Source organism: Aotus nancymaae, unplaced genomic scaffold (genome assembly GCF_030222135.1).
Source record: "Aotus nancymaae isolate 86718 unplaced genomic scaffold, 86718_ANA_hifiasm-v0.15.2.pri h1tg000210l, whole genome shotgun sequence".
Taxonomy (NCBI): Eukaryota; Metazoa; Chordata; class Mammalia; order Primates; family Aotidae; genus Aotus; species Aotus nancymaae.
Window position 1 is genome coordinate 2,248,520 of NW_026988625.1, and position 283,617 is coordinate 2,532,136.

A 283,617-nucleotide genomic window follows, 5' to 3' on the forward strand; every position below is an offset into this window, starting at 1 on the left:
CAGTCAGTAAAGGAAAAATAAAAAAACTGAAAGAACTCAGGAACAACTGAAGCAGAAATTGATAAATTTGAAATCAGAATAATAGTCCTTCAAAAAATATAATAGGTTATTAGCTAGTGAATTGGTACAAATGAAGGAAGTGTGAATACTACGGAATAAGAAATGAGAATGGAGAAATAACCACATCTATAGAGGAAGTTAAAAGATTACTCATCTTTATTTTAATAAATTTGAAAACTTGGACGTAATAAAAGCCTTTCTAGGATGATATAAATGGAGTTGAGTTATAATACTTAGGACATACTTATGCTAAAAACAAATGGTCATTTATCTGAAATTCAGATTTAATTGGGCATTCTATATTTTTATTGATTGATTGATTTTTCTTTTCTTTTCTTTTTGAGATGGAGTTTCGCTCTTGTTACCCAGGCTGGAATGCAATGGTGCGATCTCGGCTCACCGCAACCTCTGCCTCCTGGGTTCAGGCAATTCTCCTGCCTCAGCCTCCTGAGTAGCTGGCATTACAAGCACATGCCACCATGCCCAGCTAATTTTTTGTATTTTTAGTAGAGACGGGGTTTTACTGTGTTGACCAGGATGGTCTCGATCTCTTGACCTCGTGATCCACCCGCCTCGGCCTCCCAAAGTGCTGGGATTACAGGCGTGAGCCACCTCACCTGGCCGACTGATTTTTCTGAGACGGCGTCTCACTCTATCACCTAAGCTGGAGTGCAGTGCCGTGATCTTGGCTCACTGCAACCTCCGCCTCCCAGGTTCAAGGGATTTTCGTACCTTAGACTCCTGAGTAGCTGGGATTACAGGTACCTGCCACCACATCTGGCTAATTTTTGAATTTTTAGTAGACACAGGGTTTCACCACGTTGGTCAGGCTGGTATTGAACTTCTGACCTCAGGTGATCTGCCTACCTCAGCCTCCCAAAGTGCTGGGATTACAGGCATAAGCCACCATGCCCAGCCTCTGCCTCAGCTTCTTGAGTAGCTGAAACTACAGGCACACACCACTAGGCCTGGCTAATTTTTTTTTTTTTTTAAAGATGGGGTTTCACCATATTGGTCAGGCTGGTCTCAAACTCCTGACCTCAGGTGATCCACCCCCCTCAGCCTCCCAAAGTGCTAGGATTACAGGCGTGAGCCACCGCGCCTGGCCGCCTGGCTAATTTTTTGTAGAGACGGGGTTTCACCGTGTTGCCAAGCTGATCTTAAATCTGAGCTCAAATGATCCTCCTGCCTTGGCCTCTCAAAGCATTAGGATTATAGGTGTGAGCCACCACACCTGGCTTTAACACATATTCTTTTTTTTTTTTTGAGATGGAGTCTCCCTCTGTTGCCCAGGGTGGAGTGCAGTTGCACGATCTTGGCTCACTGCAACCTCTGCCTCCCAGGTTCAAGCAATTATCCTGTATCAACCTCCCAAGTAGCTGGGACTACAGGCACCCACCACCATCCCCAGCTAATTTTTGTATTTTTAGTAGAGACAGGGTTTCACCATATTGGTCAGGCTGGTCTCAAACTACTGATCTCAGGTGATCTGCCCACCTCAGCCTCCCAAAATCCTGGGATTATAGGCATGAGCCACCAAACCGAGCCCAGCCTCTTTTTTTTTGAGATTTAGTTTCGTTCTTGTTCCCTAGACTGGAGTGCAATGGGGGTGATCTTGGCTCACTGCAACCTCCGCCTCCCGGGTTCAAGTAACTCTCCTGCCTCAGGCTTCCAAGTAGCTGAGATGACAGGCGCCTGCCACCACGTCCAGCTAATTATTGTATTTTTAATAGAGACAGGGTTTCACCATGCTGACCAGGCTGGTCTCGAACCTGAGACCTCAGGTGATCCACCTGCCTGGGCTTTCCAAAGTACTGGGATTACAGGTGTGAGACACCGCACCCAGCCATTAACTCACATTCTTGATAAAAACAAACAGATTAAAAAAAAAAAAACACTGAATAAAATGGGAATGGATGCATACTCCTTTGTGAGGACAAAAGTGACTTTATGTTAAATGCTAATTCACCATGTAACATCTAACCCGGAGACTGGGAATGCCTCCAAAATGTCTAGTTGATGTATTACCCATTATGCAGAAACACCCATTCACTGTACATTTCCTTCAAAATCACCCTTGATACTGTTGCACAAATCACAGGCTGTGACACCTGTGGCCACTTACACATTCCTTCCAGAGTACGTGTATTTCCCCCAAGATGTAAGTCCTGGGTCTGGGGGTTTGCGGCGTGGACTGTGACGCGTCTTGTGGCTGCCCAAGATCATGCTCTGTCTGTAAGTTTCCCCCAGTGAATCGTGCCACACCAACAAACTGGATTTGTCGGCTTCCTTCTTTGGTTTCTTGGCTCCTTCAGTATGTGGGGGTCTCTTTGCACACATTACCCTTTCACAGAACTTCTCTTAACCCAAATATGTGTCTTAATACAACAGAAACAGCATCTGCTGGGCCAGGTGCTATTCTATTGCTTTACATGCGTTAAGTTACATAATTCTCTCTAGAAGGGGAGCTGTGATTATACCAGTTTTATAGATGGAGATACTAAAGTACTAAGGTTCCAAATGTAAAAATTAGCTCAGCCTGGTGGCAAGCACCTGTAATCCCAGCCACTTGGGAGGCTGAGGCGGGAGAATCACTTGAACCCAAGAGATGGAGGTTACAGTGAGCTGAGGTTGCACCACTGCACTCCAGAGAAAGATTCTGTCTCAAATAAACAAACAAAAAACGCTCAAAATGAAACCATATAAGTATCACATGAGCAAATTTTATGTTCTTAGAGTGGGGCAGGCCTTTTCAGGCATGTAATAAAACCAAAAAGCCATAAAAGAAAAACACTAATAAATAAGAACATGTAAAAATTAAACATTTAAATTTAGTTTTTTATTTTTATTTAAATATTTTTCTTTTTTTTTTTGAGATGAAGTCTCACTCTATTGCTCAGTCTGGAGTGCAGTGGCACAATCTCCGCTCACTGCAATCTCTGCCTCCCGGGTTCAAGTGATTCTCCTGCCTCAGCCTCCCAAGTAGTTGGGATTACAGGTGTCCATCACCACATCCAGCGAATTTTTGCATTTTTAGTAGAGATGGATTTCACCATGTTGGTCAGCTGGTTTCAAACTCCTGACCTTAGGTGATCCACCCATCTCAGCCTCTCAAAGTGCTGGGATTATAGGCGTGAGCCACTGTGCCTGGCAAAAAAAATTTTGATTTAAAAAAATATTTAAAAAACGGAGATGGGGTTTTGCCATGTTGCTCAGGCTCAAATTCCTGAATTGAAGCACTCCACCCACCTGAATCTTCCAAGTGCTGGGATCACAGGCATGAGCCACTGTGCTCAGCCTCACTGGTCTTTTAAGATTTTTTTTTTAACATCAAGCCAAATACAATGGCTCACACCTGTGATCCCGGCACTTTGAGGTGCTCAGGTGGGCAGATCACTTGAGCCCACGAGTTTGAGACCAACCTGGGCAACATGGTAAGATCTCCTCTCTATTATCAACAACAACAAAAGGCCAATGGAGAAAAACAGTTTCAAGGGCTGGACGCGGTGGCTCACGCCTGTAATCCCAGCACTTTGGGAGGCCGAGGCAGGTGGATCACAAGGTCAGCAGTTCAAGACCAGACTGGCTAACAACGTAATCGAGGTCAAGAGATTGAGACCATTCTGACCAACATGGTGAAACCCCATCTCTACTAAAAATACAAAAATTAGCCGGGCTTGGTGGCAGGTGCCTGTAATCCCAGCCACTCAGGAGGCTGAGGCATGAGAATCGCTTAAACCCAAGAGGCAGAAGTTGCAGTGAGCCAAGATCGCACCACTGCACTCCAGCCTGGGCGACAGAATGAGTCTCAAAAAAAAAAAAAAAAAAAAAAAAGGCCAAATATCACATAAAAATATACATAGGGATGTGACTCATTGTTCACAGAAAGAAAACTACAAATGGCCGTTTCAACAGACAAAAAGTTCTCAAGCCTACTCATAAACAAACACTGCCAATTAAAACAACAGTGAGATTCCCACAGGGCCAGAGGAAGTGACTCCAGGCCCAGAACTCTTCCTCAGTGAATTCTTTGAAACCTGTTGAAAGAAAAAATACCAGTCTTACACAAACTTCCAGGGAACAGAAAAAAGGAAATATTGCTCAATGTCTTTGAAGAAGCAAGCATAACCTTGAAAGCAAAGCCTGACAAAAAAAAATGTCAAGAAGGAGAAATTTAGGGGTATTTGATTCACGAACAGAGATGTGTAACTCTTAAACAAAACATGAGCAAAGCAAATCCAGGGATACAGAAAGCAAAACAAATTCATCCCCACCAATGTGAGTTTGTTCCAAGAATGCAAGATTGGCTGAACATTAGAAAATCGAGGCTTACACCTGTAATCCCAGCACTTTGGGAGGCTGAAGCCTGTGGATCACTTGAGCCCAGGAGTTCGAGACCAGCTGGGCCATTACGGCAAAACCCTGTCTCTACCAGAAAATGCAAAAATTAGCCGGGCATGGTGGCACGCACCTGTAGTCCCAGCTACTCGGGAAGCTGAGGTGGGAATCACTTGAGCCTGGGATGTGGAGGCTGCAGTGAGCCATGATCATGCTATTGCCCCCCAGCCTGGATGACAGGGCCAGACCTTGTCACAAAACAAAGAAAAATAAAAAAGAATCAAGCAGCGCAATTCACCACACTCACAGAATAAAGAAGAAAAATCACTTATCATCTCAGTAGATGCAGAAAAGCATTCAATTTGCCAACATTCAGTTACAGTAAAAACTCTCGGCAAGTAGGCCTGAAAGGAAACTTCCTTAATCCGATAAACTGTGGCTACAAAAACCTACAGTGTCATGCTTAAAGGCACAAGATCAAAAGCCTCCCTTTTGAGATCAAAACCAAGATAAGAATTATTTCATTATTTCCTTTCAGTAGTTATAGGGGAAGTCTCAGCCAATGTAATAAGGTGAGAAAAACAAAAGCCAGAAAGCTGGAAAGGAGGACATGAAACTGTCATTGACAGAGCAGGAGCATCACCATCTTGGTCAAGCACTATCATTTTAAAGTTCACCCTGATTAAAAACTGCCTAAATTCTTTTCCTTTTTTTTTTTTTTTTTGAGACTGAGTCTTGCTCTGTCACACCCAGGCTGGAGTACGGTGGTGTGATCTCAGCTCACTGCAACCCCTGCCTCCCAGGTTCATGCAGTTCTCCTGCCTCAGCCTCCTGAGTAGCTGGGATTATAGGAATGTGCCACCATGCCTGGCTAATTTTTGTGTTTTAGGTAGAGATGGAGGTTCAGGCTGGTCTTGAACTCCCGACCTCGTGATCCACCAGCCTCGGCCTCCCAAAGTGCTGGGATTACAGGCATGAACCCCTGTGCCCACCCAAAAATTGCCTAAATTCAAAGGGCATCAGCCTTATGGCTAAGGTCAGCATGACCATAAACCACAAATAACATCTCTGACCAAAAACATTCTAAACCCCTCCCCGACCAGAGACATGCCAGCCCCAAGATAACATCCCCTCAGCCGGAGGGACATCAGCCCCAAGATAACCTCCCCTCAGACCAGAGACATTCCAATTCCTCCATAAACTTCTCCCCAACACAGAAACATTCCTAGCTTATAATAAGCCCTCTCACCCTAAAAAAAAAACAATTAATACTCTAAGTCTGTAAGAGAGAGCACCCCTGATGGAAATTAGCCAGAAGCCCCTCTCAGGTTTATTCTCCAAAATAAACCTGTCTCTGACTGTTGAGTTGCTTTTTGTGTTTCCTTCCTCTTGCTTTAACTCTTAGAGTCATTATTTGCAGATACTCAAGAAACGGTTAGAAATAGGTGAATTGAGCAAGGTCATTGTAATACAGAAGTTATTAACAAATAATTTTTAGGCAAATTATAAAGATAAAAGTTCTTAGTAAAAATTTTCCTGTAATAGGCCAGGTGAGGTGGCTCACACCTGTAATCCCAGCACTCTGGGAGGCAGAGGCAGGCAGATCATGAGGTCAGGAGTTCAAGACCAGCCTGATCAATATGGTGAAACAGCTACTCGGGCGGCTAAGGCAGGAGAACTGCTTGAACCTGGGAGGCAGAGTTGCAGTGAGCCAAGATTGAACCACTGCATTCCAGCCTGGTGACAGAGTGGTAATCCATCTTGAAAAAAAAAAAATTCCTGTAATAATAAACAACCCCAAAACCATCTCTTTTTAAGAAAAAAGGTGGCTTAAAGGGCCAGCCAGCAAGTTTTAATGTGCAAATGCCAGTATTAAAAACTGGGTTGACTCAATTTGGCAATTACTGCCATCATCTCCTTGTCACCTGGTGTACCAAGTGTCACGGCCACCTCCATGGAGGGAAAAGACATGGAATCACAAAAGCTGCCTATGGTCTGTGCCTATGCTCAAAGATGACTTTGAGGGCTTCAATTTTTGTTGTTGTTGTTGTTGTTATTACAATTCAAGGTGCAAGGGCTTCAACATTTAAAGGAGAAGGGTGGCTGGGTGTGGTGGCTCACACCTGTAATCCCAGCACTTGATGAGATGCTGAGGTGGGCAGATCACTTGAGGCCAGAAGTTTGAGACTAGGCTGGCAAAACCCTGTTTCTACTAAAAATAAAAAAAATTAGCTGGGCATGGCAGCAGACACCTGTAATCCCAGCTACTCAGGAGGCTGAGGCAGGAGAATTGCATGAACCTGGGAGGCGGAGGCTGCAGTGAGCCGAGATCCCACCACTGCACTCCAGATTGGGCAACAAGAGCAAAACGCTGTCTCAAAAAAAAAAAAAAAAAAAAAAGGCCCAGCTTGGTGGCTCACGTCTGTAATCCCAGCACTTTGGGAGGCTGAGGCAGGCGGATCACAGGTAGAAGATCAAGACCATCCTGGTTAAGCATGGTGAAACCATGTCTCTACTAAAAATACAAAAAACTAGCTGGACATGGTAGCACGCGCCTGTAGTCCCGGCTACTCAGGAGGCTTGAACCCAAGAGGCGGAGGTTGCAGTGAGCCGAGATCGAGCCACTGCACTCCAGCTTGGGTGACAGAGCAACACTCCGTCTCAAAAACAAAACAAAACAAATAAACATAAAGGAGAAGGGTAAGGCGGGAGGATTGCTTGAGCCTGGGAGTTCGAGACCAGCCCGGGTAACATTGTGAAACCCCATCTCTACAAAAAATACAAAAATTAGGCAGGTGTGGTGGTACCTGCCTGCAGTCCCAGCTGCTCAGGAGGCTGAGGCACAACGATCGATTGAGCCCAGGAGGTCCAGGCTGCTGCGAGCCAGGACTGCACCACTTTACTCCACCCTGGGTGATAGAGCGAGACCCAGTCTCAAAAAATATATATTTATTTATTTAAAGGAGAAAAGTGGGCTGGAGGGGAAAGAGGGAGGGTATGGTAACCCACATGTTACAAGAGAAAAGGAGTAGGTGGGGGAAGAGTCAGTTACGTATTCCTCTGTGTTACTGGAAAGAGGTCCCAATCCAGACCCCAGAGAGGGTTCTTAGATCTCCCACGAGAAAGAATTCAGGGGGGCCAGGTGCAGTGGCTCACTCCTGTAATCCCAGCACTTTGGGAGGCCAAGGCGGGTGGATCACGAGGTCAGGAGTTCAAGACCAGCCTGACCAACATGGTAAAACCCTGTCTCTACAAAAATACAAAAATTAGCCAGGTGTGGTGGTGAGCACCTGTAATCCCAGCGACTTGGGAGGTTGAGGCAGGAGAATTGCTTGAGCCTGGGAGGCAGAGGTTGCAGTGAGCCGAGATTGTGCCACTGCACTCCAGCCTGGGGGCCTAGTAAGATTCTATCTCAAAAAAGAAAAAGAATGAGAAACAAGAAAGGAAGGAAGGAAGGAAGGAAAGAAGAAAGGAAGGAAGGAAAGAAAGAGAGAAAGAAAAAGAAAGAATGAATTCAGGGTGAGTCCGAAGCAAGTTTATTAAGAAAGTAGAGGAATAAAAGAATGGCTGCTCCACAGACAGAGCAGCCTGGAGGGCAGCTGGTTGCCCATTTTTATGTTATTTTTTGATTAAATGCGAAACAAGGGATAGATTATTCATGCTTCCCCTTTTTAGACCACATAGGGTAACTTCCTGATGTTGCCACGGCAGTTGTAAACTGTCATGGCGCTAGGGGAGTGTGGCAGTGAGGATGACCAGAGGTCGCTCTGGTTCCCATCTTGATTTTGGTGGGTTTTAGCTGGCTTCTTTACTGCAACCTGTTTTTTTGTTATTGGTGGTGGGTTTTTTTGTTTGTTTGTTTTGAGCTGGAGTTTTACTCTTATTGCGCAGCCTGGAGTGCAATGGCGTGATCTTGGCTCACGGCAACCTCCGCCTCCCCGGTTCAAGCGATTCTCCTGCCTCAGTCTCCCGAGTAGCTGGGATTACAGGCATGCGCCACCATACCCAGCTAATTTTGTATTTTTAGTAGAGACAGGGTTTCTCCATGTTCGTCAGGCTGCTTTTGAACTCTTGACCTCGGGTAATCTGCCTACCTCCACCTCCCAAAGTGCTGGCATTACAGGTGTGCCACTGCACCCACGCTACTGTTTTATCAGCCAGGTCTTTATGACCTGTGTCTTGTGCCCACCTCCTATCTTATTCTGTGACTAAGAATGCCTTTACCTCCTGGGAATGCAGCCCAGTAGGTCTCAGCCTCATTTGACACAGCCCTTATTCAAGATGGAATTTCTCTGACACTTGTGCTTAGTAAATCAGCACTTTACACAAGATAATGTGAACACAGAGTGGAGACACTGAAACAAGGTGAACGTAGACTGGAGATACTGAACTTTTTTTTTTTTTGAGACTAAGTCTCATTCCTTCATCCAGGCTGGAGTGCAGTGGTGCTATCTTGGCTCACTACATTCTCTGCTTCCTGGGTTCAAGCAATTCTCCTGCCTCAGCTTCCCAACTATCTGAGATTACAGGTGCCCGCCACCACATCTGGCTAATTTTTGTATTTTTTAGTAGAGACAGGTTTCACCATGTTGGCCAGGCTGGTCTCGAACTCCTGACTTCAGGTGATCCACTCACCTCAGCCTCCCAAAATGCTAGGATCACAGGCGTGTGCCCTGTGCCTGGCCAGATTTGGGCTTTGTTTTTGTCGTTTTTGAGACGGAGTTTCGATCTTGTTGCCCAGGCTGGAGTGCAATGGTGCAATCTTGGCTCACTGCAACCTCCACCTCCTGGGTTCAAGCAGTTCTCCTGCCTCAGCCTCCCGAATAACTGGGATTACAGGCATGCGCCACCATGCCCAGCTAATTTTGTATTTTTAGTAGAGATGGGGTTTCACCATGTTGGTCAGGCTGGTGTCAAACTCCTTACCTCAGGTGATCCATCTGCCTCGGCCTCCCAAAGTGCTGGGATTACAGGTGTGAGCCACTGCACCCGGCCATTTTTTTTTTTTTTTTTTTTTTTGAGATACTCTACCACTCATTCTGTCACCCAGGCTGGAGTGAAGTGGTGCGATCTTGGCTCACTGCAAATTCCACCCTGTTAGGGACAAGCTGCCTCAGAAAACTGCCTCCATGCAAGCTGACCTCCCCCGCCACTCTGATTGCTCTGCAGCTGCATTTCTGAACTCCTATCTAGGCACTGTGTCAAGGCTGCCAGATACGCTACAATGAAGCAAAGCCTGATTACATCCACCCGGGCAGCTCGGGAGAGGACGGGGAAAACAAATGTTTGTTATCCATACCTGTAAATTCCTGTTTTACGCAAACCTGTAAAATTCTGTTTTTTAAAAACTGCTGCCACAAAAGACACAGGATCATGTATTGTTAAGTCTGCCACAAGTTAACAAACTATCTCTGCCTGTTACCAGCGGATAGATGAACTCAGTCCTGAAACTCCCTTATGCCCCCTCACCCCATATAAACCCCTCGTTTTGTAAGCTCGGGGCTGCCTCCTCTGATTGTTAGGGGGCAGCCCGGTAGGTTAATAAAACATGCTTGCCTGACTTTGGGTCTATTTTCCTTTCTCTCGGCTAACCTTACACACCTCCTGGGTTCAAGCAATTCTGCTTCGGCCTCCTAAGTAGCTGGGATTACAGGCGCCCGCCATCATACCAGGCTGCTTTTTTGTATTTTTATTAGAGACAGGGTTTCACCATGTTGGCCAGGCTGGTCTCGAACTCCTGACATCAGGTAATCCACCTGCCTCGGCTTCCCAAAGTGTTGGGATTACAGGTGTGAGCCACCACGCACAGCTCAATTTAGAACCTTTTTATCTGTAGCTATCTGTTTAGGAACAAAAGGAAAGGCAGCTGCTTGCATGGCTCAGCATTCAATTTAATTTTTTTCTTTTTTTTTTTTTTTTTTGTATAGTGAACTGGGGTCCTGAGTTTTTATTTTCCTTTCACAAATTAAACACCTAGATGTAAAACTAACAAAGATACGCAAGACGTCTTAACTAACCACTGCAAAGCATAATTGAGAGAAATTAAGGAAGACTTGCTGGGGGAGGAGGCTCATACCTGTAATCCCAGCACTTTGGGAGGCTGAGGCGGGTAGATCACCCAAGGTCAGGAGTTCAAGACCAGCCTGACCAACATGGAGAAACCCCGTCTCTATTAAAAATACAAAATTAGCTGGGCATGGTAGTGCATGCCTGTAATCCCAGCAACTTGGGAGGCCGAGGCAGGAGAATCGGTTGAACCCGGGAAGTGGAGGTTTCGGTGAGCAGAGATCACACCATTGCACTCCAGCCTGGGCAACAAGAGCAAAACTCTGCCTCAAAAAAAAAAAAAGAAAGAAATTAAGGAAGACCTAAATAAACAGAGGGTGTACTCCAATTCATACCCTGATTTGTAACCAACAAAAGGGTCCGGCTGCTCAGCTCTTGTAAAAAGAAGCCCATATGGCCGGGCGTGGTGGCTCACGCCTGTAATCCCAGTACTTTGGGAGACTGAGGCCGGTGGATCACGAGGTCAGGAGATTGAGACCATCCTGTCCAACATGGTGAAACCCTGTCTCTATTTAAAAAAAAAAAAAAAAGAAAAGAAAGAAAGAAAGAAAGAAGAAGCCCATATAACAAGAGTGAGGTGTGATAAAAAGAGAGTGAGATGTGATTATCCATGCTAGCAAGGGAGGGGTGAGTATAATCCTTTCCAAACATTTCCAGTCTTCAGTTTGTGGAGAGAATGCAGGGTTTTTTCAAGAGACGATTTGGAATGCAGAAGAGGCAGAGGGGCTGGGAGGTGTCAGGTGGCGTGACCCCCTCCAATGGTTTATCTTGAATTACTGTTCCATCTGCTGAAGGGGCTGGTGCCATCCTCGCTAGAGGTGTCTGGTCCGTATCAGGATCTGGGCTCTGAAGCTTCTAAGGAAATATATGACCAGATTAGTGAGTGTGGTGTGTGTTTAGCAAGCAGCTAGGTAAGTAAATGTGCATGAGGCATGGGAGCACTGAATGGGAAAAGAGGCCGGGCATGGTGGCTCACGCCTGTAATCCCAGCACTTTGGGAGTCCAAGGCTGCTAGACCACTTGAGGTCAGGAGTTCGAGACCAGCCTGGCCAACATGGCAAAACCCCGCCTCTACCAAAAATACAAAAATTAGCTGGGTATGGTGATGTGAGCCTGTAATCCCAGCTATTTAAGAGGCTGAGGCGGGAGGATCGCTTGAGCCTGGGAGACGAAGGTTGCAGTGAGCAGAGATCGTGCCATTGCACTCCAGCCTGGGTGACAAAGTGAGATTCTATCAAAAAAAAAAAAGAATGAGAAAAGAAAGGGAGAGGAGGTTCGCATTCTGAAAATTTGTAGGCTGGATTTCAAGGTGACAGGAAACACATGTGCACTTCATTTCAAAGTTACACCTTCAGATTGGGGAAAACGAGGAAAGAGAACAAGGGTTTTTTGTCTGTTTTGTTTTGAGGCAGATCCTTCAGTCTGGGCAACAAGAGTGAAACTCTGTCTCAAAAAAAAAAGAAAAAGAAAAAAGAAAAAGAAAAACTGGCATTTTCTTTTCTTTCTTTCTTTTTTTTTTTTTTTTAAGAGGCAGGAACTCACTGTGTCACCCAGTCTGGAGTGCAATGTTGCGATCACGGCCCACCACAGCCTGGACATCCCAGGCTAAAGAAATCCTCCCACTGCTGCTTTCTAGAGTAGCTGGAATTGCAGGTGTGTAATAGCATGCCCAGCTATTTATTTAAGTATTTATTTAGAGATGGAGTCTCGCTCTGTCGCCCAGGTTGGAGTGTAGTGGTGTGATGTTAGCTTACTGAAACATCTGCTGGGTTCAAGAAATTCTCCTGCCTCAGCCTCCCCAGTAGCTGGAACTACAGACATCATCACCATGCCCGGCTAATTTTGTAGTTTTAGTAGAGTCAGGGCTTCACCATGTTGGCCATGCTGGTCTCGAACTCCTGACCTCAGGTGATCTACCTGCCTTGGCCCCCCAAAGTGCTGGGATTACAGGTGTGAGCCACCATGCCCGGCTAATTTTGTATTTTTGGTAGAGACGGGGTCTTACTATGTCGGCCAGGCTGGTCTTAAACTCCTGGCCTCAATTGATCCTCCTGCCTCAGCCTCCCAAATAGCTGGGACTGCGGGTGTGAGCCACCACGAGTGGTCCTATCTTGCTGCCATGGGTGACAAGGAACATTTTGTCACATATCTGGCCCAGGAGTCGGCACTGCTGAAGGCAGATCCAAGGGGAAGCAGAGCAGTTGCAGGCCCGGGCTCTGCCTGTGCCTGTGACTGGAGAGTGAGCTAAGAAAATGACTTACGTTTCTCTTCCCCCACCGGCTCAAAAAATCTAAAAGGAAAAAAAAAAGGAAAATGACTTGGGTTTCACTTCTGCAAATCTCGCCTGGGAATCTCTCTTGTGGTTCACCCTCACCAGAAACACATAGGAAAGGGAGTTCTGGGAATGTCACGCCACCCAGCCAACAAGGTGAAGGCTCTATCTGGCAAAGAGCAAAAAAAGGTGAAGGCTCCGAACGCCAGTGACTGGGTGGGTGTTCCGGAAATCTTTCCTGACAAGAAACCCAAGCGGCACTCGGGATAGGAGGAACACACTTCATTACGCCGGCGGGCCCAGAACGGTTCACACCCAAAAGTCTGGGCCCCAGCTAAGAAAAGTATACAGATTTTATAGGTAAAGGGGAAGGGAAGTAACTCAGGACTTTAGACACGCAGCCGATTTTAGACAACGCGGCAGTTTTCCTTAAGGCTTTTTTCAGTTAGTAAGCAATGAGCTGAGCGCAGAAACAGAAAGAGGCAGTTATCAGCAAAAACGGGCAGTTTTAAAATAGGGATGGTCGCTGACTGCGTGCTTGACAAAATCCTGGGCAAAATTTCCACTTCATGGGGACCCAGGCTCTCTTGTAGGTTGGTGGCGGTGTCTACTGGTACAACTCTAGATGGAAAATGCTGGTGCCATTTAACCAGCCGATCTATTTGTGTGAATTTCTCCTCCAGGTTAACCTGAACTTATTTACAAAGTAAAAAAAAAACTTTAAAGAAGCAAAAAACTGAGCACAACTTAACTGTCCCTAGCTGCTGGAGGCTAGTTACCTAAATTGTTCTGTTTAGATTCTTTTTTTGCCTTTCACACACAGTATTTATTTTCCATACTAATAAAAAAGGTAAGGTCATCTTTTTATACATACGCCTCTGGTGTATTGTTACAGAGGCAAGCTGGGCGCGGTGGCTCACGCCAGTAATCCCAGCACTTTGGGAGGTCCAGGCGGGTGTTTCACCTGAGGTTGGAAGTTTGAGACCAGCCTGACCAGCACGGAGAAACCCGTCTCTACTATAAAAATACAAAATTAGTTGGGCATGGTGGCACATGCCTGTAATCCCAACTACTTGGGAGGCTGAGGCAGGAGAATCGCTTGAACCCGGGAGGCAGAGGTTGTGATGAGCTGAGATCGCACCAGTGCACTCCAGCCTGGGCAACAAGATCGAAACTCTGTCTTGAAAAGAAAAGAAAAACTGAAGCAAAATTAATATGGAGACTTTATGTGGGCCAAGGTTGAGAACAGTTATTCCAGACATACTTCCAAGTTGTCTTGGGGAGTGCTTCATTCAACCTTTGTTACAAGCAGTTTTTTTTATTTAAAAAAAAAAAAAAAGGCTGGGTGCGGTGGCTCACACATGTAATCCCAGCATTTTGGGAGGCCGAGGCGGGTAGATCACAAGGTCAGGAGTTGGAGACCAGCCTGGCCAACATGGTGAAACCCCAAGTCTACTAAAAATACAAAAATTAGCCGGGCATGGTGGTGTGTGTCTGTACTCCCAGCTACTCGGAAGGCTAAGGTAGAAGAATCGCTTGAGCCAGGGGGGTGGAGATTGCCTTGAGCCGAGACTGCGAAATGGCACTTCGGCCTGGGTGACAGAGTGAGACTTGTCTCAAAAAAAAAAAAAAAAAAGCACTTTGGGAGGCCGAGGCAGGTGGATCACGAGGTCAAGAGATCGAGACCATCCTGGTCAACATGGTGAAACCCTGTCTCTACTAAAAAAATTAAAATAAAAAAAAATTAGCTGGGCATGGTGGCACGTGCCTGTAATCCCAGCTACTCAGGAGGCTGAGGCAGGAGAATTGCCCGAACCCAGGAGGCGGAGGTTGCGGTGAGCCGAGATTGTGCCATTGCACTCCAGCCTGGGTAACAAGAGCGAAACTCCGTCCCAAAAAAAGAGATGGCATATTGCTATGTTGCCCAGTCTGGTCTCCCAACTTCTAAACCAACTCAGCCTCCCAAAGTGCTGGGATTACAGGTGTGAGTCACCATGTCTGGCCCAAAAGCAGCTTTTTTTTTTTTTTTAAAGGCAAAAGAAGATATGGATGCCATGCATGGTGGCACATGACTGAAATCCCAGAACTTTGGAAGGGCAAGGTAGGTGGAGCACTTGAGGTCAGAAGTTTGAAACCAGGCTGGCCAAAATGGTGAAACCCCATCTTCTCTAAAAATACAAAAATTAGGCGTGGTGGCTCACACCTGTAATCCCAGCACTTTGGGAGGCTGAGGCAGGTGGATCACCTGAGGTTGGGAGTTCAAGACCAGCCTGACCAACATGGAGAAACCCCATCTCTACTAAAAATACAAAATTAGTTAGGCATGGTAGCAAATGCCAGTAATCCCAGCTATTTAGGAGGCTGAGGCAGGAGAATGGCTTGAACCTAGGAGGTGGAAGTTGCAGTGAGCCGAGATCATGCCATTATACTCCAGTCTCAGCAACAAGAGCGAAACTCTGTCTCAAACAAAACAAAACGAAACGAACACAAATTAGCCAGGAGTGGTGGCACGCACCTGTGGTCCTTACCGGTTGCCTCGCTGGGAGCATGGAGACACACCACCCCTTTTTTCAAAAGCTCGAACAAGCCCGAACGAGCTTAAACAAGCTCAGACATGCTCAGGCTTTTCCCTTCTCCCATGCTGGCACAGCCTGACCTTCCCTTAAAAGAGCCTAGTATGCAAACAAGGTGCGGTAACCCTAGCCTCTTGCTAACCAATAGCAGCCGAGTCTTAACAACCAATAGCAGTTGAGCCTTAACAACCAATAGCAGTTGAGCCTTAACAACCAATAGCAGTTGAGCCTTAACAACCAATAGCAGCCGAGTCTTAACAACCAATAGCAGCCGAGTAATTCCAACCAACAAGAAGCCAAGTCCTAGGTCAAGGCTTGTAACTTACCCAATAGCAGTCCTGCTCTCCCACAACCAAGCGAGCTTTTTCACTCCCTATAAAACCCCACGTCTGAGAGGCGTCCCTGCGAATTCTCCGGGCCACCCCTCCGTCTGGACGGTAGAACCTCACTCGGGAGCCTGAATAAATTGCTTCGCATTGAATTATTTTCGTGCTGGCTTCAGTTTCATTTTAAACGCGGCAAGAACCCAAGAACAAACCTTACACCAGGTACTTGGGAGGCTGAAGCAGGAGAATCCCTTGAACCCAGGAGATGGAGGTTGCAGTGAGCCAAGATTGTGCCACTGCACTCCAGGCTGGGCGACACAGCGAGACTCCCATCTCAAAAAAAAAAAGAAAAGAGGGAGAATAAGGAGTGGGTTGATACAAAGTTGTTTAGCAGGAATTCTCACTGGTTTACGGAGATAATGTAACCTCACAATCGATTCACTTTGCCCGCTGCCTAGACAGCCCGTTTATCAAGACAGGGGAATTGCAATGGACAAAGTAATTTATGCAGAGTTGATCGGAGTTTTATTACTCAAATCAGTCTCCCCAAGCATTTGGGGGTCAGAGTTGTTTTTTGCTTTTTGCTTTTTTGAGATGCTCATTGCAGCCTCCATCTCCTGGGTTCAAGTGATTCTCATGCCTCAGCCTCCCAAGCAGCTGGGACTACAAGCGTGTAACACCACTTCCAGCTAATTTTTGGGTTTTTAGTAGAGACGGGGTTTCGTCATGTTGGCCAGGCTGGTCTTGAACTTCTGACCTCAAGTGATCCACCTGCCTCGGTCTCCCAAAGTGCTGGGATTATAGGCGTGAGCCACTGTGCCTGGCCTCAACTGTAATTTTTAATCTTGTAGCTAATTTGTTAGTTCTGCAAAGGCAGACTGGACCCCAGGCAAGAAGGGCGTCTTTTTGGGAAAGGGCTATTATCAATTTTGTTTCAGAGTCAAACCATGAACTGAGTTTCTTCCCAAAGTTAGTTCAGTCTACATCTGGGAATGAACAAGATAGCTTAAAGGTTGGAAGCAAGATGGAGTCGGTTATGTCTGATTTCTTTCACTGTCATAATTTCCTCAGTCATAATTTTGCAATGGCAGTTTCAATAACATGGATTAGTAATTGGCTATATAAATTTTTGTTTTTTTTAGAGATGAGATTTGCTCTGTTGCCTGGGCTGGAGTGCAGTGGTGCCATCACAGCTCACTATAGCCTCCGCCTCCAGGGTTCAAACGGTCCTCTTGCCTCAGTCTCCCGAGTAGCTGAGACTACAAGTGCATGCTGTCACACCTGGGTAAATTGTGTGTGTGTGTGTGTGTGTGTGTGTGTGTGTATAGACAAGCTCCACTATGTTGCCCAGACTGGTTTCGAACTCCTGGCCTCAAGTGATCCTGATCCTCTTACCTCGGCCTCCCAAAGCACTGGGATTATAGGTGTGAGCCACCGCTCCTTGCTTGGCTGTATACTGTTCAACTATAGAGTATGAGTTACTGCTGGGGCTCAGAAACTGATAACACAAAATATGACACTGAACCGAAGAAGAAGCCACAAGCTTTCTGTGACCTGTCCCCGCCTCTGTCTCAGTCTTGTCTGCAGAGCTCAGGATGAAGTCATTCTCTGAAGCTCCTTATCTGCCTAAGGTCTGGACCTGCCAAAGAAGAAAACAATGAGCTCTGGTCCCTTCTGCAGTGAGTTCCTTCACTGAACCTCTGTCACAGGAAGAAAGACTGCACTCTGTCTACACACCTGCACAGACTTGTCACAATCTATTGTTAACTCTTCTGGTCCAACAGGCTTTGTCTCAGGCCATTGTATGTTCTCTAAGCCCATTAAATCCTCCCTACCCAGGCCAGGGGCGGTTGCTCACGCCTGCAATCCCAGCACTTTGGGAGGCGGAGGCGCATGGATCATCTGAGGTCTGGAGTTTAACACCAGCCTGGCCAACATGGTAAACCCCATCTCCGCTAAAAATACAAAAATTAGCCGGGGCATGGTGGCAGGTGCCTGTAATCCCAGCTACTTGGGAGGCTGAGGCAGGAGAATCGCTTGAGCCCAGGAGGCAGAGGTTGCAGTGAGCCAAGATCGTGCCACTGTACTCCAGCCTCAATGACAGAGGGAGACTCCGTCTTAAAAAAAAAAAAAAAAAAATCCTCTCCACCCCAAATCATTTACTGTCCTAAAATCATCCACACTTTCCCACCTCCTGCAAGCCCTGGGGTAATTAAGTGCCTGCTGTGGGCCAGACCTCTGCTAGGCCCATCAGGAGACCCCTCTCAGGGTCCAGTGCCGCCGATGAGGACGGCGGGGCCAATGTAGTGCACTATCAGAGTGGGAAGTCAGGGGGGCTTCCTGGAGGAGTCTGGCTCCAGCTGAGTTTCAAAGGAGAGATACCCATCTCTCTTTCCCCTAAGAAGCAGGGTATATAAGCATCTTTATCCCACTGGGATAATTGGCAATGACCCTATGATTCTCCCCAATGCATGTTAATAAATTTGTATGCCTTATTTTCCAATTAATCTGCTTTTGTGAGTTGATTTTTGCTTGAACCTTCAGAGGGTGAAGGGGATATTTTCCCGTGGCGACTACATTATGGTGTCCAGCATACGGCAATTTATGGCTACTTGACATGGGGTAGTCTAGAACCCACCCAGCAAGTGGCATCAAGGTGGGAGTGAGGCGAGACTGCTGTCACACTCCGTCACATTTCACCACCTCTCTGGGACTGATAATTAAAGGGGGCTCTCATTCCTCACATAAAAAGTTTCTTTTTGGCCGGGCACAGTGGATCACGCCTAAATCCCAGCACTTTGGGAGGCTGAGGCAGGAGGATTGCTTGACCCCAGGAGTTCAAGACCAGCCTCAGTGTGCCTGTGGTCCCAGCTACTTGGGAGGCTGAGGCAGGATGATCGCCTGAGCCTTGGAGGTTGAGGCTGCAATGAGCTATGATTGCACCACTGCACTCCAGCCTGGGTGACAGAGTGAGACCCTGTCTCACAAAAGAAGTTTCTTCCCTTTCTTAGGACCAACCAACTGCTTCAACAAATGGTCCCCCAAATGTATTAAGGCTTAATCACAAACAAAGTTTATTTCCTGGTCCTGGAACAGTGGTGGGTGGGTGGGTGATCAGGTTGGCAGGCTTTGGTTGGCATGGCTTCCAAAGTCAGTCATTCTTCCATCCTTGCAACAAAGGGAGCTGGTGAAAGGCTGGAGGGGTGCCTGTGGGAAGCCGGACTCCTCCTGGATGCCTCCCTGACTTCCCTCTCCTACAATGCGCTGCACTGGCCCCTCCCTCCCCCTCGGCACCATTGGACCCTGAGGACAGGGGTGTCTTGATAGGCTTAGCAGAGGTCTGCTCCACAGTGGGCACTCAGCCACCCTGGGGCTTGCAGAAGGAACCAGCTTGGCGGGGGTGGGGTGGGGGGCGGGTCCTTACTCCCCGACCGTGCCTGTACTGTACTGAGTCAGAGTCCTCCCTGGCCCCAGATCAGCCGCAGCCACTGTGCTCGCCAACAGGAGGCTGGAGGGCAGGGGGACAGAGAAATGGGGCTTTCCTGCTCTAGCCAGTGGGGGACCTGCAGCTGGGCTGTCACCTCTGTGACTCCCCTCAGCCCACAGGCCTTCCTGATGCCTGCTCCCATTGGGACCTGGGCCTGGTTCCCACAGCACACCCCTTCCTCCCTTTGCCCTCTGCCCAGGGTGGGTGCTGGGATCCTGCAGGCACCTCATCGGCTCCTGTTTGACTCCCCAGCTGTCTCTCATCACCTGTTTCCAAAGCCCTGGATGACCGTCTGCCCCGCTCTGACTGGTATCACCACGATGGCATAGGCCATTGAGTGACTCTGATATTCATTTCAGCTCCATCGTGGGCCACCCGCAAGCTCCCAAGGTTGCCTGTCCTGGCTGCTGTTTGGGAGATCACCTCCCTGAGGCCGAGGTCCCCGCCTTTGATGTCTCCAGGGAGTCTGCACCCGCCCCAGGCCTTCCGCCTTTGCACAGGCTCTGCCTGTCTCTTTTGGGGCCCCAGGAAAAGCCCCTGGCAGGTGGTGGGGCTTCCCGGCCTGGCCTGCCCCTGGCACTGGGAATGTCTGATGTCTGGGACTGGGGCCGCAGACAGGGCACCCTTTCTCCTGATGGGGGCAGACCTAGGGCCCTTCTGGAGGGAGATTGGCGGGGTTGAGGAGCCCGAGGCACTCCACGCTTTGCTCTTAGGATGAAGCCTAAATGCCTTGGCCTGGCAGGGGATGCCTTGACTGGGGAGTACAGGCACGGCTAGGGAGCAAGGGACTCCCCCCGACCTCACCAAGCTGGTTCCTTCTGCAAGCTCCAGGGTGGCTGAGTGCCCGCTGTGGCCAGTACCACCCCTGACATTCCGCAGACATGACTGCACTTCTCTTCCTCTGAGCCTTTTTATAGACTGTTCCTCTACCCAAAATACCCTTTCCAACCACTCAGCGCTCTGAGAATCCAACCTGTTTCTTAACCTCAGTTTGGGGGCTGCCCTTGTCTGGGACCCCCTCTGGTGGACCTGGTGAGCTGCCAAGCTGCCCCTGCCCCTTTTGGGCCCCCTGTAAGCCTGTGCCTGCTCCTTCATATCCAGGCCTTGACCAGCAAACTGACATCTCACCCACTGACAAGTGCCAGGCCTGGCGTGGCACAGGGGTGCACTGGGGACTCAGGCAGTGGGAGGGGAACCTGCCTTACCTCATCTGTAGGGAAGAAAGTACCTGCCCAGCTGGCCACGAGCTGGCCCTCAGCCCACCATGCCCGAAGGTGCAAGCCCAGGGGAATGAGGAAGCAATGGAGCGAGGTCTAGAAAGAGAGGAAGCCAGACTCCCCTTCGTTAGCTTCCCTCCACCCCTGCCCTGCAACCCTCTCAGCTCTGTTCCCCATCATGCATATTCACCTCCTCCAGGAAGGCCTCCAGATAAGACCCGCCTCTGCCCCCCAGCTCTCCCATTCTCCAAGGGCAAGGCTGAGCAGGCGGGAAGCCTGGACTCCCATCCCTTGGTCAGCATCTGCTGCATGACCTGTGCAACCTCTTCAACACTCCTGAGATGGGGGGATGACCCAGGGGAGGGGAGGCGGAGGGGTGGGCTGTGCGAGACCTTGGCTACAGTTGTGACCAAGCCCGCTGACCCATCTGCAGGGCAGGGCTGACTGGCCCCCACAAACCTCCACCGCCACCCAGGCTCCTGTTCCTACCTTCTGCTGCCCCCGTGTGGCCACTCGCAGCAGGCCACGCTGAGGCTGTTCTGCTCAACTCCCCACCCACTGTTCTCCTCCAGGCTCCCAACCTCTGGCCTCGTCCTCTGCAGCACTTTCTCTGAGATCTAAGGGGCAAATCTGACCAATGCTGCCCTGCCTGAGCCCCCATTCAAGACCCTCTCCACAAAGGTTGATGGGCCCAGCTCATCTTCCAGCCGCCTCCTGGACTGTGCCTCCATGCAGGGCCAGATGAGGAGCTGTTCAGGTGGGCCACGGTGGCCTGAGGCCTGGGCTCTGTGGCCAGATTCTGGACATTCCTGGGCTAAGGAGCGTGGGCACCAGTTTCCTGAGGACTTGGACAGGACCCTGCCAGTGACTGCGTTCAAGGAGCCAAGGCTGCAGGGCAGAGCTTGCCAGAGAGCACCAGGGCGTGGTGAGGGGATGGCACCTGTGCTGGGGAGGGTGGGCTGGGCTGTCCCTCTCCATCTCCTGAGCACCTGTGCTGTGTTGGCGGCTTCCCCACCCCAGGAGGCGGTCACAATCCTCTGTCCCACTGCACACATGGAGACAGCACCCCAGCACCTGGGCGTGGAGGAAGCAGGCGAGGCTTAGACCTGCCTCACTCTGGATGCGGTTGGTGGTGACCTCTCGGTCACAGAACTCTCTGGAACCCGGGTGCAGCATAAACACCAGGACACCAGGGAAGGAAACAAGGTGCTTGTTTTCTCCTTGCGCAGGCAGGGAGAGTGTTCCTGAGTGACCTTCCAGAAGAGTTCAAAATGACAAGCCTGGAGTGCTGAGGGAGGTCTCTGCCACTGGGGGTATTGCTGTCTGCTCTGGGGTTTTGGGGTCTCTCCTCACCCCATCTGGGGTCCCAGGCCAGGTCCAGGAACCAAGGCAGCACTGCATTGGTGCCATCACGGGGCGAGGGGGGGCAGCAGGCCTCTGCAGATCGGGGGTCGGGGCACCAGCGCCAGGCTCTGGGAATCTGAGGCTCAGGTGTGGGCGTGTCAGGAATGGGGACACAGCTATGGGAATCTCAGGATATGAAGTTTCAGGTCTGGGGAATTAGAGCCGTGAGTATTTGGGGAACAGCACGGAGCACTGCTAGCACGGGGCTTGGGTATTGAAACACTGGGCCTCCGGCCTGGGGTCTGAGATGACAGATTAGGGAGTTAAAGGCCCGGGTGTCAGGCATCCAGGTCCCAGGTGTCTGGTCCCAGGGATGTGGGAGTTGCAGGACTGGGGTGCCTGTTCTCAGAGGTCTTGGCCTGGTGCTCATGGCCGAGCTGCTCCCATCAGGGCTGTGTGCCCCAGACGTGTCTGCAACAGAGACGCGGTTAGAAGTAGGCTCGGCAGTCCCACTGGCTCCCTAAGGTCTTGGGAGAGGGGCTGGGGGGTCTCACATGTTGCCCTTCCTGCGGCGCAGCAGCACATAGACGAGCGTGACCGTGGCCACCACCGCGAGGCCCCCAAAGATGATGCCCAACAGCACGGCATAGCTGCGTCCTGGTGAGGGAGCCAGTGTCAGCGAGGGGACCCCTCTGGGGTGGTGAGTGGGTACAAGTGCAGGCAGGTGTTTGAGCAGGGTGTCCTCACCTGGCTGGCACTTTGGGGTGGGCGAGGACCAGGTGCCATCAGCCTGACAGGTGCTGGTCTCCGCCCCGGCCAGGCTGTAGCCGTTGTCACAGTGGAAGTAGATGGTGGAACCCGCCAGGTATCTGTTGCTGTCCTTTTTTCCGTTGGGAGGTGGAGCCAGCCAGCCACAGGACACCACTGGGATAGGGGCAGAAAGTGAAGACCACGGGCCTGAACTGCCATGCATCTGGCCACCCTGGGGGTCCCTTCCCAAGGCAAGGTGCCCGCCACCCCCACCCGCCCCCACCCACCCCCACCTGCCCCCAGCTGCCCGCCCTTACCTGGCTGCAGGCTCTGCACACGACGCTGGTGCAGCTGGTAGGCCACCCGCGTGGCGTTGCCCGTGCTCAGGCTCCCAGTGGCTGCCACGTCGAAGTTGCAGAAATGATCGTCCCCACATAGTTTGGCTGCCTCTTGTGCCTGGCTGGGGTTGAGGGTGGTCTCACCGGGGAAGAGGGGCTCGAAGGTGGGGTCATGCTTGGGCTGGTACAGGAAGTTGTGCACCAGGAGCCAGGAGTCGTAGGTGAGCAGGGAGGACGCGTTGTGTACGGCCCCTGGAAGATACATGAGTGTGGCCTGGCTGGGCGTGGCTCCCGTTGGTCCCCAAACCCTGGCTGTGCTGTGCTTGCCCCACTCCCCCACCCTCTCTGCCCACTGTCACTCACAGTCAGCCCCAAACACAAACAGCTCCCGGGGACTGGTGCCTGGGGGCAGGACACGCCCGCTGCGCAGGGTGAAGTCGTCGGTGGGGTCACCGTTCAGTGTCCCGAGGAGGCCGTGGGTGTGGGTTCGGAACTTCTCAGGCAGCAGGACAGACACACTCAGGAACGGGCCCGGCAGGCTGACCTCCAGGCCGGCCCCTGATGCCAGCATGATGGAGACCCTGTCCCCGGCAGCCACCGACAGGAACATTCCTGGGCACAGGGGGACGTGTCAGGGTCACCCACTGTGGGCCCTGTGTCCTGCCCTCCCGAAGCCCCAGGACAGGATGGTGGGCACCCACGGGCTGTGGGCTGAGGGCACTTGCAGGGGAAGGAAGGGCGTCCCCAAGGCCAATTCTGCTGACTGTGACCCTCCACCCAACCTCTGGTGGAACCCCCAAAGGCACCTGAGGTGCAGCCCCTGCGGTGAACCCCCCGTGTTGAGGATGCATGTGTGGGTCCCTCTGGCCTTTGCTGCAGCAGCCACACCTGCCTGGGCAGGTCCCGAGGGTCCTTGCACCCTCGGTGCTGACAGGCCCCTCCCAGGTCCCCACCAATCCCAACCAGGAATCATTTCATTCATTCAGTTCCCCGAGGCAGGGGTTCGGACGCTGGAGCTACCCGCTTGCCAGTGCATCCTTCACGGTGCAGGGCTGCTGGCCTTTTGGTGGCTTTTGAGGACGGAGGGAGTGATAGGAGCACAGAAGTGGCTCTGTGCAGGCCAGCGGTGAATGTTACAGGGCGAGCTCCCTCCAGACGGCTCCCAGGCTCCTCCGGAGGAAGGACATGGCCCAAGTCCCGGCCTCTCAGCTTTCGACCAGGCCCCATGGGTACGATGTGGGCAACTCAGTGGGTGTGAAGGCCTGAGGCTGCACCTCTGGCCGGGCCTCAGCTATTTCTGGCCTAGGACAGCTGTTGGCAGGGGGATGGATGCACCTACCCAGCTGTGCTGTGCCATGCTGGACCCCTCTGAGCCCAGAGTGGCCTCCATCTTTGCATCTGAGTCCTGGATGCCACCCTGGCCTCTAGCCAGGGCTGGTAGAGGCACGAAGGCCCAGGGCTTCCCCTCAGCCTCCCCAAAGGAATAGCGGGGAGGTGAGGGCACCCCGAAGCCTCAAGTGGCTGGACTACTCACCCTTCAGGTCCATCCAGCTCTGCTCGGCGAAGCTCAGCACCCCCTGGTTCAGCAGCACCTCCAGACCTCTGGTCCTGTTGGCCAACCTGACCTCCACCACATCTGAGTTGCCCTCCTGGACAGCCACTGCGGTCAGCCCCGTGCCTCGGGTCTGCGTGCCTGTGGTGGTGGGAGCGGAATGGGACCCCCTTGGCTCCAGCCTCCTACCCCGGATCTACCCCGTGCCACCCAGAGCATCCCCCTAGCCCTGGCCTCACCATTGGACGTCGTCCCGGGCTGGGCCCGCGCCTGCACTTTCAGGTCAGTCAGCGCTGCCTCCAGCAGCACGTACTCTCCGCGCCCATTGAACGTGAAGTTGGTGCCGTCGAAGGTCACAAAGTGTGGGTCTCCGAAGGCGGAGGCTGGGGTGGGAGTGGAGGGTCAGGTGGGGCGCACCCCAGCCCAGCCCGATCTTCCCCCAGGTCTGGGGCACAGGATGGCACCCACCCAGGCTTGGGGGCCGGTAGTCTCGGCAGTCGTTGGAGGGCCGCCGTTGCATGTAGCGGGGGCAGTCGGGTGCCCAGAGGCAGCAGTAATAGAAGCTGAGGACATCATAGAGCCAGTGGGACATGCCGGGCACGCGGGGTGGCGTGCGGAACGGGGGTGCACCCCAGTCGTGGCCACGGTCAGGGGTGCTGCCGCTGCTGGAGTCGGCCGTCAGGAGCTGTGTCCCGTCCTCTGAGTAGCAGCACTGCTGGCCGGAGCCGTACCGGGGGCTGGGGGAGCCAGTGGTTCAGGACCAGGCTGCAGTTGGGAGCCCACCCTGCCCACTAGCCCCACCCTGGCCTCAGCCCAGGGGCTCACCTGGCCTGCACAGAGCGCACACAGTGCACGGCCTCGGGGTGGTAGGTGCACACGCTGCCCTGCTCCATGTCACAGCCGTAGTCCGTCTGAGTGACAGCAAGTGGCTGTCACTCAGTGGCCTCGAGTTCTGTTATCCCCTCCCTGAGGCCAACCCTGCAGGGACCCTGAGACTCCAGTCCCACTCTCCAGGGCGCCTCTGTCTGCCGCCCCTGGTGCTGTCCTCAGTGGGGAGGCTACTCCCTCGCCCCGTCTCCTGGGCCCTGATGGGAGGCTCACAAAGAAGCGGCCGGAGTCAGCCCGGGCCTGGGCTAGGGTGCAGGGGCAGGCGGGCAGCTCCTCCAGGAAGTTGGGTAGCTCCTCCTCCAGCTCCTCCCAGGCCTGGCACTGAGTGCGGGCCCAGGCCACAGGGTCCTCTCGGAAGTCGTCGCTTAGGTGCCAGGCCAGCGCGTGGTCGTTGGTCCAGAGTGCCTGCACGTCCCTGTGGAGTCAGTGATGCTGGAGCTGGGGCCAGGCCACACGGCCCCATGGTCACCCCACTGCCCTACCCCTGGCCTGGGCTGCCCAGGCAAGTGCAATGGGCGAAGGCAGACGGGCCCTCCACCCATCACCTACACCTGCACCCCTTCTTACTTCTGCCCTGCGTAATTTTTGCTGTCGATGATCCGAAGTGCACCCACTTGCCATTTCTGGTAGCTGGGAGGGGCAGGTTTTGGGGTGAAGGTGAAAGAGCCAGAGTTGGGGATATGTGTGGCCAGGGGGTATAGGTACGACCACTTTGCAGTCCACTCCTGTGAGTAGGGCATTCCTGAGGGAGAGGAGGTCTGGTTAGCCTTGGCACCTATGGCAGCCTGACGGATGGGTGGATAGCCTGCCAGGCGGTCCCCTTAGGAGGGGCTGTTCTAGCAGGGACTCTGGGGTGGGTGATCACCACCTCCCGCCACACTCCAGGATCTCTGTCCCTGCAAGAAGCTGAGCCCAGGGCTATGCCAGCTGTGCCAGTGTTCCACAGGAACCTCCTCCCCAGGAGCCAGGCCCCACGCAGCTGCCCCTCCCACCTGCCAGACCACCCTGCACGGCATGTCCCTCAATCTGAATCCCCCGTCTCTTCCTGGAATTCCCTTCCCTCCTCAGCCCCACTTGGAAACTCCGCTCCTTCTCCCACACAGCTGGAACTCCCTTTCTCCCACCTCTGGGAGCCCAACACTCTGGATGCCACTCCAGCCCTCAGCTGATGCACCCAGCCCTCAGCTGGCCTCACCGATCTCCTCGTAGCCCCACAGCTCGATGGTGACAGTCTGCGTGGGCAGCGCCTCCACGTGCCAGGTCAGGCTGAGGTTGCCCGAGGTGTCGGCGGTGCCGTAGTATTGCCAACGTGTCTCATTCACCAATGTGCTCTTCTCCATCATCGACACTTTGTTGGGGTGCACTAGATAGGGGAGGTGCGGGGGGAGTGAGGGTCTGGGGCCCAGGGGGTGCAGGGAGGAGGCCCTAAGGCTTCAAGGGCTGTGGGAGCCCCAATGAATGGCAGCAGCTGGGCGATGGGCTCCCCGACCCTCACAGCAGAAAAGGACGGGGAGTTAGGGGCCTGCCCTCCCTCCACTGCCCACACCTCTAACCTCCACCCAGCTTCTCTCCTGCCCTGGCCTGGTGGAGCTGATCGAGTAGGCACTGGCTCACCTCTCTGGAGGACCCTCGCAGCTCCCACTTGCTCTGGGCTGGGACCGCTGTCTGGATGCCAGGGAGTGGGAAGGAGCTGAAGGAACTCTCACAGGCAGGCCTCGCAAGGGACTGGTTCAGCCAGAGCAGCAGGGCACAGGTGCCAAGTCTCAGTGTGCATAGATTAGCGCTGGGGAAAGTTCCTGTGGGGGCAGGCTGTGGGCACGGACCGGGGCTGAAGTCTCACCAGCCAGCCAGGTGCCCGCACGAGGGAAGGAGTGGCCGTTGTCCATCGAGACGGTGAAGGGGATGAGGCCGCTCTCATAGAGCAGGGGTGACACGCAGTGCACTTGCCCGGAGGAGTCCACGTGGCCCAGGGTTTGGATGCTCTCCTTAAACCTGTGGGCGTGGTGGTGGTAGGAGGGGCAGGGCTATTGCAGGCTGAGCCTCTCGACAGTCCGGCCCAACCTCACTGGGGAACCCATCCAGCCAGCTGTCCCTGTGCCCTCCTGCTTGTTCTGGGTCCTAGGGACTCCACTCAGCCAACCAGTGGGTCTGAGCCCTCAGCATGCACGGGGATGTGGTCTGGGGCCCGGTGCCGGCCCCTCGGGCCTCAGACCTGCAGATCACGCTGCCGTCTGTGGGGCTGATCGTCTTGAAGTGCTGCACCACGAAGTCCTTGCCGCCCATCATGGAGCCCGAGTAGGGTGAGATCTCCAGGCAAAAGTCCCGGAAATCCAAGCAGCACGTGCCAAGGCCAGAGCAGGTCGGGTGGCAGGAACATGACCCGTCCAGGGTGCCACAGCGCATGGAGCAGCTCTCTTGGGCATCTGGAGGAGAGGATGCTGAGGGCCTGGCCCGGTGGGTGCTGGACTGGCTGCCCCATGTCCAGGGCCTGTCTCTGCTCCTCCCACAGCCCATTAGACAGCAGCATCCTCAGGAGAACGCTGGCCAGGAACTGCATGGACCACCACGTAAACACGGTAGAAAGCCACAGGGCCCGTGGGGTTGGGATGAATCTTAGCACAGACCATCTGGTTGTTGCCCTGACTGACAGGCTAGAACACATTGAGAAGAGGCAATTGAATCCGGGAGGTAGAGGCTGCAGTGAGCTGAGACCATGCCACTGCACTCCAGCCTGGGCAACAAGAGTAAAATACAGTCCCCAAAAAAAAAAAAAAGAGAGAGAGAGAGAGAGAGTGCTGCTCTCAGGGCAGAAGCCCAGGGGTATTCCCCTCCTTTTTGGGGAGAGGGGGGACATTTCAAGCAGGGGTCCCAGCAGTGGGGAAAGGGAAGTGGGGCTGCACACTGGGGCTGCGCACCAGGCCCAAAGCATCTCCTATAGGCCATGAGTCCCGCAGCAGGGCCGTATTTCCAGGAGCTGGCATGAAGGAAGGTTGGAGGGAGGGACTGGGGTGGGTGCATGCACCCAAGCCGGAATCGCACCTCCCGGGCCCTTCCCTGTTTCCCATCAAAGGATGCCAGCTGAGGGCCGGGCCTGGGCCACCCCACTGGCCCCACTTCACTAAGTGCAGTGTCTGGCACTGAAGAGCAACAGTAACTATTTGTTGGCCAAGGATGTGGTGGCGCAGAGGGGTGTGGGGCGAAGGCTGAGAGATGCTTGCAAGTGAGTTAAGTGGCAGGAGGGTGGATGGGAAATGGGGTGAGGGGCGGGGGGTGGCCTGGGGCCAGTCTCTTGGTTCTAGAGTTTAGTGCTTTCCCTAGATTTTCCCGGATTCAGCCCCACCCTGATGAGGACCCACAATCCTGGCTCCCCCTCCAAGATCCCGCCCTCTGTCAGGGCTGGGGACGCAGGCTGAGGGCTCTGCTGGTCTCCCCTGTCTTCCTCCTAGCTCCCAGTGGGTTTAGGGTGGGCCTGGCTCAGGCCTCACATCCCCATGGGCTGTCCCTCCACCATGGACCCTCAGAATTTCTTCCCTTCACCCCCAGCACAGTCACAGATGGTCTGACAGATGGACAGAGGCTGAGCCCAGAGGGGTGTCTGCCCAGGCCTGGCTGCAGCCAGATGGACAGACAGATGGGGTCACAGAAGGGCTGGGGGGCATACCTGCTGTGGGTCTGGGGCCCGGGCCGGGGGCTGTTGCCAGCAGCAGCAGGGCCCAGGGCAGGAGGGCCGGCTTCATGGTGTGGCCTGTGTCTGCAGCCAGCAGTGCAGTGGCTCAGAGGCCAGGCTGACTCCCTGCTGGCCTGGCCCCGCCCGCCCTGCGCTCTGCGGCACTGCCCCGCCCCGCCCCGCCCCTTCCCACCCCTCCCCACCCGGTCCCCTCTCAAAGTCCACAGGTGGCTGCGTGGACCAGCAGGGCCCAACCTGCCCCGTTAGCACATTCCTGTCCCAAAGGCCTGGAACATGGTGCAGGGGGCCGAACCTCGACCCTGGGACCCTGTGGGAGGGAGAGGAGGCCGGAGCCTCCAGCTGCAGGACCTTTGGCAGGCGATGAGCCGGATGTCCAGAGGCCCTAGCTCAGACCCTGGGTCCCAGCCCGGCCCTGCAAGCAGGGTGTGCAGGGCGGGGCAGGAACAGAGGATGGGATGCACAGGGTGGGAAGGCAGGTCTGTTTTAGCTCCAGGCAGGATTTCAGCTTCTGTGGCCCTGACGTTGACCTCCACCTCTAGCCCTTATCTTCCTACAGGAAGGAGGTGGTCCCAGCGCATCCTCTGGGGGAGGCAGGAGCTGTTAGGTCAGGCACAGGCTGAGCCCTGGGGCTGAGGCAGCACTGCAGAGGTCCAGGAAGGAGGGAGGGGAGAGGGAGGGAAGTACCTGAGCCCAGCTGGGGGCTTAGAAGGGAGGTAGGGCTCATCCCTGGGCTCCAGAGATGCCACTACCCTGGGGAGCCTTGGCTCTCCCAGCCACACCTAATCCTGCCACTCTTGGATCTTGCATAATCTAATCAGTGTTCCCCTCCCTTCTTGAGCACATGAGGAAACTGAAGCTCAGATGTGGACCAGCAAGGCCAAGCCAGCCCCTTGGTGGCTTCTGGGAGCCCCTGCAGCCAGTGGGGGCAGTTAGGGCTGCTGCCTGGGACTGGTCACTTGGCCCCTGCCACCTGGGTTGGATGTCCAGACAGGCGGGTGGTCCTCTCCCAGCTGCAGCTTCTCAAGGTGTCCAAAAGGGACTCTTGCCAAACTTGCAGGGAGTCAGAGCCAGGGCGTGAGCTTAGGCCATCTGGTCTGTGACCTGCCCCAGTGCTTGGGGCCAGGACAGCCCATTGTTTCCCGCCCTATTCTCTCTTGCCTGGGTGGTGCCTGCTGGGAACCACAGGGTGTTAGCAGCCACCTGCGGCTCCAGAGAGGTGGCCCTTACTGAAGGTGTTGGAGGCGTGCGGTGGGGGACTTGGCTCCTGAGTCCCCACACAGAGCTGTTTCAGGGAAGCCACACCCACATTTGATGTCTTCCCTCCTCCCAAAAGACATTTGGTGAGAGGCCTCCAAGACCTTCAGCTTCTCAGGGACTGTTTCAAGAGGGGAGGAAGTCCCTTAACCCACAAGGGCACTCAGGACACCTCTGCAGTGTGAGTGGACACTCAGGTGCTGAGCCAGGGAGAGCCTGTCTCCTGGCCCCAGGCTGGCAAGGGGCATCATCCCAGGCCCAGGGCTGAGGGTGCTCCCTACAGCACTGGGTGCAGGGGAGGGTCTGAGGTGTCAGTCCTCCTGTAGGTGAGGCTCTGGGGAAGGGTGTGCTGGGAGGCCTGCTGAGATGGGTCCCAGGAACTGGAGGAGGGAGAGCTGCTGCTTTCCTGTTTCTGGCCTGGGCACCCTTGCTGCATGTTGTCTGGAGACAATGGAAGTGCAGTAGGGTCTAGGTGTGCAGTCTGGGAACCTCCATACCCCAGGCCGTGCAGGGAGGGGACGTCAGCTGAGTAACTGCAGCCTGCTCATCTCAGCCCTCCGAAGGTTGGTTCAGCCAGACCCATCCAGGGCCACCAAGCCTCTGGTTCCAAATGGGCGGTGCCCAGCCCTTTACTCCTTCCTTCCTGGGTGGTGGGCACGTCCAGCCCATGAGGGGAACAGGGCAGTGAGGAGAGTCCCACTCTGTCCTGGACAGAGAGCCTGCTCCATGGGAGGTCCCAGGAGCCAGGAGGGCCCTGGTGGTGCTGGGAGGGGAAGAGTTGTGAAGGGTGGGTTTGGGCCCCTGGAATCTGTGCATCCCCGACAGACGGTTCTGGAGCCTTCGGGGTCAGGGCCAGCTCTAGGGGCTTGTTTAATGCTCTGTGAAGGCTGTCTTAAAATCCTTAATCATTCTTGATCAGGCATGGTGGCTCATGCCTGTAATCCCAGCACTTTAGGAGGCCAAGATGGGCAGATCACTTAAGGTCAGGAGTTCGAGACCAGCCTGGCCAACATGGTGATACGCCATCTCTATTAAAAATATGAAAATTGTGGAACTCTGTCTTGAAATGTAGGGCTAAAAGAAAAAAAAATACGAAAATTAGCAGGGCGTGGTGGCACGTGCCTGTGGTCTCAGTTACTCAGGAGGCTGAGGCTGGAGAATTGCTTGAACCTGAGGCAGAGGTTGCAGTAAGCCGAGATTGTGCCACTGGACTCCAGCCTGGGTGACAGAGTGAGTCAAAAAAAAATCCTTAATCGTTTTTGAACAAGGGGGTCCATATTTGCATCTTGCACTGAGCACCATAGCTATTCCATGGCAGGCCCTGTTAGGGCAACTGTGATGAGAGTAAGTACTCTCTCTGCCGGCCCCATCTCCACTTTCCCTCCCTGACAGCCCCCTCCTCCCAGGTTCTCAGCAGTCCGTGCTTGCCCTCCCACCATAGAGCCTCCCACCCACTGGCACCCAGGTGAGTTCTGGGGATGCACCTAATGCCCCTTTGAGGCCTGGCTCCAGCTTCGCTAGAGGCATCTGCCCAGCTCAGCCCCAGCCTGCACTCTCCTTACCCCACTGGACACCCCCAGCCAGCTGCTTTGGTTGCCTGGCTGGTCCCTGAGATGCTGGGGAAAGAGGTGGGGGCTGGGCCCTGACCTATGGCCTATGGGAGTAAAGGCCCAGAATCCCTGGGGACAGCAACCCCGCCCAAGACTCTGCCTGACTGCCCTCTAGAAGTGAGCAAAGAGGCAAAGAGAACGGTTCCATCTTTATTAGAAAAGCAACCAAAAAAAGGGTGAGAGGTGAGCCTGGCCCTAAAGGACCCCTCCACTGTGACACAGGCAGAGCTGGCTCATCCTGGCATCAAGGGTGTGGACATGGCCAGCTGGGTGTGGGCAGATTTACAAAGTCAACATTTCATAGAAAAGGATGCCACCTGGCGTGCAGATGACGACCAGTCCACCTTCACATGGCTAAGGTGGGCCCCTCCTCCTCTGGGCTCCCACACGGTGTGGACAGCCCTGACCAGAGTATGGGGAGGATGCCATGAGGAGGTGGGCTGGGCAGGCCTGGGGGCTGTGTGGGGAGTGGCATCCCATGTGGGCCTCTGGCCCTGCCCAGGGTCCAGGCCGAGGGGGCATTCCAGGCCTGGCTGGTCCCCTGGGGTGTGGCACTGGGGCTGCAGTGGTCCTTCAAATGTCCATGTAGTCGTCATCCTCGTCTGTTTCGCTCTCCAGCGAGGACTCCTGGCTGGATGTCTCCAGGACCTCCAGGGCTGGCTGGCACAGGCTTTCCTTCCTCACATTGGCAGCAGACTGGGCAGAAAGGATGGCTGACTGCAGAGAGGGCCGGGCAGGGCACTGGTCAGGGATGGCTGGGCTCTGCCCCAAGCCCGTCTGCCACCTTCACCCCTACCCCAGGCCCCCCTCCTACCCTCACCCCTGCCCCAGGCCCCCTGTCGCCCCCACCCCCACCATAGGCCCACTTGTAACCTGTGACCCCCACCCACACATGTGGCTCCAGCCCAGCCCCTGAGGTGACTCACCTTCAGCTTCTGCTTGGTCTCCTCCGAGATGCTGCCTTTTGGGGAGAGCAGGGTTGGGGTGGGAGGCGTGACGGTAATCTCAGGGGGGAACTTGGTGGCGGTGGAGGGAATGACCAGCTTTGGCATGTTGGGCAGGGGGCGGGACTTAGCCCGGCTGGGCTCCGCCTTGCCTAGGTGACCCTCAGGTGGTTGGGCAGTCCCACTGCTGAGGGCCTTGGAGCTGGCGGCTGTGGGGGAAAAGCTCAGGGGCTGAGTCTCACTCAAAGCCTCCTGAGCCTCTCCTTCCCTTCTCGGCTCAGGTCTCAGTTTCCCCTCTGGAAGACAAAGGTACCAAGAGCACCTCCTGCTGCATCACACAGTAGGTACCGTATCTTGTCCCCACTGGTCTGGGCCTTTATGCTGTGTAGTTTGTGCTGGCTGGCAGGCTCCAAGTCTTCTACCATGGCAAATGCTTGGCTCAAGTCTGCAGGGATCCAGCTCTGGCTCTGGGCTGTGGGGTGCTGGGACTATGAACCTCACCCAGTAACACTGTGAACTCAGAGCCCAGGGCCTGAGACTCCCTGAGCCTTGCTAGGGTTCTGCAAGACCTCCAGGCATCACGCTTGCATGAACTGTCCACGTCCCACAACCATCCTAGGATGCCTGTCCTATTGGTGTCTATGCCCCAAGGAGGACACTGAAGCCCAGAGCTCGTCACTTGGCCAGGCATGGTCACTGAGCTAGCTCCAGGGCATCTACTTTCGCCTCATCCTCCAGGGGGAGTATGGGACTGAGTTTGCCCAGAGCCTGAAGGCTGGGGCAGTTGCAGGCCTGGCAGCCTCCAGGGAACTGCATGAGCTGGGAGACCCGGCTGGCCTGGCTGGTCTCCACATTCCTCTGCAGCCCCATGACTTTAAAAGGAATGGGGTTTACACAGAGCCCAGGCCTGGCCCCCAGGGGCTGGCGCCAGGTCCTGCCATCCTGAGTGGTCTGTGGGAGGCCCAGGCCAGGAGGAGTCCCCAAGGGCCCCAGCTGGTTGGGGCGGCTGGTGAGAACAGGCCGGACTGAGGCTGGGGCTGGGATCTGACGTGGCTGCTGATGGGGATGCCTGCTTGGCCCAGCCCAACCTGTCTCCGCTTCTGCCTGCTGGTGATGTCCCTCAAGTGCCTGTTACCAGGCCCATGCTCCTCCCTGTCCATGCCTGCCCCTCTTTGCCCACTCTGGGCTCAGCCTGGTCTGCAGTGGGCCAAAGCAGACTGCCTGTCCTTGCCAGTACCCCTCTGTGATGTCAGGGACAGAATAAGGCTCCGGGGTCCCTCTCTACCCAGCCCGACACAATGGGCCATGTGCCAAACTCTCAAGCTGGGCCTCTCCCTTGGCTCCCCTGTCCAGCCTGCACTACCCCCATTTCCTTCCCATCTCATTCCACGGGGCATCCCCAGGCCCTGTCCTCCAAGGCCAGGCCAGGAAACCCACTCTGGCTGAGGTGCTGGACTGCTCCCAACTCGCCTTACCCTGGCTACAGGTGGGCTCAGTGCCAGTCCCCGGGGCAGCCTCTGTTGGCCAGCAGTGTGGCTCTTCCGGGGAACTTGTGGGGGCCGTCTTCACCTGTGGACTGCGCTGTGGCTCCTGGGGCGGGAAGCCGGTGCCCTCTGCCACTCTCGCCAGCTCTTCTCCCTCTGTGGGGACATGGGCTCACTGCAGGTAATGGACTCATCCACCCCATAGGCTCCTATGCATCTGTGCCAGATCCCATGGGCCCAGGCTGTGCCCTGGGATGCTGGGCAGGGGAGCATGGCCGATGCGGGAGTCCTGGCTGAGGTGGCTCTCCCCTCCACAGGGTGGCCTAGGTTGGTGCAGCCAAAAAAACCACTCACCACCCAGAGGATCCTGGTGGAGGCTGGCTCCCCACTCCAAAGGGCTCCTTCGCCCCCTGAGAGGGCTGTACATCTGACCCAGTGGGGCCACCCCTGGGTCTGCGAGGCCCAGTCTCTCTAAGGTCCCATCACAAAGCAGTTAGAGAGGATGTGGGGGCAGTGTCCACTCTCCCTCCAGCTAACATGAGCAGCATTCAGAAACGAGGTCAGGACCAAAACCCAAACAACCCAACCGAGACCAAAGTGGATGCTGGCACTGTGGCTCCTGCCCAGCCAGCCCCACCTTCCCTGGCATGAGGCAGGGGCCAAGAATTAGGCTCAGTTGTGCCAAGGCCGGAATGGGCCTGAGGGGCAAATGCTGTGCCTATGGCTGCTGGCCAGGCAGTTACTCAGCATCGGTCCCTGGTTCCCAGGCCTCCAGGCCCTGCTTTCACCCTCCATACCGCCCTCGCTTCCCTTGCTACTCCCCACTTCTCACTCGGGCCTGGACTCTCCCACCACACTGGTCATCAACCACTGACTTTCCAGCCCCCGCCTCCTCCATCTGTCCTCTCCAGCAGGGGGAGTCGGCTCCCCTCTTTGGCCAGTAGGAGTGACAACTGCTGGTATAAAGCTGGGGCTGGCAGGCGGCTGCTGGGCTAGGCAGAGGCCTCAACGGCCATGGCCATCCCCATTAGGCTGCTCTGCTTGGGGCTCCTTGCTGATGGCATTCTGCAGGAGCAGGAGAAGGCGAGGCCAGGCTGAGGCTTTGTCTCAGGCTCTCACCCCCTCAGGCCATTCCCTCCTATGCTCACTGTCATTCCCAGGTCCAGCCTCTGACACAATGTCTGACAAGGAAGAGTTACTCAGAAGGCTCCTCCTGCCGTCCTCAGACACTTCCCCACCTCCTGCAGGCAAGATCAGGGCTCACTGGGGCTGGGCACACATCCACCAAGCAAGCCTTCTCTCGGTACCGTGGCCTCAAGGCCAGGCCCTTCCACAGGCCAGCAGCACCCTGGTCGGACACACCCCTCAGTGGGGGTGGGAGGGCAGGCACCTGGCTTTCTTGCTAATGGCATTTTGCAGGAGCAGGAGCGGGAGGAGGTGAGACCAGGCACCCTGTGAGAAGCACTATGGGGTTGTGGGGGGAGCTGAGGGGAGGGGCCTACCTCGGAGTCCAGCTTGCAGAAAAGGGCTGTCTGGAGCTCCCCCAACTCCCCCTCGACTTGGGTTCTCTGTGGGAAGCAGGTGGCCAGGCCAAAATCCTGTGCCACTGGGGCAACTCTCCCTGCTCCTCAGGGCAGACCCATGTGCCAGGTCTGGGCTAGCTGTCTCCCAGACCCTATGTCCCAGGAGGCTCCTGGGCCTGGCTCTGCCTCCCCCTGGCCTCTAGGGGCCTGAATGAGGCCATCATTCCAGCCCTCTTCACCATGCTCGGGGGTGGAGCCCTTACTTGAGTCTTGACTTGGGAACACGCATTCCACGCTCCCGCCCTCCTCCACTCCCCTACCCTAGATGGCCTGATTGTCTCAGAAGAGAGGGGTCTTCCTAAGGCCAGGCACTGTTTTAGCAGCTGTTCATGGAACCAGGTCCTGGCCTGTGGTAGGCAGGCGCCTGGCAAAGGAGATGATAAGCACATGCCCAGAGGAGACAGAGGCCTGGACAGGCAGTGCCAGGGCCTCTCTGGGGACACGAGAGCCCTGGCTGACCCTGAGCTTTCTGGGTGCAAATGTTGCATGGGGCCACAACCTGGTCAGCACAGCCTACACAGATGGTTGAGCTCTTCACTAGGGACCAGGGACACCTGAGAGCACCCTGCCTTCCTGCCATGGCCACTCTTCCCCTGGAGGCAGGGCTGCCCACCCTGGGAACAGCATCTGCCAGGGGCCCCACTGTACCTGCCCTCCCGGCTCTCTCATACCTTGAGTACAGCGTTCTGAGAATCTATCCTCAAATCTGCCCTCCCAAGTGGTTCAGCCATTGTCCATCCCTGGCTCCCAGCCTCATCCCCGGCCCAGCTTTAGCTACAGCCCTGGGCACTCTCCTGTCGCTGGGCGCCTCTTCAGGCAGAACCTGCCGTCTCCTGCGACAGCTAGTTGCAGCATGCCTGGGGGACCCGGACCCTGCTGGGGCCGGCTTGTTCCTGGTGCTTCCCCCTTTCTAGAGTTTGTGGGCTGGGCTCTGAGGGGACATGCCTGTTTCAGCTTGGCTCTGCTACCACCCCAGAAAGCTCTGAGGACCCTCGGGGGACACCCACTCCAACATGACTGGCCACACGCCCTCTGCTTGTGGATCTGCAGCAGCGCTGAGGCGGACAGATATGGAAGCGGAGGGCGGCTGCTCAGGGAGTGCTCAGCACAGGGGCCATTAGGAAGAGGCCGGGCCTGGCACATTCCCAGCTGAGGGCTGCCCCTGCCCCCTACCTCCAGTGTCATTCAAGAGTTCCATCCTGGCAAAAAGGCCATTTAATTTGGTTTTGGGAATGAGAATAGAAAAGGATCAACTCTCCAGGCTGAAGAAGGTACGCTAGGAAACAGATCCTGTTTCTTGGATCTAACACAGTTAGAGGAGAGAAGGATGTGAATTATAGCTTTGGCCTGCTTGCAGGTGGGGCAGACAGGCAGAGAGGCAAAGCAGGCAGCCTCCAGCCCCCTACTCCGATATCCCTGGCCCTGGCATCCACCAGGCCCTCCCTACACCCCAGGGAGGTGTGTGTGGCCCACAGTGATCTCAGTTGCTGCTGAGATTAGGTTATAAAAGACACCGTGGCTTCCTTTGTGTTCTCTTTGTGGGTCAATAGCTCTGGATCGAACCAGCCACCATGACACAGGGACACTCAGCTGTTTAAAGAAAGGCCCACAGGAAGAGCTGAGGCTTCTGGCCAATAACCAGTGAGGACCTGAGGCTGCCAACACCCTGAGGAAGCTCAGATGCACTGATGATAGCTTGACTTCAACCACGTGCAAGACTCTGACCCAGCTCCACCCCACTAAACCACTGTAAATTCCTGACCCTCAAAAACTACAAGATGAGAGCGTGACACTGGTAGAAGTCAAGTCAGTTGGAGGCGGAGGGACAGGAACTGGATCTTCATGGGAGTGAGTCAGCTACCAATACTGACGAAATGATTAGGGCACTGGGCTCCCATCACCCCAACACCTTGAAATCACCATCACCAGGCTGGGCATGGTGGCTCATACCTGCAATCCCAGCACTTTGGGAGGCTGAGGCGAGTGGATCTCCTGAGCCCAGGAGTTTAAGACCAGCTTGGGCAACATGGCAAAACCTCATCTCTACAAAAAATACAAAAATTAGCCAGGTGTGGTGGCTCATGCTTGTAGTCCCAGCTACTTGGGAGGCTGAGGTGAGAGGATCACCAGAACCGAGGGAGTTGAGGTTGCAGTGAGCCACAGTTGCACTGCTGCACTCCAGCCTGGGCAACAGAGAGACCCTGTCTCAAAACAAACAGGCCAGGCATGGTGGCTCATGCCTGTAATCCCAGCACTTTGGGAGGCCAACATGGGTGGATCACCAGTCTGGCCAACATAGGGAAACCCCATCTCCACTAAAAATATAAAACGTGGACAGGTGTAGTGCTGCATGCCTATAATCCCAGCTACTTGGGAGGCTGACACAGGAGAGTCACTTGAACCTGAGAGGTGTGCAGTGAGTGGAGCCACAATTGCACTGCTGCACTCCAGCCTGGGTAATAGAGCAAGACTCTGTCTAAAAAAACCCCAAAAAACCACGCACAAAAATAAAACCCACCCCAAGTCTCTGCTTAATACCAAGCACCATTCCAAATTCTGCAGTGCTATTATCTTCATCTTAGCCATTTTATGCAGGAAACTGAGGCAGAAAGAAGAAAAGGGACGCCCAAGGTCACATGGTGGTGGAACCACGACAGTTCTCTTTTTTTCTTTGAGATGGAGTCTCTCTTTGTCCCCAGGCTGGAGTGCAATGGCGTGATCTCAGCTCACTGCAACCTCCGCCTCCCAGGTTTAAGCGATTCTCCTAACTCAGCCTCCCAAATAGCTGGGATTACAGGTGGCTGCCAGCACGCCTGGTTAGACTACTTTTTGTATTTTTAGTAAAGATGGGGTTTCACCATGTTGGCCAGGCTGGTCTTGATGTCTTAACCTCGTGATCCGCCCGCCTTGGCCTCCCAAAGTGCTGGGATTACAGGCAAGAGCTACCGCGCCCAACCACCACTACAGTTTTTTTACTACTTTGTCCTGTGGCCCTCAGAGGCTCCTCTGGGAACAAATGGCCACAGGTTCTAACCCAAAGAGAAGGGATTCTTTGTCTCACAGGGCCATAGCCAGTGCTGACTGGGCTAGAGGATGCTTACATGTTCACAATCCTTAAAGCAGTGTAGATGGCATCAGGTGAAAACATCAGCACCTGCTGTTTGAGCTACCACGTGAAAGAACTGAGAAGGACTTCTCAACTCAACCTCCACTCAGGCCCACAGTCTGTGGGGGCTCTCAGGCCTGCCTTCTGCCGGGCACTTCTGCAGAGTGGCTGTCTTGTTCAGATGGATGGGAAATTCAACTGGGAAGACAGGTGAGCCTCCAGGGGTGACACAGGCTATGGGCCAGTGCAGGGTCTGGGGCAAGGAAACAGGCTGGGTCCCTGAAGCAGGGAGGGAGAAGCAGGGGAGGGCCTGAAGGGGAGGGTTGGGAAGCTGGTCCATCGCTGGATGTTCCCAGGGACACAGGGAACCCTCTGACCAGGCTGGCGTCTCCTGGGGCCCTACCAGCTGGGGAGATGAATTGGTTAGGGAACATCCCTGTCCTATTACAGGGTCTTCAGGGCCTGGCCACATGATCCTAGAGTCCTGGGAACCAACAGGGAAGGGTCCCCTGCCCTGGGTGGCAGGTGGAACCTGGCCCAGGCCTGAGCTGAACCCAGCCTGGCAGAATTGCAGCTGCCAGAGCTGCTGGTGTCAGGACCAGCACAGGGGAGGGTGCCAGTGGATCCTGGGTTTTAGAAGGAACAGAAGCTTTCGCTGATGAGGCCAGCAGGGACCTCTACTGCCTGTGCATTTGTCCTGTCTGTTTTCCTTCACAAGCCCCCTGACCTGCCCCTGCCCTCATCCTGGCTGGCTTCTGTCTTGCCCATGAGCAAGATGGGGCTCGGGCAGATTGCTCTGGTGCCCAGGAAATGCTCACAGGCATCTGAGGCCAGATACCAATGGCCTTGCAGCGTGCTGAGGGTCAGAACCCCACCCAGTGCCCTGAGGGAGGCATGGTATGGGCTTGTATCCCCTTTTCCTACCTGACCAAACCATCCTTCCTACTTATAGTAAGGGTTTATGGGGAAGAAACCATGACGGCAGCAAACACATCTGTGATGGTGTTTGTTCCCTCCCTCTTCATCATCACCTTTCACAGACAGGGAGACTGAAGCACCCAGTGTTAAGAGTGGTAGATACACAATGTGCTGACCAGGGCCACTGAGGCTGCCAGTGACTGGTGAGCAGACCCGCAGCCACCTGCCCCGCCAACCCATGGGATCAACTGGGCTGGAGGGCACTGCTTGCCTCCCTTCTCCATATCCACATTCTCCACACAGGGAAGACTTGATGGCGGCAGGGGCCTGGGCCTAGCCCTGAACTGGGATGGGACTCACCGGGGCCCAGAGAGGCCATGCTGGGGGTGGCTTCAGGCCTGTGTGGCTGGGGAGGCCCAGGGTCCTCGGAAGGGTCCAGGTTGGAAGCTGATGCTGAGGGAGGGCAGGTGGTAACAGCTGTGGTGGCAGCTAGTGCAGGGCGAGGCTTGGTGTGAGCATCACCGGGCCGCTGGACGGAGTCAGCTGGCACAGGGTCAGGGGCTGTGGGTGCCACTGCCACAGGAAAGAAGTTCTCTCGGCTGTCTTTGGGGTGCTTTGGAGTGGTGGGGGTGTCCCCTGAGGCCTGTAAGGACAAATGAGAGGTAAGAAAGGCTGGCTGGGCAGCTGAGCCCATGCTGCTCTACCTGCCAGCTCACCAGTACTGTCCCACAGGACACCCTGGGGGGTGCCAACACTGCCCATATGGCACCGCTGAGCTTCCAAATACTGCCAACAAGGTCCATCAGAGAGGCACCCCGTCAGGATCCTGCTGATGCCAGGATACAGCCGGGACCCTGGAAGGACATCCAGGCCATGCCAGCGGGGTCTCAGTGGAAGGATCTCCAGCTGGCTTTGCCCTCACACCGTAGGGCACCAGTCTGGCAGGAGTATGTCCAGCAGGACCCTAGGCATGGGCACAGCTCCCAACCAGGGAATGCAGGCACAAACAGGTGGTCAGTCTTGGAGGGTGACTTCCCAAAGGCCACTCATGGGAGAGTCCTGAGGGAGCGAGTGGGATGCTACAGGAGTTTGCTTCCTGGGCTTGATACCACAGTCCACTGTGACCAACTGCCATGGCGCCCAGTGCTGCCCCCAGCTTGGCCTCTGCCTGCAGCCTGGCCTTGGCAGCTGCTCCCACCACGGGCCTTCGATTTCCAGGTGAGCCGGGGCCTAGGTCCTCGGAGTCTTCATCCACACAGTTCCCTTTGTCATGAGGCCCTTTTGGGGCTCTTTTCACAGGGCTACTTTTGCTCCCACCCATAGCCAGCCCTGAGGCAGCCTCTCACAGCTGAGCTGTGGGGCTGGGCCTACCCTTCAGCCCTCCCTAGCACCAGGCCCACTGTACTGCGGGAGCTGGCCCACATGGGGCCAGCAGCACCCCCATCCCCATCTCCACGAGTGTGGGAGAATCATGCGCCTGCTGGTAGGTACTTCAGTGCACGTTGGGCGGCAGTTTACTTCCACTGATGACCCTGTGTCTTCTGACATTTGTCAGGCTAAAACACCGTCTTCCCTAGTTCCATATGGTTCAGGACAGGCCCCTGTGGACTCTGCCATGTACTGGGTGTCTGGGATGAGCCCCAGGCCGGTGCTCTGGGGCCCAGCCTTGTGCTGTGGGCAGCCCATCCTGTGGGAGGGTGGGGCAGGAGGATAGACCTGTCTCTCGGGCCCCATGGGCCTGCAGCGGTGCCAGTGGTATCGTAGCAGCCTAGTTGGCAGCATGAGCAGACATGCTGGGGGAAGGTGAGTACAGTGTCCCTGTCCTTGCTCAGGAGTGGGCCTCAGCCGTGGGCACTGAGCCTCTAATTATGTCCAGAGCGTCCTCCAGGCAGGTTCAGGGCTGCCATGGCAACCAGGACATGCCATGAGCAAAATGGACACTCCCTGAGAAGCGGGAGCAGTGGGTTCAGATGGCAGAAAATGGCCTCCAAGATTGGGCTTGAGGGAGGAGAGGACCAGAGGATGGCAGCCAGCCCCCACAGTGGCATCTTCTTTGGGCCCAGGGTAAAAGTCCTAGGTGAGAAATGCGATGAGAGGGCCCGGGGCAGATACCAAGGTGCCCCCACCACACCAAGGTCTGAGAAGCAGGCAGGCAGGTCTGAGTGTTGTTAAGGCCTCCTTCCCTCCACTCCCCTCCACACCCTGGGAGGGGACTGCTAGAGCCTGGCCTGTCATTGCCCAGCAGCAGGCAACCTGAAAGGTAAAGACTTGAGTCCCCTGGCTCTGGCCACCCCCATAACCCAGCCTGTGTTTTCCGAGGTCTCTCACAGGAACCTCTGCCCACCGAGCCCTCAGGGGCCCTTATATGCATGTGCCTCAGCAAAATGGGACCTGGCCTTGCCCTGGCTCCTGCCAGCTCAGTACCCCTTTCTTCTCAGGCTACGGTGTGGGGTTGTGGGGGGTTTCCTGTGTGGGTCTACCTTTTAAGGATGTCAAAAGCAGAAACAGCTCTCCTCTCAGGAGTAGTCACCACTCACATGTCTACCTGCCCCAACTGGATTAGTGGAGGAGGCAGGGGTATCCTGGTGGGCCTGGGCCTGTGCCTAGCACTGGGGCCCAGGTGGCTGTGCTGTGCATTCTGCTCACCTGGACAATAATGAAGTGGTGGGGACTGCTGGGGGTTGGAGTACTCCCTGCCAAGGACTCTGGCCCTTAGCAGGGACCAGGCTCACCTATTCCCCACAGCATGTCCCATCTGGCCCACAGCCTGCTTGGTCAAAGCTGACCCTCCTGGACTTCCTCAGACCTACAGCCCAGGCAGGCGGTGGGGGTCCGAGGCCCCATTCCATTGAGAGGAAGCCTGTCTGGACCCCAAGGGCAGCTACCAGCCCTCTGCTAGGAGACCTGGAACAAGGGGACCTGGGGCAAGGCTACTTGGGGCATTGGGCCACCTCTGGGGACAAGAGGCTGCACCTACTCAAATCGCAAGCCACCTACCCTCTGAGCTGGAACAAGGGGACCTGGGGTGAGGCTACTTGGGGCATTGGGCCACCTCTGGGGACAAGAGGCTGCACCTACTCAAATGGCAAACCACCTAAACATAAGGCCTGGAGGCTTGTGTTTTAGACAGGGCACATCTACTCTCTCTGCCTGCCACGCTTGCCCCTCCCCACCACATCGTCTCATTGAGCTGTGATCCCACCCCTCCCACCTCTTCGGTCATCGAAACCCCTCCTCACAGCCAGACCCTGCCCACTGGTCTTCCCTCAAGCTGGGCCTCTCCCATGGAGACTTCTCTCCTCCAGACCCAGCCCCTTACCTGCTCCTGCTCAAGCCGTTTCCAGCCTCATCACTCTTCATAAACAGTCCTGGCTCCTAGGTCCCCATATCTATTGGGCCCCCATCCTCACTGCCCTGGCCTTGCTGACCAGCTGGCCCCTGGGAACACTCTTCTTCCTGGCTATTGCCCTGACCTGCCCCAAGTCTCTTCCCGGTGCCTGTGACCTTGCCAAGGTCCTTGGCCCTGCCTGTGCCCTCTCCTGGCTTCTGATGGCTTCAGGGACACTTACCCCAGGTCTCTGGCCTGTACTGTCCCTCCAGGTGGGGGCCCCTGACCTTCCTGACCACTTGGCCTCTCTCTTGGAAGAGTCTCAGACTCAACACAAATCCAATCTCAACCCTGGCTTGGGGTCCTGCCAGGAGGGGCCTCTCCCACTCCCCACCCCCTGCCATATCTTAGACCCCCTGACCCTAGCCTGGCCTCTGCACCAACCCCATCTTCCCCACTCAGGAGTGTTGCTGCCTTGCTTCCTCCCTGCTTAATAAACTCCAGGACTCCTGCCTACCCTCTTAGGACACCTTGCCCCCCACATGCCTTACCCTCGGGGGCCCCTGTACAGGCCGCATCTCTGCCTTCCCCCCTAGCCACTTGGTTCCTAACCAGCCTGGCTCTAGCATCACTTCTTCCACCTCTGTCCCAAATAGAATGGACTTCCCAGGTGAGGTCAGCTGGCTAGGGACCATCTTCCTTGTTATAGAAAAGGTAGCTGAGGTGAGGGGACTCCTCAGCATGTCTGAGCTAGGGCCTGGGGCCTGTCCAAGGCTCTGCCCACCATGGCCATGGGCTGGAGGCTCAGCTACCTCCTGCTCATCTCCCCTCGGCCCAAGCTGACCACAAGAACAGTCCCAAGAGTGAACCTGCTTCTTAGTCTGCATCATGGGGCCTTGACGTGGGGTAGGCTCCGCAAGATGAGACTGGCACAGGCTAAGTTGGGCTTACCTGTCTCTGGGCGGCAGCCCCAAGGTGGACCTGGCAGAACTTCACAGCCTGCTCCAGCGCAGCCTCCTCATCCACCTTAACAGGGAGATGCCTGAGGTCAGGGGACCCAAGCCATTGTGGCTAGCCTCCCCAGAGCCCTGTCTGCGTAGGTAGCACAGACCAGCCTGGGCAGGGGGCATGCCCTGTGGCTCAGGTGCCCACCACCACTCCAGACTCTGCTGAATCGCCAGCTGTCCCCACTGCTGTCCACACCCAGACCCCACAGCACCAGGCACTGGTGCCAGGACTGAACCCAGCTATTCCTCTGAGCCCATGTGGCCATACCAAGTTCATTTCTATGGCTGAGTTACTTACATCCTCACAAGCTGAAGCTGCTGACAGGCAGACTCAGGGCCCCAACCAAGCCTTCAAATTCGGCTGAGGCCCAGTGGCTAGGGGATGAGGGGAGTCTCCTAAGCTAGAACGTGCCCCTTAAATGGGCAGGATGGAGGGCTATGATCAGAGTGGGAGAGGCCTTTCGGAATCCCAGATCTGACGGTGAGAGCCCCATGCTGTGTTGAGTGCGTCTAGAGATTCAGTGCCCAAGGTCCATATGATATGGGGCAGGTGTGGCAGGTGCATTGCAAACTGACACGATTAGGGGAAAAACTCAGGGATGGTCATCTCATTTAAGCCAGTCACCAAAGTTTTGGAGATTCTTCCTATGGGAATAATTTTAAATGGAGAAAAAGGAAAGTGCCTGATATATTAAAATAAAATTTTTTTTAAAAAAGAAAGGAAAATAAGAAAGGCATCTCTGGTCACACTCAGGACACTGTAGCCATCTTTAAATGAGAAGCACAGAAGTCTTGACAGAAATGCCCTAAGATGTGCCCAGAGGCCCAGCGCAGCGGTGGGAGCAGTGGTCCAGACTCCCCGTGCTGGTGTGATGAGGTTTCTGTGATGGGCTCTCACTTCCTTCCTGGTTGAATATCAACTCTTTAAAGCTCACTGCAGAAAGTGAACAGTGGGGATGGGGTGGGAATGACACCTAAACCCACCCCAAGGGCAGGCCTGGGACGACCCTCCTTGAGAACAGAAAGGCAAGAGTCGGGGTGCTGCCAGCAGACAAGTGCCCTCAGGCCTCTGCTCACCGCCCACCTGCTTGATGAGCATGTAGGTCTCCGACATGATCCTCTCCACACGGCCCAGGTCATAGGCCACGCCCTTCTGGCCCTGCTGCCACACACGGTAAGCGTCCAGCAGAAGTGTCTTGCCAGACTCTGTGTCCTCCAGGAGCTTCCTCTTGCGGCTGAGCCGGGGGAGCGGCTCCTCAGGGTGGCTGCCCACCCTGGTCCCCATGGTGGTGGCAGGGGCAGGGGCTGGCTGGGCTGGGGTGAGCAGGGTGGGCTGCTGCCGGGCACTGATGCTCAGCTCCTCCAGGGACAGCTCAGTGGGCCGGCTTTCGGGGCCCCGGTCCCTCGGGGGGCGACCTGGCAGCAAGGGTGTTGTCCGCTCCAAGTCTGAGTGGCGAACAGTGGCCTCGCCTGTGTCCATGGGCTCAGTGGGCCCTACCCGGGGGCTCTCCTTGTCCTTCCGCTCCCCACTTTGGTCTGCACTGTCTCCTGCGTCCATGGCCACAGGCCGGTGGTTGAGAAGGCCCACTTTGCCCCCTGGCTCGGGGCCTGGCCCTGAACCATCAGTCAGAGGGGGCTTCTTCGGCTGGGGGAGGCCCTCCTGGCCATCCTCAGGACTGGCCTTATGTGAGACATCGGTGGTCATCCTGGCTCCAGGGAGGCCACAGACCTTGGGCCCTGGGCGTTCTGACCCCTACAAAGAAACCAAAGGCAAGATGCTGTGTCGTTGGTGTCTCCACTGCAATGAATCACCTCTGGGCACTGGTGTGCCCATCCTGGGCCTCTCCCATCTGACATCTGTCTGACTCTGGATATCTGCCAGCTGGCCAGGGCTGTGTCCCAGTTATCAGAGAAGAACACTAGGCCCAGAGACCTGCATGAGAAGAACCGTCCCTTCTCTGTACCTCTGGCTGCCCCACCACACTCCCAGATAGCAAGGGGCTGATGGGACTCTGGAGGTGGTGCTGCTCCTGAATAACAGGCCTGGGCTGAGTTGGGGCAGTATTGTCCAGCTCTTCTTCAACTCCATGATGTGAACTCTGGGCAGCTCGGCATTTTATGGGAGGGAACCTGTCCAGAGCCACCAAGCATGTTTGCTGCAGAGCCAAGTCTTCCTGGCCCCTAATGCACGAGGCCCACGGTTGGCGGCTGGCTGGCAAGGACTCCTCCTCAACAGGCTCAGGATGCCAACCTGATCCCCTGCACTGAGTCACAGCCAGCCCTACCAGACATAAGCTCTGGAGGCAGTCCTGGCTAAACTCCCAACAGCCCCACCAGCTAGGCTGGCTACTTAACCTCCCTGGCCTCCTCCAGGTGCTCAGCTGTGAGGAGCCACTGCTGCACCTGCCTCGAGGCTGAAAAGGGATGATGCACGCACACAGTGTTCTCACAGGCCTTGTCAGCCTGCTAGGGAGAGGGCTTGGGACCCTGCCCTGGGTGGTGCACGCCCTTGGGGAGCTCAGTTTTGTGGAGTCACTATGTCTCTTACTAATCACCAAGTGCATCCATGCCTCACTGAATTCACGTGCATTCATTACCACGGCTGACCTTCCCTGACTATGAAGAGGCAGGATGGGTGCTACCTCATGCATGGGGATCCTCAGGCACATCCTGCTTAGGTGTGTGCAAACGGTGGGATTGAGCCCACCACCTGGGAAGAGCTTGGGAGCGTATTCAAGGACCGTGGAGGAGAGGTGGATGCAGGTGGCATACCTCTGCGAGCTCGCTCAGTGTGTCCTCCAGCACCTTCACAGTGAGGATGAAGGCCCGCTGTGCCAGGACCTGGCGGTCAGCATCTCGTAGATACTTCCTGCAGTCATACAGGGGTAGTCAGAGAGGACAGGAGAGCATCCGACACCACACAGCACTGCTGGATGGTGGCTGCTGCCCATGCCTGCCTTGGGGATGCCTTGAGGTTGGTTCCTCAGTGTCCCAACTGCCCACCTGTTGGGGCTGCTTCCCTAGAAGCCCCCCGAGCTCCCTCTACCCACAGAGCCAGTAGGCCTCTGACCTGGCACCAGCCTGCTGCCCTTGGGCCCTCTGTAGTGGGTCCACTCTATGTGCTGGGCTCAGTGATAGCTGGGGAAGGCCTACCACTGCTTCCTCAAGCCTGGCAGCAGGGTGCCCCAGGCCCCAGCTGGAGGCCCCTGAACTCCTGGCACATCGTCTGGCACGAGGTAGGTAAGTGAAACAGCCAGAGGGTGAGGCAGTGCAGGCATGGGAGGGGGCTCAGCCCAGCTGATGGGGTGAGGCCTCCAGGTCAGGTCTATCTACATCTGAGCTGCATCTCTTCCAGGACCCCCCAACACCCCCCGTAAATGACAGCTGCAACAGATGGCTCTACTGTCTGTCCTGCCCTTTCTGGCAGAGGGCTCTCTGTTTACCATTGAGGCCCGGGCACTCCTGTCGCTCAGCCCATGTTACTGGCCTTTGTCTGGGGGTTCCCCGGCCATCTTCTGAACATGTTTTCCTTACAATCTGACAGCACCCCGATAACCCTGAGTTGGGGGAAGCAGGAGGAAAGAAAAGCCTGGGTTGTCCAGAGTCTCAACCCAAAACCAGGATCCGTGAGGACAGCTTGTGTCTGTCCCAGGGTGCCTGGGGGCAGGAGGTGTTGTTTAGGTTCTAGACACTGGGACAGAGAGGACCCTGAGGTGAATGAAGGGCTGATCCAGGCTCCCAGACAGTGGGCCTCACAGCTGGGTCAAAGCAGTGGAGAGGCTGCCTGGGGTGGGTGTGCCCCTGACCCACACAGCATGCTAGGCTGTGTCCAAAGTGGCTGCACTCACTTGCCCTGGTCTGGGGTCCGCTGAAGCATGGAGGACACCTTCAGCAGGGTGCTGTGGTCCCGCAGCTGGGCCAGCACCTTGAGCAGCAGCACGATGGAGCGGTTCATGTGCCAGGCGAAGCTGCCCGGCCGGTCGATCTCGTCCACGGGTATCCGCCAGATGCCCTGTGGGATGGATGGCACAGGTTGAGGCAAGAGTCTTGGGGACATCCTGTCTGGTGTCCCCTGGAACCTGCCACAGTGCCAAAGGGTACATGCCCATCCAGGGGCTTCTCAGGCCCCTCTCACTGTCTCAAGGACAGAAGTGTATCCCCACCCCTACCTATTTCCTCCTCCTAAGTGGCAGCAAATGACTGATACACCCACTGCTCTGCAGCCTCCTCTTTTGTGTGGTTGCATCTCATATGTTTGCTGGACCTGTCCCCCTATGGGGTACACTTAGGTGGAGCCTGATCAAATGTAAAGACACAGTGAGAGGCCCAGTGTGTACACCTCCCTGCACAGGTGCTTACTCAGCCACAGGACCACTTGTTAGAGGTGGAACTGCTAAGTCAAAGCAGGCTGCAGGGAAGCTCTGGCAAGGCTCCACCCTCACCCACTCCCTTCAGCAGTGCCCAGAGAATCATTCGCAGCTTCTGGGATGCCGGGGTTCCCCCTCCTTCTTCCCACTTGCCATCCTGCACCGCTCCTCTATGAAGGCTTAGCCAGGGCAAAGTTGACTCTGGGGAACTCCCCCGCCATCATCTCCCTCGGCCCCTACTTTACCTGCCGTGGCACTGGGCACACCCTACCTATCACTAGCTCCAGAGTCTGGTTCCCTGCAGTGTCCTAGTGACCAGCATGGCATCTGAAACCTACTTGGGGTCCAGGCAGGGTGTGTGGAAAGCAGATGGTGGAGTGAGTGAGTGATGAGAAGAAACAGGCATTAAGGAGGCCCATGTCTGGGGTGGGACCTCAGGGGCCTGAAGTAAGTTGACAGGCTCCCAGATGGGTCCTTATAGCCAACCCGCTGGAGAAACTAATGCCCAGAATGGACCAAGGTTAAGAGTGACACTGCCTTCTCCTTGGCATGGGGCCTGGCACACATCATGCTGCAGTACAGGGTTCTGGGGACCTGGGCCACTGGCCACAGGGACCACTGCAGGATGTCTACGTGGTGCCCCTTTCAGGACCCTGTCCCCGTGGGTCCTTGCTAATTGTCCACAGTATCTGTCCACAGGTGTGAGCCCACCCTGCTCTAGCAGTCCTGGGAGGGAAGCCAGGCACCTTCTGCCCTGAGCTGTTAAGGCCTGAGAGGAGCTTAAAACTCGCAGCTTCGAGCGCTTGTGGCCTCTACACTGGCTCCTGTTGTGACATGGAGGGTCCACCTGCAGGGTGGGGGACTGTTTGGAGGCCGGCAGCCACCTTCTACCTTCTGGCACTGCCTGAAAAGGACAAAACTAGGGTGCTGCAGCTATCCACACTTAGGGTGGCAAACATCAATGCTGCATCTTCCTACCATGCATTCCTGGTTCCTGCAGCAGCTTGTGAAGACACCTGCTTTCCAACAGACAGGGTCTGTTTACAGTAGGTGCCAGAGTGGGCAGACACTGTCTCCTGGGTATCCATCTACTGCAGCAGTGCGTCCTGCTGAAGACCCTCCCATCCCTGCGCCTCCCAGGGCACCCAGACACCAATAGACCCACCCGTGAGGACGGGTCTAGTTTGCATCACACACGCCAGCGCAGTTTGGATCCCCATCTCCCTTCCATTTCCTTTTGTAACATAACACCGCTGATTTCAGAAAGGATGGAAGACTAAACAAATCAGGCAGTGAGTCCATGGAAAAGCAGAAGGGAACCACAGATGATGCCACCCGCTTGGCCACCCCCACGCTATCGTGACTCTCAAAACTTTCCCAGCCAGCCCTGAGAGGCTTGAAAGGCAGCATTTTACATTTGCATGTGCTCTGGTTTCATTTTGGCATCTTGCTTGGCCTTTTCCTGGTAACGGTGTGCTGAAGGGCACGTTTCCCGGGCAGGGTCAGGCCGGCTAGTGTGCCCTTATTCATCTCTTCACTGTATCTTCACTCACATGCCCCAGTATGGGGGCTCCTGTCTTTATTTATCATGTACTGGGCACCATTCCCAGAAGCCCCTTCTTCTGTAATGGGCTTGTCCTTTCCCTACCCCCAGGGTTGGCCCCCTTGCCTGCTCGGCCAGGCCTGAGACCTACCCGCCAGCCATAGGAATTCAGCCAGCAGGTGGGCCCCAGGATCCCAGCCTGGCTTCCCCTCCTATTGAGAGCCTTTGGGAATACCCCTTCTTCTCTGTGGCATGGGGCGGTATGTAGACGGACATATGCCCCGAAAGGTGGGGGGTCTTCCTGTGGCCATGAGGCTGGCCTCCAGAGAAAGCTGGTCTGAAGACGGAAGCTACCAGGCAGAGTCATGAGCCAACAGGGTGGGAGCAAACCAACTGGCTTTCTGCCTACACCAGGTAGAGCTGGGCTTCTGTGTTTGCAGTCAGAGACCCAATGAGAAGGATGACACCAGCAGCCCCAGGATGATCTGGACACAGCAGTTCCCCACAGGGGGGCAGCAGCCACAGCAGCCCTCTCCCTCTTCTGTTCCTCTAACACCTGGCCTGTGGAGGGCTATGAAGTTCTAGAGAGCCAGAGTGCTGAGAAGGGTCTCCTGGGGTGGACAGGTGAAAGGGACGGCCGTTGCTTTACCTGGTCTTCCTCACCATGGCCACACAGGGGGAAGGGGTATGGCCAGGTTCCAACTGCAGCAGCAGAAGACCCACTGCATTCAGCCCAGGGAGCACATGTTTGGGCCTCAGGGAGGGTGTGGGGTATGTGCCGGGGTGAGCTAGGGGGAAGCTAAGCCAGGGCCAGACAAGAAGGGCATGGACAGCAGTGACCAGGAGGAGGCCTGGCTGAGGGCAGGTGGAGGGAGCCAGCACTAGGTTAACACCCCCATAGCATCCGAGGGAAAGGCAGAGGCAGGATCACAGATGGGTAGGGACCAGGGGTAGCAGCTAGAAGCAGGAACCCCATGAGGAGGGTATCCTCTGGCCCTCTCCTAGTTCTCCCTCAGCCCTGGGTCCCGCTGCTCTGGCCGTACCCCCCTGACTTGTGTCTCCCAGCTCCACAGGCACATATACTGTCTTCAGATTTGCCCCACTTGATTCCTGGACCCTGGGTCACCAGGGCTGGGTTCCCTGGTGGCCAGAGTGGCTGGGATAATGTTTGCTTAGAGTTGAGGGCAGCTGCAGGTGCACACCAACAGCCTCCAAGCACTTGAAGACACTGAGATTGTGCTCAAAGCTCCCTCTCTGCACCAAGCATCTCAGTCAATCCCCCAAACCTTCAGAATGGCTCTGGGCTCCTCACTGGCAGATGAGGTCACAGAGACGGACTTCTAACAATCTGAATAATTTATGGAGCCCCAGACTAAGCTCGTGCCTGATACAAGTTACCGAACCCCGCCTATACCCTTAAGACTTGGTTATCTTCCCACTGCTCTTGAGGAAACAGAGCTTCAAACACTGAGTCCTGAGGTAGGGCGAGCCTAGGGGTCCACAGAGGGAGGGCATGACTGCTGTGATTTGGGAGCCCAGAAAGGCTTTCCCAGGGGAACCGAGAGCTGGTTAAGTGGAGGTGGTGGGGAGCTGCTGGGCCAGCCTGTGCTCTTGCCCTGTCCATTTATGACGGGGCTGGGAAGCAGGGTAGTGCCTGGGGGCTGTGCGATCTTGGCAGGTGGTACCACTTAGAGGTGACAGATGTCCCTGAAGGTATAAAACATTGCTACTCCCGGCCCACGGCTCATGCTGTCTCCAGCACACTGTGGTCTCAGGGGAGCTTACTCCTGGAGGGGCACCGGCTCTCTTTTCTGTGGGACACAGGCTTTTCACTCAGCCAGGGCCAACCCTGAGCTCGACAGCCTGAGGCCACAGATTCAAACACAGTTCTGGTTTTTATAGTAAACCCCACTGCCGGCTGCTGGGTCACTGCTTGGGCCATTATAGCACAGCCCAAGGCTGTTTGGAGACTCCCTGGGCTGAGGGTTCCCTTTGTGGACCCCACCTTTTAGTCATGACTCCTTCTACAGCTTCCTCCACTTCAAGGGCACAAGCAAAGGCTCTTCAGGAAAACAAGTGCCCCTGGAAATTCCAAGGCAGGAAAGACGGGTGAGCAAGAGGCACAGGCCAGTCAGAACAGCATTCAGACCCAAAGCACGAGCTTGTCACAGAGTGGATGAGTGTCAAGTGTGGGCTGAGTAGGGACACAGAGATTCATCCTATGTTGACACTGGGAGGGACAGCCTGAGTATGTAATCAGCTCACCCCTCATTTTCCAGAGAGGGAAACTGAGTTCAGGTGACCTGCCAAGGCTGCCTACTGATGCAAAGTGGGACCAAGACTCAGGGGCCAGACTTGTCCACCTCAAGTCTCTTCCTACACCCCCACTTTACACTCAGAGGAACAAGAAATCGGCAGTGTCCCTGTTTTACAGACGTAGAAACGGAAGCATGGAGAATGTAGTTATGCCAAATCACCTCAGTTTTGAAAAAGTGCCTCTTAAGCCTTGGAAAAGCCCATGGCAGGGGCAGGCTGCCACTGGAATGCCTGCCGGTGAATGGGGTGGCTGGCAGGTGGCCAGTGTCTTCCATCAGCACCATGGGTGCCTCAGGGTGTCATAATTAAGTCCCTTGGGCAATGCTGCAGGAAATGGCCTCTAAGCAAGCTCTCGGCTGGCCTTTCCAGCTGTCCCCTGCTGCCACACCCACAGGATTCAGAGGCAACCCCCTGCCCCATTCTGTCATTCCCAGGGCCATGCCCAGCTGGGATGCCAGGTGAGGCTCAAGCAAGAGGGCAGAAGAGGAAGGAACCATACTTGGCAGTACCCGAAATAGCTGTGAAGGAGCTGCCTTGGCGCTGCACAGAGGTGCTGAGGAGGGAACAGGCAGTGAGGTGCCAGCAGCCATCTGGGAGACCCAGGGCACCTGACCTGACAAGGGAGCAGGCAGGCAGCTGGGCAGGTGGTCATCTGCTTCACACAGCAGTCTCTTTCCTCTCCAGATCGTGCAGATTGTCCAACTCAAACTAGCCTGAGTCTGCTTGGGGCTTTCTTGAGCTTGGCCCAGCCTGGTCAGGCACTGCCTGCAGGGTTGCCCTTAGCTTCTGACATCTGCAGCCAGTTTCAAGGGCCTGAGTCTTGGATGGGAACAGCTGCCCTGACACAGCCCCCTGGACTCTGAACTGCCTAGGGTGGAGCAGATGGTGGAGCAGGCAGGAGAGCTGCATCTCTCTGGCTCACACCTGTACCTCAAGGCCTTTGAGGAGAGCCTGGCTTCCTGGGGGCTCATGACCTGTGAGGCAAGATGAAATCTCAGAGAATTCCTGAAGCCCCTGGGGGGAAGAAAAGCCCACAGGCTGAGAGTCAGGACAGACAGGGACACAGGCCCCTGGGTCCTGCCTGTAGACTGCCCAGAAAAGAAGTATTCCAGGTCAAAACCACAAATCCTGGCCTCCAAATCCCTTTGCCCTTGGTGTGGCCTTAAGGTAACTCTGATTCCCAAGAGGGCAGGAAAAATATCTTGTCCCCCTTCATGTTCCTAGTGCTATATCCAGGCTAGCTCTGAGTAGGCACTGGAGAGTTTAAGCCACAGACAAATCCCCTTCAAGGATGCTGGGGAAGCCCAACTTCCCAGTGATCCAGGGTGAGGGGACAGGAGAGAGGCTGGAACAAGGAATAATGGGCTAGGAGAGCAAGGGCTGTGGGGGGTGTTTGAAGAAAGCCAGAAAAAACCAGGATGCAGCTGATGCCAGAGAAGAAGCCTCTGTCAAGCAGATGAGGAAACAGGCAGCCGAGTCAGGGGTGTAGTAGTGACTCCCTCAGAGTCTACCCCATCACTCGCAGCGTCCTGGGCAGAAAGTGTGTAATTTTAAACCTGACTTTTAACTCAGCTAATACAGTACATGCATTTTCCTGCATCATCAAAAACATATAATTGAAAATGACCACAGAGCACTTCACTGCACAGTGGAATGGGCTACTGGTGAGCATCTGGCTCTGAGACCTAAGGATTCTGATGAAGAATGCTGGGCTGAACATCCTTCCCCACAAAGCTTTTCTTCCAGATGGATCACGAAGAGGAGATCAAGAGAATGGACACGTGAGCAGCAGGCTGGTCTCCAGGAGGCAGGGCCTGGGTGCCTGAGCTGACACAGTGGGTGAGTACCCTGTCTTCCTGGGCCCTCCTAACTCCAAGCCAGCCCTGTATGCCCATGGTAAGATGGGTGAGCAAGGCCTCCTGGAGGAGCTCAGCTCTGCCAGCTCTGTTCACAGAAAAGACGGCACTGTGAGCAACCAAGGGAGAGCCCGTTCCCCTGGTGGAGGGATTCCTCCAACACCCCTCGTGGCACGGGTGCGGTGGTGACTCAGTGCTCAGAACAGGGGAGGGCGGGGAGCCCATTGGCATCCCATTCCCAAGAGCAGCGGGCACGGGGTGTAGGAGCAGACTGCATTGAGCTCAGGGCCAGCTGCCGAGTGGGTGGCTACAGCTAGAGAGTGATGGAGCCTCTCAGCAGAGAGGGCTGCTGGAACAGATTAGGGGCCTTCCCCCACCAAGAAAAGAATAAAAACTTCCTCCTGGTTCCAGCCTGTTCTTAAGCACCTCAAGTGGAGCCAGTAAGGGGATGGAATCCGGCCCTGAGGTCAGGAGCAGCTGTGGGGAAAATACCAAAATCTTCCACAGTCTTGGGGACACCCCTGTCACCCACAAGCCCATGTCACCAAAATGGCAAAACAGCTTGGAGGAAAAGGAAGGCATGGCGTGGGGCGTGTAGGGCTAACTTCATCTCCTGGGGCCAACTGTCTTCACAGGCTGCCTGTCCAGCTCCTTTAACACATGATTTCACTTACACCTTGCTTGTTCCAGGGCAGCCAGTCAGCAGGGAGCCAAGACTACAGCCGAACTAAGCCTACCAAGCTCTCTGCACTCTACCCAGCTTATTCCCAAGGAAGATGGGCATCACAAACAGAGCCAGGCCGGATGGGCAGCACCCCTCTGAGCCCTGGCCCAGATTGCTCCTTTTGGAGCCTCCCTGCTCAGGAGTCCTGAAGGCTTTAGAGGCAGGACTGAGTTTCCAGATCAGCAGCTCCCTATCCTCCTGATGCCCTGAAGAGCTGAGGGCCTGGCCCCTCCCACACTCCAGCTCCTCCCCTAAGGTTGGGAGGAAAGGGGCCCCAGAGGCAGGCCAGGTTGAACACCCCTGGGGGCAGGAAGTTCCTGCAGCTTCTACCACAAACCTATCAGGGCGGGCCTCTCTGGCCGCAGGGTTGTGCACAGACCACCAGGGGCGCCCTGGCCTCCGCCCACTCATACACCCCACCCCCCTCAATGTGGTCCTGGCTCTCTAGGCTGGGCTACTAACGGCAAGGGATTCCCCGCGCCATCCACAGGTAATGAGTTCTCTCTGCAGTCAAGGACTGGGAAAGCCTGCAATTTGCCTGCAGCTGGCGCCCGCTTGTTTCCAGCCTCTTCTGCCAAATAAGACATCGCGCGCTAGGTCCCCAGAACTGCCGGACTGTTCCTCCCCTCCCCCTCCCGGGAAAAGCAGAAACGACAAACAACCAAGTGCGTGGGGAGATCCCCGCCGCCAACTCTGCTGTGGGCTTTATGTGCCGCACCCCCTATCCCATGCAGCCCTTATCCCCAACCCCACTCTTCCTCCCACTCCTCTGCGGGGCAAGGTCCTAGCCCAGCGCATAGGGCGGGCCGGTGCTTGTAAAGCGGTGGAACCATTCCCCCGTCCCCGCACAACAGCTATTTATAGCTAGAGAAGCACCGCGCCCGGACGCGCTGCCCACCCGGCCGGGCGGCCAGCTCACCATCCCCTGAGCGGCACCGAGCAGCTCCTCGTCGGCGCCTTCCGCCGCAAAGTTGCTCCGCCGGGCGGCTTTCGCTTTCGCGCAGCGCACGCCCCCACGAGCCAGCTTCTAGCCCAGGGCTTGGTCGGGCTGGATTCACCCGGGGCTGGATGCGTTGGCGCGTGTGCGGGTTTTACCAGCGCCTGCCGCCCCCGCGCGCCGCCGCCCAAGCCGGCCTGGCCGCCCACCTGACGCTCAGCAGGGCGCCAGCCCGGCCTGGGCATGGGGGCGCCGCACCCCGCCGCCGGCCGATTTCCTCCGCGGGGGCGCTGGGGAAACCACAGCCTACGGGCTTCCTGCTGCGCCTGGCGCGCCGAGGCGGGGGGCGGCCGCCAGATCCCACCCAGGGAAGACTGAGCAAAAGCGCAGCAAAGTGGAGAGCCAGGCGGGCAGCGGAGGCGGTCACGTAGTCTGGCCCAGGCCCCGGCCCCGGCTCCAGCTCTAGCCCCCGCCCTTACCCCCACCCCCGACAAGTTCCTACCCGCCGGCTCCGCCGTGGCATCTGTGCAGTGGAGCTAGGGCGGGCGCCGGGCCATGGCCGCGGAGGCTCGGTCGCTCGCTCTCTCGCGGCGGGCCGGGGCGGGGCAGGCGCAGCCGGACGGGGCGCCGGCACTCGCCTGGAAGCAGGCCCAGGAGCGCAACTGACTTTTGCCGGCCAATCCTCTGGGGTTCCCTGGCCTGGCCGCCAGTAGCAGGCTGCGGACCACTGCTGGGCAAAACGGGTGCAGCCCTCACTGCTGGGCAAAGCGGGTGCAGCCCTCACTGCAGGAAGCTGTGGGCCCCCAGAGAGTGCGGTGTAGGGGTGGCCAGGAGTGCAGCAGGCTGGGATGGCAGTGGCCAACTGTGTGGGTTATCCTTGCTCTGCAGGCGGTGCCTATGTGAATGGCGCCCCCTGGAGTTGTGCCAGTAGTGCCCTGTGGCAGAGGTGTAGGTGTGTGTGGGAAACGACTGGCCACAGTCGAGCTATCCTTGCTTTCAGTTGGGCAGGAAGGTGGGGAGTGAAGACCTCTGGAATAATGTCCTCAGGGTGGAGGGCAGAATATACATGCCATGGTAAGTGTGGGCTTTACAGCTGGAAGGGGCCTCACTTTCCAGCTGGGCTGTGAGGCCTCGAGAGAAAGCGCTGGGTTTGAGGGGTAGGGTTGGGAGTGGTAGGCTGGGTGGAAGCCAGGCAGCTCTCAGGACACCCCTTCCCCTAGCCTCTGCATTCCAAGAACAGCAGCAGTACCCCATCGCCAGGACATGAGCAGCTTTGCAGAGCTAAGGGAGGGTTGCTCTCCTGCCTGGAAGCGGTTACTGTACCCTGCTACAGATGAGGAACAGGCTCGGAATGGGAGGGTCTCACTCACAGCATCCGGCCATGCCCCCGGCACTCACAGCTCCAGTGTGTACACAGCATCTTCCTGATTTCCCACGAGGGTAGGGTGCACTGGGACAGTCTACCAACTCTGGCTGTTCCTCCCGCTCCAGCTGAGGGGAGGCCAAGGAAAGGCAGGGGTGGGCCAGCCTGCATGGGCTAGATGAGAGAGATGCTGCCCCAAGCCCTGGCTTACCCACCCCCCACCCTGTCCCGCTATGAGCTTCTCTCTTATCACATAGCCCTGTTTTTCCCTTCACAGACACCCAGGGGCCTCAGACCTACTTGGCCCCTATCCTAGTGACATCTCTCTGAGCTGGCTGGTTTCTACCTGGCCTACCCCCAGGCTGGCTCCTGGAGCCAGCACTCCGAGGCTTACTTTGTGCCCCTTCCAGGCACCCGTAATCCAAGTCAGCCCCAGGTCCATCCTGCCCCTTCAGCCTGGGTAATACCACATTCTCTTCCCGCCTTCCCTCTGTCCAGGGGGAGCTCAGAGGCAATGCCTCAGCATGCTCTCAAGGAATACTGCTCCCTGCCAGGCACTGGACTTGCTACTAGGGACATGGAAGAAGCAGGCTGGTGTTCCGAGAGGTTATTCATTTGCAGCAAAGTCTCAATGAGCACAAGCCACCTCAAGGCTGTGTGAAGGTAAGGGGCTCCTCACCATGGTCAGGGTCTTAAGCAAGAAGTTTGAAATCTGCATGTTGCTCAAGCCACAACAGCCCCTTGTCATATACATTCATATAGTCATTTCACAGACACACATAGGGAAAGGTTCAGAAAGGGTGGACACTGGTGCAGTCACACAGCAATAAGGCCGCTATGGCTGGGATCTGGCTCCAAGGCCTGACTAGCTCCACAGCTAGTTGGGCCACTCCTCCCAGTTGTCCATAGGGCAGGAGCAGACATGAGGACTGGGTGCCAAAGTGACACTCACACCTTGCATAGCTCATGACCTTACTTCATACCTTATCTATTTCCTGTAAGATCAAGTTGGACCAAAGGAAGCTGAGAACATGTGCTCATCACACCCAGGCCAGGAAGAAACTGTGTGTTGTCTGTGTTGAGTGTGTGGCTCCCTGGAAACTAGTCCCCTGCATCCCGGAGGCCTCCAGGTCCATCATGGGCCGCACCTAGCTCTTCCCCAGCACCCATGCCTTCCCACACAAAGAGTAGGGTGGATGAGTGCTTTCTCAGACACACTGCCACAGAAGGGGTCTGCAGGTACCATTCCACCTACCAGCACAGATGAAGACACAGGCTCAGTGGGCTGGGCAGCTTGGGGTGCTAGTGCCTGGCTATCACAGCAGGAGGAAGTCCTGTGGTGGAAGAGGGGAGCTCAGGGCTTCTATGCTAAGTCTCTGCAGTGTAAAGCCTCTGGGGAGACTTCCCTGGGAGAATGTTGCTCCCAGCTGGGCTCCAAGGCCCTGTGGCTTCTAGCCTCCTTGGTCCCACTCCCAGCACTACACAATGCCCTGCACTCTGTGCCTTCATCTGTGCCAGCCCTCTCCAAAACCCCACAAGATGGATACCACCATGTCTGACAGGTAAAAACACTCAGGCTCTGTGCATGGAGGTTCCTCACCATGCTGAGCCTTATCCTGTCACCCCCACCCCCGACAAAGTGCTTGTGATATACCAAGAGGTCCCTGGAGTGTCATGTGATAGTGCTATGACAGTCAGAGGCTGGTGAGCCTGCCTGCCCCAACCCTTGAGGATTCTTTGGGATCAAAGAGCTGTGCTTTCTGGAACTGTTAGCACCCTATATGCAGGAGAGCCCTGTGGGTCCTAATTACCCACAAAGCACCTGGATGGTCACAACACAAGCCTCTGACCACTGCCCCAGAGAGAGAACTGCTTAACCACCTCAAGACCACCCCTGAAGGCCTATGAAGCTACAGCTCTCTGCCAACCTCAGGGGTCCAGGAGACCAGGCCACCCCAGCCATGCCCACCCATAGGCCAGCAGGAGCCTGCTTAAGTGGTCACACCCTCCTTGGAAATATGTGCTTGGCCTTTGGCTCATGTGGCTGGTCCAGGTAAACACCTTCACGCCCCCATCCCAGTGGTGGTGGGCTTCTGGTCCCGCAAATCCAAGGCCCAGAGCTAGGCTGCTGCCAAAGGTGCTGTCAGCTGAGCTGCCTAGGGGACCTCACAGCCCTAGTGGCACCCTATAGCCATCCCTTCCAAGACCTGAACGGATGCAGACCTGTCGATTTCTCCTGGCTTTCTTTTTCTTTTTAGACGGAGTCTCGCTCTATCACCGTGCAGTGGTGCGATCTCAGCTCACTGCAACCTCTGTCTTCTGGGTTTGAGCAATTCTTCTGCCTCAGCTGCCTCAGTACCTGGGATTACAGGTGCACGCCACCATGGCCAGCTAATTTTTGTATTTTTAGTAGAGATGGGGTCTTACCATGTTAGCCAGGCTGCTCTTGAACTCCTAATCTCAAATGATCCACCCGCCTCAACCTCCCAAAGTGCTGGGATTACAGGCGTGAGCCACCGTGCCTGGTCCTGGCTCCTTTCTTGCTGTGACAAGAATATTCCTCAGTGTTAACAGTTCCAGTTCTCAGCCTGGGAGCATTGAGGCTTCCAGTTGGTTTGGAGGTGCAAAGCCTTGCCGCTGCTTACCTTCCTCCCTGCTGTGGGACACTGGCTCTGTGTGAGCTGTGTCTGGCAATTTTTCTACCTAGAATGTGAACAGTGCTGAGCCTTACAGTTCCATGTCAGCCAGTTTCTTCTCCTTTCCCCAATGGCCAAGACAGTGAAGTGTGTTTCTCCTCCCTAGGCCCTCAGAATCCCAAAAACCATGCTGTCCAGATGCCTGCAGCCCCACTTGATTCTTGTAGGCTAGAGCTTCTGATGTCACTGAGTCCAGCTGCTCTGCCTGTGTGAGCCATGAGTGAGGATGCAGAGATGGGGAAGAGAGAAATGACCTTCCCTGGTCAGTCACAGCAGGGATCGACTCAAGGATCCCTGTCCCTCAGTCTGGAGCTGCCTCCATCTCAGTGGACAGCTGTGCCTGGATCACGTGCACATCCACGGGGACAGCACATGCAGTACCTGGTGTGTACAGGACTGTCGTTGCTACCAGTGCCCTACCAAAGGGGAAAAGATGCCCCAAGATGGCTGTGCCCACAGTCCCCTGTCATCAGGAGGCAGAGCTGCGATCTCAGTCACCAATGCCAGGGCTCTTGTGGACAGGCAGTGACCCAGCCACAGCCTGGGGGACTGAAGGAGGAGGGATGGGCCACTGGAGGGAGGCGAGGATGACAGGGGCCTGGGACAGATAGGAGAACGAGAAGGGCAAGGGGTACATAGCCAGTGCATGCAAAGGGGGTACATGTGGCAGTGGGTACCATATCTGAGTGAGGACCTCTGTGGAAAGAGAGGGGTTGCAGGGGATCTGGGGAACAGGTAGGGCAGAGAAGACTAGCTAGCAGGCTCCAAGCCCTCTTGATGTGAGCTAAGGCCCAAAGTGTGATCTGATGGAATCAAGAGCCTCCCTGAGGCAATAGGATGCTTACACTAGGCCCCTCTGAGCCCCACCCTCACCTTGCTGCCCAGGCTTCTAGAATAGCCCACTCTTTGGAAGACTGCTGAGCTGCTTCTGTTTCATCTCAGGAGGTGAGCCCGAATCTTAGAAAAGCCATATTGGACACACATGGAGAAAAGTAGGGCAATCGATCCATCTTCTGACCCCTGGTCCCTAAAAAATGGCCTTTGTGGGCTAGTGGGGATCTGGCTCCTCTGGCTAGGCTGCAAGGTAGGGATGGTCATGGGGAAGCAATGCGGGCAGGGAGCATTCCTTGGGATCAAACTGGTTTCAGGCCATGAATGGTGACAGTGGCCATGGTCTGTGCCAGGTGTCCTCCCTGGATGCCCTGCACAGGATCTTTGTACAGGGAGGGGGCTGAGCTGAACAGGTAGTGGGAACAGGCACTCTGGTGGCATGGGTTGGACTGACCATGAGCCAGAGGTGAGGTCCTAGGCAGAGCTGGTACCTCCGGGGGCGTTCAGGTTCCCAAGCAGGCTGACATCCCACTACCTCTTACAGACTCATGACAGCTATAGGGAGAAATCCTTCAATCCCCTGTGCTGCCTCAGAGAAGGAACAAACTTGTCCAGGCCTGCCCTACAGAGCAGGGCTCAGTCCAGATCTCCAGAGCTACCCCCAGACCGGACGGACAGATTTGAGACATGACCAGAAAGACTTGACCTAAGCATAGCACCCCTCCATTACGGCACCAAGGCCTCCCACCCTTTCTGTGAGGAAGGGACACGGGTCCATCTGCCAGGAATAGGGTCACTGGTTCAGAGCAGCTCCACACTGACACGATGCTCCCACTGGAGAATAGCAGAATTTAGCCTAGGTCTAGCTCCAAACCCAGTGCTCTTCCACCAGCGGAGCCAGACATGCCTCTGATTATCTGTGTCCAAAACATATCCTCTCAGCCAATAGGGAGTGGGGTCTTCTCAATCCCACCTCAGCACTGTCTCAGTCTCTCTAGGCCTGCACTCTAAGCTATGTAGCCCACTGTTCTCAGAGTTCCTTCCAGGAGCCACAGCACACTGGCCTCCACACCCCGAGGTGGTTTCACTGCCAGGACAGAGCCGGCCTGCTGATGGTGATGGTAGACTGCCCTTAGCCCTTCAGGACTGGCCTAGTGTGCCCTCCTGACTGCGGCCTCCGTCCAACCCATGAGGGACCCTCATGCTGCACAGTGCTTCTCTTGGTTTTCCCTCCTGGAATGCCTTCTCCTGAGTCTGTCTGACAATCAGGCCAACTGCAAGGTCAGTGCAAGTCTCCAGGAGAGCTCCCGAGCACACTTGCTGAGAACTGGCAGCCACCTCTTTCCTGTACCTCCAGTGCCCTAAGACTCACACAGTAGTACACTCAGGGCACCTGCTAAGAGCTGGAAGTGGTGCTCATACCCAGCCTCACAAAAAGTAAAGCTAAGGACAGTGGGCTCCCAGCTAGTTGGAGCCCTCCCTCTTACCACTGTTCCCTGAAGCACAGGTATCTCACGTCTCCCAGGAGAGGAGCACCTCATCTGTAGCCCTTGGGAGCCAGCCTTCGGTGTCAAAGGCCTCCACAGCAAAGCCTCTTTCGGCACCCCACACCCCTGAGGCAGGGCCAGGTTCTTTCCCCATCAGGCCCAGGCCTCATGTGCCTGCCTGGCTGGGCTGGGCTGTGTGGAGTCTGGGCCTAAGCTGAGGCATGGCCTGGAGTCCAAGGCTCCTTCACCCCTCCTCTGAATACAGCCAGGTAGGCTCCTCCCTAGAAATAAAGCTCAGAGCTGGACCTATGGTAGCCAGTTCCTGCTGTATTCTCTCTTTAGTCTTGGGTTCCCAATAGCAGGCTCTGAGCAGTCTAAACAGATGATTCAGTATCCCTCTGCAGCAAGAGAGTTTGGAGAACTCTATGGAGTCTGTGTTCAGTGATAGGGTGGGGTCCAGGGGGAAGAGCTATGAGGCTCTACCTGCTCTGACCTAACTTAATTCTAGACTACTTATTCATATTTAGAGATTAGCATTTCAAATCTTGTGTTTTGAATCAATTGAATCCCTGCAATTCCTTCATGTGGCTTTCTCAATTGGCCCTGATCCATTTTACCTTCTCCTCCACTGACCTCAGTGGGCCCTGTCTGCAGCCTGTGTGCCTTTATCCATGGTCCTTTTCCCTATCACAACAATCCTGGACACAATGGCAGTGTTGTGTGCTGGGCAGGCCCTGGGGGCCCGTGGCAGTAACATGCTTTCCCAGAGTGTTCTCACGTGACCCTCCCCATAACTCTAAGAGGTGGGTCTGGTCAACCCCACTTTTCAGATAAAGAAACTGAGGCTCACAAACACTGGCCAGCTTGCTCAAAGCTACTCAGGTGGGGAGTGGGGCCTGAGGCTGGCTAGAGTGATCTTTCCTGGGCTCACAGGTGGGTACAGGATATTGTCACAGAGGCCTGTGTGTGACGGAGTCCTTGGCCTGTTCCTCCTGGTCCCTAGGAGCACTTGTCTGCTATAGCCTGTCATCATGTTAACGAGGCACCAAGCTCTGCTTTTGGATTTCAATCCCAACGCAGCTCTCTCAGAAGCAACTTGGTCAAACTTTCCAAATAGGAAAAAAGTTGTGTGTGGGGTCGGGGGAAGGCGGAGGGAGAAAAGAGGGACGAGAAAGGGAGAGAGGACAAATTTCCAGACTGAAGCCACCCCAGAAAGGAGGCCTGGCCACTGAGCTAAGCGTTGACTTATCTGGGATGGCAGCTGGTGGCAGGGCAGAGGAGAGCCCACGGCCTCTGCTGGGCTCACACCCCTCCTGTGCAGGAGCCTCGGCTGCAGGGGGGTGCAGCCTGAGCGGGTGGGGCCTGGCCCTTCCTGCCTCTGCTGGAACAGCTGCCCTTTCATCTGTTTTCCATTTGGGCATGAGAGAAAGCGTTCTTTTGGAAAAAGGACTGGAAAACCATTGACCTCATCCCACTGGCCCACCTTTGGAGATGAAGAAACTAAGGTCAAAGGGTCCGAGACCCGGAAGTCACAGCAGGACTAAACTCTGAGGGCAAGGCAGTGTCCACCCCTGGAGCAGGCACACAGGGACGATAGGAGGATTATGCTGGACTCAGACCAGGTTCTATGGTCTTCAGAGCCCCTCCTACTGTCTACAAGCCCCAGCCACACCTACTGAGGCTCCTGGCACACAGAGCAACCCCAGTGACATGCACAGCAAAGGATGGGAGCCCTCAGGACCGTCTGTGCCCTTTAACCCTGGGGCTCAAAAGTCAGCCAGGGCCCGTAGAGAGCTTTGGGTAGCCCCAGGCTCTTGGCTGCCATGAGAATGAATCATAAGCTAAACCTGGTGGCACTGCCATAAGGACACACTCTTCTATTGGAGCAACTCCAACAGTGCCCATCTCTGGGGCCCGGGAGGTACCACCTGGCCCCCTTGCTTAGACTTCTGTGGGCAGTACTCATGGGAAGTGAGCACTCAGTGATCTGTGGGCTGAGAGGACAGTGTAGTGGTGGTGCTGCCAAGTTTTCTCACAAGAGGGAAGCTTCTAACAGCAAACCCCTCTTCCTTTTGGCCCCAAAATGGGGTGCTTGCAGCCCTGCCCCTGCCAGGTTCTACAGGCTCTTGTGGCCACAGCCCTCCCTCAGCCTCTTCCTGCCTGCTCACACCCAGACTCTGCCTTTGCCTGGGCTGTCCTGAGTGTGAGTGGGTTACCTGCTCAGCCTACTTTCCAAAGCCTTGCTGAAGGCCCCACACCTCTGCCTGAAAGTGTACCTCTCCCTGGGCCTAGATCAGTGCCCTAGGAGGACAAGCCATGTAGAGCATGAAGCTCTGCCCAAGCTGAGACTGCTACACACAGGCCTGAGAAAGCTGTGGCTAGGGCCAGGCACACTGGCTTATGCCTGTAATCCCAGCACTTTGGGAGGCCAGGGAAGAAGTAGAGCTTGAGCCCGGGAGTTTGAAACCAGCCTGGGCAACATAATGAGACCTGTCCCTACAAAAAAATAAAAAAATTAGCTGGGTGTGGTGGTGCACATCTGTAGCCCCAGCTACTTGGGAGGCTAGGGCAGGAGGATCATTTGAGCATGGGAGGTTGAGACTTCAGTGAGCTGTGATGACGCATGCCATTGCACTTCAGCCTGGGTGACACAGTAAAGCCCTGTCTCAAAAAAAAAAAAAAAAAAAAAAAGAGGAGGAGGGAAAGAGAGGAGCAAAGGAAGGGAGGGAGGGAGGTGCTGGGATACGTTCCAAGAACAAACCTCTGAAAAATAACTTGCGGTGGGAAATGAAGTTCATGCTGGAAAATGCTCCTCTCTTCAGGAATGTTAAACAGCGAGCTCCTGACTGAATACCCAGGGCAGCTGGGGGCAGAGGGGGCTGTGGGCTGAGGTGGTGGATGTATATACAAACACTGCCATCCCACTAGGGAAAAAATAGCAGCTGCTTCTGAGAGGCTGGGCAGAAACTCCGGCATGGAGGCTGGCCCATGGGACATGGGTTCCCAGTCTGGGCTCTGCCACTTATTGGCTATACGACCTTAGGCAAGTCATGAGTGTGCTGTCTGCAGGGATTTCTGTACCTCCTTGCAGGATGGTCATGGGGATTCCGTGGGATCATGAATGCTAAGGGCTTAAGCAGATCATCTTCCTCTGCCCAAGCATCCTGGCTTTGCCACAATTTTGAATCCACATCTAGAGATGAAAACTGTCTCCGGATAACCAGAAAATAATTTACCAGGGATGATGGTCTAAAGGCTGCTTACATTTGATTTTTTAAAAAAATTCTAACTGTGAATGCAGGTGGCTTGGCTTGTGCTGTGGTCCTGTTAGGGCAGGGGCCTGGCTGGGCAACTGTGGCCTTGTCCCCACCACTCCTCTGTGTGTACTTCCTCCTACTGACCCCTCCTACTGGTGAGGACACACTGCAGCTCCTCAGGCAGGAAGCACCCCCTCTTCACCTGCTACCTCTTAGGCTCACCCCTCCCCAAACAGGGCAGCCTTCAGCACCTGTTACAGGCTGAACGTGGGGGTTGTGCAAGCCAGAAGCTGTGAAGTTCCATGAAGCTTGCAGAGCCCAGGACGTGGGAAGGAAGGAAAGCTTGAGGATGAGCTCAGAATCCACACAAGTTTGCTAACTCTTTTAAGACTCTTAAAAACAGGACCTTTTTTCCCTGGAGAACTTGAAGTGTTTCTTTTGTTTACTCTACTTGTGCAACTGGCCCATAGATCATCTCAGCAATGCTAAAAATAGTGCTAGTGCAGCAATTCCTACTACAGCCAAGTAGCTCTTATTTCCTCAATTTAAACTTTTTTCTTTCTTTTCTGTCCTCTGATTCCCACTGTTATATGACTGGGTTTCCTTTAATCCTCTGACAGTCATAAGGGCCGCTGCACACCTCAGTTAATCCTAGTGATGGAGAAGGTACTCAGGGAGGCCAGGTGATCTGCTTAGGTCACAGCCAAGGGCAGGGCCAGAAGCAGAAGCCCAGCCCATTTCCTCACCAGCTAGGATGTGATGTCTGCAGCCATTGGTGACTTGGTATCATGGTGATGCCCCAGGAAAAGCTACAATCAATCCCAATTTCTTCTGAAAGCCAGATGATGCTGGCATATCAGGAATCAAGACTACACTTGGGGAAAGAGTGGGATAATAAGCAGCGCCCTCCCATCCTAGCACGGCCTTGCGTGGCATCTCTACTGTGTGGCATCCTCCAGGGAGGACACTGCTTGCCCTCAGAGGCATCCTTGCACTGTGTCCATTGGAGGACGGAGCATGCACACAGACCCAGGGCCACATGCCTGGCATACCAGGCAGAGACACATGGGACAATGGATCTGAGCATCAGAGCACCAGGGTTGAGCGCCAGGCCCTCCAAGCCCACCTCTTTGGCCCTCTTGTACTCCCCACCTTCCCCTCATCCCATCAGTCCACAGGTAGTCTGGGTCTTGGATCAGAACACCTAAATCCTGGCTCACGTGGGAACTTGCTGTGTGTCTGTCTTGGTTTCTTAATTTGTGAGGAAGGGATGATGGCACTACTACACCTCATGAATTATGAGAATTCAACGAGCCATTGTGTGTAGAAAAGCATTGCACACAGCACTTTGGAGCCCTGAGGAACGGTAGGTTGGCAGTGCTGCTGCCTCTTCCCCAGCCCGGCCCCTCCAGTGCATTCATGGCAACTAGTGTGACACCTGGAAGACGCTCCTCCCCTCAGTCCCCCTTCCTTTGTGAGAAAGACCACACTCTGTACCTGGCCCAGGAAGACAGGGTCCAGTGGTGGCCAGCCAGCCACCCACTCTTGCGTACAGCATGCGACTCTGCGAGGCCCTCCCTAGTGGCATGCGACACCATCTGTGCCCCACACTGTGCCCCATGCTGCATCCTCTCCAGGCTCAGAAGCCTGGCCCTACTGTCCTTCACAGGCATGTTCTCTAACGTCACTCTCCTATCTTTCTCACACTGTCTGCTCACTTTCAGGTAATGGGGTCTGTGCTCCAGGAGGGGCAGGGACTTATTCAGGCCTGTCTCCAAAAGTACATGTGCAAAAGTGAGTCTCATAGGGGCTCAGGCAGGATCCAACACTAGCCCGAGGAAGCTAGCTGCAGGCAGGGCTGGGGATGAGTTTGGGGAAGGCTGGGCTGTGCAGCCACACTGAGCACAGCAACACCTGGCAGGAAAGCCTTGACTGGAAATGGACCCCACCAACAGTCTGAACAGGCCTAGGATGGCCTTGAGGAAGAGGTGGGCAGGAGGGGCAACAGAATGCCAGGTGAGGTGCAAAGAGAGAAGTCAAGGTGTAGAGGGGATTTACTTGTGGTTTCTACAGGCCAGTGCAGTCCAGGTGCCCCTGTGCCCATGATCTTCCATCTACCACAGGCCTTCCCAAAAGCCATTGTGAGCTCTGGGTTCCATGGCTGCTGGATCATGTGCTCTATTTACCTGATCATCTCCCTCAGGGACCTGGGCACCCCTCAAGAGTGGGCCTCTCTAACAGCTTAGTGGAAGATGACATGTGCCATCAGGTGACCAAGGTCTGGGCAGAGTGCTTCACCACCAGGTCTCAGCCCTGCTCTTCGATGGTGAATGCAAGGGAGGGACAAGCAACTCCACCTTCTGGAGGGGCAAAGAGGAGCAAGGACATAGTATGACACTCTTGCTGTCTCTCCCCATCACATGTCCACAGCAGACATCACTGCTGGAACAGAGAGCTTAGATGTGGACTCTGAATTTCCAACGACAGTGGTTAAGAGTGCAGGCCTTGGATTCGGACAGACCTCAAATGGCAGCCCGGCCACTTGCTAGCTTGTGATCTTGGACCACTCCCTAGGCTTCTGCACCTTATTCAAAGGGACACAATTACATCAGGCTCCCATGGGGCCCTGGCCCACTGTGTCAGAAATACTAGCAATTGCTGCTGCAGAAGAAAAGCACTTGACAAGCATCCCTTTGGCAGCATTCTCTCCTGGCACCCAGAGCAGCCAAGCCAGTTAGGGAGTGGCTCTGACAAGGCCTGAAAATGGTCATGAGCACTGCTGTCCCAAGGGAGAAGCCAGGCCTCTGATGGGGTCAGAGGGTAGAAAAGGGTTTTTGGTTCTCCTAGCCTGCAGAGCCTATTGGTAACAATTTCTCCATCTGTGCAATGAGAATGATAATAGTACCCAAGCCTCACGGACATGTTATGTCACCTAAGGAGGCACCCCTGATCAAGCCCCCATTGAGTGCTGGTCCTGCCACTGCTACTATGGACTGCTACTCTCTGCCAGGCCCAGCTGCTGGGTAGCAGCCTCTCTTGTCACTGCTGCCAGCCTTAGGAGCCCCATCCCAGGATAGGCCTGGAGGCTACCAAGGAAAAGTGGTACAACCCACCTAGCCAGCCAGTTGGAGCCATGCTAAACAGGCCTGGGGGCTCAGGCTAGCAGACAGTGTAGTCCCAGCACCCAAGGGAATCCCTGCTTAATGCCACAGGCTAGCACTGATCCCTCCCAACCTGGAATCCCAGCCTCACCTCCTAAGGTGGGGCTAGATGCCCACATCCCCCTGCCTACTGCTTCCTTATTCCATCCTCCCCATCCAGCCAATGGGCCATTCAGATAACACTCCTGCCTGGGACAGGTGGGCCAATCCCGGTGCAGGAACCAGGGGGCCCCTGACTTTCCTCACTCCCTCCGGACTTGAGGCTGCCAGCCACAATGCATGGGCTTCTACATTACACGTAGTGAAGGATGCATCCCTCCTCCAGCAGACTGGTGATGGGACCATGGCCAAGTCACTTTACTTTCTGGCACTTCTTTGAAAGGTGACTATTAATCCAGCCTTGCAGGCTGGCCTGTGGACCTGTGCCCTTGTTGACAACACAGCTAGCCCAGGGCCTGGCACACAGCAGGTATTATGCTCCTTGAAGTGTGAGCAAAGGGACAAGCAGTGGCGGCATGAAAACTGGTCACAACTGGTCCTGAGTGGGGAGAAGGTAATATGGGACTGACGTGGGGGAAGGAGTGAGGCTATTACAAACCAGCTCTTACTATCCCCATGCTCCCTGGAGCTGATCAGAGAGGGTAGGCAGGAACACCCTATATGGACAATCGTGGGGCTTGTTTACCCACTGGGAGGCAACTCAGATCTGCTGGCATCCTGAGGTGATGTGGGATACAAGGAATTGCATGGAGACCAACACTTCTTCCCTAGGTTGTGCCTTGGTCTTCACTGATGCCTGCCTGCAATAGGCTCTTGGGCTGGCGTCTACGGGCAGGGGCTGACCACAGGCCCACCATGCATGGTATCTCTTACAAGCCAGAGGGATGGAGGAAGAGAAAGGGCAAGTCAGTCTGGGGCTGGTGAGGGAGGTGATGCCAGATCTGGCCCTGCAACAGGAGGCAGATGTCTCAGGCAGAGACCTTGGGGCCTGGCCACAGCTAGGTTCCTGGGTAACTGAGCCAGGATAGATCTGTTTCCCTTGCTCTGGGGCTACTGATTCTGTTATTTGTCCTAGGGAATTCTTGAGGATGAAAGGAATTCAGTCACTAGGCACTCCCTTCCTGCTGAGCTAGGGGAGGTTTTGGGAGGGCAGTGGCAATGCTGTCCTAGATGAGGTCCCTGTCTTGGGGTGCCCAGGTCTGCTGGGCTCCAACAGCCTCCTTCTGGACTACCGGCTCTCTCTGAGGAGAGAAGCACTGGCTGAGACCTGGCCTGGAAGGTGGGTCCACTGTACCCACCCCTAACATACACCTTGCCTCTGCTCACAGGGTGCAGGGAGGGGGTTCCTCCAAGGTTACACAACCAACTGGTGGCAAGTTAAAGTAGAATGGGCATGACTGATTCTTGATGAGAAGGATAGTACCAGGGGCTTTGGAGACTTTCTCTCCTTTTCCCCAAGTCTGGCAGGTGTGGAGTACCAGAAATTGGGTGGGAACCATCACTCAACTCCTGATGCCCAACCAGCGGGGACCCTTCCTTCCTACTAGACCACATCAAGGCCTTCAGTGAGCACTCAGGCTCCAGAGCTGGGACAGCACAGAGCATAAATGCTTTCAAGAAACAAAGACAGGTCATGATGACTGTACCTCCCATCAGTTTAAGCAACAAAGTCAGGACAAACAGAACCACCAGTGGTGGTCACCAAGTAGGAGAGAGCACAGCAGACCCTGGGCAGACAAAAGGGACTGGCCATGGGCAGCGGGGCAGGGCTCAGCCTCCCCAGTCACCTGGGAGACACACACTGAAACCATCCAGGGTTTCTTGTTATACCCCACAGATTGGCCAAAATGAAAGTCATCTGTGGTTCTGAGTGCTGGGAGGGGGTGGGGCAACAGCTGGTAGGAGGGCATCTGACCTGGCTCTGCAGAAACACCTGGCAAGGTGTGGAAGTGCTTGGCAGTAAGGGCCTGTGTCCTGGTCTCCAACTTCCAAGCATTTGTCCTGGAGTCCCTGGCACAGGTGAGAAAGGAGATCAGAGAAAGCAGCACTCTTTTTGTAATAGTGGAAAACCAAAAGCCATCTATCCGCTGAGAAGAGGGGAGGCAGACCACCAGGACAGCCAGACAGTGGAGTGCTATGCAGCAGTGACCAAGAAGAGGGAGCTTGACCAGCATCCACAGGCACCGACGACTGGGCCAGGCCTCACAGAAAGAGGCCTGTGTGGTGTGTGTGACAGCTAAGCCCACCGTCTGAATCTCAGCCTGCTCCATTCAAGTCAGGGCAGGGCCTTGAGCTTATGGAGGCCCCAGCCAGGTGTCAGCTGGAGCTCCTCCTGCTTCCTGCTTCAGTTGCATCCTAGCACTGGCCTCCAAGATCTCAAGGCCTCCAGGTAGGCCCATCTCTGGTCCTAAAGATGAGTTGTGTGGCACGCCAAGAGTGTGATGATGGCTCTCATCCACCCGTCAGGACCACTCTGCCTACGGGTAGCCATGCCTTGTGAGACGCTGAGTAAGGGGTGGAGTGGCTGGAAGCTGTGCCTGCCTGTGCCCAAACTCCATGGTCTTCTCAGTGATCCTGGGGCCTGGGGGCTGTCCACCTGAGCAGCAGCAGGAGTAGCTGCAGGGGAAACATCACACTCAGGGTGGCCACAGTAGGCCAGCACCTCCCTTCCACTGTCACACTCAGGCCACCACTGCTGCCTGCTCCACACACCCTCAGAAGCAGGAGGCAGTGCGAGCCTGGCCCTGAGCTTCCTTTGCTTCTTTCAGAGGCTGGAAACTGGGTTGAAACAAGAAAAAACTCTGCCTGCTAAAATAAGCAAACATTTTGGGGAAGGAAGGAGAACCATCTCTGGCTTGGTTACTATGGGAACGTTTCTGAATCAACTACAAGATAGGGAGAGAAGTTAACCCTGGACAAAGCAGCCTGGCTCTGGCCCACGCAGGCCTGCCTGCCCAGAGGTTTGCGTGCCTGCACGGGAAGTCCCAGAAGCTTCTGGGCACCCAGACACAAACCCTCAGCCTCTATGGTGTGGATAGCCACCCCAGCAGCACCTACCAGCTAGCTTGGTGCTTGCTTACCTGGTCTCCTCTGCCCAGGGAAGGGCAGTGTATGGAACAGTGAGACCCGAGACATGCCGAGTTCGTTCCTTCCTCACTCCTCCTTATGTTCAACCACAGGGCTGAGCCCTGCTACACATCCATCTGTGTTGCTATGGAGGCTAGCCAGTGGTGGGGCAGGCCCCATGTGTAAGGAGTTCCTGTCAGCAAAGCTGATGTAGGAACCCAAGGTCCCATTCACTCAATTATTTGCACCCATCCCTTTCTCTAGCCCCTTACACTCCCCAGGAAGGTTCTGTCAGCAGCCCGGCCTAAGGAGTTCCCCCAAGGGTGCCTCAAATCCTAGCCTTCCTCTCCTGTCCGCTTCCTGGCTGAGCAGCACTGCACCCTGCATGGAAGAGCCCAGCTCCTTGTCCCTCTCACATGCCCTGTAGCATCTTAGGAAGGCCCCACATGAAGACATGCAGGCAGTGCTCTGCTGTCAGCCTTGAGCATCCTGTGGCCAGGGCCAAGGCTCTCCTTGTCTCCTACAACATCTAGCACTGGCTGATCCAGGAGAATGAGCTTGGAAACCAACTGCTGAGGGGAAAGGGATGAATGGAATTAATCCATAAATATTCATGTGATTACCTCCTCTGGGCTAAGCTAGACCAGACCAGGGGACTTAAAGAGGAACACAGCAACAGCACAAAAATGCACAAACCAGGAGGCTGTGAGAGCAAACACTGGGCCCACACACATGTCCACCCAGGGAGATTGGGCAGCAGTTGCAGAGAGCAAGATGACCTGACCTTCTCACATGGAAACTTCTCCAAGACTTGGTGTCACGGAAAAAGCAAAGTTGCTAAAAAGCACACATGCATATATACACATACATACACACATTTTTTTTTTTTTTGAGATGGAGTCTTGCTCTGTCACCCAGGGTGGAGTGCAGTAGCTCGATTTCGGCTCATTACCTCTGCCTCCCGGGTTGAAGCGATTCTCCTGCCTCAGCCTCCTGACTAGCTGGGACTACAGGCGTGTGCCACGATGCCTGCCTAATTTTGTATTTTTGTAGAGACAAGGTTTTGCCAGGCTGGTCTCGAACTCCTGACCTCAGGTGACGCACCCGCCTCTGCCTCCCAAAGTGCTGGGATTACAGGTGTAAGCCACTGCGCCCAGCCACACATGTACATTTTTAAAAGCTGCATGACAAATTTGTTTTTGTATACACAGACCTAGAAAAAGAGAACAGCCTGGCTGATCACAGAAGCACCTCTGAGAAGGGCACAGTACCTGGGGGTGGGCAAACGAAGGTATGTGGACTCTGTGTCTCTGAACGTAGACAGTGAAAATGTGGTCCTATATAACTGTGATATTATGATATACATGACAGATATATATATATATATATAGATATGTTTGTTCATCCATGGTTCCTGGCTCCTAACTCCCATAGCCCTTGTTACTGTAAACAGAATCTCTCTTTTTCTGACCTTCTCCTGCCCTCCTTTCCACTTGCCTAAGACAGGAATCTAATTTGATTGTGGGTCATAAGACCTTCATTCCAGAGAGAGTCCTGCCCCACATCCTGGAGGAAGGAATGCTGCAGAGAGGGAAAGAAGAATCTGAACAGATAGGCCTTGATGAGTTTAGATCATAATCTTTTTGTCCAATAACATTTTGACATAGTTGTACATGCGTCAATCATGCCTATGAAGTCTCTGTAAAAGGCCAAAGAGGAAGGGTTCCTGAGCTTCCAGATAACTAAACACATGGAAGTTCCTGGTAGGTGGCATGCCTGGAGAGGGCACGGAAGCCCCATGGCCTTCCCCTATCCTCCTGTAATATCCTTTACAATAAACTGGGAAATTATTTCCCTGCGTTCTGTGAGCCACTTCGGCAAATTAACCAAACCAAAAGAAGGGGTTGGAGGAACCTCAACTTGAAGCTGGTCAGTCAGACATTTTGGGGGCCCAGACTTGTGACTGGTGTCTGAAGCAGGGGATGTTTTGAGGACTGATCCTCAACCTGTGGGATCTGACACCATCTCCAGGTGCTGAAATTAAGCCTGGGCAATACAGCAAGACTCCACATCTGCAAAAACTAAAAAAAAATTAGCTGGGCATGGTGGTTCATGTCTGTAGTCCCAGCTATTTGAGAGGCTGAGGTAAGGGCCCCTAAGGGCCTAGGTGACAGAGCATGATGCTGTCTCTTAAAAAAAAAGCTAGTGTTGGAATTTAATTCAATTAGAGGATACCCAGCTGGCGTCTACTACAGAATTGACGGCTTATTTGTTGGTGGAAAAAAATCCCCCCCACTGGTCACAGAAGTCTTCTGTCTGTGTTGACTGTTGTGTTGGTGTGAGAACAGAGGAAAAGGGGTTTGAATTTTTCTTAAACTATAACACTCTCACAATTTTCAAAAACTGTCATTAAAAAATAACAGAAGAGCCCCCCATCCAAGCTCTAAGGATGAGGAGATGAGCAGCACAAAGGCTGGGTAATGTGGATGGCCCAGGACAGTGGGCTTGAGAAGGATGAAGATCAGGGTGTTGATGTCCCTAGCATCAGGGTGTTGATGTCCCTAGCCTCAACCTCTCTTCACCTCCTCTCAAGGACCAGCCCCCAACTGCCACCTTTGTCTCCCCCTGGAATAAGCAGTAAACCCCAGTGCAGGCTAGAAGGGAGGTGAGCCAGTCTACTCATCCCAACCTACAGGCCATCTTCCAGAGACACGGCCCCATTCCAGCAGTCAGCTGAGGGCTGCCCTAAATGCTCCTTCATAAACACGTTAGTACGCAGTTTCCCCAGACTTGGGAATATGCCAGACAGACTCGTGCTGAGAGCATTCAGGAATTGCCCAGCATTTCTTGATGCTGGACACCAGGCATAGAGCTCAAGGAGCACAAGGAGCCCACATCTATCTCTAAAGAGAAGAGGTAAGAAAGCAGAGGACAGAGGCCCAAAAGGGTGGTAAAAGCAGCAGGTCGCTGGGAAGCATGGAGGAATGAACGACTGTTCTGGAAGAGGCAAAACCACCCAAAACTCCCAGTCCAGGCTGGGGTGGCCCTGATATTCAGGGACTTCCAGCTGCAGGACTGGCATTGCCCATGTACCAGGCCTACATGGGGCTGTACCAGCCTTCCCTCCCACAGGCACACAGCTTCAGACTGCTTTTCTGCAAGACTCATCTTGGAAGGTCCCAGAAACTAAGGAGGAGATGCAGGGAGTGAGCCCAATAGGAAAGGGGCCTGGAGCATGTGGCTGCCAGCTTGGATGCACTCTGGGGGATAGGCATCTGAGGGGCCAGCTTTCCTAGCTTTATCATTAGAAAGGCTGAGTGCTTCCCCTATGAGGAAGACATGGAAGTTGGGTCTCTCCTTCCAATATCACTGCATAGTCTTTAAGGGCAAAGCACCAAAAGAGGAGAGTGGAAAAGAGGGAGGGAGGGAAACTATATTCTTAAGTATCCAGCATGTGCCAGATCCTGTGTTAGGGATATTACCCCATTATCTAACTTGATTCCTACAGTTATGCTTCAAGGAAGGTAATAGAAGCCCACTTTCAAGGAGAGGGACCCAGTACAGGGAAATTAAGCAATTTGTCTAGCTCTAACTTTAGTCTATCAACTTCAGAAAAATAGATTTCAAAACACTGACAAAGGGCTCATTTTTTCAATTTTTATAAAGAATTATTATTAATCAATAGGAAAAGGACCAATAATCCACTAGAAAATGAACATGAAGGATATGAACTTCTGCATAGAAGTTAAAATTAACATAATGTCACAGTCAAGGCAGTGCTTCATAGGTGAAGCACCGAGCCGTTCTCTCTCTCTCTCTCTGTGTGTGTGTGTGTGTGTGTGTGTGTGTGTGTGTGAGAGATACTGTTTATAGTAAAAAAGACTGGAACTAATCTAAGTGTCTATCAATAAGGGATGGTCAGTCAAGTACAGTGGCTCAGGCCTGTAATCCCAGCACTTTGGGAGGCTGAGGCAGGCGGATCACTCGAGGCCAGGAGTTCAAGACCAGCCTGGCCAATATGGTGAAACCCTGTCTCTACTAAAACGAAAAAACAAACAAACAAAAAAAAACAAAAATTAGCCGGGTGTGGTGGCATGGGCCTGTAGTCCCAGCTACTCGCAAGGCTGAGGCAGGACAATTGCTTGAACCCAGGAGGCAGAGGTTGCAGTGACCCGAGATTGCACCACTGTCCTCAAGCCTGGGCCAGAGTGTGAGACTCTGTGTCAAAAAATAAATAAATAAAATAAGGGATTGGTAGGTAAACCAATTGGTGGGGCATCCTTATGTTGGGAGTACCATGCAGCTATCAAAAAGAACCAGTGAGTTCTAACAGTATTTCCAAGAGATACTGTTAGAGATATTGTTAAGTAAAAAAACACAAGAGGTGGAAGTGTATGCACTTCTGCCTTTTGTGCACATCTATGTGCACTAGCTTGTAAATGGGCAGATGCCCTCTAGAAGGACACACATGGAACAAGAAACAGTTTTTGCTGTGGGGAAGTGGCTGTGGCCAGGGCATGCAGGTGACAGGGTACCTCTCTTTTGTGGCAAATCCCTTGGTATCATGTAGATTGATTACTAATGACAACTACTACCTGTCTATAAAATATCAAAACAGAGAGTGTGGGCAGATGCAGAGCTTTCAGGATCTGGAACTCCTACTCTGACCCCAGAAGACCACACCCTGGGAGAGGAGGAGCCTTGGACCCAGACACGCCCACCAGCTGTCTGGCTCTCAGTAGGGACCTGCCTGCCCACGTACCCTGAGAATTGGCCTGTTACACCCCTCCAGACCTGAAACCTGCCCTCCTCAGCTCCTGTTCAGGCCAACTGCTCTTCAGTTTCTCCATGAGTAAGAGGGGATCAAGAAAAATACAGAAGAAACCAAAGCTCAGAGGGGATGTAAGACCTGCCAAAGTCACCCAGCTGGGAGCTGGCCATGCTGGAAGGGGTGGTGAAGGATAGGTAAGGACTTGGAGGTAGAGGAAAGGGAGGGGCCAGCTGTCTTCATGCAGGGCAGAGGAAATGAGGGAGGGTAGGTCCAGGTGGGGTATCAAGAGGAACAGATGTAGCCTTAGGGATGATGGGCAGGCAGGCCTAGGTGATTGGCCCTGCCCTGCTCAAGGAGTAAGTCTCCACCTCACATGGACTATCAGGGCTGAAGTGCACTGCAAGCCCAATACTGGTCACTTCTTTTTTCTTATTTTGAGATGGAGTCTCACTCTGTCACCCAGGCTGGAGTACAACGTTACGATCTCAGCTCACTGCAACCTCTGCCTCCCGGGTTCAAGCAATTCTCCTGCCTCATCCTCCCGAGTAGCTGGGATTACAGGCACCCGTCACCATGCCCAGCTAGTTTTTATATTTTAGTAGGGATGGGGTTTCACCATGTTGGCCAGACTGGTCTCGAACTCCTGATCTCAGGTGATGCACTTGCCTTGACCTCCGAAAGTGCTGGGATTACAGGCATGAGCCACAGCACCCAGCAATACTTGTTTTTTAAGTAGTCAGAATTTCTTATGTGCTTGAGACCAAAGGAGGAGCTGCTCCAGCAGGAGCAGGAACCTAGGTCTGCACCCCTCTCATCACTGCCTATGTGACCCCAGAATACCTGGGGCTTTGGAGAACATACTAAGCTCATCCATGCCTCTCCCCACAGGAGGAGACAGTGACTTGCCAGAAGTCGCTCAGCAATCACAGCCCCACACCAGAGTCTGGCACACTCTCGATTGCACCACCCTGCCTGCCCTCTGAGGATGCCACAAACCTGAGGCCCTGGGAACACCCATCAAGGAGGTCAATTCATGCACCTTCAGTGAAAAAAGGTGGCAACAAGCAGCCTTGGAAATCAACAAGGCAAAGTACTCACGTTGAAGAAATTGGTCTTGTTCCTCTCGCAGAAGAGCCCCTGTGCCGGCATGTGCTGCAGTTGTTGCCACGGGATACTGCTGCCTAGCAACACGTCGCGGGCCCACTGGAGGTTCTGGGGAAACAAGAAGTAGGTTGGAAGTGAGTGTGTGGGCTGCTCAGGGCGCCCACAGGGAAGGCAGGCGGTCCCCTCCTTCCTGGCTGCATGGCAAACCACGATGAGCAGCAGCTCCTGCAGACATCAATTCCACAGCTCCAGGTGGCTCTGGCTGTGGGTTTTGATCATGAGGCTGTGGGATGCATTTTCAGAACTGATGTCTTGCCCAGCACCACTGAATTAGGAGTGCGGTCTTTGACTGCCCAAGGTGGGGACTGACAGGGACCCCTGGCCTGACCAACCCTACAAACCTGCCACATGGAACTAGTACCTGCCTTCTGTCAGGGGCCCCTCACTAGCCTAAATATTGCAACCCTGACTTGTCAGGAATCAGTAGCATCTCTTATTTGTGACCAGTGGTATAGCTGCCTTAGGCTTGGAGGGCTGGGCTCTGGTCACAGTGCTCAGGTTGCTGATCTCTGGGCAATGAGCCTCTTGGTGGAATCCAGGCCCAGGGGAGATGGTGTAGGGTAAGAGGGTGGACGTGGGCCTGGCTGCCTCAGCCTTCTCTAGGGCCTTCTCACTAGCCCATAGAGCAGGTCTTCTCATCAGCTGCTTGGCCAGCCACTCTCCCCTCTCTGGTCTTCACCACAGCAGCCAAGCACCTTGCAGTGGCCATCTTGTTCCACCTCAGGACCATGCTGTCCTACAGGGAAAGGGCTGGCAATGGGCAGAGCTGGGCTTGGCACCTGCGACTGCACAATGCCAGATCCTCTACCCTTTCCACAGCACTCATCATCCTGGCCAATCTGTCCCCTCCCGCTCAGGTCCCTTGCTCACCTTTCCCAGCACTGGGCGCAGGCCTTCATCAAAAGCCCTCTCACTTCTTGGCATACAAGCTTGGCCCACCTGCTCCCATTCTGCCCACTGCTGGCCACGCTGAGCATACCAAACCATTCCCTTAATCATCATGAGGCAAAAGGGCAAATCCAGCTCCCTGACTCACTGACTTGTGGGACCCATGCTAGCTTGCCTCTAAGCCTTTGCTCCTATCTGTGCACAGAGGGCTACCCTTCTGCCCCCACCAGGCTGCTGTGGGGACTGAGGGCTGCTCCCCAGCACTGGGCAGGGCCTTGTGGCTTTGTATAGGAGGTTCCATTCACTTCTTGTCTGCTGAGGGACCCCCTGCCTGCTCCTCTCTGAGAGACAGGCAGAGGAAGGAGCAACCTGGGCAGCAGGAGGGTCCTCAGACCCCTGAAGCAGGCTCCCAATTGAGAGCAGAGGCCACTTTGCTCATACTCACAGAAAACAGTAAAATACCCAGTCCTGATCTTCAACTTCTGAGCTTCAGCACCCTAGGAGGAACAACTTGTAGTTTACTTTCAAATGTCCCCAGCAGCTCATGCCTGTAACCCCAACACTGGGAGGCTAAGGTGGGTGGATCATGAGCAGGAGATCGAGACCAGCCTGGCCAACATGGCGAAATCCCATCTCTACTAAAAATACAAAAATTAGTCTGGTGTGGTGATGCACGCCTGTAATCCCAGCTACTCAGGAGGCTGAGGCAGAATTACTTGAACCTGGGAGGTGGAGGTTGCAGTGAGCCGAGATTGTGCCACTGCACTCCAGCCTGGGTGACAAGAGAGAGACTCTGTCTCAAAAAAAAAAAAAAAGGTACCAGCGATGCCTAGCAGCCACACTTTGAAGAGCCTGCTTCCTGGGCCACTCATTCAGAAGCCTCCTGAGGCTGGTTCCAAGTTCTCACATAATGCTTCCCACCTCTGCACCCCACCCTACCTTACCCCAGGCCACAAGCCCCTGCTCCGCAGCAGGTTCAAGGAGAGAGGGTCAGCAGAGAAACTGAGTACAGGGTGGGGAGAATGGGGTGGGGTGGGTTCAGAATGGAATGCTTCATGAAAAAGAATAAAATCAAAGATTAGCTCAAGTGAGTAAAGCAGGGCTCCAAGAGGAAGACTTGGGTCTCGGGAAGCCCAGGAGAAGGGCTTACAACCTGCATTAGTACTCAGCCATGACCCACTGGTTCAGTGACACCTGGTTCAGTCTTTCCCAAAGGAGATCTGAGAGGCTCAGACCAGGCTGGTGCCCATCCTGGTCTAATCAGCCATAGGTGGACTCAATAATGTGATATGGGAAACTGCACTTTTTTTGGGGCGGGGGGGACAGTCTTACTCAATAACCCAGGCTGGAGTACAGTGGCATGCTCTCAGCTCACTGAAACCTCCACCTCCTGGGTTAAAGCAATTTTCTTGCCTCTGCCTCCTAAGTAGACAAGACTACAGGTGCCCACCACCATGCCTGGCTAATTTTTTTATTTTTCGTAGAGATGGGGTTTCACCATGTTGCCCAAGCTGTTCTCGAACTCCTGACCTCCAGTAATCCACCAGCCTTGGCCTCCCAAAGTGTTGGGATTACAGGCATGAGACATTGCACCTGGCCTGTCACCTGCACTTCTGATATCACAGGTAAACATACCTGACCATGGAGGCAGGCTGCAAAGGAGACCTACCTTTCACCCAGTCTGAGAAGGTCAGAGAAGCTCTGGGAGAAGGTAATACCTGGGCTGTGGTTTGCACAAGGCTGTTATGGGGATAAGGGACTCACTGAGTCAAGTGCCTAGACACCGGGGACAGCCAGGGCCCAGCCAAGGAGGTGGGGGGAGCAGATGTGGCTGCCCATAAGGCCAGTGGGGAGCCAGGGGGCTATGACCATAGGCTGCGAGGCCCAGAACAGAGGCAGGCCGCCTAGGGGACTGAGTCTGTGCATACCCTTCCTCTCCTCTATGGCCCTGGTCTCAATGCTGTGGCAAACCATTCCTCCAGCTGTGACTCCATGACGCAGGGCACAGGCCTGGCCTGAGAAAAGTTACCCAAGAGTCATGATCCCAAAGCTGCTTCTGGGGATCCTTAGGAACTTGGAAAAGTGTCCAGCAGACCTCTTTAAGTAGCAGCACTTGAGGCCAGGGGGAGGAGATGGGAGAGCCTGGCTTGAAGAAGCATCTCCAGTAGCCCTCATTTTCCTAAGAATACCAAGAAAGTAAAGTCTCCACAAAGAGTTCCGTCTGGCTGGGGACACAAGAGAAAGCACTGGGACCAGGGTGGATAGAGTCACAGAGATTCTGCTTCCCTGCCCAGCTGCCTTGTTACAGGACCTGTGGCTATGGGACAGGAATGAACATTCCTCTTTGGTTTGTTTTCAACACTCCACCTGCACCTAGCCAGTCTGTCCCCCAGATTGGAGCAGAAAGGGAGAAGGCAGTGGGAGAGGTTTCTGGGGCAAAGTGTGCAGAAAACTCTAGCCTGTCAAACCCAACCTGGTTTATAAATTAGCTTCCCGCAGACCTGGCCACTGTGCATGGGTAGACTGTGTGTTTTTCCAGCTGTCTCCCAGGCCCGCCAGAGAAAGAGAGCTGATCGATGCTAAGGCACAAAGTGTCCAGACGGCTTATGGGGGCCCTTAGCTGATTCACGCCTCAAGCCCCAGATAGGTGCTGACAAGGAGGGCTGAGACCTGTCTGGGGAATCGTGGGTGCCAGGCTGGTGGGGTGGGAGAGGGTTCAGAGACTGTGTTGGGCCTTTGCTGAACCTCTGCAAGGGGGAAGGGGATCTGACTTGCCCAGTGCACCTGCGGCATAGAGCCTGCCCTGCAGTTTCATGGTGTGGCCAGGTAAGGCAACATGGGCTGAGCACAGTGCCATATCCCCTTACCTCACAGAATTGCCCATTTACCAATCAGGAAATAGAGGCTCAGAGAAATTCAAGAGCTTGCCCAAGGTCCCAGAGCCAGGAAGTGGCAGAGCCATCCCTTAACTCTGGTCCAGGCTGGAAGGACTCGAAGGCCTGGGCTCTTCCCCTGCCCCCGCACTTATCTACTATAGGCGGGCAAGTCACTTTACAAATCTGCCTGGGCATGTGCTGTATGCTGAACACTGAGCCAGCCATCATGGCCAGCGCTCTCTCAGGCCTCATGCAACCTGTCACATCATTGGCTCACAGGCAACTCTGGGAATGGGAGGAGCCCAGTGGAGCCAGTTGCCAGATGATGGCACATTTTCCTTGGCTGAATAGGCCCTGAGGCTTGTGCATATAGACCCTGCTCTGACAGAGGGCAGATGAAAGGCTGTAACGTACTGAAGAGAAGCAGGGCAAAGAATCCCAGAAGCATACAGGCACCCTGATGTCCTCCCTTGCCCACTATCTGGACCATTCCTGTTTTGCCGCAGAAGGCAGAGGGGACGTCTAATTCCTCTGCTTGCAGGCCTTTGGGGCAAGAGCCAGCTCCATGCCTCAGTCCACCTGCCTACCGGCTGGCTCATCTCCCCTATACCCCCCATCCCTCTTTGTGAATGGCCCTCCAGCCACACTTGTTCCCACCTTGGTCCCTGCAGGTCATCTCACCTTTCCTGATGGTCCCCTGGAACACTGTTCCCATAGACCCATGGCTACCTTAAATAGCCTTTCCACTGGCTCGTAGATGGGTCTGCTGTCTGCCCCACTTCTCTATCAGCTCTATGAGGGCAGGGACACAGTCTGACTTCACTGACGGCTCCTCCAGGACAAGTCTAATTTGGAGCTCACAGAAAGAATGCAATAGATGCCCACAGGAAGAGTGAAAGGAAACTGTGCAGCCTGACCTTTAATAAAATGGGAAAGAAGTGTAATGTATGTCAGGTTGAGGGAGGAAGGCAACAGTCATGGGGCATGAGTCGGGCTGCCTGGGTCCTGCCCAAGGCCAGGGTGTTAGCACTGTGCTCCTGGGGGCCAGCTAAGCAACAGTCCATGCCCTCAAGGATGAAGCTCAATGCCAGCCTCTGCCCACTAACTCGCACTACTCTGCCAGCAATCGTTTCACTACAGCACACATTAAACTGACTGTCATAGCTCCTAGAACTCCCCAAGCTCCCTTTCTCTTCACACAGGAAGCAAAAGCTTGGAGTGAGTTGGCTTGCATCCTTAACTGTAGCCTTCCATGGGTCCTGCATGCAGTGAGGACTTGGCAAAGCCTGTTGACAGCTGGAGATGGGAAAACAACTAGTACCCCCTGGGATCACCTGCTGTCCCAAGATGTGCAAAGCTGGAAGGCACAACTGATCCCATCTGTCACTATTGTATGGTGGCCTGCAGGATGTGCTCTGCCTGTGTCACCCAGGGTCCCTGCCCCCAGGGGCTGTTTCCCTGCCACAACCAGTGATGATGATCCACTTGCCACTTAACCACCTTCTGCTTCACGAACCCATAAGGAACAGATGGTGGAGATCAGAGAGGTCAGGCTCTACAACTCCTATGTGGTGACTCCAGGTGTGAAAACTGGTGGTGATCTTGGAGCAGCACTAGCCTATCTGCAAGGCCAGCAGGGCTCCACAGGGCTGCCAGGAAGGTGGCTATGGACCTCAGCTGTACTCAGCCCTTCACCTAGGGCGTAAGCCACTGTGCCCAGTCCTTGCAACAGCTGTAACCTAACTCAGGATGGTATCTCTTCAACTCTCACCTGCCAAACCAGGCCCTGAAAGCCTCTGACCACATCTTCTTCCCCTCTCCTCCTTCCCCATCTAGTCACACCAGCTTCCAGTGGATTCCAGTCACACCAAGACTGTTTCTGTCTCTAGGCATGTGTATTGGGTGTGTGTCCATCTGGAAGCCCCTCCTCCAATATCCTCGTGGCCATCAGAGCTCTCTCACTTGATTCGGGTCCTTGCTTAGACAGTCTTCCCAACCTCCCAGTCTAAATAGTCACACTCCCACCTCTAACCCCTTGCCAGGCTTTATTTTTCTTCCTACACATCACTAGCTGTCCACTCTGTTCTTCCAGTGAGTACACAATGCTGTATGCCCAGCACCTCAAACAGGAACCTCCTGCATGACAACCATTTAGTAGACAGTTGCTAAATGAGTGAACCTGCAGAGATGTACAGAAAACACACTGGAGGGAGCACACGAAATACAAACACTTCTGCCATGTCATGGCTTGTGGGACAGTTGTGGGTAGTTTTGTTTTCTTTTTCAAGCTTAAACAATATTATTGATAATAAAAGCTGCTGGCAGAGTGCTCAAATCTATTCAAACTGTTGGAATCTGCATTTCTTTGTAGGAGAGAGGACCAAGAAAGCAGCAGCCATTATGGGGGCAACCTGTCCCACCGCCTCTGGCCCCTATGGGCCCAACAGAATCTTCAAACCATGAGGCAGACAGACTTTGAATGCAAAATCAAGATTCCTAAGTTGAGAAAGATATCAAATTCTCCTTTTGCAAACTATAAACTAAAGCTTGACAAGAACCTGGATGTTTAGGATCTGCAGCAGCCCAGGACATCCGTGTGGGGATGAAGGGCACACCACCATTTTCTGGAAAGGACCACCTTTTTTTGAGGAAAAAAAAAAAAAAAAACCTCTCACTCTCACCCAGGCTGGAGTGCAGTGGTGCAATCTCAGCTCACTGCAACCTCCACCTCCCGGGTTCAAGCAATTCTCCTGCCTCAGCCTCCTGAGCAGCTGGGACTACTAGGCACACGGCACCACGCCCAGCTAATTTTTGTATTTTTAGTACAGACGGTGTTTCACCATGTTGGCCAGGATGGTCTCGATCTCTTGACCTTGTGATCTGCCTGCCTCAGCCTCCCAAACTGCTTGGATTACAGGTGTGAGCCACCATAGCCAGCTGGAAGGGGCCAGTTTTATGTCCGCAAAAAGGGAGCAGAGGTTAAAGGAAGGCGAACACCCTGCTTTGTGGTCAGTATTCCCTCCTGATGCCTGGTTCTACTATCTGTGTGGTTCTGGCTCAGTCAGTGTGAACTCAAAGCTCACCAGCTCCCCCTGAACACTCCTCGTCTGCGAGCAAAAAGCAGGGTCTCAACAGCAGGCCTTCATATCCACTCCAGTCTGATGGTGCAGGGCCTCTTCAGAGCCCCTCTCATTTAACCTGCAAGATAGTCCTGGCTTCTGTGAGTCCCCTACATGAGCCAGCAGCACAGGCAGGTGGGGATACTGTACCTACAACAGGTGGGCAAGGGGTGGGGGTTCACAGCCAGCTGGCCTGTCCTTTACCCAGGCTCATATCAGAACAGAAGCTGACCCTAAAGTCAGAAGTCAGCAGATTCCCTGGTGATCCTTCAGCTGAGCACATAGCATCATGGGGCCCTCCTGGCAGGAGTCTGTCTCTAACCAAACCCAGGGCCTGGGATCATCCCATATAGGTCCCGGGCCAAAGAAATGGGGTCTGACTGGGCTAGCACAGCCAGGCTGCTATTCCTCATACTTCATCTAAGTGGAATCATCCAGTATTTGTCTTTTGTGATGAGATTTCACTTAGCCTAGGCTTCCCATGTTGTCTGATGTGACTGAATTTCCTCCCCTTTTAAGGCTAATATTCCACTGTTTTGATTAGTGTATTATAGATTTGTAATAAGTTTTGAAATTGGGAAGTATGAGTCCTCCAGATTTGCTTTTGTTCAAGATTGTTTGCTCCAGGGACCATCTCATAACCCCCTCTGCCCTGAACCCCTTCCAGTAGAAGCAGCGGGAGGTGAAGGGCTCAGCTCCCAACTGAGCAGGAGGCAACTGAGAGAGCAGGGCAGGGGTGCCTATGCCTTGGCCTTCTTCCTGGACACCCATCAGTAAAGGTCAGAACGTTCGTGACAAGAGGTGTCTGATGCCGTGTACTCTCTCTCCTGGGCTGCCCACCTGGGCTCTCAAAGAGCCAGGTTTCTATGAGTGTGGACTCAAGCCTCAAAATCCTGGTGAAGATTGTAATCAAGAGAGTAAATAATACAATAGCTAGAATTAGGGCCCTTATAGCTATCAGCATAAATGACTGTCCCTATCTAAGGTGTGCACAGTGTGCAGGGTGACAGGTGGCCTGCCTTGGGGGGTCCAAGGGCAGCCTGTGTGCAACAGTGCCGACCCTGAGTGGGAGGGCAGCTTCAGGCAGGCAACAAAGGTCTCTCAGGACAGACCTAGCCCTTGGCCATTATGCCCCAGGCAGGGAGCCCTCAGGGGACCTCACAGAAGAACAAGGAGCAATGGGAGATGCTGACACTGAAGAAATGGGCCTCACTAGAGGGGTGAGAAGAACTGCTGGCTGAGGGCAGTGCAGGGTGTGTTGTACATCGCCCCAGCACTGCATCCCTCACCTCATTACCACAATAATTCTGCTTTCATATCACAATCATTCTCATTAAGGAAAGAAGAGTCCTGGGCCTCCAAGAGTTCCCATGCAGAGTCAGGTTCTGAACCCAGGTAAGGCCAGCTTCAGAGCCCACATTCTTGCCCCCTCCCTCAAAAGCCCTGCTGTCAGTAGCTAAGCAAGAGGCACACTGTGCCCTGAAGGCAGTTTCTCTGCAAGGCCTGGGTGGGCAGAGCCTCACCTGGAGGTGCCTGTGAAAGACCTAAGGGTTCAGGAGTCAGCCACACATCTCCAGGCAGGCTCTGCTCGTAGGCCCCTTTGAAAAGGCAGACATCGGACGCTCCAGTCCACCACTAAGCTGTGAGATGGCAACAGGAAAAAGGCACTGCCAAGCCCACAGGTGGGATTTTATGAAGAAATGTGCTGCTGTCAAATATACACAGTGGGAAGTGTTTGTTACCAAACAGCTGTGTTTGGAAAGTGGTAACTACTTCCCAGTTAATAGTTCCATATTCGTCAATGACAACATGGAGTTGTGTCCCCCAGATCTGTGAACAAGCTGTTGCCAGCAGAGTGGACACCCCAGGTCTGGGCAGAGCCACATGCGGCCCCCAGGATGGCATGCCCCAGAGCAGCAGGAAGGTCTTAACTCAAGCTTTCGGGGAGCTAGGTGTTAACAGCATGCTTTCAATTTGGTGGTGGTAACCGGTGCTCAGCAAATGTTTCTGGGTGAAGCAAACACAGGAGCCAGTGGGAACCACCCCAGCAGCATATTCAGGGTCTAGGATGAGCTTAGCAGCCCGAGGCATTCCATTTCTGAGAACCAAAGAACTCAGCCTGTGAATGCAGTGAACAGAAAAGCTGGCAGAAACTGAGGCTGATGGCTATGTGGGTGTTGTCTGGGGATACTGACATGAGCAGTGCAGCCCAAGGCAGCTTCCATCCTTGCTACTGGGGATGGCTGGGTCAACTGGGCCACCTATCCTGGAGCAACACAGAATGATCAAAATGACCTGAGGGGAGGGTCATTTATGGAAAGAGCAAAATGGCAAACTATTGAGTGTGGATAGGGCATGGAGGACAGTGCAGCAACTGGACCAGTTTGAGACTGGTCTGGGGCTGATGTCTGGTTCTGTCATTCAGCTCTGTGTGACTCTCAGTCCAGGTTCCCAGATGCAAAGTGGAAAGGGCATGATCCCTGGAGTGTCCAAAGCACACAATCAACAGGGCATGTGCACTAGAGTTGGGAAGAAATACAGGCAGGGCATCCTAAGTCCGAATATCTGAAATCCAAATTGTTCCAAAATCTGAAACTTTGGTGCTTAAAGGAAAGGTCATTGGAGTATTTTGTTTCTTTTGTTTTGTTTTGCTTTTTTGAGATGGAGTTTTGCTCTTTCACCCAGGCTGGAGTAAGGTGGCATGATCTTGGCTCACTACAACCTCTGCCTCCCTAGTTCAAGTGATTCTCCTGCCTTAGCCTCCTGAGTAAGTGGGATTACAGATGCCTGCCACCACGCCTGGCTAATTTTTGTATTTTTAGTAGAGACAAGGTTTTCCCATGTTGGCCAAGCTGGTCTCAAACTCCTGACCTCAGGAGGTCCATCAGCCTCCCAAAGTGCTGGGATTACAGGTGTGAGCCACCGTGCACAGCCTCATTGAAACATTTTGGATTTCAGATTTTTGGATTAGGGATGGCTCAGCTAGGTAAGTATAATGCAAATATTCTCAGATCTGGAAAAAAGCCAAAATCCAAAACCCTTCTGGTCCCAAGCATTTTGTATAAAGAATACTCAATCAGTGTTATGGCTCTTTTAGAATTTGTCTAGCAGGGGTTTTTGCCGGAAAGCCCCCCCACCCAAAAAAAAAAAAGAATACTCAACCTGTACTAGACCCAATAGCAAATTTTAGGGTGGTGGAATTATGGTTACCTCCTTCTGACTTTTCTTTAATTTTGACATAAATAGTACTTCTTAAAAATTTATCAAGAGAAAAGGCAAGCTGTAATAACAGCTTCTGTGTCTAGTGCTGAGCTAAGCACTTTACATGCACTGGCTCCTTCAAATTCAACATAAAGCCATTTATCGGGGAAGTGGAGACTGGGTGGGTGGGGCCCATATCGCCACTCAACTCTCCTCCACCCAAACCTGCTCTTTCCCTGCTTTCCCTTGCACAGGTGCCAACTCCTAATAAACATTTTGTACCCAAAATTCCATCTTGGCATCTGCTTCTGGAGAAGGTAGTCTGTAACAGGATGGGGAAGGGTACGAGCTCACTACTAGAAAACACCAGATCCTGGTCAGAGCTGACCACAGCTAGAGGGGGCTGCATGGCTGCCTGAGGACGCTCTTGAACAGGGGGACACCAGAGGTGGGGGAGGAAAGGACATTGGTTACTAGTGTCTATTCCACTGATGTGTGTGTGGGCTCTTGCAGTGGGCTCTGCTGCTCCCAAAAGAGGGAGAGGGGAAAGTTCCCAAAGCAATGGTGGGCCCAATAGGGTTCATATCAGCCATTGCCCCTCAGGCCCAAAGACGGCTTTAGCAGTGAAGACATGCTGGTTGGGGTTTATTAAGATCCAGGTCCACCTGAGTGTAGAAGGCCTGGGGTACAGAGGTAAGGTCCACTGCCAAGGGCAGGCTAGGCAGAGAGCAAGCCAGGCTCCAGTGTGGCACCAGCAGCCAGGGGAGCCGGAGTTGGCAGTCATTTGCCAGCATGCACTGCACCCTGAACTATAGACCAAAGCCTCAGATGAGACTCCCTCCCTCTCAGACCTGTGTCAACTGCTATACCCTGAGGAAATCAACCAAGCCACGTGAGCATGCTGGTCAATGTGGGGACAGAGCACTTACCTTCTTGGACCCCTGTATCTAATCCTCCAAACAGAATTCTGTGAAGTACCACTTCTTGCACATAGCCAATGCCAAGCCAGGACTCACCTCTTGGCCAACTGTCCATTCTGATTCTTCAAACATTCCACAGAGGATGTTGGAGGGAACCCGCAGGGGACCTCTAGGAGGAGGACCTGACTGAGTCCTCACAGATAGACCCTAAAGCTCACCCCTGCTTGCTCAGCACACTTGGCCCTCCCTGGCCCTTGCCTACACTGATGCCAGCCCAGAATGGTCACCTTCCTGGGCTTCTTGCCCTGTCTGGGTACTCTCCCTTCCAGACCAATGCTGTGCCCTACTCACACTACAGGTGTCAGCATAAAAGGTGTCTTTGTGGCATCCCATAATTAAAGAAAAAAAAAAAAGGTGTCTTTGCAGAGGCACAGCAGCACCCTCACCCCTCTGTGCATCCCGTTATTATCTCTCTGGTATTGGTCAAATGAGACTTGCCTTACTCATCTGCATGTTTTTATTTTTATTTTTGAGATGGAGTCTCGCTTTGTAACCCAGGCTGAAGTGCAGTGGCACAGTCTCGGCTCACTGCAACCTCTGCCTCCTGGGTTTGAGTAATTCTCATGCCTAAGCCTCCTGAGTAGCTGGGACTACAGGCGTATGCCACCATGCCTGGCTAATATTTGTATTTTTAGTAAAGACAAGGTTTCACCACATTGGCCAGGCTGGTCTCGAACTCCTGACCTCAGGTAATCCCCCCAGCCTTGGCCTCCCAAAGTGCTGGGATTACAGGCATGAACTACCACGCCTGGCCATCTGCATGTTTTAAAATCTGCCCCCTCCTTAGAATGTAGCTCCAGCGGGCAGGACAACAACCAGGACATTGCCCAACACCTCCTGTGTGAAGGAAAAGAAAGTCACGCCTACTTTAGGCCCTGCCCAGGCCACACTACCTCCACAAATCTAAACGCCAGCAGAAGAGTTCTGGCTGGCAAGTCCCTGAAAGCGCTTAAGCCTGGGGCAGCTGTTAAGGATCACTACATCATCTGCTTTCCAAAAAGAGCTGGAGGAGGCTGTCAGCACCCAACCCCCATGACAGAGGCTGTGAAGATGGTTCTAGCAGCTGCACCAGAGAGAAGAGCCCAGGGGCAGGGTATGGTGAGGAGGCCCCTGCAAGATGCAGCTGGAGATATGGGGCCTGAGACAAACAAGGCCGGAACAGAGAGTAGGCAGGGCCCCTAGGGCACCTGGAAGAGGGGCATGCTATTGCTGAGATGATGGGTCAATGGCAGGGGTGAGGGAGTACAACATCAGAGTGTGAGTCACTGCATAACCCTCACAGGAAAGAGTAGATGAGCCTATGGACTCTTAACCCTCCCACCACAGCCTATCCCTGAGGCTGTGAGGCCCCCTACACCTGTTCTTCCCTCCATTCCTGGCTATGACCCTGGTCCCTCACCACTGGTTCCCTGGGAAGCTGACCTACTCCTGGGTCTGGCCCTGCCTCCTGCAGCTCTCTCACCTATCCCTCCCATGTGCTGGTACTATGAAGCTCCAATCTGTCTTAGCTTTGCCTACCAGCCTTCAAAGATGCCTGCCTGCCCTAGGAAGGAGATCCAAGCCCACTTGTTCTGGCAGTCCACTCACCCGGTGGGTCTTGCTGTAGGTGTAGAGGAAGGCCAGCCGGTAGAGACTCTTATAGTGTTGGGGGAAACGGCTCAGGCACAAGCGGAAGGAGGCGATGCACTGCTCTGTGAGAAACTGCCGCTGCTCCTCAGCACCAGCTGGCAGCCCCTGGGGAAAGGCCACTGGCTCCCCCGCGAGGTCCCCTCTCTTCTTCCCATCCCACAGGGTGGGTGTGGAGGCTGAGGGCTTGCCAGGGATGCAAGCAGAGGCTGGGGGTTCTGCAGCAGGCTTCTGGACACCTTGCTCTGCAGCCCGGAAGCCTTCTGTATTCTCCAAGCACTCCTCGTTTTTTCCTACAGTTGAGAAGAAGGAAAAGAAAGTCACCCTGGTTTTAGGCCCTGCCCATGCAGTGGTCTACCACCAGTGATGGAGACGCCTTGGTGAGGTAACCAGCACGGTTGGATCAATGCCTTTGCTGAGTGGGTGCTGGACCCAGCAGCAGCAGTAGACACAGGGCCCAGTGCTGGCTCTGCCTCAACTGAGGTCTCCTGCTCTGTGAAACAGGCTGTCCCAGCTGGCATGCAGTGGGGGACCCAGAGGCTACAGAGAATGGGACTTATGGGCTGGGCTCTGGGTCTTCCCCTCTGAATGGTGACACAAGCTGTCCCACTTCAGGGGCTGGGGCATGGGGAAGCAGCCCACAAAGGGCAGGTGTTGCCACCACCATTATTGAATAAAACACAGCCAGGAGAGGGCTCACAAAGTATCACATCTGCTCCTGTGCTCAGTGCTCAGCCCACTGCCTGCCCAACATCCCTCTTCAGAGTTGCTGCTGCTGTGTGTGAGCCAAGTGCTCCCATATGGGCCCTCATATGACATGAGCTCAGCTCCTGAACACCCAGCCTTGCTCCACCAGGGACCATGGAGCAGCAGTTCACATCAGGAGAGCCTAGGCTGGATGGTGGGGCTGCAGGGCTGGCCTCAGGATGATGTCAGTGGCCTAGGTCATCTTGAGCTAGACCCTGAGCTGCAGGCTCCTTGGCTACAGAAGGAGAAAGCTGTCTAGCCTGGGAGGGTGGGACAGATGGAAGGGGCTGGGGAACAAGGGACAAAGGCAAGGGGTCCTATGGCCTATGGCTCCTTAGGCACCCAGGAACATGGTACACCCTGTGCAACCTGCCCGGAGGAGGCCAGAGAAGCAGCCAGCAGCAGCAGCTCTCAGGTGGTGTGCTATGGCTGAGCCCTCTCCCTACTGTACTATCGGCCTGGAAACAGCTGGGGCCTGCTGGGGCAGGGCCGAATGGGCAACGACCAAGACTCCCAGTTCCTCACATGCTAAGTCAAAGCCTATCTGCAGACATCAGGTGTGTGGCCAGCTTGTCCACCATCACTGTTCTCGTTGAGGAAAGAATTTGAGCAGTCACTCCCTATACTGCCCTCAGCCACCTGCCATTAGTGTGACCTTCCCTCCCTGCTCCCCTGCAGCCCAGCCCACCGCCTCCCTCAGTGTCCTTGCCTCTCCACCATCACTGCTTCTCCTGGAGCCATTGCTCTTCTCCCTCCCCTGCATCACTGCCCCCAGTGGTGTTTGCAAAGAGAAGCTGTAAGAGCATCTCCCCTTCCCCAGGCCCAGAGCCTACCACAGGCTGTCCCCTCCCCCGACCCTTTGAGATGGCCGGAATGACTGAGTGCCAGGAGTTCCTAGCTCCTTCCACACTACACCGTCTTCTCATGTGAGCTCAGGAAGCTGCCTACGTACCACAGCTTAGGGCTGGTACCCATCTTACAGGGGATACCATCACTTTATTAAAAAATGTGCCAGGTTTCTAATGTGTTCAAAACATGGCTCACCAAACAGTGTAAGCCATGACACTGGGAGCAGCCCTGTGCTAGGCACGGGGGAGACAGAGGAATCAGATGACGATGCAGGCCTCTCAGTGGTTCACATCAGGCACTGAGAGCTTGGACACAAAGACACGCAAGAGCACAATTTTTATGGAAACCAGGCAGAAGGTCAAGAATTCAGCCAGAGATCTCAGAACACATAAAGAGAGAAGAAAATAGCAATCCTAGACTGAGTTAAAAACCCAGCTGCAGGGAGGACCTGCTTGGAGACAGAACTATTCTCTTTTCTCTTTCTTTTGCCTATTAATAGGATGTGCGTGGTGACTCACACCTGTAATCCCAGCACTTTGAGAGGCTAAGATGAGAGGACCTCTTGAGGCCAAGAGTTCGAGACCAGCCTGGGGCAACATAGCAAGACCTCATTTCTACCAAAAAAACTTAAAAAATTAGGCAGGTGTGGTGGCACCTGTAGTCCCAGCTACTCAGAAGGAGGATCTCTTGAGCTCAGAAGGTCAAGGCTATAGTGAGTCATGCATTCCAGCATGGGCAACAAGGCGAGACCCTGTCTCAGAAACAACAACAATACCAATCAGTTACTTAGGGGTCTGGGTGGCCTAAGCGGCCCAGGAGAGACGGTGTGAGCTGCCTTATCCACAGCATCCACTCCCACTGCTGAACAGGTCACAGAGCCATTCACTTCCTTACTGGAAGAAAGAAGGTCAGAAATGCCAACAGGACCACACCATGTTTCCCAGCAGGATGTCCAATTCTACCCTTAGCTGCATGAAGACAAGAAAACTTTCTACCAAGAGAAAGCAAGTGAAATGTGTGCACTGGACACTCCAGTCTAGGCCAGTGTCTTCTGCTGGCAAGGAAGACTGACTGGCTTGGAATGCCTGTGGTGCATGTGCCAAGGCCAACAGAGCACAGAGCACAGGAGCCATCTGATCCACATCAGCCCATGGAGGTCCTAGGAAGCATGAGGCACAGACATGCCTCCAGCTGAGCCTCTGGATTGATATGTACTGATGGCCCAGTGAACTCAGGGGGCCTCGTTATAGAAGAGCCTGACCTGCAAGTGGCTGCACATCTTGGCAAGTCACCAACAGCTGAGAGTCCCAGGCCAAAATATGTTCCAGCAGAGACCTCAAGTCAGTCTCTTTTGCCTTCTGAGGTCGTCTTACTCAAACTCTCCTAACCTGAGAAAAGAAAGAGCCCAGTAAGGGTGCTCTCCACAAAGTGTGGGCAGGCAAGATGAGCAGAAAGCTGGGCACTGGCAGGTAGGTCAACTGCCCCCAAGGCAGCCTTCCCCAACATAACCATTTACCACCCTGTCTTGCGTGTGGTACACAGGCATGGTCAGTAGGCCTCTACTTGACCAGGAATGGGCAGATGTGGCCATTCTGGCATGCCCTTGTGTCCACTGCCTGGATTGCAACTGGCGGTTGTCAACTCTGATTTGGGTTTTACCCTCTTGCCTTCAGAATGATATAATAGAGTGGGTTTGTGTTTAAGTGATCAAACTGTAAGCAACTTTCTTCTCAAGTAAGTCAGTCTTTACTCTTGTGACTTTCATATTTTAGACTTTTTTTTTTTTTGAAGCTCTACTCCCTGCAAAGGTGAGCTTCAGCTAGCTGCATCAGTCACTTCTGGGAAAGGCTCTTTCCTTAAGGCACCTAGGTCAAGGCCAGAGTGGAGAAAGACAGCCTCTGGAGAATTAAAGAAAGGAGGCTGGTCCTCAGGCAGTGTGACAGCTTGTGCCTGCTAGACATGGTGGGAGGGAGCGCATCTTGGTGCCAGGCAGGATGTGGCTGTCAGATCTGTTTCTGCTTCCCCTCAGTGCAGATCTGGACCTGTTGTGCCCCACTGCTTGATAACAAATACAAAACGCATGAGTGAGGGCCTGCACCCAACATTAACGATGGAAGAAGCAGCAGGCTGGTGGCTAGACTCTCTACGAGGGTGTGCTGGGAAGACAAGAGGTGTGGAGCACACTTGGGGCCCGCACTCAACACTGCCTAGGCACTGCAGTCCTGGCTTTCTGCAGGGAGGCCAAAGGTTGCTCAAGTACTGCAGGCTGTGATGGCCAGGCTGTTACCCAATGGGGGAGCCAAGGGGAGTACATGTTGGAGACCACCGCTAACCAAGACCAGGTCTGGAGGAGTGATCTGCTCCCAGAACTGTCTGCTGACAGTGGGCCTGTGACACATTCCCAGCTCTGTCTGCTCTCCCAACAGGAAGTTCATCAACTTCACCACCACGGTTACCAAGAAAAGCCAGGCTTACAGGGGAGGAACATGGCCATGGAAGCAAGAGGTTTCATTTCATGCTTATCAGCTACTGTGATGACCTTTGGTTCTACCCTAAGTTTCTTCACCAATAGCCAGCCCCACAAACTATCTGCTTAAACCACTGGCTCTAATGGAAGGAGGGAAGAGGCAGGACACTCTTCATGAGTCTAGAAGGGCCTGCATAGGCTGTGCCAGACCAAAGTCAACTCGCTCTTTGCTTTGTTCCCCTAACACCCACGCCCCCCTCCCCATGTAAGGGGGAAGAGAAGCTCATGATGACATAATACCACCCACAGCAGTCACTGCTTGACAGGCCACAGAGCACACATGGTAGGTCTTGTCCGAAAAGTTTAAAAAATCTCATTTTTAAGACCAGAGATGCTGTATTAGAGTGTTAAGAGTATAAGTTACCTTTCTCCTTCCCATTCCACCCTTCCTACGGTGTGTTTATGTCAGTTACAGAATGTCAACATTGGCTGGTGACAGCATAGTGACTGCCTGGTAAGAGAGTGGGGTAGTGGCTTCATCTCTCAATGAGGACCAGACACAAGTAAATCCACCTGGTAAGTCCTCCATTCTGTGCCCTCTTATCTGGTGTCTCTACCAGGTGTCCCCTAATGGGGGCATTTCCAACCTACAGGGGATGTGGCCTCATGCCCTTCTAAGGCCAGCCAGGGGAGGCTGGCAGGGAGCAGAGAGCTGGGAGAGGTCTTCCCTAGCATGGATGGCTCTGGCCCACTGCCACATCTATGTGTGAGCTCTCATCCAGAGCTTGCTCTGGGACTTCCTGGGACAAGGCTGGGGTCCCTCAGGGAGGCAGGTTATCACCAATGTTTTTCCCCATCCATCCACCCAACCTGGAGAGGTAGCATGGGGTAATGGTTAAGGGTGCAGACTGACAGGGCAAATTCTGGACCTTCTCTGAATCTCGTGTTCTTCAGCTGTAAAATGGGAAGTCATTATGCCTTTTTCCCAGGGTGCTTGGGAGAACCAAATGAATTAGCACAGTGCCCAGCACAGAAAAGAGTATGGGGCTAGGTTGTTATTATTGTTTGGGAAACACCTGTAAGCCCTGGCCCTGGCCAGAGTGGGAAAGCTCTCAAATCCACAGCTGACCAGTCACAGCTCAGAGTGGGGCCAGGAATGCCCCAGTCTGCTTGTGATCTCCCAGTAAGCCCAGATGCAGGGCTGTGCCAACTGGTTTCTACAAAGGGGACCTGGGCCCCCCAAGGAGAGATATCCCAGGCTTAGATCAGGGCCCTCTGCCAAAAAAAAGGGAGATTTTTCCTGAAGACCTGATATGATTCAGACTAAAAAAAAACACATTTGTGACATTTAGGATCCAAAGACTTTTAAAATAACCATTTATCAAGAAAAAAAAAAAACAGAGCACGCTGATGTCACAGACATGGATTCCCCAGGCTGGGCTGTGAGGGTCATAACAATAAGGTGCATCCCTAAAGCACATATGGTGCTGGGCTCTGTGCGCACTCTCAGGAGCTGCCTCGCTCACCCTCACTACCCCAGGGTGGGAACTGGGACCATTCCCATCCCACAGGGAGAACAACGGAGGCCCAGAGAGTGAGCAACTTGTCCAGTCAAGGTCCCTGGGCCACAAAGCCTTCAGCTCTGCCCAGATTGCCACAGGACATCAAAGTGGTTCTAATTCACTGAGTTAGAGCTTCATACCTCTTTCTTCTGTAGCTCCCTGAAGGTCTTTACCCATTGCTCCTGCTTGGGAACTGAGAATGGGCAGTCTCCTCTCTGTGTAGGATTTCCTAGAGCCTTCTAGTAAGCTGGTGGGCTCGTTAAAGAAGTCCTGCGTCGAGCTGGAGTCTGAGAGCGCTACGGCTGTGCTGTCCTGGCTGCGGTCTGAGGGGAGAAAGAGGAAGAGAGGACAAGAGCATTAACCTACACCACTTCCAACACAGGGGACCTCCCTATGGTGAGTCTCCCTGCCGGTGGCCTAGGGACTACCTTGCAGGAGATGGCCTGAACACAGCCATTCGACACTGCTGGGCCCAACCCATCCCAGAGGCCACCAAGCCACTCACCAAAGGCACCGATCTTCATGGTCAACCCTCCTGGGGTTCTCCCAAACAGTGGTATTCTGGTAAATGTTTAACAACTGGCTCTCAGGGAAAAAGAAAGCCCTGATTAATAGCACTTACTGATTTCTGTAGTGTAAATGTTCCCACCATGGCAATTTTCAAGTTACCAATGTGCTGTTGCCAAATGTGGAGTTGGGAAGAGATGCACAGTAGCCACCATTAGGTAGTATTTCTACCATATAAATATAACAGAAATAAATGAAGTGGGAAAGGATTCAGTAAATATTTTTAATCTGTTGGTAAAAGCTAGTGTGATCTGGAAGAACTCTAGATCTTTGGGAGCCACAGATGCAAAAGACATTTGTACTCACTCACTGGCTGCTTTCTTCAGACCTTCACAGGTGCTCAGGAGAAAGAACAGGGGTGGGGCAGGGCGGGGAGGGAAGCTGAGGAAACCTTTCTGGGAGTAGAACAGACCTGGAGGGGAGGAGTGGCTGCTGCCATGGAAAAGGTACAAAGCCTACCTAGAGGAACAGAAGCCTTTAGGCATAGAGGTGGGGGAGGAAACCTTGTTGCCTCCAGGGTATAGGTGAAGACCCACTGCAGCTGAGGAAGGGAAAAGGAAAACCTTTCTATTCTAAGGGAGGGGCAGGAAATCATATAGGGTCCAAACATTAGAGGTCTCCCACCACTGAAGGAGGGGCAGTATCACTGAGAAAGTCCTACCCCTGAGATGCAGGGACATAGAGCCCACCTAAGTCTGAGGCTGGGACCAAGACAACAGAGAACTACCCTGTGTCCCCAACCCCAGGCTAGCATGCACTGAGTAACAAGCAAAGCAGTCTACTGCAGGAAGGCAAGAGCATGGAGGAGTCCCCTCCCTGAGATGCACACAAAGGACTAAGGCTGAAGGTGGAAGTGGAATGTTGAGAAAAACCTTGTGGCAAGCCAGCTCCCCTACTAAGCACAAGGTAACATAAGAGTAATTTGAGCTTGGGTGGTCAAGGCTGCAGTGAGTTATGATGGCAACACTGGGGCACTGAAGGTAACCACAGCAACAACAAAACCCAAGCCAGCTCAATTTCTGACTAGCCTAATTGAACTTTCCCTGCTAAAGGCCTAGAAACAAAAGAGAAAGCCTATTCCAGGTATAAGTATTACTTATTTCAGTCTCCTCTGTCCTACACATGATATCTGGTATTCAATATAAAAATTGTAAGACATACACAGAAAGAAAAAAGTACATTGTCAAGAAACAAAACAATCAGCAGAACCAGACTCCCAGATGACCCAGATACTGGAACTACATGTCAGGGAATTTAAACCAACTAAGATTAATATGATTCATAAATATGATTAGTATGTCAAAGGCCATAGTATAAAAGCTGAACAACATGCATGAACAGACAGGAAATTTCAGCAGTGAGATTTAAAAAAAGCAAGAATCAAATGCAAAGGCTAGAAATAAAAAACACAGTAACAGAGCAGCCAACTTGACACAGTGAAGGAAGAAAAGGAACTCAAAACTTGAAAACAGATCACTAGAAATACTGACAGTCTCCAACTTACAATAGTTCAACTTAAAATTTTTTTGACTTTACAATGATGCAAAAGTGATATGCATTCAGTAGAAACTACACTTTAAATTTTGAATTTTGATTTTTCCTGAGCTAGTGATATGCAGTACGATACTCTTACATGAGATATTCAACACTTTACCATAAAATAGGCTTTGAGTTCAATCAGTGGTTTCCAACCTTTTTGGCACCAGGGGCCAGTTTTGTGGAAGACAATTTTCCACAGACTGTGGGGGTAGAGGGGGATAGTTTCGAGATGCAACTATTCTCAGCCATTAGATTCTTTCGAGGAACACACAACCTAGGTCCCTCACATGTGCAGTTCACAGTAGGGTTCACGCTCCTATGAGAATCTAATGACGACTGCCATTGATTGGACAGGAGGCAAAGCTCAGGCAGTAGTGCTTGCCTGCCCATTGCTCACCTCCTGCTGTGCAGCCCAGTTCCTTACAGGCCACAGACCAGTACCAGTCTGTGACCTAGGGACTGGGGACCCTTCTGTTAGATAATTTTGCCCAACTGTAGGCTAAGGCAAGTATTCTGAGCATGTTTAGGTTAGATTGAGCTAAACTATGATGTTGGTATAGATCAGGTATATTAAATGCATTTCTGACTTATTTTCAACTTACGATCATTTTATCAGGAAATAACTCCATTGTAAGTTGAGGAGTATCTGTAATCCAAACCCAGAGAAAAAGAGTAGGCAGGAGGAATCAGAATAGAGCATCCAAATGATCCAACACACTAACTGAAGTCACAAAAGGAGGTGAGGGAGAAACAGGACAGTAGAAATATTTAAAGACATAATGACTAAGAATTTTCCAAAAATAATGAGAGACATAAAATCACCAAGATTCTCAGAAAACACCAAGCAAGGAAAAGATCCCTCCACACACATTTAAAAAAAAAAATCACATCTAGGTGGACCATTTTGAAACTGCTGAAACCCAAAGATATAAAATGTTGAAGGCAGTCAGAGAAAGACATCAGATACCGAGGAATAAAGTTAAGAATTACAACAGACTTCTCACTAGAAACTACAAATTACTGATAATATCTTTAAAGTGCTGAAAGAATAGTCAACTTAGAATTCTATACTCAGTGAAAATATCTCTAAAAATTGCACAAAAAATAAAGTTCTTTTTTTCCCCCAGGCCAACAAAAACTGAGGGGATTCATGACCAGATCTGAGTTACAAGAAATGTTAAAGGTAATTCTTCAGGTAGAATGACTATGAAGCCAGATAGTCATTTTTGACTACATAAAGAATCTACATAAGATCTACATAAAGAAATGGATTCCCTGAAATGGTTAAAGTTATGGTAAATATAAAATACATTATTTTTATTTTCGATTTTTCCAAAACATTATTGTCTATTTTCTAAAGCAAAAATAGTAGCAATGTATTATGGGCTTAGAACATATATAAAAGTGAAGTGAATGAAAACAAGAGTGCAAAAGATGAGCAGCTCTTCCACTGCCTATGACATAGTACAGTATCACCTGAAGGCAGGCTGTGATTAATGAAAGGTTTAATTTGTTAACCCTAAGGCAACAACTACATTTTTTCTTTCAAAAAAGAGATGCTATAATAAACAAATAGAGATAAAATATAGCTTATAAAATTTTTTTTTGAGATAGGGTCTCACTCTGTCACCCATGCTGGAGTGCAATGGCATGATCTTGGTTCACTGCAATCTCCACCTCCTGCCTCAGCCTCCTGAGTAGCTGGAACTATGGACATGCACTATCACACCCGGCTAATCTTTTGTATTTTTAGTAGAGATGGGGTTTCACTATGTTGGCCAGGCTGGTCTCAAATTCCTGACCTCAGGTGATCCACCTACTTCAGCCTTCCAAAGTGCTGGGATTACAGGCGTGAGCCACTGTGCCCAGCTGAGAACTTTTAAAAAATAAAACGGTCTTGAACTTTTTAGACGACTGGCAGTTATATCTCAAGGTGAAGCTCAATAAGCTAGCAATCAAGAGAGCTAAGTTCAAGTTCCTCTTGTGGCATTTACTAGCTAGGAGACCATGAGCGAGTTAAGTCCCTTTCTCACCTAAAAACTGCAACCACATATTATCTCAGAGAGGTCCATGCCACAGTGGCCTCTTGGGCAACACAAGGAGAAAGGCAGACATGGTCCCCCAGGGTCCACCAACCTTAAAGCCTGCTATTAGTCCATGTTTTAGTGTCAATCAGCTGGGTCCTACTAGGAGGGTAGGGATGAGCTGTCTGGTAAGCAAACTTGCAACAACATATAAATTTGTTTTGGCTGGATGCAATGGTTCATGCCTGCAATCCCAGCACTTTGGGAGGCCAAGGAGGGAGGACTGCTTGAGCCCAGCAGTTCAAGATGAACCTGGGCAACATGGGGAGATGCCTGTCTGTACAAAAAAATCTTTAAAAATTAGGCAGGCGTGGCAGTTACTTGGGAGGCTGAGGTGGGAGGATCACTTGAGCCCAGGAGGTTGGGGCTGCAATGAGCAGTGATCACTCCACTGCACTCTGCTCCAGCCTGGATAACACAGCTAGATCCTATCTCCAAAAAAAAAAAAAAAAAGCAAAATATAAAGTTGTTTAAAAAAAGTTGAAAGCCTGGACTTTGGAAGATCTAGGCTGACAGAAATGAAATTCTGCTCTGTCACCTACTATCTCTGAGAGCCTCTGTAAATGCCATAATTATTTACACTTCAGTTTCCATGCATGTAAAACTGTGATAATACAAGCACCCACTTTACAGAACTGTTATGATTACCCTTCCTTCATAGCTGCCTTTGCAATGTCCACTGCCTAGAAACTGATAGATCATCAGTATTAGCTGGGCTGACAGGGCAATGAGAAATGAGGACTTGGGACATGTATAAGACCCCTGAGAGAAAGGGCATGGATCTGATTGGAACCTCTGTCTCATGCCTGTGAAAGGCTCTTCCCTGACTTGCAAAGCCAGAATACAAGGCTCCATGAGCCCTGAATGGCGGTTATGAGCAGGCCTGCAGCCCTCACAAAATGCCCCAAACTTGAGTCCCCAGCATGAGGGGATCAAGAAGAGGTGGGGCATTCCATTTGCTGTGTGTGTGTAAAGGGAGGATTGGCAACAGGGACCCTTTAAAGGCCACACGGGGTCAAAGTGAGAGCTTAAGAGTTAGGCTTCCAGACCCACCTTCCCATCCCGGATTTGCCACTTAGGGGTTGGGTGATCTTGGCCAAATGATTTTGCTGCTCTGGGCCCCTACCTTAATGTTTTTTAACATGATTGCCATTGTCTTCCTACCTCTGTCCCTGACATATATGGGGTCCCACAGAGGTGTGGCCTAGTGCCTGGCACACAAGTGACAGCCCAGTGACAGCCCTGTTGCATTCACTCTGGCCCTGACAGTGAGAACACCTTTGGCTCAGACAATGCTCATGAAGCCTCAGTCTCTGAAAGACAGCAGGCCATGCCCCTGCAGCTGAAGTCTCCCTGAAAGACAGGCTAGGGCTGGCTCTCCTCAGCCAGTCTGAGACTAGCTGAAGTCACTGCACAGCTCAGCAGCACATCCTGCGGCAAGCTCCAGGAAGCAAGCCTTGCTGGGATGATTTCACTGACTGGCACGCTGCCCTACAAGCTCACCGGCTCACAGCCTCTTGGGTTCTGGGCCTAAAGGAATTGCCAATCTGGTGGAATCCTAGCTGTGATCATTATGAAAATCAGGTATTGGTTTAGGCAAGTAGATATTTACTCCCAAAGTGCTAACGCCCTCTTGATGCTGCAATGTGAAGGAACCACAGATCCATTCAGCAGGCAGTGAAGGTGGCCAGACCTCACCAGGAACTGTGCAGGCAAGAAAGGATGCCATGCTGTGCAGGGGCTTCTGCTCCCCTGATGAACCACCACCAACTGAGTGGGGACTCTGCTGAGCCGTTTTTTTTTTTTTTTTGAGACGCAGTCCAGCTCCGTTGACCAGGCTGGAGTGCAGTGGTGCAACCTCGGCTCACTGCAACCTCTGCCTCCTGAGTTCAAGCAATTCTCCTGCCTCAGCCTCCCGAGTAGCTGGGATTACAGACATGCGCCACTACACTCAGCTAATTTTTTTGTATTTTTAGTAGAGACGCAGTTTCACCATATTGGCCAGGCTGGTCTTGAACTCCTGATCTTGTGATCCGCCCACCTTGGCCTCCCGAAGTGCTGGAATTACAGGCATGAGCCACCATGCCCAGCCCTGCTAAGCCTCTTAAAATAACATCTACAGCAGTGGAGCAAGACAAATGCAAGCCAAGGGGCCTGGCAGGGACAGAGGGCTGCTGACTGTACTTTGTCAGGCCTTTCCAGAACCTCTCTGACACAGGTGTGAGAATCTGGAACTGCCAATCACCTAAAAAAAACAGAGAAGAGAGACTGGTCCTAGCCCTGGGGGGCACTGTTGTGATTCTAGATAAGCTCTTATCTCAGGGGTAATCAAAGTACCTAAGTAGCCCTGTGGAAGGTACTGCTAATGGGGCTCACCACAGTCCTGGGTGCCTCCTGTAGATCACGGTGCTGGGGTGGGCTATTGGGGCAGAGCTGGAGAGGCAGAGGCTATGTACATGGAGATGAGGTGCCCAGCTGGCCTGTGAAGCAAGTGGGTGGGGGAGGTGCTTGCCAAGGTTTCTGCCCACTCCCAAGGGGGCAGCACTACAGGAAGGAATCCAGGGACATGTTATCTCTTTAAATGAGAGCCACCAAAAGGGACTCAAGGCCCAAGGCCCACTTTCTGCTCCTTTCAGGTCTTGTGTGTCTGAAAGGGTTGGCACAGCCTATTTAAAATGACCCTGATTTCAAATACTAAAAATCAATCCAAGGTTTTGCACAAAGTTTCAAGCCAGTCAGACTGAAAGAAAACCAAGTTTCAATCCTTTCACATCAATAGGGCAAAAGGGATAAATGAAAAAGCTCTTAAAGAATGGCTCTATCTACCAGGGCAGACAGTGCCGCAGTCCCCATTCCTCCACTTCTAGGGAAGCAAACCTTCTCTGGTACAGCTAACTGAAGACCTCAGAGAGGCCACAGACAAGACAGACAGACAGAAATGGTGGGGTAAGTTTGCCAAGAACATCGCAGAGCATATGAAAAGGACCCTCATCCTGCCACCAGCGGGGCTGCTGTGGATGGGACAGCTCAGGGACTGGGTGAGTCAAGGTAGGGAGGACAATGTGTCTCAGTGCTGGGAAGAAGCTCTTGGAGAACAGGACCCCCTGGAGTTGGATGAGCTGGGAGGGCAGACAGCAAGGAGGGTTATTTGGACTGGGGAGTGTAGCCCAGAACCACTCCGATTACTGAAGCAGGAAGCCCATGCCCTGGGAGGCCCCTGCAGAAGGGCAGGAGGAAAAGGAAGGATGCAGCTGACTGCTGTCCTCTCCCCAGTCCCAGCAGGCCCCACTGCAAGGTCATCTCTCAGGTTACCATGCCCACAGCCAAGGAAGGGCCAGTGCACCCAGGGAAGGCTTCTGGGAGAAGAGGGTCAAAGGCTCCTCTAGGGTGGGACCCCCATCCATCAGCCATGTACCTTTAGGCAAGGACCAAACCTCCCTGAGCCATATTCCATCTGCTTCCCGGACAGCTGAAGGCAGCCTAGCACCATCATGCACCACTCTCATGCTGCCCACATGCACTGGGGAGTCTTTGAGTGTATGTGAAGAGGGGATTCTGGCCTCAGGAACACAGCCTGCAGGCCTGGCTCCAGTCTTACCTCCTCCATGAAGTTGTCTTTGGGATCCTGTGGTCCTGGGTTCAAATGGACTGACATGCAACTTTGTGTGCTAATGGCCTGTGCTGAGTCCTCAGAGGACCAGCTGGGTATGCCTATCCTCTGTAGACAGAGGCTGCCAAGCCTGGTAGCAGAGGCATTCTATTCTCCTGCCTTGCCTAATAGAGCAAGGCCAGATGGGAGAAGTCAGAGTCAGGCAGTGCTGGCTCTTATTCTGTGGAGGGGCTTTGGGGTGAGGAGGGAGTTCTGGGCCCCCTGGTTCTGAGGCAGAGCAAGAGACAGATGGAAAGCCTCTTTGATGAAGGACAGCCAGACTTAGCCTAAACATCCTATGGGACTGGGTGGAGAGAGCCTACCAGAGAAACAGACACCCTGGATGGAACCTCCAGGGACTATCCACAGTCCAGGTATCTAGCCTTGAGTCTCAGGAGCTGAGAGCTGATTTCTTTAGGGAGCTGCTTGGAGGCCAACAGGAAAGAAGACTGGCACTAGCAAGCTGGCTATAGGCTGGCCTTGTTCTTTTTTTTCAGAATGTTCTTTTAAAAATCTGCCTACACAAAACCTGCTCATACTAATTAATATTTGTGGCAAGATTATAAATATTTGATTGTTATTGTTAATTACTGGAATGTTTTATGTCTATGCATCTGGGCCACGCCAGCCTTCCCTCTGAAGCCTTAGGGGGATGTGCATCTGCCAGCCAACTGCTTATTAAACTGCCTCCCTCTAAGCTCCAGAACCTTCCACTTCCAGGGTGGGATTTGCAGGATCAACTGTAAAGGAATGACAGCTGGCGACGCACAGGGAAAGAGACCTGGCTCAGTGACAGATAGGCTGCCTGTCCTCACTCAGTGTAAGAACAGACTCTGTGTTCTGAGTCCTCCTTGTTTAGGTCTGACTCAGCTCAGATGCCTTGGACAGTCCCAGGATTTCCAGGCCAGCCTAAAAGAGCTCTTCGGTTATAAGATACAAGTTTCCAGTATCTCCTCAAGTGTGTTTCCTCCATGTGCTCCAGCAAGACTAGAAACAGCTCACAGCCATTTGTTCCATCAGCTCGGGGCAGTAAAAGCCTGAGGAAGAAGATGTATGGTCGTGCTACTGTAGCAGCTCTGACTAATGCTCCAGAAAAGACCAAAAATGCCCTGCTAACTAGGAAACAAAGAGTTTCTAAGAACTGTAAACTTGGGTGGAATTAGTATTTTGAGAAATTTCTTGACTAGACAAGACCTGCCTCAGTCAATCTTGGCCAACCACAGGGAAAGAACACATCCACCAGAAGCAGGGCTGGCCCTGGGAAATGGGGGTGCCCATGCCAGGCTGAGGAGACAGGATAGATGCCAAAGAAAAGTGATACCAGAAACCTGGGGGTTCCTGAGAGGGAGGCAGATACACAACAGACAGCAGGTGGGCACAAGGGCATCATGTGGGGGCCAGGCTGCACCACTTGCCCATTCTTTGCCAGTGCTCACAGGTGAGGGCCAACAGAGCACTGCCAGACACCTCGAAGCCCTGACATGTACAGATACAGTGCTGCCCTGAGGGGCCTGATGCTCAGAGACCTCATCATGCATCTCTCATCTTGTCCTATGAGCCAGGAAAGGCACCGATCAGGGAGGTCTCGGGAGGCTTTAAACATTTTCCTGACCAAAGGCAGGTGAGCAGCCCCTCTTGATATAAATGCCAGAAGAAGAGAAGTAGCTCTGTAAGGTGTGAAGCTGACATCCCCCAGCCATCTAGTGAGCTTCCTAGGAAGGCTCTTCCAAGGATGTTGGGGAGAAAATGTGCCTGCCTTAGAGCCCAGAGAGAGAGATCCTGTGACTACATCACTGTCCCTGCTGCCCACAGGAAAGACCCCAGCCCTCTGAGCCCAGCTGCTTTCCCAAGCTCTCTCGTCTCAGTCTCTTTTTCATCCATCCCAGTCACCTCAGTATCCAAAAGCTGTAGGACTCTCCAAACTCCATGTCTTTGTCCCAATTGCTTTTCCCCCAAAATGGGCCTTCAGGCCTCTCTAGAGACTCACCTTCTCCAGGAAGTCCTCCCAACCCACCAAACCCCAGAACCTGCTCCTGTCTGCCAGCTCATGGCACTCTTCCTTGGCACCAACTACTGTCCCATGATACCATGGGACATCAGATCCAACCTGGCAGCAGAAATCAAGGCTCCTTTAACTTGACTTTCCCTATGGCACCCTTTTCCATGCCTGGCACACAGTAGATGCTCAATAAATGCCATGACCAGCTATGGCCTAAAGAGGTTTTCAAAAAGTTAAGAATGAAGAAGAGAACAAAGGAGGTGACTGGCTCTTCCCTGACAGCCTCCCCTGTCCTCTGCCCCTGTCAGGAACAAGCAGAACAAACTGAACTCCACTTAGAGTCTATCCCACTTTGAGAAGGTCTGTTTAGGAACAGCATTCCTACCAGAAAACTGACCTCCCCTTAGCCCTAGGAGGGTAGGCCACTGAGCAGAGGCCAGGCTGGGCCTGCCCTTCAGGACTGACTGCCATTCACAGCTTCCCACCCTACATAGCCTGGCCCTGGTGGGCTGCAGACACAGGACCCACCTCAGAGCATCAAGGCTACTGTGCACAATTTGCATTTTTATACACTTATCCTAGTAAAGATAATTTGGTATGTTAGAGTCTATTGCCTTTGTTATTTTTTTTAAAGCAAGAAAGAGCAAAGCAATGGAAATATAGGACTGGGCCACCTGCTGGAGGTGCAGGCAGGTGGACAGTGGAGAAGAGGCCACCATTACATCTGCCTCTGGCCGGAACTGGGAAGACAGGCCATCAGCAGAAGCCAAGCACATCAAACACACTCTCCAAATCACAGGACCAGCAGACATGAAGGTGATCCTGGTCACAGGGGTAGCAGGGAGCCGGACTGAGGGCTGAGCATGCGGGTCTGCGCTGTTCCCTGAAGCGAGCCGTGACAGGTGCAAGCAGAAAGACAAAGCCTGGAGAACAGAGTGTGGTCAGGGTTAGGGGCAGCACGGGCAATATTGGTGGAGACAGCATGGGGCGAACAGGCGAAGATGAGCACAGACGGCACACGACACAGACAGTGACAGCATGGAGGTTGAGGATGGATGGCCACAACGGGGGCTTGGCACAGGGCACCCTGGGCTCTCCAGTAAGGCCCACACCCTACAACCTGGGGCTCAGGGCAGCCTGAGGCTCCTCAGTGGCTCTGTCCATGCTGTCAGTGGGACTATGTAGGCACCACCACCCTTGGTGGATACCAGCCTCCAAAGGCTCCCACTCTTCTGACCCTGGCTGCTCCCTCTCCCCAACCCCTCAAGGGAAACACCAACATACCCCTTGGGTCCTGGCTAAGCTTTGCCTCCTCGGGAAGGCCTCTAACCCCGCGAAGAGGGCCCACGTTTCTCTGGGATGAGCAAACCCCACCTTTCTGGTGCTGGCATCAGTTGGCCCCAAAACCTCAGCTATATAACCGACTGATCTGCACCAATCTCCTCTACAGCAGGGACCAGTGCTTTTCTATGAACCTCGCATAGCACTGATGGAACCACCTGGATAGGCATGGCCACAGGTTGGCCAAAGACCCTAGAGGAGGCTCAGCCCCAGACTTACCACAGCACAAGGCCTTTGACTTGAGGCCTTTTCTGGCTTTGGCGTTCTGAGGCGACATGGAGCACGACAGGCAGAGAGCAAGGATTTTAGTCCAAGAGAGCCACTACAGACACATGCCAAAGGGGGACTGAGCCAGGCCAAGTGACAAATCAAGCCATTCTGTAATGGCCAAGTTCCCTGGGCCCTCTGCTGAAGGACAATGGAAACACACAGATTCAGTCTCTGGCAGGCCGGCCAAGCACAGGCCTGCCTAGTATCAGCCTCACCTCTGGCCAGGGGTGGAGGGAGATTCAGACCCACTCTCTCTTGGCTCCACCCTGACTAGAGTAGGCAGTTTTGGATGAGTGCCTACCTGCCCTCAGCTCTGGTTCTTCTTGGGGAAACAAAGGCATGGCAAGCCTGCAGGGCAGCTGTGAAGATGGAGATATGCTACTACCCTGCGGGCACCTGCCCAGAGCCCAGCACACAGCAAGCGCACAGTACTGAGTGGTAGGGCATAATTACACACAGGCACATACACACACACACACATACATGTGCATACTATACACAGGGTAGGGGTAGAGGTTTTGTTCAAAGATCTCCTTATGTTGTTTGAACATGTGTAAAGAGCAATCACTGGGAGCCCCTTGAAGGTCACAACGTACTCCTCCAGTCATTTTGTTTTCCTAGTCAGGAAGCTTCAACACTAAGGATTTCAGCCCTGTGGGCAAATTGTAAGAGACTGATGGAAGGGAGACTTAGGCAGGTGGGAAGCACAACCAGCCAGAGCTGCCAGCAGCACAGCCTGGGACGAAGCTTCTCTCTCTGTTATCTCTCTTGCTCTCTTTCACAGCTTGGCCAGAGGGCCCCTCCTCAGGTCAGCCGTGAGTGCCCTCCTGGCTGTTCTGAGAAGGGCTGGCTTTGACACCAGGCTGCAGTACAGTCAGAGTGACCTGAGGGGCTGATTCCAAAAGCTTTTCACCAGAGTTACGCACAGGCTGCAGGATGCTCCCCACCCTAGTGCAAGTGACACAAGGTTGCAGGTGAGGGTAGTTCAGAGAACAAATTTGGATCCTATGAAGTAGCTATTAGGGAACCTACACATACCTGGAGCTATTTTTCTAAATCTTTTCTAAATCTTAAACCAAATCAGAATTGACCCTAGCTGGTTTCTGGTTTTGAAGCAAAGGCATACTAATGTGGGAAGGGAGCTCTAATGTGAGGTCTCCTAACCATGCCCAAGGAAAGTCCTGATGCCTGACTCCCTCTCCCACTGCTGGCAAATTTTCTGTGGGGGTGGAAAGCTGGTATCCAGAAAGCCTCATGCCCAAGCCCACTGAGGAGCTGCTGGCTGCTTCAGAGGACACTACCTGCACCTCTTGTAAGGCCATGCCACTGGCTGGAGAGAGTTGGGGTGCCTACTGAGGGATACTGGCCCCTGAGCTCAGGCTCTTCCCTCTATGCAGTGCTACCTAAGTCTTGCCCTCACTCCACCAATGACCTGGATAACTCCATCTAGGAGGTGGTTACAATGTGCTAGCACTTTGGTTTAATACCCATGAGGAAGACATTACCCCCATTCAACAGGTGAGGAAACTGAGAAGTGAGATCCTTTGTCCAAGGTTGCAGAGCACAATGCAATGGAGCTGGGACTAGAAATCAGATCCTTTGATCAGGGCCTGCTGTGTACTTGCCTCCCTGTCTGACCTCCCCATGACTGCTTCTCCTCAGCTCGAAGTGCCCAGCACCCTCCTGGTGGTACGAGGACTCAGCGGTGGCCTGTAATGAGTGCTAACGCCCCTGTCCTCCCACAGTAGACCCAAGGCTGGTCTCAGGCCAAGAAGCTAAGTGGAAAGTAGGAGCTATATGTTCTTCTCCCAGGAAGGAGAAGTAGGAACAAAGGTGGGCAGTGTGGCCCCCTGAGGCCACCAGCACATCCCCTGACACCAGCAATCTGCTGCTTCTCCCTGGAGCCTGGGTCTTCCCCTAGGAACTAGGGTAGCTGCTGAAAGGGCCACTTTAACATTCTAAGATCACAGCTATTTTAGGACCCCAAACATTTTCATGTTGCAGACACTGCTTTCTCTCAGAGGTGAGGCAGCTGAGTTCTGAAAGCACTATGCAGCCAGGCCTGGGCAGAGCACACAGGTGGCCAGTGCGGGGCTGTGAGTGGGCAAAGGTGGGCCATGGGATCCTGATGGCTTTGTATCATTGACAGGAATCACTTTGAAAACTTTTTTTTATACAAATATTCAAAATTGTGCAACTGCTGAAACCATATTTGAATTTATTTGTATGGCTCCTTCTGCAAACTTCCAGAACAAATAATTAGCATGCTGGCACCCAGGACCCGTCACGCCCGGTTGTCATGCCTGAGTAATCTGCAGTGGCTCACCAACAGCTTCATGCACACACATGTGCCAACATGGGACAGCTGGCATCATGGCCCCCTTTCTGAGGTGCTCCTACCTCCCTTCTTCCCTGCTTCTAGAGGCATACTTAACCCTAATGGGCTGCACAGTGGCATCTGTGGCATGAACTCAGCGGGCGCCTGCAGAGCTGCAGAGGACAGTGCTTGAGTTCCCCAGCCCAGGTGCATTTGAGCAGGGCCACAAGGCATGTAGACAACCAGGAAAGGCATTCCTCTCCTGAAAACTTTGGCATAATACTTCCTCCCAGGAAGCAGCTGGCAAAAACTAACTCCCAGAGCAGGGGTTTGCTGCTAGTATGTTTTCTCAATATTCTCAAGAGTAAAAGGTTGGGAAGAGGGTGATTAACTTAACTAAGAAAGGGAGAAAGGAACTTAACAGGGTATGTCTGCAGAACTGAAGACTGGAGGGGCAGGTGGGTCAGCTCCTCCTACCTCTGCTCAGCACTCTGGGGTGGGCAGGGAGGTGCCAACGCTGAGACTGGGAATAATGACACAAACCTTCTGGGAGGTAAGAGACACAGCACACACTCAGATCCTCAGCCTCTCTCAACACGCATGCTGCAAATCCAAATCAAACCCAGAAGGGGACACTGCAGTTCTCCTTTCCTTTCTTGAGAACAGCAAATCCTGCCCCCAGAGAAATGGAACACTGGCCCCCTTGTCATCCTTCTCCAGCACTTCTTTAAACCTGCTCTCAAGCCCTACCCACTCAGTTCAGAAAGTTGTGGGCAGATGCCCATGCTATATCCAGGAACCTGAGCACTGGGCAGGGGCCTCAGCAGGGCACTAGAGTGAAGGTGGTGCCTCCCACCCCCGCTCCAGACCTGCACTGGGACTGAACTTCAAGGCTACCATGGCACTCTAGAGGGCCCATTCTTACTCCAAGGAGCCACTTTTATAAAAACCACCTTGCAGGAGGCACAGCCCTGGGACCAATTCTACCCACCTACTAGCATCCCCATGCCTTGGAGAATGCAGAGGAAGTCCTGTTTCCCCAAACCCAGATGAGATGAGTGATATGGGAGTGAGGGGCCAGGTGTCTTTCAGCATTGTCACTACCTCCCAGGACTCCACTTTAGTGGCCCTCTTAAGTCACCAATTTGGCTTATCCCAGCAAGTACTCTGTCACTAGCTTATCACTATAAAAATGAGAGAACATGAAGAAATCAAGCTACAGGCCAGCATGCAAGCCTCCTAATGTTAGTAAGGAATGTGGTTGAATGGTCGCCACCTGCCCCATCCCACATGGGACGGCCACACATATGGTCCCAGGTGACCCCCATTAACAACCTATCTGGATTCTCAGGTGTGACAGACTTAGCACTAGTCACGGCCTTCCCTCAGCCGTCAGAAGGACAGAGCAGTAACAATGCGCTGCTGAACAACGCAGGTGTCACTAAGCTGACTGCACCAGGAGCCATTCCAGGAGGCCACAGTCTTCTAACTGCCTTCCAAAGTAGCTGTCATGTCCCCATTTTGCAGGTGGGAAAAAGAAGGCTCAAAGAGGTGAAATGCTATAGCCTGGCCTGCCCCTCCCCTGGCTCCCAGGTGGGCAAGCTGGCAGGTGGCGACCCTGAGCATGTCTCAGAAGCACAAGAATCACCGTGAATCCATGAGGTTAATGAGCAGCCGCAACATTGCCCGTGTCACCCCAGACCCAGCACCCCCCCTCACCAAAACAAAGCGACAAAATGAGTCGCCCAAGCACCCGCCCCGTGATTGATGTGCCGCCCTGGGCTGGCAGTAGGGAGAACAGGGACTGTACCGTCCGGCGTTGCCTGCTGGTGGGGTTTTTTACATTTGACGTAATCGTGGTCAATCGGAGTGGCTGTGTAAGGTGGGGATGTCAGACCTGGGCCAGAGGAGGAGGGGAGGGAGGCTCCGGGGCCCGGCAGTGTCCCAGCTGAAGAGTGGGAGTCCTCGTCCACCAGGCAGGCCTTCTCCCTGTGGGATCAGAGGTTTGGGGCATAGGTCAGAGTCTCCACCTCATATTGAAACAGATGTGTGCTGGTGTGGGTGAGTGCCCTTCCCAGGGCCCGCTGCTCCCATGCACCTCTGGTGGCCCCCGCCCCATCTGCCTGGTGTCACAAAGCCCAGAGTTGCCGTCACAGTACCCACACAAGCTCTGTTTCCTAACTGGACGTTGCCTAATACTTCTCGCAGGGTGCAACCCGCATTTCTGCATCTCAGGCCCCAGGAGGCTCTATAGGGGAGCCAACGAGTCTTTCCTCAGAAGCTCCCTCGCATCTCTCCATGCTATGTCAATGCCTTCTGTGTGACAGCCTGACAAATTTAACCCCTGACAAATGGGCGGGCAGAAACACAGCTGCATTTACTGCATGCTCACACAAGTACAAGGATATGTGCTGCAACACAGTTGAGCAGAAATATCAGAAATACTCTACATATCCATTGGAGTGGTTACATAAAACACAGTACATCCATACTACGGTATAGTAAGTAGCCACTAGAAAGAATGAGGTGAATGGGGTACCATCTCTATGGACTGTGCCCAGACCCACTGTCAGGGGAAAAAGCAAACTCTAGAATAATACCTTCTGTAGTTCATTTTTATAAAATAAAAGAAATCCCACAATTGTATGTGTGTGTCTAAGTGTTATAAATACAGAAAATGATTTAGGAAATTAAACTGTGAATAGTGGGTGACTCTTGGAAGGAGAAGAGATCTGTCACATTTTAGTCTACATGTTTATATACTACCTGAATGTTCTGTAACTAGAATGTATTCATGTATTATTTGTACAATTAAAAAAATGTTAACGGGGCCGGGCGTGGTGGCTCACGTCTATAATCCCAGCACTTTGGGAGGCCAAGGCGGGTGGATCACAAGGTCAAGAGATCGAGACCATCCTGGTCAACAGGTGAAACCCCGTCTCTACTAAAAATACAAAAATTAGCTGGGCATGGTGGCTCGTGCCTGTAGTCCCAGCTACTCGGGAAGCTGAGGCAGGAGAATTGCTTGAACCCAGGAGGCGGAGGTTGCGTGAGCCGAGATCACGCCATTGCACTCCAGCCTGGGTAACAAGAGTGAAACTCCGACTCAAAAAAAAAAAAAAAAAAGCCGGGCGCTGTGGCTCACGCCTGTAATCCCAGCACTTTGGGAGGCTGAGGCGGGTGGATCATAAGGTCAAGAGATTGAGACCATCCTGGTCAACATGGTGAAATCCCGTCTCTACTAAAAATACAAAAAAATTAGCTGGGCATGGTGGCGCATGCCTGTAATCCCAACTACTCAGGAGGCTGAGGCAGGAGAATTGCCTGAACCCAGGAGGCGGAGGTTGCAGTGAGCCGAGATTGTGCCATTGCACTCCAGCCTGGGTAACAAGAGCGAAACTCGGTCTCAAAAAAAAAAAAAAAAAAAAAAGTTAACGGAATTATGATCAATGAAAGTAAGTATCATTGTATGCTGGGGGCCCTTTGTGACTACCAAATGGGTATCTGTAACTTCTGAGCACACTGGCTGCTCATCTGAGTGACCTGCCATGCACAGTCCTGCTATAAGCTGAGGGGCACCCACTCTGTGGAGCCGGCTCACCTGTGGCACACATCACACAGGCTATCTATGGCCAGAAGCAGACAGCCCTCAAGCACAGAGCCTGAGTGCGGGCCTCTCTGGCACTAAAATGGACTCCACACAGTGCCCAGCCAGGCATTGGTCCCAGAGATGGGGTGAGCTGAGCCCTCCCCTGGCCCCAGGTGAGCAAGCTGGCAGGTGGCAACCCTGGGCATGTCTTGGAAGCACAGGAATCAGTTAATGAGGTTAATGAGCAGCTGCAACATTCCTCTTATCACCCCAAATCAATCTTTCTCCCTAAGACTTGCCCCTGAGGGTACAGCAGCACCAGGACCTGGGCCTGGAGTGAAAGAAGTCTGGGCTGCAGAGATGACTTATAATCCCAGGGAGACTGGGGTCAGTCCAGGCCCACTGAGGGGACCACACCTGAGCCCTAGTTTCTCTGAGCTCTCTGCCACCACAAGAGAAGCCCACACTTCCCACACCTCTCACTGATTCTCAAGAGAACTGGCAGCAGATGAGGCCTTGGCAAAGACCCAGGGGAAAGAGTCTGCAAAGCAAAAACTGACTTCTAACAGTGTTCTGCACAGAACATGGCTGTGCCCCAGTGGAGAGGGCAGGAGGGCATCAGCTTCTCCCCAGGACTTGCCCCTGAGAATAGAGTAGCACTACATACGACCACAGGGTAAGAGGACTCACACTCACCCTCTTCTTCTCAGATTCAACATAAATACCTTGGCCCAGCAAATGGGAGTGTCCAGATGGGTCCTAGGGACTTCAAGAGTTGTAGTTTACTGTGTAGCAACCCTCTGAACACCACATTACAGTAAACAAGCCATCTGGGATGCAGATGGGATGAGCTGCTAGGGATCACCTAAAGGGTGCTACTCACTTTTCTGAAGCTTTGGGTGTGTTCTTCTCCTCACCCCTGGCAAAGGGTCCTTCTGCGGCCTCCTTCATAAAGTTGACCAGGACCTCTGCACCAACCCCAGAATCGGGCTTCCCGAGGAGCTTCAGGATGGAAGCATGGAGCCGGAAGTACACCTAGGAGAACGACACCTCTGGTATGAGCAGCCTTCCCAGTTGCTAAGGTTTGTTCCACAAGCCAGTCAGCCACACTGGAAATAGGCCCATGACCAGGGCAACAGGCTGCCACACACTGCCTGTTTTTGTTAGCTTTTAAATGAGCCATCCTACAAGTAATTTAAAACAAGCTGTGAAAATTAAAATGTATACTGTCAGCATTCCAGCTTAAATGTTCACCCAGTAACTCAGGCACATGGTAGTGAGATGAGAGTAATAACCACTCATTGTGATAACCCTTCAGCTCCATTCACTGGGCACTGCCTCCCACCACAGTGCCACTGTTCTCTTTGTGCCCTTCTGTGGGCACCCACAGAAAGTGAGCCTCTACATCTGTCTCTCCATTGAACTCTGGACTCCCTGAAACAAGGACTAGGTTGGATTTCTGTCTATAGCCCAGCCCTTGGGCAGAACCAGGCACCCACAGGCCTTGAGAACCTCTTCCCAGTGGGTGTGGCAGGGGGATGGGTGGGCAGGCAGCTCATTGCATCCACTGGGCCCTGTGTTTTCCTCCATTTCCTCAAGTCCTTACCACATTCCTCAATTTACAATGGGTGAAGAATTGTCCAAAGCCTCATAGCCAGGAATGCCCAGGGCCAGGTTAAACCCAGGTCTGACCTGACCTTCTCACACAGGTGTGGGTATGATGCAGGCTTCCACCTGTCGGGCACAGTTGGGGGCATGAGGGCTCAGAACTGCTGACATTGTAGGTCCTGGCTAAGCAACCTCCCTCACCCAGGAGAGACACCTGATGGCAACAAGATCAAGGGGGGCATCCTGGACAGAGGGGGGCTCACATCCACCACCCCTCCACCTCTAGCCCACCTATAGAGCACAGAGAAATTGGCCCAGCAACTCCATTTTTAAATGTAGGAAACCACCCGAAGCACCCACACACACTCAGGTGGCCAGACCTGGGGGAGGGCAAAGCCTTCAAGTGGTAAAGTTCATCCAAGTAGTGGGTAAAGTATCTTGAATGAAGACAAAGTAGCAGAGGAGAATTTTCATAAGGAGACGGTTAAAATGTTCAGAGAAATGTCATTTTTAACACAAGATATACACATGTACCAGCTGACTCAAAGTTACATGGCTACATTGGTTGCGTGGAATGGGATGCTCCCCAAATTAACTATGTGTGCTTGCTCTGCTTGGAGCCAGCATAGTGTGCTGGGGGATGGTGGGCCACACATCTGAGGCCTTGGTTCCTCATCTGGACGTCGCAGGATGGGACCCTGGGGGCTACCATCCTGCCTATTCATCTGCTCTATCAGGTGGTAGCAGAGGCTAAACCTTGAAGACAAAAACATGGAGGAAAAACAGAGTTGACATCATCTTCCTGAGGGTCACATGCAGGTTCAGTGGCTTCCCAGAGGTGCCATGTGAGAACGATGGGCTCAGAGGACATCTGACCCAACTCTTCTCTTTTCCTGAAAGTGACTTAAGGCAAGTCACATCATTCTTCTGGGCCTTAGTCTTCTTACCCCAAAAGTGGAGTTCTTTTAAGGCACATGCCCCCAGGTGGATACCATGAGCACTATGACAGGGAAGGACGTGAGACCCAGGGCTGCGAATGGGAGCAGCTAGGCTACTGCTGCTGAGATAGCATTCAACAGGAAGCTCTGCTTCCACACTTCTCCATAAGTCCAGTGACTATGGCCCCAAAACAGGCAAATTTTTTTTTTTTTTCAGACAAGGTCTCTCTGTCACCCAGGCTGACAGCCTCAACCTCCTGGGCTCAAGTGATCCTCCCACCTCAGCCTCCCAAGTTTCTGGTACTACAGGTGCATCCCACCAGGCCTGGTTAATCTTTCATTTTTTGTAGAGATGGGGGTCTCATCATGCTGCCCACCAGACTCTGAGATCCCCAGCTCTACATCTGGAACTCCTGGACTCAAGCAATCCTCCCAAAATGCTGGGATTACAGGTGTGAGCTGCCATGCCTAACCCAAAGAAGTTTTTTAAAATGAGACTTTTTTTTTTGAGACAGGGTCTCACTCTGTCACCCAAGCTGGAGTGCAGTGGCACAATCTTGGTTCACCGCAACCTCCACCTCCCAGGCTCAAGTGATCCTCCCATCTCAGCCTCCCAAGTAGCTGGGACTACAGGCCTGTACCACCATGCCTGGCTAATTTTTAGTAGAGATGGGGTTTCACCATATTGATCAGGCTGGTCTTGAACTCCTAACCTCAGGTGATCTACCCTCCTTGGACTCCCAAAGCGTTGGGATTACAGGTGTGAGCCACCATGCCTGGCCAAAATGAAACATTTTTGTTTGTTCACAAAATTAGCAAATATTAAAAAGAGGAGCTCATCAAGATGGCTGAGGGAAAGCAGACACTCTCATCAGTCAGTACAACCAATGGATTAAGTAGCACTGTTGATCAAAATGTTAAACAACCTGGCAATTCCACTTGTCAGGCTGTTTGGACTTTAGCCCTTGGAAATACTCATGATGTGCTCCCTGCTACAAGTATAAGGACATGCACTGCCTGTGCCTTGTCATGGCAAGAAGTAGAGACAAAACCAAACCTATTAAGGGGCTGTGCAGACAAACAAATGCCCTGCTAAACTACAGGGCACTAGGGCAGGCAGGGAAGCTCACCACACCTTCCATTACATTTTGTCCAGCGAAAAGGCAAGCTGCAAAATCGTAAGAAAATGTTACTATATATTTATATGTTAATAGGAAAAAATCTGGACATACAGGGACATAGCAAACTTTTAGGGATTATGGAAGGGCATACTGGAATCATTAGGGGCCTTCACATTTACACTGCATACTCTTCTGAGTTGTTTGAATCTCTTTAAATACACACACACACACACACACACACACACATACACACACAAATGTTAATTTTATAATCAGGAAAAAAAATCACAAAGGCAGAAAAAAGTAAGCAGCAGATTCTGTCCATACTCCAAGAGGCTTGCTGAGGCTTGTGGGACTGGTAGAGACTGGGCGCATAGCCTCAGAAAGGGCAAAGCCAGCATACACAGGGCCTCCGGAAGCCTCAAGTCCTGCACTGAACCAAGCATATCTGGATCTCCACCAACGTCCTTGGTTTTCCTGCCTACAAAATCGACAATCGTGGCTGCCCAGCCTGCCTCACAAGACTACTGTGAGCAACAGTGAAAGCATTCATCAGAAACACTCTGGAAATCAGGAGAGAAAATCCAGGCAGTAAAAAACTGCTCTTTTCTTAAACAACAATCAGAAGACACCAAATTGGGGGTCAAGAGAGCAGGCTGCTCACCCTAGCTCAGCCCCTGCCAACCTGGGGTAGCCGGGGCACAGGTTGGGCCTTGGATGTCTCATTTGTACCCTGGAGGCAAGGGTGCTTGCCCCCCTGCCAGGCTAGAGTGTGAATGTCCTGGGCCTGGGAGATGTTACGTGGCACTGACTATCATCACCAAGGTCAGATTCTTAGAAACTGTGTGTATTAATGATGAAAGACGATTTTCTTCTGAGAGATAAGAACAAAATGGTCACCCTCCCAGAAAGGATGATAAATACCTCTTGGGAAAAGAGAGGAAATGCTGTTTTAATTTAACTGCACATGAAGCTGCTCAACACAGATAAGTTTCCGGCAGTTTGAAGGTGGGGGTCACTGGAACCTTGAGCCCCATCCCCAGGGAGACAGACAAAGCAGCCTGCCCCTGTCCTGCTTCCCCACCCAGGGCCAGCATGGTGTCACCTCCAGGGCCTCCATGGCCAGCTCAGGTGGGTTGTGGTAGTGGATCTTCTTGGGATAGCGGGCAGCCTCCTCGTGCAGGTAGTGGCCAGCCTGCCTGTAGTGCAGCAGGTAAACGGTGGGTGGCTGCTGCTGCTTCTCAGCCACCTTGCCCAGCATGTAGTGGATAAGCCACTCCTCTTCGTCACCATCACCCTCACAGCGGGCTGCTGATGTGAAACAGTGCCTGGCTGTCTCTAGCATGCTGTCACGCCGGTCCTCCATCTGTAAGAAGACCATGAGACTGGGCTAGCCTTAGGCCTGAACCTGTCCAGGGATCAGACTTTTTCCTGTACAAAGCTCTGCTGACCTATTTGCAAATTTATACTCCTCTCAACAACAGACACAGAAATGCTCTCACCATTTCACGGCTGGTGACACTGAAGTGTGGAAAAGCCTAGGGGTTCCTCAAAAGCACATACCAAGCAAGGCACAGAGGACTTAAATTCAGGTTACCTCATGTCAACCAGGGTGCTTTCTTCTACTTTCCCCTATAGCATGTAACACAGACTTGCCTAGCACCCTGCTCCACAGCACCAGAGAGAACATAGTAATAGCACCCGGCCCTACAGCACTGAAGAGGGCATGCATCCAGCACGCAGTTCCACTGCACAGGAGAGGGCGTGTACCCCTGGGGTACAACAGGACTTCCCACTATCTCCTCTGTGCTCTTTAATAGAGATGTAGAGTACCTGTAGAAGGGCAAATTCCTGAGCCCCACTCAAGACTCACTGACCAGGAGTCTGCATTTGCAGCAAGCACCTCCAGCCACCCTCTCACAGCCTGAAGGAAGGAAACAGCTAGCACAGAGGGTCACCTTTTAAGAGGCGTCCTAACCCTAGTCAGCTGCCAGGCAGACTCATGCCTCCACATTCTAGAACTCTGTGCTGGAAGCTAGAGAGAAGCCTGGCTGTGTGGGCTCACAGAGCTGCTCTGAGCAGCCTAGGTCTCTGATCCCTCCTCTCTGTGGTCCTGGATCAATGGCAGGGAAACCAAAGCCTCTTCCTGCCTGACCTCAGGGGCCAGTGAGAAGGGAAGAGGCTGCAGGCAGGTCTCTGGCAAGGGCAGTTGCTGCAGCCTGCAGGAGGTGCCTCATGTTCTCATCCAGCCAAGTCGAGCCTGCCCTTGGATGTCTGTCCAGTGGGTGCTTGTTTATGTGAAAACCCTATAGCAATGGCCCCAGGACTGACATAAGGGAGCAATCTGCTACCCAGTGTTCTGTTAGACACTTCTCAGGAAAAAAAAAAAATGACCACATAGGAATTGAGAGATCACCACTCGGTGAAATACAGTGGAATCACAGTGCAGGGCCAAACGCGGGACCAACCAGGTGACTCCACCACATCCCCTCCAAGATGGGACTGTGTAGCAAATGCGCTGAAGTAAAAGGCAATGGCTGAAATGAAGTCCTTCTACACGAACTACTTTGTAGCTGTGTGACCTGGACCAAATTACTAGCCCCACTGCCCACCCTGTTCTGCCACTGGCACCTATAACAGCCACCTGCCAAGAAAGAGAGGGTAGCTGTGAAGAGCCCTGTCTGGGCTGGCATCTAGTACCATGCAGACCCTTGGCAAGAGGCTAGGCCCCCACCCCTTCCCCATACAGGGCACACTGCCAATGTCCCTGTTCTTATGGTGTGGCAGTCACAAAACCTCAGACAGGAACAGAAGGGGCAGTCACCTAGGGCCTGCTGTGTTTCAGAAGCTCTGACAGACACCCTCTCACTACCTTGCCATCTCAGAACAGAACAGGCACCTTATTCACCTTGCGTATGGGGTGCCCATAAGAGGGGCTCAGGAGATGGTTGAAGACAGGTGTTCCCAATGAACTCTCACAATACTGCCTTGGAGAAGGAACAACAGAAATGCCAGGTTACCGCTTCCAGGTCCCACAGCTAGAAAGTCCTAGCTCCAAGGCCTTTCCTCTTGCCTGAGAATTAACATCATGGGGAAAGCATTTGTTCTCCTATACCACCAACTCTGAGGAGTTTGTAGGCAGAAGCTGAAGCACACAGAAGCTCAAACAGCTGTCAACATGTGTCCTGCAGCCCATCCTTAAGGCACAATAAATCCAGACAGAAAAATAGCAATCAGGGGACTGTGTCCCCATGACACATTTCAGGGTTGGAAGCTGTCTCTCCAGAGGCAGAAAGAACCCAGGAGGCACAAGGCAGCCCTGTGAGGCAGTTTTTACCATGGACAACTATGGAAAACCTCCCCCCACCTTCCCTCCCTCTCTGTCGGGACATCTGCATTCCTGGTGGATTTCCATCTCCCTCCTACCACCCTAGGTGGTACTCCAGCAAGATGGCTTGGGAACCCAGTTTCAGGACCTGAGCTTCCTGCGCCAATGGCTTCCATCAGATCAACACCGAGCTCAGTCCCAAAGGCTATAAGCCTAAGTAGAGGAAAGAACAAGGCAAGGGGAAAAGGTGTGTAGAAAGCTGAGTTCAGTCTCCTTACCCACTCCCTAACTTCCCTGTTCCCTTCCAGGGCAGACCTCTACAAAGCTCTACAAACCAGTGCCAATGGCAGAAAGGGCGCTCTGACTTCTCACCCCATTTATTTCCTGGAAAATTCCCACTCTGCCAAATCTCATTTGGCATCATTGGTGGAAGATTAGGGAGAAAATCCCAAGGACCATGATCAGCTCAGCCCACTGTGCCCCAGCAGAGGATAATGGAGCTCCTGCTGTTACAGGGAAGGCCTCTTGGGGAGTGAGGCTTTGCATCCCAGGGCAGTAGCTTCAGTCCCCACCCTGCACGACTCTGGGGCCACTGCAACACAAATAGAATCCTGCAAGGGACTTTTGTGCAGAACAGTTACAATAAAATAGTGTTATAGCAGTTAAAAGAATGTACTAGATCCATAGGAATTATCATGGATAAAACTCAATAGCGTGGTGCTGAGTGAAAAAGGCAGCTGAGTACTATATACAGTATGATAGCATTTAGATTGGTGTTTTTTTTCTAGGAGTATGTATTTATGTATAAAAAGTATTTTTTTTTAAAGTCTAGAAAGAAACAAGCTTAACTATTTCTGAGGTGGTAGGGGCAGCCAGAGGGATCTGAGCTTTGCCCTTAATACTGATTTAAAGAAGCCTGTGTCCCCTATAAGATTTAAGAGTATTTTTTTTTTTTTTTTTTGAGACAGAGTTTCACTCTGTTGCCCAGGCTGGAGTGCAAGTGGCGTGATCCTGGCTCACTGCAACCCCCGCCTCCCAGGTTTAAGCAATTCTCCTGCCTCAGCCTCCTGAGTAGCTGGGATTACAGGCATGCACCACCACGCCCTGCTAATTTCTGTATTTTTAGTAGAGATGAGGTTTCACCATGTTGGTCAGGCTGGTCTTGAACTCCTGACTTCATGATCTGCGCTCCTCGGTCTCTCAAAGTGCTGAGATTACAAGTGTGAGCCACCATGGCTGGCCAAGAGTAATTTTTTAAAGGAAGCAATGCTGAAGACAAGGCTGTGGTGACACTTCTTTCCCCTCTCCTCTTCCAGGGTGCGGTGCTACTGTACTACTGCTACTGCTGTACTAGCCTAAACATGTCAGTATGACTCCTTCACTTCCATCTCAAGGAACCAAGGGTACCCTACTGAACAGAGACCTAAGGGCCAGACTCAGCATCCCGCACTAGAGTAATCCCCTACCAAGAGAGACTTCAAAAATCCCAACCTAAGCTCAAGAATTTTACAAGGATCCAACAAGCTCCTCTGAGGGAAAATGGAAGAAATAGCTACTTCTGGTGGCCATCACCTCTCCCCTCCCTATCTCTCAACTACACTATAACTAATGGCTGACCAGTTGGGAGCCTAAAAGCCTGTCCCTAAATCTGTCTACACTAGACTAGGTGTCCAAAGACCAGGGACCAAGTTGTCACTGACCATGGTATAGCTTGAGCCTCAAGGGAGAGTCATCAGTGAACTCCCAGCATGGATGTGTGGACAACAATAAAGTACGAATGAGACAGAGTTTTGTTTACTTGAGGGCACTATGTCTGGACAGAAGGATGGCAGGCCCATCTGCAGCAACCCCTCCTCACCTGCTGCACGAGCTCAGTGGGCAGCTCGCCTCTCCACTGCTTCAGCTGGCGTGAGGCGAATGAGTGCAAGGCGTAGGACATGGTGCCATACTCAATCCATAGGGATAAGTTGGAGCTGTCAATCTCCAGGGCCCGACGGAAGCAGTTCAAGACAGGCGTGGCATGCTTCCAAATGGGCCCATCACTCTTCAGCTCATTGGAGTTCAGCTTGTCCTGAATGCGGCTGGCCCGGGCCAGAGCCATGCCTGCCCAGGAATCAAACCTGTGGTGGTAACAAAAGCACCAGCTAAAAACAACACTGCATGGACAGCATGGAAGGTAATGATAGCCTGGGAGACAGGCAGATGGACACCATGGAAGCTCTCTTCCCACACCAGGGCTCAGAGCCCAGCTCTGCCACTCACTAATGCCATGACCGTGACCTAGACGTGCCATGTCTCTGAACCTTCATTCCTAACCTGTGACATAGGGCTTAGAAGACCTACTTCAAGAGAAGAGCTGCAGGCATTATGAGACAAAATGTATTTTAATCACCCAGCATCTCATAGGCATGCAGTAACTGCTCTAATGCATGAGCTCTTGAACTCTGCTCCCCTGCTTTGGGGGGTTTCCCACAGAACAGCTCTGGTGGATAGGAAAAGGAATGCTATACAAGGCAAGGCAGCAGCAGTCCAACTGAAGCACCAGGAAGACCCTCAGCCAGGTGTGACCTTACGTACTCCTATGCTGGCAGAGCCTGCCATCAGCACATCTGCCAACCAGAAGCATGGGCAGCTGAGACCCCAGGACCCCAGCAACCCAGCTTCTACACCATTCTCTCTTTAGGACCCTGAGCAGACCCTGCTCTTTCCAGCCCAGTTCGCAGCAGTAAAATGAAGAATAGAGGACCACAGGATTGCTGAGACTCTACCATTCTGAGACCACCTGAAAGAAACTGATAGTGAGAACAAAGAAACCTGTCTGAGATGGGGAATGGCCACAGAGACATCAAGACTAAGATGATCTCTGGGCATTTGCTAAATCCTAGTACAGAGAACAGAAAAGACGGCAATCAAAAAAGGACAGATGCCACCCTCCCACATGCCAACCATCCTTAATGCACTGCTAGCATGGAAGACCAGACTAAGACCCAAGTCTCACCTGGCACCTGCCTGTTAAGGCCAGAATGAAGGAGGCCAAGTCCTGGAGCCCAGGATCAAGCCATTAGGTGATTTCCTGGCACTGGGGCCAATCCCATATGAGACCCTGCGTCTGTGGCAGAGTGGCCTAGTGGGCCAGGCTAATGGGTTGATACCCTCTAAACAGGCAGGTATGCAGGTTGGAGGGAGGCCTAGCTAAGCTGCCATGAGCCATAGTTCTGTTGAATAAGGGGTTGTCAGGTGAGAGGTGCCATGCAAAGACAGGTGGGTTTTATCACCCTCACTTTCAGATGTGGAAGTAGGGAAACAGAGGAGGAAACTCTAACTGTGTCACAGTAAGCACTCAGCCAGACTGAGCATAGATAGGACTGCTCCATCACACAGGTCCCCAGCCACCCCAGAGAGGACAGCCAGGGCTCTGCCACATGGCTTCCTGCTTGGAGGAAACCACAGGCTAAGCTAAAGAAGGTCTGTGAGAACCTTTCTCATGAGCTACACAAGTCTTGCAAATGGCTTCTCCCCTTAGACCCAGACCCTTCTCTTCTTGGCCAGAGGGGTCCTGACAAGGTAGAATTCTCTGGTTTTCCCTAAGTGAGGGTGGCTTTGTGCTCAGCTATGGCTCAAGGGAAGCTACCATAGTCTGGCCCCTGAGTCCTTCCAAAAATTGTGCCTACAAATGCTACTCTGGACCTTTAGATGCAGGTCAGCCACAGAGGGTAACCTGGTTTTGACCTTCACCCAAGGCTTACCTCCTCGGTGTGGCAGCCATGAGAAAATATTCCCTCTTAATCAACTGCATCAGATTTCACAAGTATAGAAGGCCCCTGGGAGGCTCCAGCTAATGACTACATTTTAAGAGAAAGCCAAACAGGGCTCCACAGGAAGAGAGCATGAGCTTCATATGCAATGAGCTCTCCTACATGTACCACCGTGACAATCACTAATGCCAACAGTGCGCTGCACCAGAGCAAAGAAAGAGAACTCTGGCTTGAGTTTTTCTATCACTCTCCCCAAGAAGGCAATCACAATTAAGAAGCCTGCAGTGGAAGCAGCAAGAGTATACATCCTGGGGCTGTGAAAGCAGCATAAAACCAACAGGATGGAGCAAGGCTGCGCCTCCTTGCCCTACACACCAGGGCCCAGATGGACACCTTGTACCTTCTCCGATAACCCTATACCAATAACCTTCCCAGAGGACTTAGGGAAAGAGGCCTTCTGCTCTGCTCTTTTTATGGAAAACCTGCCTTTCCTAACAACGGCAAAGTGCTAAACCATCTTCTCATTCCTTTTTCCCGGTCTCATTGCAATGGGCAGGGAAACCCCAAAGTGGCCCACTGAAGAGCTTGCTGAGCTGGAGTCACCCCAGTCATCTCTGCAGCCAGCCTAGCCTCATACTCTGGTCACTGACCTATTGGGGCAGATGCAGATGTCATGCATGTAGAACTTGATGGCCTTGGACTGCTCCTTGTTTTTGAAATGATAATCGGCCAGGAGGTAGTAGAGCTCGTTCACCACTGGAGGGGAGGGGTCAGCACCCTCTGGGAGGCAAGGTACCTGGCAGGTGAAAGGGAAAGTATGAGGGGAGGTGGAGTCAAGGACTCAGATGTGACCAGTAAATCCAGGACTATTTAGTCACAGGACAGACTCTCCAGCTTCTCCTGCCCCTCAGTCTGGTGCAGAGCAGAAAAAGCAAATGAGCATATACAGCAGTGGCAGAGGGGAAGAGTGTGACCCAGTCCCGTCCCGTCCCACACCTCCTCGAGGCTGTGGGCCCACCTCAGTTGAAGTTCCCTCAATGTAGGCAGAGACTTTGTCCAGGCTAAGTGCTGGCCTCTCTGTGCGAGGCACAATAGTGGCAATTCTCTTCAGCAGGTTGGCCAAGTCAGCAGACACGGTGCTAGTCTTGTAGCTGTCAAATTCAGGAAGGGTCTTGGGCTTAAAATACTCAAACATAAACAGGGCATCCTCCCATATAAGATCCACCTTGAAAAAAAGACAGAAGGCGGATTCATAATACATTCAGAGTAAATGAAAAAGGAAAAAAGTATTCCTCCATAGAAACGCACTTTGTCCAATGTAAATGAGGCTATGACGTATTGGAGAGCCTAAAACAAATCCCCATTATACTTAAAAAATAATCTGCATGCCCACTATAGTCCTCAAATCCAAGTGTCTGAAAAGCTTAAGCCTGGTCTGTAGAAAGACACTGGAAACTAAGGGCTGTGCTCTATAAGCCCATGTGGCTGAGCCAGAGGGTGGGTTCCATCATGGGTGGGGACCTTGGGCCAGCCATTGACCCTCTTCACTTGGTAGACAAATTACTGAAGGAAGGCTGACACCAGGGAGGGTGCCCCTAGGTTTGGGGTCCACAGCAGAGGCTCTGTCTTAAGGAGCTTACATTTTAGGGGATGGAATCCCTAAGATCAGAGAATAATTGACAGTATTGAGCAGCCATTAGATAATAGCACTCTAAAACCAAATAGCACTCTAAAAACCAAAACAATACAAAAATGGAAAACCTCTAGGGAATTATTCATATCCAAAATGGAAATAAACTATCAACAATTGCCATGCTACAGTTTTTGGTTTTAGGGTAGTTTTGTTTGTTATTTGTTTTTAGAGACGGGATCTTGCTCGGCCACCCAGGGCTATTCACAGGTGCAATCATAGTGCACCTCCAGTCTTGAAATTCTGGCCTCAAGCAATCCTCCTACCTCAGCCTCCAGGGCAGCTGGGACTAAAGGTATACATCACCATACTTGGCTCTACATTAGCCAACATTAGTTGAATGCTAGTCAACATTTATGAAAATAAGTTTTGCAAGAAAAACCCTTGTCCTTTGATAGACTACATCAGACCATCTTCTCTCCTCCTTCTGATGCAACTCCAAGCAGGACTGCCGAGATGACTGTTGACAAATATGACATCCTTCAAGAAAGCTCACAACTCCTGCTTCCCTCTTCCTTGGGCCTACTGCAGCATCCTCACCTGCTGGGCTGAGTGTTCCTCCAGGTACCTGGCCTTACTCTTCTTGCTGGGGAAGCTGTACAGGCAATAGAAGCACTGCTCCAGTGCTGTCTCCAGCTCCTCCTTATAAGGGTGCGTGTCTTCAGAGGTGGATGCAGTCAGTTCCTTCTGGAGTACTCGTACCTGTGGTGGGCAGAAGAGATGCCTGAGGTGAGGGCCTGTAGTCACTGCCTCCCTGACACAGCAGAGCCCCAGAGAGACCACCACTCTATCAACTCTTTTAACCTGAGGTGGCTATGTCTGTTGGGCTCCTGCATGACTTGATTCCAAAAAGACTTGTTTCCTGGAAAAGTCTTGTTATCCTAATAGGAGCTATTCTGATCCCACTCTGGGCCCAGAAGTAACCTCCTGATGGGTTCACCAAGCTGCCCTTCTTCCAGCACACCTAGCCAGTTTCTACCAGCTACCAGAATAAGATGTTATTTGCCTCCTGGAAACTTCACTCATTTATTTAGTCAATAATTTCCTCAATAAATATTTACTGAATACTTCTCTTATAACAGGCATAGTGTGACATAGTCCTTGTTTTTTAGAAGCTCAGATTCCAATGGAGAGAATAAAGTTAAACAAATATTTATAAACAAAGAATTATAATATGAGATGATAACTCCCATTAGGGCTAAAAGAATCTCCCTCAAACAAAACATAAATGAGGATCAGAGAGGATATGAACAATATAGTAAACAAGTTATATCTATGAATGAAATGTGTATTTGCTAATAGCTGGGCTACTGTTATGCCCAACTATTAGCAAATATACATTATTTTCAAGCATCCATGAGATTTTTGCCAAAACTGGATGAAAAGCAAGTCTAAACAAAGACCAAAGACTAGATATAATACATACCACATCCTCAGCTGAACACAACAAAATTAGAAATCAGCCGGGCATGGTGGCTCACGCCTGTAATCCAAGCACTTTGGAGGCCAAGGCGGGCGGATCACCTGAGGTCGGGAGTTCAAGACCAGCCAGACCAACATGGTGAAACCCCATCTTAAAAAAAACAAAAACAAAAACAAAAAACAAAACAAAATTAGAAATCAGTTACACAAAAATAGCAAACACCAAATATCAGAACATATAGGATGCAGATAAAGATGTATTTGGGGAAAATATATAGTCTTCAATACGTGTATTAGAAGAATGAATACTGGCTGGGGGTAGTGGTTCATGCCTGTAATTCCATCACTTTGGGAGGCCGAGGCCAGTGGATCATGAGGTCAGGAGAATGAGACCATCCTGGCCAACATGGTGAAACCCAGTATCTACTAAAAATACAAAAAAATTAGCTGGGCATGGTGGCACATGCCTGTAGTCCCAGCTACTGGGGAGCCTGAGACAGGAGAATCGCTTGAACCCAGGAGGCGGCGGTTGCAATGAGCCAAGATGGCACCACTGCACTCCAGCCTGGCAACAGAGTGAGACTCCCTCTCAAAAAATAAATAAACAAATAATAAATAAATAAAACTAAAGGTGGGGGAGAAAGTACAAATGATTTCAGCAATGGAAAAGGGGCATAACTAGAGGTACCACAGAACTTACCAAAGCATAAGCAAAAACCATGAACAGCTTTATGCTCTAAGTGGAAACTGTTACCTTTCATCTTGAGAAGAGAAAATCTAAATGGAACTATAATCACTAAAGAAACAGTAGTTTAGAATTTATTATAACACTCCCCAAAAGGAGAGAGACAGCTCTGTATCATAGGTGGCAAACAAGTCCATGGGCCAAATCATGCCCTTCTCTGTTCTGTAGGCCTAGGAGTTAAAAACAATGTTTGCATTTTTAAATGATTCCATTTTTAACACATGAAGATTATATGAAATTCAAATTTTAGTGTCTACAAGTTTTGTTGGAACAAAGCTGTACCCATTGATTTACATAATATCTATGACTGCTTTTCTGGGGCAATGGAAGCCCTGAATAGTTGCAAGAGAGACCTAGAACGTACAAAGCCTAAAAGATTTACTATTTGTTCCTTCACAGAAAAAGCTTTGGTGACCCCTGGCAAAGAGTATAAGGGTTTGAAAAAAAGAAAAAAATATATAAGGATTGAAAAGGAAGGAAAAAACAGTTATTCATGGATGGTATGACTGTCTACATAGAAAATTCAAGTCTAACACCCACTAAAATTAATAGAAGCAATAAGCAAAGGAGCTGTGCATAAGAGAAATTTATTATTTAAAAAATAGTATTCTTGCATGCCGACAAAAACAATATAGAAAAACTGACATTTAAATATCTATTTACAACAGTAATAAAAACAATTGAAACCTAGGCAACAACCTAACAAAACACACACAATTTTACAGACATACTTTGAAAAAAAAAAGATGAAAGGAAATAATAAGGAGTATTATGGAGAAAATTATCAAGCTGAATTAAGGGACATGAAAGCATAAGACCTAAATAAACAGTGAGATATACCACACTGTGACTGGAGAGACTCAATTAGGTATTAAAAAACGTGGAAAAAAGATACACACCAGCTTCAAGACAGTGAGTGAGGTAGGGTAATGAAGGGCATGCTTTCTTGTAACTCTTATTTTTATCAGAAGACAAATTTGTGGCAAATACAGCAGATTGTCAACACACACACAATCTGGGTGTGGCACACAGAGGGTGGTAGGCACACAATGTAAGAGGGAATATCCAGGTGTTAATAAAGGCTCTTTAGTACAGGAGCCATTTGAGCTATGTGGAGATGAACAAATAAAAATTCATCAACCCAAGTAGAACATATGAAAAGAAATAAGAAAGGAAGAGATCCGAGAGGATTTATCTCAGAGAACATTCCATTCTAAGAAGAGAAAACAATCCACACAAAAGGTCCCCCTGATTGGCCTCAAATCACTCTCAAGATGCAATCCTTTTACTTGCAGACCACAAGCCTGGGGCAAAGAGAAGAGGTGGTAAAGAAGTATTCACCTTCATGACCCTTACAGCACCCAGAATCATGACTGCTCAGCTAGAAATGAATGAATGTCTTTATGTTTGTTGATTCACTCATTCAAGAAATACAAACTGGGCAGCAGTCTATGTCAGGCATTGCTCAGGCCCTAGGGATGCTTCAAACAGCAAGACAGAAAAGGTCCCTGGTCTCAGGGATGCTACTTGGTGGGAGAAGGGCACATGGTCCCCGGCAGTAGACAGGACAGCATGTGGCAAAAGAGAAAAGCCTCTTTGAAAATGCAGGAAGGAAACAACAAACCAGTCATGCAGAAGCTGAAGAGGAGTATGGCAGGCAGAAGGCACAGGGTGGTCAGGAGAGTTGCTGCAAAGGTTGAAGAAATCTAAAGGCTGGGCCTTGGGCAGGAAAATCAGGAACTATAAAATGAAATACAACAGTGCTCAACTCACTTCTACTCCCTCAAATTCATTAGCAGATAACAGCAGCTAAAATTCATGCTCCATCAGAAAAGATGTAGATTAAGAAAAACAGAATAGGACCATTCTGTTACCCCTCAGCCCACCCCTCACTCTTAGCACCACTCCCACCCAAGCCAGTCTAAGATATTAACTCATTCTTCCCAATCAGCATAAGGAGTATGGCCTTGTGGAGGTGACCTTATGGAAGCAGAGTGTCCCTGCACTCTTTGATTGGCAGAGGGAAGGCAGAAGAAGGGAGTGGCTGAGTCCTGGGCAGAATTACAGACTCAGCCTGGCAAAACTCTTCCAAAAATAGTCTTGGAGGGTAGAGCTGACCCAGGGTGAGCATCCCAGAGGCCCTCAGAGCTTGCAAGGTAGGGGAAACATTCAAGCATCTGGAGCTGGGGCTGGAACTTGCCTCAGACACTAACCAGCAACAGGGAACTGGGCCAGATGGGTCTCCTGGCCAAATCATATCCTCGGCCTAAGTGTTTTGCAAACTGTCAAGCTCTATACATACATGAGCTCTATACATGTGCATACCCTCCTTTAACCCATATTTATTAAGCACCTACTATGTGCCAGGTGCTGTACTAGGTACTTGGATCCAGCAGTGAACAAAAACAGCAAAAACCCCCTACTCTCTCTGAAGTTAGTTTCAGTGGAGCAGAGACAACACACATAATGAAGGAGTGTATCACACAGCATGCTGGAGGATAAGCGCTGGGGGAAAAGTACAGGAAGATCGGAAGTACTGGGAGGGAGGCAGCAGTTGTGAAAGAGTAGGTATTGTTCCCTGAAGAGAAGGTATAGAGCAGGTGATGGCAAATTTTTTCTTAAAGGGCCAGATACTAAATATTTTAGGCTTTGCTGGCCATATAGCTCCATCACAGCTACTGGACTCTGCCACTCTATTGCAAAAGCAGCCACAGTTAAAATGTAAATAAATGGGCATGCTTATATTCCAACGGAATTTCAAGAATAAATATTATAGGCTGGGTTTGACACCCTCTCTTGGTATATCAAGAACACCAGGTGCTCTGTGACTGGTCTGCATGCTGCTTGGCCTCCTAATCAACAGCGAAATTGGAGAAAAGGTTAGTGCTACTTATCCCTAATAAACCCAGGGAGCTACTTCCAGTCAATCACAACTGGCAAGTGCAAGGAAGTGTGTGTGCACTCACTAATCATTTACTGACTGAATGGATGTAATAATAGCTATTGAATGAGCAACTACTATTTGGCATTGTGAGTCATGCTTAGCAAACAGGACTCAGTAGAAGGCAGTGTTGGTGCACGTGGTTATTACTCCTAAAATTACAATTACAAGGCCTAGCCCTGTCTCTGACTAGGAAGACACTCAGTAAGGACAAGTGGATCTAAATCCACCTGCTGTTCAAGAGCTCTAGAGCTCCTGAGCCTCAGGTGCACAGGGGAACTTTCTGGCAAGGAAGTCTTATCAGACTTTCTGACAAGTTTCAGTAACTACAGTAAATAATGCAGTAAGTCAAAGACGCATAGTGGGCTCACTCTGGGGAGGCCAAGCAAGCTGAGTATGCCAACATGAATCTGTCCTCTTCACATCCCACCTCCTGCTCCAGCCCTGCAGTGGTACTCTGCAGCCCAGGGGGAAGCACTTACATAGAATCGCAGCAGAGCCCCATCTGAATTGCAGCACCAGGACCTCCTGCCCAAATACTCGTGGGCTGTGTTCAGCAGCATGAGGGAGGATGGAAGCATGGGCGTCTCCGACATCCCTAGAGAAAGCCCAGACCGACAGACAGACACAGAGTTAGCAGGGGAATCTGCACACCTGCAGGGGGCCTCTGAGGTTCAGTCTCTTCTTTTTGGGCTTTTCTGTCTTCACCAACATGATCACAGATTTTTCCCTTTTTTTTTTTTTGCCTTTTTAAATGAGTAGTGACTTGACTGGCTTTATTAAAGCAATACACACTTACCAAAACACAATTCAAGCCACATAGGAAAATATAAAGGAGCACACTTTATTCATCAAAATACCAGCCCAGAGAGAACCAATGCTGACATCTGGTAAATCTCAGTCGAAGCATCCTTCTGTGCATATCTGATGCATTTTGAATGACAGAAAAGTAATTTATAATAATGGAACCCACACTACACATGCCATTTCTTAAGGTAAAAAAATTTTTTTTAAGATAGGGTCTCACTGTTACCCAGGCTGGAGTACAGCTGGCACAATTATAGCTCACTGCACCATCCAATTCCTGGACTCAAGCAATCTTCCTGCCTCAGCCTCCTGAGTAGCTGGGACTATAGGCACAAGCTACCACACCCAGTTAATTTTTTTATTTTTTACAGAGACAGGGTCTCACTATGTTGCTCAAGCTGGTCTCAAACTCCTGGCCTCAAGAGATCTTCCTGCCTTGGCCTCCAAAGTGTTGGGACTATAGGCAAGAGCCACAGCGCTTGGCCTTAAAGGTTCTTAGATTTAGGTCTACCTGAATAATACAGAAGAAAAAGAGTAAAACAGGAGGAAAAAGAACTACTGAATTCCAGTTACACATTTGTTTACCACTAGAACTATTACTTGTTTTTAAAGATCCCTTGGTATTTTTGAAACTCTGGGTCATAACCCATTAACAACTTGTAACTAGCATTTTTAGAGTGGATCAGGACAGAACATGTCAGAAGCCACTAAAAATAAGTTTCTTTCGTGAAATTTATTTTGTACTTTTTTCTTCATTTTTTTCTTAAGATAAGGTCTCATTGTTGCCGGGGCTGGAGTGCAGTGGCACGGTCATAGCTCAATGCAGCCTTCAACTCCTGGGCTCAAGTCATCCTCCCCTCTCAGCCTCCCAAGTAGCTAGGTCTACAGGTGCCACCACCACACCTGGCTAATTTTTTTTTAAATTTTACTTTTTGTAGAGACAGGGTCTTACTACATTGCCTGGGCTGGTCTTGAACTCCTGGCCCCAACTAATCCTTCTGCCTTGACCTCCTAAAGCATTGGGATTACAAGCCTGAGTCACCATGCTCTGTCGCTTTTGACTCTTAATTGCATCAATTATTTCAATTTGTCATATTCATTCTGCTCCTTGATGTTTGCATTTATGATTTTATAATGGTGAGATCTGGTTTGCAGTGTTTTCCTCAGCTCTGCAATTTTCCTTTTTGTTTCATTCTGTTTGTCAGCTCAAAAGCCCAATCCTTCTTCCTCCGCCTTCCTAATAAACCCTGCCTTAGTATCTGCTTCCAGAGAATTCAATATGTGATAACTACTATTATTTTTCCTGGGTAATAACATCCTCACCAGGCTCCTCACTATTTAACCATAGTGTTTTACTCCAGGGCCCCTTCCCTCAGCTTAGTCTGCTCACTGGAAAATGGCAGGACCCTGCGGCTCTTCCTGCCTTTGCTAAGGCCAAGGAGGGATGGAGGAGCTTCCCCCTCACCCGACTCTCCACAAATGAGAATATTAATAATATGTCCCGGGATTTGGTCAACTTGCTATCTTCCCTCAGTTCTCCTGCTGAGGGACATGCAGAGACACCTAGTGCCACTCCACCAGAAACTTTCTTTTCTTTCCTTTCCTTCCTTTCCTCACTCTCTCTTTTTTCTTTGATGTACTTTTCAAAGTTTAAGGTACTTGACTATTCGTCTCTCCGTGTTTACCTATTAGTAGTTTTTTGGAAACTAATTTTTGTTTGCATAATTTTGAGGGAAAGGAGAATTTCAATCCAGAAGTCTTTTTGCATTATTTTTTTAAGAAAAATAACAAACACTTATAGTTGTAAACATTAATTTTTTTTCACCACTAAAATCATTTTGGAGAACAATGAGGTACCAGAGGTAGTAATTGTCAAGAGCGCTAAAGATATTCATTCCTAGAAATTTATCCTAAAAAATCAATTGAGTAGAAGCAAAAAGGTATACATAAAGTGTTCATCACAGCATGACCTGTAAGAATGAAGTAGTGTAGCCAAACTAAAGATTCAGCTGGGGGTACGGTTCAATAGAGCATGCACTTCTCATCAGCATGATGAAAACAATGGAGCAAAATGGAGCAATAGCTTTACAAAACAGAGAATAAAAGCCTTTTGCAATCTGGCCCCTCCTCCCTTGTCCAATCCCCATGCCCCAGGCCTCCTATCTGACTTAAGGCTTGCTCAGTCCCTGGCCCCTACTCCACCTCCCCGGTGTCTTCCTCTGCTCCTGCTCTTCCATCAGTGCTCAACTCAACCCACACCCACAACCATGGGCAGCATCAGGTGCTCTCCTCTCAGTCCGCCATGCTAGCTTGGTGCTGTTAGACAGCTGAACTGTTTCCCACCACCACAAACCTATCAAGCCCAGAGGTGTCCTATTCAGAGTCCTGACATGTCTTGAGCAGCTGATAAATTTCTGAGCAGTGAATAACATTATAGAGAGAGCGTGAAGGGAAGGAGACAAACCACATGTTAACTCTGGTTTTCTGTGAACAGTTGGAATAGGGATGACTCTTTCCTTTCCACTTTCCTTGTTTTACAAATTATAGAGGAAAAATCTTCAATAAACTTAATTTTAAGCTAGTTGAATACAAGCATTGATAGACATGTATAATTATAACAACTGCACAAAAACTAGATGTGCATTAAGCCAAGTCTGGACAGCAAATGCAAGAAAATTAAAAATGTGAAAAAAAAAAGATCCATCTGGGAAAATTATAGGCAATCTTTGTTTTATGTGTCCTTTAGCTGTTGTACTGTCGTTTCTTCAATCCAGCACATTTTCTACCATTGCATTGACCCTGGATCCAGTGCCACCTCCATTAAGAGTCTGGGGCTTGCCCTCCCTGGCTTCTCATCACTCAGTACCCACCACGAGCCAGGCACTGACCCACCATGGTGATTCATGGCTTTATTATTTCATTTCATCCTCAGAACAACCTTCTGAGATAGATACTATTATTCCCAATGTAGGTATGGGGAAACAGAGGCTGAGGTTATATGACTTGCCCAAAGAAGTGACAGTTGGGACATGGAACCTGTGCTCACTCCATGCTGCCCTTGGCTTACCATCCCTTGGGGTGTGATGGGGATTAAAGAAGCTAGTGGGTACAAGGCCTCCTGGAGTAGTGTCAGCATTCCTCATAAGTAGTCACCTCTTGTCACTCCCTCCATGCTGCCACCTGCACCAAACATGCAACACTCCACACGGTCTCCTGCGCCCACTGCACAGTAAGCTCCCTGAGGGAGGAACCAGGGACACTTCTGCCTGTGTCCAAGCACATGCAAATCCTTGGATTGAGTGGATTGAGCCCCACTCACAACATCTGGATAAGGTCCAGGGCCCTGGGACAGAGGACAAGGGCAAAGACATGAGAGTCAGAGCTCATCCCCACTGCACCCACTTCCTGTGCACCTTCCTCTGCTGGGTTCTGGAGCTGCTGCTGGTGGCACAGGGAGTGGAAAGTGTCCTCCTCCTGCCAGATGATTCGGTGTAGAATAATCCAGGGCAGCACTGAAGAGACATGGGGCTCCTTAGCCTCCTCCTGCACGGCCATGCTGCAGTCAATGACCTGACGGGGGGTGGGGAGGAGAGACCAGAAGTGTCACAGCAAGGTAAGCCTTCAGGGCAGGCTGGGGAGAGGCAGGCGGCTTCTTGGGGAGCTGATACATGCTGCCTGCCCACTCCCACTGCTCTGATGTGGGCACTGTAACCTAGCAGATCTTCAGCATGTCATCGGACAGAGGCCCAGTGTCCAAAGATAGAGTCACACCGCCTTCCTTCATGCCACATGCAGTTACTGATACCCTCAGTACCTACTATGTGCTATGTCCTGTGAAGAGGGCATGGGGGAGCTGAGAGCCCAGAGAGAAGACAGCCATGGACAAGCTACACGAGTGCAAAGGATCAGTATGGCTGCTATGATAAGAACAGATGCAGCCACAGTGGCTCACAGAGGAGGGGTGGGGCAGACAGGGGAGAGCCTTTTAGAGGGGGTTTCCAGGTGAATGGCTGTGGTGTGTCCAACAGCCAGGGAGGGCGAGGAGTAGGGGCAGAGGACAGGCATGTAGGCAGGGACCCCAGAGGGTAGCCCAGGAGGGCTGCAGCCAAGAGAGCAGAAGACCAGTGGGAGAGACAGGGCTGGGGCTCAGTGTACCTTAGGTGACACACAACCTGAAGGGAACATGAAGGGTTTTAAGTGAAGGAGAAGCACATTCATATTTCTGTTTTGGAAAGGTGCTTCTGTGGCTGGACAGTGGCTGGAGTGGGCAGAGGAGACTGTGGTGAGTGTGCTGCCACAGCTCAAGCAAGAGCAGCAGTGGCCTGGACTACAGCAGAAAGATGAAGACAAGAGGGAGAAACAAAGGCTGCAGGGGTGAGGATACAGATTTGGTAGGACTTGCTGATGGCCTGAGAAGGAATTGAGGAGAGAGCCCAGAGTGCCTCAGAAGAAGATTCTCTGCTTTGAAGCCTTCCTGGATGATGCAAGGTACTGTGACCACCCCTCAGTTGGAGGTTCCAGGATGGCATGGGGTGCTGGAGCGTCCTGGCCTGGGCTCCCATTCTGCCTCTAGCTCACTGCAGGCAGACCAGGGCCTCCCCACTGAGGTTATTTCTTCCCTCTGAGACCAATGGTCTGGAAGAACCCTGTGGCACCGAGTGCTACATTGTCTCTAATCCCCAGATCCAACCAACCCCAGGAAGGTTTGCAGCCTGTGCACAAACCCCTCCTCAGAGGACGAAAGTTCCAAAGAAGCCATCAAGACCCCTTTGGGTGTCTAATTAGCAGTGAAAGCTATGAACTACTGAAGAAGAGGGACATCAGAGAGACATCCCTGCTGGGGCAGGGCAGGGTGAGAAGGAGTCAGGGCTTACCTGGATGAGGTTGTTGGTGAGCCGCACGAGGCCAATGGTGGAGGATGATTCCTTCAGGATGCTGCCACTGCTGTCCGCAGAGAGGGCCTGCTCAATGCCCATCAGCAGTTGGGTCACTGTGGCCACCCACTCCTCCTTGGCTGCAGCCTCGCTTGAGTTCACCATCTGCTGCACAGCCTCGTTCAGGGCCACGTCAGAACACTCGAAACACTGCCGGTAGTCCTTCAGCCGGAGCAAGGAGTCCTAGCACAGAAAGGAGCCAGGTGGAAGTGCACAGTGAGCTCAGTACATCTGCCCAGTGCCTCGGGCCTGAGCAAGAACAACTGAAGAAAAACAGATAAGGAGCAGCAAAAGAAAGGGAAGCATGAGCCCCAGCACAGCGTAGGCCTCATGCAGCCCAGAGGCGCCTGGAGAGGCAGTCTCGTGACCTGTGTGCAATGGCAGCAGAGAATGCCACCAGCCAGGGAGCTTTCAGAAAGGCTTCACCTCTGTACCTCACCTTCCCCATTTATAAAGTGGGGATGCTGGGAATGAGGCTGTGTCTTCAGACAGGGACCCCAACACCTGTCAGCTCTCCCCAGAGCCACTGTGCCCATCTAGTACCAGGGCTCTGAGAGGGGTTCAGCAGGGAAGAGGCAGACTACCAGGAGGGACTACCTCAGTGGAGGAGGGCCTCGGCTGAGGCTACAACAGGGGGCAACTGGCCAGGCAACGCTAAAGTCATTCTATGAGCCCCTCTTCCCCAGGTGCCCTGGTGGGGCCAATGTATAAGCCATTTGAGCCTGAGCCACCACATCATCCCCTCAGAGGCACTGTGGGCATTAAATGAGCCGATGTCCATATTACACTCAGCACAGTGCCTGGCACATGGAAGAGCTCTCAGAACACCACACTGAACTGTTACTTCTATTTTAAAAGATTCTCTTTGGAAGCCATCGCTTTTTGCAAAGCTCCTTTTTCTTCTTGCCCTAGAATATGACCCATTTAAACGCCTGGGATCTCTCTTTCATCACTGTGCCAATGCATGGGGAAACAGAGCCTGTCTGTGAATTCACAGATCTGGTGGGCCGCTTGATGTCTGCAGGAAGCACCTGCTGCCCAGTGCCCTGTTGGGCTCTAAGCTTGCCACAGCCCAGGCTCAGCAGCAGCTCCTCCCAACCTTGACATGTGCAGCTGCCACTCTCTGAGGTGACACCAACAGGTGTGGAGTCAAATACTTGAAACCGCCTTTGGAATGTGGTGCAATATCTGAACACACATCAAAACCTCCCCCAATGTATAAACCATGATTGCCAGGAAAATGGTGCCTGTGTTTCTTTAGAAAAAGCCAGCACCCTTTACCAGGAGGCCCCTGCAGTGTAAGGATGCCTATGGGGTGCTGATGTGGGGGTCCAAAGCCTGAGCTGATAACTCCTGGTTAAAATACCCAACATATGAGAGCCAGAGGATTATTTTCCAGCATGACAGAGACTATTAGTGCAACCAGAGTCACTGTGAAAGTCAAGAACAAGACAAGGACCTGCCAATGGTGCTCTAAAATATGACATAATCTCCAGGGCTCAAGGCCAGAAAGCAAAAATGCAGAATAAACACCAACAAATGAGGAGACCAAATTACGATCAACTGCGGGCAACACAATCATCTAACCAAACACAATAAAACAAGCCAGACAGAAAATAACAGGAAATAACAGGAATTCAACGAAGCACCTAGACTCAAACACAAAAAAAATAACAGGATTCCTATAAGCCAGCAATGTAGGAATACCTGGAAAAGATAATGAACAACAAAAAGATTATGCTCAATATAGCAATGAAAAATATTAAGAACTAAGAGTTAACTCAACAAGATGCAAACTGTCCAATTATACTGAAGAACATAATAGGCAGCTTGCCTAAACTGGGAAAAAGCTCCACCACACACATACAGGAGAGGATTCTAACTTCAACGTCTCACTCAAGAAAAGCTAAATGAAGCAAATTAAATGCAAAACATAAAACATTAACACTGCTGGAATAAAACAAAAGCAAATTTTCTTTTTATCTTCTGTTGATGGGTCTCTTGTCTGTCCCTCTAGAACATGGGCTCCCTCAGAGTAGCCTTCCTCTTGGCCCAGTGCCAGGTACTCCATAAAAGCTCAAGCCATGTGGATGAATATTTCTCCACTCTTGGAAAGACTGTCTAAGCATAAGGAACAAAAACCACAATTAACAATGAACAAAATCACACATGTATAAAAACATCAAAAGATCTGACAGCATAAAAATTCAGAACTTCTGTAAATGGCAAGAAAAAAACATTAAAAGCTGCAATTTAAGAGCAAACAACTAGGAAAAAATATTTGCAAGATTTGTTGAGAAAAAGATTACTATCTTTAATATACAGAAAGCACTCCAAATCAATAAGAAAACACTCTCAATTCAAAACTGAGCAATAATCAGGAGTCCTTAATTCACAAAAAGCAGGAGCTTCCACAGCACTCAGCCCAGACCTCAGGCACAGCCCTTATCACAGCTTAGTGTCCAGCCAAGCAGCAGCTCCTGCCCCATCAATGGGGCATCCTGCCACATCCAGCTGTTCTAGAAGACAATAAGAGCAAGACAAGATCTGAGCATTGAGAGCATCTTATGGAGGCAGAAACTGCTGGCCTCTCCCACTTTCTCACACCCAGCGCCCTTCTTGGTATACTGACTGTCCCTCCCACACACAGCCATGCTGGGTCACTTTGCAGTCTGCCAGGTAACTGAGCTGCACACACAAGATCACACACATCTCAGCCCGTGATCTTGGCTTGGGCCCAACTGACCTCCTCTGCCTGGAGCCGGAGCCTCCTTCCCTCCACCCCCCTTTCCCTCCTGCTTCCCCAAACCAACTCTTTCCTCAGGACTGAGCTGCTTCCATTTGTTCCCACAGTCACAACTCTTAACTATTTCCCAGTTCAAGAATGTTAATGACTAAAATGCTTCATAGAATCTGTGCAAAAAGCCTGGGAAAAGACTGGACTCTTTCCAAACTGAAGGGGAAGTACCCAATAAGATAATAAACACAATGTGATTAGTAGGATGAAACATAAGGGACCAGGACTCAATGCCACTAAGCATATTTTCTGTATTATCTTCCATGTTTATCTCAGTGTCAACTCAACCCTCCTGAGGATGGTGGCAATGGTGACAGCAGTACCTCCACAGCACCTGCTAGTGCCAGGCATGGTGCCAACACACATTAACTTGTGTAATCCCTACAATAGGACTCTGAGCTAAGGACATTGGTCATCCCCATCCTAGAGATGAGGAACTGAGCTAAGAGAGGTTGAGTAACTGCCCAGCACCCAGCAGCTGCCAGCTCCCTGGCAGGCTCCCAGTAAGGGTTTACCTCCTGCAGAACAGAAGCACAGAAGGATTCAGGAGAGCACATGAGGCTTCAAACACAAGGCTAGTGTTCTTTTTCTTCAACTACATGGGTCTTTATTTTATCTTGATTTTAAAATATCACAGTGTACAGATATTTTAGCCACTTTTATATTTACCAATAGTTAACTTAAAGAGCAATACGAAGCCGGGCATGGTGGCTCATGCCTGTAATCCCAGAACTTTGGGAGGCGGGCAGATCACCTGAGATTGGGAGTTCGAGACCAGCCTGACCAACATGGAGAAACCCCATCTCTACTAAAAGTACAATTAGCCAGGTGTGGTAGCGCATGCCTGTAATTCCAACTACTTGGGAGGTTGAGGCAGAAGAATCACTTGAACCTGGTAGGCGGAGGTTGCTGTGAGCCGAGATTACGCCATTGCACTCCAGCCTGGGCACGGTGACACATGCCTGTAATCCCAGCTACTTGGGAGGCTGAGGTAGGAGAAATGCTTGAACCCAGGAGGTGGAGGTTGCACTGAGATGGTGCCATTGCACTCCAGCCTGGGCAACAAGAGTGAAACTCAGTCTCAAAAAAACAAAACAAAACAAAACAAAGAAAGCAATATAAAACAAGATGGATGAAAAAACAGGTGGACGGACAGATTAGACAGATGATAACCTGACCATTCTTCCTTCCTCCTCTGTCATGCAGAAGTTCTGAGTCAAGTGTGGGGCTCACCCTGAGCCATGCAAAACCCTAGAACCTGCAGTCCTTGGTTCTAACTTTCTCCTAGTCTTGACCATATTTTCTGACTAACGTCTTCCTGGGGGCTTAGTGGTTTTGGCATCCCCTTTCTTCTAGCTATGTGTTCTCAAGCACTACCGCAGAGCCTCCAGAGAATAAACACAAACAAGCAAGGAAAGAAGGTGCAAGCGGGTGTGAGGGACACTGGCGGCACACACCTGCAGCAGAAGCAGCTGGGCTGGCCTCTCAGGAATGGAAGTCATAAACTCCAGGTGTTTGGCCCGGTCAAACCCACTGGTGCACAAAGTGGGGCGAAGCAGATGCACAACAGCCTTGTAGTCGCCTGCTTCGTACAGCCGCTGAATCTCCTCCAGGGACTGGCACCGCTCCAGTGACTTCAGGTTCTTATCAATCTGAAAACGGCCCGGAAATGCTGTATGAGGGTAAACCCCTCGCCCCTGCCCTACTGAATCTGGCCAGTGTTTGCTTTTATCAGACTTAGATGAGGAGGATAAAAATTAGACTATGTCCCAGCCAAAAAAAAAATTAGACTCCTCCTTCATACATCAGTGTTTTCACTAAATGTATATGTTAAAAGTTCTTCTGTTAATGGCAAGGCATCCAATTCTTTAAAAAACAAGCACATCAAAAACCAAAAACTACCCAGAAGCAGAGGAATTACAGGAAAGCATCTGCCAAGACAGTTGGACAGCCTTGTGCTCACAGTTCAGTGAACCAGTCTTGTAGCACCATGAAACATCAGGCTGTCAAGACTCAGCAAGCCTGGACCAGAGGTTGCCACATGCTGCACGTAGGACCTGATGAGGCCCTGGCATGTAGACAGTCCTGTACCTGTACTTGTCCCTGAAACAACTCTAGGAGAGTCTGAAGGCCACTTTCAGCCAACGTGGATATGTCACAGATGCAGAACTGCAGCAGGATCTGATGCTGCACAATGAAAAAAGTGGCACCTGGGTGGAACCTGGCATATACACCACACACTGCTGACCCAGCCCCATGGCCAGCCCAATGCTGGTTTGCTCCAGCTGATATTTCCTTCCAGTTCCACTGAGTGGCTGCTACACATAGCGAGGGCAACAGAGCAACGACCACTCCTAAATTGTGCTGGTGAGAGCTCCCACACCTGCTTTCCACCAGGGATCTGTAGTATCCCAGTGTGCTAGAGAAGCCTTTCCCAGGCCTCTCCTGTCTTCCCACCAGGGGCCCTGCTCAGCATGTGGGAAGCTCTCCTGTTCCTCAGAAACAGGTCAGGCCTGGGCTAACTACACCAAATCAGAAATCTTTGACTAAGAAAACTCCATTTAAAACCTTTCAGCCAGGCATGGTGGCTCACGACTGTAATCCCAGCACTCTGGGAGGCCAAGGTGGGTGGATCACCTGAGGTCAGGAGTTCAGGACCAGCCTGGCCAATATAATAAAACCCCACCTCTACTAAAAATACAAAATATTAGCCAGGCATAGTAGCAGGCACCTGTAATCCCAGCTACTTGGGAGGCTGAGGCAGGACAATCACTTGAACCCTGGAGGCAGAGGTTGCAGTGAGCCGAGACTGTGCCATTACACTCCAGCCTGGGTGACAAGAGTGAAACTCCATCTCAGGGAGGGGAGGGGGAACAAACAAACAAACAAAAACTCACTCCCACTTACCTCTTCCAGGGAAACCACAGAGTCGTTATGGAGGTTGGGCAGCCGGATGACAATGTCTCTTCGCTCAGACCCTGCCTCCGCCTTGATGGTGGTAGAACTCTGGAGCATTTCTGTGCAGATGTCATAGTTCTCCAGGGCCTGCTCCATGTCTCCCTGATAAGAAGGAAAACAGTTCGGGGGACAGAAGCAGAAGACTATGATGTGCCAGATGACTTACACCCCTGATCTCACTAGACTGTGGACGCCATGAGGGCAGGGTTTTTACCAATTACTGCTGTACCCTCTAAGAAAATCCTGGCATGTAGCTAGGGCTTTGTAAATACTTGTTGACTGAATGAACAATCCATATCAACTCTGTGAGGGGAGGTATCATAAACTCTATGTTGCAGACAAAAACACTGAGGACACTTGAGCAGAGTCAGAATTAGGAGCTAGGCCTGTCCTAATTCCAGAACTAATGTTCTTCACATCAAACAGTGACTAAATGGTCCCTGGCAATCTCCTGACTCATTTTACCACAGTGTACCAGGTACCACCATGTGCACGGTGCTAGGTAGCAGCCAATCCATCCTGGCCTTCTAGACCAGGCTCTAAGGAGAAGCTTTCCCAGAACTTTCACAAAACAGGTGAATAATTCCCTTCTATAAAGCTCTCTATCTGTTCATTCATTTGCTTAGACTCTCTCAGGAAAACATAAGCAAAGGGTCAAGATGCCAAGGCAATCTTGAGTGGGGGCCTACAGAGGCAGGGTAGGTGCCTTCCAGAGCTCTGTAGTTATGCTGAAGATCTTTACAGACTGGTATCATGTTTGGAAGTCTAAGATGCTGAGAATTCCCTACTGCATCTCACTGACACACACACTCTCAACATGGTCAATTTTCTGCCCACGCTGCTGGGTGTCAGGGCATGCTCGCCAAGCAGCTGACCATGGAACCAACCTGCAGTGCCAGGAAGCGAGCCTTCAGCCAGTAAACACGGACCACAAACTCTAGCCAACCATCCTCGAACAGATCACGCTGAGATGAGGCAAATGACAGCTGCAGGAGGTCACCGAGGCAGTGGGTCCCTGGGAAGTCAGGTCCAAATCTGCCATTCACCACACCAGCAGGGCAGTTCCGAGGAGAAACTGAAAACCATTAGGCCAACAAGTCAACTTCATGTGTAGCATTCAAATGCCATTCCGCTTCTCAGAAATTGCCCTCAGCCCTAACCACACCCACCCTATCTCCAGGGGTACCCTGGAGCCCTCAGCGCCCTAAAGCTCCCTGAGTGGCAGGCATCAGAGAGGTTGGACCAGTTAAAACAAAGATATGCAGAGAGCCCCCAAGAGTCAGGGGCAAGGGGAAGTAATTTTGTAGACACTACTAAGCGTATCTACATTCCACCAGCTGGTGGTTTAAAAATCAGAATGAAGCTGGACCCAGTGGTTCATGCCTGTAATCCCAGCACTTTGGGAGGCTGAGGTGTGTGGATTACTTGAGGTCAGGAGCTCGAGACCAGCCTGGCCAACATAGTGAAACTCCATCTCTACCAAAAAATACAAAAATTGGCCGGGCGCGGTGGCTCAAGCCTGTAATCTCAGCACTTTCGGAGGCCAAGGCGGGTGGATCACGAGGTCAAGAGATCAAGACCATCCTGGTCAACATGGTGAAACCCCGTCTCTACTAATACAAAAAATTAGCTGGGCATGGTGGCGCGTGCCTGTAATCCCAGCTACTCAGGAGGCTGAGGCCGGAGAATTGCCTGAACCCAGGAGGCGGAGGTTGCGGTGAGCCGAGATCGCGCCATTGCACTCCAGCCTGGGTAACAACAGCGAAACTTCGTCTCAAAAAAAAAAAAAATACAAAAATTAGCCAGACATGGTGGCACATGCCTATAGTCCCAGCTCCTTGGGAGACTGAGGTGGGAGAATTGCTTGAGCCTGGGAGGTGGAGGTTGCAGTGAGCCAAGATCATGCCACTGTATTCCAGCCTGGGTGACAGAGCAAGACCCTGTCTCACAAAAAAAAAAAAAAAAAAAAAAAAAAACACACAGAGAGAGAGAACAATCCATATTACCAGGAAAATTATTGAAGCTACATAAAGCACTGCATTGAACAGTCACATCAAAACTCAGATCCCACTTCCTTCAATCTTGTATAACAGCAAAAGTAAGTAGGTGGCTCCCTCTGGGGGCTTAGCTACTGCTAACCACTTCTTGAGTGTCCAGGAGATTTCCCTGGAACCCTGACAAGCCAACCCAGAAAATGTGCCTACTGCAGATTTAAGTCTAAATGTCATGACTCAGTCTCCCCACTTCAGTTTTCTCCCAGCTGCCGGGGGTTCAGAAATTAGCCTGGCCACAGAACATATAATGCCTCCTACCTGTAGAGCTTCTACCTTTGGTCAGCAGCCACTGGTCCAGCTGGAGCTCCATGCAGGAGAGAGACATCAGCATCATGTCCTGCAGGACAGGCATAGGAAGGCCAGGAACAATATCACAAAGCCTCTTCACAGTGTGGGGGGTTGGGGAGGGTGGAAGGAAACCAAACTAAACTTTACTTTTTGATAAAAATATTCTTCTTTCTACCCACTTGCCATTTCATATTTCATAAGTGATAATCAGTGTCTACTTGCCAGGACATAAAAAGAGGCACATGGATCTATGTTGGAATAAGACTTGGGAAGGGCCGGGAGACCTGTCTTCAGAGTTCTTGTCCTGTGGAAGAGGCAGCCCTGTTACCTGCCAAGTGCTGGGCCAGACACTGCATCCAAATTACAGTACCCAACCCTTAAAAGTTCTGGGCAGCTGGCATACCATTCCCAGGGCACTTGAGGAAGCTGAGGCTCAGCGATGAGAAGGCACTTGCCCAGTGGGCACAACTGGAAGGTGATCATCAGCCTAACTTTGCCTGGGGATCGAAACCCTGGTTCCTCCTGCTGTTCCATAACTGCCCCAGGGTAGGCAGAAGCTGCCAGGAGGTAGTCCCGAGGTATCCCAGTGGAGGGTGCCCAGCAAGGGATGGCTGACCTACAAGCTCCTCTACCTTTCGTGCTCTCAGTCAGAAAGACCACCAGGCAGCCCTGAATGCTCCCAGTGCTCCTGCTTCAGCATTCAGTGTCCCACCTCCAACAGGAGTAGGGGGCCAGAGCACCCTGTGCTCCCTCGAGCTCCAGGAGGCACCAGGTGGAGGAGGCTGGGGTGTGGAATGCAGCAGGGAGACAAGGCTCAGTGAGGCTAAGCCCCCTACTGCTGGCAGCCCCCAACGCTTCTCTAAGCACCCTACTTAGCTTTTGCTTTCTGTTTAAGTGTTAAAAGTCACAGTCCAGGCATGATGGCTCATGCCTATAATACAGTGCTTTGGGATGCCAAGGCATTAGGATCACTTGAGCCCAGGAGTTCAAGACCAGTTTGGGCAACATTGCAAGACTTCATCATAACATCGTAACATAGCGAGACCCCCTATCTCTACAAAACAAAACAAATTTAAATATTAACTGGGTGTGGTGGTATATGGCTGTAATCCCAGCTACTCAGGAGGCTGACGTGGGAGGATTACCCGAGCCTAGGAGGTTGAAGCTGCAGTGAGCTGTGACTGCACCACTGCACTCCAGCCTGGGCAACAGAGCAAGACGCTGTCTCAAACAACAACAAAAACCACAGTCACAGTCCCTGGCACCTCAAACAAACCAAATGTTTCCCTCTCCTCCAGCTTCTCCTGAGGAGCCTTCCTCCATCTCAGTAAACAACCCGAGAAGCCCTCCCCATGTCTCTCATTCCCTCACGCAACCCATGTCCGGTTCATCCTGTCAGCTCTGCAACCACAATCCAGCACCCCACTAATACCATTGGATCTCAGCCACCACTCACCTGGCATGGCAGTAGCCTCTTGACGGCCCCCTGAGCCCACTCTCTCCCCCAAGTCTATCCTCCACTCAGCCATCAGGGAGCTTTCTAGGCACAAACCAGGTTCAGTGACTTCCTGCTTCAATACCACAAAAGCCCAGGTTCCAGGCCCACAAATAGATGCAGCCAAACACAACAGCAGTCCCTCACCCATGCAAGATCCTTGTCCCCATGCCATGGTACAAGTTCAATACCAGCCCTTGAGAGGCTCCCCCACCAACCTTGATGTGCTTGTTGCTGCAGTCCCTCAGCAGCGGGTTGGGCAGGCTGGTGCTGTGCCTCCTCCAGCTGTGGTAGACACTGAGCACGACCTCCGCCAGGCCTGGAGGCCACCTTAGCAAGAACTTGTGACCCATGCCTTTCAGGTAGCGCATCATCAGCTCCAGGATGCCCCCATTGGTTAGGTTCTCCAGCAGGAATTCATGTACGTCCTGCTTCTCTGCCCAGGGAGCAAGAACAACCTGACTTGAATAAAGACGATCTTCCATGCCAGGGTCTCCCATTTTCTTTGGGACATTAAAGACTATTCCTTCCCTCTACCATCTGATCCAGGTGGACACAATACCACATTGCAGTGCTGAGATCAGGCTATTGGGTTCAATGTCTGGCTCCAGCTCTCAGCAGCTATGATCGAGCCTCTCTGAGTCTCCATATCTAAGGTGGACATCAAAGGGCAGACCTCTGAGTGCTGCCATATGCACTAATCTCACTCAACAGTTATACACTGATACACACTCAACACTCAATGGATGTATGTATGTGCTTATATACATTCAATTGGCAAAGTGAAGCCTCTGAATTCGGCCATAAGAAAGCACAGCAAGTACGAGCCTGGACATTTCAGAAGACCTCTAAGCTGACCACAGGGCTCAGGTCTAAGACTAATCCAGGAAGACTCTTGGCCACACTAAAAAACACCTCAGAACCATTCTCCCAGAACAAAACATAGGCAGGTTATAGGATAGTGGGAAGAAGAATTCCCAAAGTGAATGGTCACACTGCTCGATTCCTACCAGATTCCATGAACGTGGCTGAGTCAAATGACAGTCTATGAGGCCCAATACTTGGGAAGCTTTCCAGTTTGGCTTCTGACTGGACTTCATAGTTATTAAAGGAATCATCTTCCTCCTCAGGGTCCAGCTTTCTTAACCTGTATGTAATATGCCAAAATCACAAAGTCACAACACATGTTCTGACACAAGCATCCTGTTAGAGAAACTAAATCTGAGCCAGGAAAAAGGCGGCTAAAATAAGTGGGTGGTGGGGTCCAGAACCCAGGCCTCTAGGAGGCTCTGCCTCTCTCCAGGGCTTCATGAGCTAGCATTTGGTCTGTAACCTCATTTATTCATTTATCTCGTCAACAGATGATTACTGAACACCAGCCATGTGCCAGGCACTATGCTAGGCACTGAATACAGCAGCCCTAAGTGCGGCAGATCCTGCCTGCAGTAAGCTTACCCTCTAGAGAGATACAGCCAATAAGCAGGTACACAAAACTTGGAGGGTCCCAGGGAAATCTTCAAATAAGAACCAATCACAACAGAGTGCTTGAGACTATGGGTCAAAGCCCTGCTTTAGAGACCAGGGTTAGAGAAAGTCTTTGAGAGGGGATGATGTTCATGCTGACACTGGAGGAGGAGAAGGGCTGGCGATGTAAAGATGTAGGACAAGGACAGGTAGAAAGGCATAGGCCAGAAGAGCACCTAGTATGTTCTAGGACCTCATGGGAGCCCAACAAGTAGGGAGGAAAGCGGATGGATAGGTGGGAGTCTGAACTTGGTCCTTCCATAGCTCCTCACAAAGCTGTGGGTGGGCCCAGCCTTAGGTCTGGGGACATCTCTCCTGGCGGGCACCATTCTTTCAAACTCCTCCCAAGGACCCATTTCAGCCAATCTTGTGGTGTTCCCTCAACCCAGAACCCCTATAGCATAAACACTCAGGGCACTTGTGAATGTCTTCATTCACATATTGCACACACTCCCAGGGCAACTCCATCAGGGAAGCTACCAGGTTGCACTTGCCTAACCATTCAAAGCAGCAGACACTAAGTTGAGTGTGGTTGCTCACGCCTGTAATCCCAACATTTTGGGAGGTGGAGGCAGGAGGATGGCTTGAGGCCAGGAGTTCCAGATCAGCCTAGGCAATATACAAGGCCTCATCTTTACAAAAAACAAGAAATAAAATTAGCTGGGCATGATGGTGTGCACCTGCAGTCCTGGCTACTCAGCAGGATCCCTCGAGCCCAGGAGTTCAAGGCCGCAATGAGCTATGATTGTGCTACTGCACTCCAGCCTACGCAACAGAGCAAGACCCCATCTCTAACACAAATAAACAACAAAGGAGCAGACACCAAACCACAAAGGAAACCAACAACCAAAATAAAGATAAGAAAGTATAAACCATTCCAGGTGAATGGGACTAGGGAACAAGACCTTGGATTAAAAAGCAGGGTTAAGGGGAATATGGGGTCACTCAAACCTCTTGGCACCATCGACCAAAGCACAATCCTGCAGCTATTCCAAAGGGAAACTTTTTCCTGGTGTCACACCTTAAGAAAAATTCATCAGAAAGCACCACAGCCCCACTTTGGTCCTGCATCAAGTACTGAGAACAATCATTTCTAAGCATTTCACCTTCACCTCAGAAAGACAACAAATGAAGAAAATTAGGAATCTTACTGTAAGATAAATTTACAATCCATCTAAAGCTTCTGGCTTCTCCACCACTTTTATGTTGTTACCACTGAAATAACCTGTCATGAGAAAGAACTACAGCTAGTTTAATTTCTGTTTCAAGATGGCATATTGAACACACAAGGTTAGCTCTCAAACTCCACTCCAGTAACCATGAAGGAGTAAAAAAGGTATAAACTCACAAAGACAGAAGATAGGGGAGGACACCCCAGCAGACAAAAAAACCAACTGTTAGAAGGCAGATGGTCCAGGGCAAATGAAGAATGGTGTCCGCCGAGAGAGGCCTCTCGACTTAGGTAAGGGAGGAGGAAAGGGAGTATTAAGAAACCAACACACTGGCACTACCAAATCCAGGAAGGCTCAAAAATTGAGGACCCTAAAGCCTCTGAAGGAGGTGAGCGGGCAAGGACAAAAAGCAGAAAGACTGGTGAAAACCTAAGTAGCATTGGGGACCAAGACCCTCCCAGCTCTGGGGAGCCTAGTACCTGCTTGTCCCCTGGGCTCCTGAGAAGCACTAAGAATGAGTAAAACTCAGGAATACTTCACAAGCTCCTCCTCTACCTTATCAGAATGCAAGAGAATCCTGCTGAGCATGAAGCATATCAAGTAGACACAGACTCCCTGAAAGCAAGAGGAAGCTCCCTTCCATGAGGTTTTCAGGGCATCTGCATCCAGGGCACAGTACCCCTTTGCCTTCAGCAACAAGTAGGTGTCTTGTAAATACACAGGGACATGAGCATGTTGCTTCTAGCTCTCAAAAGATGAATAAGTCATAGCTTCTACCTTCAGGAATTTCAGAGGTGGGGAAAAGAAAAAAATCCAAGATCCCACTCCAGTGAGATTTGTGCTTCAGATATCTGCACAGGTGTTATGGGAACACAAAGGAGGAGTCCAGAGAAGAGGGTGGCAATGGAATGAGAAATGTTGTTGATGGTATATGCTGGAGGTATGTGGGTCTGTTTCCACCAATCAAAAAAAAAATACACAGTACCTGGATGGCAAGAACTTCATCAGAAGCTCCTGGAAGTCTACTTTCTCTTCTTTTTTGCACTTGGTATTTCGGACACGGGCAGACCGCCGCTTTGCTGTTTCTCCACTCTCTTCTGAAATCTTCTTCCGTTTTACCCCTTTCTTGGATTTATCTACCCCAGAAATATCACCTTCACAAAGAATGCAAATTAAAATCTTACACAGTGGCCGGGGTGAAAAAATGCACTATACAAACATATCAATCTCCCTCTTTTATAAATCTACTGGCATTAAACTCTTTGACATTCAAAAAATCTTCCATTTCTTCTTCAACAACAAAGAATCCTGAGTAAAATTAATTTTAAACCCCTTAACTCTCATACCTTTCTTGACTTCACAGGACCCACAAGCCAGATTTCAAGATTATTTTCCACAGCTACAAAGCAAGCAACACCCTTACCCTCCCACCCCCACACTGGTCAGCTGAACTTCAGGGTCTCACCTGGAACGGACAGAGTGAGGTGGCTCTGACCCCACCCAGGATCCCCTGAGCACTCAGTAATATAAGAGCAAAAGAATTGTGTGAACTATATGGACAACAGAAGAATCTCATGTATGATTCAATAAAAAAGAAACAACCACGTACATGTTCATTCAGAAACTCCTATATCTGCCAGATATTATTTCTTTCAGTGACATAGAAATCAAGAAAAGACTTGGGAAATTTTGTCAAAATTTTTTGACAACTCTAGCAATAATAAAAATCAATAAAACATATACATGTTGGTTGGTGACTTTGCTGACTTTGTTTTCTAAGATCAAAGAACTCGGGATGTACAGTCAGCAAGAGAGCAGGACCAGCAGATGGGACCTCTGCCAGCTTCCACATCACAAGTGGGTAAGAGTGACCTTCATGCCAGAATGTGGCAGCCAGGCACTAAATGGTCCTGGGGGAACTATCAAAGAGCAGGAGCTGCAGCTCTGATTCCCCCTCCCCCTCACTGCAGGGGCTTCAGAACTGAAGGGGCCCTCAGAGGCAGTGTCCCTGTGAGCAGGCTGAGGTGCTCCTGTAGTGCTGGGGGCTCCCACTTCCACTTGAGTCATGAGCACCAGCATGACCCTTCTCTCTAGAGATGCAGGGGTCCCCAACAGTCTCATTCCTGCTGGGCTAAGGAAATGGGGTCTCCCCAGAAGCCAACTCCAGGGGGCCTGCTTACCCACAGGAGCACCTGTCTCCAACAGGCCAGGACTGTGCAGTGGGAAGCTGGCTGTGGCCACAGAGGTATAGGAGACCACGGGCTCGGCGACAGCCACAGCTGGGTTGGCGCTGACAGTGCTTGGCTGGATCACGTTAACTGGTGTCACCACCACGGAGGATGCAAGAGGCTGGCTGGGGTCCTGGTAGTCCGACAGGTCAATCCTCTTGCCAAGACTGGGACGTGGGGGCTCGCAGGTGGTAAGATGGTTGTACATGGCCAGCAAGCTCTCTCCGAGGCACTTCCAGCTAAAGGGAGAGGGCCACCACACCTGATCAGCACCCTGTCAAAGGAGTGCTCTAAGCATAGGGCCAAATGGCCTGCCTATACAGTGGCAGCAGAGCTGCCACCTCCACGGGGGTGAGGGAGGTAATCAAGGTTTCATCATCGTCATAACTGATGAAATCTTGAGTCTAACACAGCTGAACTGAAGGTGCAGCAGCCAAAGTTGGAGCAGGGGCCTGGCATCCACCTGCCCCTCACTGTAGCAGAAGCTCCAGGAGCGTCTTGGCCTGAGGCACTTTTAGACTCAACTAGGCAGGTATGAAATCCACTGACTCACTTCAAAAACTCCTCCCCAGGAAGGTCAAATCTTTAAAACACTTGGGGCACTTCTCTGCTGCCACTAATCTGTTTTATGCAGAGAGCTGCCAACAGGGATATAGTCTATAAGACCTTGGACCACAGGCAGGGCCTGTTGGGAGTAGCATCGCAGTGGATTACCAAATGAGCTGGAGCCTGCTGGATGGCAACAGAAGATTGCTGTGTGTTTTGTTGTGGTATGGTGTGGCGTGTTATATTGTGTGCTGTCTATTGTTTTGCATTTTACATTCTGTGTTGTGTGTTCTTTGTTGGGTACAAGGTTGTGTGTTGTCTACTATGCTGTGTGGTACGCTATGATGTATGAATTTATTCATTCCTTAATGGCTTCTAATGCCTCAGGCTAAAGACCAACTGCTCAGCTTGGCTTCATGGTGCTGCACAGCCTCGTCTCACACCACCCCCTGCACTCCTGCTACATTAGCTCTCTTTCAGTTCCTTATACAACAAAATCACACTCTCATATCCCATGGGGCCTTTGGGCAGGCTTCCCTCTGCCCAGATGCAACGTCCTCTCCCTCAGCACAACCCTCTGCCTAGCCAATGCCTGTGCTTCAGTCAGACCCAGCTCCAGCACCCAGCCTTCCCCAACCCCTAGAGCAGCAGGAACCTTGTTCAGAGGCCCTCCAGCACTGCGCTTCTCTCTTCACAGCCCCCATCGGCTTGAGGCATGTGCGCCCTTCTCTGGGTGACTGACTACCCATGGGATCACTTGCAGCAAGGGACCAGGCCCTGCCACACTGTGTCCCCAGCACAGAACACAGTGCTCTGCAGAGAGCTGGCACCCAGAAAATGTTGAGAAAGGAATAAAAGGACAGTGCTTCAGGCTGGGCACGGTGGCTCACACCTGTAATCCCAGCACTTTGAGAGGCCGAGGCGGCAGATCACCTAAGGTCAGGAATTCAAGACCAGCCTGACTAACACGGTGAAACCCCATCTCTACTAAAAATACCAAAAATTACCCAGGCATGGTGGTATATGTCTATAATCCTGGTTATGGGAGGCTGAGGCAGGAGAATCACTTGAACCTGGGAGGCAGAGGTTGCAGTGAGCCAAGACTGTGCCCCTCTACTCCAGTCTGGGCAACAGAGCAAGACCCTGTCTCAAGGGGAGAAGAAAAAAAAAAAAAGGGACAGGGCTTTAAAATCCAGAATCTGAACAATGGAGGCTCCCAGGACTGGAAGGGATTTCTTCTTTTTCCTGCCTTCAGTTAGTGTTACATTTAGACAGAAAGAATTTGCTCACTGGCTGGGTTGTGTCAAATGCCTTAAATACACCAACTTCCCTTCTCGTACCTTGCTCTTGCTCATGCCTACTAGGCACTGAAGAAACCAGGGTGGTAAACTGTGCCCTGCAACACATTATTATTATTATTATTATTATTATTATTATTATTATTATTATTTGTGATGGAGTCTTGCTCTGTCACCCAGGCTGGAGCACAGTGGCGCCATCACAGCTCACTGAAGCCTTGACTTCCCAGGCTCAAACAATCCTCCCCGTCAGCCTCCAGAGTAGCTGGAACTACAGGTGTGTGCCACCACATCTGGCTAATTTCGTTTATTTTTTGTAGAGATGAAGTCTTAGTATGTTGCCCAGGCTGGTCTTGAATTATTGACTCAAGTGATCCTCCTGTCTCAGCCTCCCAAAGTACTGGGATTACAGGTATGAGTCACCATGCCTGGCTGGTTTTCACATTTTTAAAGTGTTGTTAAAAAAAAAACGGAAAGAATACACAACATCAATTGTACATGGCCCACAAACACTAGTATGTTTACTATCCAGCCCTTTAAAGGGAAAGTTTTGCTGACCCCTGGAATAGATGGAGATTATTATAAAAGCATCATGTCCTCTGCTACCAGAGAGGGAATCTACACTCTTCCTTTAATAACTAAATTCCAAATTTAACTACTGAGCCTAACTCCCTCTGCTTCTACTTAGCTCTCCCCTATACGATGGAGGGTGGCCACGATGCCAGTTCCCAGCCCTCTCTTCTCCAGTCACATTATCACAATCCCTTCTAGTGTTCTCAGGCCTTTTCCTCCTTCACTGTAACAAGGAGGCACCCCAAGGCCCTTCCAAAACCCCAACCCTCTATAGTTGGGGAGTACACACTCAGATGGGAGGAGGACCCTAATCAAGACAAAATACAAGAAAGGGCACCTGACAGGAGTCCTAGAGCCACCTGAAAAACAGCCCTTTCTTCCTGGCCATCTCGGTACTCGGGTGTGGAAATATTTCTGGGAAATTCCACATGCTGAAACTCACAGCCAGTCATAATAATATGGATCAGAGCCAGCCCTTCCTGAGTGGGTGCTATGTGCTGCCTCTGTGCTAGCCCCTATACATTCTATTTCATTATCATGACAACTCTACAAGAGAGAGATGTTGCTCTCCCCATTGCTAGGGAGTGGATCCTAATATCCCTAGAGTCATCCAATTCATAGCATTAGGAGTGCCAGGACTGGACCTAGGTCAGGTCGGTCTGATCCAGGCAGGAACTCCCTCAGAGTAAGCAGGCAGGGGTGGAAGGAGGGATTGGGGAGCAGAAATGGAATGCTACTGCTAAGTCATGTTGAACTTAAAGATTCAATGTCAGAATAAGAAATTGAATTCCAGAGCTCACTAAGGGACTAAACTACCCCAAATCCAGGGAACAGCCAATACCAATTTGCCCTTCCTGGAGAAAGAGAGACTCTCACATCATGGGGATGGCAAGGACTACATTGAGGCCCATCTTGCAGGGCTCCACGTGACCCTAGAAGGAAAACATGGAGGACCTGAGAGCAGGAAAGCCCAGACCGTTTCTGGGCTCCCCATTTAACTGCTCTGAGCATCAGTTTTCTCCTGGCAGGTGCCTGGCAAATGTTAGTTTCCATTTCCCTTCCAAGTAGGGCAGGCTGAGAGGAGACTTACAGCAATGTGGCAGGTGGCTGGGGTCAAGAACAGCAACAGCAAAAAGAGACTGAGATTGGATGTACTTGAGAGAGAGCTGACCTGCTTCTTAGTAATCAAGTAAGCATGCACCTCCAACCATTTGGCCACTGTGCACCCAGCCCCCATCCATACCACCAACCCATGGTAAAGCCTCACGGTCTCTCCCTCCTGTGCAGGGTAGTATCCCATACCAGGGCCTACTGGCCAAACCAGCATTCCCAGAGACACTAGCCAACCTACGTGAAGAAGGGAATGGGCTGCACCAGTTTCAGGTCCGGCTCCTTCTCCCGAACGATCAGCGCTTGCCTCTTTTTCCGCAGCCCCAGGGCCTCGTCTACAATGGCCTTTGTCTCAGCTGCACTCACCGACACATCATGAATCGACATGTCACTAAAAGCATGTGAGACAGGGAGAAATTACAATGTTACAAACTAGAATTGAGGCTGAAATTTTATATACAAAAATGTATTTAGGGTAATACCTTTTAATGTGTATTGTTTCCTCCTACAAATAAAATAACCACTTGAGTCTGACCTGGGTAGGGCAGTAAATAGCCTTCTTAATATCCACATACACTAGAAATGACTGATATTCTTTGTTCCTTTGACAATTCAAAACTGGGCAGAGAAAGGGTTTTCATATGTATTAACAGTATCACAATAATATCTGAAAAGCCACAGAAAAATCTTTCTCTCAATTATTATTAGAAAATCTTAAAAGAATTTATCCCATACTGCCCATGCCAACAAAAAGTCATCAGACAGGTGAAGCTCACCAAAGTGTGTCATGACCCCCTAATACAGAAAGGGCAGGTTCTTGGAGGCCCCAGGTGTCCTCCCACAAACACACTTCTGAGGTGACCCAACAGCACCTGCCCTCCTGCCCAGACTGTCCTGATGCTTCCCAGCAGGGTTACACCTCACAGCTACTCACGAATTTATCTGTTTCATGTGCTTGGCATCTGTCTCCCCTAAGAAGGTTAGCTCCCTCATGACAGATGTTCCCTCGGCTCCTATCTCTGCCAACAGGTAGTTCCCTCTGGAGAGGCACAGGTTCACAGGGGATAAGGCCAAGATAAATCACTACTAACCAACCCCTACAGGTATGTTCCAGGGCCAAGGAAGAGCAGAGGGCAGGAGGAGTTGGCTGGACTGGAGGGCTGGGTGGAGAGGCAGCTAGAGCTCAGAAAGCAACAGAGAGGTGACCTGAGAGTTGGCACGTGAAACAGATAAGTTCATAAGTGAGCAGCTCTGAGGTGTAGCCCTGCTGGCAGGCATCAGGACAGTCTGGGCAGGAGGGGCAGGTATTATTGGGTCACCTCAGAAGTGTGTCTGTGGGAAGACACCTGGTAAAGGAGGGACAATGGCAGGACAGGTGGAGAGGTGGGAAAATGGCATGACAATTTAGAGCGCAGTGGGAGCCAGGGTAGGAGATAGGATGACACACAATGGAATCACGCCCGGAAACTGCCAGGGACTTGGGGCAGTCTTAACAAAAGGAGCCTGAGAGGGAAAAGCAGGAGGTGAGGTGGGAGATCTAGGGAGTCAGGCGGCAAAGAACCTCTTGGGCAATGCAATTGCGCATGGGGTGTATCCTGGAGTCAAGGCAGGGGTGGCACATGATCAGAGGCATGTTTGGGACACTGAACTTGAGCAGCACTGGGGACAAAACCCTGGGAAGCGAAAAGGCAGGAGGCAAGCTGGGCAGCCAGGTATCCAGAGGAGAGATAGCAAAACTGAAAGCTGGCCGGGCATCCGGAGAGGTGGGCATCAGGAGAGGTAGGCAGCCTGAGGAGGCCTTGTCAAGATTAGGTACAGGTGAGTGATGAACAAGGCAGCCCAAGGTCAGTTCACTAGATGAGGGGCTGCAGCAGGGCATGGAGCCCCAGAGCACAAGGGCTCCATCCATGGGACCTGAGAGGAGAATGAGTTGTGCTCCTGACCTTCACCAGTCACATAGGAGAGCATGCACACATGCATGGAAAGAGGCAGGACTTACCATTTGAGGAACATTCTGAGAGAGTCCTTCCGGAGACAAGGCTGTTCCTCAAAAATCTTCTCCTTGAGGACCAGCCCTTTGCTGTATCGGCAATCCTTCTCCAAAGCTTTGCAGATGAAGTACAAACATGCTAGTAAGGAAAGAAACAGTTTATGACTTCTGAGACCGCACTGAGAAGCTCTGGCCTTGCCAGTTAACATTAGGAAAATATTCCCACTCCCAGAATCAATGAAATGCCTGGTAAACAATGAGATACCACTTTAACTAATTCAGTTAGGTCAATAATAAGACCCAGAGTAGATAGGGCACTGCAAAGTGAGCAGGCCCAAAGTTTCTGGCAGAGGACAGACCATAGGATCTTTTTGGAGGACCATAGGCATTACACATAGATCCTCGACCCAGCAATCCCACTTCCAGGAGCTACTGCAAAAATCCAACAGCACTCACAGTGATTATCTATTGGCTAATTGGAAAACAGCCCTCAAAACATCTGGAAATAGTCAGGCGCAGAGCTCACGCCTATAATCCCATTACTCTAGAGGCCAAGGTGGGCAGATCGCTTGAGCCCGGGAGTTGGAGCCCAGCCGGGGAAACATGATGAAACCCCATCTCTACAAAAAATACAAAAATTAGTCAGGTATGTTGGTGTACACCTGTAGTATCAGCTACTCAGGACATTGAGGTGGAAGAATCGCTTGAGCCCAGGAGGTCGAGGCTGCAGTGAGCCATGACTGTACCACTGTACTCTAGCCTGGGCAACAGAGTGAGACCCTGTCTCAAGGGAAAAAAAATCTTGAAACTACTCTGTCCCACCATGGCACCTGGTTAAGTAAAGTATGTCCAATCCACACAATCAGTTGCAAAGCAGCCACTACACAGATGATCGAGGGGTATGTTTACTGTCCAGAAATAAGGCCAAGATAGAGCACTGGGAAGAAGCAGGGGACAAAAGAGGTCAAATAGTGTGGCTCCACTATACACATAAAACGGACTGAATTTTGCTTACTTGTATTTTCCAATTTTCCTTTTTTTTAAAAAAAAAAAACCTATTATTAAAATTATTGCCTACAATTTAAGACATGTACATAGTTCATGTTAATGTAATAATGAGCCTCCTCAAGTCATTGATCTGGAAAGCCTGTGCTAAGTCCAGCTCCTTCAGGAATGGAGACAGTAACAGGTAAACACACAGAAAAAATGGGATGGCATGGATTCACAAAGCAGAACTATGATATAAATTATGAAAGCCTTCAGCACTTGTATTTGGGAACAGTCCAGGTCTCACTAGCGAACACATGGAGAAACAGCACAATGCAGCAGGGTGCCAGCTCTGCCCGGACACTGGAACCACTATCATGCCCTGCCCAGCTTCTCAGTTTAGTGCAGGTGGACTGCAAGTCACTCCTATCAAGAATAACTAGAAAATGAAGCACCTAGGAGAAGCAACTCACAGAGAAAAGCCAGACCAGAAGGAGAAATCTGGACATGGAAGCCTGGGAGAGGAGGAAGTGATGCACTCCTAGTATGATTGGCAGGAGAGAGCACAGACTGGCCACGATGCTCAGCAGGGTCCACACACCCCAAAGCACACAAAGGCTGTGCAGTCTGTGAGCAGGGAGAAGTCTGTACAATCCCAGCACAGCCCAAGCTGCTCAATAGATGGTCCAAAGGTGCCTGCCTCAGACAAATAAGGGACATGGTTTCTCTGAGACCACATTAAACCTGAAGGGTAGCCATCGGTGACTTCCAGAGAGAAAACCCAGGAGGCACTGAGCACTTGGGTGATGTTGGTTCTCAGCAGGCACATTAACTGCAGTAAGCTAAACTCACTAGCCACCTACAGTCCTGCAGAAGGAAGACCTGGGAAATCTCAGAACAAGAGGCAGTCAGCAGGCCTTAACCCAGCAGCAGCCCTGCCTAATCATCTCAAGTACATAAAATGCCACTGAAAGTCAATTTAACATACTGCTTTTACTTTTTTGGTTAAAATGACTGTCAAATCTATCAGGGCTCTCACAGATATATGTGTCAGTTCAGTCTCTGTTATGATTAATTGTATGTATCTGTTTGACCAGGCTACAGGGTATCTAGACTTTGGTCAAATATTATTTTGGGTGTGTCTGTGATTGAGTGTGTCTTTGCATGAGATTAACACTTAAATCAGTAGACTGAGTAAAGCAGATTGCCCTCCCTCATCCAATCAGTTGAAGGCCTGAACGGAACAAAAAGCTGCCCTTCACCCAAGTTAAGAATTTTTCTGCCTGACTGCCTTTGAACTGGGACATTGGGGTTTTTTCCTACCGTCTCACTAAATCCAAAACATCAGCTCTTCCTGGGCCTGCCATCCTACAGACTAAAACTATACCATCAATTCTCCTGGTTCTCAGGCCTTTGAACTTAGACTGGAAAACTTGAACTGGAACTATATACACCATCACTCCTGGGTCTGCAGCTTGCTGACTCACCTGAGAATCTTGAACTTGTCAGCTACCAATATCACATGAGCCAATTCCTTACAATAAATCTATTTCTATTTATGTGTATACACGCTGTTGGTTCTGTTTCTCTGGAGAACCCTAATACAATACTCCAACCCAAATCTTCCCACAAAGACTTAAGTTTAACAAGCATAACTTCTCCTACAATGAGAGAGGGTACAAATAACTAAACAAGTCAGTGGGGGTAAGGAAGGCTGAACCCCAAAGATGGTCCCAAACTGTGGGAGGAGCATCCAAGAAGAGACTACAAGCCTCCAGGAGAAGAAACTGCTAGAGTCAAAACACTGCTCTGCAGAACTATCATATTCTGCTGGTGGAAGTGAAAAGAGGGGCAACCTACAGAACAAGTGCTTATGTTCACTGAAAGACATATACAAGAATGTTCATAGCGGGTTATGACTCAGAACCCAAATCTGGAAATAACCCAAACGTCCATGCACAGAATGGGTACATTATATAAATGCATATAATAATGACTACACAAAAATAACAAAGACCTAGTGACTGCTACACCCCACATGGGTACACTCACAGGCAGAATGACAAGCAAAAGGGGTCAGGCTGAGGAAAGCACACGCTTCCTGACTCTACCTAGAGAAAGTTCAACAACAGGCAAAGTTCATCTTTGGTGACAAAAAGGAAAAATCAAGGTCACCTTAGGAGGTTGTAAAAAGTAGAAGGGACCCAAAGTAACCTGCCTTTGGGGGTGCTGCACATGTTCTGTATCTTGACATGTTTTCACATACACAAACTGACAGGTCTCAGATTTATGCACCTTATTGTACATATGTTTTGCCTCAATTAAAAAGATTTTAAAAGTGGTTATGGAGAATAAGAACTGGAGGTGGGAAGGCTGAGCAAGGCCTCGTCTATCTCAACACATTCTATCCTGTTCCTATTTGTCTTTTTAAAAGGAAGAGGAAAAAAAAAAAAAAGGACACTCCACCCTCCAGAACTGACAGAAATAAATTATTGTTTAAGCTACCCAATCTATCATATTTTGTTATAGCAGCATGAACTAACTAAGACAGAAAGTGGTACCAACAAGTGGGCTCTGTCGTAATAAGTACCTAAAAATGTGGAAACAATTATTTTTTAAATTTTCTTTAAAGACAGGGTCTTGCTCTGTAGCCTAGGCTGGAGTGCAGTGGCACAATCATGGCTTATTGTAACCTCTAAATCTTGGGCTCCGGTGATCCAAGTAGCTGGGACTACAGGTGTACACTACCACACCCAGCTAATTTTAAAAAAAAATTATTTTTAAATGGGATCTCACTATGTTGCCCAGGCTGTTCTTGAATTTCTGGGCTCAAGTGATCCTCCCATCTCAGCCTCCTAGAGTGCTGGGACTATAGGCATGAGCTACCATGTCTGGTGCTGAAAAGAGCTTTAGAACTGGGTACAGGCTTAAAAAGGTTTGAGGTGTATGCTAGAAAAAGTGAATATTGGTAAGTAGGGATTGTTAAAGGTGATTCTGATGAGGGCTCAGAAAGAAAAGAGAAGAGCTACAGAAAGCTTCCATCTTCCTAGAGAATAATCATGTACAGAATATTGGTAGAAATATGAACATCAAAGGCAATTCTGCTGAGCTCTCAAATGGAAATAACAAACATGTGATTGGACAATGAAGAAAAGGTGATCCTTGCTGTAAAGTAGCAAAGCACTTGGCTGAATTATGTCTATGTTCTCGTGTTTTGTGGAAGGTAGAACTTGTAAGCAATGAAACTGGATATTTTGCTGAGACTTCAAAGCAAAACATTAAAGGCATGGCCCAGTCCCTCCTGGCTGCTTATAGTGAAATGCTAGAATAGAAAAAAGAAGAAGGCATTGTTAAGCAAAAAGGAACCAGAACTTAAAGATTTAGAAAATTCTGTCTATCCATATTGCAAAAATTGAGAAAGTTTGTTCTGAGAACACTATGGGTGTGGTCGGCCAACAATTTCCTCATAAGAGCAGTGTGAGCATGAACCACTGACTTAATCAGGTTACCTCGGCAGAAGCCAGAAAGGTAAGATTATACCAGCAGAAACACTGTCAGTTGGGACTAATGGGAACAGAAAAAATGATAAAGAATGAAAGGAAACCAAGAACATGTGTTATTCTTCAAGGAAAGGGAAGAAGAATCTCAAAGGTGATTCAAAGATTATCTGAGCTGCCACTTCCACCACAGACCAAGAGGCTATGGCTAGTTCCTTAAAGGCTGGGGCCACTGCTCCAGTTTGCACAGGCCAGGATGTCTCAACCTAGCATCTTAGGGGTAGAGCCCTTGCCAAGCCAAAAGGGTGGGGCTTGTCCCACCACCTACCTGCCATGAAGGTGATGCTGCCTCCTCAGCGGGCACCAAGGGCAGAGCATCAGATCAAAGATAATTATTCCTGAGACTTAGGACCTCAAATTTGCCTTGCTAAATTTGTTAAGTTTTGGGACCCAACACCCTTTCCTGCTTTTCTATTTCTCCCTATTGGAATAGAAATGTCCTTCCTATATCTGTCCCACCATTATATTTTGGAAGCAAATAATTTATCTGGATTCACAAGTTCACAACTGGAGAAGAATTTTGTCTCAGGACAAATTGTACCTCAAGTCTTACCCACATCTAATTTAGATAATACTTTTGTTTTGTTTTGGAGACAGGGTCTCACTGTGCCACCCAGACAGGAGTGCGGTTACACAACCTCGACTCACTGCAGCCTCAACCTCCCAGGCTGAAGCAGTCCTCCCACCTCAGCCTCCTGAGCAGCTGGGATGACAGTCATGCACAGGTGTGAACCCGGTTAATTTGTATTTTTTGGAGAGACGGGGTTTCACCATGTTGCCCAGGCTGGTCTCGAACTCCTGGGCTCAAGTGATCTGCCTGCCTTAGCCTCATAAAGTGTTGGGATTATGGGCGTAAGCCAACATACCCAGCCAATTTCTGCTGTTTAAGCCACTTAATCTATGGTACTTTGTTTTTATGGCAGCTCTAACAGACTAAGACACACAAAATGAGATAGTGTAGGGATGAAATCAGCCATTCCTTCTGTCAAACAAACAAAACCTTGCAAAGCAAAAAAAGAAAAAAGAAATTAGATAGCCAAAAGAAAAATCATTCAGAAAACATACTATTTCATTACTATAAGGCATTTAACAAATCAAGAAAGAGATGCAGAATAAAGCAGAAATCTAAAAATATTTCCATTCTGCCTGACAGTCAGGCAAAGCCCTTCAGTGTTAACTTTGGCTTTCAGTTTACCCAAACTACCTTTCCTCCTCAGTTCCAAAAACTACTGGCACATGGAAGAAGGCATCAAAGCATGACTTACTCGTGTAATCACTAAGGGTGTACAGGACAGTGATTAGGTTATCCAAACAGGGCCAGTGGTCAGGATTGCACCGCAGTCCTTCCTCAAAAGCATGGCGAGCCAGGGGGATCCGGATAAGCCTCAGGGCTACATGTCCAATCTTATACCAGAGGTTGACGTCTGTAGAGTCCAGCATCACTGCCTGGAAGCAACACAGCAGAAGACGCGCATGCGCGCATGCACGCATGCACGCGCACGTGCGCGCACACACAACACACAGACACACACACACACAGTCAGATCTCTCCTTGAGCAGGCACCCTGGGGTTGGGAGGAGCACAGCACTGGCATAGCCACTCGAACTACCCAGGGAAATGGCAAAAGTGGCATGACTATCTTATAACTGGCAAACAATGCTAGCTCATCTTCCCTGGAGTCACATGTTTCCAAGATCTAGAGCAATAATGGCACATAAAAAGTTAGAGGGACCAAGTTATTTAACTTAGAACTTAAAAAAAAAACTTTTCTTTTTTGAGACTAGGTCTCACTCTACTGCCCAGGCTAGAGTGCAGTGGTGTGATCATAGCTCACTGCATCCCCAAACTTTTGGGCTTAAGCAATCATCTCGCCTCAGCTTCCTGAGTAGCTGGGACTAAAGGGGTGCATCACTATACACAGCTAATTTTCAATTTTTTGGTAGAGACATGGTCTTACTATGTTGCCCAGGCTGGTCTCAAACTCCTAGCCTCAAGTGATCCTGTTGCCTCAGCTTCCTCATTTTCTTGATATATTTTGTCAATTTGAGCATCTGTAATCCTTACATATTTAATAGGTTTAAAAAAAAAAGTAAAAGGAGTAGAAGGAAAAGAAAATATGGGACAGGTGTGATGGCTTGTGCCTGTAATCCCAGTTTGGGAGGCTGAGATGGGCAGAATGCTTGAGTCCACGAGTTCAAGAGCAGCCTGGGCAACATGGCAAAACTCCATCTCTACTAAAAATACAAAAAAATAACTGGGTGTAGTGGTGCGTGCCTACAGTCCCAGCTACTTGGGGGCGTGAGGTGGGAGGATCACTTGAGCCTGGGAGGTCGAGGCTGCAGTGAGCCTTGATTGTGCCACTGCACTCCAGCCTGTGCAACCATGTCTTAAATTTTTTTTTTAATGGGAGTCTTATGGGATTTAAGAAAACTCATGTACTTTGAAGACAAACCTTGGTTCACATCCCTGTTCCAACACTGATTAGCAGAATGATCCTGAGCCTCCATTTCCTCATCACTAAAGTGAAGATAAAGACTCCTTCCTTCCAAGATGGCATGAGGATTAGTGTATGCATAGGAAGCAAATGGCACAGTGTCTGGTGCTTTAGAGGTCCCACAGAGAGACTGATAGTAACATGAAATAACAATACTATTATGACTGGAAGTATTAATATATTGAATCAGTTTCAGACTGTTTTTCATACTATTATGCATACCAACTCACTTAATTTTCACAACTATGCTTTTTATTATTCCCACTATATTGGTATAGACCTAGAGGTACCAAGAGACTGAATAACTCACTCTTGGCCACACATGCACTGAGTAGCAAAGGAAGAATTCGCATGCAGGCCTCTGTATCCAAGTATGTGCTCTCCAGGCCTGGTCAGTACCAACTGTTATCACCTATGGACCCTAGAGCCTTGGGTACTACAGCTTGGTGATGTACCACTACAAACTCTTCTTTTTGGCCCACGAGACCCCAACCTCATCCCCTCCACCAAGAGCTTTCAAAACACCAAGGGAGCTAAGCACCAAAACGCCACCTCTAAGTAGAACTCCATGGCTGTTTCCAGATCCTCCCGCTGGGCCGCCAGCTGAGCCAAGTTCTTATATGTGGAATATTTCAGTATCAGCCCAGGGTGTTTCAACCCCTCTTTCTCATCACCAGATGAAACTGCCTGTGAACAAAACAAACAGGAACAGAAGTGACAACTAGGCCTTGAAGCCTCAGCAAGCAGCCAGCAGGATACATGGCTTCCAGGCTGGCCTCTGCTGCAAGCTCTTGAGACAGTCTAGTGTCGTTCACCACTAGAAAATGAAGGTGCTGCACCATGTGTTCTTATAAGACCACTCCTGCTCCAAGTGCACAGAGAAGAACGAACGACCCTGAGGTATTAATAGTTTGCAGATAGTCTGGGCATCCATAGAGACAGAGAAAAGCTGCCCTATAACTACTGCCATGCCTGAGGGTTCAGGCCTAGAGAGTAACATTTACAGCACAGGTAGGCCCAGCCAGCAGCTCCAGCTATGAAGATGAAAGACAAGGTATGAGCAGGCTGCCTGGGGGCAGGAAGACCTGAAGCTTCACCCCAGACAGACACTCCAGGATTAGGAGTAAGAGGCTGAGCCTATAACTCATCACACAACCATAGACAATTGTTAATTTAACTAAAACATTAGTGTCTGACCTCTGTAATTAAGAAAAACAATTCCTACCCTAAATATCAAAGGTTAAAGTGAGATGAAAGACCATAAGAATTGCAAATGTATTTAATATGAAAAGATATTTCATTACAGCTTTAATGACCTTATATTCTAAGAAACTACTGATTAGTAAACTATTGCTCCAACCATAGGACAAAGACTAACATTTTCTAACAGAAAAAACTCACGGGCACCAAGAAGCTCTTTCCTGGGACAGGTGGCTTCCACACATTGCTCTTCATGTTCTGAACAGGCAAGACTCGAAGACATGCCACCCTCAGCAAGCAACCCTTGACTAATCCAATAATCTATCTACCTTGGAGGTCTTAAGGAACTTCTTTAAGTCTGAGAAGCTCAAATGAAGCCCCATTCAGTTATCTTCTACTGTCGTCTGACTTAACACACAAAAAAGGCTCCCAAGAACCAGCTGACCAGGGCTGGATCCCAGGTACCTCTGTCCCTCCAGATACAGAACTCTTCGAAACATAGTGGGAACAAATTTACTGAGACCAAGTGAGTCTACTTCAGACTAAACAGCCAGCAATACACATAAACATAACAGTGGATGCTCTTAACTAACCTCCACCTAACAGACTACCAACATTCGGTACCACTCTCAATGCCCCCTGAAAGGCTTGCCCCAGCAAGTCCCTCCAGGACACCAACCAGTTAGGCTGAATGCTTCTTAGGAGTCAGCTGCGGTCCAGGATCTATTTATGCCAATCCTCTGTAAAACTGTTATTGAGTACATTAATGCAATAAGAGGGTAATAAGAAACTGTTCTATGTATATTTTCTGTACTTTTTGGTTGCTTAAAATGAGCATGTTTTTACGATTATAAGCAAGGGGGGGTTGCTAAAACAACCTTGTAAGGCTAAAAGTGATACACTGTGCAAAGAAAGATGCACACACCTACAACTAAAAGGCTGACACATGACCGTGCCCTTAGGTAAAAGGTCTCCTGCCTAGCACCTGTTGAATGCTGGGCCCACCTGGCATCCATCCTATACTTAGACTGCCCGCTGAGTTCAGTGCTTACCTGTTCACATCTCTGAGGTACATTCCACCAAGGCCTGAAAGGGAAGACCCAACAAGCCCAGCAACCGGCCCAAAACCAAAGCTCAGTAAATATGAAATAAACTAATTTTCCCTCTCTGGGTCCTTGCCTACTTCCTACTAACACTGAGAGGAGGAGGTCGCAAGTCCCATACCCCTTATTCCAAGAAACTATAACCAGTAACCAAAGACTCTTGACAAGCTATATAATTAGGAATATGAGGAAATACCTTGAGTGAGAGAAGGAATAGATGCTTTCTGCTGACAATTAGAACTCAGTATTCTAACTCAACAGCAGCAAAAACCATCTAGGGGTAATGTGCTTGAGTCACAAGCATCTGCCTGCCTAGCACTGTAGGAGACTCTGCTGAACTGAAAGACTGTGCAGTCCAGAAAAACACCCATGGAGTTTATCTGCTTCCTTAATGCACATCACCTGCATGTTTGGGTACCTGAAAACAAGTGTCTTTCCTCCCAATGAAATATACACCTTCCTAAATGAATTTCAGGTTGGGACCAATTCCCAAACCTCTGGTCGACATCTCTAGTCAATTCGAGGATTAACTCACTCACCACTACCACAGTCCCCATGCTGCGACCACATCCTTCTGACTATATTCAAAACTCCATAGCATGTCTATACAGACTTCCCAAGCTCAAGGTCTTTTACTCAAATGGCATTTGCTAGAATGTGCTGCCAATAGGATCATCAGATATCAGCAAACCATGGACTCCAATCCTGGTTCGAATGGTTCACTTACCTGGATGGCTTTGAGCCATCAAGATCTCACTAAGCCTCAGTTTCCACATTTGTAAAACCCAGCTACTGGGCAGAGTGGTTGTGAAGATTAATTAATAATGATAGCTGGCCTTTACCAAGCACTTACTTTGCACCAGGAACCATTCTACATGCTTCACTGGATTCACTCAACCCTCATAAAAACTCAATGAGGAAAATACTCTAGAGGTAGAGAAATAGGGGCAGAGAGGTGAAATGTTTCCAAGGTTCCCCAGCCAAGAAATGGGAGAGCAGAGGTAAGGCCCAGAGCACCCAGCCCCGTAGCGCATACACTAACCACCTGGCCACACTGCCTGGCCTGCTGGTGCCTCACCTCCCGTAGCAAGCGCGCCTCCAAGAGCTCATGGTAGGCTTTGGCAGACTCCTCAAACCGGTCATGTTTCTGCAGATCCAGGGCTTTGTGGTACAATGCAAAAGCCTCTGCTTCCTGCAAACCAAGACAAGAGATGTTTTTATACAGCATAAAGATCTGTCTTTTTTAAGCCAAAAATGTATGTAAGGCAGGGCAACAGAGGAACCAATCATGTGATTAGATGGCTGGAACTTTCAGCTCCCAGACCTCCCAACTTCCAGAAAGGGAAGAGAGGCTGGCGATTGAGTTTATCACTAGTCACTTAATCAATCATGCCTATGTGATAGAATCTCCATTAAAAAAAATCCTAAAGGACAGGATTCAGAAAGCTGCTGAGCTGGTGAACAACATTGAGGTGCTGGGAGGGTGCCGCACCTGGAGAGGGCACAGAAGTTCTGTGCATCCACCCCATACCTTGCTATAAACATCTCCTCCACTTGGCTGTTCCTGAGTTGTATCCTTTGAAATAAATTGGTTAATGTAGGTAAAGTGTTTTCCTAAGTCCTGAGCCATTCTAGCAAACTGTCAAACCTAAAAGGATTAGAGGGTGAGAATCCCTGACTTTTAGCCCAGCTGAACAGAAGTGTGGGTATCCTGGCACTCAATGCTTGCAACTGGCATCCGAAGTGAGGGCAGTTTTGTGCTAATGAGCTGTTAGCACTATGGAGTCTGTCACTAACTCTAGGTAGCTAGTGTCAGAACTGAATTGTAGGACACTCAGCTGGTGTATGGGGAGTTGGAGAATTGGTTGGTATGGGGGGAAAATACCACCAATATATGATGTCAGAAGTTCTGTGAGTGAAAAGTTCAGTGTGAACAGTTTCCATTGCAGGCCAGGCACAGCAGCTCACATCTGTAATCCCAGCACTTTAGGAAACCAAGGTGTGAACTGAGGAGTTCACGACCCACCTGGGCCACATAGAGAGACGCCCCTCTCTACAAAAAATTTAAAAATCAGCTGAGCATGGTGGCATGTATCTGTAGTCCTAAGCTATTCATGAGGCTGAGGCAGGAAGACTGCTTGAGCCCAGGAGTTAGAGGTTACAATGAGCTGTGACCATGCCACTACACTCCAGTCTGGGTAAAAGAGTGAGACCCTGTCTCTTAAAATAAACAAACAACAACAACAGAAACTACCACAAACACAAAACTGGTTTCAATTGTTTTCTTTCTTTCTTTTTTTGTCTTGAGACAGAGTCTCACTCTGTCACCCAGGCTGGAGTGCAGTGGCATGATCTCAGTTCATGCAACCTCCGCCTCCCAGGTTCAAACTATTCTCCTGCCTCAGCCTCCCTAGTAGCTGGGACTACAGCCATGAGCCACCTTGCCCAGCTAATGTTTGTACTTTGAATAGAGATGGGGTTTCACCATGTTGGCCAGGCTGGTCTCAAACTCCTGACTTCAAGTGATCCACTCACCTCAGCCTCCCAAAGTGCTGGGAGGCTAAGCACCTGGCCCAGTTTCTACTGTTTTCTACTCACCACTCTGCCATAGCCTGATCATTGCCTAGGGAGGATGACAACCTCCCATGGGAGGAAGGCGGCATTGGGTGGGTCGAGCCTCACTGACATGCCTTACAGACTAGGGACAGGTGACTAGTAGACTTCTGAGACAGCTCTGGAACTGTCCTGATTTCTACCATAAAATGCAGGGGGTGTGAGAGAGGAAGCATATGTTTATTTCAGGGAAAACAAAGGCAGGAGCAAACCCTTGTTACACTTGGATAGGACAAGGGTATAGAGATGAATGGACAGAAAGAAGGAAGGCTGAAATGGAAGAGATGCCAGGCCTCATGGGAAAGAGGAGTGACCAACAATCTAGGGAGTTAAGGTTGGACCTGGCTGTCTCACTGACCTGGAGGGTGATCCCAGTCTAGGCTGCTCCCCTCAAGAGTCTCATCACACTGTAAAGTGAAGGCAATACACTAGGGAACCTCGAAGCACCATCTGCCATTAATATTCTGCCATTCCCTGGGTATCTCAACTCCCGAGGCCTACACAAAAAATGGGCTACATGGAAGTGGGCCTGGGGGCTAAACTGGCCTTCATATACACTGACAGAATAAATATAATTTCTCCTCAATATGATCATCTCCTAAGTAAAACAGTTTAACAGGAGATGGAGAGCTAGCCATTTTTCAAAATGGAATTTTGAAACCCCACTAAGGAGATGTCTAAATGCATTTAAAATGGGGTTCCATCTATAGAAATTAGAAGGTACCTGCAGAGGAAGACATTGCATTACATACCTGAGCCTCCTTTGTCTGGGTTTTGTGACTTTTAAAGCTTCCTTCATGATCATCCTCAACAGTGGAGCTGGCATTTAAGGCTGCAATTCGAATCTAGAAACAAGGATTTGGTGGAAGAGACAAGTTGCTTTGAGATGTCACTCATCTCTTTAAATACTGATAGATGAATACATTTCTGCTCCAGCATATGATCTATTCTACCTTGAAAAGCTATGGCCTCCTCAGATGTGGGGAATGAACAAAAAATCATCATCTAAAGAAAAAAAGTAAGGAGGGGAGGGTTATGCTAATCTGTGCAGAAAGTGTGTCCTGGGTACTGTCCACTGCAAAAGCAACAGACACTGGGGATACCCCAGAAACAGCTCAACACAGTGGAAGACCCAGGTAATGGAACAACAGATTTCAACAAAACATGTTAACTTTGTCTTTCCAGCAACTCTGACAAGGTCCTGCAAGCCACTTCAACCACCAGGCAAGCACTCACACCCTCAAAGATGCCAACAGCCCTCCTGGGAGGAAAGCTGCTCCATAATAAGAGCCTTCAGAGTCTACCAGGAAAATGCCCCTCGCCCCCAGGAGTAAACTAACAAAAGAACACTGATGTCCGCAAAATAGGCAGGCATCAGTCCTTACCATATTCAGAGAGATTCAGCACTGCCACACAGCATCACTTCTCATCACTAGTAAAGGTTGCCCCAGTCCACAACTCTCCTAGAAGGGAAATAGGACAACTAAGATGAGACTTAAGAAGAGCCAGGAAGGTCACAGTGCTGAGGTCCACCAGGAAACAGTCCTTCCCTGAGCTCTATGCACATAGACCAGTGAATAGCTGCCTTGGGACAGTAGTGTGGTCTATTACACAAGGAGCTCCTTGGTATAGCATTCATCCTCACCATAGCATTCATCATTGCCCGGCAATGCATCAGGTGCCAGGCACACAAAAGTGTGCCTCACCATAGCTCCTTGGTATAGCATTCATCCTCACCATAGCTCCTCACCATAGCATTCATCATTGCCAGGCAATGTACCAGGTGCCAGACACACAAAAGTGTGAGAACAATCCCTGCCCCCAGGGATCACTGCAAGCAGAGGTAACAAACCTATTATTTTTTTCAAAAGCTGAATGATATGAAAAGAAACACAGGCAACATCTTAAGGAAGAAAAGAACAATTCATTCAAAGGGATTAAGGAAGGCAAAGGAGTAAGTTACTGTATTAAGCCTTGGAAGAATGGAATACACTGCAGTGGAAGACAGTGAAGCAAAGAGGCAAGGAGAACATGGTGTGATGGGAAAACTAGGAGACAAGGCGTTAGAGCAGGGATGTGCGTGGAGGATGGAGAGGTAGTTGAGGGCCAAGCCACAACACAGAGGCCATGAACTTTATCTGCAGGCAACAGGGAACAAATGGGTACTTTAAGGAGAAAAAAAATGTCTTGCCAATGTTTTCAAAAGATAATAGAGAAACAATTAGAGGTAGGCAGACCAGTTTAAAGGCTGCAAAAGATGATACGATTGGCAAGGATGTGGAGATTTAGAATCTCATGCAGTGCTCCTGGGAATGTAAACTGGTGCAGCCCTTGTGGAAAACAGTCTGCTAGATCCTCAAAATGTTAAACAGAGCTAGCATATGACCAGGGAATTCCACTCCTATGTGTATCTTCCCAAGAGAAATGAAAACATGTCCACGCCAAAACATGTTCATGAATGTTTACAGAGGCATTATTTCTAAAAGTTAAAAGGTGGAAACAACCTAAATGTCCATCGACTGATGAATAAATAAACAAAATGAAGTATGTCCATATAAGGGAGTATTTATCATTCAGTCATAAAAAGGAATAAAGTTCTGATACATGCTACAACATGGAAGAACCTTGAAAACATTATGCTAAATAAAAGAAGTCATACATAACAGCATATATTGTCTGACTTCAATTATATGAAATGTCCAGAATAGGCAAATCTATGGTTTAGTGCAGGGGTCCCCAACGCCCAGGCCACGGACCAATACTGGTCCATGGCCTGTTAGAAATCGAGCCACAGAACAGGAGATGATTGGCAGGTGAGCAAGCATTACTGCCTGAGCTCTGCCTCCTGTCAGATCAGCGACAGCATTAGATTCTCACAGGAGCACAAAGCCTATTATGAACTGTGCATGCGAGGGATCTGAGTTGTGCGCTCCTTATGAGAATCTAACTAATGCCTGATGACGTGAAGTGGAACAGTTTCAAACAGAAATTATCCCCACCCTCTGCCCTGGTCTATGGAAAAATTGTCTTCCAAGAAACCAGTTCCTGATACCAAACAGATGGGGAATGCTGGTTTAATGGACCTGGGGAGAAGGACAATTGGGGAATGACTACCATTAGCATTTCTTTCTGGGATGACAAAAATGTTCTAAAATTGATTATGGTGGTGGCTACACAACTCTGTTAATATACTAAAAACCAATGAATTTGTACACTTCAGGTGAACTACATGGTATGTAAATTATAAAGTTCTTATTTTTAAAAAGATGCCAGGATCCCACATGGACCCATGACAGCAGGGATCAAGGGGAGTCCAACTAGGAGGCAGACTTACAGGACCTGATACCTAGGAAACTGGCCCTAGGAACTGGGATAGGGATAGGAACACTACCAAATAAGTCAGGGAGGGCAGGAGGAGAAGCTGTTAAAAGTCCCACCTGAGAGGCTGGCAGAAGGGCCTGGAAGGGCCCAGCAGGCAGTGGGATAAGCCTTAAACAGACAGACTGAACACATGCTCCACTTTTATTGATTAAAATAACTGCTACTGGCTGGACACTGTGGCTGATGTAATCCCAGCACTTTGGGAGGCTGAGGCGGAAGGACTGCTTGATCCCAGGAGTTTGAGACCAGCCTGGGCAATAAGGTAAGACCCTGTCTCTATTAAAAATAATAATAAATAAAAAATGACTGCTACTGTCACCAGTGCTTACAGCAGTGACTTCTAGCACAGGCTTCCACAATAGGCTCTGAGTTCTCCTAGGGTTCTTGCAGGGAAGGAAGTTTCTCATAGACAAAGAAAACTCAAACCTTTCCTAGACTGATAGCTGTTTTATCTCCTGAGTTCCACATTTAGAAAAAAAGAATACTGTTAATCAGAAGTTTTGAAACTGCAGTTTTTCTTTTGTTTTTGTTTCAGGTTCTTTGACACGGAGTCTCACTCTGTCGCCCAGGCTGGAGTGCAGTGGCACAATCTCGGCTCACTGGAACCTCCGCCTCCCCAGTTCAAGTGATTCTCCTGCCTCAGCCTCCTGAGTAGATGGGATTACAGCCATCTGCCACCATGCCCAGCTAATTTTTTGTATTTTTAGTAGAGATGGGGTTTTACCATGTTGACCAGGCTGGTCTCAAACTCCTGACCTCAGGTGATCCAGCATCCCAAAGTGTTGGGATTACAGGTATGAGCCACCATGTCTGGCTGGAAACCACAGCTTTATCATAAGCTATGCCAAGATGGACACTGGGACCACTATACTATATACATATAAAAGTAGAAACTATAGCATTAAAACCCTGCATCTGGGTTGTTATCAAAGCAAAATGAAACCAGAAAATAACAAGTATTGGTGAGGACATGGAGAAAATGGAGTCTTTGTATATTGCTGGTGAGAATGTAAAATGGTGTGGCTACTGTGAAAAAGGGTTTGTCAGTTCCTCAAAAAATTAAACACAGAATTACTACATGACCCAGAAATTCCACATCTGGCTACGTACAGACACAAAAGAACAAATATTGTATGATTCCAGTTATAGGTGGAAAATAGAACAGGCAAATTCATACAGACAGAAAGTAGAAAGGTGGTTGCCAGAGCCTGGGGGAGAAGGCAATGGAGAGTTACTGTGTAATGGATACAGAGTATCGATTTTGCAAGATGAAGAGTTCTGGAGATGGATGGTGGTGATGGTAACACAACAATGTGAATGTACTTAATACCACCGAGCTGAAAACTTAAAAAATGGGCAAAATTGTAAATTTTGTTTGCATACTTTATAATTTGTTTTAATATCCAGAAGTAAACAATCAAGAGAATAGTTTCCAATTAGGATCAAAGTTGAACTTGTTTTCAAAACACAAAGACATTACTCCAAATAAAGTCTCTGCTAGGCTCTGGTCATCCTCAAGGCAGGCCGACAGCCCATGGCCAGACCTGCAGCTCAAGCCACTCCCTGATGACTCCCAGTAAGCAAAACTTATAGCCCCAGAGGCCAATTATAGAGCCCACTGGAAATTAGAAGAGGTGGGGGAGCCTCTCAAACCCCCACTTCACAGCCACTCTCTTCTCCTCACCCATTGGGCTCTGTGCACTGAATCCCAAAACACCTCTAATCCTATTGGACATCACATAGCCTCCATCAGAACTGCTGCCTTCACTTACCCAGCAGTCACTCAATAACTACCCATTGGTTGATTTTTTTTTCACCACTATCCTACTGTAAAAATCAGCTGTCCTACCTAGACCTGGGGTTGTAAGAAGGAAAAATAAAAAGAACACTGGATTTGGAATAGGAAGATTTCAGAGCGTGGTTGAGTTGTGTCTCTGATGCCTGACACCTCGATCCTTTACCACCCTTGGTGTCCTTGTGTATAAAATACCAACAGCAGCTTGACTAGCCTGGAGCTCCTCTGAACAGAGACAAGCAGACTCAGCTGGTATTCCCGTGTGTCACACCCATACTGACTTCTCCCGCTCCCTGCCACCCCACAGAAGCAGGAGAAAAATCAGACAGTGGCACTCCTGCCAAGCCACAGGCCTCCCAATTCACTTTCTGCAGGACAGGTGCTAGCTCCAAGTCATGGCCAGTCTTCCTAGATGGCAACTGGATCCTCCTGAGGAAAAAGAAGGGAGGGGCCCACAAATGGCTGAAGGATCAGGTCTCTGTGTGGCAGTGGCAGGGTCCACGTGCATGGGTGGGAGAACATTAATGCAGCCATCATGCCAAAGCCAAACTATTTCATAAGGAAGAAAGTTCGTCTGCTTCCTAAGTAACACCTCGAAGGAAAGCATCCAACCACCACCAGGATGGTGCCAGGAGGGCCTATGCCTTCTCCTGGGGCATATGCTTCTTTACCTCCAGGACCATGGTGAGTGCAAGTCAAATCTCAGAGCTGACAGGAGACGGCCTCTCGGGATAGATGAATGACTAAATAACTAGGCAAGTCAGAGGGAAAAAAAAACAACAGTCAGCTTCAAATTCAGAGAGGGGTTTCTGGCCCCATGTGCTGTCTGAGCCCCTGCCCCAGCCCAATTCCTCCCACCTCCTCCATAAGGAAGGCACCTGGATTTCCTGAAGCAACAGCTCCCTGAGTACCATGATCAGCAGGGTCCAAACACCCTGAAAGAGTCCACAGTGCAGGAGAAGAAACAAATTTCAAAATTGTTTTCAAAAACAATTTATTTTCAATATTGTTCTATGTTAAAACTCAAGTCAACTCTCCCCACTATAAGGGTACCTGTGCTGGCTTTAACACAATCTAAAAACAGCAGTACTTGGCACTCTCCAACTCTCCAGTCCATCCCAGACATGTATAAAGCACATTCGCATTACCTCACTTGAATTTAATGCAGCCTTACAAAATAGGCATTATCACCTCCATTTTCCAGATTAGGAAACCCAGGCTTAGGGAGACTAGCTGACCTGCCCAAAGACACAGTGCTAGAAAGAAACAAAAATAGGACTCAAAGCCCAGCACTCTTTTCTATCACAGCAAAAAGTGACATGCCTTGGCAAAGAGTCTCCTGCCTGTCCCTGGACATACACAGCTGTGAGCTATTATACTTCAGCTAAAAGCCACAGCTGATGCCCTGCAAGGGCTCCTAACATGTTTGCTGAAGGCCATAGAATAAATCACATTTGCTCAGGCTGTTGGACTATCACTTATGCATCATCAACATCACTCCATAAGGAGAAAACAAAATTTCCAATTCTCTAAGAAAAGTACTAGCAAAAAGCTATTCAATGCCTAAGTAGTACATGCTAATCAAAAATTCACAAAGACCAGCTTCCATTTTATAGGGAGGCACCTCAGGCTTGCCACCTTAGGTGATTTGCCTCAGGCTGCCCAGCTGGTCTGCAGCAGAACCCAAGCTTTAAGCTGGGCACTGCTTTTCAACAGAAGTCGGGAGGACTGGGCACAAATACATACTGGAACCGAGGCATACTCCTGGGTATCCAGTTTTACCGTCTATACAACATTTCATCAAGGAGAACCTAAAAATGATTCCCACACAGACTCATCATGTATGTTAGGCCCATGAGACCAGCACCCCTTCTGCCCACTGCCTCCTAATTGCACTCCATCATTACCACTCTTCCTCAGCTCCCCAAAAATTTTCAGTGGCAAAATTAAGAAGCTAGAATAATGGACACATTGGGAAGACTGTGGGAGCTTTGAACATGTACTGTATAATCCCCTTTACTAGCAACTACCATCTTTTTTTTGTAACAGGGTCTCACTCTGTTGCTCAGGCTGGAGTACAGTGGCACAATCTCAACTCAGCTCACTGTAGCCTCAACCTCTCTTGGGCTCAGGCACTCAGGCAATCTTCCCATCTCAGCCTCATGAGGAGCAGGGACTACAGGCCATGGTACCAGGTCTGGCTAAGTTTTTAATTGTTTTTTTGTAGAGACAACGTCTCACTATGTTGTCCAGATTCCTGGGCTCAAGTGCCTTGGCCTCCCAAAGTGCTATGATTACAGGCATGAACCACCATACCTGGCCTAGTAACTACTATCTTAAAACTGGCCTTAAGTTTTGTGTTTGAGACAGTCACCCTCTGTCACCAGGCTGGAATGCAGTGGCATTATCTTGGGTCACTGGAACCTCCACCTCCCCGGTTAAAGTGATTTTCATGTCTCATCCTCCCGAGTAATTAGGATTACAGGCGCACTCCACCACACCCAGGTAATTTTTGTATTTTTAGTAGAGACAGGATTTCACCATGTTAGCCAAGCTGGTATCAAACTCCTGGCCTCAAGTGATCCACCTCCCGCCTCCCAAAATGCTGTAATAGGTATGAGCCACTGCACCTGGCCTTGAGTTTTTAAATATCATTACATGCAATAATTTTTTCCTAAAAATAAAACACATCTTTTAAAAACTAAAACTCTTACACTGATTTGACACAGCAAAAGATGGTTCTTTCTAAATGTCCCCTCTACACACCCTCACCTCTTCAGTAGAATCACCCTGCCTCTGGGTCTGTCCCTCTCACTAGCCTTGTAAACTTCTCAAAGGCAGCAGTCCTGTCCTATAGATAAATAGGTGAGGACTATTTTGTACCACCATATTTGGTACCAAATCCCATGAAGGAAAAGACCCACGAGTAGATGAGTAGTTTCTAGACAGCTCAACGGTTACTTAGTCAAACCCTCCACACAGGGAGAAGTACCACAAGTCAAGCAGAAAACAAAGAGCTTCCTGTGCAGGACAAATGTGCACCCTCATTTTAGAGATTAAGAAAGCTGAGCCCTGTAACCATATTCCTAAGGATGGAATAGTCATAGAACTGCACCACTCCATAACAAAGACAGAACAAGGGCTGGAAAAAAAAACAACTAGAGGACAGTACACATTTAACTTTTCAGTCAAATCTTTCTCCATGACCAGCATCCATCATTCACAGGATGACCCTTGAAGGACAGTCCAAGTTTCAGAAGTACCTCAATGCAGAGGCAGCCTGCAGAGACATGGCTCTCTGATGGCTTTGTTAACACCATGGACTGCAGCACTCCCACACAAGGAGGAGCACTCCCATCGCAGCTCAAATAGGACTTCATCAGTCCCAATTTTTTTGGCACACTTCATTTTTCTGTGCTTTGCTTTATTGAACTTCACAGGTACTGTTTTTGATGAACTGAAAGTCTGTGGCAACCCTCTGTCGAGAAAGTTAAGTGTTATTTTTCTAAGAGCATGTGCTTACTTTGCTTACTTTGTGTTTCTGTGTCAGCATTTTTTAGCAATAAAGCATTTCTTAACTAAGGTATGCACATTTTTTTAAGATATAATGCTGCTGCACACTTAATAGACTACAGTACAGTATAAACATTAACTTTTATGTGTACTGGGAAACCAAAAAATTTGTGTGACTTTCTTTACTATGATATATTGCAGTGGTCTGGAACCAAACCCACAATATCTCTGAAGCATGCCTGTAATGATTGGGAAAAAAAAAAAAAAAAAAAAAAAAACCTGCCAGTAGACCCAAAATAGAAGAAACCTCCTCAATCTGTACCTTAGCCAATTTTGTGCTGCTATAACAGAATACCTGAGACTGGGTAATTTACAAAGAACAAAAATGTATTGGCTCACAGTCCTAGAAACTGAGGAGTTAAAGAGCACGGCGCCAGTACCAGTACCTAGCAAAGGCCTTCTTACTGCATCACTGCATGGTGGAAGGTAGAAGGGTAACAGAACATGACAAAGCAAAAGGGGGATAAGCTCACTTCTATAACAAGAAGTGTATAATGAACTTATTCCCACAATAACAACATTAACCCACTTACGAAGGCAGAGCCCTCGTAACCTAATCAACTCTTAAGGGTCCCATTTGTCAACACTGTTGCATTGGGGATTATGTTTCTTACATATAAACTGTGGGGGATACTTCAAACCATAGCAATCCCACAAAAGGTATTTACAAAAAACCTACAGCTAACATCATACTTAACTTCCCTCCAAGATCAAGAAACAAAGCAAGGATATCCACTGTCATCTGTCCTATTCCACAATATACTGGAAGCCCTAGCTACCACATTAAGGCAAGAAAAAGAAATAAGTAGAGATTACAAAGGGAAAAAAATGAAACTGTCCCTTTTCACAGATGGCATGATTGCCCTTCATAGAAAATCTCAAGGAATCTAGAAAATAAAGCCCTAGAACTTTTAAGTGTGTTTAGCAAGTCATAGGGTACAGGTCAACACATAAAAAGTAACTGTATTTCTTTCTGCATACTAGCAATAAACACTAGATGTCAAAATTGAAAAAATATCATTTATAATAACTCCAAAAATTATGTATAAATATAATAAAATGTATATAAAGTCTATATTCTGAAACCTAGAAAACAGTGATGAAAGAACTCAAAGTAGACCTAAATAAATGGAAAGACATACCACGTTCATGAACTAGAAGATTCAACATAGTAAAGACATCAATTTTCCCCAAACAGACCTAGATTTAGTGCAATTCCAACAAAAATCACAGAAGGGTCTTTTGTGATTATAGATAAGCTGACAGAAAGATTTAATGGAAGGCCAGAGAGGTACTAGAATGACCCAGTTTTAAAAATCATAATAATATTGGAGGAATCACACTACACAATTTTAAAACTTACAATAAAGCTGTAATAACCAAGGCAGCGTAGTGTTGAAGGAACAGACAATAAATCAATGAAACAAAATATAGAGTCCATAAGAATTCAAATGAACATGGCCAATTTATTACTGACTACAGTGCAAAGGCAATTCAATGCAGAATCTTCTCTGCAACAAATGGCTCTGGAACAACTGAACATCCATATGCAAAAAGCAAAAAGAAAAAGAACCTTGACCAAAAATTCACATCTAATACAAAAATGACTCAAAATGGATCATTTCTAAACATAAAATATAAAACAAACACAGGAGAAAATCCTGGAAACCTAGGGTTAGACAAGCCTTCAGACAACACACAAAAAAACACAATCCATAAGCAAAAAATTTGATAAACTGAACTTCCAAATTTAAAAACTTGCTTTACAAAAGACACTGCTACAAGAATGAAAGGTCAATCCTTGCACCAAAACAACCAGTAAACTAGGAAAATAATTATCAAAATCTACCATTTCAAACTCTGGAACCTGGCCAGGCATGGGTTCACACCTATAATCCCAAGGCAGGATAAACTGCTTGAGCCAAGGAGTTTGAGACCAGCCTGGGCAACATAGTGAGACCCTGTCTCTACAAAACATAAAAAAAAAAAAAAAAATTAGGTCAGGCACAGTGGCTCAAGTCTATAATCCTAGCACTTTGAGAGATGGAGGTGAGTGGATCACCTGAGCTCAGGAGTTCAAGATCAGTCTGGGCAACATAGTGAAAACTTGTCTCTACAAAAAATACAAAAAAAATTAGCTGGGCATGGAGGTACGTGCCTATTGTCCCAGCTACTTGGGGGGCTGAAGTGGGAAGATCACTTAAGTCCAGGAGGTTGAAGTGAAGCTGCACTGAACTGAGATAGTGCCACTGCTGCAGTGAGCTGAGATTGTGCCTGGGTGACAGAGTGACACCCTGTCTCAAAAAAATAAATTAGCTGGGCATGGTGGCACATACCTGTAGTCCCAGCTACTTGGGAGGCTGAGGTGGCAGGATACTTAAGCCTGGGAGGTCGAGGCTACAGTGAGCTGAGATTGTACCACTGCACTTCAACCTGACAAACCAAGTGAGACCCTGTCTCAAACAAAGCAAAACAAAACAAAAAGACTCTGCAACCTGACCAAACACTTACAACAACCAGCAGAGTACTTGATAAACACAGGCTGCTAATATTTGGTAAAAGAATAACTTGCTCGACTCAGCTACCATCCCTCATTCCTCAGCCCCATAACTCACAGCTGTAGGGACAGCAGCCCATGTTCCTAAAGTGGCTGGCTGGTTCCAGAGTGAGCAGTGGAAATTATCCTACAAAAACGTGGGTTGTGCACTTTGGTTGGTCTGGCAGATCCCTGTAGAACTGGTATATACTTGCCTTGGTTTTGGCCTTCTCAGGCTACAGATGTTTTCACAGGTGGCTTCTATTAGAAAATTTAAAGAGATGGAACACCTTTCCCCACTTTTTGAGCCAGACACCTGTAATCTCAGCACTTTGGGAGGCCAATGTGGGCAGATCACAAGTTCAGGAGATCAAGACCATCTTGGCCAACATGGTGAAACCCTGTCTCTACTAAAAAGCTCCGCCTCAGTTTCCCAAGTAGCTGGGATTAACGGTGCACGCCACCACGCCCAGCTATTTTTTGTAATTTTAGTAGAGATGGGATTTCACCATGTTGGCCAGGCTGGTCTCAAACTCCTGACCTCAGGTGATCCGCCCACCTTGGCCTCCCAAAGTGCTGGGATTACAGGTGTGAGTCACCATGCGCGGCCAGCATATTTTTGACTGTCATATCATCAGTGTAAATTGTGCCTTTGTTACATTTAATACTTTTGGGTTAACCAAAATTAGCCAAGTGTGGCAGCACATGCCTGTAGTCCCAGCTACTTAGGAGGCTAAGGCAGGAGAATTGCTTGAACCCGGTAGGCGAAGGCTGCAGTGACCTGAGATTGCGCCACTGCACTCCAGCCTGGGGCAACAGAGAGACACTCCATCTCAAATAAAAAAAAAATAGAGAATATGCCCCAATCCAGCAACCAACATAAAGCAGCAAAACCCAAAGGAAATGCAAAGACACATAAATAGTAACACCCTAAAAATTAGAGACTTCACACCAATCTCAAAACAAGACAGATAACACACCAAGTATGGCACTAAGCATCTGTAATTTCAGCTACTCAGGAGGCTGAAGCCCAGAAGTTAAATCCAGACTGGGAAACATAGCAAGACTCTGTCTCTTAAAAAATAAATTAAAAATTTTTTTTTTTTTTTTTTTTTTTTTTTTTTTTTTGAGACGGAGTCTCGCTCTTGTTACCCAGGCTGGAGTGCAATGGCGCGATCTCGGCTCACCGCAACCTCCGCCTCCTGGGTTCAGGCAATTCTCCTGCCTCAGCCTCCTGAGTAGCTGGGATTACAGGCACGCGCCACCGTGCCCAGCTAATTTTTTTGTATTAGTAGAGACGGGGTTTCACAATGTTGACCAGGATGGTCTCAATCTCTCGACCTCGTGATCCACCCACCTCGGCCTCCCAAAAAAAAATTTTTTTTTAAAGACAAATTGGACGGACACTGTGGCTCATGCCTGTGATCCCAACACTTTGGGAGGCCGAGGCAGGAAGATGACTTGAGCCCAAGAGTTCAAGCCTAGCCTGGGCAACAGAGTGAGATCCTGTCTCTACAAAACAATTTTAAAATGATGGTTAGGCTTGGTGGCTCATGCCTGTAATCCCAGCACTTTGGGAGGTTGGGGTGGGAGGATCCTTTGAGTCCAGGAGCTCAAGACCACCCTGGGCAAGATAGTGAGACCCCCCTCAAAATCTCTAAAATAGGGAGAGAGATCCAAGATGGCTGATCACTAGCAGCTCGGGCTTGTAATTCCCAGTGAAAGCGCAGAGAACGAGAGGACGCCACACTTTCAGATGAATATTTGTTGCTCACGGACTAGGAGATTCCCAGTAGAGGAGCCCCACGGGTCGCCAGGGCGACTCTTGTGGCCGGCATGGTGGTTTTGCTGGAGCCTTAGCCCGCCAGTTCTTGGTGCAGAGTCTGGAGATTCCCGGGCAGAAAAGCACCATCAATCTTAACACCGCTATTTTGGCCGGTGCAGTGGATTGCTCAGATTTCGGCGCTGGGAATCAACAAGTTGGACGTCAGCTCAGAGACCTAGTTAGAAAGGCGGTAATAACAAAGACGACAGAGGGATAAATATATAATGAAGGGAAGAAACCAGCGTAAAAAGGTAGAGAATACTCAAAATCAGAATGCCTCTCCCTCTACAGGGGATCGCAATTCCTCATCAGTAACGGAACAAGGCTTAATAGATTACGAGTGTGTTCCAATAACAGAAGCAGGTTTCAAAATGTGGGTGATAAGAAACTTCTGTGAATTAAAAGAACTTGTTCTAACCCAATGCAAAGAAACTAAGAACCTTGAAAAAAGGTTTGACGAAATGTTAACGAGAATGGACAATTTAGAGAAGAATATAAGTGAATTGATGGAGCTGAAAAACACAACACGAGAACTTTGCGAAGCATGCACAAGTTTAAACAGTTGAATTGATCAAGCAGAAAAAAAGATATCAGAAGTCGAGGACCAGCTCAGTGAAATGAAACGAGAAGACAAGAATGGAGAAAAAAGGATGAAAAGGAATGAGCAAAGTCTCCAGGAAATATGGGACTATGTGAAAAGACCTAATTTACGTTTGATAGGTATACCTGAATGTGACAAAGAGAATGAATCCAAGTTGGAAAATACTCTTCAGGATATCATTCAGGAAAACTTTCCCAACCTGGCAAGGCAGGGTAATATTCAACTCCAGGTAATACAGAGAACACCATAAAGATATTCTTCAAGAAGACCAACCCCAAGGCACATAATTGCCAGATTTATTAGGGTTGAAATGAAGGAGAAAATACTAAGGGCAGCCAGTGAGAAAGGTCAGGTTACCCATAAAGGGAAACCTATCAGACTTACAGCAGATCTCTCAGCAGAAACCCTACAAGCCAGAAAAGAGTGGGGACCAATATTTAACATCCTTAAAGAAAAGAACTTTCAACCCAGAATTTCCTATCCAGCCAAACTAAGCCTTATAATCGAAGGAAAAATTAAATCTTTTGCGAACAAACAAGTACTTAGAGATTTCACCACCACCAGGCCTGCTTTACAAGAGCTTCTGAAAGAAGCACTATACATATAAAGGAACCACCAATATCAGCCTTTCCAAAAATATATCAAAGAGCAAAGAGCATTAACACAATGAAAAATTTACACTAACTAATGGGCAAAACAGCCAGCTAGCATCAAATGCCAGTATTAAACCTATATATATATTCTAATTGGATAAAAAGCCAAAACCCATCGGTATGCTGCATCCAGACCCACCTCACATGCAACGATACACAAAGATTCAAAACAAAGAGAAGGAGGAAGAGTTATCAACCAATCAGAGAGTAAAAATAAACAAACAAAAAGCAGGAGATGCCATTCTCGCCTCTGATAAAGTAGACTTTAAAGCAACAAAGAGCAAAAGAGGCAAAGAAGGAAATTATATAATGGCAGAAGGATCAATGTAACAAGAAGAGCTAACGATTTTATAGATCAACGAGACAGAAAATTAACAAGGACATTCAGAACTTGAACTCAGACCCGGAACAAGTAAACTTAATAAACATTTACAGAACTCTCCACTTCAAATACACAAAACATACATTACCACTTCACACCTATTCCAAAAGAGACTACATAATTGGAAGTAAATCACTCCTCAGTAATCGCATAGCATTTCATAGGTTTAAATGAAATATTGGTTGGCTGCTTGTTTGTTATTTTCTTCCCTTATTCCTTCCTGTTTACATCAAGTATAATTATTGGTATAAAAGAGGTTTTCAATACCCATTACTAAACTGCATTCTAGCCTGGGCAAGAAAGCAATACTCCCATTCTCTCTCTCTCTTTCTCTTCCTTTTTCTTCCTCTTCTTCATTTTCTTTCTTTTTTTCAAAAAAAAAAAAAACAAAATCTGAAACTTCTTTGAAGATTCAGAATGAAAAATGGCTTTTACTCAATGAGGGAAGTTAATGAGATATCTACAAAAAAAAAAAAAAAACTCTAAAATAAATAAATAAAATAAAAATTAGCCAGGCATGGTGGCTTGCACCTGTAGTCCCAGCTACTGGGGAGACTGAAGTGGGAGGATCACTTAAAACCAGGAGTTCAATGCTGCAGTGAGCCAGGCCACTGCACTCCAGCCTTGGATACAGAGTGAGACCTTGCCTCAAAAAAAAAAAGAAAAAGAAAAAGACAAATCAAGTGGAGAAAAAAATAAGTAAGGGGATAGACGATCGATCTAAACAACATAATACAGGAGACTGTGCAGATGTATATCAAACTCCACACCTTGATGACAGAAACATTCACAGCACATTCACAAAAAAACTGTTAATGTATTAGGTCACAAATAAAACACTTTCCATCAAGTAAAGATACTAAAAACAACACTTCCCAATCATAATGCTTTACTAACACAGCCATCACCACCAACAGAAGAAAGGTGTGTCTACATAAAAATTTAAGAATCTCCTGACAATTTCCAGATAAAAGGAAATGCAAAGAAAAATTTAGAGAAATTTAAAGAAATACTAACAGCCCGGCATGGCGGCTCATGACTATAATCCACCTGTAATCCTAGCACTTTGGGAGGCCAAGGCAGGAGGATCACTTGAGTCTAGGAGTTCGAGACCAGTCTGGGCAACACAGGGAGATCTCATCTCTACGAAATACTTAAAAATTAGCCGGGTGTAGTGGCACATGCCTGTAATCCCAGCTCCTTGAGAGGCTGAGGCAGGAGGATCATTTGAGCCTGAGAGGTTGAGGCAGCAGTGAACAGTAATTGCACCACTGTACTCCGGCCTGGGTGGCAAAGTGAGACCCTGTATCAAAAATAAAAAATAAAAAAAATAGGCCAGGCACGGTGGCTCACGCCTGTAATCCCAGCACTTTAAGAGGCCAAGGCAGATGGAACACAAGGTCAAGAGATTGAGACAATCCTGGCCAACATGGTGAAACCCTGTCTCTACTTAAAATACAAAAATTAGCCAGGCGTGGTAGCATGCGCCTGTAGTCCCAGCTATTCAGGAGGCTGAGGCAGAAGAATCGCTTCAATCTGAGAGGTGGAGGTTGCAGTGAGCCAAGATTGCGCCACTGTGCTCCAGCCTGGTGACAAAACAAGATTCTGCCTCAAAAATAAAAATAAAATAAAAAATAGATACTAACAATAAAAACACACATCACATATGAAAACACAATGTAATCGTCTAAGGGAAAAATAATTATATGATTATCTCCATAGAAGAGAAAGTCTGATAAAATTCAACATCCATTCATAATAAAAAATACTCAAGAAAATAGAAATTGAAAGGTATTTTATAAATATGGTAATATAAATATACCTTAGTCCTGAAGCCAAAATCTTATTTTGTGGTCAAACACTAGAGGCATGTCCATTAATATCAAGAGCAAAGCAAAGATGTCCACTATCTCTGCTACTATCCACCACTGTACTATGAATATTAGCCAATGAAATTAGAAGAGAGAAATCAATTAGAGGTTAAAAAAAAAAGGGTAAAGAAAAAATACCACTTTGATTTGCAGTAGCTTTGAAGGTCTATGAAAAAAAAAAAAAGAAAAAATACCACTAATTGCAGATAATATGACATACTACCTGGAAAACCCCAAAATCAGTGATAAAATTTATTCAATAAAAACTCAGTGTGCTCAGCACAGTGGCTCAGGCCTGTAATCCCACTACTCTGGGAGGCCTAGGTGGGTAGATTACTTGAGGTCAGCAGTTTGAGACCACTCTGGCCAACATAGTGAAACCCTGTCTCTACCAAAAATACAAAATGAGCCAGGCATGGTGGGCATCTCTATCCCAGCTACTTGGGAGGCTGAGGCAGGAGAATCACTTGAATCCGGAAGGTGGAAGTTGCAGTGAGCCGACATTGTGCCACTGCACTCCAGCCTGGGCGACAGAGCGGGACTCCTTCTCAAAACAACAACAACAAAAAACTAAATAAAAACACTCAGTGAAGCTGCACAATATGAGATTAATATATAAAAATCAATAGCCTTCATATATACAAACCACAAAAGAAAACATTATGGTAGAGAAAAATCCCATTTGCAATAGCAACAAGGTAATTAAATACTTAAAAATAAATTAAAACTGTGCAAGAGGCTGGGTGTGGTGGCTCACTCCTGTAATCCCAGCACTTTGGAAGACTGAGGCAGGCGGATCACCTGAGGTCGGGAGTTCAAGACCAGCCTGACCAACATGGAGAAACCCCGTCTCTATTAAAAATACAAAATTAGAGGGACAGCAAGGGGTGGGGAGTTGGGGAGAGATAGCATGGGGAGAAACGCCACATATAGGTGAAGGGGAGGAAGGCAGCAAATCACACTGCCACGTATGCACCTATGCAACAATCTTGCATGTTCTTCACATGTACCCCAAAACCTAAAATGCAATAAAAAAAAAAAAAAGTAGCCGGGCGTGGTGGCGCATGCCTGTAATCCCAGCTACTTGGGAGACTGAGGCAGGAGAATCGCTTGAACCTGGGAGGCAGAGGTTTCAGTGAGCTGAGATCGTGCCATTGCACTCCAGCTTGGGCAACAGGAGCAAAACTCCATCTCAAAAAAAAAAAAAAAACTATGCAAGAAAAATTTTAAAACATTATTAAAAGACACTAAAGTTAACTTGAACAAACGAAATGGCATCCCCTGCTCTTGGACAGAATTCGAAAATATAAAGATGTCAGTTCTCCCCAAGTTAATTTATACATTCAATGCAATCCCAATACAAATACTGACAACATAATAGACAAGATGATACTAAAATTCATATGGAAAAACAAAAATTTAATACTAGGAAAACAATGAAAACAAAAAACTGTAAGGGGGGATAGGCAAAACAGACATGAAAACATACTATACAAAGCCTTCATAATTAAATCAGTATGGTACTGGTGCATATACAAACAAAAAGATGAGGTCCAGAATTAGACTCAAGTACATATGGAAATAAAAAATATGGCAAAGATGGCATCTCAAATCTCTGGAGTCAAGATGATCTTTGTACTAAATACTACTGGAACAGTATTCACTGTTGGAAAAAGACAACTCACAAGAATAAACTTGCAAATGAATTAGAAATCTAAATGATAAAAAATACTGCAACAGTATTCACTGTTGGAAAAAGATAACTCAAAGAATAAACTTGCAAATGAATTAGAAATCTAAATGATAAAAAATAAAACCAAAAGGCCAGGTGCGGTGGCTCATATCTGTAATCCCAGCACTTTGGGAAGCTGAGGCGGGCAGATCACGAAGTCAAGAGATGGAGAGCATCCTGGCCACATGGTGAAACCCCAAAAATACAAAAATTGGCTGGGCATGGTGGCATGGGCATGTAGTCCCAGCTACTTGAGAGGCTGAGGCAGGAGAATCGCTTGAGCCCGGGAGGCAGAGGTTGCAGTGAGCCGAGACTGCACCACTGCACTCTAGCCTGGTGACAGAGCGAGATTCTGTCTAAAAAAATAAAATAAAACCATAAAACTACTAAAGGAGATACTGGTGAATTCCTCTGTAATCTTTGTATTAATACTTAGTATTAAGTAGTAGGGGTCAAATATGACTTAAAATTCAGAGATAGTTAAAAAAAAAAAAAGACTGATAAATTTAACTACACAAAAATTAAAAAATTTCTGCATGACCAAAAAAAAAAAAAAATCATTTAAAATGTCAGAAAAAAAATTAAAAGCTAACAAATTGGGAGAAAATATTTGCAATATATACCACTGACATGGGACTAATATCCCTAATATACAAACAGCTCTTAAAAACTGAGGAACAGGCCGGGCGCGGTGCCTCACGCCTGTAATCCCAGCACTTTGGGAGGCCGAGGCGGGTGGATCACGAGGTCAAGAGATCGAGACCATCCCGGTCAACATGGTGAAACCCCGTCTCTACTAAAAATACAAAAAATTATCTGGGCACGGTGGTGCGTGCCTGTAATCCCAACTACTCAGGAGGCTGAGGCAGGAGAATTGCCTGAACCCAGGAGGCGGAGGTTGCGGTGAGCCGAGATCACGCCATTGCACTCCAGTCTGGGTAACAAGAGTGAAACTCCGTCTCAAAAAAAAAAACTGAGGAACAGGCTGGGCACAGTGGCTCATGCCTTTAGTCCCAGAACTTTGGGAAGCCGAGGTGAAAGGATTGCTTGAGGCCAGGAGCTCAAGATCAGCCTGGGGAACACAGAGACTACATCTCCACAAAAAATTTAAAAATTAGCCAGGGCATGGGGGCGCACATCTGTAGTCCCAGCTACTCAGGGCAGGTAAAGTGGAAGGTTGAGGCTGCAGTGAGCTGTGATCGCGCCACTGCATTCCAGCCTGGGTGACAGAGCACCACACTATTTTAAACAAAGAAATAATTTTTTTAAAATGAGGGGCATGGCATTATTTACAATACTCAAAAGGTAGCCTCCTTTAAGCTGGAGCTACAAAAAAAAAAAAAAAAAGAGACTGGTAGAAGCAACCCAACTGTCCATCGACAGATGAATGGCTAAACAAAATATAGTATATACATACAATGAAATATTTATTATTCAGCCTTAAAAAGGAAGGTAATCCTGACACGTTACAAAAAAGAAGGTAATTCTGACATATGCAGTAACATGGAAGAACCCTGAAGACATTATGGTAAATGGAATAAGCCAGTCACAAAGACAAATATTGTATGAGTCCATGTAGATAAGGTACTTACAGTAGTCAAATTCATAGATACAGAAAGTAGAATGGTGGCCACAGGGCTGGGGGAGGGAAGAATGGAAATTCCTGTTCAATGGATACAGAATTTTAGTTTGAAAAGAAGAAAAAAGTTCCAGAGATGGAAGGCGGTGATGGTTGCATAACATCGTGGATGTATTTAATGGTATAAAAGGGCACACTTAAAAAATGGTTAAAATGTAAAATGTATGTTGCTTATATTTTGTCACAATTTTTTTTTAAAAAAGCTAAAGAACAAAACAAAAACCTGGTAGACAAATGGAGAAAAAATATGAACAGATAAATCATAAAAGACGCAACTAGCTCGAAAACATGAAAAAATGTTCGAATCACTCATAGAGAGATGCATATTAAAACAACAGTAGATACTATTTCTCACACACACTAGCAAAAATTAAAGCGTGACAGCATACAATGTTGACGACATTGTGGAGAAACAGGCACTATTCTCATACATTGTTGGTGGGAGGGTAAATTGGTACAACCTTTCTGGAGGGAAATTTGACAATATCTGAGGAAATTACATATGCCTTTACCTTTCAACCCAGCAATTCGACTTCTAGAAACTACCCTGAATATGTACCTCCAACCATACAAAAATACAGATGCACATGGTTATTCACTGTGCAGCACTGTTTGTAATTGCAAGATAATGGAAGCAGCTTAAATGGCCATAGATAGGAGTACATTCTAATGTACATAGATATGGTACATTCTATAGTACATTCATACAATGAAGGAATATGAAGCTGTAAAAATTAATGAGGCAATGTTCATAGCAACATAATTCAAAATAATGCATAAGTAGAAACCCAAAAGTCCATCAACTGATTAATGGATAAACAAAAGGTGGTATATCCATCCAATGGAATATTATTCAGCCATAAAAATAAAGCACTGACAACATGCATGAACCATGAAAACATTATCCTAAGTGGAAGAAGCCAGTAACAAAATACCACATATTGTATGATTCCATTTACATGAAATGTCCAAAATGGGCAAATTTATGAAGTCAAAGTGGATTCATGGTTGCTTAGAGCTGGGGGAAGACAGGATAGGAAGTAATTGCTAATTGCTAATGGATCAAGGTTTCTTTTAGAGGTGATAAAATGTTCCAAAATATATTGCGATGATGCTTGTATAAGTCTGTGTATATACTAGAAACCACTGAATTGATACTTAAATGGGTGAATCGCAAGGTATATAAATTATATCTCAATAAAGATGCTTTTGTTTGTTTTTGAGACAAAGTCTCGCTCTGTCGCCCAGGTTGGAGTGCAGTGGCATGATCTCGGCTCACTGCAACCTCCACCTGCTGGGTTCAAGTGATTCTCCTGCTTCGGCTTCCCTAGCAGCTGGGACTACATGCATGTGCCACCATACCCAGCTAATTTTTTTTGTATTTTTAGTAGAAATGGGGTTTCACCACGTTGGTCAGGCTGGTCTAATGATCCACTCACCTCGGCCTCCCAAAGTGCTGGGATTACAGGTGTGAGCCACCGCACCTGGCCTCAATAAAGATGTTTTTAAAAATGAATGAAGAAGATCTCTATGAACAGATATGGGATGATTTTCAAAACAACCTATTTGGTTTTTGTTTTTGTTTTTGGAGATGGAATCTTGATTGGTCGTCAGGCTGGAGGGCAGTGATGCAATCTCGGCTCACTGCAACCTCCACTTCCCAGGTTCAAGCGATTCTCCAGCCTCAGTCTCCCAAGTAGCTGAGATTACAGGTGTGTGCCACCACACCCAGCTAATTTTTGTATTTTTAGTAGAGATAGGATTTCACCATGTTGGCTAGGCTGGTCTCAAACTCCTAACCTCAGATGATCCACCCACCTCAGCCTCCCAAAGTGCTGGGATTACAGGCGTGAGCCACTCCACCCCGCCTAAAACATACTATTAACTGAAAAAAGCAAACACAATTATCTATAGCATGTCACCCTCTGTATAAGAAAGAAGAGGATATGAGAAAATACACAACTGTAACATAGGGAGAAATGCCAGATGTAGGTGACGGGGGGATGGAGGCAGCAAACCACATTGTCATGTGTGTACCTATGCAACAATCCTGCATCATCTGTACATATACCCCAGAACCTAAAGTACAATAAAAAAAGGAAAAAAAAAAGAAAAAATAATAATAATAAAAAAGAAAATACACAGCTATCTGTTCACTTGTGCAAAAGAAATATGAGATAATCCAGATACCAAGTTAGATATACAGGGTATATAGGGAAGGGGTGAAAAGAAGGGGCAAATGGCAACAGGGCAGTAGGCATGAGGAGGAAAGTTCTCTCAGTACACCTTTGTGTGTAGCTCTAACTATCAGAAATCAGTCATAATTCATACCCCAAAAATAAACTAAAATCAACTAGGATATAGGGGGAACTCAAAATGAAATACAAACACTAACAATAAACCTAACTATTACAACTAACATAACCACTCTGAAGGGCATGAGGAAGAAAAGAACTAAACTAAGTAACTGTGAAAAACAGTATCTTGACTGGATACTGTGAGGCTGAAGACAAAAAGAACTGTGATTCCAGGGTTGGGACAGAGAAAACACAAGATGAACCTGGAACATCTTTAGGTGTCATAAAGTAAGTGCTCAACAACAACAAAAAGATGATGGCCGGTTGATAGGCCACAGAAGCTAACCTGAAGGAGACCTTCAACTGAATAGCCAATGCTGGAACAGTAAGCAACAAAATAATAATGATAATGAATTTTAACTCACAGAATGTAATGCATATCCATGGCCTATACTAATACAAACAAATAAAGAGAGAGTGGATAGTTCCTCTTTCAGTGGAACTTAACTTAATAAATAAGTGTAGAAGGAAAGAGAAATAATTACCTTCAGGCAAACACCACAAAGAACTGCAGATGGAGGCTAAAGTCAGCGCGCACAAACTCATAGAGAACCAGAATTTGCGTCCTCTCAAAGTATGTCTCCCAACAGACTCATTAATTAAAAAGGGATACTAACTTTTTGGTGTAGAAACCTGGCAGACATCAAGCAAACAACAGATCAAAATATCACCAGTAATAAGACATACCAGTATCCTGGACTCCATCTGATGCACTGAGAAAGACACCAAGATAATGCGTCTGCGTTATTCTGGCCAACAATGCATAATCTCACCCCAATCATTAGAAAACACTGGACAAACCTTTAAATTGAGAGACATTAGACAAAATAACTGATCAGTACTCTTTAAAAGCATCAAAGCCAAGGAACACAAGAAAAGACTAAGGAAGTATTATGGACCAACGAGAAATAACTAAAATGCAACATGGGTTCTTGGATAGAATCCTGGAATGAAACCGCAACCTTAATTTAAAAAATGGTAACATTCATATCACGTCTGTAATATAGTTAATAATGCTGTACCAACACTAGCTTTCTGTTCTTGATAACTGTATTATGATTATGTAAGATGTTAACATTAGGGAAAGCAGGGTGAGGGACATAAGAGAATGTTTTGTATTGTTGTTGCAATTTTTCTCTAAATCTAAAATTAGCTTAAAAAGCTTAAAAATAAATAACCATGCCAGGCAGGTGGCTCACGCCTGTAATCTCATCACTTTGGGAGGCCGAGGCAGGCGGATCACCTGAGGTCAGGAGTTCGAGACCAGCCTGACCAACATGGAGAAACCCCATCTCTATAAAAAAACAATAATAATAAATAAATAACCATTTGATTATACATTTATCATCTGTAAGCAATGTGAGGATGGTGACCATTTATGTATTGTTCACCATAAACCCAAGAAACTCACTAAAAGGAGCTTTAAAAAAAATAGCTATTGAAAATCATGAAAAAGAAAAATATCTATTCATTTCTGACTCCCAGCCCAGCAGCTACGTTTCCTGAGATAGCAGCACATTCACCAGACTTGTTAGTCTAAGCTAGTAAGTTATCAAACCTGTCAGAGTATGGTTTCCATGGCCTCAGAACACATGATAAAGAATAGCACATTTTGAACACCTCAGCACCCTGATCCAGAGTGTTAACTGGGGGTGTTTCCTGGCCTGGAAGGTGGGAAGCCTATGTCTTAAACTCAGTTGTGGCACTGCCTTGTCTGTGGGACTGACGTGACATAGATGCCCCTCTCTGGGTCTCAGTTCCCCCTCATGTATGAGGCTTTGTACTAGATGAGGGTTCTGCAAGCTAACCAGCCCATCCTCTTTGTACAGCCCAGGAGCAAAGAACGGATTTTACATTTTTTTAATATTTGGAAAAAAAATTATGACACATGAAAATTATATAAACAATATATACGATTAAAATTTCGGTCCCCATAATTAACATTTTATTGCAACACAGACACTCTCTTGTGTATTGTCCTTGGCTGTATCCACACTACATTGCCACACTTGAGTAGACAGAGTACGCCCCCCGCCAAGGCTAAAATACTATTATGAATACTATTATACTCATTATATTTACACTATAACAATGTAAACATTAATATATATACAACAAAAGTTTGCCGACCGCTGAAGGAGACCGTTCTAAGGACATTCTATTTCTAACCACAATAATCACACAGAAGGAAACTTAGCCACGTGGAATCCGGTCCCACATTTATTACCTGTACCCAGGTCCTGAAGAGTTCAGTGACTCCCAAAGCCACTTGTGCAGACACCTTGGGAATGTCAGGTGAGTTTCATCTGGCCAGGGCCCGCCTCCTGCGGGGAGGCAGTGAGCAGAATAGTCAAAATTTTCAGTCTGGAGTCGCGCTCACCCACTGGGTGGCTTGGAGCAAGTCATTTCACCTTCCCTCGGCCTCAGTTTCCCCCCCCGTAAATGGCACTAATAATGGCACTCACCTCGCAGGGATACTGTGAAGGTGAAGCGAAAGGTCGCGAGTAAAGGGTTAACGCTAGGCTTTGCACCCTGCAGACTCCAAGTCAATGGTGGCTCCTGCTGTTATTGTGAACCACCCCTGAAGGCTGAAACCCATTCTAGGCACCTCAGGGCGGCGGCAAGAGCCGTAAAGAGGTCCGCGAGGCAGCCAGAAAGCCTGGCCTCAGTTTCCCGGACTGTGGCTCTAGAGCTGACCGCGAAACCCCCAGCGTCCTCACGTGACCCAGTCTCGCACCTGCAGTCCCTCTGACCCGCGCCCCCGGCTCTGCCCAGCGTCGCCCCCACCCCGGCACAGCCTTCAAAGCAGCCTTCCAGGAACTCACCAGGTGTCTCCACAGCAACAGCCAGTCCTTCCCGACGACCACGCCGGTCGGCTGGGCGCCTGACAACAAGGCGCGCTTCTATTGGCCCCGGTGCCGGCTGCACCAACCAATCAGCGTGGGCGCACGCGCCCCTCGCCCGCCCTACTGGGCTAGTTCGCTGGGACCCTGCAGACAGCTACCCTTGGAGCGGTGCAGCGCGGGAGAGCGTGTGTGTCTGTGAAATCTGTGAAATGCGGAGTGGAGCTTGTTGGTTCCGGATCCCCGCTCTTGGTCCTCGTGTGCTGGAGGCTCAGAGCACCAGCTCGCAGTCGGACTCCCAGCTCCACAGCTTGCGCCCTGAGCAGTCGCTAAATGATGGGCTGTGTATGGTCTTGTAGGCTGACTGACGGCTCCACATGGCTACTCCCGGAAGACCAAGAAAAGAGGAAGATGATCAACCCCTACAGCGCCTAACTCTTCTAACAACAGAAGAACAAACATTCTAATATTGTTTTCTTATTCCGGCCCCAATTGATAAGGCCATTGGACTTCGAAACTGACTTTCGTCAACCTCGTGACTCCAGACCCTACAACCCCCACCCAGCTTGCAAAAACCCGCCCTAACCTGTAACTTCTGTAACTTTACACTGCTTACCCCAAACCTATAAAACCAACTCCTACCGCACCGCCCTCTGCTGATTTTCTTTTCTGATTCAGCCCACCTGCATCCGGGTGACTATTAACAGCCTCGCTGCTCACACAAAGCCTGTTTGGCGGCGCGGGGTGGGGGGTGGTCTCTTCATTCAGAGCGCGTTATAACATTTGGTTCAGAAAACCCGGACAAGGGTACTCCTTTGGGGAGACCAGCCCCCTGTCCCCTCTTCCCCCTCTGGGAAGAGACCCACCTGAGACCTCAACACATCAGACCAGCTCAGCAGCTCCCGCTTAGCGTGAGGAACAGCCACCTTCAGACTGGGTAAGCAGTCTCCCCCTCTTTCTCTTTCCCTTTAGAGAAGGGGAGACAAGGCTGGGCGCGGTGGCTCAAGCCTGTAATCCCAGCACTTTGGGAGGCCGAGGCGGGCGGATCACCAGGGCAAGAAATCGAGACCATCCTGGCCAACATGGTGAAACCCTGTCTCTACTAAAAATACAAAAATTAGCTGGGTGTGGTGGCATGCGCCTGTAGTCCCAGCTACTCGGGAGGCTGAGGCAGGAGAATTGCTTGAACCCGGGAGGCGGAGGTTTCAGTGAGCCGAGATTGTGCCATTGCACTCCAGGCTGGCGCCCGGCGACAGAGCAAGACTCTGTCTCAAAAAAAAAAAAAAAAAGAGAAGGGGAGACAAGTGTCTCTCTCTCTCTCCCTCTCTCTCTTTTCCTTCAGAGAAGGGGGAGACATATCTCTTCCTCTCTCTTTTCCTTCAGAGGAGACGTCTCTCCCTCTCCTCTCTCTTTTCCTTTCAAAGCTATATCCTTCTAGTAGAGACAAAGGAGACACTCTATCCGTGTGGAGCCAGAGGAGACAAGTCTCTCCCTCTAGCTCACAAACTCTGACGTGGTCATGGACTCTGGAAGACAGTCTTCCCTTGGGGTCTGGTCAATCGCAGGGACACCTGCCTTGATCACTTCCACATTACAGTCCAAGAATCAGTCAGGGATGCCTGCTGAAAACCCTGGTAGCTTCTCGCCCCTTCTCCTAGTCTCTACTCCTTTCCTTAAAACTTACCTCCTTCGCTATGGGCAGTATTCCGCCCTCTATTTCTCAGTCTTCGCCTCTAGCCTGCGTCCTAAAAAACCTAAAACCTCTTCAACTGACGCCCCATCTGAAACCTAAAAGTCCCATTTTTTCTGTAATACAGCCTGCCCTCAATACAAATTAGACAATGGTTCCAAATGGCCAGAAAACTGTTCACTGCGCCAGGGCGAGCCCACAGCCTGGGGCTCCATCCTGCTTCAAATGCCAAAAGCTTGGACATTGGGCTAAGGAATGCTCACAGCCCAAGGCCCCTTCCAAGCCGTGTCCTGTCCTTGGGGGACCCCACTGGAAATCGGACTGTATGGCTCATATTACAGCCACTGCCAAGGCTCCTGGAGTTCAAATCCAATATTCTCCAGCTGACTCCTTTCCAGAACTTCTCAGCTTAGCAACTGAAGATTGACGCTGCCGGACTGCTTCGGAAGCCCCCTGGACCATCACGGACTCTGAGCTTCAGGTAACTCTTATGGTGGAGGGTAAGTCCATCCTCTTCTTAATCAGTGCGGGGGCCACCCATCCCACACGGACTTCTTTTCAAGGACCTGTCTCCTTGGCCTCCATAACTGTTGTGGGAATTGACAGCAAGGCCTCCAAGCCTCTCAAAACTCCCCAAGTCTGATGTTGATTAGGCCAGCACTCCTTTCCACATTCTTTTCTAATCATCCCCACTTGTCCAGTTCCCGTGTTAGGCTGAGATATCCTAGCAAAATTGTCTGCCTCCTTCACTATTCCTGGGCTACAGCCACACCTCATTGCTACCTCCCTCCCAGCACCCGTACCTTCCTCAATAACTCCCCTTAGGTCCCCCTACCTTAACCCTAGGGTGTGGAACACCACCTCCCCATCCCTTGCTACAAGTCACTCACCCCTCATCATCCCCTTAAAACCTAACCACCCTTACCCCATCCAGCACCAGTACCCCATCCCACAACAGGCTTTAAAGGCCTAAAGCCTGTTATCCCCCGTCTATTACAACATGGCCTTTTAATTCACCCTCCTGCTTCTTCAGCATCTATACTCAAAGGAGTATCGTGTATCCCCTTCCAAAGCCCAAATTTCTTCCCCTATCCTATCTGTCCAAAAACTAGACAAATCCTACAGGCTAGTCCAAGACCTATAAAAGGAAACCTGTCTGACCCCATAGACCAAAAATCCTTCCTCAATTCTTCCTTCCGTTCTCTAAAAACGGCCTTAGAGACTGCTCCTACTTTAGTGCTCCCCAACTCCTCTCAACCCTTCTCTTTCTACACAGCAGAAATAAAAGGCTGTGCCATTGGAATTCTTACACAGGAGCCAGGCCCACAGCCTGTAGCCTTTTTATCCAAACAACTTAACCTCACAGTCCTGGGCTGGCCCTCATGCCTACGAGCAGCAGCAGCTACCACCCTGATACTCTTAGAATCCCTCAAAATCACAGGCTATGCCCCATTTACCCTCTATAGCTCTCACAACCTCCAAAGTTTAGTTTCTTCTTCACACCTTACACACCTACTATCCGCCCCTCACCTCCTCCAGCTCTATTCACTATTCATTGAAACACCTACTGTAACCTTTGCTCTCGGTCTTAGTTAATACCTAACACAAACCCTGAACCCCATGACTGTGTCTCCCAATCCATATAGCATCCTCCCCATTTCCCCGTATTTCTCTTTTTCCTATTCCAGACCCAGACCACATATGGTTTATTAATGGCAGTTTCTCCAAGCCCAGTCGGTTGGCACTGGCCAAAGCTGGCTATGCTGTTGTATCCCAATCATCTATCATCGAGGCTGCCATACTTCCCTTTCTACCACTTCCCAGCAAGCTGAACTGATTGCCTTAACCCATGCTCTTACTCTTGTCAAAGGACTACATGTTAATATCTATACTGACTCTAAGTATGCCTTCCACATCTTACACCACCATGCTGCTACATGGGCAGAAAGAGGTTTTCTCACTACACAAGGGTCCTCTATTATCAATGCCCCCTTAATAAAGGCCCTCCTTAAGGCCACTCTCCTCCTAGTCAAGGCTGGAGTTATCCACTGCAGAGGACTCAGGATTTGAGCCACTCCTAAAGAAGCCACAGGGCATAGCCCCTTGGAACTCCTATATGGCCACACCTTTCTGCTTGGGCCTAACCTTATCTGGGACACCAGTCCTCCAACAGGCCAGACCTGAAATCCACCAGTCTGGTAATTGCCTTTTACCCACTGCAGATACCCGGCCATATGAAAACATCCTAGCTGGAAGGTCAGTCCTAGTTAAAAGCCTAACCCCTCGGTCTCTGCAACCTCAGTGGACAGGACCCTTTCTGATCGTCTATAGCACCCCAACCGCTGTCGGTCTACAAGACCCTCTCCAGTGGGTCCATCATTCCAGGATAAAACTGTGGCCATCAGACAATCGGCCTGACTCCTCAGCCTCCCTCTGGAAGTCGCAAGTACTCTCCTTCACTTCTCGTAAACTCACGTGTATCCCCAAAGTGGAAGAGTAACCCTATACAAACCTTACATACCTTTTACTTTCACTAGGCATCTTTTTCCTAACACCACTATTTAACGCAGTCGCCCCTACTACTTAAACTACACCTCAGAAAGTCTCTGTTTCTATTTTCTAACTGCACTGAAATTCACTGTACTCATTTACTTTTACATGCCCTGCTTTTGTTCAAGTTGCTAGTTAGGCCGGGCACAGTGGCTCACGCCTGTAATCCCAGCACTTTGGGAGGCTGAGGCAGGTGAATCACAAGGTCAAGAGATCAAGACCATCCTGGCCAACCTGGTAAAACCCCGTCTCTACTAAAAATACAAAAATTAGCTGGGCATGGTGGCACCTGCACCTGTAGTCTCAGCTACTCAGGAGGCTGAGGCAGGACAATCACTTGAACCTGGGAGGTGAAGGTTGCAGTGAGCCGAGCACTGCACTCCAGCCTGGTGACAGAGCAAGACTACATCTAAAATAAAAAAGAAAAAATGCTACCAGTTTACACTTTTCCTCTAGGCAATTACAGCTGATAGTTCGTGGTTTTACCCTCAGGTTGCCACCCTTAATTCTCTCAGAGTGGATAATCTTCAGTGGCAAGGAACTCTCCAGTTCCTCCACCCCGATAAAGTCCTCTTCTTTTCTTTTATACTCACTCTTAATCTCACTTCCATTCTCTGCTCATACCCAATCTTATTAATGAAAGTGAGAGGTTACTTATAGATACCACACGCTTCCTCATACACCATGAAAACAAAAGCTCTCCTTCCACACAGCTACCCTACCAAACCTGGCTACAACCTTTAACAGCCGCCGCCCTTGCTGGTTCCCTTGGCATTTGGGTCCAAAGCCCAGCCCCCTCAGAACACTTACTTGCCTTTTGAGTTCTGTCTAAGCCAAGGACTTCTTTCCTCGGTGGTTCTTCTTACATCTGCCTTCCTACCAACTGGACAGGCACTTGTACCCTAGTTTTCCTTATTCCCAAAATTCAGTTTGCCAATGACAACGAAAGCCTCCCTTTTCCCCCTGTGGTCCTGACACAACACAAGCAGATCATTCCATTGATCCCCTTACTTGTAGGGTTAAGAATTACTACTGCACTCAGCACAGGCATAGCAGGCCTTACCCCTTCAGTCGTCACCTTCCGTAGCCTCTAATGATTTCTCTGCTAGCATTGCAGAATTAACTCAATTACTATCCCTTCTTCAAGCTCAAGTAAATTCCCTAGCTGCAGTTGTCCTCCAAAACTGCAGAGGTCTTGATTTACTGACTGCTGAAAAAGGAGGTCTTTGCCTATTTCTAAATGAAGAATATTGTTTTTATGTAAACCAGTCTGGCCTCGTATATGATGCCATCAATAAATTAAGAGAGCCCAAAAGCTCGCTAATCAGGCAAATGGTTATTCTGGACTTCACTGGACTGCCTGGACACTCTCTAACTGGGAGTCATGGCTTCCTCCAATTTTTAGTCCTCTGATACCTTTCTCCTCTTATTTGGACCCTGTGTTTTCTGATTGATTTCTCAATTCCTACAAAATCGTATCCAGGCTATAACCAATCAGTCAATATGCCAAATGCTCCTTCTAACAACCCCACAATATCAACCTTTGCCCCAAAATCTCTCAGCAGTCTAAATTCTTTCCCATTTTTAGGTTTCTGAGCTGCCCCCAAGCCCACTCAAAGAAGCCCTGAGAAACATTGCCCCATCACCCCTCTGGGCCGGCCTTCCTAATATTCCTCTGCCCTCCACTCTTCATTTCTTTTTCCTTTATAGTACTAATATAAAAAGACAGGAATGTAAGATCTTTTAGGCTGACTGACGGTGTCATATGGTGACCCCCGGAAGACCATGAAAAGAGGAAGATGATCAATCCCTGCAGCGCCTAACTAACTTGAGACATTCTTCTATTGTTTCTTGTTCCAGCCCCAATTAATAAGGCCACTGGACTTCGTAACTGACCTTGGTCAATCTCATGACTCCAGACCCTGCAACCCCCTCCCATCTTGCAAAAAAAGACCCTAAACTGTAACTTCTGTAACTTTCCACTGCTTACCGCAAACCTATAAAACCGACTCCTACCACACTGCCCTCCACTGATTCTCTTTTCTGATTCAGCCCACCCACACCTGGGTGAATAAACAGCTTTGTTGCTCACACAAAACCTGTTTGGGGAGTCTCTTCATTCAGAGCACGAGTTTTAATAGGCTGTGTGTTATTACCCACAGCTGTGTGTTATTACCCACAGCTGTGTGTTATTACCCACAGCTGTGTGTTATTGCCTACAGCTGTTTATGTGTTATTACCTACAGCTGTGGGTTATTACCCTGCTCCACAGCTTGCTAAATCATGAACAGTTACTAAATGATGCACTGTGTGTTATAACCAATCTTTTGGCTTCCCTGGGCCATATTGGAAGAATTGTTTTGGGCCACACATAAAATACACTAACACTAAGGATAGCTGATGAGCTAATAAATAAATAATAAAAATAAAAGTCACCAAACAATCTCAAAATGTTTTAAGAAAGTTTGTGAGTGTGTGTTGAGCTGCATTCAAAGCCAAGTCCTCCAGCAGGTTGGAGAAGCTTGACTTAGAACCAGAGAGGAAAAGCATCTTCATTCATTATATTACCTGTGCCTCTCCTCTTTTCCAAAACAGATTTGAAGCCCAAAAGTCACAGATACGATAGAATATTGAAACAAAATGAAAAAAAGAACAAAACCTAGGAAATAAACTAGGAGGAAATGAGCTAGGAGGGGGTGACGGGTGGTGTCAGAATTCCAGAGCTGAAAAAGGTGACAGAGTTGAAGGCTTCTGTCAAGGCTAGACAGTACTCTCTTGGGAGCTATAACAATAATAAAGCATTGTGGGGAAGAACTTTACACTGTGGTTGAATTCATAGCTTCTTGAGTCTAGCAAGGATGATTTAAATAGGAATGAATGTTGGGGCCTTTTTAACCTTAAAGACAGTAAAAGCATGGTGAAAAACTCAGTTCAGTACAGTAAAGCTGCACTGATAAGCTAGAAGTTTTGAAAATTGTTGAGTCACCAACCTTGACTTCGAGTATTGGGGTAAACAGTATTGCAGAGGGGATGAACAGAAGCATAAACAGATGGTTTCAAAGCTACATAAATAACTTTCAGCCTCGATGCAGCTTCCACTCGAGCCTTAGCATGAAAGATGTGCTAGAAAGAAACAGTCAAAAATAAGTGGGAAGGGTGGTCCAAGCAGCAGGAAGCTGTGTGGGGAGGGTCCCAAGGTGAGAAACATGCAGATCATACAGGAGTGTCAGGCAGCACAGTGTTACCATAAGGCAAAGCTCCGGGCCACAGTGTGGGGAGAGCACTCTGGAGAGGTGGGAAGAGCCCAGTCCACACAAGCAAACAGAAAACATTGTTGCAGTCTTGCCTATGCACCACAATGTACCAGTCTCTCATTGTGGGGTATCACCCAGAATTCTTTGTCTCACGGGCAAGAAAATTAAAGAGTGTGGACACAAAGGGTGAGGTTAGAGTACAGGTTTAATAAGCAAAAGAAGAAAGCTCACTGCAGTGGAGGGGGGCCCGATGGGTTGCCTACTTTGAGGCAAAGAGGTTTTTATTGACTGGGAAGGGAAGGAATGTGCTGACTGGTCTTGGAGGAAGCGCTACTCAGCTTGACCCAGACCTTGACAGGGACCAATCAGGAGCTGAAGCGATAGCGTGGCCTAGGACCAATCAGGGGCTGAAGTGATGATTCACAGGCTTGGCTCACAATCTAAAGCATGTCCAAGAAAGGAAAGTGCCTACTGGAACCCATCGCAGCCCACCATGTACATGCCCACAATAGCAGAAGAGACTATTTCCTGGAAGCCTGCTGGTTATACAAAGGACAAAGCCATTTCTATACTGAGTCTTGTTCCCTTATCAAAGTAGCTGCAGGCATGTCTTAGGCACAAACATCAAAGGGGTTTCTGTGTTGCGCCTTGTTCCTTTAAGTGGGCCGGAGGTTTGCAACTTTCCTTATCTGTGCCTGCAGCCTGATTTTTCAGGCTATTTCTCTCTTTAAAGGAGTTTTACCAAGGACCCACCCTAATTACCTAACTTTTCTCTCTCAATATCATTCTCACTACAGTGAGGATGGCAGATTTAACATGGGGATTCTAGATCGAACACTGTTGCCTTATGGTCTTGGGAGAGTTAGGCCTGAATCCCATCCTTGGAGACTGCGATTATTCATTCATATGAAGCCCAAACACTCCCTGAGGCACTCTGGGAAGCAGAACACCATGAAACACATTGGCAGAGGAAAGAGTGCAAAACAGTTGGGCCAGGGGGCTGGGGACCAGGGGAAGGAACTCCAAGGTCCAGCTTTTAATGAGAGTCCTTCGCAGTGGTCAGGTACAAGCAGGTATAGGCATATTCCATTAAAAACTGACTTTATTAACTATGTAGACTGCACAGGCTGAAAATCTGAATTTGGCGATTCACTAGTGTGCTAAAGACAAGGATCATCAAATGTTTATGCAGGGAAACAGTGACCACACGGTGTCCAAGGATCATTAGAGGATAACTGCATAGTACATGTGGAAGGCTACAGAAATGAAGACTCCCTTTGGCCTCCCCCGACACCATCCCTACATACATTCACATTGAACAGACTGATAGGGTATTTAGATAAAAGGATGGGAACCTCATTCATTCAGTTTCAATGCAGTTTCAACACTGACATTGCATTTCCAGGTTAGGCATTCTGAGACATGGGTTTTACAAGGTGCCCAGCTCCAGAGAATTGTCAGCAAGAGTTAAGAGAGAAGATGAAGTTACCTTCCCTGGAATGCCCAGAGAAGGTCCTGAAGCCCAGCCTGCCCTGTTCTCCGGACAAGAATAGCAGACTATGGGTAGGAAACAGCCCAGCATGGGCAGAGAAGGGCTGAGCAACCCCTGGAGGTCCAGACCTCTGGGGAGGGCAGGTGGAAGGAGCAGCAATGGGGCTCCAGCTGTTCCTGGACCTGTACTCACCCCCCTGCCATGCCATTTACTTTTGCCAGAAAGAATGGCATCCCTTCTGAACTGCAGCCTGTGGAGTTGGCTTGGGGTGAGCCAGGTGGCTGGGCAGGGCCCCATGGAGTAGGTGCCAAGGACCAGGCCCTACACTGAGCCTTCCCTCCTTTCTGCCCAACAGGGGACCACCTGAAGCCAGAGTTCCTAAAGGTGAACCCCTTTGGGGAAGGTGCCTGCCCTCAGAGAAGGCGACTTCCTAATAGCAGAGAGGTAATGGTGACCTGGTGCCCACCCAGGGTCAGAGCCAGGATCTGAGGCTCAGAGTTGTAGGGGGGAGGCAGAGGTAAGAGGGGAGACCTTCCAAATCACTGCAGCCCCTTCCTCATTTCAGCCTGTGCAGCTCTGAGGCAGAGGCTGGACCCAAGGGGTTAAAGCTGGAGGCTGGAACCTCGCTGGAGCCTGAACCAGCTGGAGCTGCCCAGGTGGGGAAATGACGCAGGTCACCAAGATAACCCTTCTAGAATCCTCCAGGGATCATTGCCTCTTGCTCATTCTACACCCTGCAAAGCCCTTTTCGTCAGATTCTGCAAGGAAAGTCAGGCCCTGGGAATTCCCATGCATAATCCCTTCTCAGACAGGGTGTCTGTGAGGGGGCGCCACGGGGCACAGACACACGTGGCAGGGGAGAGTAGGGTCACAGCTGCCCCACCTTTGCCATGGGCCTCTCCCCAGCCTACTCCTGGGCCTCCTTAGAATGCTTGCTGCTGTGAGAATTGCAAGCTCCCTGGCCTTGTGAGAATTGAAGGTTCCCTGGCCTTATGACAACACAAAGGGAAACAAGAAGTTCCAGAATACAGGGTCAATGGGAGAGGGCACAGGACCAGGGGCCCCCGGCCAGACACAGGCCCAGGTCTGCAGCTGGCCGGCTGGGGCTGTGGCGCCCGGCATCGTCTCAACATGGCCCTGGAGCTCTACGTGGACCTGCTGTCAGCACCCTGCCGGGCCGTCTACATCTTTTCAAAGAAGCATGACATCCCGTTCAACTTTCAGTTTGTGGATCTGCTAAAAGGTCAGCTCCCACTGCTGCCCAGCAGGCCTGGTACTGGAGGGAGGCAGGGTACACAGCTTGGGGCTTATTTTTTTTCTTGTTTCTTGATGGAGTCTCGCTCTGTCACCCAGGCTGGAGTGTAGTCACGCGATCTTGGCTCACTGCAACCTCCACTGGGTTCAAGCGAGTCTCCTGCCTCAGCCTCCTGGTAGCTGGAATTTCAGGTGCATGCCACCACATCCAGCTAATTTTTAGTGTTTTTAATAGAGACCGGCTTCACCATGTTGAACAGGCTGGTTTCTAACTCCTGACCTCAAGTGATCTGCCCACCTCGGCCTCCAAGTGCTGGGACTACAGGCGTGAGCCACCACGCCCAGCCTGATTGGGGCGTTTCTGAGAAGCAGAGACAGAGACAAGGGAGTCCCCCAAGAGGTCTGCAGGAAAGGAAAAGAAGCCAGGGGGCTTGTAGGCTGCATCCCTGTCTAGCCTTCCTTAGCCAGTCCCCACTAATGACAGTTCTTACGCCGGAGATGAAGAGGCTCTTCTAGGGGAAGGGGGAAGGAAAAGCGGCTGGAACTCCCTGGGCTCCCAACACATGCCCTCACTTCCTCGTGGGAGTCTAGGACCTTGTGAACGCAGCACCTGCCTGCCACATTGGCAGAGGGGGCAAGTGCACAGTCTGTCTACACCCATCCTCCCCAGTGTTCTGAATGGTTCAGGGCTCCACTGACCCCGAGTGAGGGTCAGAGGGGTGGGCTCCAACTCCATCCCGGGCACACAGGGGCTCCAAGAGTTCAGCCTGCAAAAGCAGAAGCCTTTGGAGCACAGAGGAAGACACAGAAGCTGTGGCAATGAACAGGGTGCGAGTGGAGCCCTGGAAATGTTTCCAACAGGAGGCAGCTGGTCCAGGAAGAGCTTCAGTTCCTTCCCCCACATCAGGTTCCCTGTTCAGACAACCCCGATTGCATCCGAGAGGCTCCCCTTTGGATGTCCAGCCATGTGCTGGGTCCAGCTTCCTTAAAGCAAGGACGGAGTGAGGGCGATGGGAGTGGGGGTGGGACCCAGGCCCTCAGGGCTTCAGGTGATTCAGAGGCTGTGGCTGCAGACCCTGCTTTGTGGGTGGGAACTGGAGGCCTCCAGCTTCTGGGCCAAAGGGTCATCCTGGTCCTGGGACACAGGTAGGAGGCATGGGAGTCACCAGCCCTAGGGTGGGGCAGGCTGGGAGCCAGCAGTTCTCATCCCAGTCTGGTTCTGCCACTGCCTTGCCCTGTGATCTGGGGTGAGCCGCAATGTCCCTCCAGGCCTCAGTTCCCTCTTCTTGAGAAAAGAGGGAGGGATTTGTGTCTCTGGGAGTCTCAGTTCTCTCTCCCCTGGAGTCCCACAGCTTCAGACCTTCCCTGCTTCTCCCAGGTCATCCCTACAACAAGGAATACATTAAGATCAACCCCCTCAGGAAGCTGCCCAGCCTCAAAGATGGGAAATTTGTCTTACCTGAAAGGTGAGTCTTCCCCAGGGCCCTTGCACCGTCTGTCTCTGCTCCTTCTGGGAGACTCAGTGGGAGCATCTGTCTATTTACCACGGAAAATCTCACATGCACACTATGCTGATGAACAAGGGTCATGATGAACCCCACAAACCTACCACCCAGCTCCAACCGCTGCCAACTTGGGGTCCATTTTACATCAGTTCTGTTCCCCTACCTTCCAGACACCCCATCATTTCAAAAAAGTTTAGGGGCCGGCTCATGCCTGTAATCCCAGCACTTTGGGAAGCTGAAGCGGGTGGATGGCCTGAGCTCAGGAGTTCAAGACCAGCCTAGCCTAGACAACATGGGAAAACCCCCATCTCTATAAAAAATACAAAAATTTAGCCAGTGTGGTGGTCCACACCTGTAGTCCCAGCTATGCGGGAGGCTGAAGTGGAAGGATTACTTGAGCCCGGGAGGTAGATGTTGCAGAGAGCCACGACTGTGTCATTGCACTCCAGCCTGGGCAACAGAGTGACACTCCATCTCTAAAATAAAAATAAGTAAATAAATCAATGAATGTTTAGGAACATACCTCTCAGAGGTAAGGGTGCTTGAAAAAAAAAAAAAAAAAAAAAAAAAACAGGCTGGGCATGGTGGTTCATGCCTGTAATCCCAGCACTTTGAGAGGCTGACATGGGAGGATCACTTGAGGTCAGGCGTTTGAGACTGCAGTGAACTCTGATTGCACCACTGCATTCCAGCCTGGGCTATGATAAGAGTGTAGCATCGCTACAATACCATTAAGATACCTAATGAAAGGCCAGGGGCGGTGGCTCATGCCTGTAATCCCAGCACTTTGGGAGGCCGAGGTGGGCAGATCACCTGAGGTCGGGAGTTTGAGACCAACCTTACACAGGCTGGCTAACAGAGCGAGACACCATCAAAGAAAAGAAAGTAAAATAAATAAAAATAAAAATACAAAATTAGCCAGGCATGATGTTTTGTGCCTGTAATCCCAACTACTGGAGGCAAGAGAATCACTTGAACCTGGGAGGTGGAGGTTACAGTGAATCAAGATCGTGCCATTGCACTTCAGCCTGGGCCACAAGAGCAAACCTCTATCTCAAAAAAAAAAAAAAAAAAAAAGGAACAAAGGGCACCCAGATCACAAAGAAAGATGTAAAACTATCTTTAATCACAGATGACATTGTAGGAACTCCTAAGGAACTCACTTAAAAAGCATTAAAGCTAATAAGCAAGTTCAGCAACATTGCAGGATACAAGATTAATACACAAAATTTAATAGTACACATTTGCAATAAAGGATCAAAAACAAAACAATACTTCCATTTACAACAGCATCAAAAAGAATAAAATACTTAGAATACATTTAACCAAAAGAAAAGCAACACTTGGACACAGCAAACTACAATGTACTGTTAAAAGAATTCAAAGAAGCACCACCAAGCAATCTGACCTGAGAAAACATGCAGGTTCAGCAGAATGAGTCCTGCTCTTCAGCAAGCATCCATCCTTGTGTTCAAGGTGGGTCTGTGAGGCAAGTTTGGCAACATAGACATGGACATGCAACCGAATCTGGAATGCAGGAAAGACCCAGGGAGGGTGGATCAATCATCGGAAGCATTCAACAGTCCATGGAAGAAATGTTAAAAATAGAATCTCAGGGTCTAATGAAGTTGGAGTATCTCTCCTCTAGGTATTTCTGTTGGAAACTGTTGAATGATTGGATAAAGTAAAAGACAAGTATAGGAGATTATTAGGTAGCAATAAATGTGCAATAAATATAAAGAGGGGGCAAGTGCATACTAGGAAATGTAGGCTACTGGGTTTCTGTTGAATTGTGCATGGAAGACCATCAACAGTTCAAGTCAAAAGCTTGTCTTAAGGGACTGTGCTAGGCTCTGCAGCTGCAAACATCATGGAACAAGGTGTCTGCCCATTAGAAACCCAGAGCCCAGAGGAATGGACTAGAGCAAATCTTCTCCCTCACAGAGCTAGATGGGAAAAGAAAACTATCTGAAAACTAACATGCAGTTTTACATCTCTTACCTTGCTTAATCCTCACAACGACCCTGATGAGTAGTAGTAGTATCCCCACTTTGTGGATGAAGAAACAAGTTCTTCAAGGGGAAGAGATCCTCAGAGTAGCATATTAATTAGAGGGCCTATATCTTGTCTTTTCCTTCCTAAAACTAGACAAGTACCCACAACCAGGCAATGTTTTTGGTGCAGAGGAAGCAGTAGTGAACGAAATAGGCAAAATTCTCCACCTTTAGTGCTCACATTGTTGTGGAGAAAGACAAACAGTAAGCACACTAGAGAAGCAAAAATTAGAATGTTTTGCTAAAAAGTACTTCGCTGGGGTGTCATGATGTTGGTATCCTACTTTCAGAAGATAGTAAGGGGAAACTGCGGTTGCATATTCTACTGCTGTTGTACTAGTCCCTTTATTTTCTGTGTTTTAAATGTTTTCATAATTTAAAAGCTGGGGAAAACTTAAAGAAGACCTTATTAAATGGAAAGACGTACTATGTTCATGATTGGAAGGCATCGTATTGTTAAGATGTCAAATTCAATACGACCTGCATTAAAATTCCATTCAGCTTCTTTGCAGAAACTGACAAATTGACCCTAAAATTCATGTAGAAATTAAAGTGACTTAGAATATTCAAAATAATTTTGAAAAAGAAAAAGTCGTAGGACTCATGTTTCCCAATTTCAAAACTTAGTACAAAGCTACTACAATCAAGACATTGCCAATCAAATCACAATGAGATGCCACTTCACACACTCTACGTGGGGTATAATAGACAGATTAAAACTATTGTTGAGGATGTGTGAAGAAATTGGAACCCTTGTGTGCTGCTGCTGAGAATGTGAAATGTATAGCCACTTTTGAAAACATCTCTTGCCGTTCCTCCGAAAGTTAAACATAGAGTTGTGTGTGTGTGTGTGTGTGTGTGTGTGTTTTGAGATGGAGTCTTGCTCTGTTGCCCAGGCTGGAGTGCAGTGGTGCCATCTCAGCTCACTGCAACCTCCATCCCCCTGGTTCATGTAATTCTCCTGCCTCACCCTCCTGAGTAGCTGAGATTACAGGCATGTCCCACCAGCCTGGCTAACTTTTTAAAATTTATTTTTGATTTTATTTTTTGACACAGTCTCGCTGTCACCAGGCTGGAATGCAGTGGTGCAATCTCCACTCACTGCAACCTCCACCTCCTTGGGTTCAAGTAATTCTCCTGCCTCAGCCTCCCAAGAAGCTGGGACTACAGCCTCACACCACCATGCCCAGCTAATTTTTGTATTTTTAGTGAAGACAGGGTTTCATCTTGTTGGCCAGGATGATCTCGATCTCTTGACCTCGTGATCCGCCTGCTTCAGCCTCCCAAAGTGCTAGGATTACAGGCATGAGCCACTGCACCCGGCCATTTTTTGTATTTTTAGTAGAAATGGGGTTTCACCTTGTTGGGCAGGCTGGTCGAACTCCTGGTCAGGTGGTCCACCCAACTCAGCAACCCAAAATGGTGGAATTACAGGTGTATGCCACCACGCCTGGCCAACATAGAGTTACAGTATCCAGCAATTCCATTCCTAGGTATATACCTAAGACAACTGAAGACATATGTCCAGACAAAACCTTCCACATGAATGTTCATCACAGCAATATTCACAATAGTCAAAAAGCAGAATCAGTGCAAAAGTCCATCAACTGGTGAATCCATAAAATGTGGCATGTCCATAAAATGGAATATTATTCAGCCATAGGAAGGGATGAAGGACTGTTTTATGCTAAACATGGATGAACCTTGACAACATTATGCTAAATGAAAGAAGCCACTCACAAAAGGCCACACATCTCATTATTCCATTTGAATGAAATGTCCAAAATAGGCAAATACTTCCTGTCCACAGAGGTGGAAAGTAGGTGAGTGGTTACCAAGGGCTAGGGGCAGAGGGGAAGTGGGGGGTGATTGTTTAATGGGTACAGAGTTTCTTTCTGGGGTGATGAAAATGATCTAGAATTGGATAATTGTGTTGGTGACAAAACTTTGTTAATATACTAAAAACCACTGCATTGGTTTTAAACCAATTCAATTTTCAAGTACACTTTGAAAGGGTGGATATTATGGTTTGTGAATTATATCTCATAATGAAAATATGATTACATTGTTCAAAAGAACATGGAAGCAGCTACAAAAATATGAAACAAATTATGGCTCTTTTTATTCTAAAGTGTAGAAATTGACCATTATCTCTCAAGATATAAAACAAAAACCAAGAAAGCCAGAGCCTTTCCATTTGGCCATCCTGTGGTAAGACCTACCACAGTCCAGTGCTTTTGCCCAGCCCGCAGCCTAGCCTAGCATTTGCATGAAACCCTGTAGCTTCCACTCCTGTTCAACCGTTGGCTGTAAAGTTATGAGTGACCATATTGGGGGAGGGGAGGAAAACTCCCCATAAAAGTATTTCCTGGGGGCCTAAGGACAGACTTGGGCCCAGGTATCAGAATGTGATATGCCTACTTGTCCCTATCTCCTTGTCCACACATAAGGCTTAGAAGACGGCCATGTTTCACATAATGTGACCTCCAACCAATGAGCTGATTGGCTTCTTCAACAAGAGCCCAGGTAGAGATTGGTGTATCGAAGAGCCCATCAGATTCTAGAGAATCAGGACTTTGGCAGTGGAAACTCCCCTTAGAAGATGTCATAGGGTCCTCAGGGTCAGACACAGAAAGGAGAAGACATCGGGACAGAGAGAAGAGGCAAGAAAAAATAATGCCTTGCAGTCTGTGAGGGACAGAGTGGACCCCCGGTGGCCTTCCCACCCAGATTCTGGATCAGAGCTCCTCAAACTTTAAAGTGCATTTGGATCACCTGAGGATCTTATGAAAATACAGACTCTGTCTGATTCAGTAGGTCTGGGTCTGGTGGTGGGAGCCTGTTAGTATATTTCTAACAAGCTCTGAGGCAAGGTTGCTGCTGCTGATCTAATGACCGCAGTGTGAGGCTTGGCACGGCGGCTCACACCTGTAATCCCAACACTTGGGGAGGACGAGGGAGGAGGGTCTCTTGGGGCTAGAACAAGGGAGGAGGGTCTCTTGAGGCTAGAACTTCTTCTCTCTTATTTTTTTAGAGGTGAGGTCCTGATATGTTGCCCAGCTGGACAACATTTTGTTAATATACTAAAAACCACCAAGCTGGTTTATGTGAGTTTGTCTCAAATAAAATGATCAATCTCGAAATGTAGACTAAATGAGGTTTTTTTTTGTTTTTTTGTTTTTTTTTTTTTGAGATGCAGTTTCCCTCTTGTCACCCAGAAGGGACATATAGCATCTCTAAAAAAATAAGAGAGAAGAAGAAGAAGGAAAAGGAAACAAAAAGATCTCAACTAGAGTAGGAAGCAGCTAGGCCACATATCTCTTCAACGGAGAAAAGTGTTTTTTTCTTGAGTAAATTTGAGTGTACCCATGTTCCTTGTCAATGATGATGACTTTAAATGTCAAGAATGTGAGAGAGGCCAGGCACAGTGGATCACACCTATAATCCCAGCACTTTGGGAGGCTGAGGTAGGAGGATCGCTTAAGCTAAGGAATTCAAGACTACCCTGGGAAACAAAGTGCGACCCCGTCTCTACAAAGTCCAAAAGTTAGCCGAGCATGGAGGCATGCGCCTGTGGTCCGAGCTACACAGGAGGCTGAGGCAGAAGGACTGTGTGAGCCCAGGAGGTCGAGGCTGCAGTGAGCTGAGTTTGCACCACTGCACTCACTCCAGCCTGGGCGACAGCATGACCCTGTCTCAAAAAAAAAATGTGAGATACCACGGGGAAGGTGTGGCCCTGGGGTAGGGGCTGGGAGACTGGAGAACAGCTGTTAGTGGTCCCATCACTGCCCAGAGCAGGCAATGCTCTGTCCACCCTCCTGAGCTCCATGGACTCCTTGGAGAGGACTGACTACACATAAAAATGTGGGGACCCTTATTTTGAAATTGTTAAGAATCTCAAGATGGCAACACCAAAGCTTTAAACCAAGTGCACGGCCCTTCCGAGTTGTAGGCCCACGAGGCCGACAGACTGCTATTCACATCCTGGTATAGCCCCCTCCTCTTGAGTGTGGCTGGGGCCTGTGCTCTATTGCTTGGAAGCAAGGCTTATCCCTAAGCTTTATTTTCAGGGAGGTGGATTTGAGAGCTATTATCCCACCTCCTTGCTTGGTGCCCTGTGAATAAATCTTTTCTCTTTTGCAAACTCCTGTCACGGTGATTAATTTACTGTGCATGGGCAGAATGGACCTGGTCCTGGCCAATAACACCCGAAAGGCTTTCTGGGAGTCTGCACTGCCAAGAGAGCACTGAGCAATGGTTGGGAGCAGTCTGTCTAAATGACTTTTCTCTTTTATATAGGCTGGGCATGGTTTCTCATGCCTGTAATCCCAACACTTTGAGAGGCTGAGGCGGGCAGATCATTTGAGGCCAAGAGTTTGACTAGCCTGGCCAACATGATGAAATCCCATCTCTACTAAAAATACAAAAATGAGCTGAGCATGCCTGAAATCCCAGCTACCCGGGTGGCTGAGGCACTAGAATTGCTTGAACCTGGGAGGCAGAAGTTGCAGTGAGCCGAGATTGTGCCACTGCACTCCAGCCTGGGTGACAGAGAGAAACTCAGTCTCAAAAAAAAAAAATCTTTTTTTCTATAAATTAACAAAAGGAATACAGCCTCTTGTGAGCTGGCTTATGTGAGTTTGACTCAAAGAAAATGATCAATCCTTAAATGTAGACCAAATTAGGTTTGTTTATTTTTTTTTTTTTGAGATGGAGTTTCCCTCTTGCCACCCAGGACGGTGTGCAATGGCGCAATCTGGGCTCACTGCCACCTCTGCCTACCATGTTTGTGTGATTCTCCTGCCTAAATCTCCTGAGTAGCTGGGATTACAGGTACAGGCCACCATGCCCAGCTAATTTTTGTATTGTTAGTAGAGACGGGTTTTTACCATGTTGGCTAGGGTGGTCTCAAACTCCTGATCTCAGGAGATCCACCCACCTTGGCCTCCCAAAGTGCTGTGATTACAGGCATGAGCCACCACTCCTGGCCCCAAATTAGGTTTTGAACTTGCAAGACAGGCTGAGGCCTGCAGCAGAATCCTGACAGCTCCTCCCTGGGTCTCTGACGTGAGTTATCCACAGGTGAGGAAAAGGCAGCCATTGCCTTCTCTGAGTGTCTAGCTCCTTTAAAAACTTTAACACGGAAATCTGAATTTCTCATCTTTCCTTAATTTTTTTTTCCAGTTGAAAATCATTATTAGCAGCAAGCTGTCATGGCTTGCATCTATAATCCCAGCACTTCGAGAGGCAGTGGTGGGAGGATCACTTGAAGTCAAGAGTTTGAGACCAGCCTAGGCAACATAGTGACACCCTGTCTCTACAGAAAAAAAAAATGTTAAACTAGCTGGGCATGGTGGTGTGCATCTGTAGTCCCAGCTACTCAGGGAGGCTGAGGTGGGAGGATGGGTTGAGCACAGGAGTTGGAGGCTGTAGTCAGCTATGATCATACCACTGCATTCGACCCTGGGCGAGAGAGTGAGACTCTATCCAAATTAAATAAAATAATTATTACTTTCACTTTGCAGAAATGTTCCTTACTCTGTAGCAAACATTATGCTTTGGTTGACACACTTTCAGTGGGATTTGTTTCAGGAAATGACACGGGACCCTGATACTATTTGACAGGCTCCATGGCAGGCCTTGGGGAGCTCCCTGGCAGCAAGGGGCCGGCCTGGGCTTACGGCTCAGCAGATGAATCCAGGCTGTGGACTTGCAAGGACTCTGGAGGGCTCTAGCTTCCTTATCATTTTAAAGACGATGGAGAACACAGGCCTGGAGGAGGGAAGAAATGAACCCAGGGAACACGATGGATGGCACTGCGCTGGCAGGAGCAGCAAGACCAAGGCTGTCATATTCCACAGAGTGCAGTCGGAGTGAAGCGACAAAACACTGAACGTAAGCCCTGAGGCTTTGCCACTAGCTTTGTCTCTGCAGTGTTGAGCCAAGAGTGCGGACTTTGGAGCCAGACTGTATGAGCCTACGATCGTTCAGAGTCTGTCTCCTCCTCTGTAAAATGGGGACGGTGGGAAATTCTGACACACAGATGCACCTTGAAGACATAATGCTAAGTAAAATAAACCAGCCAGGCACAAGAGGGCTGGGACTGGGGCCTCTCTGTGCGTCCCCCTGAGGGGACCCACCCTGATCCGGCAGAAGCCAGGCGGGCCCAGCCCTCGGACACGCCGCCCGCCTGCAATTGGACTAAAGTGTCCCAGGCGTCCGAGCCGCCCAATGGGGTACCGCGGTCGGGGGGCGTGACCGCAGGGGCGTGGTCCAAGGTCGGAGACCTAAGTCTTGGCACTCGAGTTTGCAGACTCCCCGATAGGTTTCCAGTCTGGTCGGTCGGTTTCCGCTATGGGCCTGGAGCTGTACCTCGACCTGCTGTCCCAGCCCTGCCGCGCCATTTACATCTTCGCCAAGAAGAACGGCATCCCCTTCGAGCTGCGCATCGTGGATCTGATCAAAGGTAGGCCCGGCCTCGGGTTTAGGGAACTGAAAAGTCAGGAAGGGACAGGTAGGCATACAGTGGCTTAGGGAACTTCTCCTGGCGCCACCCTCTTCCTGGGACTATTGCTGGTCTGGTTTGGAGACCGAAGGGAGAAGGATGAGCCACCAGGGAGATCCAAGAGTCGGGAATCCCCTAAGCTCTGCTTGGTCTCACGGAATGGACCACGGGTTCCCTTGAGGCCGAATAAAGTGGTAAGGACCGTAAAAAGAAGCGAGACCAGAAGATAGAAACGGGCGCAGCTGGGTGCAGGGGCACGCGCCTGTCGTCCCTGCTACTTGGGAGGCTGGGTGGGTGGATCATTTGAGCCCAGGAGTTCCAGGCTGCAGTGTGCTATGATGGTGCCCTTCAATAGCCACTGCACTCCAGGCAGGGCAATGTAGCAAGACCCCTTCTTAAAAAATTTTTCTAAACAAAATAAAAACGGGTGTGACCTGGGCCTAGGGAAAGGCGGGAGGAGAGAGGTTAAGGGTGCCAAGTGTAGAGACTGGGACAGAGTCAAGTGCCTTCTTTGTGGCCCAGCTGCTGAGATTCTGCAACAGCAAACAGATGAGGCATTGCCCCAGGACCTGACTTTCCAGCCCTACCCTCTGCACTCGTCCAGGCTGCATTGGGGTCCCTCTTTGTCCCTTCCTTCCTCTGCTCCTCCTGTTTTGCCTGTAATCTTGTCCTCTGCTTTTTTTTTTTTTTTTTTTTTTTGAGACGGAGTCTCGCTCTTGCTCTGTCACAGTGCAGTGCTGTGGATCTTGGCTCACTGCAACCTCCACCTCCCGAATTCAAGTGATTCTCCTGCCTCAGTCTCCTCAGTAGCTGAGATTACAGGTGTGTGCCACCATGTCCGGTTAATTTTTTTGTATTTTAAATAGAGATGGGGATGTCGGTCAGGCTGGTCTCAAACTCCTGACCTCAAATGATCTGCCCGCCTCAGCCTCACAAAGTGCTAAGATTACAGGCATGAGCCACTACGCTCAGCCCAAGGAGTTTTGTTTTTCTGCTTGTTTGTTGTGTTTGAGATGGAGTCTCACTCTGTCACCCAGGCTGGAGTGCAGTGGTAGAATCACGGCTCACTGCATCCTCTGCCTCCCGAAACTTTGTCCTCTGCCTCTTGTTCCCGCTGGGGAGGTAGGTTGCCCCAGGGGATAGGCTGGGGGCAGAAGGGGGACGCTGGGGCTTGGTGAGCCCTACATCCTCTTTTGTTTCTCTGGCAGGCCTCCAAGGCCCTTGAGGGCTCAGCTGGCAGGCCAGGCCTAGTGTGGGGTGGGCTAGTAGGAGGGGTTGGAAGCAGAACCCAGGTATGGCTCCGTGGGCAAGTAGGGCAACTCTACTTGGCTAACCGTTCTGCGCAGGGCTCCCACTCCATGGCTGGCCCTCCGCCTGAAACTTCTTCTCCACCTAGCCTCTTCTGGAAACTGCCCACCTGTCCTGCACAAGGACTTCCTCTGCAGAGTGTGGGGCAGCGGAAAGGGAATGTGGGATAAGAGGGTGTTCAAGCTGGTTGTCAAATGTAGTGGTGCAGAGGGAGGCATGTTTTACCAAGAGAGAGGGGAGGGTGTTCCTGGTGAAGAAACAGTCTGAAGGGAGGGCAAAGAGAGGGTAGCAGGCCTGGTGTGGTGGCTCACACCTATAATCCCAGCACTTTGGGAGGCTGAGGCAGGAGGATCGCTTGAGGCCAGTAGTTCAAGACCAGCCTGGGTGACATAGTGAGAGCCCATCCGTAAGGGAAAAAAAAGGTTGGGGCAGAGGGAGGGGTGGTAGCAGGTGTGGTTAAAGCTGAAGACTATGGAGCAGGGCAGTGATGAGACTTAATGCTCTTAGAATCTTCTCTCGGGCCAGGCACGGTGGCTCATGCCTGTAATCCCAGCACTTTGGGAGGCCGAGGTGGGTGGATCACTTGAGGTTACAAGTTTGAGACCAGCCTGGCCAACATGGCGAAACCCCATCTCTAGTATAAATACAAAAATTAGCAGGGTGCGGTGGCGCACGTCTCTAATCCCAGCTACTCGGGAGGCTGAGGCGGGAGGATCACTTGAACCCTGGAGGCGGAGGTTGCAGTGAGCCGAGATTGCTCCACTGCACTCCAGCCTGAGTAACAGATTGAGACTCTGTCTTAAAAAAAACAAAAAAGCTTCTCTCTGGCAGCATGTGCAGCGGAAAACCACTCAGACAAGCTCAGGCAGAAAGCATTCAGACAAGCACAAGCAGAGGCCAGGTGCCCAGGGAACACTGGCCTGTACTTTTCAGGGGCTGAGGATGGGGTGAGAAATCTGTCCCAGCTTTGGCAGAGCTTAAAGTCACAGCTCCACAGTGCCCAGGGCAGGGCGAAGCAACGGACACAGCAGGGCCAGTAGAAGTTGCTTCCGAGTAAGTAGATACCAGAAAAAGGCCACTTCTCTGGGTGGACGGGACATGGTAGTAAGTCAGAGTCCCCTCAGGTGACCTACCCTGCAGCTTGGGGCACTCTGAATGTGCACTTCTTCATGAAGCTGGCAGTAGTGGAAAGAGGAGGTGGGCAGGGTGCGTGCAAAGGTCCAGGCACCACACCCTGCATGGTGAGCTCTGTTGCAGACGGGCAGGCTGTGGGAGGAGGCTGTGCCTGCAGGACTTGGCAAGGGGTGTTGTCTACTTTGTGCCAGCTGGTGGAGCGGCCTCCTCCTCCCACAGGGGCCCTTCCAGTCTGCCATCCAAGAGTGCAGACTGATGGGACGAAGAGCTGTGAAACTGGGTTCTTAGCATTGCAGGGAGGGGCACAGGCCATGGAGGGCTCAGCATTCTCCTCCCACTACCTACCATGCTGGACTCTTCCAGGTCAGCACCTCAGTGATGCCTTTGCCCAGGTGAACCCCCTGAAGAAGGTGCCAGCCTTGAAGGACGGGGACTTCACCTTGAGCGAGAGGTAACTGGGAGCCTAGGGGCTGCTGCCAGGCCTGCTGGAACCATCCTGTTCTAACCCTCTATTTCATAGACAAGGAAACTAAAGTCTTCAGAGGCAGAGATTCTCTTTGCACCACATCCCGCAGAGAGTTGGAACTGGACCTCAGGCCCCTGCCTGCTATTCCAGTTCACCCTGATGTTTGGAAAAGCAAACATCTATTTTACTTCCACACCAGTCCTTTGATTGCTGGTGAGTGTATCCCTGAGGCAGGGCAGGGCAGGGGAGGATGGCAGCTTTACCCACTACGGGGGCAGGCCTCTGGCTAAGCTTGTGTGGAGATGGCTCATCTGGGCTGCCCAGTGCTCCGTCTCTGGGCTGCAGCTTCCCGGGATGGGTCTCCCCCATGGGGGAGGCACCAGACATGGATGATTACATCACACCAGGTCCCAAGAAGTTGAATCCTCTTCAGGAAATCTCAACCTTTCTCTGATTCTGCCACTTTTGTCACCAGAGTCACTCATCCCATAACAAGGAGAACCTGGAGTTTGTGCTTTAGAGCTCATCTCTGAAATCTCAGGATGGACGCGCCTTGGATGAATTCCTCTGACGTTCTGCCAGAGCCATTCTTCCTTCCTGGTGCCCCAGGTGTCCTGAGTCCTTGTGTCACTCAGTGTTGTGTCCCTCTGGGTACTAGTCAGAGGCAATGTACAATCTCTGCATGTCCCTGTCACTCCTCTCACCTTCAGGAGGTCTGTGGCTCACAGGGACCTGCAGCCCTCCTCAGAGGTGGCTTCAACAATTGGCTGGGAGCAAAAGGCCAAGGCCAGAGGATTGCTTGAGCCTTGAGCCCAGGAGTTTCAGACCAGCCTGCGCAACACAGTGAGATCCCATCTCTACAAAAAGAAAAAAAAACAGCCTGGCGTGGTGGTGCATTCCTATAGAAACAGTAGCTACAGACAATGGAATTGTTAAGCTGGGACATGGGTGTCGCCCAGCTTAATAGAGAACATGAACCAGTGGCAGATACAGAGGTTTTCTGCCCTTTTGGCTGGCGTGCCCAACCCTTGGGGAACCCCAAGTTCCTGAAGGCTTTTCTGTGTCTCCAAATGGACACATCCTCAGTGTTCTTCCAGCTCCATGCTCATCTCATCACCATGGCGGCCCTCAAAACCCAGGGAAGGAGGACAGTGCGGGGGGCCTTGTCTGTTCTGCTCTTCTAGGATCCTGCAGCTGCAGGAGTGTTTCCTGGTTGGTGCTTTAGGGAGCCACACTACCTCAGTCGGCTTAGGTAGGAGCTGATTCTTGGCAGACAGAATGACAGAAAGAACAAAGGGACAGGGAAGCCTTTTTGAACAGCCAGGCCATCGGAGACTGGACGGAATGCCAGAGAATGAAGCAGATGCAGAATGGAAAGAACTGAGCTTCTTCAAAGCTCAACTTTGATGCCACCTCCTCCAGGAAGCTTTCTCTGGTCCTCTGATCAGAAACTGTCCTAAGCATTTGGCGGGACATTCTGTTGTAGGATTTTGCCTGGTGGTAGGAAAAGCTTGGGTGTTAGCCTCAGAAAGATTCTCAGCTCTGCCATTAAAGGCTGTGTGCTCTAGGGCAAGTCTTTGCCTTTCTAAACCTGGTTCCTTCTCTGGAAAATGAGGCTAACACTTTGGCAAATTGTCAGAAAGTTTAAAGAAGTGGGCTGGGCACAGTGGTTCATGCCTGTAATGCCAGCACTTTGGGAGGCCAAGGCTGGAGGATTGCTTGAAGCTTGAGGCCAGGAGGAGTTTAAGACCAGCCTGGGCAACACAGTGAGATTCCATCTCTACAAAAAGAAAAAAAACAGCCAGGTGTGGTGGTGCACTCCTGCAGAAACTGAAGCTGCAGTGAGCTGAGACTGTACCACTGCACTCCAGCCTGGGTGACACAGGAAGACTGTCTAAAAACAAAATGACTATGTATAAAATACCCGGCACAGTGCCCTTCCTTACCCATGTCTCCCCTCACCCACAGTGTGGCCATCCTGCTCTACCTGACACACAAATATAAGGCCCCTGACCACTGGTACCCTCAGGACCTGCAGGCCCGAGCGCGTGTGGATGAGTACCTGGCATGGCAGCACACGACTCTGCGGAGAAGCTGCCTCCGGGCTTTGTGGCATAAGGTGAGGCTGGGAGTGTGGAGGCGGCAATCAGGGCATTCCCCAAAAGTGCTCAGACACCATTTTCTTCTTTTCAGTTTTGAATTTTTTTCTACCGACCTGTCTTTGCCTTCACAGATTTTTTCTTCTGTTGTGCCAAATTGCTGTTAAGCTCATCCCATACATTCTTTGAGAATGTAGTTTTCACCTCTAGAAATTCCATTTGTTTTTTGTGTGTGTTTGTTTGTTTTTGAGACGAAGTCTTGCTCTGTTGCCAGGTTGGAGTGCAATGGTGCGATCTCAGCTCACTGCAACCTCCACCTCCCAGGTTCAAGCAATTATCCTGCCTCAGCCTCCAGAGTAGCTGGGACTACAGGCATGCACTACCACGCCCAGCTAATTTTTGTATTTTCAGTAGAGACGGAGTTTCACCATGTTGGGCCAGGATGGTCTCCATCTCTTAAGCTCGTGCTGCCCACCTCAGCCTCCCACAGTGCTGGGATTACAGGCGTGAGCCCCTGCGCCCGGCCCCATTTGGTTGTTTCTTAGAATTTCTACCTCTCTGCTGAAATTCGCCATCTGTTCACCCATTTTATCTTTTTTTCTAAATTCTTTAATATATTTATCATGGTTAACTAAAAATCTTTGTCAACTAATTTCAACACCTAAATGTTGTAATGTGGGTCTGTTTTTGTTTGTTTTTTGAGACGGGTCTCGCTCTGTCACCCAGGCTGAGTGCAATGGCGCGATCTAGCTCACTTCAATCTCCACCTATTGGGCTCAAGTGATTCTCCTGCCTCAGCCTCCCAAGTAGCTGGTATTACAGGCACCCACCAGCACACCTGGATACTTTTTGTATTTGCAGTAGAGACCGGATTTCAAAAGGCTGGCTTCAAACACCTGACCTCAAGTGATTCGTCCTCCTTGGCCTCCCAAAGTGTTGGGATTACCGGCATGAGCCACTGTGCCCAGTCTATGGGTCTATTTCTATTGTTTTTTTCCTCCTCTTGATAATGGGTCACATTTGCCTGCTTCTTTGCATATTTCATGATGTATTATTATTTTTTAATTTTTTGAGATGGACTCTCCGTTGCCCAGGCTGGAGTGCAATGGCTCGATCTTGGCTCACTGCAAACTCCACCTCCTGGGGTCAAGAGATTCTCCCACCTCAGCCTCCCAAGTAGCTAGAATTACAGGCTTCCGCCATCATGCCTGTCTTATTTTTGTATTTTTTATAGAGTTGGGGTTTCACCATGTTGGCCAGGCTGGTCTTGAACTCCTGACCTCAGGTGATCTGCCAGCTTCAACCTCCCAAAGTGTTGGCATTATAGGCATGAGACACCATGCCCGGTCTCATGACTTATTCTTGTGTGCCAGACATTATGATAAAAGAAAAGCAGAGATTAAATCGCATAATAAATATCCGCAAAAAAGGGCTTGCACTTCCCTTTGTCAGGCAGCCAGGATACGAGGCTGTTCTCTTCCAGCTAATCGGGAGGTGGGCTGTGTTGCAGGTTTAGTTGGTTTCAGTTTATCTTTGGTTTCAAATATCTTGAATGTGAGATCAGGTCACTAGCCTCACTCCAGCAGGGCTTTGTAATCTAATCACCAACTACTACAGTGCCTATAAGATCTCTCTGCTGTTCAGCCCTGCCCCCAGTTCCCAAACTGCTGCTCAGTGGAAAAGCCTGTGCCTGTGGCAGTCTTTCTCACTGCCTGCTTGGGCCCCAGGAAATGAAATTGGAATGAAAGTAGCTTATCTAGGAAGGGCTTGTGCCTCTCTGGAATTTAGTTCATTTAGTCAAGTGCTGTCCGATAGAAGTATAAAGTGAGCCACATACGTAATTTTAAATTTTCTAGTAGGCATATTTAAAAAGTAGAAGGAGGGCTGGGCACGGTGACTCATGCCTGTAATCCCAACACTTAGGGAGGCCTAGGAGGGTGGATCACGAGGTCAGGAGTTTGAGACCAGGCTGGCCAACAGGGTGAAACCCCATCTCTAATAAAAACACAAAAATCTGCCAGGTGTGATGGCGTGCGCCTATAATCCCAGCTACTCAGGAGGCTAAGGCAGGAGAATCTCTTGAACCCAGGGGGACAGAGGTTGCAAGTGCGCTGCAGTAGTGCCACTTAACTCCAGCCTGGGTGACAGAGTGAAACACTGTCTCAAAAACAAAACAAAACAAAGTAAAAAGAAATCGATATATTTTACTTAACACAACATATTCAGAATATTATCATTTTGGGCCACACGTACAAGAAAAGATGCTCAGCATCACTAATCCTTATGGAAATGCAAACCAGAACAACTCTCCACTAACTCCCCACTTCGCCTGCCCAATCCCCAGATGATGTTCCCTGTTTTCCTGGGTGAGCCGGTGTCTCCCCAGACACTGGCAGCCACCCTGGCAGAGTTGGATGTGAACCTGCAGTTGCTCGAGGACAAGTTTCTCCAGAACAAGGCCTTCCTTGCCGGGCCTCACATCTCCTTAGCTGACCTGGTAGCCATCACGGAGCTGATGCATGTGAGTGCTGGGGGCAGGTGGGCCCACTAGGCAGGGGGTCCTGGCTAGTTGCTGAAGTCCTGCTTATGCCTGCCCCACCTGGCTATGGGACTGTGCTTATGTGTGTGTGCATACCCCTTCTGGAGCTTCTGTGGTCCCCAAATCAGATGCTGCCCATCTTTGCCCTTACAACCACCCATCCCCATTCTGTCCACTTTTCCCCACAGCCCGTGGGTGCTGGCTGCCAAGTCTTCGAAGGCCGACCTAAGCTGGCCGCATGGCGGAATCGTGTGGAGGCAGCAGTGGGGGAGGACCTCTTCCGGGAGGCCCATGAGATCATTCTGAAGGCCAAGGACTTTCCACCTGCAGACCCCACCACAAAGCAGAAGCTGATGCCCTGGATACTGGCCATGATCCAGTGAGCTGGGAAACCTCACCCCTGCACTGCCCTCAGCAGTTCACAAAGCACTTTAATTTTCTTTCTTTCTATTTTTTTTTTTTTTTTTTTGAGACAGAGTCTTGCTCTGTTCCCCATGCTGGAGTGCAATGGTGCCATCTCGGCTCACTGCAACCTCCACCTCTCGGGTTCAAGTGATTCTCCTGCTTCAGCCTCCCCAGCAGCTGGGATTACAGGTGCCCACCACTGTGTCTAGCCAATTTTTGTAGTTTTAGTAGAGACAGGGTTTTACCATGTTGGTCAGGCTAGTCTTGAACTACTGATCTCGTGATCCATCTGCCTCGGCCTCCCAAAGTGCTGGGATTACAGGCATGAGCCACCACACCCGGCTATCACTTTCATTTCTAATGGCCCATGGGACCCAGGCCCAGAGAGCAGGAATGGCTTAAGACTTGCCCAAGTCCCAGAGCGCCTCAGCTCCCCAGGCCACTATCCCTACCCTATCTTCCACAGCTGCCTGAAAGCCACAATGAGAATGATGCACACTGAGACCTTGTGTCCTTTAATCACTGCATTTCATTTTAAGTTTGGATAATAAACCTGGGCTCAGCCTGAGCCTCTGCTTCTAACTCAAATGTGTGATTTATTTGACTTTCCTCTGTCCCAACCCTGGTCTTGATCTCTATCCAAAAGACAGTCCCCTTTCCCAGGCCCTGTGGGTCAGCTTCTCCCTGATGTTTGCCAGTAGTGAAATTAACAAATGTGGCTAAGTGCGGTGGCACATGCTTATAATCCCAGTACTTTGGGAGGTCCAGGTGGTGGGACTGCTTGAGTCCAGGAGTTCAAAAAAAAATTTTTTTTTGGAGACACTCTTGCTCTGTTGCCCAGGCTGGAGTGCAGTGGCACGACCATGGCTTACTGCAACCTCTGTCTCCCTGGTTCAAGTGATTCTCCTGCCTCAGCCTCCCAAGAAGCTGGGATTACAGGCATGTGCCATCACACCTGGCTAATTTTTGTATTTTTAGTAGAGACAGGGTTTCACCGTGTTGGCCAGGCTGGTTTCAAACTCTGGACCTCAAGTGATCTGCTTGCCTTCACTTCCGAAAGTGCTGTGAGCCACTGCCTAGATCCCCCAAATAATTTTTTTCAGAGACAGGGTCTCACTCTGTTGCCCAGGCTGCAGTGCAGTGGCACAATCGTGGTTCACAGCATCCTTGACATCCCAGGCTCAAGTGCTTTTCCCACCTCAGCCTCCTAAGAAGCTGGGACAACATGCTCACCACAGCATGCCCAGTTAATTTTTTTTTGTACAGACGGGGTCTTGCCGTGTTGCCCAGGCTAGTCCTGCATTCCTGTGCTCAGTGGATGCTCCTACCTCTACCTCCCATAATGCTGGGATTACAGGTGCAAGTCACTGCACGCAGCCCAAAAGAATTCTTTTTTTTAATTAGCCAGGTGTGGTGGTGCATGACCGTAGTTCTAACTACTTGGGAGGCTGAGGCAGGAGGATTGCTTGAGCCTGGAGTTCAAGGCTGCAGTGAGCTCTCATTGACCCACAGCACTCCAGCCTGGGCAACAGAACAAGACTCTGTCTCTAAAAACAAAACAAAACATTTCCTGTAGCCTTCTAATTCTTGGATAAAGTAAGTATCTGACAGCACAAGGCCCAGCAGCATCCCACATTTGGTGGCTGTAGGCATGGCGACCCAGCAGTTGGCTGAGTTAGCCTCCCAGGACATGACCCTTACTGTTAGTCACGAGTCTTGTGTTGCTCCTGAGGAACTGGTCGGGAGGAGAAAATCTAGACGGCAGCTCTCCTGGTCAAAACCCAGTCATTCAGGAGCCTAAATGCCATGCCTAGGTGCCTGGCTGTAAACTGTTAGCAGGAATGGAGTGCTCTGATGGTGTTTTTGAATAACATTCTGGCTGCTGCTGGGGATTGGACTGGAAGGCAGCCAGGGAGGACGCAGGGAGATTTGATATTGCAGTAATCCTGGCCAAAGGTGACTTGTGAAAAGGGGCAGGCAACTGAAGGGGCAGGAGAATGTGGCCCCTCTGAGTTTGGAGAGAGCTGCTGCACTAGGCCAGGAAGACACTCTTCTGCAGGAGATAGGTCTGCCTTCAGTGGGCACCATGGGATTGGGTGCAGTGGCTCATGCCTGTAATCTCAACACTTTAGGAGTCTGAGGCAGGAAGATCACTTGAGCCCAGGAGTTGGAGACCAGCCTGGGAAATATAGTGACACCCTGTCTCTACAAAGAAAAAAAATTAAAAATTAACCAGATGTGATGCCTGAGGTCCCGGCTACTTGGGAGGCTGAGGTGGGAGGATCACTTGATCACTTGAGCCCTGGAGGTCAAGGCTGCAATGAGCTATGATCATGTCACTGACTCCAGCCTGAGCAACAGAGTGAGACTCTCTCAACAAAGGGGGCAGGTGGGAACCATGGGGGACCAGAGCAGCAAGGCTATTGTCAAGTTTCCAGTAACCATCCTCTTGCCAATGGTCTTTCTCTCTATCTTGGATTTAGGGATAGGGTTTTCCTACCTTGGGAGGCTCCCTTGGGAAATGGGAGTATCATAGCCACAGGCCTCAGAAGCTCTAGAGTTGCCGTTGAATAGTGGATAGGAAGTTCTGTGCAATGCTAGGCACTGTTAGAAACCTCTGGATAAGCCTCACAGGGCCTCAGCCATCTGGGAGAAGGATTAGCTGGAGTGTAATAAATATGACTCCAGCGGCTGGGGAGGGACAGCTCATTCCTCCATGAGGTGTGGGGCTGGCAGCCTCGCGGGCAGCCAGCCACCCTTCCTCTCTGGCCTCCATCCTGGGCACTGGGCCCTGGCACTGGGCAAGGAGGCTGCTGCACCTCCTTTTTTCTCTTCCCTTTTAGTGGGAAAGATACCTGCAGCCTAGATTCCCAGGAAGGGGAGGTGAGAGAGCGGACGCGCCACTGACTGGCCCAAAGTTCTCTGGAGCCAACCGCTGAGCGAGGAGGGCGTGGCCGGGCTCGGGTTCCTGGTGCCGGGCGGCTCTGCAGGCTCAGTGACCCAGCGGTTCCTGCCCAACCCTCACCTACCTGCTGTCCCAGCCCTGCCGTGCAGTCTACATCTTTGCCAAAAAGAACGGCATCCCCTTCGAGCTTCGCACCCTGGAGCTGACCACAGGTTGGCAGGGCAGGTGGCCCAGGGGATATCGACACCGATCCCCGCCTGTCCCTGCTGCTTTGAAGTCAGATCAGGAATGCAGACCAACAGGAAGAATCAGACACTCCACTGTGGTATCTATTTTACTTTATTATTTTTCCGTTTCGGAGACAGGATCTAACTCTGTCACTCAGGCCGGAGTGCAGTGGAACAATCATGGCTCACTGCAGCCTCAAACTTCCAGGCTCAAGTGATCCTCCCGCCTCAGCCTCTCAAGTAGCTGGGACTACAGGTGCCCACCGACATGCCTGGCCAATTTATTATTATTATTATTATTATTATTATTGAGAGGAGGTCTTGCTATGTTGCCCAGGCTGGTCTCGAACTCCTGGGCTCAAATCTTCTTGCCTTGGCCTCCCAAAGTGTTGGGATTACAGTCATGAGCCACCATGCCCCGCTGGTTGTCTATTTTAATAGAGGCATGATCTTTGTGTAGTGAATACAAAACATTCTTCAAAATACAGGTTAAGAGGGGACAGAGAAAGGAAAAAAATCCCTCGGTGGCGGTGGCGGCGGCAGCGGCGGTGGCAGAAGAGCCGGCCGGGGCTGAGCGCTCGGCTGCAGCGGCGAGGAGGCCCTCTCCCTGGTTCGCCACCGGTCCCCGCCCGTCAAGGAGCAGGAGGCGGCAGCTGCCCCGCGGGTGGCAACGACTTCCAGACACAAATTTTCCTCCTACCATTGATCCAGGTGATGAGACATGGTATTCACCAGTCTATCCTTATGAGTCTAGAAGTAACACTCCTCCTTTTGCTAAGCAAACATCATGGGATCAGAGTAGAACACACAGTGTTACATCATCTCCAACACTTTTAGGTGACAATGCAAAAGAAAATGGAAGGCAAACCTCAGACAAGGAGGTTTATGATGAGGACTTCTTTGCATATTCAGAGCCACACTAGACCTGCCCATACAATTCAGGTGCTCTTCACTTGCTCCTTACAAATCATCTCCTGAGATGGTACCTTTGAACAAGGAAAATAAAAATGGAAGCATGCCATTTTTGTGCCCATTGCTTAATGGTTCATGAAAGCCACACTGTTTCAAATGAGACAAAAGTCTAATCTTACTGAATCTTATGTGATAAATAAAGAAATATATGATTAAAAAAAAAAAAGAGGGGACAGAGCAGGTGCAGAGGAGATGGAGTTGGGCCAGAATAACTTCACCCCATGTGCTTGGAAAAAGCAATGAAACTGCCTCCTTGTTTCCTAAGTGAATAGTCCCTGTCTACTCCTGCCTGGTTTCTTCCACTTTTTTTTTTTTTTTTTTTTGACAGGGTCTCACTGTGTAGCCCAGGCTAGAGGGCAGTGGCATGATCCTGGCTCAACCTCTCAGGCTCAAGCGATCCTACCACTTCCTCCTCCCATGTAGAGTAGTTGGGACTCTACCAGGCATGCCACCATGCCCGGCTACTTTTTTGTTTTTTTTTTTTTGATATGTGCAGAAACAGGATTTCACCAAATTGACCAGGCTGGACTTGAACTCCTGAGCTTAAGTGATCCGCATGCCTCAGCCTTCTAAAGTGTTGGGATTATAGACATCATCACCATGCTAGGCCCAGGGTCTCTGCCACTTTTGTGTATTTTTTCTTGCCATTCTTCTGCTTTTTTTTTTCCTGTATCTGACTTGCTCTATCTCATGGGGTTCTCACCCAGCTGAAGGGGCTACTCCTAGAGGCTGGAGGGCCCTGTGGCAGGGCAATGGGGAGGCCAGCACCCTCACCCGGAGCTGCAGTGTTTGCTGGTCTGGCTGGCCTAGAGAGATGCCGCTGGAGCTGAATTCAGTGGAGGAGCCAGGGCTATAACTGAGCAGCAGGGCAGAGAGCAGATCCCGAGGCCCCTGGGCAGGCCAGAAGGAGGCCCCTGCTCAGCTGAACCTTCCCAACTGCTGCCCTTGGTACAACCAGCTGGAGCCACCTGCTGCAAAACAGGGGCTGGACACAGAGGCAGTTTGTGGAGGGAGAATGGGCAGGGTGTGCATGTCCATTCTGTAGAAGGGCAAAGAGGCCCACGGGTAGGCCTGTGATCAGACTGCAGCCTGGCTCGACTGAGGCCCTCTGATCCAAACACACTAACCAGGCACCTAATGCAGCCTCCAGCACAGAATTGGGGTGCTAGAAGTCAGTCAGGCCTGGGAGTCCCCAGTGGGGAGGGAGCCTTGAGAGTCTGGCATAGGAAAGGAAGAAGAGCTGAGCCACTGGAGGCTGCGTGGCTGAACGGGGCAGGGATTCCCAGCAAGAACCAGGCCTCCTCACCACTACCCAACTCTCAGAAGGAAGGAGAGTACTACATTTTTAGCAGTACCTGTACCAGGCTTCTTAGTGCTACCATTTTGCCCATGAATGCTGTGGGGAAGTACTTTTTCCCTGTATGGAACACCCAGTGAGCTTCAATAGCTATTTGCTAAGCATCCACCAGGGCCAGACCCCATTTGAGCCCCGGGGTTTGAGCAGTGAACGTGTCTACGCCCTTGCCCTCATGGAGTTCACATTCTGTTAATAGAAGGGGAGCTGACAGCAACCCGGGTAAACATGTAACATATTGGATGTTGATGGATGCCATGGAAAAAATAAACAGGGTAAGAGTGGGGGTGTGTATCGTTTTGAGTAGGATGTTGAGGCAAGGCCCCCTGGAGGAGGTGGCATCTGAGCAGAGAGCTGTAGGAATGCACAAGGCATGAGGGGAAGGGTGTTCTGGCTGAAGTGAAAAGTGAAGGCAAAGGCTCCAGGTGGCACAATGCATGGCCTGCAGACTGGAGAGCAGGGTGGGTGCAGTGAGCAGGAAGAGCAGGAGGTCAGGGCAGAGGGTAGCATGGGGCACTGGGAGGACTTTGGCACTTACAGCAGGTGAATTGAGTCCCCAGACAGTTTTGAGCAGAGGAGAACTGTGATCTGACTTACATTGTAAAGGATCCCCCTGGCGGGGGTGAGAAAGCTACTGCAGCCATCCAGCACGCAGCGCTGGAGCTCCAGACCAAGGTGGTGGTGGTGCAGGGTCGATGTGGGGAGGGGTGGTAGGTTCTGACTTGCCTTGAAACTCTAACTGTAGGGGTTTGCTGAAGGGTCGGAGGTGCGGGGAGGAACTGAAAGCAAAAACCAGCCTCCAAGTTGGTGGCTGCATAGTGGCATCCATTACCAAGGCCACATAGTGCCTCCGTGGAGGAGCTGGATTCACATTCAGAGCCTGGGGTGGCTGGATGGTCCGACACCACAGAGGCATGATGAGCTCTGGGGGTCAGACTGCACAACCCTTCACCATAGGTGGTCGGGAGATGGGACAGGGTGGGAAGATATGCTGCCATGTCACCTGGAAGGGCCTCTCCCTGCTGGCCTTGCTCCTGGCCCTGTCCATGCTTTAGGTATGTTGGGGAGAGATCTAACTTGCTCTCGTTCTTCAGAGTCACATTCAGTGTCCCTTCCTCCTGGAAGCCTTCTCTGAGCCCCTGGCCCCTGCTGAAGTTCATGACATTTTGTTTCTTACTTGCTGCCCTTAGTTGAGATTATAGGCTGGCCCTGTGTAGGGCTGTGTGACCTTGGACTGTTACCTAACCTCTCTGAGCCTCACATTCCTCCTCTGCACCATGGGGATAGTAATAATGCCCTAGAAAATGGCTGAAGAGTGACCAGGGCATGTCTTCTGCCCCTGCCGTGTCCCCGCAGTGTGGCGGTCTTGCTGAATCTGAGCATCAAGTGCAAAGCACCTGACCACCGGTACCCCCAGGACCTGCAGGCCTGCGCCCACGTGGACAAGTACCTGTCATGGCAGCACATGGCCCTGAGGAGTAGCTGCTGCTGGGCCGTGCGGCAGAAGGTGAGCCATGGAGGGCAGGGACACCTCCCAGGACGCTCAAGCGATGGTGCTTTCTGTTTAAAAAATCCAGTTCAGACCTAAGACCAAATCCTGGAATGCCAGAGACTGCCTCATCCACCCAACTTGTTTCATAGAGGAGAAACCAAGGCACAGAGCCAAGGAATGATTCCCCTAATATGCCTTACTAAAAACAAACCCTCACTATGCTACACACATAATTCCTAGATGGAGAAGTATTAAGTGAAAAAAGTCAAACTAGGAAGAAGTGAGGAGACATTTCAATAAATGTTTGTCTGATGTCTGGGTATAAAAGGACTTCTAAGCCTCAGAACAGTGGGAGAACTCAACAAAGAAAAAACCAGTACGTACACAAGGACATTTTCTGTAAGAAAAACTGGATTAAAACTTTAAACAAGCAAAAAACTGGGAAGGACCTTGGTAAAAGGTATGTCAGAAGGAAGTAGTGTTCTTTAAGGCTCTTAGAAACCCATCAGACAGGCAGGTGTGGTGGCTCACGCCTGTAATCCCAGCACTTTGGGAGACCAAGGTAGCTAAATCACTTGAGGTCAGGAGTTTGAGACCAGCCTGGGTAACATGGTGAAATCTCCTCTCTACTGAAAATAGAAAAATTAGCTGGGTGCGGTGGCACACTCAGGAGGCTGAGATAGGAGAATTGCTTCAATGTGGGAGGCAGAGGTTGCAGTGAACTGAGATCATACCACTGCACTCCAGCTCTAGACAGATCGAGATTGTCTCAAAAACAAAGAAAAAGAAGAGAAACCCATCAGACAAAAACACACACACACAAAATAAACAAAGGAAATCAGCAGGAATTTCACTGAAGGACAGAGAGAAATGGTCAATACATGGATGAAAACATGTTTAACTTCAGTAATAATCAAGTAAGCGCACACGGGGCCAGGCACGGTGGCTGGCACCTTCACCGTTAGAATACTCTGTCCTCGGCCGGGTGCAGTGGCTCACACCTGTAATCCTAGCACTTTGGGAGGCCAAGGCGGGCAGATAACCTGAGGTCAGGAGTTTGAGACCAGTCTGGCCAACATGGTGAAACCCTGTCTCTACTGAAAATACAAAAATTAGCCAGGCATGGTGGTGCGCACCTGTAGTCCCAGCTACCCGGGAGGCTGAGGCAGGAGAATTGCTGGAACCCAGGAGGCAGAGGTTGAACTGAGCCAAGATTGCGCCACTGCACTGCAGCCTTGGTGACAGAGCGCGAGGCCATCTTAAAAAAAAAACCACAAAACTCTGCCTCCCCATATTTTTTGGCTGCAGACTCTTTGATCACATTTTAGTGTGACAGTGATTTTGTAATATTTCCTATGGAGAGAATAGAAAGACAATTCAGTCTCTCCTTTGGCAGTAGGCATATCTCTGTGAGGTAGATCAGCAGGACTTTTCCAAGCACAGGTTAAAACCCTGCTGATCAAAACATGACATAACAATAATAAAGAATAGCCAAAACCAGCTCAGATTAGGAATTATAATGTATTTGCCTAAGATACACCCACCAGGGCCATGAGTTTACAAATGATACCATGGCAACAACCCAGGAATGACCTTATATGGTTTCAGAAAGTTCATGAATAACCCACCCCTTATTTAGCATATAATTAACAGTGGGTATAAATAGAGCCAGCATTCCTGGAGTGCTACTCTACCTATGGGGTAGCCCGAATCTGTCCATGGAGCAGCCATTTTGCAGTACACTGTTGCTTTCTAACTTTGCTTTTAGTTTTGTCTGTCGGCTCAGTCTTGAATTCTTTCCTGAGTAAAGCCAAGAGCCTCTCCACCAGCTGAGTCCTAATTTGGGGGTTCACCTGCCTCAGCCAGAAGCCATTTATGCACTAAGACAACTATAGCAATTTAAGTAGGTACAGAAGTGACTTCAAAGCCCAGAAAACTATCCCACTAAACCCATACAAAATGATCCCCCAATTTTGCCTTGGAAGCCTCTTAACATCTCTGCGGTGAGGGGTTTATAAAGCCCCATTTTATAGATGAGGATACTGAGGCTCAGAGAAGTGACTCACTCAGGGTCCCACAGCCAGATAATCCCTGTGTTCCTGGGTGACTCAGTGCCACCCGAGATGTTGGCGGACACTTTGGCTGACCTGGACAAGTTCCTGCAGACCAGGCCTTCCTTACTGGGTCCCACATCTGTGTCTGACTTGGTGGCAATCATGGAGCTCATTCATGTGAGTGAGCTCATGCATGGCCCGCTGGGCAGGGGGGTGTCCAGGAAGGGAGCTGACATCCCAGCTCACGTTGTCTTTTCTGACTTGCCCAAGATCACTCAGCTGGCACTTACTAAGTGCTTTAAACACTCTCTTAGTATCTCAGTGGGTCTCCAACAACCCGAGGAGTGGGCAGAGCAATGGTTATTTCACAGATGATAAAGCAGCTTTACAAAAACATTAGGAACTCAATAAGTTCCCTATAGGGATATACCCCGGGGAGCTGTTCACTTAATGTCACAGCAGGTTTTGTAAGGAGAAAACCAACAGGTCTTTCCTGAGGGACGTGGGCTTAAATCCCAAGATACCCTGCACCATTCTGTAAACCTCCCGACATTTCACAGACCCTGGTCAGAGTAAAACATGGGGGTTCGGGCCATTAAAAAAACTGCCTTTAACCACCTAACTACAGGAACATCCCTATCACATCCTGCTGGACAAAGAAGCCAAGGAACATATTCATCAACATGCTGGGCAGCAAGCCATACTGCCCCCCTCCCCACATCCAGACCTGTCACTGTCCCAGTCTGTAAGCGGGACTTGCGCTCTGACACTAAGCTGGTCGCTGGTCCCACTCCACAAGTTTGTGCTGGCAATAAAGCTGTGCTGCAGGTAAGTTGCCAACTCTTTCTTTAACCTTCGCCTTCCCTTCAAAACCTAACAAGGATGAATGAGGCATGAACATCAAAGTAGAGGGTCAAACCCAAGGAACAGGTTCTGTGAGAAGTCTCCCTATTGACAAAGGTTACTAAGGATGGGGTCTTCTCTGGACCCCCTAGTCTTAGACTTAGTCTGCCACAGCCAGAAGCCTTGAAATAAGATCGGGATGCTTCCAGCATAGCCAAAGACATAGACTTCTCTTAAAAGCAGTGCCTAGCTCTTCCCAGGCCGGGCCCTCATTGTTCACCCAAGCTGTATTATTTTGTGAGTCTCCCGCCATTTTGTAGACCCTCATCAGTCAAACATTCTACGGGGTTTTAGGCTTTAAGTAACATCCTGCCTAACTGTCTGACTTCTTTATCACATGCTTTTGGACAAAGGTTTAAGGAATATTTTTATTAACATCCTCTTGGGCCATAAGTCACACCGTCCAGACCCCTCTCGTTAGGATTCTTCCAGCCTGTAACTGGTAGTGCGGCTTTGGCATTGAGTTGGTCCCCACCTCGCTAGGCTGTGTTAATAAACCTGTGTCGTAGAGTCATCAACTCTTTGTCTTTAACCCTCATCTTTTTGTCAGAAACCTAACACTCCTGTGTCCTCTCCCTCACCTCCCCCGGCATCCCTGGATACTGTCCCTCTTTCCTCTCCTTAACCCGAAGGGAAATCTCCCCCTTCGGGTTAAGGTTAAGTCTCCCAGGGATTAAGAGGGAGCTTGAGGCACCAGAAAGAGCTGCAGTCACAGCCACCTAAGAAAGCCATCTCCAGCCACAAATCTTGACTATTAAAATGGTAATTTGAGTTCAACTTAAAAAAAAAAAAAAAAAGAAAGCCATCTCCAAGGTCTCTTCCTGTCCAAGAGCTGGGCTCCTGACTCAGACAAAGACGGCTTTTGTTTCTTTTCCTTTCTAGCCCCCCACTCCCCACCCACTCCTTTTCTGCTCTCTAGTAGGGGCTCGTTATGGTTTATAGGGCTGGGGAACGATGCCTCTCCTGCCCTCCATTTCTGCCATCTCCCTTCTTCCCCTCCACTTTTTCTGAGTCCACCCCTCTCTTCCCTTCTCCTTCCCTCCCTCTGGGACGCTGCACAGTACCTTCCACCCGACATGGCCTGGGACTCCAGACTCCCTCTGAAGGCACGGAAGTAGTTCCTTCCCTCCCCTCGACCCGGGCTTTCGGCCCTTGATTCAGAACAATCTGAGATCCCGAGGCCCTTCCCTTTCCAGCTCTGTGCTCCCCAGTTCTGGGGAGTTTTCTCGCCCCTTCCCTGCAGCCCCCGGGGCTACCCGGACACAGGGAGCCATCCGGCGGCGCTCTCGGAGGCCCTGGGTACACTGGCAGATAGTCACCGCCTCATAACGGCGCAGCGAGCACCCACTGCCCGCTGCCTGTTTCCGGCGGCCTGTAGCTCCGGTGGGCGGGGTTGGCGGGGAAAGTGATTATGCGCGTTCCCAGCATGCTCTGCGCGGGGATGGGGCTCCCATAGGCCAGGAGAAGGCGGAACTGGCGTGGTCAAATAAGCCCATCAGTCTCTAGCCAGCTCCGTGCGGGGGCGGGGCTCCATTGTCTATATTTCTACCCACAGCTGCCTGTGACTTAGGTATGCTGTTAAGGCAATATAGGCTTCCTCTACTATGCTTATTACACTCGTGAGCTCTCCCTGTAGACTTTAACATCCATATTTCTACCAACAATCTCTGCAAGGCAAGCTATGTTTTCTCTCATAGGCCTCAAAATTCTTCCGGCCTCTGCCCATCACCCAAATTTAGAGCTACTTCCACATTTTTCGACTATTATTTGACTGTTTGAGACAGGATCTCACTCTGTCGCCCTGGCTGGAGTGCAGTGTCACGATCAGAAGTCATTGCAGCCTAGACTTCCTGGGCTCTAGAGATCCTCCCACCTCTCCGTCCTGAGTAGTTGAGACTACAGGCATGTGCTACAACGCCCAGCTTTTTTTTTTTTTTTTTTTTTTTGAGATCGAGTCTTGCTCTTTCGCCAGGCGGGAGTGCAGTGGCGCAATCTCGGCTCTTTGCAAACTCCGCCTCCCCAGTTGTAGCTATTCCTATTCCCCCCGCTTCAGCCTCCCGAGTAGCTGGGACTACAGGTGCGCCACTACGCCTGGCTAATGTTTTGTATTTTAGTAAAGACGGGGTTTCACCATGGCCAGGATGGTCTCTATCTCCTGACCTTGTGATCTGCCCACCTTGGCCTCCCAGAGTGCTGGGATTACAGGCGTGAGCCACCATGCCTGGTCAATTTTTGTATTTTTAGTAAAGATGGGTTTTTGCCATGTTGCCTAGGGTGATATTGAACTCCCGGGCTCAAGTGATCCGCCCACCTTGGCCTCCCAAAGTGTTGGAATTACAGGCATGAGCCACTGTGCCCAGACTAGATTTTCTTTTTTTTTACAGCAGCACCCTGCTTCTTGGCGCCTACTTTCTCATCACCAGATAAGCTTTCTGCGCTCATCTCCTCTGGCTAGTGTAACAAATCACCACAACCTTGGTAGCTTAAAACAACATAAATCTATTCTCTTATAGTTACAGTTCTGGAGACCAGAAATTTAAAATCTATTTCACTGGGCCAAAACCCAGGTGCTGGCAGGGCTGCACATTCTCCAGAGGCTCTGAGGGGGAACTGCTTTTCTTGCCTTTTCCAGCTTTTGGAGCGGCATGTCTTGGGTCATGGAGCTCCATCTTCCATCTTCAAAGCTCACAGTGAAACCTCTTCAAATCTCTCTCAGCTTCCATTTTCTTCTGCCTTCTGTGTCAAATCTCCCTCTGCCTCCTCTTATACAGACATTTGTGATTGTATTTAGGGCTCACTCGGATAATCCAAGATAATGCCTCCCTCTCAACATTCTTAATCACTTCTGCAAAGTCCCTTTTGCCACAGAAGGTAATATTCACAGGTTCCAGAGATCAGGACTTGGATATCCTTATGGGTCATTATTCAGCCTACCACAGGAAGGAAAGAGAAGATGCTGCCGGGCTATGGTTTGAATGGGTCCCCCACAGGCATGTGTTGGAAATGTAATCCCCAATGCAACAGTCTTGGGAGGTACGGCCTAATGACAGGTGTTTATCTCATGAGGCCTCCACCCTTATTAATGGATTGATGTGGATTATAAAAGGACTTGAGGCTGTGAGTTCAACCTCTTGCTCTCTCTTGCTCTCTCTTTACCCTTTCACCATGGAATGATGCAGCAAGAAAGCTCTGGCCAGACGCTGGCCCCTCAGTCTTGGACTTTCCAGCCTTCAGAACCATGAGCCAACACATTTCCACTCCTTATAAATTACCACCAGGTAGGGTGGGAGGGGGAAGTAAAAATAAAATAAAATAAATTACCACCAGGTGTGGTGGCTCACGCCTGTAATCCCAGCACTTTGGGAGGCCGAGACAGGCAGATCACCTGAGGTCAGGAGTTCTAGACCAGCCAGCCAACATGGTGAAACCCCGTCTCTACTAAAAATACAATTAGCTGGACATGGTGGCTCATACCTGTAATCCCAGCTACTCAGGAGGCTGAGGCAGGAGAATCGCTTAAACCCAGGAGGTAGAGGTTGCAGTCAGTCGAGATGGCACCACTACATTCTGGCCTGGATGATGAAATAAGAGTACGTCTCGATAAATAAACAAATAACCTAGTTGGTGGTATTCTGTTACAGCAGCACAAAACAGACTAAGACACTCTGCTCATATTAGGGGAGTTCATGTGCCTTTGATGAGTTTCTTCTGGAGTGCCTGCCACTGCCTACTTCCCTCTTCAACCACCAACCCCAGCAAAGGTTTGTGGTTGCCACATCACCTCCCCTGCTGCATCCCATCTTTGGATTTAAGCATTCAGATTTTAGCATTCCCTTCATTTGGCCCTTCCCTCCTTCTCATTTAGGCTTAGTCGAGGCTGTTCCTTCTTCCCTACTCTTTCTGGAGGTGGGAGAACAGCCAACAGTCAGCCACAGGACACTGCCCTGGGCTGCTGGCTTCAGGATTTCCTGGAGTTTGGGGGTCCAGGGCCAAGTTGCAGGGAGTTAGGGGCAGGAGAGTGATGGCCACAGCCTGGAAATGATGCCTTCAACCAGCCGATGAGCAGAAGGAAACATGTTAGTGGTTAAAAGGGGAGAGATTTTTGACAGGAGTCAAGCAGGTTTTTATGTGGGAGAAGAAGCCAGAAGAGGGGAAGAGGTTGAAGGTGGAGGAGAGAGGAGCTAAGTGGCCAAGTGAGGTCCTTGCTGAGGATGGAGGTGACTCTGAGACCAGGGGAGATGCATGAGCCGGCACCTGAGCCTGGGGGAGGGAGGCCAGGGGAGCACAGAGGCCCATCCACCCATGAGCCAGGTCTGACCTTGTGGGTAGGAGGGGGCAGCCAGCCCAGGGGAAGCCTGGCCTTTGGAACCTGCAGTGAATGAGGTCGGGAAACTGTCAGGCTCTTCGGGATCCAGCTAGGTTAACTCTTTCATCTCCTTTCCTGGATGCAAATTTCTTCTTGGATTTTTACTCTTTACTCTTCCAGCTTTCCCCCATACTATCTCATACAAGCTGAATCCTCAGCCCACCAGGGCTTCTCAGGCTTTTCCTGGAACTTCCTTGTGTTTTTCAGATAGAAACTCAATGCCAATTGGCTTAGGAAAATAAAAAAATTGGAGTGGGAGGTGGGTGGGTGGGGAGATTTCTCAGAAAACTTCTCCAGTCATAGGAGAGTAGGGGTGTAGAGGCCACCAAGAGAAATGGAATCAGAACCTGTTTCTGTCTCCCCCACACTTCCCCCTTCCTTTCTCCTCCCGCTTCCTTCCCTCCCACCCTCCCTCCTTTCTTTCTTTGAGACTGGATCTCTGTCTCCCCATACTTTTTTCTTTTCTTTCTCTCTCTCTCTCTTTCTTGACATGGCATCTTGCTCTGCCACCCAGCCTGGAGTGCAGTGGCATGATCATGGCTCACTGTAACCTCCAAGTCCTGTGCACCAGCAGTCATTCCACTTCAGCCTCTGGAGTGCCTGGGACTACAGGTGCACCCCACCATACCCCACTAATTAAAAACAAAAAAGAAACAAAAAAAAACACCAAAACTTTGGGCCCGGCACAGTGGCTCATGCCTATAACACCAGCCCTTTGGGAGGCCAAGGTGGGCTGATCACATGAGCCCAGGAGTTCCAGAGTAGCCTGGGCAACATGGCGAAAGTCTCTACATAAAATACAAAAATTAGCTGGGCACGGTGAAGCATGCCTGCAGTCCCAGCTACTCAAGAGGCTGAGGTGGGAGGATCACTTGAGCCCTGGAAACGAAGGCTGCAGTGAGCCAAGATCACACCACTGTGCTCCAGCCTGGGCAACAAAGCCAGACTGTCTTAAAAAAAAAAAAAAAAAAAAAAAAAAAAGAGAAATAGAGACAGAGACAGCAAGACAAGTTCTCACTATGTTGCCCAAGCTGATCTCAAACTCCTGGCCTGAAGTGATCCTCCTGTCTCAGCCTCCCAAGCTGAGTAGCTGGGATTGCAGGTGTGGGCTACCAGCCTGGCTATCACTCCCTTTCTCTGAGTCAGCTTTTCTCTCTCAGACAAGCCTACTCTGTGAACTCAGGAAATGCCACTACAGGTGGCCCCAGTTCCCACTTACCTCCCCATAGGGAGCTCCTCTCTCGAGTTCCAAGTTCAAAACTCCCAAGGAAGCATTCTGGTTGGCTTGCTTGGGGCACTGGCCAGAGGGATGGGATACTCTGAAAGATTCAGCCAGGGTCCTGGGCCCAGCCATGGCCCATCACTGCGCCCCCTGGTGAGATGCCAGGGCTGGGATCCACAGAGAGGAAAGGAGGTTGCCACGCAGTAGTCGTTCCTGCCCCTTGCAGCTGCGGCGCCCTCCCCATCCTGGGCACTAAGGGAGCTCCTGCTGTCTGGCAGCAGCTGCTCTGCAGGACATAGTCTGTCACATCCCGCTGGGTGAAACTCTAAGATCCCTTGTAGAGGATCCCATTCGCTCCCTCCCTCCTGCTGCCTTGCAGCTTGGAGAAACAAAGCTCTAAAAGAACCCTCCAATGTCCCTGCACTGGGGCCTTTGTAGGATGGCAGGGCCCAGCTGTTTCTGGGTCTGGGCGAGGCCTGGAACTGGGTAGGGTCTCTGGCACCGGGCCCCCGAAAAGCAACACATGGCCCTGGCTCATACCCCATGGGCAGGGAGGGGAAAGGAGGGGGACCTGGGGAGCACATACAGCTTGGGGTGTGTCCGGGATGAGCAGGGGCTGACACAGCCTGTCCAAGAACCTCTGTCTTCATCCTGTTCTGAGCCCCAGTGCCCCTCCACTCCCAGACTGAAGGGTATTGGAATAGAGGACAAGGGGACATTTTTCCAGTGTTGTACAGAGTAGGTTCAATAAATGCAAGCTGAAAAGAGCCTCTACTGACTTCTCTCAGACTACCCCAATCTGCCCAGGCCAGGACTGGAGGCCAATGCCATGGCCCGAGGGCACAGCTCCTGGTGAGGTACAGCCACCAGGCAAGAAGAGGACAAGAGGTCAGCTAGCTGCAGAAGTGATGGCGGGGGGCCCTGTCAGAGGAGGGCGGAAGATGTGCTTTCCCTCCTGATCCCTGACCGAGGCGCATGGACACGCAAGGCACTCCATTGAGCATCCACTGTGTGCCGGCCCCATGAGGGGTTCCAGGGGTCCAGGGAGCCTTTTCTGAGCTGCACTGCCTCAGACACGTCACTTGACCATTCTGACCTTGAGTTTTCACTTGTGCTAAAGGGCTAACGAGAGTCTCTACCTCATAGGGTGGCTGCTGGGGTATCACAGAGATGAGGTTCTCAAAGTGCAAAGCAGAAGGTCCAGCCAAGAGTCGGTGCCCACAACAACAAAGACAGGAGACTCGGGGGAGGAGGGGTGGTGCCGAGGAGCTGGAGGTGGAGGCCGTGGCTGGAGGGCAGTTCTTCAAATGTAGAGAAACCCCTGCATTTTTTGCCCCACTGTGGGTAAAGGCCTGGTGCCAGTGTCCTTACAGCCACTGCCCATTCATTCCCAGCTCAGCCATCCTGATTTACCTGAGCGGTAAGTACCAGACAGCGGACCACTGGTATCTGTCTGACCTGCAGGCTCATGCCTGTGTTCATGAGTATCTGGGCTGGCACGCCGACTGCATCCGTGGCACCTTTGGTGTACTCCTGTGGACCCGGGTGAGGCGAGCCATGTGGAGAGTGCTTGGCCATCAGAGAGTAGTTGGGAGTAGGCAGGGGCCATAGACTGACCCACTCTCTGCCCCCATCAGGTGCTGGGGCCATTCACTGGGGTCCAGGTGCCCAAGCAGAAGGGGGAACGCAACAGGACTGCCATGGATTATGCACTGCAGTGGCTAGAGGACAAGTTCCTAGGGGACAGGGCCTTCCTTGCTGGCCAGCAGGTGATGCTGGCTGATCTCATGGCGCTGGAGGAGCTGATGCAGGTGTGAGCTCAGCCTATGGGCAGTGTCCCTCTTTGTGCCACACCGATGAGGCAGACAGAAACACTGAGGCCTAGAGAAAATCAGGACTTTGCCCAGAATCATAGAGCAAGTCTCTGGATGATCTGGGACCAGAACCCTGAGCTTCCACTTCCTGCCTGGGTGTGAGGTTTCACCCCGGCTGCTCTGGGGCCCTAAGGATGACCACACTTCCTGGGCCCCTGTGGTCCATTCACATGGGGGCTGGGGAATGGACCACGTGTCTGATACTTTTGCCTATGCTTTCAGCATTTGGGTCTTAGCATCCCCACGACTTTCCCATCCTTGTCCCTACAGCTGTTGGCTGTCGGCTATGAACTGTTTGAGAGACAGCCATGACTGGCAGCATGGCATGGACGAGTGGAGGCTTTCCTGGGTGCTGAACTGTGCCAGGAGGCCCACAGCCTCATCTTGAGCATCCTGGAAAAGGAGGCCAAAAAAACCCTCCCAACACCCCCACCAGAGACCTATCCGACTATGCTGCTTTGAATTGCCAGGATTCCCTGAAGGGTCTGGGATAGGGGCCAGGAGATTAGCACTGGGGATTAATTCTGTTTCTTACTTGCCTCTTTTTATCTTTCCATCTTGCGTCAGTTCCTTGTCTCCAGCTTCCGGTGAAGCTCTGCACAGGCAGGACGCTCAGTGTCCTTGGCACTGCTGCTACTCCTCAAATGCAGCATACATAACCAATAGGAGACTAAATCTGCAATATATAAAGAGCTCCTACAAATCAACAACATGAAGAAAGCAATCAAAAATTGGCAAATGTCATCAGTGTTTCAAATAAAATAAAGATTCCAAACACTTTGAATAGAGAACCAAGAGTTACTGGTTTTATTAGAGTGAAAGTATGTGCTAGTAATCCTCATCATGGTTAACCAAAGTAACCTCATAGATAACAAGTCAACACAATTGTGTCACCGGGGCAACAAAATATTAAATAAGTAACCAATTTGAATTGCAAACTATTAAAAGATATAGGCAATGTTTCACAGGACACAGCAACAATCTTTGAAGTCTAGGAAGCTTAAAAGATACCTTTTAACAAACGTTCCTACCTTCTAGGACAGTTTTGTAATAACAGCAAACAGTAGGTTTATGCCTTGTCACAAAGACCTCCACGTATATCCATGGGATGGATCCCACCACAATTATTTTAACAGAGAACTTAATATACAGAATTGGTAACCAGGCATTAGAGAACTCCAAAGACAGAAAACCCAGGTTAACTCGGAGGTAAACACAGCAAGAAGCTACTACCCCTAGGGCTGGGGGATCAAGGGAGGACATTGGAATTAGGAAAACCAAGATGCTGGAGGGGCTCTGAGGAATTCAAACCTCCAAGGAAGGTGTCGCTTCGTCCCCTGGCATCACCTTCCAAGGGCAGGATTGCGCAGTTTGCCCTGAGGTCTTCACAGGAGGCCATGTGGCTGTGGATGCGGTTCTCAGATGTGACAGTAGATGTCACTGCCAACCAATAAACAGGATGTTTCATACACGCTCTGGGCTACCGCCCAGTGCCCCCCATTTCCCATGCCTGCCCTGTGCCCACCATGTGCCACTCCTAGCCTGAAGTACTCCAAGCAGCAACCATTGCAACTGTCCTGCCCTGAGGGTGCCTGGTGGCGGCTTCTTAGGTCCCATTCTGGCTGTCTCTTTTTCAGTGATTTCCAGTGTCTCTTGGGGACACTGTGGCCTGCTTTCCTGGGCCTTTTCCATTACCACCCCTGCTCCCCCATCAGGCACTGGGGATGGCGGCCACAGCCTGTGCCTTCTTGATCCACACTGGCTGCTTTCGGATTGTTCCTAATTGGATGGTTTTGCTTTCTACAGACACTAGTATACGAAATACAGAACAAAGCTCAACAGTCAGTCCCGGTGCTGTGTAGGTGGCAGTAAGCCTAGGAGAGTGACCTCCGCTGAACTAATCATGCTGTGCATCATCGTTAAGTGGGGGCCAGTGGGATCCCCAGGTCACCTGGCAGGAGGAGGGGCAGGGAAGGGTCCCTCAAAGTGACCTTGAATTCCACTTAGTGCTCTTGGCAGAGGGAAGGGCTTGGGCTAGTGCTGGAGGCATGAGATGGGGGTGTGTTCAGGGCTCTCCAGCAGTCCAGGCATGGGAAGGGGAAACTGAGAGCCAAAGGCTGAGGCGACACTGGGAAGGGAACCATAGCAAGGTGAGGACTGGCTTTTGGCCATGTGACTGAATTGCCTGTGTGTGGTGCCTGTGTGTGAATGTCAGTGAACTGCGCGTGTATGAACTGTGTGACTGGGAATGTGAGTAAATGGTATGCTTTTGTATCTGGGTGTATATGTGTGTGAACGAGACTATCGTGTGACTGTGTGTGGATGTGGGAGGATGTGTGAGTGAATGTACATGGTTGTGTGTCTATGAGTGTGTGAGTGTAAGTGAGGCACAGGTGCAAAAGGAGAGAAGACACAGGAAGCCTTACAGGCCTGCCGTGTGTCCCCCAGCCTTCCTCCTGGCCTGGGGGCCCTTGGGCTGAAAGGTTGTAAAAGCCATTGCTACTGCCAGGAAGGGATGATGCTGGCTGGGAGGGCTTGAGCCTTGCCAAAGAGTGGGAGTCAGAACTTGCAACCCTGTGGAGGAAGATGAGGGGCAGACAGAGGACCTTGCTTTTGGAAAACCGGTGACCAACCCCAAAGGGACACAGGCAACTCCTGCCCACACTCCACAGAGGTGGGGCAAAGGGGAGAGGAGATTAGCAGGCCACCCAGCCAGTCACGGAGGGAGTAGGCTTCAGGAGGAGAACAGAGCTCTGGTCCCATTTGGGGGCTGAGGACAGGAGCTCAGGTCAGCAGTCCACAGGAAGGCCCCAGCTGAACCAGCTGCCCACACCTTCCCACAGGCCTGCACGTGGGTGTAGAGAGCAGAGCCTCCAGGCTGAGGCTTCCACACCCAGATCTGAGCAGTCTAAACATAGCAGACAGCAGCCCTGAAGATGGAAAACATCCCTCTCCAGGTTCCATACAGTCTCTTTATCCACCAGCCCTGCTGCCCATGGTGGCCCAGAATGCCCAGGAGGGATAATAGGAGGTAAGAAGTCGTGTTTGAACAAGTAAGCTCTCCTCATTTATTTCATATAAAGATGAAGAAGAGGATTATGTATTCACAGGAATGTTTGATGCAGTATTATCTGAAGCTGGTATCACCAGGCCCTCACTCTGCCAAGAGGTCTCCCTGGAAGGGGCAGCCAGCTCAGAGATGCCCTGGATCCCTCCATGCCAATCATAAAAAAGTCACGACCGTCCCTTTCTTGCCAATCTGCCAGGGCTCCACGGGGAAAAAGCGGATAAGTATCCTTCAGGAAACAGAGAAAAAGATATCATCAGTCCCTTGGTGTTAACCACACCTTACAAGACCCCTGTCAGGTACTCCCAACTGTGGGTACCCAGGACAGCCTGCCTCAACCCACCATGCATTTTGCAAGCCTACTCATCCCAGTAATGATCTTCCCCCAACCTCCAGCAGGGCAGTGGAACACTCAGGTGTGGGATGGTGGCTGCACACCAGCACGGCCCACCTAGGACAGACACTCAACAGTGGCCTCAGTGTGATTATTGTACACTCCATCATCTCCATCAGTCTGCGTGTGGGCTCAGGGGCAGCCTGCCTCCTCCTAACTGCAGGCTCCCTACAGGCACATGCCTCAGCCACCTGTTTTCTCAAAGCCTGGGCAAAGAGTGACCCCTTGCCAACCCCAGTCACTAATGTCCGTGCCATAAGTGAACATGACCTTCTCAGAGGTGACAGCAAGATTCCAGTGAGGAGCACCAGAGCTTGGGATAGCCTGGCTGGGGACAGGGGAGTATGAATAGCCTCTGTTTTCCCATTAGAAAACTGGCATAATGGAGATATCTACCTCATGGGGATAGCATGTCTTGTCTGAGCAAAGAGAGTGTGGACAGGGACTGTACGGATGGAACGGGATCATGAGTGTAAAGTACCTGTAGAGCACCCAGTACATGGTAAGCATTTCTTAATACTTGTTCTTAGAAACAGTTTTCCCTCAGTATCCATGGGAGATTTGTTCTAGGATCCCCAGAGGATACCAAAATCTACACGTGTTCAAGTCCCTTACATAACATGGTGTCATATTTGCACATAACCTACACACATCCTCTCACATACTTTAAATCATCTCTGGGTTACTTACAATACCTAATTGAATGTATGTAGTAGTTGTATTGTTTAGGGAATAATGACGAGGAAAAAGTCTGTACATATTCTCAGTATAGATGCAATTACCCATTTTTTCTTCGATATTTCAATCTATGGTTGGTTGAATCTACAGCTGCGGAACCCAGTGATACAGAGGGCTGACTCTATTATTTCTCTATAGCCTGAGAGAGGACACATCAGGTTCAGCCATACCTCATCGGCCTTCATGGACTAACAAAGGCTCCACTCCAGAAGGTGTTTTTTTTTTTTGAGACAGGGTCTCACTGCCACCCAGGCTGGGGTGCAATATCGCAATCACAGCTCATTGCAGCCTCAACCTCCTGGGCTGAAGCCATCCTCCCACCTCAGCCTCCCAAGTAAGTGGGACTACAGGTGCACACCACCATGTCTGGCTAATTTTAAACATTTTCTGGGGGGACGGCGTCTCACTATGTTACCCAGACTGGTCTCCAACTCCTGGGTCAAGTGAACCTCCTGCCTTGGTCTCTCAAAGTGCGGGGATTACAGGCATGAGCCGCCGTACCTGGCCGGTGTCCTTTCAAGCTTCTCATGCCCTTAATTCCTCAGAGGCATGGACGTGGCTCAAGAATATCTTTTACCCAAGAGGAAACCTTAACTCTGTCACAGAACGACAGGTTTGGGTTGTAGAGGCTTCTTGGGGGGGGGGGGGAGGGACGCCATTTCCCTGTTTTCACAGAAGAGGAGGTTGCTAATGAGATGGTTCATTTCCAAGTTTGTCTGGGGTCCCCCAGCTATACAGGACCCAAAGCAGACGCCTAGACATCCAGGCCAATGCTCTTTCACTACTCTGAGTCCCTGTCAACCTCACCTGGAACCTCGTTGGGACACAGGTCCAAAACACATCACCTCAGAACATACCCAGAATTCCTTCTGACCAGCCTGGCTCATTTTTCTGGAAAAAGTTCTAGAAAATCACTCTTCAGCCAGGTGTACCTACCCTGCCACGTGCCAAGGCAGATACAGCACAGACAATCCCATATGACCCTTGCAATGCCTCTAGGGAATAGTTAAAAGAGAGCCTTCCCCATTCACAGACTTAAACACTGAGGAGCAGAGCCAGGAATTCATTCAATCCTGCCAGCACTGCACTTTGAAGATGGTCCTACGATAAGGAGCCTGAGGTTCATTTCTTCACAAACCTCAGGTGAGGGGCCCCACGCCCCCATGTGTCCCTACTGGGCAGGGCAAGAAATGGGATTTTCCCCCTGAGGCAGGATCACTGACTCCAGTCTGCCGTAGTCCCAAACGGATCCCCTACTGTCCCTACGCACCGGTCCTCGTCCAGAGCTAGCTCCTTGGTGAGAAACTCAAAAAAGTGGGCGCTGTGGCTGCGGTTGTCCTCGGCGGTGCCCACGACGCCAATAGAGAAGACGGAGAGCTGCGCGCAGGGCTCGGTGGACCCGTTCAGCGCCATGGCCAGGCCCGGCCGCACCGTCACGTTAATGCGCTGAGGGAGACACGGAAAGTTTTGCCCGAAGCTGGGGCGGGGCGGGCCGGGCTACCTCTGGGGACCGGACCCGAGCGCGCAAAAGCCGAAACGTGCAGTGTTTGCGGGGTCAGGAATCCCGCTACAGGCGGAGGTCCCTGGAGGTCATGTCGGGGTCATGACTGGGGAGGGCGACAAGGGAAAGCCTTGCGGCGGGGGAGCAGAGGGATCGTGGAGCACGGAAAGTCAGAGCGTGGCGTGCGGAATGAGGGGGATGTGGTCCCTAGAGAGATGGGACGGGGTCGCGGTCAGGGAGGCGGAGCAGGGACAGGCCCGGACCCCTGGCCCACCAACCTCCCCTCACCCGGTGCTGCCCGCCCCACGCTCACGTCCGCAGGTTTGCCCAAGATGGAGGCACCGGCGGCGCAGAGCCGTTTCTCCAGCCCCGCGGGCACTCGGTTGGCGGGTAAATTCGTGTCCAGCTCTAGGAACGGCATGGCGGGCAGAAGAACGAAAATAGCTCGGGCGGAGAAAAAGCTCATAATACCCAAGGGTCGCGGACCCGGGCGCAGGGGCGTGGCGCCACAGCAACCTGGGTTCTTATTGGCTGGACAGAGACTCGGCGCTCCCCGATTGGCTGCCTAGGGTACATTCCGCTTCTGCAAACAAAAGTCACGTGTGCCGGCTCAGATTTCCGGAAGTCCCATTGACCCCCCCCGCCCACACACACCACGTATAGCCCCACCCACTACAAGTCTTTCACTGCGTCGTGGCCCCACCTGGTCCCTTCCTGGACCCTCCTGGCCAGTGCCACGTAGATTTCCCTCTCCTCAAGTTTCCGCGTTGTGGTCGCCTGGTTCCTAGCCCAATTAGAGGTCTGAACATCCCAAACACACGCAGACACACACGCGCCTATAAGAGTCTTACCCAGCCTCGACCCTAATAATCAATGCAACGGAGCTTAAAAATATTTTTGATTGATTTGCCACCATTTCAAAGTCAGGCAATTTTATGTTCCCTATGGAAATCTGCGCTTCTCTTGGGCAATCACGAGATCTAATTACACGTGCGTGCCCGGGTGGGGCTGGGCAGTGACCCTTGGATTCCCGACCTTCCCCGTCCCCAGCTGGTCCACACTGACTGCCTGTGTAGCCTCTTGAGCCGGTGGTGAGCCACTATCCGACAGAGGGTGGCAAGATATGTTATTTAAAACATGGAAATCTGTTGATGTGGCTTAAACATGAGTGTGGTCAGTGTGGCAAAATCACTTAAATTGTACATTGTAAATACGACTGAAATTGTAGCCAGGCAAAGTAACTGACACCTGTAATCTCAGCACTTTGGGAGGCCAAGAAGGGAGGATTGCTTGAGCTCAGGAATTGAAGACCAGGCTAGGCAGCATAGCAAGATTCCCTTCTTTATTTAAAAAAAAAAAAAAAAAAAAAAAATTCCAGGTGCCATGGTCTGCGCCTGGGCAGCTGAGGCAGATTGATCACTTGAGCCCAGGAGATCGAAGCTTCAGTGAGCTACGAATGTGCCACTGCTCTCCACTGTAGATGATAGAGTGAGACCCAGGCTCCCCCATACCCCCAAAACATGAAAGAAAAAAAGTATAGGTTTATATGTTTCAACTACACGTATAAAATTCTGTATAAGTGTGCATACTTAAAGGAGTCTCCACTGAAAGTCAGGCCGACCAAGAGTCTCTGTCTGTCATGATCTTGTACTATTAGCGGTTTGTTTATTAGATGACTCAGATATCAGAATGTCTGAGACACATGACAGGTAAATATGACAGTCCTGAGGGGAGAGGGCAGGGACAGGTGACAAGTTTGAGACAAGGTGTGGGGCATGGAGAGGCCAGTTTTCAGGGAGTGGGGTGTAGAGAAGACAGGGATCAAGGTTATGAGGAGGCATGGGAGAGGGCCAGGAAATAGCCAGGGTCTTCCCTTCCTGCAAGGAAGTTCATGAACCAGCCCTGTATGCCCCTGTGGGACACAACATCGCTTCAGAGTGAAGAGAGAGACCTAGGAAACTGTTGAAAACAGACACTCAACAGGTGCGGCAAAGAAAAATCAACACCGAGACAAAGGACTTCTCAGCAAAGCAATTTTTACTTCCTGCACTACAGGAAGGGTACCCTTGCTAGCCATCTTCCATGAGAGTACAACAAACAAAGGAAAAGCAGACATTTATCCCTTATGCATTTGGGGTTGTCCTTACTGCTGTGTTTGATCTCCCTTGGCTGGAGCCAGACCTCACTATTTAAATTATAACCTGATTGGCTAACAACTTAAAACTTATCTAAACAGGTAAAAGCAATGGAGAAGTTCAAATAAGGAAGGAGCATAGACTTCAAGCTGGGACATGCCTGTGGGCATGTCTAGCATGGATATTCTGGCTAAAGAACAAGGAGATAGAATGTACTATGTGCCTATAAGCATATCTAACAGATACATAGGTTAGGGCTTAACAAAGAGTTATTAGCATGCTCATGATTTATTCTTTAACAAGAAAGGAAATTTTGAAGAGGAACTTTTACTTCCCACAGAGACCAAGGCTGATCTGGATTCAGACATCTTTTCACCATATCCCCCCTCATCTATGATACATGCTCAATCCAGTGGGCATTCCCCTGAAGGGAAACACTGGGGCCGAGGAGTTCAGAGAGATCACCTGACCTGGAGTAGGCCTGGGGTGGTCAGGGAAGTCTCACTGGAGAATAAGTCTCATTTTGCCAAATGCCAAAAGACCAGGAAGGGCATGAGGCAAAGAAGATGAGGCAGGAACAGCATGAACAGAGGCCAAGGGGCCTAGGTGGGAGCCCAAAGAGGGGTCTAAAAGTGCGCAGGTAGAAGAGGCAGCCTGGAGGAGTGGGGGTAAGGCTTGGAAAACAAAGTTCAATGACTTGTACTTTAGCCTCTGGCCTAAAGTACAGTGAGGAACCATAAAAAGCTTCACACAAGGACAGGGTCAAATAAGTGTTTGCTAAAGCTCTTTTCAGAGGTCACGTGGAAGCTGGAATGGAATGGGGTAAGAGACAAAAGGAATGCAGGCATGATATCCGGAGGGAACTGTGGCACAGAGCCTCCCACCTCTACCTCCCAAAGTGCTGGGATTACAGATGTGAGCCATGACAGCTGGCCAGTAATAATAATTTTTAACTGGAAAAAAAAGATTAAGGAAATATGAGAAATTCAGATATTCATGTTAAAAGTTTTGAAAGGAGGTAGACACTCAGAGAAGGCAATGGCTGCCTTATCCTCACCTCTGGGTACCTTCAGTCAGAGGCCCAAGGAGGAGCTGTCAGGACTGTGGTCTAGGGCTCAGCCTGTCTTGCAAGTTCAAAACCTAATTTGGGCCGGGAGTAGTGGCTCACGCCAGTAATCACAGCACTTTGGGAGGTTGAAGCGGGCAGATCACTAGAGGTCAGGAGTTCAAGACTACCTTGGCTAACATGGTGAAACCTCGTCTCTACTGAAAATACAAAAATTAGTTGGGACTGGTGGCATGAACCTGTAATCCCAGCCATTCGGGAGGCTGAGGTAGGAGAATCGCTTGAGACCGGGAGGCAGAGGTTGCAGTGAGCCAAGATTGCGCCATTGCACTCCAGCTTGGGCTACAAGAGGGAAACTTGGTCTAAAAAAAACCCAACTAATTTGGTCCACATTTCAGGATTTATCATTTTCTTTGGGTCTGACTCACATCAACTAACTCACAAGAGGCTGTATTTGTTAATTTATAGAAAAAAAATAAAAGAATTTTTTTTGTTTGTTTTTTTGAGACTGAGTCTCTGTCACCCAGACTGCAGTGCAGTGGCACAATCTCGGGGTTCACTGCAACCTCTGCCTCCCGGGCTCAAGTGATTCTCGTGCCTCAGCCACCCGAGTAGCTGGGATTTCAGGCGTATGCCAGCGTGCTCAGCTAATTTTTGTATTTTCAGTAGAGACAGGGTTTTACCATGTTGGCCAGGCTGGTCTTGAACTCCTGCCCTCAAGTCATCTGCCTGCCTTGGCCTCCCAAAGTGCTGGGATTACAGGTATGAGCCACCATGCCCAGCCTAGAAAAAAGAGAAAAGTCATTTAGACAGACCGCTCCCAACCATTGCTCAGTGCTCTCTTGGCAGTGCAGACTCTCAGAAAGCCTTGTGGGTGTTACTGGCCAGGACCAGGTCCGTTCTGCCCATGCACAGTAAGTTAATCACTGTGACATGAGTTTTGCAAAAGAGAAGAGATTTATTCACAGGGCACCAAGCAAGGAGTTGGGATAATAGCTCTCAAATACACCTCCCTGAAAATAAGGCTTAGGGATAAGCCTTGCTTCCAAGCAATAGAGCACAGGCCCCAGCCACACTCAAGAGGAGAGGGCTATACCAGGATGTGAATAGCAGTCTGTCAGCCTTGTGGGCCTACAATTCAGAAGGGCCGTGCACTTGGTTTAAAGCTTTGGTGTTGCCATCTTGAGATTCTTAACAATTTCAGAATAAGGGTCCCCACATTTTCATGTGTAGCCAGTCCTGTCCAAGGAGTCCAAGGAGCTCATGAGGGTGGACAGGGCACTGTCTGCTCTGGGCAGTGATGGGACCACTAACAGCTGCTTTCCAGTCTCCCAGCCCCTACACCAGGGCCACACCTTCCCCGTGGTATCTCACATTCTTTTTTTTTGAGACAGGGTTATGCTGTCACCCAGGCTGGAGATAAGGTTTTCCTATGTTGCCCAGGCTGGAGTGCAGTGGCGCAATCATAGCTCAATGTAACCTTGAACCCCTGGACTCAAGTGATCCTTCCACCTCAGCCATCCAGTTAGCTAGGACTACAGGCGTGTACCACCACACCCAGCTAATTTAAAAAAAAATTTTTTTTGTATAAAAAAGTCTCACTTTGTTACCCAGGCTGTTCTCAATCTCTTGGCCCCAAGTGATCCTCCTGCCTCAGCTTCCCCAAGTGCTGGGATTACAGGTATGAGCCACTGCATCCAGCCTCCACTTTCTTTCTTGGTGAGTAATTTGAGCCTTATTTTTTTCACTTAGCTATTCTAATTAATTTCGTTGATCTTTTCAAAGATCCAATTTTTAATTTTTTCTATTGTTTCTCTATTTCCTATTTCATTTATCTCCATCTAATCTTTATTATTTCCTTTCTTCTACTGGTGTTGGGTTTAGTTTGCTCTTATTTTTCTAGTTCCTTAAGGTACAAGGTTAGGTTATTGATTCGAGGTTGCTCTTCTTTAATTTATATGCTTACAGATAAAAATTTTGCTCTTAGCACTGCTGCTGCTGCATCCGATAAATTTTGGCATGTTGCGTTTTCATTTTTATTTGTTTAAGATATTTTCTAATGTCCCTTGTGATTTCTTCTTTGATCCATTTGTTGTTTAAGAGGGGGCTCTTTAATTTCTATATGCTTGTGAATTTTCTAGTTTTCCTTCTGTCTTAGATTTTTAACTTTATTCCAATGTGTCCAGAGAACATACTTTGTATGATTTCAATCTTCTTAAGTTTGAGACTTATGACTAAATATACGCTCTATACTGGAGAATATTCCATCGCTCTTTAGAAGAATACTTGTTCTGCTCTTGTCCGGTGGAAAGTTCTGTTCATGTCTACCGTGTGCAATTGGTTTATAGTGTTTTTCAAGTCCTCTATTTCCTTGATGATCTTCTGTAGTTTTTCTATTAATGAAAGTGGGGTTTTGAAGTCACCAACTATTATTACTGACACTGCAACTATAGTTAACCCTTTACTCTTAAAATTCTTTTGAGAAATGGTAAGGATCTGTGACCACCACCCACTCCCACATCAGACCCTATGCATACGCCAACTGTCTGTTGCTCAGCAGCTGCGATGGTTGTTCCAGTTCTTTATTAGGCAAAGAACAGGTTTGTTTGTTTGTTTGTTGTTTTAGCATTTCCTTTAAGGAACGTGGCTCAGAGAGCTGAGCCAGCTAGGCCCTGCAGGACGGGCTGCACCTAGGGTCACTTGCTCTTCTTCAGCAACTCAGAAATATTCTCCTTGACCACTGGATCCAATGTTGAAAAGTCCCAGTCAGCCAACTGCATTAGTCGATTGTGGGCCTCCCTAAAGAGGCCAGAGCCGATACTCAGTTCCACCTGCATGCGCCACTCAGCTAGCTTAGAACTGTTGAGGAAGGCATTATAGTTGGCCGCCATGGGCTGTGGACAAACAAAGAGGAAGATGTGGTCATCCTGGGGACCAGCCCCACCTGGGTCCTTGCCCACAGCCCCAGGGGCCCTCTCCATCAGCTTCTGCAAAGAATTAGGCTGCTGTCCCCTAAGCCTGAGCAAAGGGTCACAGACTATGTAATAGATGTAGGTGGGGATAGAGGATCCAGAATCCTCCAGGGTCCTTGGTCACTGGTCTTCTCTCTCCAAGTTCTGAATCACACTGAGAGGGCTCCCGGCCCAGGCAGCTCCCACTTCTCCAGCCTGTGACCTCCCATGAATCCTGCCTTCTTTCAGGGAAACCCCTTATCCCAGGTGTGTATATGTGGATGAGGGGGAGAACTCAGTTTTTTTCCCCATGTTTAACCTCCCACTGTGATCAAGCACAGGGGCTAGAATGGGAGACCTGGCGGGCAGTCTGCCCTGCAGTTTGGCTGGCTCACTAAGGCAGTCTACCCTGTAGCTTGGCTTGCACGCAAGATCTTTGGGAAGCCCAAGAGGGGTGAGGTGGTGGGTGAAATGTAAGGGGTGGGGGACGAAGCCTATGAATGAACCCTTGGGGGAGGCCAGAATGAGTTTTTCTCGTGCTGGTCTGCACTGCAAACAGATTGAAGAGACTAATTTGCAGATCAGTCAGGATAGGGAAAAGAACACTGCGTTTCCTGGTCAATCCACCAGGATCCCGGATGCCTCCTCCTGGGCATAGCTCTGGCCACTCTCTTTGGTGAGTGTGCAGTGCCCTAGCTGGTGTGCAGGATGGCCAGTGTAGACCCTGGCCAGCGTCTTGGGAGGCAGAACTGGTCACCCTCCCCTGCATGTAGAGGCCACATAAATGCCCCACACCCAGGTGTGCCTCCAAATGCACAGTGGACGCCCCTCAGACCCAGCCAGGAGAGCTGTCCTTCACGGCTGTCTGTCTGGAGCTCTGGGAAACAGGCAGGGCCAGAAGGACACCCAGGAAGCCAGTGAACATTTCCTGGGGAGTCCAGCAAGAGGAGGAGGCATCTGGGATCCTGGTGGATTGATCAGGAAATGCAGTGTTCTTTTCTCTATCTCAGGCTCACCCTCCAGCTGCTCCCACACTGAAAAATCTTTGTCAAGCGTGGAGAATTGTGATCCCTCCTGTTTCATAGCATTCTGTGCTTCCTGTTGCCCGCACATTGAGTCCAGGCACCCAGACCTGGCTCCCATAGCCCCCATGGCAGTTCCACCTGCCTTTCCCGCTTCAGCAGGCTATCCTCAAGTGATGGCCCCACTGGTCACAGAGGAGTTCCACCTCTGTGAACCAACCCTCCTCCACCCCTCCCCACACCTGCATCATCTCCACCACGGCCACCAAGTCAGCCAGTGAGATTTGGTTCCCAGCGATGAACCTCTTGTCCTGTAGAAAATACTCCTCGAAGAGCTGCAGGCTGTTCTTCACCTCCGCCACTGCGTGATCGATCTTCTCAGCTGAAACTTCCTCCCCTGTTATCTTTGGGATCAGCAACTGGCCAGGGTTGGGAAGAGAAGGGAAGAGGAGGATGCACTCCTGGGCCACCTGCCCTGCCAGGTCTCTGTACTCTTGTCTGATCGATAGCTATTGGACAGTTCTCAAGACATAAAGTAGTTTCACCTCTTTTAGCAGTTCTGATTGGTGGAAGTTCTGATCGCCCAAACTTACCATGTGTTCACAATGATTTGGTTAGCTCATCAGGCATAAATCCTGTGATTGATTAGGTGATGCCTGTCACAGGCATACAATTAGAAGTAGGGACCATGTACTAGTTGTCATTTTCAAATTTTCTATAGACTTTCTCTCTCTCTCTCTCTCTCTTTTTGAGATGGAGTCTCACTCTGTTGCCCAGGCTGGAGTGCAGTGGCCCGATCTCGGCTCACTGCCAAGTTTACCTCCCGAGTTCAAGTGATTCTGCTACCTCAGCCTCCTGAGTAACTGGGATTACAGTAGCATGACACCACATGTGGCTATTTTTTTTGTATTTTTGGTAGAGACGGGTTTTGTTATGTCGGCTAAGCTAGTCTTGAACTCCAGACCTCGAGTGATTCACCCTCCTTGGCCTCCTAAAGTACTGGGATTACAGGCGTGAGCCACTGCACCTGGCCTTCTATGGGCCTTTTGACTCTGAGATTCTCTTGTTCAGAATGAAAAGCCTGGAATGCTGTCCTGGGGTGAGTAACATCAGCCCCTCCTGTATGCCCTTCCCCTTGCCCTAGTAAGACTTTCACACCCATTGTTTCAGTCCACACTCCTGACAGCTCTGGTTGGCAGGCAGGAGAAGGAGTTGAGGAAATGAGGCCCAGACAGGGAGGGAGACTTACTTGAGTTCACCGGCAGTCAGCAGGGCCGGAAGTGGTCTCCAGCTTTCCTGACTCCCTTGTCCCCTTGTCCCCAAGCCCCACAAGTGACCCTGCTCACCTTGAGCCAGACTATCCTCTTCATGGGCAGCTGAAAGGCCGCATGTTGCCAAGCCATGAACTCGTCCACACGGGCACGTATGTGCAGGTCTGGCGGGTACCAGTGTGACGGTGCGCTGTACTTGCGACAGAGATAGGAGAGGATGGCCACGCTGCAGAAGGGGCCAGTCAGGGACACTGCCCTTGCCTTCCTGAGTGCTTCTACCCCAACCACCTTGGTGTGACCCGGCCCCAACTGCTGGGGCTTCCAGGGAAAGGAGGAGCCCAAACAGCCCTGGGAAACGTCTTCACCAGAGCCGTCTGACAGTCAGCAAGGGCAGGGAGGGAGACCTGCAGGGTGAGTAGGAGTTGGGGCTGGTGGTAGAGGAAAGAGTAGGCCAGCGAGGGGAACAGCACGTGCTGAATCAGGATGCTGAGGCGGGAGGATCACTTGAGCCCAGGAGTTTGGGGCTGCAGTGAGCAAAGGTCGCACCACTGCACTCCAGCTTGAGTGAAAGAGCCAGATCCTTTTTCAAAAACAAAAACAGGCCGGGCACGGTGGCTTATACCTGTAATCCCGGCACTTTGGGAGGCCAAGGTGGGCGGATCACTCGAGGTCAGGAGTTGGAGACCAGCCTGGCCAACATGGTGAAACCCTGTCTCTACTAAAATGAGAATACAAAAATTAGCTGGGTGTGGTGGTGCACACCTGTAGTCCCAGCTACTTGGGAGGCTGAGGCATGACAGTCATTTGAACATGGGAGGCAGAGGTTGTAGTGAGCCAAGATTGTACCACTGCACTCCAGCCTGGACCACAGAGGGAGATTCTGTCTCTAAAAACAGGCAAAGAAAAACACATGCTGAAATACCAGGGTAAGGGGAGCAAGATGAATTTGAAGAAAGGAGAGCAGGTGGGTGCATCTGGAAGAAGGGAGCGGGTGACTGGGGAGTGGTGAGACAGAGACACTGTGGAGGCCACAGATGATGGGCCCCTGGAGATGCAGGGAGGTTACGGACTTAATCCTTAAGATTAGATGTTATATAAGCCAGGGCATGAAAGGATCCACATCTCTGGTGCAGGATGGAGGGTGCACCTGAGGGGGCAGAATGGACAACAGGGAGGCCAGCAACTATTGGGAAGGTTGTGGTGTCTGAGAATGGTGGAGGCCGTGGGGACAGAGGGAAGGGGACGGAGGGGAGACATGTGTCAGAGTGAGGGAAGGGGATGGAGGGGAGACATGCATCAGAGTGACGGAAGGGGATGGAGGGGAGACATGCATCAGAGTAAGGGAAGGGGACGGAGGGGAGACATGCTTAGGAGGGGACGTCCTAGGCCTTGCTGATTGATGGCTGCTATGGGAACCTCCACAGGACAAGGGTTCCTTTATCATCGTCACAGCAGCCATACCAAGGTGAAAAGGTCAGGGCATGGAGAGAGCTATGGATTAAAAGTGGAGGAGAGACACAGCAACTAGCTGCAAGACTCAGATCTCCTTTGGACCCTGATCCAAACAAACTGCCAAGAAAATATTTAGGAGATAATCAGAGAGTTTTGAACAGGCACCAGGCATTAGATAAAATCTAGGAATTACTGTTAATTTTATTAGGTATCTTGATGGTATTGTAGTGATGCTACACTCTAGCATAGCCCAGGCTGGAGTACAGTGGTGCAATCAGAGTTCACTGTTGTCTTGAACTTCTGGCCTCAAGCAATCCCCCCATGCCAGCCTCTCAAAGTGCTGAGATTACAGGCGTGAGCCACCATGCCTAGCCTGCTGCTTTTTTTTTTTTTTTTTTTTTTTTTTTAAGTTTCGCTCTTGTTGCCTAGGCTGGAGTGCAATGGCACCATCTCAGCTCACTGCAACCTCTGCCTCTGGGATTCAAGCAGTTCTCCTGCCTCAGCCTCTTGAGTAGCTGGGATTTCAGGCATGCACCACTAGGCCCAGATAATTTTGTATTTTTAGTAGAGAGAGGGTTTCTCCATGTTGATCAGGCTGGTCTCAAACTCCCAACCTCAGGCAATCCTCCTGCCTCAGCTTCCCAAAGTGCATGTATTACAGGGATGAGCCACCTAGTCTGGCCTTTTTTTTTTTTTTAAGAACCCTTACCTCTTAGAGGTATGTTTCTAAACATTTATTGACTAATTTACTTACTTATTTTTATTTTTTGAGATGGAGTCTCACTCTGTCGCCCAGGCTGGAGTGCAATGACGTAATCGTGGCTCACTGCAACCTCCACCTAAGCAATCCTTCCACATCAGCCTCCTGAGTAACTGGGACTACAGGTGTGGGCCACCACGCTGGCTACATTTTGTATTTTTTGTAGAGATGGGGTTGTGTCATGTTGTCCAGGCTAGGCTGGTCTTGAACTCCTGAGCTCAGGCCATCCACCCGCTTCAGCCTCCCAAAGTACTGAATTATAGACATGAGCCGGCCCCTAGACATTATGAAATGATGGGGTGTCTGGAAGGCAGGGGAACAGAACTGATGTAAAATGGACCCAAGTTGGCAGCTGGGCGGTGGATTTGCGGGGTTCATCATGACCCTCGTTCATCAGCATTCACTCCACTTAAGTGTGCGTGTGAGATTTTCCACGGTAAATAGACAGATGCTCCCACTGAGTCTCACAGAAGGAGCAGAGACAGATGGTGCAAGGGCCCTGGGGAAGACTCACCTTTCAGTTAAGACAAATTTCCCGTCTTTGAGGCTGGGCAGCTTCCTGAGGGGGTTGATGTCAATGTATTCTTTGCTGTGGTGGTGACCTGGGAGGAGCAGGGAAGGTCTGAGGCTGTGGGACTCCAGGGGAGAGAGAACTGAGACTCCCAGAGACACAAATGCCTCCCTCTTTTCTCAAGAAGGGGGAACCGAGGCCTGGAGGGGACATCGCGGCTCACCCCAGATCACAGGGCAAGGCAGTGGCAGAACCAGACTGGGATGAGAACTGCTGGCTCCCAGCCTGCCCCACCCTAGGGCTGGTGACTCCCATGCCTCCTACCTGTGTCCTGGGACCAGGATGACCCTTTGGCCCAGAAGCTGGAGGCCTCCAGTTCCCACCCACAAAGCAGGGTCTGCAGCCACAGCCTCTGAATCACCTGAAGCCCTGAGGGCCTGGGTCCCACCCGCGCTCCCATCGCCCTCACTCCGTCCTCGCTTTGAGGAAGCTGGACCCAGCACATGGCTGGACATCCAAAAGGGAGCCTCTCGAATGAATCGGGGTTGTCTGAACAGGGAACCTGATGTGGGGGAAGGAACTGAAGCTCTTCCTGGACTAGCTGCCTCCTGTTGGAAACATTCCCAGGGCTCCACTTGCACCCTGTTTATTTCCACAGCTTCTGTGTCTTCCTCTGTGCTCCAAAGGCTTCTGCTTTTGCAGGCTGAACTCTTGGAGCCCCTGTGTGCCCGGGATGGAGTTGGAGCCCACCCTTCTGACCCTTGCTCGGGGTCAGTGGAGCCCTGAGCCATTCGGAACACTGGGGAGGAGGGGTGTAGAAAGACTGTGCACTTGCCCCCTCTGCCAATGTGGCAGGCAGGTGCTGCGTTCACAAGGTCCTAGACTCCCACGAGGAAGTGAGGGTGCCTGGTGGGAGCCCAGGGAGTCCCAGCTGCTCTTCCTTCCCCCTTCCCCTAGAAGAGCCTGTTCATCTCTGGCATGGGGACTGTCATTAGTGGGGACTGGCTAAGGAAGGCTAGACAGGGATGCAGCCTACAAGCCCCCTGGCTTCTCTTCCTTCCCCGTGGACCTCTTGGGGGACTCCCTTGTCTCTGTCTCTGCCTCTCAGAAGCACCCCAATCAGGCTGGATGGGGTGGCTCATGCCTGTAATCCCAGCATTTTGGAGGCTGAGTTGGGCTGATCATTTGAGATCAGGAGTTCAAGACCAACCTGGCCAACGTGGTAAAACTTCATCCCTTCTAAAAATACAAAAAATTAGCCGGGAGTGGTGGTGTACACCTGTAATCCCAGCTACCAGGAGGCTGAGCTGGGAGAATCACTTGAACCCATTGGAGGTTGCAATGAACCAAAATAGCACCACTGCACTACAACCAGGGCAACAGAGTGAGACTTTTCCAAAAATAAATAAATAAATAAAATAAAGGAAAAAAAAAGCCCCAAGCTGTGTGCCCTGGCTCTCCCAAGGACCAGGCCTGCTGGGCAGCAGTGGGAGCTGACCTTTCAGCAGATCCACAAACTGAAAGGTGAACGGGATGTCATGCTTCTTTGAAAAGATGTAGACGGCCCGGCAGGGTGCTGACAGCAGGTCCACGTAGAGCTCCAGGGCCATGTTGAGACGATGCCGGGCGCCACAGCCCCAGCCGGCCAGCTGCAGACCTGGGCCTGTGTCTGGCCGGGGCCCCTGGCCCTGTGCCCTCTCCCATTTGGCCCCAGGACCCTGTATTCTGGAACTTCTTGTTTCCCTTTGTGTTGTCATAAGGCCAGGGAACCTTCAATTCTCACAAGGCCAGGGAGCCTGCAATTCTCACAGCAGCAAGCATTCTAAGGAGGCCCAGGAGTAGGCTGGGGAGAGGCCCGTGGCAAAGATGGGGCAGCTGTGACCCTACTCTCTCCCTCCCACGTGTGTCTGTGCCCCGTGGCGCCCCCTCACAGACACTCTCTCTGAGAAGGGATTATGCATGGGAATTCCAAGGGCCTGACTTTCCTTGCAGAACCTGATGAAAGGGGCTTTGCAGGGTGTAGAATGAGCAAGAGGCAATGAGAATCATCCCTGGAGGATTCTAGAAGTAGGGACTGGGTCTATCCACAGGCGAATCGACCTAGAAGTATGGTTAGAAAGGAATTGGGAGAAAGAGACTCAGGAGCCTGGGAGCTTTGGGAGCAGTGGGGACACCACCACCAGGAAGTCAGGGGGCACTCAGCAGTAAAAATCACAGATGCAATAAAACTTTGTACATGTTGTATAATGTACTATACAACAATGTACAGAAATACACCCCCCATACATTATTGCTCCAACTCCAGCACTATCTATTACCAAACTCGTAAGAATCCCTCTCCCCACACTCCACTCTCCATAATTTATCTTAACATAAGCCCGTCAGTCCTATTAATAAGTGGTTAGGAGCGTGGTGGCTCACGCTTGTAATCCCAGCACTTTGGGAGGCCGAGGCGGGCAGATCACGAGGTCAGGAGTTCGAGACCAGCCTGTCCAATATGGTGAAACTTCGTATTACTATAAAATACAAAAATTAGCCAGGTGTCGTGGTACATGCCTGTAGTTCCAGCTACTTGGGAGGCTGAGGCAGGAGAATCGCTTGAACCCATGAGGTGGAGGTTGTGGTGAGCCAAGATCACGCCACTACATTCCAGCCTGGGTGACAGAGTGAGACTCTGTCTCAAATAAATAAATAAATAAATAAATAAATAAGTGGTTTATCTAATTTGTATATACTCCTCACAACCTAAGAATTTCTCTGCCTGCTCCTACCATCATGACCTCTGGCCATAATATGATTTATTTCTACACTGGCAGAAACCACCCTACCTCCCAGAGAGGGAATCAGAATTAGTTTTGGGCTTTAACATAGAATATGCCGCAGGCCCTTCTGCCCTGTTATTTATAGCAGAGTATATAAATATCATTATGATAAATGCCCTGAGGGCCATGAGAGGTTTGAGGGTGCAGCGCACAGGAGATCATGTCTGGGGGCAGGAGCTGCAGCCAGACCCCAGGCCTGGCCATCCCCGCCACTCACTGAGTGGTGCTCAGCAAAGGCGTGCAGCTCTCACTCACCCCACTGGGGACTACAGCATGACCCCCGACTCACCCCCCACCTTCCCGAAGCAAGCTCTTCAGTACCACCCCGGGAGGTGCCAGGATCACCAATGACCGGAAATTCCTGATGGAGTGTCAGAACTCACCTGTGACCAAAACACCCCGGAGGGATTTGCCCGTCATTCCCGGGGTCACCAGCCCTGCCAGTAATGAACTCCCCAACGGAGGCTAGCCAGAACCACCTGCGCAATAGCCCAGAAGGCAAGCTGGCGGGCAGTGAAGAGTCACAGTTTGAGATGGGCATTTAAAGCACCAGCCATCATATGGAGCGCTGCTAAGGGGACCCTCTGGCCCTTCCCTGGAGGAGTCCCACCAGCCAGGCCTCATGAAACTGATCATCTGGGCAGGTGTCGGCTTGGGGTCGGCCACCCCAGCCTTCTCTCCCTCACTCAGGGCGCCTGCCCCCTCCTCTTTGTGAACACCAGCAGGTACCTCCTTGTGCCTCCGCTGATGCAGGAGCTGCCACTCCAAGGGGAGTGACCCCTGCCAGCACACCCTGCAGCCCAGGGCCTGAAGCGGACAAGAATGAACCCTTCCTTCTGAATGATCTGATTGGCTCTTCCAGTCCCTCGCTGCTGGGGGCAACCACCCCTCCCTTAGGTTGATGCGCCTGGGAAAGCTCCCCTCCCCCTCCTTCCCCAAGGGAGGAAATAAAAGGTTGGGGGCTGATGTCTTGTCATCTATGATGTAGGCATCTGCACATGTCCATCTTCCACGTGTCTTTCTCAGTCTGTAGGAGAAGAATGGGTTGCAAAATATCTGATATAGGAGGCCTGCAGTCTGGCCTTGGCATGTATGTGGCTTGGTTTTGTCATGTGACCAGATCATCCAGATATTTAGTCTACCTATATGAAATGTCCGGTGTTTGGCAGTCTAATGAAGAGAGCAGATGTGCTATCCCATGTTACACAAGGGTGGCTTGTGAGCTTACTGTAACATCTGGTGATTTGGCAAGCATTTGTACCATCAGAGTCAGTGCCAGAACCTTTTATAACCTTCACGGGAGGCTTGAGGATGCCACCTGTGGAACCGAATCACAGGATTCAACTGTAATATCCTCTTGCTGTGTCACTAATATATCATTTAGCACCATACCTGTTTTTAAAACAAAGGGAAAATTTCATTTTTGTTTTTTGAGACAAGATCTTGCTCTGTTGCCCAGGCTGAAGTGCAGTGGTGTGATCGTGGCTCACTGCATCCTCCGCCTCCTGAGGTCAAGCGATTCTTCCACCTCAGCCTCCTGAGTAGCTGGGACCACAGGCAAGCACCACCACACCCTACTAATTTTTTTGTATTTTTTTGTAGAGACAGGGTTTCACCACGTTGCCCAGGCTGGTCTCAAACTCCTGAGCTCCAGCGATCCACCCAGCTCCACCTCCCAAAGTGCTGGGATTACAGGGGTGAGCCACTGCGCTCGGTAGATTTCCTTTTAATGACTACCTGAGCACAGGACAGTCTTTGAGTTTCCATAGAGGTTTGTCCCTGTCTAATTAATCTACCAAAAAAAGAAGTAAAGTAATGTTGTTTTCTCAGTTGTGGATGTCACAAGCTGTCACATACCCATTTTTCATAGTGGACCCACCGAGTCCTAGCGTTGGTAGGAATGAAAATTGGTTCAAGTTCTTCGGCATGATCTGGATGTTCACATAACCAGCAGTCAGACTGATTAGAGTGGACAGGATTTGGAGAGTTGTTGTAACGGGGTGTCAGTTCTGTTTCTGACCTGTTGAGAAAACAGTAAGGGTTACTAAGAATGAGGCACAATCTGAAAGAGAACCCAGAGTGGAGATCCGAGGGACAATCATAGGACAGGATTGAGACAAGCAATCTCCAGTCAGCTTTTAAATAAATAAATGGCCAGAGAAAGAGGAGGCTTCATTAAAAGGAAGAGGTTCTTCTGTTTTCTATTTTTTGAACAAGGAGGCCCAATGTGAGAAAATGGGTGGAAGTGAAGTTTCTTGACCCATGATCTTTTTTTTTTTTTTTTTTTATTAAAGAGAAAGAGAGAGAGAGAATGGGGAGGAGGAAAAAGGAAGAGAAAGAGAGAGAGAGAATGGGGAGGAGGAAAAAGGAAAAGAAAGAGGGAGAGAGAATGGGAGTATTGCTTTCTTGCCCAGGCTAGAATGCAGTTTAGTAATGGGTATTGAAAACCTTTTGTATACTGATAATTATACTTAATGATGTAGTCAGGAAGGAATAAGGGAAGAAGATAGCAAACAAACAGCCAACCAATATTTCATTTAAACCTATGAAATGCTATGCGATTACTGAGGAGTGATTTACTTCCAATTATATAGTCACTTTTGGAATAGGTGTGAGGTGGTAATGTATGTTTTGTGTATTTGAAGTGGAGAGTTCTATAAATGTTTATTAAGTTTACTTGTTCCGGGTCTGAGTTCAAGTCCTGAATATCCTTGTTAATTTTCTATCTCGTTGATCTATAGAATCATTAGCTGTTCTTGTTACATCGATCCTTTTGCCATTATGTAATGTCCTTCTTTGCCTCTTTTGATCTTTGTTGCTTTAAAGTCTACTTTATCAGAGGCGAGAATGGCATCTCCTGCTTTTTGTTTATTTGTTTATTTTTACTCTCTGGTTGGTAAATCTTCCTCCTTCTCTTTGAGTCTTTGTGTATTGTTGCATGTAAGATGGGTCTGGATGCAGCATACCGATGGGTTTTGGCTTTTTATCCAACTGAAATATATTTAAGTTTAATAGTGGCGTTTGATGCTAGCTGGCTGTTTTACCCATTAGTTGATGTAAATTTTTCATTGTATTAATGTTCTTTGCTTTTTAATATATTTTTGGAAAGGCTGATATTGGTGGTTCCTTTATATGTATAGTGCTTCTTTCAGAAGCTCTTGTAAAGCAGGCCTGGTGGTGGTGAACTCTCTAAGTACTTGTTTGTTCGCAAAAGATTTAATTTTTCCTTCGCTCATAAAGCTTAGTTTGGCTGGATAGGAAATTCTAGGTTGAAAGTTCTTTTCTTTAAGGATGTTAAATATTGGTCCCCACTCTTTTCTGGCTTGTAGGGTTTCTGCTGAGAGATCTGCTGTGAGTCTGATAGATTTCCCTTTGTGGGTAACCTGACCTTTCTCTCTGGCTGCCCTTAGTATTTTCTCCTTCATTTCAACCCTAATAAATCTGGCAATTATGTGCCTTGGGGTTGGTCTTCTTGAAGAATATCTTTGTGGTGTTCTCTGTATTACCTGGAGTTGAATATTACCCTGGCTTGCTAAGTGGGGAAAGTTTTCCTGAATGATATCCTGAAGAGTATTTTCCAACTTGGATTCATTCTCTTCATCACATTCAGGTACACCTATCAAACGTAGATTAGGTCTTTTCACATAGTCCCATATTTCCTGGAGACTTTGCTCATTCCTTTTCATCCTTTTTTCTCCAATCTTGTCTTCTCGTTTCATTTCACTGAACTGGTCCTCGACTTCTGATATCCTTTCTTCTGCTTGATCAATTCGACTGTTTAAGCTTGTGCATGCTTCACGAAGTTCTCGTGTTGTGCTTTTCAGCTCCATCAATTCACTTATATTCCTCTCTAAATTGTCCATTCTCGTTAGCATTTCGTCAAACCTTTTTTTAAGGTTCTTAGTTTCTTTGCATTGGGTTAGAACAAGTTCTTTTAATTCACAGAAGTTTCTCATCACCCACATTTTGAAACCTGCTTCTGTTATTGGAACACACTCGTTCTCCATTAAGCCTTGTTCCGTTACTGATGAGGAATTGCGATCCCCTGTAGAGGGAGAGGCATTCTGATTTTGAGTACTCTCTGCCTTTTTAGGCTGGTTTCTTCCCTTCATTATATATGTATCCGTCTGTTGTCTTTGTAATTACCGACTTTCTAACTAGGTCTCTGAGCGGACGTCCAACTTTTGATTCCCAGCGCCGAAATCTGAGCAATCCACTGCGCCGGCCAAGACAGTGGTGTTAAGATTGATGGTGCCTTTCTGCTCAGGAATCTCTGGACTCTGCACCAAGAACTGCTGCTTTAAGCCTCCAGCAAAACCGCCGCGCCGGCCACAAGAGTCGCTCTGGCGACCTGTGGAGCTCCTCCGCTGGGAATCTCCTGGTCCGTGAGCTACAAATATTCGTCTGAAAGTGTGGCGTCTTCTCGTTCTCTGCGCTTTCACTGGGAGCTACGTGCCCGAGCTGCTAGTGGTCAGCCATCTTGGATCTCTCTCGACCCATGATCTTGAGAAAAGCTGTCTACTATAAAATGCCATCTGCTTCTGGGGCCTGGGAATCAGTCTGGGAAATTGTTACTTTAAGGTCACCTGTAGGGAGAGTCTTCCAGTTGTCCTCAGAGTGCTGATCTGGGTCTAACTTGGTGTGATACACATGAATTCAGGAGGACTTTTCCTAACTTGATGGCAGTGTAGGTGGTTAGCAGTACCGTCATGCATTGCTTAATGACAGGGATACATTCTGACAAATGCATCATTGGGTAGTTTTGTCATTGTGCAGACATCACAGAGTGTACTCACACAAAGCTAGATGACATAGCCTACTATACACCTAAGCTATGTTGTGTAACCCACTTGCTCCCAGTAGTATTTATCACAAAATGTTACTGCCCAGTGCATTTTCACAAACAATAACAATTCACTGAGAGTATTAACATTCACATATGTAATTAGAGTTTACAAATGTACCAAACTTTGGGTAACAAACACTTTAAGCTAATTTTCTGGACATTCAATAAGCCCCTTCCCTCTCCCCCTAAACTGTTTGATTACAAAGAAGTACAATGGGTTAACTGTGGCAAATCATAAGAAATAAGGCAGGGGAGGCAGATACAGACTTGAGAACCTAAGAATATCCAAACAATTTTGTCAATATCAAAAGACAAAATCAAAACATATTTTATAATATAAAACAAATCCATATAATTAAATACTAATTAGGTGAAAGAACATTATAGGATATATAACATTTATTTTCTCTTCATAAATTTGCAAATCTTAAATTTATTTATTTATTTTTTAATTTTATTTTTTCCTGAGATGAAGTCTCACTCTGTCCCCCAGGCTGGAGTGCAGTGGCAGGATCTTGGCTCACTGCAACCTTTGACTTCTGGGTTCAAGCAATTCTCCTGCCTCAGCCTCCTGAGTAGCTAGGATTACAGGTGTGTGCCACCACACCTGGCTAATTTTTGTATTTTTAGTAGAGACGGGGTTTCCCTATGTTGGCCAGGCCAGTCTCAAACTCCTGACTTCATGATCCAACTGCCTCGGCCTCCCAAAGTGCTGGGATTACAGGCGTGAGCCACTGCGCCCAGCTGCATGTCTTAAATTTAATATGAAACATCGTGTTTCAATGTCAACTTAAGAATATCATAACGTGGTTCTTGGTGAATCTAGATGTAATGGAATGAATATTTAAATAGATTTCAAATCTTATCATGTTTGTATTTGGTTATTGCTGCTTTAAGTCTTTAATGCTTTTCTTTACTTATTGGACAAAGCCAGTTTTAGAAACAGAATCCACAACCAACACACATATAATGCAGATGTTTCTTAAAAAAAATTAAATAATGTTATCTTTCGTATATCATTGAAATAGTGGTTGTAATTAAACAAACAAGCAAACAAATTACTGCAACTCATGTATGATAAACTTTAAAAAGCCCCATGTAACATTTCAAAGGCGCTAAGTCCCATTCTTCCTCTGAGTGCTACCCATACTTGGGCCAGGAGTATGGGTAGCGGCCTTAACCAGTTCTCTTGGGCCTCCTGGCAGGACTTGGCTAAGCTACCTTTGGGAGTTCTATTGGACCTTTCAGTCTTTCCCAAGCAGTTTGGTCTCCAGGCTACATGCCACTTCCACTGTATGACCAAGGCCTGGGAGGTTTTTAGCACTATGTTAGAAATGAATGTGGGTCCATTAGCATTCTAGACTGACTTAGGGAGACTGATTCGAGGGGTAAACTCCCTTAGTAAAGACTTCATGGCTTCCGCCTTTTCAGTCCAGCATGGAAAAGCCTCTATCCAACCAGTAAAAGCGTCAAGAAAACAAAGCACCAGGGGACAGTTAAATCCTCTGGAAGCCATGGAGCCAATGTGCCCGTCCTCCACTTGCATGATTCCCCTGAATTATACCACCTTGGCCAAGGGAGGTATGGGAGGTCTGGTTTGAGCATTGTTTATCTGACAATAGACACATTGGTCAGCCACTTTACCTATCATTTTCTTCAATTTTGGGGTCCTTGTTATCCTGAGGAGCCAGGTGTGCATAGCCTCCTTGCCAGAGTTCGAGAGATCATGGGCAGGATTTGTAATAGCCCAACTCAGATTTCTGGGCACCCAAATCCTGCCTTTCTTATTTAGGGCCCATCCCTCTGAGAGGGAACTCTGATGATATCCCTCTTACATGGCTTCCTGTAATTCCCTAGGGTAGTGTCTTGGTTTATAGTCATAAAGAGGTACTGAAGGAAGCAAGGACTTTCCCTCCCCGTATGTGCCAGGTTGCTCCCCTTCATTATTCCAAAGTCCCCCATTAGATGACCCCAGAAATCTGTCTAGTCATTTCCACCGCCTGCAGTAGTGCCAATATTTATGTTGCATATTTGATTTGTCATTGGCATTTAGAAGTCCCTTTTCTTACCCGATTGCACCATGAACATGGATCACAGAGAACACATATCTCATGTTTGTATAAATAAGGCCTTGCCTTTTCTTAATGTCAGGGCTCTGGTTAAGGCTATTTGTTATCTCTGTCTTTGGGCTGAAGTTTGGGCAGGGAGGCTTTTGGCCTCTATGGTTTCCTGCAAGGAGACGACTGCATATTCTGCCCTTCTTCCGCCTCTTTCAGGAAGCTACTGCCATCTACAAACCCTATGTCTTCCTTTTCTTCTTCAACCACATCTCTGCTATAGAGAACCTTGAAGGTCATTTCTACTAAGTGTGAGGTGTTAACATTAGGACCTGAGACTTGAGTTTTTCCTGGGCGTGCCCTCAAACTTTGGCTAAATTAACCTTTATTGATTGAGACACCTGTCTCATTTTTTTGGTTAATGAAATAAAGTAGGATCCCTATGTCATATCATACATAAAAATTAGTACAGATGGACCTAAATATGGTGGGTGAATCAGTAGAAAATACAGGAGAATGTCTCTATGACCTTGGGACAGGGCCTGAGTTCTTAAGGATGACACAAAATGCTCAAATCATAAAGGAAAAGATTGATAGTTGCCTATGTTATGATTTCAAATTTGTGCTTCAAAAAAACACCCTAGAAATTGGGGGTGGAAAGGGAGCAAGTCACAGAATAGGTGCAAATATTTGCAATTAATGCACTGAACTAGTAGAAGACTGGTATCCATAAAATTGTAAAGAACTGCCAATCAATAAGAAAAAAACCATGACCCAATAGAAAAATGGGCAAATATATATATATAAACAGGCAATTCTCAGAACATGAAACAGTGTAGCCAATAATCACATTTTTAAAAAGCTCAAACCTACTGAAAGCAGGGAAATGAAAATCAAAAGTTATAATGAATATTACATTCCACACCCATGAGGTTGGCATGCTCAAACTGTATGCTCAAGATGCTATATTTAATATTACAATCAAACTATGTTCAAGATGTTATTTAATATGCTATTACAATCTATATAATAGCAAAAAATTGGCAACACTCCAAACGTCCATTACAAGAGAATGGAACAGGATATAGAGCGGAAATGAGCGAAGTAGGCCCACACATCTGCGCGGGAGCATCTCAGAGAACCCAGAGGCAAAACGCCAGAAGGATACCCAAACCGAGCCCCGCCCCAGGGAACCCCGCCCCCGCCCCCGCCCCTGCACGGGGGCAGGCTGGAAGCTGATGGGCTGGTTTGACCACGCCAGTTCGGCCTTCACCTGGCCCCTTGAAACCCCGCCCCTGCGCAGAGCATGCTGGGGACGCGCGGACTCAACCGACCTCGCCAGCCCCGCCCACCGGGGGGCTACCGGCTATCGGAAACGGGCAGCGGCCAACGGGTGCTTGCTGCGCCGTTACGAGGCGGTGACTGTAAGGCTGGTTGCGTCGCCCGGAGCTCGTGCACACGCCCCCCCTCACCAGGAGCTCGGACGCTCCCCCCTCCCTCACGGAGAGCTCGGACACACCCGCTTCCCTCTCCGGGAGCTCAGATGCTCCCCCTTCCTCGCGGGGAGCCCGGACACAGAACCTCGTCCGGGAGCCTGAATAAATTCCTTCACATCAGATCTTCTTGTGCTGGCCTCAGTTTCTTCTCTTTAAACTCGGCGAGAACAGACCTTACAGTGACCATCCGCCAGTGTACCCAGGGCCTTCGAGGGCGCCGCCGGATGGCTCCCTGTGTCCGGGTGGCCTCGGGGCTTCAGGGAAGGGGCAGAAAACTTCCCGGGACTGGGGAGCACAGAGCTAGAAAGCGAAGGGCCTCGGGATCTCAGATTGTTTTGAATCAAGGACCGAAAGCCCGGGTCGCGGGGAGGGAAGGAACTACTTCCGTGCCTTCAGAGGGAGTCTGGAGTCCCAGGCCGTGTCGGGTGGAAGGCACTGTGCAGCGTCCCAGAGGGAGGGAAGGAGAAGGGAAGAGGGGTGGACTCAGAAAAAGTGGAGGGGAAGAAGGGAGATGGCAGAAATGGAGGGCAGGAGAGGCATCGTTCCCCAGCCCTATAAACCATAACGAGCCCCTACTAGAGAGCAGAAAAGGGGTGGGTGGGGAGTGGGGGGCTAGAAAGGAAAAGAAACAAAAGCCGTCTTGGTCTGAGTCAGGAGCCCAGCTCTTGGACAGGAAGAGACCTTGGAGATGGCTTTCTTTTTTTTTTTTTTTTTAAGTTGAACTCAAATTACCATTTTAATAGTCAAGATTTGTGGCTGGAGATGGCTTTCTTAGGTGGCTGTGACTGCAGCTCTTTCTGGTGCCTCAAGCTCCCTCTTAATCCCTGGGAGACTTAACCTTAACCCGAAGGGGGAGATTTCCCTTCGGGTTAAAGAGGGGAAAGAGGGACAGAGGGACAGTGGCAAGGGATGCCAGGGGGAGGTGAGGGAGAGGACACAGGAGTGTTAGGTTTTGAAAAAAAGATGAGGGTCAAGACAGAGAGTTGATGACTCTACGACACAGGTTTATTAACACAGCCTAGCGAGGTGGGGACCAACTCAATGCCAAAGCCGCACTACCAGTTACAGGCTGGAAGAATCATAACGAGAGGGGTCTGGACGGTGTGACTTATGGCCCAAGGGGATATTAATAAAAATATTCCTTAAACCTTTGTCCAAAAGGATGTGATACAGAAGTCAGACAATTAGTCAGGGTGTTACTTAAAGCCCAAACCCCCGTGGAATGTTTCACTCTGACCAGGGTCTACAAAATGGCGGAGAGATAATACAGTTTGGACTAACAATGAGGGCACAGCCTGTGGAGAGCTAGGCATTGCTTTTAAGAGAAGTCTGTCTTTGGCTACGCCAGAAGCACTGCAATCTTATTTTAAGGGCTTCTGGCTGTGGTAGACTAAGTCTAAGACTAGGGGGTCCAGAGAAGACCCCATCCTTAGTAACCTTTGTCAATAGGGACACTTCTCATGGAATCTACTCCTTGGGTTTGACCCTCTATCTTGATGTTGATCCTTCTTAGGTTTTGAAGAAGGGAGATGGGAGAAATTCATCCTTCTTAGATTTTGAAGGGAAGGTGAGGGTTAAAGAAAGAATCTTGAAGAGTTCACAATGCCATGAGACAGGACAGAAATATATTAAAAGAAAAAATAAAAAGAAGGAGTTGGCGGCTTAACAGCAACACAGGTTTATTGCCAGCACAAACCTGTGGAGGGGGACAAACAGTGTCAGAGCGTGCATCCTGCTTACAGACTGGAATGGTTATTGTAAGAATAAAAGAGGAAAGCGACGTGAAGCGTGACTGGACAGTCAGCAGGGACGAGTTTAGACAAACCTGAGAGGGGCTGCTAGCTGAGTTAGTCCACACTCTCATACAAACAACTAAGGATATTTAAGGGTTTTGGAAGGGGACTTATAGGTTCAGAATGTTTCATGTAAGGGAAAGTTTATTGCGGGTTGGAATATCTCTGGTTGGAGAGCAGGCTATCTTGGGGTTGGCATGTTTCTGATCAGAAAGGGGTTTATCTTAGGGTTGGAATGTTTCTGGGTATGGTGACATTAGCCATTTGGCTGATGTTTTGGGGCTGGATTTAGGCAGCTCTTAATTAAGGGGGAACTTAGAATGGTGGTGTTCAAGATGGCAGTGCCTCTCTGTCAGTTACAGGTCTGGATGGGGAGAGGGGGGCAGTAGGGCTTGCTGCCCAGCATGTGGATAAAGCTGTTCCTTGGCTCCTTGTCCAACAGGATGTGATAGGGATGTTCCTGTAGTTAGGTGGTTAGGCTGTATGTTTTTTTATGGCCCGAACCCTCATGGAATGTTTTACTTTGATCAGGGTTTATGAAATGTCAGGAGGGTTACAAAATGGTGCAGGGTATCTTGGGATTTAAGCCCACATCCCTCAGGGAAGACCTTGTTGGTTTTCTCCTTACAGAACCTGATGTAAGTGAACAGCTCCTGGGAGAGTACATCTCAATAGGGAAGTTATTGAGCTCCCACTGTTTTTGTGAAGCTGTTTTGCCATCTATGAAATAATTACTGCTCTGCCCCCTCCTGGGGTTGTTAGAGACCCAGTGAGATACTAAAAGCATGTTTAAAGCATGTTAAGGTCTGCAAATGCAATAAAGTGTTGTCAGAAAGCCCAGCTCACGTGGCTTTGGGGACCACTGGTGAGAGAAGATTGGAGGCAATCTGTTCTGGCTAGAGCCTCCTGTTATTGTTAATTTCTCCTCACTGTCCCCTTTACCAGGAAGGCTGCGTCAGTTTGATGAACTGCCAGTCTGTTTGCCTTCATTCTCCTTGGCTCTGCCCTGAGTCCAGGGACCTGGATTTGAAACCTGCATCTGTTGCTTACTAGTTGAGTGATCTTGGGCAAGTCATTTCAGCTCTTTCCTGCTTAAGTAGAGCTAAGACAGCCTATGAGTGAAATTATATAAACCAAGGCATTGCTGGCTCCAGTAGGAGGCAGCTGCTCTGAGGGAGAAGCCCTGGCCAAGAATCTGTTAGAGACAGATTATTATTTTGTCATCAACTGGAATGGCCTTGGGAAAAAGCACAGCAAGTGTCTTGATCTCATTAATAGCCTTGACTTAATCCCTCATGTCATACTGTGTCATCTTCAACATCCCTCACTTCCATCAGCCTTAGCATTGGCCTTGGCCTCAGTTTCCTCATGTGTGACTTGAGGATGATGATTCTCATAGGAAGCAATAAGCTTGGGCTAAAGAAGCTATTGGGTCACACTGTACTTTAAATGCATTTAAGTGGGGTCTTCAGTTTATAAAGATTAGCAGATTGCATGGCGTGAGAACAGAGCCATGGAGAATGTTTGAGACCCCATTAATAGCTGATAAGAGGATCATCAGTGAGCACTGGGAGGGGAAGATTGAGTCTCGAAGAGTTGGAGAGGAAGATTGAGTCTTGGGTGAAGAGTTGGAGGGGAGGATTGAGTCTTAGATGAAAAGTTGATTGGAAAACAAAACAGAAAATCAGGGCATCATCAACACTGACGAGTAATTTTTTTCTCTATAAAATGATTATTTAGATTAAGAAATGACAAATTTCAAAAAGCTGACAAACACCACAAACTCCAGGAAAAAAAAATCTGACATTTTTACTAAGTGCCAGAAACACCTTCACCTTTAAAATACTCTGTTCCCTCATATTTTTTGGCTGCAGACTCTTTGATCACATTTTAGTGTGACAGTGATTTTGTAATATTTCCTATGGAGAGAATAGAAAGACAATTCAGTCTCTCCTTTGGCAGTAGGCATATCCCTGTGAGGTAGGAGATCAGCAGGACTTTTCCAAGCACAGGTTAAAACCCTGCTGATCAAAACATGACATAACAATAATAAAGAATAGCCAAAACCAGCTCGGATTAGGAATTATAATGCATTTGCCTAAGATACACCCACCAGGGCCATGACAGTTTACAAATGATGCCATGGCAATAACCCAGGAATGACCTTATATGGTTCCAGGGACTTCTCGTTTCTTTTCCAGAAAGTTCATGAATAACCCGTCCCTTATTTAACATATAATTAACAGTGGGTATAACTATAGTTTGCCAGAATCTTGGAGTGGTGTTCTACCTATGGGTAGAGCAGCAAACTGGAATATACTCACTTTGCCTTCAGTTTTCTCTGTGGAAATCTTTGCAGTGCAAAGCCAAGAACCCTCCCCGGTTGAGTCCCAATATGGGGGTTTGCCTGCATCAACCAGAAGCCATTTATGCACAAAGATAACTATAGCGATTTAAGTAGATACAGAAGTGACTTCAAAGCCCAGAAATCGATCCCACCAAACCCATGCAAGCTGATCCCCCAATTTTGCCTTCTCAGCCATATCCAAAATAGCCACAGCCATTGCAACAGGACAGGTGCGTGACAGAGGGAGAATGTGAACTGAAAAGAGACAGTGGGCCTCGACCAACTTGTAAAAGTATCTTCCACATAATTTCCAAAAGCACATGACAAAAGCATTGATAGGACTCCTCCCAAGGCAGAGGGCCCCTGAACGGTGAACATAGTGTGGTCTTTTAAGCCACCTCCGCTCTGAATAATTGCAGCTGCACCCGTTGCAGCCCCCTCTTCCCACAACGCATCCCATCTCACCCTCTCAACACATACAGTGGGAAGGTTCTGAGATTTGTACCCACCCCCCAAAAGAACCCTCCTCTAAGTAGGATGAGATTCTCTGGCCCTGAGCTGGGCTCTAGCCTCCTCTGTGTTCTGCACACGCACAGGAGGCAGTCAAAGCTGAACCTTTAACCACAGGTGCACTTCTTGAAAGAGGGCAGAGTGGGAGCCAGAAAAAGCACCTTGGATCCTATACGTGCCTTTGGGAACTTCCCCCAAGGGAACTCTCGGGACTCCATGTCTGGTCACCTTTACTCTGCCTTATAAGACTGTTGGGAGGAGCTATTGAAAACTCTTGCATAAGACATCCACAAGCATAAAAAACATGGCAACAGGGGAGGGGAAGTGGGAGAGAAAATGAGTAGAACAATCTGAGGAATAGACTGTAGCTTGGAAGGGAGGGCATTAGGGAGGGGGCACCAGCTCGGGCCATCCTCACTGTCCCCCTGCGGCTGTGCCGGAGGCTGGCCCTGCCAGGAAAGCCTTGTACTTTACCTCAGTTTCCCCTTTGAAGCGGGGCTGCTAATTCCTACCTCACAGGGTGGTCCTCATGAGGATAACACGAGGTAACACCTGGGGAAATTGCTTGGGAAATTGGAAAAGGCCACTCACCCCTCATGACGCTTTTGGCCAAAGTGTGGAAGTGGACTCAGAGGCCCTGGACCCAGGCCTGGACCTGGCCTCACCTGATTGGGAAAATGGTCTTGGCCTTTACTCAACACTGACCTTGCCTTAGGAAGAAGAGCCCTGCCCAGGCCAACCTCCTGCACCCTGATGGAGGCAGGTGCCGTCAGAGCCCTGGCTTGAGAGTCAGAGGAACTGAGCTCAACACGTGGGCAGCCTAGAGCCTGCGCCTGGAAAACTGAGTTGCTGTCCTGATACAGCCAGGCCCCCACTGCTGGGTTTGCCCGGCCTGCCCCTCCAGGGGCCTGCAGGGAAGAGAACCCCTGAGGTTGGGGGGACCAGGAGGAGGGTCCTCCAAGGGTAGAAAGTGCATATAGAAGATGCTCAGCAGGGACTGCAGCAGGGGGGCTTTGGGAGCCCACCAGGCAGGGATCAGCAAGGGGTCTGACTCAGCAAGGGACTGCAAAGCCAGTCTCACTCAGTCTCTAGGCCCAGGGATCAGGGTTGCCAACACCCTGCAGAGGCCCCAGCAGCAGGGGACTGCAGGCTCACAGCATGGACAGTGGGTGGTATCTGTTGTTAGCTCTCCACTTCCCTCTCCCGATCCCCATGGCCTCCACTATCAGAACATATTCTGCCTCTTGTAATATGGACACAGTGGGTCCTTTAAAAAAATTACCTAAAATATAGTTCAGGGTTCATTTTCAGAAGAGAAAATAGATGTAGGGTTCTGGAACAGGCTTGTGGAAGTCAGGGGACTGATGCTGAGGCTGACTATAGCGTTGGGGATGAAAAAGAGGGAGGAGTCCCAGGAGGAACGGTGGGGACCACGTAGGCCAGCACTTCCTAGGGCCCAGAAGGAGGCAGGAGGTCTGATCCCATCAGCAGCCAGTTGGGAGCTCCCTAAGGGTCTGGGGTGATGGAGAGAGACCTTCACAAGTTGGGCAGCCTGTGCTGCTTCACCCTAGATTAGAGAGGGCACCACTGGACACCCACCTGGTAAAGCGGCCAAATCCCAAGGGAACACACGAGGAGCTGAGTTGAAAATGCTACCTGCTCCTGAACTTACGGTTCAGTGATATTGCTGCTACTTGCTAAGCCCAGTTGCCCCTGTATTATCCACTCCCCCTTGGAGACCTGGAGGCAGCATAGATTCCCCCCACCTAGGACTTGGAATGGGTCAGCCTTCAATGCTATTTAATTCCAAGGGTAGCTTGGACCCCAAACTACAAATTCTTTTCCTTTTCTTCCTACTTTCCCATCCTAAATTAGGTCCAACCTCAGAGTTCAAATTTGGGTCAGAGGTTCTGCAAATATATAAAATGCCAGATACCCAGATACAAAGTCAACCTAGAAATGTCTTTCATACATTTCCTAGGGTCAAATTCAAGTCAAAAAATTAAGTTCCCTTGCCCTTTATAAGTTAAAGTCCAGAGGGAAAAAAGAGTCTTAAGGTCAAAGGATTCAAGCCCAAAGCATTCAAAGAGAGCCCAGGATCCGTCAGAGCCCAGTGGTGTGAACTTCTCTTCAAGGCTCTGTGCTTGTAAGGTTTGTTCTTGGGTTCTTGCCGAGTTTAAAAGGAAGAAACTGAGGCCAACACAAGAAGATCCAATATGAAGGAATTTATTCAGGCTCCTGGGTGAGGTTCTGCAGTCCGACAGGAAGGGCCGGAGAAGTCGCACAGACTCCTCCCAAACATGGGGTTTTATAGGGAGTGAAACAGCTCAATTGGTTGTAGGAGAACAGGACTGCTATTGGCTGGAAAAACTTGGCTGCTATTGGGTGCTAAAACTCAACTGCTATTGGCTATTAAGATTTAACTGCTATTGGTCAATAAGACTTAACTGTTATTGGTTAGCAAAAGGCTAAGGTTACAAGGCCATATTTGCATACTGGGCTCTTTAAGGGAAGGCTGTGCGAGAAGGGAGCATGCCCAAGTTTGTCCGAGCTCCCGACGGGGGGCGGGGGGTGTCCGAGCTCCCAGTGAGGCAATCAGCCTTACAGTGCTTACCTACCCAGTGTGTGCAGGAGGGCTGGGTGGCTCGGCATTTTCACTAGCCTGCCATGTGCTCCAGTTTTAAAAGACCTAGAGTTACTAGGAATGACCAGATGGTGACAGCCTCAGCCTTCTGCTCACCAACCGCAGGGAAGTCCTTAGAGCAGCTTGAAGGCCATGAGATGTGTCCAGGATCCAGGACCCAGCACCATGTAGACCTCTCTTCCTGCCACCTCAGTACCCCAGCAGGAATGCCCTGGCAGCTGACGGAGGGAGAGTAGTCAGGGAGACAGTCAAAGCCTAGAACCCACAGCAGAGCTGACCAGGTGGAGGTTATAGCATTAGCCCCAGCAACCCCACTGGGTGAGCAGGAAGGAACTGTCCTCCTTCTCCCTGACTGTATCATCACCTGCTTGTCTTATTTATAATACCTTCTTCCTGTTCCTATGTGTGAAATCTCATCATTTCCATTTCCCTCTGTGTGCCCATTGCATGGGTGTCTTCAGCCCTAAGGGATCCTGCCCCAGGCAGTGGAGCGCAGCCTGGCTGAGCTGAGCTGAGCGCCGGGGAACAGCAGTTGTGTTCCACTGGCTCTGAGGACACTAGCTGTCCTCCACTGGGGGTGCTCCCGGCCCTGAGCAGCACTGTTTCTGCAGCACACTTGTCAGCAGTTAAGGACAGATGTCCACAGCAGTTCTTCCTCACGTGGCTGCTGGCTCACATCCCCAGCATGGCTCAGCTCGGGCCCTGGAGGTTGCGCTGGCTGCTGGCAGTCTTCACACGGAGGGCTGATCGTTTGTGTTCAACCCCAGTGCCTTCCCTCCTTTTACTTTCTCTTTGCTTTCTGGCCTATATATTTACTTTTTATGACAGATTCCTCTAGATTTTGTCACTTGGGGGTCTCCCCTGGCAACAGAAAGCAAAACCAGGAAATCCCAGGTTTGCCATATGAATCACTGTTGAAACAGTCCCATAGCTGCACCCAAGAGATGGCGGCCATGGCCACCCTCCCTGCCGTCAGCCCCTCTCTACTGACTGACCGTGCTCTCCTCAGGGAGGACAACACAGCCCTCCTTGACACCAAATCCCTACATTTTAAAATTGCATTCCCTTGGGGCCCGAGCAACCCCAGACACCCACCTGCAGTAACTGTGCTGTCCCCAAGTGCACCCCAAAATATTTTCAATGTGTGATGCTGATTTTCTGTCCTTTAATTTGCCCAAATTCCCTACAGCCTCTGAGAGCTGCCCTGGCTCATGGAATGGCTTCTGGTTCTTCAAGAGTTGCTGTCTGCAGCATTGAATGGCCCCCTCTCAAGAGTGTTCTGAGTCGCCTGGCTCCCTGGTGGTGACCTTGTCTATTTCCAAACATCTGCCCTCCCCTGACATCAGGGAGCTTTCCTGTCCCCTGAGATGGTCTGGCCCACTCCAGGGCCCCACGACCCCTTCGTTTCTGCTCAGCCTGCCTCCTGATACCACTGCTCCCATTCTAAGAGTAAGACTGTGGTGTGTTTTTCAAACCATTCCATTTCCTTCTGGATCTCCTGAGTAAACCCAATTCCCTGGGACAGACGGTTCTCAGCACAAGCCATTTGTATGGCCCTTGCTAGCTTTGGGGTGTGTATTGATTTCATTGTTTCTCCGTCTCAACCCAAGAAAATAGCATATTCTCTGAAGGGCCCCGATTCCTTTTAATACTGTTGTCCATTAACAAACTCTTGCCTTTCTGTGGGCAAAGCCGCGACTTTAGTCTCCCAACTCTTGGGTCAAAATGTATGTAATAGCCGTGCACAGTGGCTCATACCTGTAGTCCCTGTAATATTCTGGAATGCCAAGGCAGGAGGATCACTTGAGGCTGGCCTGGGGAAATCCTGTCTCTACAAAAGTAAAAACATAATTAGCTGGGCATGGTGGTACAAGACTGTAATCTCAGCCCCTCAAGAGGCTGAGGTGGGAAGATGGCTTAAGCCCGGGAGTTCAAGGTTACTGCATTGTAGCACGGGCAACAGAGACCCTGTCTCTGAAAAGAAAAAACAAATAAAAACAAACTGTAAATTAAAACAAAAGGCACATCCGCAGCCAAGCTGAGTCACACAGAGGGGACTAACTCGGCAGGCCTAGGGATGTGCTTTGTGGGTTCAGGAGGGACCCTCCCCAGTCCCTGTTCTGGCAGGAGGCTTTGGGGACAGCTCATCTGGCACAATTCCACTATGGGTAGCACAAAACTCATACCAGAGCGCACTGGCCCCTTTCTGCACTTGCAGTTGGAAGTGGTAACCTCAGAGCTGGCTGAGAACACGGTAAAGGCAGCAAGCCTGGACCTGCTCTCCTCCATTCATGCCTCAGAGGTCTGGACCCTTCCGTAGTCTCCTCTGCACTGTCCCTGCTTGGATTAAGGGAGGCCTGTGAGGGACTCAGAGAACATGGCTCTGAGCTGTGACCCCTCCCGAAGCACTGTCTTGAGCTGCCCAGGTCATACCCCCATGTGGACCTTGCTTTATATCAGCAAGGTGGACCCTCCAGCCTGGGCCACTAGTTAAAAGCCAACCCTAAGACTGTAAGCACCAGCTCACAGCTCCAAAGCACTGTGGGGAACTGCCAAGGCCAGAAGCCAGCATGGTCCCCATGAAGACTCCGTGCTCACATCAGGCATCCCCAGAGCCTCAGACTTTATGTGGTTACTTGTGAGGACTCAAAGCTCAAAGCCTCTGCTGGATTTAAGAGGGCTTAAACAGAACACGCCTTTCTTCCCATTCCAATACTGGGGCCTCCGCCACAGTTGTGAGGGTCGTAGCACATGCCAGAGGGCAGGGAACACATGGCAAAGCAGGACCCATAGTTAGTTTGTTGGGGGGCACTAAGGGGGTGCTTTTCAGGGGCATAAGCACCTCATGGGGAAACAAGGAGGTGAGGAAGAAGGGCCCCCACTCCCAGCAGAAACACTGTGGTGGGAAGCTCAGGGAAGCTGGGGGTGGGCTGGGGAGAGGCCAGCAAAGTGGGAACAGCTCCCTGTATGGGCCAGTGTGGGCAAGGTCTTAGAGGGATGGGGCAGTTGGGCAGCGCCTCTGCATGGCACAGTACCCAACAGTCGCCCTGGTGGTGGTGCTCTTCACTTCCTTCTGCATGTTAACTTTTATATCAGGGAATATAAGATACACACAGAAAAATGCATAAGTTTTAATAAGTATACATAGTCACTTGTAAGAAGAGAGAGAAAAATACTGCAGCACCCCATCACCTCTCTTAATGCCCCTGGCCAGGGGAACTGCTGTCCTGACCATGACAGAAATCATTTCCTGGTTTTCATCACGATTTTCCCACCTACACATGGTCCTCTGAACAATGTAGTTTGGGGAGCCTTGTTTTCAAACTTTATATAAATGGAACTGCATTAAATGTATCTGTTGGCTTCTGCTCAGTATGTTTATGAGATTTGTCCGTGGTGATATTTGTACCCATAGTTTGTGATTTTCACTGCTGTTGAATATTCCATGAATGAATAAGTATAATTTCTTCTATTCTTGATGGACATTGGGTTGCTTCCAGATACAAGTTTCTCCGGATAGACATACCTAGGAAGTGGGACTGTGGGCATGTCAGTTACAGCTGATGGGGCTGGTAGTGGTATGCATGGTGGTTCTTATTTCCCTGATTTCTACTGAGGATAAACACCTTTTCCATTTGGATATTCTGTTTTGTGAAGTGGCTTCTAAAGTCCTTTGCTCATTTTTTATAGGGTTTCCTAGTATCTGTTGGCTTTTTTTGTATGTTCTGGGTAGGAGTCTTTTGTCCATAATGTTGGAGTAGGAGATCAGCAGAACTTGTTTTCCAAGCATTGGTCAAGACTTTGGTCACGACCCTGCTGATCAAAACAGAATCTGGTCAGAACAGGATGCAGTAAAGAAATCAGCTGAAACCAGCTGAAACCAAGATGGTGACAAAGGTGACCTCTAGTTGCCCTCACTGCTCATTATATGCTGGTGATAATGCATGCTAAAAGACATTCCCACCAGCACCATGACAATTTACAAATGCCATAGCAATACCCGAAAGTTATCTTATGTGGTTTAAAAGGGGGAGGAACCCTCAGATCCAGGAACTCTGGGTCCCTTATCTAGAAAATTCATGAATAACCTGACCCTTATTTAGCATATAATTAAGAAGTAGCTATAAATATAGATAGCTGGTAGTCTAGGAGTGTTTCCCTGCCTCTGGGGTAGCTCTCTAAACCCCACCCATCTGTATGGATGCTCTGTTTATGGAACCCACTTTTCTGTGCTCTGTTGCTCTAACAAACTTGCTTTCACTTTTCTCTGTTGGGTCACTCCCAAATTATTTCCTGTGCAAAGCCAAGATCCTTCTCAGGCTGAGCCCCAATGTGGGGGCTTACTTGCATTAAGATGACTTGCAGAAACTGTAGCATGTCTCTTATTCTTTTGATGTCTTACTAATATCAGTGTGTAAATCTTTCCTTATTGTGTGCACTTATTTTATCTTACTTAAATCATAGAGGTGATTTTCTTCTATATCATCTTCTAAGATCTTTGTGTGGTCTTTTCTTTATGGCTCTAATCTTCATAGAACTGACTTTTCTGTGGGATTTAAACAGGGTCCAGTTTGATCTTTCTCCTTACATGGTAGCCAGCTTCCCAGCACCCCTGGTTGAATTGTTCTTCTTTTCACGTGGATTTCAGTGCTACCCCAGTCTGATATTGTGTCCATTTGTGTGGAGAGGTCTGTTTCTGGATTACCGTCTTTTCCATTGGTCTGTTTGCCATGTTCTGATTCCACTTTGCCTTAATTGTATAGCTTGACAATGAGTCTTGACATTGAGAAAGCAAGTCCTCACACCTTGCCTTCTTCAAGAAAATGTTTTGACTCTTTTTGGTCATTTAGAGTTTCATATAAATGTTAGAATTAGGTTGTCAATTCCCATAGAAAAATCTGTTGGAGCCGGGCGTGGTGGCTCACGCCTGTAATCCCAGCACTTTGGGAGGCCGAGGCGGGTGGATCACGAGGTCAAGAGATCGAGACCGTCCTGGTCAACATGGTGAAACCCCGTCTCTACTAAAAATACAAAAAATTAGCTGGGCACAGTGGCGCCTGCCTGTAATCCCAGCTACTCAGGAGGCTGAGGCAGGAGAATTGCCTGAACCCAGAAGGCGGAGATTGCGGTGAGCCGAGATTGCGCCATTGCACTCCAGCCTGGGTAACAAGAGCGAAACTCCGTCTCAAAAAAAAAAAAAAAAAGAAAAGAAAAGAAAAAGAAAAATCTGCTGGAATTTCAACTGGGACTTTGCTGAATTATCAACCAGATAGGAGAACTGTTACCAGCACAATATTATCTCCAATCCAGAGACACGGTCAGTCTCTTCATTTATTTAGGTCTCCAATGACCTTAAAGGTGTTACTTTTCTCTACAGAGGTTCTCCTTAGAGTACATCTTGGATTCATTTCTAGGTACAAGAAACTTTTTAAAATTTTTTAAATATAGACCAGGGTCTCACCATGTTGCTCAGGCTGGTCTTGAACTCCTGGCCTTGGCCTCCCAAAATGCTGGGATTACAGACATGAGCCACTGCACCCAGCCAGGAAATTTATTTTCTATTGCTTGCCCGCAACCCCTACCACATCTCCTGTGTCTGCATGAGATCATATATTCTGTATGGTATCTGTAAAGTCGTATCTTATTCTGAGAAATATCCATTTCTGCATCAATACTTTTCGCATGTATTCTCAATATATTTTGTCTTGTCTGTCTGGTATATAGGCTATTGTAGTTACTTGACCTGTGCCAAAATGTTAAATGTGTAAGTTCTTGTCCTTCATGTCTTCTTCTGGCTTTTTATTCACTAATAGTCATCAACATCCTTACTGTCAATGTAAGAGATGTGCCCTCTCAATACTCTGATATGGCAGTACAGGGATTCCAAAGCAGGAATCTTCTTTTTTGGTACTGTGTTTTTCGTTTTGGTTGGCAGTTCACTAAGGACTCATCCCATCATGCTATGAGGGACTCTTCTTGGAAACAGGGTTCCTTTCCAGACTCTTCTCAGCAGGTAGCTCTCACTCCTGCTTTTCTGTAAGATGGGGTGCTCTTACAGATGGTTGGGGTTTATAGGCTTAAAGTTACTCACCTCTTTTTATAAGACATTATTGCCTTATTTTTTTTTTGAGAAAACAAATTCTAGAGAGCCGGGGGTAATCTGTTCCACAGCCCCCAGTATGGGCCAGTGTCTGGCACGGTCTTAGAGGGACGGGACAGTTGGGCAGCACCCAGGGGTTTGGTCTAGGTCCCGTTGCTTGCCGCACAGCCAATCACTGCAGGGAAGAAGGCTTTTTTGGGTGCTGCAGCCAAGGAGAATGCGTGATATCTTGAAACCATCTTCCTGACCGACTAAAATGGGATGGTTACGTAGCAGTGGAAGGGATATAGCTATGCTTGGGAAGGAATTCGGGAAGGGTAAGAAAGCGACCATGATGAAAGAGGATCCAGTGTCTCCTTGTCTGGAGGCAGTGATCTGGTGAATTTGAGAGAGGATTACCCTGTGGAGGGAGGCCACAGGACATAGCCTTCTCTCTGGAGCCCTTTGGCATGCTTTGAATTTGAGCCATGTAAATCTATTACCTATTTATTAAGCTGAGAAGAGAGCTAGGTACACAAGAAGCCAAGTCGCTGAGGGATATGGGGGATGAGGCTTCTCATTCGTAACCTTTCAGTTTGGTGCCCTATCTGGCTGTTTTGGGGGCTAAACTGTGAGTCCAGACCCCATGGTAACCAGATGAGGGCTGAGGTTCCATGGCTAAAGGGACAGAGTCAGTTTCTGAAACTGACAACCTCTGTCTCTTTTACATGGGCTTCAAACACAGAAATGAAATGGCTTGGCCTCACTCGCCAGGAGGGAAAATCTGGGCAGTTGGTTGGTGGGTTGACATTGTCCCCCACATTAGCCTTGGAAATCATGCAGGGAGGCCCAGGCCTGGAGGACTAAGACTTGGCTTTGCCACTGCTCAGCCTGGAAAGGGACTGAGATGGCAGAAGAGGGCTTTATAGAAATCCTGGAAATCTCCTAAGCTCCAGTGATCAGCTGATCTCTCCCAGGTAACTGGAAAACCACTCTGATATGAGGGTTGGTCCTGTGTTCATTTAATCTACTGCATTAGAGGCAGTAGGGTTGTCCCATTGCCTGCCCTGCTAGCTCCTGTTAGTGGTTAGAGCCAGCCCTTCAGTGTGGGGCTGGGGGGAGCAGTTCACTGGGAACGCATTTCAGTTGCATCCCACCAGGGGCCGAATACGGTTCACTGGCTGCACACACCGGCCTCACTGGCCTCCTAGCATTTCCCGGCTCCATCTGGAGACTTCTAAGTAGATACTTGACCACACTTCCTCATTGTCTCTTTCCCTACCACCATATCTACTGCCATCAAGGCTGGCCATGCGATAGGGGTCAATGGGGGCAGGTGTGGGATGCAGCAGCTGCCCTCTCCAGCAGGCAGGCTGGTTCTAAGTCCCAGGGGTCTTGGAAACACTTTGGGCAGGGCGAGTGGATAGGTAGGCCCCTGACCCACATAGATACCCACTTTGTCCTTGGAGTCAAAGGAGCCACGACCTTGTGGATGCCCCCAGGGGGCCACAGAACCTCAGACACTCACCTGTTTTTGGAGGGCAGATCTTCCACCAACCCTCCTGCCCTCACACAGCAGGTGCCCAGCCTGCCCTGCCCAACTCCTTGGCCCTCAGAGACTCCAACTTGCTCATGTGAGGCCACAGGGCCCTTGTAGGGGGCATGGCATTGAGTGTACGGTCTTGCCCTGGACCCTGGGGTCAGTGTCCTCATCTGTGAAATGACGGAGTTGGACTAGATGCTCACGGGGTCCCATGCCCCTGCTCTCCCTATGGGCAGCACAGCTGAAGACTGTTGAGGTGGGGTAGGGGTTGGGGGACCAGCCAAGGCTTGGTGGGGTGTGGGGCCCAAAGGGGAGGAAAAAGGTTGTTGTGGGGGGAACCTGCGGGTCTTGGGCAAAGCTCAGCCTCAGGCCTTTGGAGGCTGGGGCTGGGGGGACCCAGGAGCTCAGGGGATGTGACAAAGACCAGGGCCGAGGAGGGTGCCTCTTATACCACAGGTACTCCCATCCAAGAAGGAAACCTCAAGCCTGAAGCATGGGCTCCACCGCCCACCAGGTGGGGGGTCTCTTCCTCACACAGTTTGACTGCCCTGGGACCTGCAGGGTCAGCCCTGGAAACGTGTTTCTAAGTAACACTTAAAACCTAGAGGTGCGGGACAGACAGGTGTGGGGCCTATAATGCGGCCTTGTTCTCCATCACTCTGGTGGCACCATGTTACCTGCTGATAAAGACTCCTGGCCTACAGGGTGACCCTCACTGCCCTCAGGGCCACTGTTTGCAATGGACGGACAGCCTAGCAGGCCTTTAACCTCATTTTGCAGGTTTCGGGAGTGCCTCAGGGTTCCTTGGTTTTCGGGAGGAATTGGTGCAGAGCCGGGACACAGGGGAGCCAGGCTGGAATGGTGTTGCGGGTGGGGTCAGGGCTGGGTTGGCAGCCCTTTTGTCCAGCCTTTCCCTCCTACCTTCCAACAGGAAAGCCCCAGTGTGTTTCCATATTCTGGGGTATGAAGAGATGAGGAGAAATTGGCACCCTGCCCTGGGCTGCAGACTCTGTATCTAAGGCACTTTGCCGCCCGAGGCAGATTCGCGACTCCGGACGGGAACCCATAGTTGAATCCCTTCTACCTAGGGGTCAGCACATGGGGTGCCACAGGTGAGGCTGGAAAACGGGGAGGAGGAGTTGGAGTTGGGAAGGAATCTGAGGTCTTCTAGGCCTAGACCT

At 50.0% G+C, this 283,617-nt stretch overlaps 6 protein-coding genes, 1 long non-coding RNA gene and 1 pseudogene across 15 annotated transcripts; 3 read left to right on the forward strand and 5 right to left on the reverse strand.

Annotated features, from left to right (window-relative positions):
* Window positions 1-21,317: 21,317 nt before the first annotated feature.
* SUSD2 (sushi domain containing 2) lies at window positions 21,318-28,960 on the reverse strand. The gene is made up of 15 exons (XM_012454136.3): window positions 28,873-28,960; window positions 27,424-27,634; window positions 27,052-27,203; window positions 26,407-26,574; window positions 25,779-25,953; window positions 25,425-25,626; window positions 25,149-25,234; window positions 24,792-25,060; window positions 24,563-24,706; window positions 24,306-24,464; window positions 23,135-23,383; window positions 22,751-23,023; window positions 22,431-22,607; window positions 22,238-22,340; window positions 21,318-22,154 (listed from the first exon to the last, which is right to left on the reverse strand). Exons 1-15 carry the CDS (start codon window positions 28,946-28,948, stop codon window positions 22,130-22,132), a joined length of 2,469 nt encoding a protein of 822 aa, XP_012309559.1. The 5' UTR covers window positions 28,949-28,960; the 3' UTR covers window positions 21,318-22,129.
* A 2,940-nt stretch (window positions 28,961-31,900) lies between these two features.
* On the reverse strand, window positions 31,901-193,859 carry CABIN1 (calcineurin binding protein 1). Of its 8 annotated transcripts, XM_064371891.1 has the most exons (42): window positions 193,790-193,859; window positions 193,192-193,288; window positions 191,652-191,765; window positions 181,680-181,904; window positions 174,674-174,730; window positions 174,467-174,546; window positions 170,005-170,082; window positions 169,372-169,464; window positions 167,085-167,198; window positions 164,256-164,390; window positions 162,474-162,654; window positions 156,674-156,803; window positions 154,916-155,065; window positions 151,100-151,386; window positions 149,905-150,073; window positions 147,234-147,370; window positions 146,442-146,659; window positions 144,699-144,822; window positions 143,274-143,461; window positions 142,336-142,488; window positions 140,886-141,080; window positions 136,572-136,814; window positions 135,111-135,267; window positions 131,373-131,488; window positions 126,323-126,484; window positions 125,111-125,317; window positions 124,743-124,888; window positions 122,196-122,457; window positions 118,115-118,375; window positions 114,226-114,377; window positions 111,564-111,742; window positions 96,128-96,310; window positions 90,324-90,655; window positions 77,607-77,720; window positions 47,982-48,145; window positions 46,906-47,002; window positions 45,218-45,886; window positions 44,078-44,152; window positions 40,159-40,441; window positions 34,183-34,347; window positions 32,690-33,003; window positions 31,901-32,480 (listed from the first exon to the last, which is right to left on the reverse strand). In XM_064371891.1, the coding sequence occupies exons 7-42, from the start codon at window positions 170,005-170,007 to the stop codon at window positions 32,337-32,339; spliced, it is 6,702 nt and encodes a 2,233-aa protein (XP_064227961.1). In that variant the 5' UTR covers window positions 170,008-170,082; window positions 174,467-174,546; window positions 174,674-174,730; window positions 181,680-181,904; window positions 191,652-191,765; window positions 193,192-193,288; window positions 193,790-193,859; the 3' UTR covers window positions 31,901-32,336. The 8 variants fall into 8 exon arrangements, with proteins under 8 accessions (XP_064227961.1, XP_064227962.1, XP_012309551.2 ...); XM_064371892.1 differs by lacking the exons at window positions 181,680-181,904; window positions 191,652-191,765; XM_012454128.2 differs by lacking the exons at window positions 174,467-174,546; window positions 174,674-174,730; window positions 181,680-181,904.
* LOC135273046 (U7 small nuclear RNA) lies at window positions 87,633-87,688 on the forward strand (annotated as a pseudogene).
* A 20,024-nt stretch (window positions 193,860-213,883) lies between the features above and the next one.
* On the forward strand, window positions 213,884-222,644 carry LOC105718453 (glutathione S-transferase theta-1). Of its 2 annotated transcripts, XM_012454121.3 has the most exons (5): window positions 213,884-214,072; window positions 216,917-217,004; window positions 218,988-219,138; window positions 221,463-221,639; window positions 221,846-222,644. In XM_012454121.3, the coding sequence occupies exons 1-5, from the start codon at window positions 213,961-213,963 to the stop codon at window positions 222,038-222,040; spliced, it is 723 nt and encodes a 240-aa protein (XP_012309544.2). In that variant the 5' UTR covers window positions 213,884-213,960; the 3' UTR covers window positions 222,041-222,644. The 2 variants fall into 2 exon arrangements, with proteins under 2 accessions (XP_012309544.2, XP_012309545.2); XM_012454122.3 differs by lacking the exons at window positions 218,988-219,138; window positions 221,463-221,639 and having other exon boundaries at window positions 221,846-222,054.
* Window positions 222,645-234,448: 11,804 nt separating this feature from the next.
* LOC105718456 (uncharacterized) lies at window positions 234,449-236,695 on the reverse strand. The gene is made up of 2 exons (XR_001107771.2): window positions 235,444-236,695; window positions 234,449-234,899 (listed from the first exon to the last, which is right to left on the reverse strand). It is a non-coding gene; the product is annotated as an uncharacterized LOC105718456 (long non-coding RNA).
* A 992-nt stretch (window positions 236,696-237,687) lies between these two features.
* Window positions 237,688-239,911, forward strand: LOC105718455 (glutathione S-transferase theta-2). Its single transcript, XM_064371894.1, is given in 5 exon segments — window positions 237,688-237,710; window positions 238,365-238,409; window positions 238,952-239,102; window positions 239,195-239,368; window positions 239,702-239,911. Coding segments are annotated over 5 exon segments (603 nt in total).
* Window positions 239,912-242,485: 2,574 nt separating this feature from the next.
* Window positions 242,486-245,592, reverse strand: DDT (D-dopachrome tautomerase). The gene is made up of 3 exons (XM_012454123.3): window positions 245,445-245,592; window positions 244,901-245,076; window positions 242,486-242,727 (listed from the first exon to the last, which is right to left on the reverse strand). The coding sequence occupies exons 1-3, from the start codon at window positions 245,550-245,552 to the stop codon at window positions 242,655-242,657; spliced, it is 357 nt and encodes a 118-aa protein (XP_012309546.1). The 5' UTR covers window positions 245,553-245,592; the 3' UTR covers window positions 242,486-242,654.
* Window positions 245,593-250,896: 5,304 nt separating this feature from the next.
* On the reverse strand, window positions 250,897-258,003 carry LOC105718435 (glutathione S-transferase theta-4). The gene is made up of 5 exons (XM_012454094.2): window positions 257,798-258,003; window positions 256,303-256,390; window positions 253,652-253,802; window positions 252,548-252,724; window positions 250,897-251,226 (listed from the first exon to the last, which is right to left on the reverse strand). The coding sequence occupies exons 1-5, from the start codon at window positions 257,907-257,909 to the stop codon at window positions 251,029-251,031; spliced, it is 726 nt and encodes a 241-aa protein (XP_012309517.2). The 5' UTR covers window positions 257,910-258,003; the 3' UTR covers window positions 250,897-251,028.
* Between the last annotated feature and the right edge of the window lie 25,614 nt (window positions 258,004-283,617).

What these genes read in the sequence shown, in the direction of transcription:
- SUSD2 (XM_012454136.3), bottom strand. Translation starts at nt 28,948, where the DNA reads ATGAAGCCGGCCCTCCTGCCCTGGGCCCTGCTGCTGCTGGCAACAGCC. An exon ending in CTACCGGCCCCCAAGCCTGG is followed by an intron (nt 24,707 to 24,791) that starts GTGGGTGCCATC and finishes CTCCCACCCCAG; the next exon opens with CCTCCGCCTTCGGAGACCCA. An exon ending in GTTTGTGTTTGGGGCTGACT is followed by an intron (nt 23,024 to 23,134) that starts GTGAGTGACAGT and finishes TGTATCTTCCAG; the next exon opens with GGGCCGTACACAACGCGTCC.
- LOC105718453 (XM_012454121.3), top strand. Translation starts at nt 213,961, where the DNA reads ATGGGCCTGGAGCTGTACCTCGACCTGCTGTCCCAGCCCTGCCGCGCC. An exon ending in TCCGGGCTTTGTGGCATAAG is followed by an intron (nt 219,139 to 221,462) that starts GTGAGGCTGGGA and finishes CCCAATCCCCAG; the next exon opens with ATGATGTTCCCTGTTTTCCT. An exon ending in CCATCACGGAGCTGATGCAT is followed by an intron (nt 221,640 to 221,845) that starts GTGAGTGCTGGG and finishes TTTTCCCCACAG; the next exon opens with CCCGTGGGTGCTGGCTGCCA.
- CABIN1 (XM_012454126.2), bottom strand. An exon ending in GGGCTCTGCTGCGATTCTAT is followed by an intron (nt 126,485 to 131,372) that starts GTAAGTGCTTCC and finishes TGCCCACCACAG; the next exon opens with GTACGAGTACTCCAGAAGGA. An exon ending in AGACCAAGCAGAAGCTGAAG is followed by an intron (nt 32,481 to 32,689) that starts GTGAGTCACCTC and finishes CCCTCTCTGCAG; the next exon opens with TCAGCCATCCTTTCTGCCCA.
- LOC105718435 (XM_012454094.2), bottom strand. Translation starts at nt 257,909, where the DNA reads ATGGCCCTGGAGCTCTACGTGGACCTGCTGTCAGCACCCTGCCGGGCC. An exon ending in GTTTGTGGATCTGCTGAAAG is followed by an intron (nt 256,391 to 257,797) that starts GTCAGCTCCCAC and finishes TGCTCCTCCCAG; the next exon opens with GTCACCACCACAGCAAAGAA. An exon ending in AAATTTGTCTTAACTGAAAG is followed by an intron (nt 253,803 to 256,302) that starts GTGAGTCTTCCC and finishes CCCCTTCTGCAG; the next exon opens with CGTGGCCATCCTCTCCTATC.
- DDT (XM_012454123.3), bottom strand. Translation starts at nt 245,552, where the DNA reads ATGCCGTTCCTAGAGCTGGACACGAATTTACCCGCCAACCGAGTGCCC. An exon ending in TCTTGGGCAAACCTGCGGAC is followed by an intron (nt 245,077 to 245,444) that starts GTGAGCGTGGGG and finishes TGTCTCCCTCAG; the next exon opens with CGCATTAACGTGACGGTGCG. An exon ending in CTAGCTCTGGACGAGGACCG is followed by an intron (nt 242,728 to 244,900) that starts GTGCGTAGGGAC and finishes TGTTTCCTGAAG; the next exon opens with GATACTTATCCGCTTTTTCC.